The sequence below is a fragment of the Pseudorca crassidens genome, chromosome 8 (assembly GCF_039906515.1).
Source record: "Pseudorca crassidens isolate mPseCra1 chromosome 8, mPseCra1.hap1, whole genome shotgun sequence".
NCBI lineage: Eukaryota > Metazoa > Chordata > Mammalia > Artiodactyla > Delphinidae > Pseudorca > Pseudorca crassidens.
Genome location: NC_090303.1, coordinates 61739919 through 61976018, shown reverse-complemented (window position 1 = coordinate 61976018; position 236100 = coordinate 61739919). Strand labels below are relative to the sequence as shown.

At 52.9% G+C, this 236100-nt stretch overlaps 4 protein-coding genes, 1 long non-coding RNA gene and 1 pseudogene across 9 annotated transcripts; 1 reads left to right on the top strand and 5 right to left on the bottom strand.

Annotated features, from left to right (window-relative positions):
* Positions 1–12225: 12225 nt before the first annotated feature.
* On the bottom strand, positions 12226–35130 carry LOC137229162 (uncharacterized). 5 transcript variants are annotated; one of them, XR_010945575.1, is made up of 4 exons: positions 33679–35130; positions 31129–31464; positions 30765–30987; positions 23264–23661 (listed from the first exon to the last, which is right to left on the bottom strand). It is a non-coding gene; the product is annotated as an uncharacterized lncRNA (long non-coding RNA). The 5 variants fall into 5 exon arrangements; XR_010945578.1 differs by having other exon boundaries at positions 31129–31350; XR_010945576.1 differs by lacking the exon at positions 23264–23661 and adding an exon at positions 12226–12885 and having other exon boundaries at positions 31129–35130.
* Positions 35131–42360: 7230 nt separating this feature from the next.
* On the bottom strand, positions 42361–62137 carry GHRHR (growth hormone releasing hormone receptor). Its single transcript, XM_067745594.1, has 14 exons — positions 62074–62137; positions 57298–57404; positions 52378–52480; positions 52143–52250; positions 51353–51456; positions 50085–50182; positions 49226–49358; positions 47670–47823; positions 47322–47382; positions 46687–46756; positions 45905–45996; positions 45186–45315; positions 44581–44622; positions 42361–42772 (listed from the first exon to the last, which is right to left on the bottom strand). Exons 1-14 carry the CDS (start codon positions 62135–62137, stop codon positions 42647–42649), a joined length of 1392 nt encoding a protein of 463 aa, XP_067601695.1. The 3' UTR covers positions 42361–42646.
* A 13100-nt stretch (positions 62138–75237) lies between these two features.
* AQP1 (aquaporin 1 (Colton blood group)) lies at positions 75238–88994 on the bottom strand. Its single transcript, XM_067746656.1, has 4 exons — positions 88412–88994; positions 78559–78723; positions 78183–78263; positions 75238–77290 (listed from the first exon to the last, which is right to left on the bottom strand). Exons 1-4 carry the CDS (start codon positions 88799–88801, stop codon positions 77111–77113), a joined length of 816 nt encoding a protein of 271 aa, XP_067602757.1. The 5' UTR covers positions 88802–88994; the 3' UTR covers positions 75238–77110.
* An 18618-nt stretch (positions 88995–107612) lies between these two features.
* Positions 107613–116134, bottom strand: LOC137228708 (oxysterol-binding protein-related protein 9-like; annotated as a pseudogene).
* A 2237-nt stretch (positions 116135–118371) lies between these two features.
* Positions 118372–221004, bottom strand: MINDY4 (MINDY lysine 48 deubiquitinase 4). Its single transcript, XM_067746655.1, has 17 exons — positions 220856–221004; positions 214465–214584; positions 211086–211321; positions 206822–207068; positions 200859–201292; positions 167159–167217; positions 161997–162103; positions 159161–159277; positions 157842–157930; positions 148667–148768; positions 146870–146933; positions 145653–145718; positions 140182–140249; positions 128845–128908; positions 125656–125817; positions 119026–119206; positions 118372–118448 (listed from the first exon to the last, which is right to left on the bottom strand). Exons 1-17 carry the CDS (start codon positions 220916–220918, stop codon positions 118372–118374), a joined length of 2256 nt encoding a protein of 751 aa, XP_067602756.1. The 5' UTR covers positions 220919–221004.
* An 8005-nt stretch (positions 221005–229009) lies between these two features.
* On the top strand, positions 229010–233574 carry INMT (indolethylamine N-methyltransferase). The gene is given in 5 exon segments (XM_067745546.1): positions 229010–229045; positions 229047–229161; positions 230679–230886; positions 232904–232952; positions 232954–233574. Coding segments are annotated over 5 exon segments (786 nt in total). The 3' UTR covers positions 233332–233574.
* The last annotated feature ends 2526 nt before the right edge of the window (positions 233575–236100 follow it).

Below are 236100 nucleotides of genomic sequence, written 5' to 3'. Positions count from 1 at the left end.
AGTGGTGTGGAGTGAGGAGCAGAGCGTGGCTTCTGGATCTTGGAGCAAATGGTCCTGGAGACTTTGTCTAGTAAATGCCATGGAGAGATACACTCTCTGATGTCCTGCTGGGGCAGCTGGGGCAGCTTTCCAAAGACTGTTCAGGGCCCATTCCACAGGCCTCTGACATCCCAACTGGGGTCTTGTCTCAGGCCTTTAGAGTCTGGTGGGCTAGAGATCGGCCCCGACTCCTTTGATAGATGGAGAAACTGACGCCCAGTGCTGTGAGATTCCAAATGGAGTGTTCTAGAAAGCAGGGGTCACCGAGAGGGCAGTGTTAGGAGGATGAGGTAGGCGGAGGCCAGCCAAGGCTCTGAGTTACTTTCCCAGGGCCCCTGCCCTGGCACCGCCCCTCTCAACCCCACTCAGCCTTTGTCTGATTTGCTCCCTGCGACAGCTGGGGAGGATGGGCCTCGCCCTGGCTGTGCCATCAGCCATCTCTGTGTGGCACTAAAGATGTGTGCAGGAGCCAGGCCTCGGCAGCGAGCTTGGCAGGCAGCTCGCCGTTGCCTGGGAGACCACAGTGGAGGAAGGGTGCTCCACAGGGCTACCGAGGGCCAGATGGCTGGTGGTCCCAGAGGTGCCTCTCCAGGGGGCCACAGCCTCAGGTACACCTTGCAGGGGTCTCCTCGACACCCAAGAGGCAGATGGGGAAGTTGAGACGCCGAGGGTGGAGGGCTTTTGTGGTTGACACACTGGGGGTCAGTGGTGGGGAACCCAGGACAGAGCCAGGGGCCCTGCCTCCCGGCCCTGGGCTCTGCAGACCTCCAGGACCTGCAACCCAGGAACACACCACCAGGGGGCGTATTGGTCTCTACAGCCAGGTCTCCCATCCGTGCCCTCGGGAGAGACCTCAGGCTTTGTTAAAGTCCCTACTAAACCTTGCTCTCTGGAACAGCTGGAATGTGTAACCACAGAGTCTGAGGAAAACTCCCAGCTCTGGATGCACTGGAAGTGAATAAGCCAACAGTGAGAGATGGAAGCTGGGCCCCGACTGGGGAGCCAGAAAAGGGTGCTGAGATGGGGGCGGCAGGACCTTGGAGCCGGGGAAGTCCACCCACTTCCTTCCACACAGAAAGAAATCAAAGAGTGTGTTGGGTCGGGGGTGAGGGGGAGTGCAAGCCTCTGAGAAGGGCTGTCTGGGCTGGTTCACCTCCTTAAAGCTGGCAAAGCAGCTATGGGGCCTCCCGCAGACCTGCAGAGGCCCTGCGGGGCGAGGTCGCCACCCTCAGGGCGGATATGGCTCAGCCCTGCTGTTTTCAGTACTCAAGCCTTCTGGCCAAGTGCTTAGGTATGCTGAGCAGGACAAGGGCCTGGAGCTGACCCTCGAGCAGAGGAGAGGCTCACCTGCGTCCTGTGCATGGAGATCCGAAGGCCGGCGGCCGCTCCCCTCATCCGCCAGTTCGTGAGCCCATGAAGAGTGCATCCTGGGCCGGAGTCTGAGGCTGGGCCTCTCAGGGTTGTGGAGACAGGTGGGGTGGGACCATCAGCAAGGGACGGGGGAGCCAAGGAAGTCTTCCCAGAGAAGGGGAGGGAGAGGGGACAGTCAGGTCCCTTCCTGCGGGAGGTCTGGAAAGACTCAGCGCAGCTCCAAGCACAGATCTCGATGGATCTCTTCTCCTGGAGCAAGGGGTGGCTGGATTCAGGCATGAGACAGCCAGGCAGGCTCTCGGGGTTCACATAACTGAGCTAACTGCGCCGCAGCCCTCTCCTCCGGGGCGCAAATAGAAATCCCCACCTGTCTGGGGTTGTCACCCAGGCAGCGTCTGCTCTCTGAGAGCTGCCTGCACCCAGGGGCCTCCTGCCCGCAGCCCCCGCCTGCTGCCTGAGCTGTCAGCCCAACTCCCAAACAAGCTGATTATCCCCATCTGGGGAAAACAGAAGCGCCATGCCTGAGAAGAGGCCTGTCTTTTTAGTGAGAAGTAATCTGAGGAAAACTCCCAGCTCTGATCTGCAATCGGAAGTGAATGATTGTCTGTCAAGTTGGCTTTCTCCTGACACAGGGGCAAGCTTCCACCAACATCACCTCCTCCAAGAAGCCTTCCAGGCCTGCCCAGGCTCACTGCAGGATTCACTGGACCCTCCCAAGGCCTGTGGTGAGTTTTCAGTCAATATTGCCCTGTGTAGTCTAGAGCTTTGGTCTGTATTTTAAGAGACTCCTCCAGGGAAAATTCTCTTCCTGCTTGAATGGGGTGATCTACGCAAGAGATAGGGATGGAACAGAGTTTCAGATCCAGCTTGCCTCCTTTGGGGAAGAAAAATTTGCAGCTTAGACCTTCACTCAGTCAGTCTACTGAACACCTCTCATGATTTCCTGCCCCTCTCCTTGCCCATGAGTTCCCTGCGCCTGGGATGCCCTTCAACCTATCTGGTATGCCAATGTTTCTTCTATCGAAGCTGTCAAACCCCAGCCAAACGGAACAAAACAGAACCCCAACCCTCCCCAGCTTAAGGGGACCTCAGCCCCTGTTGTAGCTCCACCTGGCACAGTATTCATTTGAGGGGACATCTTCACCCCGCTCTTCCCAGCCTAGAAGCTCCTGTGGGCAGGACTATATCAGCCATGTCTGTCTGCCCAGGATCCAGCCCAGGGACCAGACATAGTTCATGTCCAGGTGCTGAGTGAATAAAAGTGAAAGTTTCCTCTGTCTCAGCCTGACTTCTCTACCTGCTCCCATCTCTTTTATCTCCTGGTGCTGTTGCTTCCAGCTTCTCCCTAAACTCTAAGGAGGCTCCTTGTGTGATGCATTACCCAGGGTCCTCCTGCCTGTCCTCTCTGGGAGGGGAACTAACGTTCTCTGAATGCCTCCTCCAAGGTGCCAGGTAAGGTGATAAGTATTCTGCACATTGATCTGATCTAACACTCACAGCACCATGGTGTGTTTGGTTTAATGCTCCCCACCTTACAGATGCAAAAACTGAGGCTCAGGGAAGAAACAGACCTGCCCTGGGTCCTCAGCCGCAGAGCAAGGATCTGAGTTCCAAGTCACTTGCTTCCTGGGCCAGCACTCTCTCCTCTACATTCAATCAAGATTCCAATGACCAAGCCTCAGGCAAGAAGCGCTGGCCCTGGGAGGGCTCACCCTGCAGCCCCTCCTCCAGGGTGGACGCCCACCTGAGCCCGCTGCAACCACGTCATATCATCATCATCGGCTAACTGTTAGGGGCATTTACCATATACCAGCTGCAGTGCTAAGTGTTTTGCATATATTGATACATGATAAATTTCACAGCAACTCTTCGAGGTTTGTGCTTGTATAATCTCCACACTCAGATGAGGAAACTGGTACAAAAAGGTTAGCAAACTTGCCTAAGATCATAGCTATTAAGTAGCATTGTCCATATTCTTAATAGCATTCAGGCCAGAGACACAGGAACTGTGACTGTGCCTCTGCCCTGCAGCTAGCCAGAAAGATGCCTGGGAGCACCTGCTATGCTGCCCCCCACCCCAGGGGCACACTACAAGGTGCCAACTCTCCTCCCTAGCCTGTCTGCAGCTTCTGAGGGTGGGCCCAGAGTCTGCCACCCTCTCTCCCCAAAGGCCCAGGCTGACTGTGAGCTCATCAGGGCCGGGACCAGATTCATCCTTTTATTTCCTCCCACAGGGCAGCAGAGACCAGAGCTGCACACAAAAGGAGTGTAATGATTTTACATATGCGTTGATGACCTTCACTCTGCCTGCTTCCAAAGCAGATGTAAGATGGTTTTTCAAATATTGAGATGCGTAATTAGGACAATACAATTATTCTTTAAAACAGAGCTGTTGGAATCCAACCAACAGTCAGGAAGATGGAGTTCTCCCGGGCAGCGGGAGGCCCCAGGCTGGGATGCAGGAACCTGGGTTCATGTCCCTGGCTTTGCCACAAACAACCTCATGTAAATCGCTCCTCCTCCTTAAGTCTCAGTGTGCCTACCTGTAAAGCAGGCAGGCTGAATGTATCCTGCAGAGATTGAAGCTGATATACAGCTACCTGGAGCTGCAGGTGTTAATCACAGACACTCCGGTGGCTGCTGCGAGTGGGCACGGGGGAGAGGGCTCAACAGCGGCCCCAGCCCTGTAGCCCCACTGCAGTCAGTGTGACTACTTTCATGTGCCTGAGTCGCTGCTAAAGATGTTTGAAAGCCCACACCAGGCAAGACGTTCTCTAAACGTTTTTCCACGTTTAAAGCCCTTGACCTCTCTCCATGTTGCCGGCCCACCTACCCACAGCAAGCCTCCATTCTGGGCATAGCTGGGCGTTTCTTATATTGTTGAGCCCGGGGGGTGGGGAGATACGGGGGCCCTTTAGGGAAGGGGCTACAGTTCAGGAGCTGGCATCTGGCAGGGGTTGCTGAAATAGAAAAGAAGCTCCCTTTTCTCTCTGGACAGGAACTCGCCCTGTGCCTCTAAGATCCAAGTCTTGTGTGTTGGTCCCGGAGCTGTGGATTTCAGGGGCCTCCCTGACCCTCCTCAGCCCAAATCTGCAAGGCCTCCGTGCTGCAGGCGAGTGCTGGGAACACTGTGTCATCCAGGAGATCATGTCAGACACAGGCTGGCAGGCGGATGGCCCAGATGAGCTCCTGATCACCAGTGCGCACTGGATGTTCCAGCCACAGCGGCTTCAGACATGACTCAGCCGCTGCCCAGACTGCCAGGCGCCCCCATGTGGACCTCAGAGGCTGTGGCCTCAGCTGCCCAACACCCAGGCGCTGACTGCCTCTCTCAGTCATTGGAGTGGGTGGCACAGAGCCATCCATTCTCCCAGCCAGGGCAACATGGCCAATTTACTGGTGCACCGTGTCACCTCAGAGGGTGGCCCCAGCCTAGGCCTCCCCTCAAGTCTAACCACCCCAAGCCCAGGCATGGGTTGCTCATGCAACAGGAGATCTGAACTGCAGCATAAAATTCAGGTTCAGCCTGCGTAGCACTCCTGCACCCCTGGAAAGGGGGAGCTCTGGGACATGGGAGTGGAGTACAGGAACTGGTAACACACCTGGGCCTGTGCTGGCCTAGGTCTCTGGCTCTGAATGTGAGAGAAAGAGAAGGGGGCTAGGAGGGCTGAGAGGACAGATGGCCAAGACCTGGGACAAACGGGTTGGGAGAGGGTAGAGATACTAGGCAGTCAGCTGCACCTTTCCATGAGCACAAGATAGAGGGCCTCCCTGGGGCTTTGGGGGCCCAGAGTAGTGCACCTGCACATTCCTTCCAGGACAGCTTGCAAACCCAGTGGGTACCAGCAACAGCAGGTGTGACTTAGCTCCTGGGCTTTTCTGTCAGCTGACCCCGTGCTCTGACTCACGCCTCACCACACTCCCCTCTGCAACACGGACACCTATAACCATGCCCCTGGGCTTCCTTAACCCCACTCATTGCCATTCCTCCTCTTCCCCCCATTAAATGATGCTGGTCCCCAGGGCTTGTGTCCTCACCCTCTTCTCACTCTCAGGCAGCACTTAGACCGGGTGCGTAGCACCATCTCTGCGGGGGGCGTAGAGATGGCTCCCACAGACTGACACTCCCACCACATCCCCACCCCCACCCCACTGAGCACCACTCTCTATCCACAGCTATTTGCCAATGAGCCCAAATCTGTCATCTGAGCCCCACGCCTATCTATCCAACTATCTACTGGACGTCTCCAAGCTGATGCCTCACAGATACACGGCAGTCAGCCAGTCCAAAACCAAGCTCGTCACTGTGCTCTCAGTCCTTGTAAATGACACCACTATCCCCCCAATTGCCCAAATCAGAAACCTAGTTAAGAATTAGCGTCTTCGGGGCTTCCCTGGTGGCGCAGTGGTTAAGAATCCGCCTGTCAGTGCGGTTCAAGCCCTGGTCCGGGAAGGTCCCAGATGCTGCGGAGCAACTCAGCCCGTGAGCCACAACTACCGAGCCTGCGCTCTAGAGCCCTCGAGCCACAACTACTGAAGCCCGTGCACCTAGAGCCTGTGCTCTGCAACAAGAGAAGCCACTGCAATGAGAAGCCCGCGCACCTCATCAAAGAGTAGCCACCGCTCGCCTCAACTAGAGAAAGCCCGCGCACAGCAACGAAGACCCAACGCAGCCAAAAATAAATAAATTAAATAAATAAATTTATTTAAAAAAAAAAAGAATTAGCCTCTTCTACATAGATCACTCCCACCCTGATCTAATCCATCCAGGCCTATCCCTCATCTACATTAGAAAGGTATTTTGTTTCTCTTCTCCAACCACAAGGAATTGCCCCAGCCAGGGACTGTTACCTTTACCAGTTGCAATATCCTCCCAACTGGTCACCAGGCCTCTACTCTCACCCACTGTCCAGCCAGGGGCTGAATGAGTTTTGCCACCTGTTAATCTGACCAAGCCATTCCCTTGCTCCAAAATCATCCATGGCTCCTATCTCGCATTGCATTACACCTAACACCCTCAGCCTAACTCTCTCTGCCATCGGCCTCCAGGTCTGTCTTCTCTTTCCTGACTTACTCTCCACTCCATCCTCCCTTGATCCAATCAGGGAGAGTTTTCCTTCATCTCCCCCATCCTTTCTCGGTTCATTTTCAACTCTTGCCCCAACTTTGCGAGATGATACCTCCACCTGAGTGTTCTTCTGCCTTAATCCCCGTGTCCAAGTCCTGAAAGACCAGCTCCATCCACTCTTCTACAGGAGTCTCCCCAACTGCCTCGAGCCTCGCGGACCTCCCTTCTCTGAGCTCCCCTGTCCCAGAGGCTGAGCCCTCCCCTTCAGCCTGGCTCTCACCTCAGCCTGGGGTCTTCTCTGGCTGACGTGCTGGTGAGGCTGGTCTCCCAACCAACCAGGGCCTTCCCGAGGGCGGGACCCAGGTCTCTATCCCAGTCTTTCCAGGAGGGTAAGCAAGTGAAGACCAGGACATAGGGAAGAGAGGGCAGAGCAGGGCCTCCTTCGATATCTGGAGGGACCACTCATGCCCTCCACCTTACCTGGCCTGGGCAACTACTTTTATTGCTCTCAGGGAAAAACTCTGGGATCCCAGTGGTCCTGGGTGGGTTTTTCACCATGTCTTCTTGCGGGGAGCAATTTGGGAGCCTGCATGTTGCAGCCGGGAGTCCAGGTCTGGGTCCTCGGACCCCTGGCATTTACCCCCTACCCAAGCATGGACCTGGGCTTGGGAAGGCTGCTTTCTGAGGCCCTGGCAAGCGCGAACATCCTCGGATTCAGAAGCCGCTCTCTCCTCCTTGACCATCGTGCTGCTCTCCGCCCTCCCTTCTCCTAAACTATAGGCTGAAATCTCCAGGCCGTTTTAGTCCAATTTTCTCCTCAAATAGACAGGTGATTGTGGCAGTGCGATCTGGTACCTGCTGTTCAGAATCAGCAAGGAGCAGTACATGGGACAGATAATGAGGGTTATTGGGCAGGGATGAAGCAGGAGCCCCTCCTCCTCCTGCCCTCGCCCTGACACCCCAAGGCCGCTCCCCAAAGCCGGAACCGAAAGAAGCCCTCCCTGCTTTCCCCAGTGGGGCCTGTGACCCTGAGCAAACCACTTACCGTCCCCAAGTCCTGATCCCCTCATCTGTACAGTGGGCGTTAACATCTCCTTCAGAGGGTTAGGTGAAGATTAGAAATATTATAAAAAGCCAGGGAAGAGGCCATTGGAATTATTGGAAACTATTACTTTTGCTTGGATTCTCTCACCATCCTTGGCAGGCTGTCCGAGCCAGGATCATTCTCCCCCTTTTGGTGGATAAGGGACCAGTGTGCAGAAGTTAAGTGTTTGCCTATTGTCTCACATCCATTCAGAGAGCCCCAAGTAAAAAGCACGTATTCACGGCGACTGTATGTTGTCCAGGGCTTGGGGCTCTACTTGGATTATCTCATTCAAATCTCATAACACCACTATGAAAAGGTCCTATTATTATCTCCAGTTTACAGATGGGCAAACTGAGGCAGAGGTGTTTAAGCAACTGGCCCATAGAGGCACGTAGTGAGCAGCTATCAGGGATTTGAACCCAGGACATCAGATCCCTCAGCGTGCCATGCTTCTTCACCACCAAGTCCCCTTTGAGTCTAAGGACTGAGGGCAGTGAGCCTGGATGGCTCTGGTCAGCCACACCCCAGGCGTTGGATCGGAGCCCCCCTGGGAGCCCACAGACTAAGGAATGCACTGGGGTAGCTGGTCCTCAACCATTTGCAGACGAGGTGGCCAGATCCAGTGAACCAGGAAGTGGTTCCTGAAGGAGATACACAAACAGGTAGATTCTGCTTTGTCAGGTAAGGGATGAGGGGTGGGAGAGGAAACCCCTGCAGATCCCCCCTCCCTGCTTCAGTCTCCCTCCTGATCTCTTTCTCTTCTTCAGGTCTCCCACATCCTCTTCCACCTGGTCCTGCACCTGGCTCCCCCCGAATCTCTGCATGTCCACCTGCCCCTCCCTCCCCAGAGTAACCCCACACACACACCACGGGCAGGCTGAGAGGGGTGGCCAGTGTGCTGTGTCCCTTGTCCCAGCTGCAGAGCTTGCAGCCCGGGCCGTGCCCCACACGCTGGAGCAGAAGATCCTCATTCCGAGAGCCCGCCCCCCGCCCCCGTCCCCATATCTCCATCCAGGCAGAAATGAACCCGGCTGGCCAGAGCTGGCGCTCACACCAGCCTTTCCTCCAGTGCCCCTGCCCCTCCCCTCCCTCCTCCCCTCTTCCTCCCAGATGCATTCACTCACTCACTCAGCAAACGCCAGGTATGAGACCTAGTGCTGGAGTCCAGAGGTGAAAGGATGCAGCCCAGCCCTGGGCCTCAAAGGAGCGGGCGGACACAGCGACTGTTTCCCCACCGTGACGAAGGTCTGTACCAGAGTTATTCGCAGGGGGGCCTGTGGGAACCTAGGTAACGGGGCTACTCTCTGGGAGTCAGGCAAAGGCGTCAAGGGGGGACTCCTATGCATTTCCCGCCTAACCTGGCCTGCCCTATCTCATCTGAAAGTCCGTGTGACTTCCCGCCCTCAATTACATAGGTGCTGAGTCCTGGAGGTGGAGCAGGGACTTGTGGTGATGAGCCCACCCCTGACCCTGTCTCTGCCCCGCTCCCACAGCCCTGTCCCCAGCCGGCAGGGCTGACCCCCAGGAGCTCAGGGGCACAGATGCCCTCCCGGGCTTTCTGACTGGGGCAGGAATGAGGCACAGGGTCCCTGGGGCCTCCACCCATCCCCTCCCCTCTCAGAGCCAATTCTCTCCCCACCCAAGACCAGCACTATGCTCCAGCTGGGCCTCCACCCCACACCCCTGCACCCCCCCCATCCAAGCACTGACTTGGCCCCCTGGGGTCCTCACCCTTCTCCACCGCCAGCTTCCCATCAGCAGGGTCTTGTGCCTGGTATCAGGGTGGGGTCAGGAGATGGAGGGCAAGAAGGAGGAGAAAGTCCAGAGACACACCAGGCATCAACTCCTGCCCCTTCCTTACCCCCCAGTCAGTGGTTTCTCTTGCTCCACTGTTGGTGCCAGGGAGGAAGTGTGGGCGAGGACAGGAGCCCAGGGCATGGAGGGGCAGGAGAGACCTCAGAGATTGGGAGGGGCCCCCGGCAGGCAGCAGAGGCTGTAAAGGCTGATGGGGACAGGAGCTCAGATCCTTGTCTGCTGAGTGCTTTGTGCTTCTGCTGGGGGCCCAGGTGGGAGCCAGGAGAGGAGGTTTCCTCTCTTGCCCAGGCCCCACAGAGGACCCGCCTGCTTTGCCAGCAGGAAGGCAGTCTTATGCAAGGTATGGGCCTTTTTATGTCACAGATGAGGACAACTAAGACCAAGAGAGGTTGCCCAAGGTCTTTAACAAGGTCACACAGCAGGGAAGTGGTCCTGGCGTAAAGCCTCTGACACAGATCAAGTTCCTCAGGATGGCCCAGTTGATGGGGGACCCCTGTGGCTGGGTGGTGGGCTGTGGAGTGGGCACTGCTCTCCATTATGGATGCCATCTCTCTCCTTCCCCACCAGGATAAAGATGGCCCCCACCCAGGTATTGCGAAGGAGGAGCCGGCTCTACCCGTCTGCCAGGCTCAGAGAGTACAAGGCCAGTTCGTGATGGTACCAGCTCCAGCAAGACTTCCTCCCCTTGCCAGCCCTCCCTCCCCACCTCCCTCCTGTCCTCCCACACCGGGGGGGGGGGGGGGGGGGGGGGTCAGAACCTGGCTAGCAAGCTGGAAAGTGGCTGAAGGACGAGAGAAGTACTAGGAGAGGAAAAAATCCCCCCTTCCCACTGCACGCTCCAGACCTGAGCTGGGCAAGGGGGAAAGTGCTGTTAAATCAGTTTCAGAGTTTTAATTCATGTCTCCGCTATGGCTTAAGAGCAAGCGGAAAAGACATGGGACCAGCCCGAGTTTTCATCTGAGCAAGAGAAGACTTCCTTAATAATACATTTGAAAGAGGCCATGAGATCCAAAAATAAAATTATTTTCAACAGCCACAAGCCCCGCTGATTCAACATATACACGTAAAGAACCAAGACTGACGCCTGTCCCGATATATGTGAGCTAAAATGATGACCATCCCTAGGTCCCCTCAGTCCATCTGACTTCACGGGGCCGGGTGCTAGTCGTATGGTCGCAGTAGCACATGCGTTCTTGGGCTGCCTTTCTGTTTATCCGCTCTGGGTACCTCCCACTGCAGCCCTGCCACTAGCCCATTCAGTGCCACTAGCCAGGCAGGTCTCTGCCCTATCTGGGCCCCAGTTTCTCTGTCTGTAGCAGGATGAGGCAGATGAGATCATTTCTAGAGGCTTGGCCCATTTTAACTTGTTTAAGTGATAGCAGGGGTCCCCTTGTCTGTGCTCCTCAGAAGTCCTGGGTCTAGGTGAGGAAAAAGGTAAAATTCAGGAAATTTCACATAAAATGGATTGCCTACTTCTCCTGACCATTGAGCCAGTGTGTCCACATGGCAACGGTCAACTGGAGTGCGTAGGAGCAGTGCCCATCACGCAGAAAAAAGGGTCTCCGTGTGGCCACAGTCCCCGCCATTCCCCGTCGCCCCCATCCCTAATGCCAGCTGCCATTCATCACCAGATGTGCTGTTGTTTTAATAGAAAATTATTTCTTTGTCAATGTGTCACTGTCCAATGTGGAAAATTGAACTGGAGGGAACATATGTTTTAAGAAGAAAATAGCAAAGGGAGACCGTTTCCTCAGAAAGATGTTTAACCATCAAACACGTGGCTCTGTGCTCCCGTTTGACTTCCTGGCCCAAGGCTTCTAGCAGTTGAGTTTGTGTTCTCAGGCCACCCAGAGGACTCCCTGGAGCTGCCCCACCCCCTGGCTGCTGCCCCGACAGGATTAAGGGCTCAGCAGAAGTCCCCAGGCCCTGCATGCTTCTCTGGGGCTCTCCCTCCCCTTTCTTCTCCCACACTAAGACATCTTTCTCTAGGCCCAGAACCTCACACGGCAGCAGGGGAGGCCTGCGTCTCCCTCAAAAGAGCAAACCTTGCGTGGTGCAGAAGCCGGCTTGCAGCCAGGCTGGCCAGGGAGCTGTGGAGGTCCACAGGGCCTTCCCGGGCCAGGGCCTTTCTCTGGTCCCTCAGTCTCCATCCTCTGCATATCCTCACTTGGAAAACCAGCTCACGGTGGAATAAATTCACCGCCCTCAGGCCCTCTCCTTCCTTCCCTCTGCTGGAGTTGCCATGACAACCAGAGTCACCCCGATGCCAAAAACATCGCAAAAACAACAACAAAAGCTCCACCCTCAGCTAGAAGGAAAGAGGGCAAGGGCCAGGTGTTGGGGCAACGGCAAGGGAGACATGTGGTCCGGCGTTCTACCCTCTCCACAGCCTCCCAGAAGAAGCACATGTGGACATCGGGGAATCCGCAACCAGCAGGCGGCAGAGTGGGTGGGGCGGTATTTTCCTCCATTTCCCGTAACCTCCCCCGCAGCTTACATCTGTCCCAGCAGCTTCTCCACAGTATCAGCTTAGTCCGCCTCCATTCTGCGGCAGCGGGCCGAGGACAGAGCGGGTGGCGCAGGGCCCGGAGGACCAGCTGTAGGCTCAGAAGAGCCCAGGCTCCCTATCTCTGCCTGGCTCCCGCTGTGTGACCTCAAACAAAAGCATTTTCCTCTCTTGTGCCCTGAATCCTCAGGCTCCGTCCCCTACATTCCCACCAAAGCCGAGCTCAGGAAGGAGGGAGGTCTCATTCACACTGAGGAATGTGTGACTGGTAAGGCTTCAAGCGGCTCTTCCCAGGGAGCCAAGCATTTGATTTTATTTTTCATTGTTTTATTTATTTATTTTTAGGGGGGCTGCATTTGGTCTTCGTTGCTGCGTGCAGGCTGCGGCGAGTGGGGGTTACTCTTTGTTTCGGTGCGCGGGCTTCTCATTGCGGTGGCTTCTCTTGTTGCGGAGCACAGGCTCTAGGTGCGCAGGCTTCAGTAGTTGTGGCGCACCGGGCTCAGTAATTGTGGCCTGCAGGCTCTAGAGCGCAGGCTCAATAGTGGTGGCGCACGGGCTTAGTTGCTCCGTGGCATGTGGGATCTTCTCGGACCAGGGCTCGAACCCGTGTCCCCTGCATTGGCAGGCAGACTCTCAACCACTGTGCCACCAGGGAAGCCGGAGCCAAGCATTTTAGCATGGCCTTACCCTGAGGAGTGGACCCCTGAGAGTGGCGTTTCAGTTCTCAAAGGACCACGCTGGGCTTGGGGAGCATTGTCTACTCCTCTGAGCTCGCACAAGATAAGGGAGGGAGTGGTGCTGACTCCTTGCCCAATGCTGGGCACCACCCACATCCTCCCTCCAAGGGAGACTCGGGGCAGCCAGGGCTGTGTTAACGCATCAGTGTTCTCCCAGAGCGTGGCCAGATGCCAGAATTGTCGCCACTGGAGCTTCGGGCACCCCCTTAGGGTGGACCAGGTTGTGATAAAAAGTGGTCAGCCTCATGAGGGCCCTGAATACCTGTGGAGGGAAGAGATCCTGGGGTAGGAAGGTTGGGACCCGCTGGGTCATGGGAGAAGGGCAGAGGCCAGCAGTGTGTCCTTTAGCAAACTGCTTCCCCTCTCTCAGCTCCACCCCCTGGCTCTGAACAAGGCAGGCGCTACACAGAGCGATCATGATCACGGAGAGCATAGCTTGTGTGATGTTCCAGCAGCCTGGGGGCTTGATGGGGGTGGGACATCCCCCCTTCACCTCTGACCCCTAGGCCCTCAATTTGGGAGTGTGGAAGGGAGCGTGGAGGAGGTGAGCAGAGGTAAGCACGGTCCTAAGTCTCCAAAGTTGCCCAGGGCCCCAGCTGCCTGGGGCAGACAGAAGAGCTGCCCTGCCTGGGGATGTGGTACCTACTGCTGCCAGTGCCAGGGCAGAAGGAATTCACTGTGCCCTGGGGATGGAAACCAGAGATCCTTCCTCGCTCCGTGCCTCACTTCTCTCATCTGTAGAATGTATGTGAAAATACTACTAGCTCATTGGATTGCTGTAAGGACTAAACCAGTCAACATGTGTAGAGTGCCTGGAACCGTCCCTGGTGCACATACATCATACCAAAGTGCTGCCCATTTTCGCTGAGCTCAGTTTGCTAAGTGGAATTGTGGCAGGGGAGCTGGAGAGTGGGCTGCCCTCTTCTCTGTAGACAACCACAGCCGTCTTGCTGGCCTCCCTGCCTCCTGGCTGACCCCTTCCCCTCTGCCCTCTGTCCTCTACCCTCTGCACTGTAGGATGGAGAAGGCTGGGCCCCGCCTACTTCTCTGACTCCTGCAACTACATGCACATACATACACACACACGCACACTCTTCCCATGGGCTCCCCCATGTACCAGGCTGCATATGATATATAGCTGTAAATTAATTATGACATTGATTTATTAACATAACCAATTCAGCACCTGCTTTATGCCAGGCACTGGCTGGTTGGTGACAGCGTGGATAGGTATGCTCCCAGGTCAGCCATGACCAGCTTTCACAGAGCTTACAGCCTGATGGGAAGACAGGGCAGGTGAACAGGTAAGGAATTTGCAAGATAAAGAGCATAGAGTAGGGGTACCTAATCAGTCTTCGTGAGGTGGGGTGGGGTTCAGAGTCATGGAAGACTTCCTGGAAGCAATGACATTTTAAGCCAAAGCCTGACAGATAAGAGAGATCAGGCAAAGGGGAAGAGGCAGTGAGAAGGAACAGAGGGAAGAGACAGGCCTAACTCCAAGGCCTGGGGGGAAAAAGAACAGTGTGCAGGGTAAGAAGCAAGGGATGGGGCTGAAGAGGTTAGTAGGGGCAGTCAGCAAGACTCACGGGCCAAGTGACAGGGTTAGTCTTTATCTCAAGGGCAATGAGTAACCACTGGACATGATCAGCTTGAGAGAGGCCTTTCTGGGCCAGACTAGGAAAAGGAGAACAGTTAGGGGCTGTTGCAGTCCAGGTGAGAAATGATGCTGGACTAGATTGGTCAAGATGGTGATGGAGACATGTGGGTGGACTCAAGAGGCGAGTGGGAAGTGGTATTCCCAATGCATGATGGTTGTCTTGTCGGCATACAGGAAGGCCTGTTCCCTGACCACAGAGGGAAGGATGTGGTTATTCACTACTGAAGGACCAAAGACGAAGAGCAGGTTTGAGGGAGTGGTGATGAGTTCAGCTTGCGGTACGCTGAATTCGAGGGGTCTGTGGTCCACACAAGCGGACATGTCCCGAACACAGCTGAACGTATGGCCTGGCCTCACGGGAGAGAGCTGGGCTGGAGAGTAGAATCAGGATCGTCAGCATATAGACGTCCCAGGAGGGCAATGCAGTCCTGTCTTGATGCCTTCAAAAGTAAGCCCTGAGGGACTTCCCTGGTGGCGCAGTGGTTAAAAATCTGCCTGCCAATGCAGGGGACACGGGTTCGAGCCCTGGTCCAGGAAGATTCCACATGCTGCGGAGCAACTAAGCCCGTGCGCCACAACTACTGAGCCTGTGCTCTAGAGCCTGCGATCCACAACTACTGAAGCCTGTGCACCTAGAGCCTGTTCTCTGCAACAAGAGAAGCCACTGCAATGAGAAGCCTGCACACCCCAACAAAGAGTAGCCCCTGCTCACCACAGCTAGAGAAAACCCGCACGCAGCAACGAAGACCCAAAGCGGCCAAAAATAAATAAATAAATAAATAAATAAATAATTTATAAAAAGTAAGCCCTGGGGATTGACCACACCCACTATATTCCCTTCCCCCACCCCTGCAAAGCCCCACTAAAATGGCAAAAAAAGACAAAGGCAACCAGAGACGAGACAATAGGACTCAATAAAATGTTGGAAAAGGGAAAGTGAATGGCAGAGCAGTAACTACCTTGACAAGAGTTGAGAAAGTGGAAACATAAATGCCAGTGGAGAGAGAAGGCAGCCAGAAGCAAGGCGTATTCTACCTCGACGCCTGGAAAGGCTCAGGATGGAGAGCAGCCAGATTCCTCTGAAAGCAAAAATGAGGCTGAAAGAGGAACAATGAAAGTCTCTTTAAAAAAGGAGTTAGACCCACCCTCTCCCCCTGCCCATTCTCCCTGCAAATTCTCTCCCCGCCTAGCTGAGGATGGAAAGAGGATTTCTTAGTGACACTGGGACTGCGTAGCGGGGGTGGGCCTGAGGCGCCATTACGTACAGGATGGTGGACCTCTAGTCCCAACTGCTACTCCACTTGAAAAGGCTAAAGACCCTCAGTAAGACAGCAGAGAAGCCCTCTCTGGAGAAGCCAATCAGCTCGAGGAAAGACCTAGAGATAGTAGCATATGAGCTCACCAGCTGATCCCCTCCAGGGAAACCCCTCTGAGGACAAGCCCTGTCCACACAGAGTTTGCGATCAGATTGTAAGTGCCTCTGTCTTAAATGAACTCCTGCCAAGGATCCCCAGACACACTAGAAATGCCTCCAACATGAAAGGCACTAGACAAGGAGGGGGAAGCAGGAATCAGCAAGAAAGGAATCAGGCAGATAAGGAAAGAAACTTAGAGAAAACAGAGACAAGTAAGAAGTAAAAAACTAAAAGTATAGCTAATATCCTCTGAAAAGTAGTAGAATATATTGCATCCATGGGGGAAAAAAAAGAACAGAAGGGTATTTTTAAAAGGTACATTAAACGAATAAGCAAAAGCTCATGGAAAGTAAAATAGCTAAAATCAGTGGAAGAACTAAAACATTGTTTGAAAACATCTTTTCAAAAAATAGAGCAAACTGACAAGTTAGAAAGTAAAAGAAAAAAGATAAGAAATTGGAAGTTCAAATCATTTAAGTGATAGGAGTTCTAGAAAGTACAAACAGGAAGGATAAAGGGGCAGAAATTTTTCAGAGATGATACAAGAAGCTTTTCTAGAACTGAAGGACATAAGTCTCTACATTGAAAACAGTCATGAGTACACAGGAGCAATGAATTATAAAAGATTTATACCAAGTCACAGAGCATCAGAGACAGAGAAAAAAATCCTGAAAAATTTAGGGAAAAGGAGAAAGACACGTACAAAGGTCACGTACAAAGGACAAAGACTTAGAATGACATCTAGCAGTGTCTTAAAAACTTAGAGGAAAATTTATTTGCAGCCTAGAATTCCACATCTAGCCAAACTATCCATCATGTAAGTAAAATAAAGAGTAAATAAAAGGTAAAAATAAATACTTATTCAGACATTCAAGGATTCACACAATTTATCTCCTGTGTACATTTCTTAGGAAGTCACTGGAGAACGTGTTACACCAAAACAAGGAAGTTAGCCAAGAAATAGGAAGGCATTGGGTCCAGGACATCGTGGGATCAACTCATGAGAGAGAGAGAGAGAGAGAGAAGTGAATCCTCAGGAAGATAAGAAGGGACAGCTCTAGAATGACTGTCCTTAGTTGGGGAAGAGACATGGAGAGCGCCCCCTCCAGGTGGGAACGGGAGGTTCTAAGGGGCATATCTTCAAAAAAAGAAAAAAAATCACACTTATAGATTATCTATGGAGGTTGTCAGAATTGAGAGCAGTTTTATGTTTTGTTGGAGATTTGGGGAAGAATTCACATAGGTACATGAAAACTAAGTAAGCAACAAACAAACAAAAATTTAATAATTTCAGGAAAAAACAAGTCCTGTGGATTTCACTTCTGAAACCTCTCTCAGGTGTTTCCCCTCCACTCCTCCTGGATTCCAAGAGGCCAACAGCCACATACATTCTTCTCGGGAGATCTGAACAAGCCCATAAAATATATATAAACAAAATCTGACATTTAGGTGTCCCCCAACAAAAAAGCAGGCTTGTCATCTGACCACCTCCAGAGGAGTCCATCAGTAACCTAGTCTTGCCAGGCACGCAGGGCTTCTAGTCAGCATCTGGGGACCTCTCTTAGTAAGAACAGGCAGCCAAGAATCACCAGAATTTTAGAAAACCCTCTGACGTTAAAGACCAAGGTCCAAAGAAAGAAATACAAGGTCCAAACTGCAAAGAAAGAGAGAAAGCGAGAAAGGGAGAAAGAAAGGTGGAGGGAAGGAGGGGGGGAGGGAGGGAGGAAGGAAGGAAGGAAGGAGGGAAGGAAGGAAGAAGAAAGAAAGAAAGGAAGGAAGGAAGGAAGAAGAAAGAAAGAAAGAAAGAAAGGAAGAAAGAAAGAAAAAAGAAAGAGAAAGAGGGAGAGTCAGGGAGAGAGGGAAGGAGGGAGGATGGAAGGAAGGAAGAAGGAGAAAGACAGAGAAAATAGAGACTATGCAGGGAACAGAAGAAAACTTCAACAACACTAACAATAACATTCTTAATGAGAAAAAAAATCACATCCAGAGACAGGGGATTTTTGAAAAAGGAACAGAGAACAAAAATGAGTTCCCAGAATTAAAAAGAGTATTAAATTTAAAAATCAATAGAAGGATAAAAGATGAAATACAAAGAATCCATCAGAAAAACATTTTAAAAATTAAAAAGGAATATAGGGGGGAAGAGAAAGAAAGAGATTCCAGAAGTTAGGACGTGAACACAGACGTGCAGTGAAGGTATATCTCGACATGAAGATGAAGATCAAGTGTCCTAAGAGGACAGTTGAGTCCCAGGCTCAGCAAGCAACAAGTCTAGCTTAAAACAAGAAAATAGAGGGGAAAATAAAAATCGATGTGTTTGATTGAGAGGAACTACTATTGATAGGCGAGTGTCAGGGACATTGAAAAGTTTATCAATAGATACTACACATCAGACAAATAAAAAAGGCGGTTATTAGTTCTAGAAAAAAAGGGTTGTATAAAAAAGAATGTAGTTATAATGTACAACTGGGCTCAGCAGTGCTTTTGTTCAATAAAAAATTGGAAAATACTCATGTTAGGAGGATGGAGGGAAAGGAAGCAGGAGGGAGATGGGAGATTTAAGTCTTTATTTACCATGGCAGGAATTCAAAAGTGAATGCCCAAAACTGATAAATCAAAAATCAAACAAACAAACAAACAAAACCCAGGGCTTCCCTGGTGGCGCAGTGGTTGAGAGTCCACCTGCCAATGCAGGGGACGCGGGTTCGTGCCCGGGTCCGGGAAGATCCCACATGCCGCAGAGCGGCTGGGCCCGTGAGCCATGGCCGCTGAGCCTGCGCGTCCGGAGCCTGTGCTCCGCAACGGGAGAGGCCACAACAGTGAGAGGCCCGTGTACCGCCAAAAAAAAAAAAAAAAAACCAAAAAACTGTGTATGCCTATATTTAGAAAAATGGAACTAAATACTAGACGAAACACCCAAAAGAATTAAGGGTGATTAGAGCCTAGAGGTGATACTGAACTTGGAGAAAGTTGGACCAGAGATTGCTGCTTTTCGTTCTAAACCTTCTAGTATAATTTTTTAGTTATATGCTGGCACTACTTTGAGTTCCCCAAGCACAATTTTCTTAATTCAGCCCTTCTATTTCCATAATCCAGCCTGACACATAGTAGGTCCTCAAACGTGTGCTTATGGAATGAATAGAGGGAGAGATTCCAGAAACAGCATTTTGAGCAGGGCTTCCTGGGAGCAGCATGAGAGATGAACTGGGGTTGGAAATCTGCACAGGATTTAAATAAGCAGAGAGAAGGACCCCAGTTATCTGGAGTGGAAACAGTGGAGCAGAGAGTCCTCAAAGACTGAACAAGTTAATTTATTGTATTGCTCAATTATTCTAGGAGTTTCTGCGTTCTGAAAGAAAACCCACAGGGAAGAGGGTGGAAAAGCAGAATTTCAGTGCCCTTGGAGGATGGGGCACTCTTTGCCTCTCTGCACAGAACTCCTAAACGGCTGCCGTCACGGGATCACATAGCATCCCCTCCCTTCCCCTCTGCAAACCTCAGACGTGCCTGCATTCGTTACTTCTTTCAGAGCAGGGTACTCAACTCTCTGCACAGAGAACTACCTGCAGAGCTTTCCCCAAATGGTACCTCTGTCTGGAACCCCATCCCGGGGAGTCTGACTCTACTGGTCTGAGAAGGGACCTGAGCTTCAGGGCTGGGACTATAGGGCGAGGCCTGGGAGGCACTCACTCTCAGGGTTCTGCAGGGGCAGAGCCTGTCTCTATTTAAAAGTGTGATATTTTGTTCATTGTGGATTTTTAAATTAATTTTAATGTTTTAAAATATTATTTATCTTGGCTACTGAGTTTGGGGGTGCCTCTTAAATTTTGCATCCCAGGTGAGTGCTTCACTCTCCTCGCCCTAGTTCTGGTCCTGGTGAGTATCAGCATTTCTGCTTAATACCTTGCCAGGGGCTGAACCGTAGGACGTAATCATTGCTCCGAAGGTCCTGGGATGGGGAGTGGGGCTTCCCACAGCACTAGATACACTGCTCAGCTGAAGGTGGGCTGCAGGTCAGGGCAGTCCTGGGCTTCTGGAGAGCTTCTAGAGAAGAACCAGCAGCATCCTGACTTGGGTGGTTTCCTCTGCTCCCTGGGCGTAGCCTCAGGATGAGCGGAATGACTCTGTTGCCCCTGCTCTGTGCTGGGAAACATCTATGGAGGGAATAATGACATCTGTGCAAACTTCTCTTTCTGGAAAACCATGCAAACAGTCTCCTGACATAGAACCCTTCCGTTTCCTGAGGGAGAAAATTAAATGCCTGCTTCTTTCTTGAATAGCTAATGTTCGTTATGGTTCCTACTGGTTTTAAGGATGTTTGTGACCCAGTGGAGCTGAATGTTGCATGAAAGCTAATCGTCACTCACCACGTGCCAGATGCTGTGTTGGGGCTTCGGGAGGATTATCTCAGTGCATTCTCATGCCACATAAGAGGTAGATACCATTGGCATCCCCACTTGACTGGTGAGGAAACTGATGCCCAGAGAGGTCAGGTAACTTGCTGGAGGTCACACAGCCAGCAGAAGGTGGAACTGGAATTGGCACTCTGTCATCCTGACACCCATGCTCAGAAGCACCCCCATCGTTCTGACTCTACTGGCAGAAACGTCTAGAGTGTAGACTGGAGTTAGGAAGCCAGGGTCTCTGGATGGAGTCACAGCAGGAGCCCGGACAAGCATGCCCTCCTGTGTGTGTATCTGAGCCTCAATTTCCTCATTTGAACAGAGGGCTTGGGCAGTAGCATTGGCCGTTATGGCCCCGGCATGCAGGGATCCTGTGACTAGACCATCTGGGCCCATGTTCCCAGCAGTCACATGTCCTGCCAGTGTTTGCTCTGAAAATACTATGAAGGAGAGGGACCCCAAGTCGGCAAGTCAGCAGGTTTGGCTCCAAATTCTGAAGGAAAGGACAGTGGTGATGTTCTGGGCCAGGGCTTGGAAACCCCCCGATCACCTTCTCTAGGACCTCCTGGTCAAAGGATTTGAGAAAGGCCTGGGACCTGCGACCCTTTGCTGCAGTGCTTGCACCTGGACACACCTCTCCTCCAGCAACAAAACACAAAGAAACCGTATGGAACTAAAAATAACTGCGTGCATGTGCAGTTGGGGCGAATTCTGGACCCAAAAGATACAAAGAGACCAAAAAGCCCAACTGCCGCTCGTGAAGAGCCGGGAGCAAAGGCAGGGTACTGCGCATGCCCCCTGCACACAACACCACCAAAGGCATGGGCAGACCACCTAAGCCACCCTTCTGGCCCGACCTCTGGACACACCCCTACCCTCACCCCATATAAGGAACAAGCAAGCAAACAAGTGAACCTGTTGTTTGTTCTCGCTGCCCCCTGCTGCAGCAGGGGCCCCAGTAAAGCCTTGCCTGAATTTCTTGTCTGGCCTCTTGTCAATTTCTATTGATTGGGGAAAACCAAGAACCCTGGTTGGTGACAAATTCAGCAGGTACCCCAAGCCCCAGGATAAGCCCTCCCCTTACCCAAGGATCTCCTAGCTCAGCAGGTTAAGAAGGGATAAGGGCAGAGCGCAGGCTGGAGGTAGGGAGGGAGAAGCAGATCTTGGGGAGTGGACTGGGGTGGAGTCAGAAAGGCCTGGGGTGGCAGGCCAGGAGGGGAAGGAGGTCTACGAATCCCCAGTGTCCAGAAGAGAGGAGCCCTCGGGAAATACTGGATATGTGCCTTGTTCTGAGTCAGGAAGGGAAAGAAGAGACGAAAGGACCATCTGAGGTCCCCACCAGGCTGTGACAAGGGGTGGCAGAAGGGAGGGGTTCAGGAAGCTAAGGTGTAGCAAAGCCTCTTGAAGCAGGGCCCATCCAGGAGCTCAGGTCCACCAATGATCGAGCACAAGGAGCTCTGCGGTGCTGGGAGCTCAGCAGGTGGCCAAGAAGAAGCAGCAGCCGCTCCCAGGAGATGGAGTGAGTACCAAGTCCTCCAGGGCCCGAGGGAGCCCCAGAAACTGGGAGCTCCTGGGAAGCCACAGGTGGGGCTGGGCCTCTAGAGGAGTCAGTGTCTGGTGACCGGCGGTTCTTGCTAGGATGCTTCTTGCTTCCTTGTGGCCAGGTGTGAGGTCAGTAACAGGCCCTACCCATGACCCACTGCCTCGGCTGTGTGGTCTCTATGTCTGTCCTGCCTGCATAAGTGTGTGTGTGTGTGTGCACGCGTGCGTGCACACGGGGTGGGGGGGTGGTTAAGCAGCAGATGGCAGGAGTGACTTCAGGTGGCCTCTAGTGGGAGGATGAACCTGCTAACGAATGGCTGCTGGGGTGTCACTGTGATGCTCTGTCTCTCCCTCCACAGAGACACAGGGTGGCCACCATGTTCCAGGCTGGAGTGGAAGTCAAGAGGCCAGCCCTCTGTCACCAACTCTTCATTGCCCTGCTTGTGGTCACCAAACAAGGGGGCTGCTGTCAGCAGACCCTTTGTCTCAAAGGGTCTTGGTCCATTCAAAGTCCTGACTCTGAGATTGGAACGGTCCGCTCTGTGATGAGATCAAGGGGGTTTATCAGGACCACGGCTCCCTGCCTCCAACACTGGGGGCTCCCGTGACCCCCTCCTACTCTTTACAGTGGGACAGCCCCCTCCCCTTGATTCTCCCATAACATCTCTTGATACCAGTCATGTGAGAGATTGTGACTGTCCCTATGAAATGGGCACACTGACCAAGCCAGGAACACACTGACCAGGCCCAGCTCCCTCCATGGTAACATGCCAGGGACTGACCTGCCTCCCTTTTCCCTCCTTCCTGGCCCCCTCCTTTCAGAGCATCTTGGTCCCCAATTACTCAGAGCCGTGGGAGGCCTGCCAGGGAAGAAATTAGAGCTCCACATCAGCTCTTCTATATTTACCACCTGACAGCTGAGGAGGATATATCTTCTGCACAATTAAATGAAAAGAGTTTTAATATCGGCAGGCAAAGGACTCGAGCATCAATGGAGAATTAGGTTAGAGCCAGCAATTGGATTAGCGCCCAGCTGCAAGTGAAATGAGGACTCGGACACGGGAGGGTTATTCTTCTCCTGGCAACAGGCCCTTCCTTGATGGGGGGCGGGGAAGCTGGGCTCCTGAGATCAACCCGACCCCCAACCCTGTGGACCCAAGACTAGGAGGGGCAACGGTTCCCAGAATCCTCTGCGAAGAGAAAGCCCTGAGCCAGGTGTGGCAGATGAGGGGCCACGGGGGTCCCCCAGCCAGTCAGCTACCACACCCCTTGCTGAGAATTAGCCCTCATCGTGTCCCCTCCTGCATCCCCTCCTCTCTCCTGTATCGTCCCCTCCCTGGCTCAGGCCCATGTCTCCTTTTCCTAGAGCTGCTGCACCACCCCACTGCCCCTTCTCTCCCCTTCCAGTCCCACCTGCAATCTTCCCTAAGCCTTCTCCTTCCCTGACGTGTAGGAAAGAGATGCAGGGGCACAAGTGTCCCCTGGTGAGAGCTGTGGAAGGCACAGCAGAGACGCTAGTCAAGTAACTGTCCCTCCCTTTTGTTTTGTTTTGTTTTTTCAATTTCACACTGAGTTGCTCTCTTTGGATTTATTCAATCTGAAATGCAGGAACACAGCCCAGCTTTGCCAAGTGTTTATTTGGGTGCAAATTCCAGCACGGCCTGGGGAGCGACCTCAGAGTCCTGTCCCGTTGTTTCTGGCCGCCGTCTACCTTCCCTAGGCCGCCACAGCTGCCCCGACAAAGCAACCCCAAATCCTTGGCTGGAAACTAAGGCAAGTCCTTCCCATCAGCTCCCTGAAGGTGGATGTCACGTTTCTCATTCCAAACAGAGCCCCAGGAGACACGCACTCCAGCCCTGCCTCGTGACAACACCAAGTCCCTGTCCTGCTTGCGCAGATGTCCACAGGAAAGACTCCACGGCCAACGGCGTCTCTGCTGGCTGTGTTCCTCCTTTCTCACTAACAGTAATTTCTTCCTCTTTCCTAAGTTCTCTGGGAGGAGCTTAGTGTGCTGGCATCACCTCAAAGGAAGACAGAAAGCAGCTGGCAATCACCAGAGAAGGCCAGTCATCTTCCTCCAAACCCCAAATCTAACAGCCCTGAGTGTGAACTGGCTCCTGGTTTCTTGTGCCAATTGCAGAGGGCAAAGCTGAGGCTCCAGGAAGTAAAATGGCCCCTAGGGAATCAGGTATAGAATGAGACTGTCCCCAGACTCCCCACTCCCGAGGTCAGTGAGTGAAAAGGACGCATGCTTACTGCCCGTCGGCCCACAGCCTGCCCAGTCCTGGGCAGAACTGGGGGTGGAGGGTGCAGGGGCTGAGACTTTACCCTGTGTACAAACTCACAAGTTAGCCTGCCACGGTTTCATGGATGCCCGACGAAGAGCCCAGACACCTGGGTCCAAGACAAAGGACTTTGTTACTTATACAAAAGCAGTTACCAGAGCTTCACGACGGTTTGCTCTGGTTCTCTGGTGCCATCCAAGTCCCACAAAGGCAAAGCAAGGGGCCCAGGATGGGTGGGTGGGTCACTCAGCGGCTGGAGTAGCAGGAAAGGAGTACTGAGCTTGGTAGAGTCTTCACTTTTTTTTTTTTTTTTTTTTTTTTTTTTTTTTGCGGTACGCGGGCCTCTCGCTGTTGTGGCTTCTCCCGTTGCGGAGCACAGGCTCCAGACGCGCAGGCTCAGCGGCCACGGCTCACGGGCCCAGCCGCTCCGCGGCATGTGGGATCTTCCCGGACCGGGACATGAACCCGTGTCCCCTGCATCGGCAGGCGGACTCTCAACCACTGCGCCACCAGGGAAGCCCGAGTCTTCACTTTTATAGAAAGTGGATAGGAAGCCTGCTCTTTGCCTGGTGGGAGACGTTACCTCTTCTCTCAAGGTTGCTCGTGGCAAACATGACCCTGAGGAGTAAGTGGCCCAAGTGGAGAGCGGTCAGGGCCTTGCGTTCGTGGAGTACCCAGCAGGAATGTTGAGGGATGCCCATGGTCCATGGCGAGTTGTCTGTCTCAGCAGGAGGGAAAAGTAGGAGAGGGGTGGGCGTGGGTCCTGCCCTCAGGGTGCCCCAGATGACCACACTCAATGTGCTGCCTTTTGCACACCCAGTGGGCTTCTCCTTGGAGTTGCACACTTTTACCACAGAAACAGCATCATGAATAAGGGCTGGGTCTCCTGGGTATCCCAAAGTAAAAGCAAATAGCTAAAAAGAATTGTGAAATGAGGTCTAAGGAGACCATACAAAAATACTGGAGAAATATAGAGAAATACATCTAAATACCCAGGCTAAGACTGGACTCGTAGTACTTGACGAGTGTACCAGTTAGGAGGAGGTAGGCTAGGCTGCAATAACAAGTAACCCCCAAACCTCAGTGGTTAAACCACACAGGGTTTTTTTCTTAGTCATGCTGCAGATTCATCATGGTGAGCAGGGGCTTTGGTTCAGGCCATCGCTTCCACTTACATTCTGCTGGCCCAGGGAAGTCACGTGGCCGTAACCAACTTCAGGTGGGCATAGAAGGGCCATTCCGCCCTGTGCACAGACAGAAAGAGGGCCAGAGAGTGCGAACCAGCCCACACCCTCACTGCTCTACATATTAAAATACCAGAACAGGAAACCAAAGATGAGGCATCATGGGTGTGGCTTTATAAAAAAAAAAATAGACAAATTAGAGTTCCAGTCAGCAGGCTTCTGCTCAAAGAAAAGCGCTTGGCCATATATCAAGAGTGGTTAATAGATACATACTTCTTAAAAGTTGTCCCAAAATACGTAAGATCTGTGTGCCATTGTTTATCATTCTTCACTTTAACTGACGTTTTTGGTTATCTCACCTATAGTCTCGTAGGGCTTATCTTCAGATTAAATACTCCCTAGACCCCAGTGGTGAGTTAAGTAGTTCTTCACTGAAGGGTTCCAATAAGTGTCCTGAAGTCATTCCAAACTGGAGGACAAGATTTTGGAAGGGAACCCCTGTGTCTGCTCCCTTGTGCCCTCACCCTTCCTTTCTCTTGTCTTCAAGTCTCTTCTCCCTCTAACGTTATTACTCCTCCTTCTTACCAGCTGTGTAATCTTTGCCAAGTCACGTGATCTCTTTCTGCCTCGGTTTTCTCATACATAAAATAGGGGCACAAATAGTGCCTTTCTCATAGGGTTGTGTGAGGATTAATGAAGGTGATTTGTGTAACATGCTTAGAATATGGCCTGTCGCTAATGTCTGAGATAGAAAAGGGTTAGCTATCGTTATAATTGTCTGGTGGACACACACCCTGCCCCCCAGATTAAGAAGTTTCAGCACCCCACACATCCTAGAATCTGGTACGCTGTGCTGCCTCAGGCACTCGCTAGATGTTTATGAATTCCTCTTTTTTATAGACTTTCTGTTCACTCCAGGTGGGAAGAGGCACTTGTATCCCTTAAATGTCCAAGAGGAAGACAGTGGGTACCCTTCTGGTTGGTCTCTGTACTGGCGATGCTGTGTTTGGTTTTCGCCTACATCCTTAAAGGCAGATACCACTCATCGCTGAGAAGTGATGTCCTGTCAATTTGGACCCTAATCCATGGGAAATAGTAATCCAGGAGTACGATCCTAAAAGTGTACTTCTCTTTCCTGACAGAGCATCTGGACAAGCGGACCTCCAGGGGAGCTCAAAGTGACCATGCTTAAGGCAGTGCCGTATTCAAATAGCTTTGCACCTATGTTAGTTTGCTGGGTTGCTGTAGCAAACATCACAGGCTGAGTGTCTTAAAGGACAGAAGTTTACTTCCCCACGATTCTGGAAGCTCGAAGTCCAAGATCCAGGGGTCGGCAGGGCTGGTTTCTTCTGAGGCCTCTCTGCTTGGTTTGGAGATGGCCATCTCCTCCCTGTGTCTTCACGTGGTCTTCTCTCTGTGTGTGCCTGGGTCCTAATCTCCTCTTCTTAAAAGGACACCAGGCATATTGGATTAGGGACCAACCCTATGACTTTATTTTAACTGAATCCCCTCTTTAAAAGCCTTATCTCCAGGCTTCCCTGGTGGCGCAGTGGTTAAGAGTCCGCCTGCCGATGCAGGGGACGCGGGTTCGTGCCCCGGTCCGGGAAGATCCCACATGCCGCGGAGCAGCTGGGCCCCTGAGCCATGGCCGCTGAGCCTGCGCATGTTCTCCCCGGCTCATCAGTCTCTTCCATTACCCCCAGCTGTCTTTGGTGCCGCCAGTCCTGACCTCCGCCGCAGTGCACGTTCACCTGCCCACCTCTAATCTCACACAGCCCGGTCCTGCCTAGAGAGTGAGCTCGCATGGGCTCAGCTGGTGCCCCTGCCCCCGAGCCTGGCATTCCTTTGGGGAAGCTGACATCCCTGGGCCCTGCAGAGGGTGCGCCCCTGGTGGACCCAGCCCACTCTGAGAAGCCAGAGGCGGCAGGCAGGATGAGCAGGGTCTGGTGGTGGGTCTGGGTAGGCGCCAGGCCTGCCCTGGCTCTACAAGTGATATTATAGGGATCTGGGAGGAGGAAGTGGCCTCCGCTGGACCTGCTTGGTAGCCCCAGCCCAATCAAGCCCTGGCCCCGTCTCCCTCCATGGGAAAGGATGGCTAGCAGATGTTGCAGCTGTTTCCAAGGGCCTCTCAGCCTGCAAGTCCAGAAGAAAGTCAAAGGGCAGCCTTGTAATTTCCTAGCAGAGGAACTGTACTAACCACTGGGCCGGTGGTTTGTAAAGTTTCCATGTGCCTTGTCCCACTTTCGCTCTGAACACTTCTGTTCCGTGTGTCTGTCTCTCTATGGTAGTCTGCCCTTCTGGCTATCGGTTTCAGAGCTGCACGAGGCTCTGTCATGGGGACGGAGGATCTATGTCAGGGATAGTTCAAGTCTCTGTTTGGTCCGATATTTGTGTTTGTTTTCATTAGTGTATCCTCAGTGCCTGGAACAGTACCTGGTACGTAGCAGAACAAACATTCAATAAGAATTTTTGAAGAAATGAATGACAAGAATGAGTAAACCTCACCTTGGGCCCTGAGTACGCTGTTTAGAGTAGAGAGGGGGTGGCAGCAGGACAGAAGTCCCCTCTGTAAACATGGACAGACAACAAGCATGTGAGCGTCCTTAGAAGCACCAGTGGGGAAGGCAGGAAGGGTTGGAAACAGAGAACCTGAACTCTAAGGTCTGGGTTCAGAGATGAGGAGAACAGAAGTGGAGAGAGCAAGAGAAAACACAGATTGGTAGTGAGTCCCCCATCACTGGAGGTATGCAATGTTAGCTAGACACCAGGAGTCCAGGATGCTGCCCAGATGAAACACACCAGAAGCTCTGAAAGAGCAAATATTCTCAGACTTGATGGTGGTGCAGAACTCTGACTCCCGACCTGGCCCTGCCTCTGGCCCCCTGGGACCTGTGCTGGCCTCTCGCCTGCTCTGGGCCTCAGTTTCCTCCTCTCTAGTATGGCAGGAAGAGGCAGGGCTTTGAATTTCATGACAGCCCCTCTAGGCCTGAAAATCTGTATCCTTGAGCCTTGGGAGAGTCAGCCCCAAAAGGGTAGGACGTGGCCGCCCTCAGAGCGGCTCTTCAGAGGAAGAAGGGGAGGAGAGAAGGCAGTGCAGAGCCCTGGCAGAGGCGTTCAAAGGCATCCGTGAGAACTGGCTTTACCCTGACTCCCATGTTTCCAGCCAGCTCCCACAGGCCCTCAGCCCTGAGTTTGGTAGCCCCAGGGGTGTGGGAGGAGTGGATGAAGGCTTAGCAGGGTCAGAGGTCATGGCATCCTCCGGGGGAGCCGCGGCTGGAGGCAGAGGCTCCAAAGATCACATGTTTGGCAGTGGAAGGGCCTCAGGCTGGGAGGCAGGAGGCCTGGGTCCCAGCCCCTGCCCAAACTCTAATTCTCTGTGTGACCATGAGCAAGTCACTCTCCCTCTCTGAGTCCCAATGTCCTAATTGACCAAGGTTAGGTCTGGGCTGAGATGAGGTCAGGAAGGAGGCAAAATGAAGCAGACAGGGTCTCAGCCTTCAGGAGCTCTGGATGAGACTGAAATTTGGGAAGGAGGAAGAAGTTCCACACGGGAAAGGATGAACGTGGCAAAATCTGTGAAATGGGTTTACTAATTTCTGCCCTGCCTTCCTGCCTCTTTGTGAAGAGTGAAACATAAAAATCTCTAGGGCTTCCCTGGTGGCGCAGTGGTTGAGCGTCTGCCTGCCGATGCAGGGGACACGGGTTCGTGCCCCGGTCCGGGAAGATCCCACATGCCGCGGAGCAGCTGGGCCCGTGAGCCATGGCTGCTGAGCCTGCGCGTCCGGAGCCTGTGCTCCGCAACGGGAGAGGCCACAACAGTGAGAGGCCCGCGTACCACACACACACAAAAAAATCTCTATCTGCATGTCACTTTTCAGGACTAGATCGTCCTCCAGTTCATCATCTCATTTGATCTAGAAGCTCAGCGTCACTGTGAGGAAACAGGCTCTAAGGAGGTAAGTTACGCACGCAAGCCATCCCCTCCATCTGGGGCACTTTCCCGTTCTGTGGGTGCCCACAGCCCCCGGTGCTTCCCTGTCACACTTGTGTCATTGCCTCCTATTCACTTAGTCGGCCTCCCCTCCAGGCTGTGACTCCAGGAGGGGGAGCTTTCTGGTTTGTATCTGTATTTACAGTGCCCTGCCCGGGGCCTGGCAACCCGGAGGATGATGGTGGGACCAGGCACTGAATCAGAGCTGAATCCCACCCAAAGAAAGGCCTAGAGCAAAGCAGCAATGTCAAAGACACATTTCTTTAGATGATTCTGGTTTCAAAGAATTTGATATGGAAGCTTCAGGGAATTCATGGAAGAGACCTGAATTCTGGACCTCTTTATAAATGTTTTAACTCTCTTTCATTTCATTTCCACTTTTTTTTTAATGCTACTCGGTGTTAGGCACTGCTGAACAAGCTAAGGGAAAAAACCCACCCTCATGGAGCTTACATTCTAATGGAGAGAGACAGATGATAGACAAGGTAGATAAGTCAGTCATACAGTATTTTTGTAGGAGGCGCCATAGGAAGGAGATAAAGCAAGAAAGTGGCATAAGACATGCCATGGGCTGCAGCTGGGGTTAAAGGGTGTTATTTGGTCAGGGGCCCTCGCTGAGGTGAAGGAGTGATCCATGCAGGTATCTGAGGGAAGTTGGCTCCAGGCCGAGGGAACCACAGGTGCAAAGGCCCTGGGGCAGGGACAGCAAGAGGGCAGCATGGCTGGAACCAAGTGAGTGTAGGAAAGAAGAAAGGAGATATGTCCAGAAAAGCAGACATATAGGTCTTTGAAGCCCTTTGTAGGCTATTTTAAGGCCTTTGGCGTTTTACTTTGAGGAGAATGGGGAGCTACTAGAGAGTTTGACAAATAACAGGTTTTATTTTAAATTAGTGTTTGTCGGGGTAGGAATAGGCACCGTACTCTTCTCTGAATCCAGCCCTGGCGTGAACCCAGGTCCGACTAACTCCAAACTCGGTGCTCACTAGGTCCCCTGCCTCTGAGAAGGGAGAGGCTAGGAGTGGAAGTGACCTGTTAGCTTTGAGAGCCAAGCCCTGAGTCAAGGGCTTGGGCCAGGGTGGAGGGAGGGAAGCCAAGGGCAGCCTTGCTGCCCTCTGAGCAGCTCTGGGAAGGAGTGTGGCTCCTGTGACAATTCGCCCTCAGCAATACAAGGGGTGTGGGGTTGCCCTCAGGCGCCAGCTGTGAATTGCATGGGGAAAGGAAAAGCCTGCGCTGGGCAGATGTGCAGACCCAAGGGTTGTGCAACAGACTTTGGAGTCAGGGCCAGGCTCTCCTCGGGTGAGTCCCCTCCCCACGCTCCCAGCAGGCTTCCCGAGTCACTCAGCCCTGGGGTCACAGAAATCAGAAGCTGCTTCAAAGTAAACCTGCAGAATCCCACAGGCCTTCAGGGAGGGGGCCTCAGGGCAGCTTGGTGGCAGAGGAACCTGTGTACAGGAGGAAGGAGGAGGTGTCCCCGGAGGGGGGGTGGGAGGGGCCGGGCGCATTCTGAGCACCGCCTGCCTGTAATCAGGACCTACACGCCCACCATCCAGACCCAGATTTGAACCCAGTAATGATGTGTGTGAGCTGCATGACTGAGCAAGCAGATGACCCTTGCTGAGGCTCGGTTTCCTGGTCTGTGGAAGGGAGAGAATAGGGCCACTTACTTCATGAGGCTTAAGAGATGAAGCAAGTAAAGCGCTGCGCACAGAGCCCGGCACCTGGTGAGCGCACGTCACGCAGTGGTCCCTTTGATCATTGCTCAGTCGGCAAGCTGACTTCTCTCCTGTGGCCCCCGGAGCTGGGCTTGGCTCTGCAATGTGGGGAGCAAGAGGACTCCTGGGCTCGGCCTCACGGAGATCCTGGGCTGGCTGCTGTGGATGCAGGAACCTAAATGGGACACAAGGAGTGAGAAGGCAACCTATGGGCCTGTTCCTCAAACTTGGGATTTTTACCTCATTTTCATTGTGACAGCATGAACATGCATAAATAGGTAAACTGGAAATTAAAGTTTCAGGAAACAGTACTTACCCTCACCAGGCAAGATGCATTCTATTTTTATTCTTCCATTTCATTAAAAATATTGAATGCTGATCACCACCCAAACAGAAGAAAGATGAACAAGCTCACGTGAAGTGAAGCCTCAGGTCCGGCAGGCCGTTGGGCTCACCGAAGGCTCCCTCCAGCCCTTTGGTGAACAGCTGAGGGTTGTGGGGGCTGGTGCCCGAGCATGTCCACTGGCACGTGACTGTCCTGTTCCAGTTCCCGCAGAGACATAAAAGGCCAGGTGAGCAGACCCAGGAGGCGAACACTCCCAAGAGGCTGCTTCAGCTTCTCAAGAAGGGCCCTTCCGCCCAGGAAAGCCACCTGCAGGGAACCGTGAGGGTCATATTCAGGCAGAGACCAGATGGCCACTCACCAGACAGGCTGCACAGTGTGTATCTTGCCTGGGAAAGACCAAGGGACTGTGGACTCGAGAGAGGCAATATAGCATAGTGGTTAGCCCAGAACCTTTGCTGCCACACCGCCTGGGTCCAAATTCAGCCTCCGTGATCACCCAGCTCTATGGCCATGGGCAAACCACTTAACCTCTCTGTGCCTCAGTTTTCTCATCTGTAAAATGGGGATGATGCTAATTCCTCAAAGGGCTCTCAGCAAGTATGTGTATGTGAGTGTGTGTGTGTGTGCGTGTGTGTGTGTGTGTGTGTGTGACCTAGAACAGTCCCTGACACTATTAATATTTTATTGCTCAGTCAGATGAAAGTACTGGCTGGAGGCCAGTTCAGTTGTGTGCCAACATATGCCATATGGGGCCTCTGGGTTGAGTTTTCTCTATCCACGGCCCCCAGGCCAGTGAGCCAGGCTCTCCTTGAGACAGTGGAGGGGTTCGGGGTGCTTCTCACCCAAAGAGCCCAGCCCAGACAGTGTGGGTGACTGTCCGCCCAGTCCAGCCGCTGCCCTCTGCAGGCGGAGTTCCTGCCCCACCCAATGCCCCTCCACAGACACCACCATCACCCACTGTTCACTAACCATCTGCTTGCTGGCAGGGGGAAGGGGTGGGGAGGGCAGTTCTCAGGGTCACATTTAGGTCCTTCTGGGGCCAGGGGTCTGTGCAGGGCCACAGAAAAGGAAGAAGAAAAGGAAAAGGCCCTCAGCTGGGTGCAGGTGCAGGTGCAGGTTTATAGTCTCTGCCCTCATGCCCACTCATATGAGGTTTGGGGGTGCTGTGCTTGGGGAAGGGGCGACCCTGCACCTGGAACAGGGTCCCTTAGACTTGATGTCAGCATGCACAATTCACCTGTTTCTTCCCTGGAGGGATATGTGGGTTCCCACAGGGCCACCTTCACCCTAAAGCATTAACAGGTGTGCTGTGGACCATGTGACAGGCGGGAGGGGGGCAGTATTATGGATGGGGGTCTTCTTTTCAGTGCTCCTTACACCAAGCACCAAATACTTAAAGCCAGAGAATCCTGCCTCTTGTGAGACCCGTTCCCACTTAGCTCACGGGGCTCTCCTCTCCCTGCCCCACAGGCCTTGCCCTGGAGGCAGACACCCCTGCGTTCAAACTCTAGCTCTGCTAGTTACAAGCTTCATGACCTGAAACTCCTTCCTCGACCTCTGAGACCAGGTCTGGCATCGGTACCCCTGGGACCATTCCTACCTCGCAGGGCCGCTGTGAGGATCAAATAAACGGAAACATAGAATTAACTAGCACAGTGCTTATCGGTTCATGGGCTCATGGCAAATGCAAGAGGCTTCCTTCCTCTCTCTGTGGCCTCTCTGTGGCCTCCCTGCCCAGTTTCCACCCTTGTCCTCCCCAGACATTGCAGCTCCCAGCACAGCCTCCCGAGGCCTCTTCCAGGCACTCGGCTTCGTAAGCAGGTTTCGTGGCAGCAGCAGTTTTAGTTCTGGGCTCGGTAATTTCCCGTGATTACAGGCCCTGTGAGCGCAGCAAGCTTTGCAGCTGCTAGGAAGCCAGCAGGCCTCGTCAGGGCAGGCTGGAGCCCGTGCTCACACACGTGCCTACACGCGAGGGGGCACGGCACACACACGCGCACAAGCACACCGTCCTTCCGGGAGCGGGACGCAGGGGTCCTCAGCCAGGCTGTGCCCGTACTGCGTGTGCCCGCATCCGTGCCTGCGGGAGGGGGTTTTAACAACACACAGCTTTCCCTGGGACGAATAAGTAGGGAGAGGAGGCCAGGAATAGGGAAGTTTTAGGACAAGGACTCTCACCTACCCCCTCTTTCCAGAATCTTCCTTCTCTCCCTTGCCTCTGGTGCCCAGAAACAAGATGCCCCATCTTTTCGGCTCTGAGACCTGATAAGGACCCTGTGTTGTAAGTGTGTGGGGGGGTGGGCAGGGCAATCAGTCAATAAATATTTATAAGGCATCTATGTGAATCTTCACCTTGACCCTGTTTGGCGCTGGGATACAGCAGTGAATAAGCAAAGGGAAGCCCAACAATAAACACGAAACACTTGAAAATAACAAACAGCTGATCCTCACTATTTGCAGATTCCATATGTGTGAATTTGCCTGCTCGCTAAAATGTATTTGCACCCCAAAGTCGATACTCACAGTGTTGTTATGGTCATTCTTGGACGTACACAGGGTAGGGAAAACTTCAATGGCCCAACGCACAGGTCTCCAGCTGGGTTCCGCCATGGCGACCTCTGCCTTCTCAGTTCAGCTCAGACTTTAAACGTGTCCTTTTCGAGGTTTACTTAGGGCCACGTTTTTCACATTTTGTGCTTTTTGTGGGTGATTTCACTGTTTTCAATGGCCCCAAGCATAGTGCAGAAGTGTTGTCTAGAGTTGCTCAGTGCAAGGAAGCTGTGATGTGCCCTCCGGAGCAAATACATGTGTAACTTAGCTTTTCTCAGTCATGAATGATGGCGCTGTTGGCCGCAAGTTCAATGTTATGAATCCACGCTATATATTAAATCATGTGTCTATAAACAGAACACACACACACACACACACACACACACACACAACAGAACACACAGAAAACAAGGTTCTGTATTGATCTGTTGACAAAATCTTGTGACTAGAGGCTCACGGGAGCCTAACGCTGTATCTCTCCTAGGAGCGATGGTGCAGTATTTGCTGACTCAGCGTTCACGGCAACTTTATAGAATGTAACTGTCATGAATAACGAGGATCAGCTGTAACTACCGCCAAGTGGCACCAAGCAAATAAAACGTGGAAATGCAACATGACCTTGAGCAATGCCACTAGGTGGTCATGACCAGCCTCTCTGAGGAGGTGACACTGGCACTGAATTAGGAGTCGGGGGAGACAGCGGCCAGGGGAGGTGCTAGGGGCAGCGTGTCCCAAGCAGCAGTCATTCTGAAATGAGCACAGGCCTGGGGGGTTCTGGGGACCATGAGACGGCTGGTGTGGCCGGGGCAGAGCCCAGGGGAGGAGGAGGAAGGAAGATGAGGCTGGGGAGGTGGGCGGTCCAGGCCACGGAAAGGGACTTGGGTTCTTCTTTCCTAGTCAAATGGGAAAGTGGGGAGGGCTGGGTGGGCTTTATTCTTTCCTCGTGGGCCACGTCCTGTAAGGGCCGAGAGGCCATCAGTGAGGGGTCACCCTGTGGCAGGAGCTCTGGGGTTGTAACAAGGGAATCGGTGAAAGAGGATGGATGTGGGACACAAGCGGGAGGCCGAAGCTTCAGAACCACCTGATGGAGATTCAGGAATTAGTCCTGGAATCCGTGTGGGAACCGCCGGGCTGATGGGGTTGACACTCAGAGCTGGGAGGGCAGCAGGAGGGGCTGGCCTCAGACACCCACCGGAGCTGTGGAGGAGCTGGGCGGGGGCTTGGGGGGCATGCGTGGGAGCCTCAGGGGACCTGCAGAAGGTCTCCCCTCCAGTCTATGTCAGGGCATGGGCAAGGCTCCCTCTAAGGGGATTTCCTCATAACCTTCCCCTAGCCCACCCTCCGGAAGACTTCCTGTGCTGGAGCAACCCAGAGCTAAACCCGGAGAAACCTCTACACACAGACACACAGACACACACACACACACACACACACACACACACACACACGGGTATTCTCTTTTTGAAAGACCTAAACTGATGGTCGTGTGCTCTGGGCCTCCCCACCTGCATGCCAGCTGCTCCTCCACCCAGGATCTTTCCCTTCTCCAACTCTCACTCATCTTCATGGGCCCAACACACCACTGCCCCCCAGGAGGACTCCTATAACTGCTCTGACCCCCGCTGACCTCTGACATTTGAATCCCCTCCGTCCCGCTGGCCTGAGTCCTACATGCCTCTGTTCTCAGTATGCATACCCGCCCCCCAAAGCAGGGCTTAGGTCTCCACTGTGAGATCCCCAGGGCACAGGCCTAGCAGGAGGGTGTGCAGGAGATGAGAACTCCAAGACTGCGGCCAAGGTCAAGGTTAAGATTCCTGCAGATTGAGGACTGAGGACTTGGGCTGTGGGCAGGGTCAGGTCTGCCTTGCTGAGCTGGCTACTGTAGGAGGCGTTTACTCCCCTGGCCGCCCCCATACCCCATGGAGCTCTGGCTGCTGGGCCGTGAGGCTGAGGGGAACGTCCAGCCTTCCCCCCAAAGCTGGTCCCGGGCTGTTTGCCTCCCTCCTGAGTCCACAGGCTGCTGGATGCCCGGGAGGGGCCCTACCTGGCAAAGATCTGTCCAGTGAGAACCCAGAGCTGCTCTGTGCCAGCACCATGCCAGCTGAGCCCCGGGCCACCCTGGTGCCATGGCAATGCCACCACTGCCAGCCTGTCCCAGCCCCGTAACCATGGGAATGTGTGCAGAGCTGCGGCTGCTTATGCAACATCTCTGAGACTGGGAAACGGTCTGCCCATCAACCCAATCCTGCCTGCCGGCCTGACCCGCTCCCTGGGACGCCTGCAGACAGCCTCCATGAACTTGGGTTATGTTGCCCCACCTGTCATCCCCCAGACTCCACACACACACACACACACACACACACACACACACACACAGCGCCCTGTCTGTGGAAGGGACTCCTGGGGTAGAATGGTCTAGAGGGAAGACGGGGGGAAAGAGAAAGACGTGGCCGAGGGGGATGGACAGAGGGAACCACAGAGGATTCTGACAGGTTGGGGAGCTGGCCGTCTGGATACAAACTAAAAGCTCCAGCCACCTGCAGCCAACCTCAACCCCAGATATCCGGTATCACAGAGACGGGCCAGCTGCCTGATGGGCTGTTCTGTCACTTCCCACAGCTGGAAGCTGGGGCCCCATACAGAGGAGGAAAGAGACAGAGACAGAAACAGAAGAACAGAGACAGAGAGAGGGAGAGATAGGGAGAGAGAGAGATATACAGAGAGAATACAGAGAGAAATACATAGAAATACAGAGAGAGAGAAATACAGAGAGAGAGAGAAATACAGAGACAGAGGGGGAGAGCCCCAGGAGAGAAATATCTACACAAAGAGATTCACATAGATGAGAGAGACAGAACAGACTGCCCCCCTCCAACCAAATAAAAGTCCCAAACATCTGCAGTTTACGGTTTCTTGCTGGTCTCCAAAGCCTGGCTCTACCTCTGAAGGCAGCCCTGTTCCTAATGGTTCCAGGGCCCGGCCACTGGCAGCCCCAAAGGATGGCTGGGCAGGACCGGGACACACCAGGGTTCCAGAGTCAGGGCAAGTGCCTGGATCCTTTCCTGCCTCCTGCCCTGCCCCCTGCCCGGGTCCTCTCTACCTGTGGCCTTGTCCTGTGTCTCCCTCTGGCTTGCCCTGTCCTCCTTATTCAGTGTCACTCCCCCCGCGCCTGAGCTCCTCTCTGCAATCGCCAGCCTTCACTCGTCACTGGAGACTCTGGCTCTAAGTCTTCCTTCGCCTCAATCTCAGGCTTCATCCCGGGTGACTGCGATGCTCAGGCCCGCTGGCCAAGCAGCCCCTCCGGGCCCTCCTCCTGGTCTCCCGGCAGCCCCTCCCTCGCCCAGCACGGAGCCCTTGCCCTGACTGCAAACCGCACCAGAGCAGCTCTCATCCCTTCTGACCTCGCCCGCCTGTGTCCTTCCGCGTCTTTCCTCAATGCCCCCCACCTACACAGATGATGCTTCCGTAACCTGCTCCATGCCGTCCACCGTCCCCTCTGGCTTAGATCCCGGGGTCATCAATGCAAACCCTCATTTGCAAATACGGCCTGGAAGTCTCAAGTGCCACTGTCTTCTGGGCAAAACCCCGCCCTGAAGAGGCTCCCCTTGGCCTTCTCTGGGCCAGACAGTCCCCTGAGGGAAATTGTCATAACTCCGAATTCACCTGCCCTGCTTGCCACATTTCCTCCCAGCTTGTCCCCCCACGTTCTGCCACTACTACTTCCCAGCGTCTTCCTTCTCCTCAAGGCCCCACCACTTTCCAATCCCACCGCAGCTTCCCTCGCCCCGCAGACAACCTCGCCTCCGAGGTGAGTGCCGGAGCCAGCAGCCGGCCTCCTACGTTGCCCATCCCGGCCCTCCTGTTGCCTGCATTACCACCTCCCTAGGGGCAGGGGCCCCCTTCCCCAGACAGCATGCCCCCACCTGGGTCCTGGGGCCACCTTCTCAATGACCTCGCTCCACCACTTGCCCTCCCCCCATCCTTCGGTGACTCCTACATCCAGCTCATTAGCATTTATCCAGACACTCTTCTTACAAAGAAACAACCCCCCATCGACCCACATTCCCCTCCCGATACCCTCTCATCTCCCCTCCCTATCCCAGACCAGCCTGGGTAAAGGGCGTGTCCACACAGCCTGCTTCTGCGTCCTCACGGCCCCCTCACTGTGTAGCCCCCTCCAGGCTGCCTTCCGAGTCCATCTTCTGCCCCAGACGCTCCTGCCCCTGCCGTGAGCTGTGCCCAAGTCCACGGCCCGCTTTGCAAGCCTGGTCTCAGGTCTTAAGGCTGCGCAGCAGTGCTCACGCCATCTGCATCCCAGTCCCTCTGGATTTCCTCCCACTCTCGGGCTGCTCCCTCCAGCCTCCTCCGGAGGCTGCGCTCCTGCGCAGGGCCTGTGGATGTTCCGTCCCTCCAGCCCCCTTCCAGGCTTGCACCTCCCTCTCACCGCCCGGGGGTCAAACGCCACCACAGAGATTCCCACAACTCACGAATCTCACTTCCCAGCCAGGCCTATCTCCTCAGCTCCAGCCTGCCCCTTGGCATCCACCTGTCTCCCGTGCACCCCACACTGATCATGCTCCCACTCCTAAGATGTGTCCTTCCCCCTAAAACGTGCTCCTCTCCACCTCGGCCTCTTTCAGGAATCTTCCTACAAAGCTCCCTTCTCTTCACCTCACACATGAACTCATCACCCAATTAGACATCTTCAATCTGGCCTAGTCTTTCCTACCACCATCCCCCGAGCCAAGCCTCCCTTTTCAGCCGCCCTGCTTCCAGCTGAGGTCTCCACCCAGAATTCAGTCTTCCCATCCATACCAGTCAGAGGGATTACTTCAAAAAACATGTCTCATTATATCACACACTTCCAACAGCTCTTGGGATGAAACCTCCTTACCGTGGCTTTTCCTGTCCCTGCGTGATCTGGGCGCTGCCCACCCCACCTCATCTCAGGCCACCCTCCCCTTTTCTCACTTCAATCCAGCCACAGTAACTACCTTCGGGTCCTGCTGAATGACAAGCTCCTTTTCACCTCAGGGCCTTTGCATGTGCTATTTCCGCCACCTGGGATTTCACCCACTTCCGTACCCAGCCAACTCCTATTCACGGTCTAATCTCAGCGTACATGTTGCTTTCTCTAGAAAGCCTTTTTTTTTTAACACCCCCAGACTAGATTTGGTCCTCTAGATGTTTCTTCTTTTGGTACTCTATTTCTCCTCTGTACACCTATAGCCATTATCATGCAGTTGTTTGAGCTGCATGACTGTGTCCCAGTGTTGGACATCTGTCATGTTCGTGGCCAGCCAGCTTATTCTGAATGCCTGTCTTATGTCTGAGGAACTTGTGACAGTGTGTGGACCCTCTCTGGGTAGAAGTCAGCATGGGCTCTCTAGCACCCCCTGCAGCTAGCGGGCAGGGTCAGGACCAAGGCCGTGCCGTCAGAGGTAGCTCTGAGACCTGGGTTCGGAAGAGGAACTCAGCGCCAAGTGCAGTTGAGTTTTTGGCAAGCATGGCAGTGGAGGAGTTTGGCTTTTCAGGACAGCCGTGTGGGGTGTCCGGCATTGCGTCCCCAGTGTTACTGGTGTGAGCACCTGAGTCCGCAACCAAAAGTGGTGGAGTGGGGAATTCGCCACAGTGATCCCCTGGTTGGGGGTGGGTGCTGCCTCTGACTGTACTCCTGGAGACCAGGGAGCTCCCTGGCGTCCTCGACTAAATCATGTTTCTGCTTAACCCAGCCTGAGGCGTCCTGTGGCCTGCAACAGAGACCTCTGACTCATATTCTCCCTAACCGGACCCTAAGTCCCTGAATAGGAATGTTCTGGAATTGTTTGCAGCCGTGTTTCTAAGTGCTAGCAAGGTGTCTGCCACCTAAGCAAGTACTTAGCAAATAGGTGGCCCCACAGAGCCCTAACAGGAATGCCCATGAATATCCCTGAGGAGAACAAAGTCTGAGTCTGATACCCGCCATCCTGTCCTGCAGCCCCTTCCTCCAAATGTTGCTCCTCAAGCTGAGACTGGCCACACTCTTGCTTCCTGCCCAGCAGATGGTGGCTCTCGGCCTGGTGGGTTTCTAGGATCTATACAACCAGCCTGAGTCCCTTCCTCCAGGAAGCCTTCCTTGACTGCTCCTGCCCTCACTGACACCCTGTTCTCTGAGTTCCCACAGCCCAGAGAATTTGAGCCCCACACACTCGTTCTTATTCACATCCAGGTTTGGGCTCATTCCTGGGGATCTCTTCAACATTCCTGGGGTCTCCTCTGGGACAGGGAACAGGCCCCTCTTTTTTACCCTCCCTCCTCCTCCCCACAGTGGAGAGGAGTACAGGTTGGCCACAACAGGGATGTTTCTTCCTTCCCTTTAGGAAACTCCTTTCAGGACCTGAGGAGAAGCTGGCTGGAAGGAAAACGCTACAGTGGGTGATGGAAAATCCTACTTTCCCTGCTAAAACCAGGGGCCCAGGGAAACCCCTCCCATCTGGTGTGAACCCTGTATAGAGACTCCAGTGAGCACAGGTTCTCCTATCCCTTCAGCTCTCACTCTTCTTATCAGCTTCTTCCTCCTCAAGACTGAGGTCGGAAGGACTCGGGGGTGTCCCATTCCCCGCCTCCTCCAAAAGCCTCCTGCCCCCCTACGCTGGCCAGACCATGAGGTCCTTCTTCCACCAGCCCTCCAGGCTCACTCTGGCCCAGGCCAGGCCCTGGGAGCCCTGTGTCCATCTCCAGCTTTGGGGCCTCATCAGGGAGCTTGGTCAGCCCAGCCAATGTTCTTGACCGTCATTGTTCTGCCACCTGGTGGCCAAGTTAAGCATTGCTCTTCTCAACTCTGTTGCCTGTAATTCAATGTCCCTTTCGAAAAGCTCTCAGAAGTCACCTATTGACCGACTCCTTCCTGCTGCAGATGGGGTTGCTGAGGCCCCGAGAAGGGAAGGGTTTGCCAATCAAGGAATCTGCCCAGAAACCCTCAATGTAGCCCCAGGCAAAGGATCCTTGTAGTGGAAGAGACTAGCAAAGTGGTGGGAATTTGAGGCTCCAGTAGAAACTGGAGGGAGCAAGGAGTAGACTTCCAGCCATAGATGAAACCTCTAGGGAAGGGATGGCCAATTCACAAAGTGAGCTTCTGCTTCAAGCACTGCTACCACCACGAACTGCTAACACTCACTGCTAACTAACCACTACTGATGCCAGTTAAGACCTCAGGAGGGGCTTCTCTGGCGGTGCAGTGGTTAACAATCTGCCTGCCAATGCAGGGGACACAGGTTCGAGCCCTGGTCTGGGAAGATCCCACATGCCACGGAGCAACTAAGCCCGTACACCACAACTACTGAGCCCGCCTGCCACAACTACTGAAGCCTGCGCACCTAGACTCCATGCTCTGCAACAGGGAAGCCACCGCAATGAGAAGCCCATGCACCACAACGAAGAGTAGCCCCCGCTCGCCACAACCAGAGAAAAGCACATGTGCAGCAACGAAGACCCAACACAGCAAAGAATAAAATAAATAAAATTTTAAAATAAAAATAAATAAATAGAAGGGCACAGCCCCTCCCCAGGGTTTAGGAAAACAAAAAAAATTTCAGGAGACCACTCTATTAAAACGAAATCTCTCCCATTTTTGAACCACTCACAGTAGATCTGTCCTGCAGAACTCAGCTCCATTCCTCAGCCTCCAGGAAGCCTTCCTTCACTACCTCAGCCTTCCCTGCACACTGTCTTCTCTTCTGATGGCCACTCTTGCCCTTACAGTCACAGGGGTTCCAGTGAAAGGAGATGCAGCCATATGAAACCCAAGGTCACATTGTTGGCCATAAATGCCCAGCTGCCCAGCACTTTCCTGGTCAGACAAATGTCAAAGTGTGGCCACAGCCTAAAAACCCTACCTCAGATCATAAAAGCAGTTCATACTCATTGTAGGGCATTTGGGAGAAATGGAAGGGGTTTTAAAAGCAAATAAACATCAGCCATGATCTCTTTACCCAAAGACTGGGTAACGCCTAGTGTTGACAGAGCTGCCGGTGGGAGGGGAGCTCTTGCCGGAGCTCTGGGGTGCAATCTGGCACCCACTCCGTCACGTTAAGAAAAGGCACAACCGCTGACCTGGCGCTTCCACTCTGTGGTATGTGTCCCGGAGAAAGGCTTGCTGGCATGGGGGCACGAGGGCACAAGCCTGTGAACGTTCACCTAGAGGCAGGGGGAGACAGGACGGTCACACGTGGGCGGTGACACCATGTGGCACCATACGGCAGTCAAAACAGGCAACCAGATGAGCACATGGCAGCAAGGGTGGATGTCTTAAAAGTACCGAGCTGAGAGGAAAAACATCAGAAGCAGGATGAAGCCTACAACCGACAGCATTTATGGAAATGAGAAGTACAGACACACACAATGCTATGCATTTTGCAAGAACACAGAAACACAAGAATTCACATTTAACACATTGGAATGTGTTTGCCTGTGGGAGGAGGGGAATGGGAGTGCAGGTAGAGACAAAAGAGAATACATTTTTTTAATGAATTAAACAAGAGGATCCTTGCACAGACAAGTGATGGGGACGTGACATGAACTGAGACGCGATAAATGCACGTCTGCACCGGGGGTTCAAATAAAGCCTACAGATCCCTCCCCTGCAGAGGCGCACGGTTTCACTCAAACGTGTATCTATTCATTTACAAGTTTATTGGCTCCTCTGGCGTTGGGCTGTGGCCCAGACTCCAGGAAGAGGAACATGAGAAGAACAGACAGGAACCAAGGAAATCAGAGGTGGACCCACAGAGACCTGGGCGAAAAGAGTCAGGGACAGGACAGGGAAGAAAGGCTGGGCAGCAGCTTGGGTGGAGGCGTCAACTGACGGTTCCCAGGGGGCACTGCTCTCACTCCTCTGAAGGGTGGTGGGCCCGGGTAGCTGCCCAAGTTCAGGTGTGGATTCTAGTCACGTGATGTGGCCAGCCTAGCACACAGATGTCAGCACCTTCGCCCTTGAGTGGGAAGGCATCGTCCACTTGGCGTGAGTCCTCCAGGCTGGCAGAAGTTCAGGATCGTGGCCACGCCATCTCCGTGAGATCTCAGTCCTCACCTCCAAGCAAGGACAAGAGGAAGGATGTTAGGAAGGTCCCATTGCCACTTCTTTACTCAACCCCAGTAGGGCTGAGGGTGCAGGGGGAGACCATGCAGGAGAAACAGAGACAGGGATTCCTGGAGCAGGAGAAGCTATGGTTGGCCACAGCCACTGCTAAGTACTACCTCTAGAGGATACTACTTCCTCTTTCCCGTATTTCTGACAGTCCCTTTGGCTCCTTTCTCTTTTAGCACTGCCTTTGTCTGGGCCCAGTTAAAGATATTTCTGGGTGCTTTCTTGAGTTTCTGGCCAAAAAACTACTCTGTCTTCCCCAAAAGCTTAGACCATCCCCAGCTCTGGGGTTCATTCCTGCCCCTGCCCACTGAGCTGAACTGTGGCCACTGGGAACCTGTCCAGGGACATGACCTGAAGAAAGAGAGGCCTCCAAACTCTGTCTGAGGAGGTGCAATTGAGGGGATTAAGAGTAACTGAAGGAAAAGCCACTTGGGAGATGTAGTGGGGGGGGGGGGAGTCTGTATCATCACATCTCCAAGGGGCTGCTGGGGCAAAGGGGGGCTGAGAGGCTGTGACATTTCTGACAGAGCTGAATTTAAGCTGTGACAAAGACAAAAAGGAGACAGATTTCCATTCAACGTAAAGGTGAGCTTCCTGATGATAGAAAGTGTCATTGACAGGTAGTAAGCTCCCTGTCTCCAGAGGCATGTAACTATCTGGTCCCCAAACCTCTTCCTGGGACAGATCCCTTCACAACTCTCTGTGGAATCCCCTTTTCCAGATCCCACCCACCTCGTCCAGGGCTGTTCCTCGCCCCTCTCGGCAACCCCAGGGCCCATGAGCCACTACAATCAGATATTGCAGTCCTGCGTCTGCATCCAGACGCCAGATAAGGCTGCAGAAGACTCAGAAAGGCTAGGGTGGGAGCAAAGAATGTCAGAGGGGAGGGAGCCAATAAGAGACAGCGGTGGCAGAATAGGGGGTGCAATGCTCCACAGCTGGGGTACAGGTACGTACATCCAGGTCTCCAGCAGAACACAGAGCCCACAGCAAATCCTTGGCCACCAGAGGGAGCCCATGACTCTGCCTGTGCACACAGCAACAGGACCTGGTTGTCTGGGGCACTGAGTTAAATTCTCCCACCCCTCCCCATAAAGCAAGTCTGTCCTAAAGGAAAAATGCAAAGTGTCTTCTGGGCGGGATGTTATCATTCACTCCTCTTTACCATCTCTCCATAGTTCTACATGTGCATCGGTACCATCTCTTCTGTCTGTTCATGTGTTTGTCCATCTCTGGTCTGTTCTTTTTGTGCATCTCCCCTCCAGGTGCTCTCTCTCAGAGTCCCTGGCTTTTCTCTCCATCATCCTCCCTGTCTCTGCACTTGAATTTCTTTTCCTAGACTTTGTATGTCTACCTCTGACTTTCTTGGTTCCTCTGTGTCTTGTCCCTGTCTCTCCAGGAGCTGACTTATTCCTTCCCCCACTTTCTGTCGTTCAGTTTTAGAAACACAGAAGTAAAGGATCCTTTTAACCCACCCCTGGATCCCTCTTCTGATCCCTGAAAGGCCTTCTCCACCTCCTGCTGAATGGACAGTAATCTTGGCCCAGCCCAGAGGAGGGATGGATAAAAGATGTGTACAGGAAGTATTCAGGTTAAGCTCGATCCAGAAACTCAGGACAGATTTCCACAAAGGACTGCAGGACTCAGTGTTTGGCCTGATCGGGGATTTACAGGGGTTGGGCAAGAGAGAGGCAGCCTTAGGACTGGTGGGAGGGAAGGCTTAACAAATAAGGATAGCCTGAGTCACATACCTCTTGGTTGAGGAAGCAGTACAGGATGGCAACAATGAAGCCCTGCGGGGCCAAAGAGAAAGGACCCCATCACCTTGGCCTGGCCTCAAGGTGTCTGCAGTCTTCCTACTACCTTTTTCCCCTACTCTCCGCCAGGCTGTGACTTGGACCAAGTGTTTGGGAAAAGGGAAAGTAGACGTATTCATCACTTACCATGTGCCAGGCATATTGTCACATCTAATTGTCATAGCAAGCCTGCCAAGGCTGTACTGTTGGCCCCGTTGGCCTGTTTCTCTGATTCTCTTTATTTCTGCATCCCCTAGTATTAAGCACAGAGCCTGACACATAAGAGGTGCTCAGTAAATGTTGAACAGATTGGATGAATGGATGGGTAGATGGATGGATATGTAGACAGGTGCATGAGTAGTTGAATGAATAGAGAGATGGATGGATGGGAGAAAAACAGACAGATGGATACTTGAATAGATGGATGAGTGGCTGGAAGGAAGAATAACGAGCCTAGTTGCCCTCACCCTACCATGAAATCAATCAAGCCTGTGGGCGGCAGCACCTTCCTCCTGCCCAAGGACTCAGAGGGAAGGAGTGAGTGCTGTGGGGGTCCTCACCTGGAAGGAACCCAGTCCCAGCTCCAGGGGGAGGCGAATGCCCAGGCCAGCACTGTCAGGCAGGAAGTTGAAGATGATGTAGTGAATTCCAAACAGCGGGATGAGGAGAAGGGTTGACTTGGAGAGACGCCTGCAGAAAAAAACAAGCCCAAGGCTGGAATTAGAAAGTCCCATGGGCCCCCTACCTACTTTCACTTCCCACCAGCTTTCCATATCAATTCTACACACCAGCCACCCTGGAGAACTCCCCACATGCACCGTGGGCTTCCTTACTTTGGGCCCCTGGATTTTGCTGTTCCCTCTGCCAAATTCTCTTGTCTCTATTTATTCTAGTCAAGTCTATGTATCTTTCAAAGCCTAGTTCAAAGACACCTCTTCCAGGAAGTCTTCCCAGACTGTACTCCAACCCCACCATCTGTTTAGAAAGGATCTCCTTCCAGAGGCTCCCATAGAAATTGATCCCAACACTCATCAGCCTATTTGGCCTGGCAGCTGGCTGTTTGGAGCCCCATCCTTCCTATACTGTGACCTACTGGAGGGCAGGAACCGTATCTATTCTCTCTGGGGACATAGGGACAAGCACTGGACCAGGATCGTGGGTGCCTAATCGTGCATAAAAGAGAACCATGCTGACTCCTACTCCAGTTATGTCCCCAGAACCCCCGGAAACACACACACACACACACACACACACACACACACACACACACACACATTACCAGTACTGACGCTGGGTGTGGAGGCTGCCCTGAGCTGGCTCCAGTTTCCTCAGCAAGATACGGATAATATTGAGAAAAAGCCCAAAGTTCACCTGCAAATAGAGGTGTAGGAAGGTGGAAGGCAAGGGTCAGGGGTGACCCAAATGGCCTGGGGTGGGACATCTTTGGCGACTAGAAACCTCAAATCCTTGAGAGGCAGGGATGTGCAGGTAGATGGATGTGCAGGTCATTGCTCTAGACCTTGTCGACTGAGACTGGACAGTCCCATAGGGGGCTCAGGGTCCCCCTCCCTTTCCAGTCCCAGGACCAAGGGTGGGAGGTCAGGCCTTGCCATCCTGCCTCCAGCACCTCTCAGGCTCTTCTCTGGCACAAAGCATGTGGCCTTCTCTTTGTACAACTGCAAAACTGACAAAAATGCGTACATTCACCCAGGCCACAAAAACCAGTCTTAGCTGCCCTGTCTTCCACGTGGGAGCAGGTAGGAGTTTCAGCTGCCGCGTCTTCTACTCTCCCAGCCCAGCCTCACTGCAGTGGTAGGTGATCTGCAAGCAGGGCGCCAGACTCATCAAAGCTCTGAACTAGAAGAGGCCTGAGCGCTGGTTTTACCAATGGGCTGCTGAGGTCCAGAGAGGGCCTCACAGAGAATCTGGGGCAGAGCCAGGCTGGAACCCCAGGTGTCCTGACTCCCAGCCTGGAGTCATGTTTCCTGCTGTGTATGGCCGCTCGGTGGACCCAGGGAGGTTGGCTGAAGAAAGCAGAGGACAGTGGCCCCAGGCACTGACCCCAACGGAAAGGACGATGGGTCCTTTGATGATCCACCAGTAGGGGGAGCTGTCGTCCAGGTCCCAGCACCTGGGGAGAGGACAGGCCGGGACTGATGGGGGGGTGGGATGGGGTGGGAAGAGTGCAGCTGCTGGAAAGCCCTTTTCTGTGGCACCCATGCTCCTCCCTCCTCGCTACCTACCAGCCTCTAGGTTCCTCACTTTGGAATTTGAGCCTTCTAGCCTCACCCTACTCCCAACCAGCCTTATCTATGTCCTCTCAGACACTTAGGCACTTTCCAAAGGCGTGCCCTGATGCAAGCTGGTTTCACTCCTTCTCTCCACCTAGGTGGTTGAGTTTCTCAAAACTCAGTCTGTTTGCTGCCTTCTTGTGGCTCCAACACACCCCCTGTTCCAGAAGGCCCCCACTTACAGCCCCCTACCCCCTGAGCCCCGAACCCTGAGATTCTGTGCCCCCTTTGTGCCCAGGCTCAAGCCCCTTTTGTGCGATCCACGACTGCATCTCCCACCCCTCTCCCAAGCCTGGGAGTTCTCCTCGTCTTCCCAGCTTGGAGGACAGCCTCATTGCCTGAGCGTCTAGTCCATGCCCCATGGGGACCCAGTACGGGTGTGATGAAGAGATAGCCCAGACTCACGCAACATCCTCAAAGGCCAGCTTGCAACCCACCCACATGCCGGTGAAGAGCAGGGGAAGCCCTGAGGGGGTACAGAAAAGACACGAGTAAGGGGTCTTCATCCTGTGCCCACCTCCCACCACTACAGCCAGTCACACAGGACACTGTGAAGGCGGGACCAGGAGAGAGCCCGGAGACCGGGAACCTGGCCCTGAACTCCAGCACTTGCTGTAGGACTGTAGGCTGCCCTTCCTCTCCCTGGGCCTTGGGGTCATCATGAGTGAGATGAAGGGACCTTGGTGTGAGCTCCCTGGGCATCCCCGACCCCCCAACACCCACACAGTGCCCAAACCAGCCCTTGGTGCTCACCCCAGCCAGCAAGGACCAGCCACCAGAAGGTTCTCCTTGCGCTGGGTGACGTGGAGGCCAAGAGGCAGGTCAGGTAGACAGCTTCTGCCAGCAGCCAGCTGAAGTTGGTCATGGTGGCGAAATGGGAGGTGGCCACAGAGACCTTGCACAGAACCTGTGGGCCAGGGGCTGCGCACTTCAGAGCCCGGACATCCCGTGGAGCCCCGCCAAGTCTCCCCTACCCCACTCAGGCCCCAAACCTCCAGGTCTCCTCCACCTTGGGCTGCCCCAGAGGGGCGTGTGGTAGGGTAATGTGGTGGTTAAGGGCACAGATTTGGGATCCAGACAGCCTGGGTTCAAATTTACCAGCTGGATAACCTTCCCACACCTTAGTTTTTCATCTCTAAAAGGAAAAACTTCCAGTGCCGGCTCGTGGCCTCATCATAAGGATTAAACGGAAACCCTGTATGCGAATTGCTACTGTTTTTACTCTCACCGCATCCCTCCTGAGCTCAAGTCAATCCCTAGAGCTGAGGATACAGAACACCATTTATTCATGCACTGCTCCGTCCTGCGAACATACGCGCGTGTACCCGTGCATGCATTCATGCATTCACTGCATGACTCTGCTCATCTGTCTCAGAATGGCCCAGGCTTGGCCCCGCCCCCACCATTCAGCTGCTGGGTGACATCGCCAATCATCCCTCATCTACATATGGGACTAAAATGAAAATAGATGTAGGAAGCAAAAGGAGATAACATATGTAAAGCATTTAGCGTAACACCTGTCACATAAGTGCTCGATACAGATACTATTATTATGCCTTTCATTAACGAATGAAGGTCACCTGTTCATTCATGTAGCTGTTCATTTCCAGCACGGTGTCAGAGTACCTGGTGAGTGCTGGGCCACCACACTTAGCCCAACTTCCCTTATTTTCGGTCTCTTCTCATAGCCCACCTCCCTGCCCCCAGGATGACACCCCTGTTTCTTGGACTTGCCCCAGCTTCTCCTGTCCGTGAGAGCGGGTCGTCTCACACTGGGCACGTTCACCGTGGCCTTCCCCACTCCCTCCCTATCATTGCTGCCCGCCCAGCTCCACTCCCTGAAGCCCTCTCCTCTACCTAGTGGTCCCATAAAATCTGGTATAATCTGTCCCCTTAGGCACCCGGGGTGCTCCTCAAGGGAGACACACGGCTCTGCCCAGGCCCTGACATACCCAGGCCCAGCACAGACAGACAGTGCTCGGAGGAAGTGTGAAATGGAAAGGCTGGCTGGAGTGAAATGGGGTCTGGCTTGGGATATGGGATGGGGAATGGAACAGGAATACAGAATGTGGAGTGGAGAGTGGAATAAGGGAAGCGCTGTGGATGGGCACCGTCGTCCAGGAAACAGCCGGAGGATTTAGAACTTGACCGCAAGGAGGGGGAGGAAGGGGGAGAGGTGATTTCCCGCTCTGTCGTTAGCAAAGTGGGAGCCGCAGGGTCAGCCCCCGCTACCCCGACAGGCACATCTGCATCTCTCATCCAACCTCCTCGCCCGCACCCGCACCAGCACCCCGACCCATGGCTGTTACAGTGGAGAAGCTGCAGTGGTCCGTGTCCTCGCCGTGAAAGAGGGTGGCATCCTTCAGGAACACAGCTCCCGCCTTGAGAATAAAGGTGGCGAACAGCTGGGTGTGGATGTAGTTCCTGGGGCAGTGGAGCCTCCTGGAGGGGGCAGGAGGGGAGAGGAACAGGACGCAAGGTGGGAGAGGGGCTTCGCGTGTGCTCAGAGCGGGCTTGGGGAGGCTGAGCGGGGCGCGAGGCGAACTGAACTGGCTTGGGTTGGATTGCCTCAGATTGGATTGCGTTGAACTTGAGGCTTCAGCTATAACCTTGCAGGACGGCTGGGCTCAGTGTAGGTGAGAGGACAGAGAATAGCAGTCAGTCCCTTGCCTTCAGGGAGCTCACGGTGTGGAGGACAGAGGCAGAAAGGACAGGGTCCTGCCCAGGGGGGCCCCCTGATGATCAGAGAGAGGCGGCTCATCCCCAGGAGACAGAGAACAGCACAGGCCAGGCTGGGGGTGGGGTGAGGTGGGGCTTTGAGAGGGCAAAGATCAAAGGGTTGAATTAGCCAAGAAGGGCTTCACAGCAGGGCCAAAGAGGACTCTTGAGCTGAGCTTTGAATGTTAAGGGATATGAGGGCACTGAGAAAAAAGGAGGCAGGCATTCCAAGCAAATAGAATAAGTTCCACACAAGCAGAGGTGTAGAGGTGGGAGCCAGACCTGGAGTGTGAAGGGAGGGGTCTGCGCCTGGGGGAAGGGAAAGGAAAAGTTAGAAATGGCCGATGGCAGATCTGGGAACGTCTTGCATATCCAGGTAAGGGTTCAAGTTTGGTGCTGTGGACGACGCGGAGGGCGTAGGTTCTGGAGCAGGTGGTGAGGATGGCGAACCTGAGGGCAACCAGGATGGTGATGGCCATGAAGAGGGCCACGGCAGAGACGCTGTGGCCCATGGTGTAGACGACCCTCATGGTGGAGAAGTAGGATTTCTGGGGAGGGTGGAGACGGAGGAACGCTCAGCAACTGGGCCTTTGAGGAGAGGGAGGCTTGACAGTCAAACAGGTGACATTTTCAATTCTATCCCGAACCTGCCCGTGTCGGGGCAGGGGCGTCTGTGGGGACCACAGCAAACTCCCTCCGGAACTGAAGCGAAGCTTTTGTTTGCAGCCTGTCGGCTGGTGAGGAAGCAGGGGAGGGGCGGGGGGAGGGGGAGGGGAGCTAGATGCTTAACTCTGGCTGTCGCTGGGGGTAGGGGAGGCTGCCACAGAAACCGCACGTCCCCGGGGAGTGACAACGCTCAGGAGGAAATCGGGCTTGTTTATTGACATCCAGCTTGCTCACTGGCTTGGGAACATGACATCCCCAAATAAAGGGGACAGCCGGGGACAGCTGCAAGGAAAAGCTCTTTCCAAGACCAAGGTTTGGATCCATCTAAGTCAAGCCTGGACTCCGGAGATGGGGACAGAGCGTGCAGCCTTGCGGGGAGGGGGACTCCGGAGACGGGGACGGAGCGTGCAGCCTTGCAGGGAGGGGAGCGATCGGGGACCCAGCTCCCCTGAGGGTTGCAGGCAATCATCGCCCCTCCCAGACTCAGTCTTTTTATCTGAAAAAATGTCAGACTCATGCTTTGCCTTCAGGGCTGGGGGGAAAGAGATATGGGATTATGGCTGTGGAGGCACCTTGCAAAGGCCATGCTCGATTTGGAGGCGTGGGGTGTGCCGGCTAGGTTAGGGGGCACTGACATCACTCCAGGCTTTGGTTTCTCTCGCTTGCCCACAGACTGAGGGCCAGAGAGGGCAAGGAGCTTGCCCAGGACCACTAAGGGCCTTTGTTTCCCAGAACTACTCTCAGCTCCCTGCCCTGGAGGCCTGGGCACAGAGAGCGTATGCCAAGGAGAAAAGAAGACGGTGGCCAGCACATCTCCCTCCCTGTCCTCTGCCTCCCCTCTCCCTCCTAGCTGCATGGTCCACCTGTCTCCCTTGAGCAAGTTAGCACAAGACCCCCTCTCTTCCAGACGCTGCCATCTTCCGGAAATGTGCTGTAATGAATATTCCAACCTGCTGACTGCAATGGGAATGGCGGCCCCTACAGCTGTGCGGTCCACCACCCAATCAAACATCCACGGCGACCCTTCCTCCAAGATGCCAGGAGCCTCTCACCTCTTCAGTTAGCAGCTCCAGGGGCACAGGACAGGCCTCAGGATAGGGCGGGAAGGGCTCAGACCAGCCCGTGACGGTGCAATCCCGCTTCAAGGCCCCGGCCCCTGGGAGGCAACAGAGGCAGGGAAGGAGAGATTTTGTCAGGACAGCTGCTCCTCTCTCCCCAGGAGAGGTCGGGGAGCCGGGGAGTGACCCTGGCAGGGTCTGCACAGACAGCCCATCTCTGCAGCAGAGAGAGAGGAACCTTCTCTCCAGAGGCCTGGGGTCCAGGCCCAGCCTGCTTGGGACATGGTCTAGGAACTTCCTCTCTGGCCTCAGACTCACCTTCTGTTCATTGAAAGAATGGTTTCCTTGAGAAGCAGAGTAGAAAGTTGGGCCTCCAGCGTCCTAAGGGCAGGGGGGAGAAAGGAGGCCCTCTCTGCCCCTGGAGGGACCGTCCACCCCAGACACCCAGGCCAGGGAGGTGAAGCAGGCAACTTCCCAGAGGACATTTACTCAATTCCAGGCCCTGAGTTCAGCACTGCCAAGCCCCGATCATTAACCCCACCCTCCGTGCAATTAGTGCTCTTGTTTTCCCCAGGTCACGGGAGGTCAGAGAGCTGAGGGTCTGGGAGGGTGACTGACTCGCCCAAGGTCACACTGAAAGAGGAGAAGGGGGAAGGCAGTGCTCAATCCAGGTCTGCCTGGCCCCCGAGCCAGGGGTGTGGCCACCACATTCTGCTACCACCAGATGCAACCACGTCACGTCCACGTCCCCCCCTTCCCCCAGCACACCCCCATCGCCCCTCACCTGGCTCTGAGCTGAAGTGAGAGAAGAAAGCCGGGCAGGGGAGGCTCACCCACTCTCCAGAGCCTGCCGTCGGCCAGCACAGCAGCCCATCCCAGGTCCTGGGGCAGCCTAGACAGCGAGATGGGAGCAGAGGAGACCCAGCCCAGGGGACAGGTTTGTCCACCATCCTGAATGGGAGGCTGGAGGAGATCAGGAAATCCGTGACAAGCCACCCCCGCCCTCCCAAGCCACGTACCAAAGGTGGAGTTGGACATCCCCTCTGCCGCTTGCAGACAAGCTCGCTCATCCTCTCTCAGCTGGGTGATGTAGTCACACTCTGGGTGCACGTGGCCCAGTACCTGCAGGAGACAGTGAATGGGATGAGCTGAGCCAGCTGGATGCTTCTTCTGGGTTTGCTGGTCTAACGACCTGAAGACAGAGATAAAGCCTGATTCATTTGCACGGCCGTGCTCTCAAGCACAGGGCCCGACTCATCCAGGTATGCTTAATGAACATTTGGACGAAAGGCAGACAAGCAGGAAGGGAGGGAGGCAGAGAGAGTAGAGATTTGGACGGCTGCTTCCCCTTTTCATTTCATGGAAGTAAGTTCTGAGTCACATTAAACAAAAGTCTTCAGAAGATCTCACAGAGATGGCCAACTCAATAATGCCTCCGTGTAGCAGCCTTTTTTCCTTCTTTGTTTTACTCCCCTGCTCTGTACTCCCACTCCCCGAAGGCAATTCTGCATAAAGTACCTTGGTAGACAGAGTAATGGCCCCCCCAAGTGTCCATGTCCTAATCCCTGAAACCTGTGACTAGGCAACCTTACAAAGAGACTTCGCAGATGTGATTAGTTAATGATCTAGAGATGGAGCGATTATCCTGGATTATCTGGGTGGACCCAATGTCATCACAGGGGTCTTTATAAGAAGGAAGCAGGAGTGTCAGGGTGAGATAAGGAGATATTCTGACAGAAGCAGAGGAGTATGTGTGTGAGTATGTGTGTGTGTGTGTGTGTGTGTGTGTGAGAGAGAGAGAGAGAGAGAGAGAGAGAGAGAGAGATGAAGATGCTACACTGCTGGCTTTGGAGGTGTATGGTCATGAACCAAGGAATGCAGGTGACATCCAGAAACTGGAAAAGGCAAGGAAGCGAGTTCTCCCCTACAGCCTCCAGAAAGCACTATGCAGCCCTACCAACACTTTGGTTTTAAGCCACTGAAAACCATTCTGGACTTCTGACCTCCAGAATTGTAAGAAAATAGATTTGTGCCATTTTAAGTCACTAACTTGGCGGTAATTTGTTATGGCAGCAATAGGAAACTAATGCAACTACCTACACAGATGCCTTTGTCTCAGGCTCTGCTTTCAGAGGTACCCTGACAAAGATATGTGAAAAAAATGGGTAGATTAGTAAGTGAGAGGATAGACGGATACGTGAATGAGTAGATGAATGAGGTGAAAGAGCAGATGAATGTGGATTCATGGATGAATGAATGAACGGGTAACTGTGTGGCCGGCTGGTAGAATGAGTGAACATACGTACAATAGATAGGTGAATAGATAGAGGGATGCGTGAATACATGCATGGATGGGTGGACAGGTGGATGGATGAGGGCATGCACGTGAAGATGGACGGGCAGGTAACGGACAGATACATGGAGGGATAATGGGTTTGTGGTGTGACTCAGTAATCAGGAAGGAGTTTCCCAGAGCCTGGTGCCACCCGGTGACCACAGGGAATGATCCCTGGAAGCTGGTAAAGAAGCTGTTTTTCTGGAAACCCTCTAGCAGCATTTCTGAGCGTGTGCCTCATGATCTAACTGCAGATCACCTGGGACAGAGTCAAGAATATGCAGAGACCGATGGCTGGATCTAGGACTTTGCATTTTAACAAGTTCTCTAGGAAGCTGGGAGTCAAAGGCAGGAATTCTTAACACCCCTCCCTCCCACTGCCCCAGACTGGAGAAAAACTGAAATGGACTGTCCAACAGGGCACAGCCCCAGACAGATACATGTGAGGGAACCCAACTTTATAAGACGTGCTCCTTACACTGTGAACATATCCACAGCCCACATTTGTGTACAACATGCACATCAAGTTCAATCGGTGTAGATTTCTGTCCCCAAGGATTTCACAGGGAGGCGTGGAGTGAGGATGGGAGCTAAAACCCGGTCCTGATAGATCCAATACAAACTGATCAGAGGCAGGACAGGCACTATGGGAGGGTGGCCCTTCTCACAGGGACTGAGAAGGTGGCATTTGAGCCGGACCTGAAACAAAAGGAGCTTTTTTTTTTTAATTGGTGAGGAAAAGAGCACTTGGGACAAAGAATGTGCACAGACAAGGGAGTGGGCAGACGCAGCTGAGCTGAGTGAGGGGAGAGCCCTTCCCATGGCCATCCTCGCACCCACACGCACACACACGTGCACACACGAGCCCCGATGTCCGGCACAGAGTCTGTGTCAGCAGGTGTTTAATTAACGCCCAGTGTCCTTTGACAGAAATCCAGGCACGGCAAAGAGCACAGTGGATGCGAGACAGGGGCTGGGGTCAGAGAGGAGGGACTTCAAACACCAGAGCGGGGACAGTGGACAGCAGGTGACCACATGGAAGGGACCCAAGGACAGGCCAGTGGGCTAGGAGAGGACCTGGAGACCCAGCCCAGTAAGTAGGCTCACCCCTACCGGCCCTGCCCTATGGGGAAGGACACCCCTGTCCTGATCTGCTGACCCTGTTCGCCCAAATCCAGCTTGGGCTCAGCTCTGCCACCTCCTGCTTGGGTCCCTGGGACCTCAGGTTACAGATTCCACCTGCCGCCCAGGCTCTGGATCTCCAACCTGGTGGTGCCTCTTGGCTTCCTCCCCGGGACTCAGGGACCCAGGAGCCATCTCAGAGCAGAGCCCCCGTCTTATCTCCCCCACATGTCCCCAGTAGCAGTCTGATGGTCAGAAGTGGGTAGATGGGGAGAGCAGACTCACCTGATATGGGACTGTGGGCTCCATCTGCCCTTCCCCCCCCTCCACGTCTGCAGCCCATCCCTTCCTGGGATACCTTCTCAGGGCCTGACTAGGGAACCACTGAGGCCAAAAGAACTAGGGTCCCTGGTGGGAAGCCTCCCACCGAAAGGAGAGACAGACAGCCCTCACAGTTCCTAAGGGGAGGAAAATTCAGGGAAGCCCAACTCATGACCCAGATGTGTGGTAACAGGTGGAGACGGTACAGGGTGGGGAACGGTGGACATTTCCAAGACTTACCCAAACCCCGCCCCACTCACTTAGGGCTCGGGGATCATCTGGCCCCTGTACCGGACCCACTCCTCCTGAGGGGAGACTCTGTCACCCTGCGTACCTCGGCCTTGCTGACCGTGGCTACAGCTAAGCTGGGGTCTGTGCAGGATGGAGGCCACACTGGGAAACAATGACTTGGTGCTGGCCCTGACCCTGCCACCAGCAGCTGAATGACCCCCACGGGATCTCAGTCTCCCCTCCTAAAAACAGAGCATTCATTGTAGGGTGCACACAGATGAGAGGCAGGAAGCACCCCTCACCGAAGAGGGGAGGGCGTAGAAGTCTCCCACACTGCACCCCATGCCCAGCCTTTGACAAGTCAGATCTGACTTCATGCACAGCAGCCCTGGGGGGAAGACAAAGTGAGGCTCAGGAAAGGACTTGCACAGATCACACAGCTAGTTTCACGGCTCCAGGATTCAAGCCTAAAGGCCATGCACGAGGGGCAGGAGCAGCACAGTGCCTGGGAGGCGCGGCTCGGGCCCCCGCCCACATATACACACTCACACACAAGCCAGTAGAGCGGGCTCTCAGGAGTCCCTGGGAGCTGCAGCTGCCTCCCCGGGACCTGTGTCTCCCATCCTGGTCCCCACGTCCCTGTCACTTGCATTCACTCCGGGAAAGCATGCTGGGGAAATGTGGCACATTCAGAGAGGGCCCCCTCCTGGCAGCCCGTTCTCCAGCACTCTAGGCCTCCGAGCTGGACAGCTTCTCAGGGCCCCAGGGCGTATCATGCGAGGCAGTGTCCCCCAAATGCCGGAGGGGAGCAGCTGCTCACTTACTACCCAGGGCCTCTCAGTCCCTGGCCACACCCTCTTCAAATGGGGAGCTTGTCGGAGGAGGGGGTGTGGATAAGACTTGGGGTGTGAAGGGGAGGCGGAAGTACTATCTGGGGACAGAGTCTTGTGGCCCCCAGAGGGTGCAGACAGGCCCTGGGGGGAGCAACGGGCAAGCAAATTCCGTTCAGCCCCAGGAAGGACCGTTTGCTTGTCGGAGCTCCCCAGGGATGAGCAGGCTGCCTGGGAAGGGTGGGGGAGGAGAGGAGGGGGCCACGGAGGAGATGAAGAGTTCATCTACCACTGGCTTGGTAGAGAGACGCCTGTGCTGGTGAAGGGTGGACCCCAGTACGGCCCTGTGGCTCCCAGCTCTCGAGCCCAGTGGGAGGGGCAGGAGGGTCTGAGCTGGCTACTCACGGTGGGTAAGGGGCACAGCAAGCAGAGGAGGCAGGCACCCCACACCTTGCTGTCCATGGCAGGGGCGTGGCAGCGGCTCCTCGGTCAGCCTCGGTGAGCCCCGCTCTCCTGCCCACTGTCCCCTGCTCCTGTCGCCGCTGCCAGCACACCGTCTGCCTCCCCTTCCCAGGTGGCTGTTTGCATAGGCAGGAGCCAGCGAAGAGGACAGAACGGCTGAATATTCAGCAGGATTACAGGACACCGTGCCCGTCTCAGCCCCGGCCTTGGGGTGGGACTCCACGTTCCCAGGAGAAACGGGGTGGGCCCCTGCAACCCCCCTCCACTCTGTCTGTAAGTCGGCCCGTGTCTGTCCTGACACCAAGGTCACAGAGAAATGACAGCCACAGGACACCTCTTACCCCAGTAGGTCAGTATTCTTTATCGTTTTCTTCTCTGAGCCCAGCCCTCTGCGGGCCCACCCTGGAGAGACTCAGAGAAGAAGAAGAGGGCCTGGGCCCACCCTCAGGGAGCCCCCAGTTTGGTTGTGATCCCAGCCTCATCCACAGTGCTGGAGGGTGAACTCAGAGCCCTGGGGACCCAGCAGAGGTGGATAGGGTGTCAGTGGAGGCTGCAAAGTAGGAATGAGCTTAGAAAAGGGCTGGGCAATCACGAAGCACCCATATGGGCTGGTCGAGAAGGTGACATATCAGCAAAACCTCATTTCTGTTCCCGGCAAGGATGCCAGCCTGGATGGCGAGGTGAAGTCTGCAGGTGTCCAGGCTCTGGATTTTACAGGGGGGCCTTGTCAATCTCTCCAGAAGTCCTCATGGCAACAGAGAAAAACAGGAAACGTGCAAGAAGATTCATGGAGCTAAGCCATCCTGAATGGGGAAAACCACTGTTATCAGGGGCAGAAACAAGAGGACCTACACAACAGCTCGGATTATTTTCCATATTCATTGCCTGGTTATTTTTATTATCGTTTTAGACTTTAAAATGAGGAATCCCAATTGGCCAGGCTACAGACAGTGTTCTAAACTGCCCTGGATCCTCCACGGCACCGGGGGGATTGGAAAGCACATTTGATCTTCAAGGGCCCTGAATGTGCCAGTACCTGGCAGGTCCCAACATCTGTGTGCAGGTCTGCATTCCCAGAGCTTGACGGGCCAGACACTGTGACACAGACGTGTTTACAGCCTAACTCGAATCATGAATGATGAAGCTCCTTGCCCCTGCCACGTCTGGATTGAGGAATCGTCTTACATCAGCAGGGCTTTATTTTTCCATTGGTGTTCATCACCAACAAAGAAAAATATTTTGAAAAGAAAACATGAAGCGTCCCCAGCCCAGACATTCCTGCCCTTGCACAAGCGTTTTCATGTGCTTGGCCGTGACCTGGGACAGGTCTCACACCACAACTAGCTCGCACATTTGCAGGACGAAGCAGAGCCCCTCTGTTGACAGGCTGAGTGAGGATGCAGTGCCGGAAGCAGAGCACTGACCAGGTGTATCTTTAAGGGAGAGCCAGAGCCTCTGTCCCCTAGCTACAGAGAGACAACAGCCCAAGATCAAATACCGCAGTGATCACTGTTGATAATTATGTCAATTAGTATTACTGAGGGCTAATAATTGATATTAATACTACTAGTAATTATTATCTAAATTAGCGATTCTTTTTTGTAACGAATTTAATTTTTTAACATCTTTATTGGTGTATAATCGCTTAACAATGTTGTGTTAGTTTCTGCTATATAACAAAGTGAATCATCTATACGTATACCTATATCTCCATATCCCCTCCCTCTTGCGTCTTCCTCCCACCCTCCCTATCCCACCCCTCTAGGTGGACACAAAGCACGAAGCTGATCTCCCTGTGCTATGCGGCTGCTTCCCACTAACATCTATTTTACATTTGGTAGTGTGTATATGTCAATGCCACTCTCTCACTTCGTCCCAGCTTACCCTTTCCCCTCCCCGTGTCCTCAAGTCCATTCTCTACACCTGTGTCTTTATTCCTGCCCTGCCCCTAGGTTCATCAGAACCATTTTGTTTTTTTAGATTCCATATATATGTGTTAGCATACGGTATTTGTTTTTCTCGTTCTGACTTACTTCACTCTGTATGACAGTCTCTAGGTCCATCCACCTCACTACAAATAACTCAATTTTGTTTCTTTTTATGGCTGAGTAATTTTCCATTGTATATAAACTAGCAGTTCTTAACAAGAAGCAATTCTGTTGCCTGGGGAATCTTTGGCAATGCCTAGAGTCAGTTTTCAGTGTCACAGCCAGGGGTCAGGGGGTAGGGAGGAGGTGTGACACGGTGCTATTTTTATGTAAGGGATAAAAACCATAAAAACTGGACGTGCTCTTAAACATCCTACCACGCACAGGATGGCCCTCACAACCATCTAAAAAATGATCCAGGCTTCCCTGGTGGCGCAGTGCTTAAGAATCCACCTGCCAATGCAGGGAACACAGGTTCAAGCCCTGGTCCGGGAAGATCCCACATGCCGCAGAGCAACTAAGCCCGTGCGCCACAACTGCTCAGCCTGCACACTAGAGCCCGCATGCCACAACTACTGAGCCTGCCTGATGCAACTACTGAAGCCCGCACACCTAGAGCCTGTGCTCTGCAACGAGAAGCCACCGCAATGAGAAGCCTGTGCACCGCAACGAAGAGTAGCCCCCGCTCGCCGCAACTAGGGAAAGACTGCACACAGCAATGAAGACCCAAAACACAGCCAAAAATAAATAAAATTAAAAAGAAAGAAAGAAAGAAAAAAATAATAAATGATCCACTCCAAAGGTCAATAGGATTAAGGTTGAGAGACCCTGATCTAATCGTTTGTGTTCCCCAAGGTTCCCCCAGGCCCACTGTCCCTTCTGAATGGGCCAGGGTCATTGAACTACCATCTCTATCTCTGTATCTGCTCAGGGTTCAAAATTTGACTCCACCGCTTACCAGCTGTGTGGCCTTGGGCAAGTTATTTAACGTTTCTGAACCTCAGTTTTTCCATCTGAAAAATGAGGACGATACCGTGCTTGTAGGGTTGATGGGATAAGCAGATGAGGAAAGGCATATAAAGTACCTCATACAGCGCCTAACTCATAGAGGACAACATGTTCCAAGATGGACCATCAGCAAAGAAAGTTAGAATCAATCAATTCTTTGTACGGAAAAAATAAGACTATCTCTCTAGCTCACATTTACAAAATATAAATTCTAGAAGGCTTAAAGTCCCAACTGTAAAACAACAAAATAATATTTTTTTCCAAAAACGGAAATTTGTTTTTATAACCTCAGAAGAAAGGAAACTTTCTTATATACAAAATTAAAACCATAAAGAAAAGATTAATAAGTTTGACCACATCAGTATTAAAGAAAACGTATATTCAAGAAAGGACCCCATAGGGCTTCCCTGGTGGCGCAGTGGTTGAGAGTCCGCCTGCCAATGCAGGGGACATGGGTTCGTGCCCCGGTCTGGGAAGATCCCACATGCCGCAGAGCGGCTGGGCCCGTGAGCCATGGCCGCTGAGCCTGCGCGTCCGGAGCCTGTGCTCCGCAAAGGGAGAGGCCACAACAGTGAGAGGCCCGCGTACCGCAAAAAAAAAAAAAAGAGAGAGAAAGGACCCCATAAATAAAACTACAAGCAAACTACAGGCTGAAAGAAATATTTGCAACCAACAATGACAAAGATATAGTATCAAAAATGTATTTTAAAATACCCACAAATCAATGATAAGGAGAAAAATAACCCAACAGAAAAGTGAGCAAAGGATATAAACAGGCAATTCAGAAAATAAGTAAGACAGGACCAATGAACAGATGAAGAAATGCTCAACATCACTAATACTCAAGAAAGTGAAAACGAAAATAATAATGAGTTACTCTTTTTCACTTATCACATTGCCTAAAATTTTATGTCTGATAATATGATGTTTGGAATTATGTGGGGAAATCATACTTTTAAATAGTGCAGATGGGAGTGGACATTGGTATATCCACTTTGAAAAGCAATATAATATAATCTTTTAAATCTATAAATGAACATACCCTATAAAACAGAAGTTCCACTTCTAGATATTTGTTCCAGAGGGCAGTATTATTTATAATGTGTAGTAAAACCCAGAAAACAACACAAATGTCCAATGATAATGGAATAGCTAAATAGAATGTGATATATTCATACAACAGAATACTGTAAAGCATTGAAAGGATAAACTAATTCTATTTGTATCAACATGGAGAGATTTCAAAAATATATACTTGAGGAACTTCTGCTTCCCTACAAGACAGAGTAACAAGAGAATGATTTACTCTCCTTCTACCTTAACAGCAAGAAATTTAAACAAAACATACAAAATATTAGATTTTAATGGGTGAAGGAGGAAAGCACTCATGCTCATCTCCACGGGTACAGAAAAATCATTTGACAAAATCTAATACCCTTTCAAGATAAAAACACTCCATATGCTAAAAACAGAAGGGAGCTTCCCTGGCTTGATAAAGGCCACATATGAAAACCCACAGTGAACATCATATTCAGTAATGAAAGACGGAAAGCTTTTTCCTTAAGATGAGGAACAAGACAGGGTGTCTGCTTTTGTCACTTCTAGCCAACATAGTACTAGAAGTTCTAGCCAGAATACTTAGGCAAGAAAAAGAAATAAAGGGTACCTAAACTGGAAAGGAAAAAATAAAATTACCTCTGTTCACAGATGATACAATTATATGTAGAAAAATCTTACATATTGGTATATATAAAAGTATTTTTTTTAATGTCTGGAAGCTCCCACATCAAAATCCTAAAAATGGAGAAAAGAGGAAAGGGACAGGCTATGGAATGTGAGGAATGGTCACATGGAACAGTCGCTTTAACTCCGATATTCCAGTGTTTAAGAAAAATGTATTTGTGCACTACTTGGAAAATTAAAATTAAAGGTAAAAGATCACAGTAGCTAGCGTTTAATTTTTCCTTGTCACCGGTGGGTATTGTAGATGTCAGGCTGGGATATGTCTGCACCACAAGCAGTTGGGCGTCTTTAAACAGACCATCAAGGTCCTCCCTGAAAGCCCCTCCAACCCACAGCAAAACTCCCAGGGAACCCAGCCACAGTGGCTTTTCAGGCCTGCCTCTGTCTGCTGCCCCCTGGTGGTGATGCTGAGCAACTGCTGCCTCTTCCTGATTCCCGCAGGAGGGGCCGAGCTGGAAAGCGGCCTCAGGTGGCTCCAGGCGTGTCCATAACTGCGGCTGGGGTCTTGTAGCTGGTGGACAGGCCTCAGGGTGCAGCTATTTCTGGATATTTGGCCGGGATCTCCCTTGCCGGGGTGGGCTTCAGACAGAGGGTATTCAGAGCAAGGCCAGAGCGAGCCGTATACCTGGCTGAGTTTTAGCCCCTCTTCCTGTTCCCTGAGTCTGTCCTTTCCTCAAGGGCAGGAAGAGGCTAGCACAGGAGCTGGGGTGCTGGGGCCTCAGAGTGGATCCCTACGGACAGAAGCCCCATCCTTGGCCGTCTGAGGGGGCACCCCACTTAGCTGGGGCTCCGCAGGCATTCTGGCTGCCTGAAGCCATAATCATTCTCACATGTACTCATGACCCAGCTCTGCCTGAGGCCTGGGTCAGGGCTCAATCTCTGTCCAGAGTCACAGGTCAGCCTGTCATCTACCTGGGGTCTCAGTTGGATTGGACCAGGTTTGGGGCTCAGACTGGGGTCAAGGTCAGGGCTCAGTCTCCAGCCAGGGTCAGGGTCAAGATGAGGACCAGGGCCAGGGATACTTATATTCTCTGGGCTCGGAGGGCAAATCAGTTTCTAAGTTTTTTAGGTCAATCGAGTCCCAAAGGGATTTCTCCCCTGAGCAGAAATTACGGCCCCGCAGGAACACCTGCTAAATAGGGGCGGGGCAGGGCGGGACAAGGTGCAGACAGGGCGGTGGGGTGCCGGAAGAGCACTGGCCTTCAGCGAGGCAACATGAGGACAATGTGACACTTTGTTTTCCTCTAACTGAAGAAGGCGCTTTGATGTGTGCATGGATAACTCCTTTCTTATAAACTTTAAACTTCCCTGAGACTTTCCCCTCCTCCTGGAGCAGGCTATCTCCAGCCAGGCCTGACGAGAGGTGCTCTGTGTGAGGGATAACTGTCCCTGGCACATGCCCAGCATGATAACTGCCCCTATGTTGCAGAAGGAGAAACTGAGGTGCCCGAGGTCACACGGGAAGTAAGTTCTCTGAGTTGGGACTGGGACCCAGGTCTCCAGGTTCCCAGCCTCGGGTGCTGTCTGTGGCCCAAGTTCCATGCTATCATTCACTGCAAGGTTCTGATTCAAAATTTCAATGGCTTATTTTGGTGTTAAAGAGATTACACAGTAACTGAAGGTGCTGGGAGCAGAGTCCCCAGAGCTCTGTGGGATTCTCACCGAGGAAAGGTGCCCCTGCGGGCCCCAGTGAGAGGAGAGAATGAGGTTGCACCCCACACACACTGTCCTTACTTTCTGGATGGGGCAAGGTGCCCCCTGCAGGCAGAGGAAGGACTCTGTAGCCGAGGAAGGAGGGACTCCTTCACCCACTCTCCTCACAGGTGGGGAGCCAGAGGCCCAAAGAGGGCAGGAGACCTACCCAGGGTCACACAGACGGTCAGAAGCAAAGCTAGGGTGCTACCTGGCCAGCCACTCCTCCCAGAGCAATGGGAGACGGGGAAGTGGCCCTGCATCCAGGGACTGGGCTGGGGGCTGAGGAGGGCCAGCAGAGGGCTGCAGGGGTGGAGGTCGAAAGGCTCCAAGGCTGTAGCAGCACCGGTGGTGGGATTTGTTCTGTGCAAGACCCTCCCTGGCTACAGTGTGGCCAGTGGTCAGGAGAGGGCAAGAGCAGCTGGGAGAAACCAAGGGTGGCAAATTCTCCACAATAAATGAATTCCTGCCACAGGTGACGGATGGGTGAATCTCAGAAACTGAAGATGGAGGGAACACCCCAGAAAAGTATCTACAATATGCTACCATTTCCATAAATCTCAAAAGGAAGATCATTAAACAATAGATGGATTAGGCGCATGTATGTGCATGATAAAAAAAATAAAGCCTGTTTTTAAGCAAAGGAATGATAAACACAAAATTCAAGATAGTAGATACCTCTAAGGGGTCTTCAGGGAGTAGGGAACACATAGCTAGATGCAAATTACTGGAAATGTTCTAGTTTGGGGGATGAGTGATGGACTCATGGGTGTTTACTGTATTATTAAACTTAATATTTTAGCTCTACAATAATTACTACTTATATCAAGTTTACTATGTACCAGGCCCTTTAATGAGCACGTTATATACATGAGCTCATTTAATCCTCTGTGAGGTGGGTCCCCATTTTACAGATGAGGAAACTGAGGCACCAGTGATTCTTTTGGAGATCACATAGCTGATATGAGACCCTGGATTCTAATCCAGGCAGTCTGATTCCAGAGCCCATGGGCTACATATATTATTGTATAAATATGTTATTTTTCAATGTAATTTTAAAAAGTTAAAATGTACAGGGAGAGGTAAGAAAGGAGGCCACCACTGTGTTCCACGTGAGGTACAGACGTCCCCCACCTGCCCTCCCCTGCCCCAGGTGAAATCCTTCCCTCCCTCCCCCTCCTCTTCCCCTCTTCTCCCTTCCACCTCCTCTCTCCCTACCCAACTGCCCATACCCATCTTCTCTGGGCACCGAGCTCTCATTTGCACAGCAGGGTGGCTGGTGCAGTCATGGCAGCTGGGCTGAGCCTGGAAGATTCGTGGAGAAAGTAGCCCTGGTCCCCCCTTTGAGGCCCTGGGGCGGGGCAAGAGCTCCCTGCCCCCCGGGGTGGGAGAGGTGGTCCGTGAAGGAGGGGCCGGCTGTCCCCTGACGCCTTCTCCTGGCTTCTCCCTGCAGCTTGATCCTCACCCTCCCCGCCCCAGCCAGCCCCCTTATTTATAAACCATATGTCCCTGGGTCCCTGCCGGTCCCTCCTGTTTGTCCAAAGCTTCAGCTGTTTCCCCTGATAACTCGAGGACCAGAGGTCTTGGGGAACTAGGAGAGGCCCCGGGGCAAACAGAGTTCAGGGATGCTCTGCTGTGCCCCTTCTCCTGCTCAGAAAACCTTCAGGGGCTCCCTATGGATGTTGCAGGACCTGATGCATAGAACTTGCTCAAAAACTAGTAGTTGTCCCCATTGAAATTTTTAATTTCTGTTGTTGCCTCCCAGGAGCAGTTCCAGACTGCTTGGTCAAGTTCCTCAAAGTCGGGAGGGGAAGTGACTTGCCTTCACTCACACAGCAAGGCAGTTTGAGGTTCTGTCCTCTTCACCACACTGCCTTTCTACTCCACCAGTACGAAGAAATGGAGAGAACTTGGGCCCAGACCATGGCTCTGAATCCTGGCTCTGCCCTTTCTAGCTGTACAACTTTGAGTTGGTTGCCTAACCTCTCTGATTTATACTTTCTTCATCTTTAAAATGTAAGCATTGTCTGTGTTGTTCAATACTCAGTGCCCAGAACAACGCTCGACACATAATAGGAGCTCCAGAAATATTTCTCCATTGAATGAACAAGTGAATCCCTAACTCTTAGCTCATTTATGAGTATCAAGCAAAGCAATATATATGAGAATCCTGCACAGTGCAAAGACGTAGCAGGACATTGCAAATGGGCTTCCCCTTGCCCCTTCACGGACCACTCTGAGGGCTCCAGGCTCCCTTCTGACCCCAGTCGAGGATCCCCCATCTCCAAAGCCCAGATCCACCCTGAAATTCCCAGGCACCGAGAGCCTGGAGCCTAAGGAGTCGGCTCAGAGCACCCAGGCCAGCCTCCTCCCCAGCGGCTCCTCTGGCCTGTGCTCCCATCTTCTCTGCCTACCCTGTGATCCCTTCACTTGGTGCCTGGAGAAACAGCGCCTCTGGCTTCCCGTTGAGGTCCAGCCTGCAAGGCCTGCATCCCCTGGACACCTCTTTCCTTTCTTCTCTTTTGTTCAGCAAACATTTCCCTCACCCCATGACCAGTGGAGGTGCACAGGTGGGCAAGCTGAGAGGGCCGAAATCAGAACGGGGAGCCAGGTGAGTCTAGCAAGCATGCCTGGGCACCCACTGTGCTCAGAGCAGTTCTGGGGGCTGAAAAGGCCTTTGCAGAGATGGATTAGGGCTGCCCCGCAGCGATAGGGAAAGGCAAAGACGAGAAATGATCCCAGTGAAAGACAGCCAGGGATGAGGGCCAGAGCAAGCTCGGGCAGCAGGAAGAGCTCTAGTCCTAGCAAGGACGGAGCCCCCAGGTGAATGAGTAAAGGGCCCCTCTCTCCGGCCTCAGATTCCCCAGCTCTTTAATGGAAGCAGGGATGTAGGTGTGGGGGATTTGGGCAACTCTTGATCACCCCCAGACCTTCTCAGCTTCCTGGCGTCATCATAGCTCATCCCCACGGTCCCCACATGCAGACACGGCCACAAGCGAACAGGCAACTTCTACTCCCAGCCTGACCTGCTAAGGAGCCCAACCCCCCCCTTCCCGACTCCCTCCTCAATCCATTAAGGCCCAGAACTTGCCTTGTGGGGCCCACAAGGGATTAGTGGCCAAAAAGAGGAGCGTAGGGCCATGTGAGCATGCAATAAAGGCCTTGGAAATGGTCCCCCTGGGCGTGCTCAGCCCTGGGAAGGGTCCTCTCTGGCTCCCCCAAGAGTTTCGCTGAGGTACAGGGTAGTGTTTCCACCCTGGGAAGCCCCAGAGTATGTGGAATGAGGGCCAGCCTGTAGGTTCTGCCCAGGCGCCCTCCTCACTTGGCAGGGGGCTGGGCCTGGGTCTCCAGCACCAGCAGCCGGGGCAGAGAGGGCTGGGAATGATGGTGTGTGGGCCCAGCCTCCATGAGAGCCCAGAGTGACCCACCTCCCTCCCAGCGCCGTGCTATGGGGAAACTAAGTTGGGGGAGGGGTGCTCCAGGTCGCCCAGCCCAGCAGAGGCACAGACGACTGGGGAGGACAGGTGTAGCACAGTCCTGTGCCTTTCAGAGCTGGACGGACCAATCCTGGCCATGGGGGATGTCGGGTCTCCCAAAGCATCCTGGAGCTTCCAAGGACGGACCCAAGGCCTCCATCCCTCTGCATTCCCCACAGCAAGCGCAGAGCCCAGTGGGCCTTAGGAAGAACGGCAGAGGTATGAGCTGGGGTGTGAATGCCAAGACCCCCAGGCCCACACATGGGGAGAGGCCTCCAGGCATGAGGTTTTGAAAGGACTTTGAGCAAAATCCTAGATCTGAGAGGGGATTTTTGGACTCTCAAATTCAATCCTCATCATACAGCTGGGGAAACCAAGGCCCAGAGAGGAGAAGGAACGCATCCAAGGTTCCATGGTAAGAGGGTAGGAGAGGTAGGCCTAGTGCTCTGGGCCCTGGACTCCTAGCCCACTTCCAACAGCTGCAGCCAACTCTGGCGGCGCGGGAGCCCTGGTGTGCCGAGCACATCCTGACAGCCCTGGATCGGCCTGTTTCCAAGGCTCTGGATGAGATCTGGCTCAGCTTGGGCTCCCTCCAGCCTGCGCCACCTTTACCCACAGCTCCAGGAGCTTGGCACGCACACCAGCCCCAGCTGGTTCCAGCACAATGAAAGGCCAGTCAATGATTCATGGAGGCTCCTTTCCTGGAGGCCTTCACCGGGTACACCAGGCACCTGCCATCAGCCCCTGTACTAGCTCCCCCGGACCGAGCAGGATGGGGATTAATCAGTGATGGGCCCAGAGGAAGAGTCACTGCAGGGAGGAAGGTCCTCCCCACCCACCAGCCGGACTGTACGCAGCCCAGCCCTCCCTCTCTCTCTCTCTCTCTCTCTCTTTGTGTCTTTCAACCCTTGTAATCCTTCTGTCTCTCCTGATAACTGGCTATCTGTATCTCTCGCCGACTCTCTCCCCGACCCTCCCCCTTCTCCATTTCTCTCTTGCACCCACATGCACACGCACACCCTTACCCGCCTCTCCTTTCCCCTGTACCTCCAGCCCCCTCACTCTGAACTCAGAACCTCTCTCTCACCCTCTTCCCTTGCACCTGCCCTCAGGCAAGGTTCTGATAAACTAAGGTTTTCAACAGGGGAATCTGAAAGCTGAGGGGCCCTCAGAGACAATGCCCAGGCCAACAATGACAGTATGTGCTCTGTAGAAACCAGTTCTCCAAAACAGTCATCGAACTGCTTCCATAAGAGAGGTCTGTGGACAAATAAGTTTGGTGAACGCTGGCTTAAACAAGTGAGTTTCTTATTGCGAGACTTGTCAGAGCCTCTACTATGATGAGTCTCCCAGAGGGTGATGCAGTTTTCAAAATTACCTCAGCACCTGGGAAAACCAGTCAAGAGGCGGGGCTCTCACTCCGCGAGGACCGCGTAGGGCAGGTGATCCACCTACGCCCATTCACTCAGGCTCTGTCCGGGCACGGGGTTGGCACCTGCCAGTAACATCCCCATGGCTACTAAGCTTTGTTTCAAATCTAACTGTCCAGGATTTTCCCTGCAGCCTGAGGCGGCTTCACGGGGAGAAAGAGAGAAATGGGCAGGGAGCTGGGAGCTCTCAGAATTTTCTGGAGCTAAAGCTTTGGGCCCCATGCAGGCATTCCTGGGCTTGGTGTCTCTATAGGCCCCACATTCCTGGAGGCAGATGCAGCGGCTCCTCCCAGGCCAGGAGGTCAGTGCCAGCAGCGGAAATTCTTGGAGTTCGTCTCGGATGGAAGGTGCCACCGGCTCATCAGTCACAATCCGGGCGCATCAGTGAATCCCGGAACTTTACAAACAGTTTAACAGAGTCATTCTCTCCCTAGAGCCCAGGAATCCTCTCACAGGGTGTGGAGCAGAGACAGAGCAAAGAGGCAGAGAGAGGGGGTTAAAGGGAAGCAGGGGACAAAGGGATACAGGGATACGGAGGACCAGGAAATTCCCGTGTCCCTGTCTTTGCTGATGAGACCCCAGAACTATGTATGAACACACAGAACACTAGAACAGGAGCTCACGAATGCTTGCTGCAGAGCTGTTGGTGCAAGCTTGCCAGTTGGTACATGCCAGACGGCCTGTGGACATTGACGGCTGTGTGCCCTGTGCGTTCGGGAGAGGTTGCCTCCAAAACCAGCCTCGGTCAACGATTTGACCAAGACATGAAACTAGCTCCATCCTTCTTGAACATGGAACTCACCTCCCAGTGCCTGATTCCCAAGGAATCAGGAGGAAGTATGTACGTGAAAACAGAGGTTACCAGCATTTTTATCAAATGGATAATTTATTATGTATTTCTCACTGAAAAAAAAAAAAATCTCACTGGCCAAAAACAACAAAAACACCACCAAGTTATGTGTAACCTACCCAAGCAAGAAGACCTGATCTGGCGAGGGAAAGGAGGGAGCCTGGTCTCTATCAGACTGCCAGGAACTCGCTCCTCCCAGTGGGCAGATCGGCGTGGACTGCCTGGAACTCAGCAGATGCCTGTCTGCTCAGCAGATGCCTATCTGGTCTGGGTAACGTGCCTTCATTGCGTTCAAAAACCCAAGTCTGATTTAAAGAAGGTTTCCTTGGAGTTAAACAAATAACCAAAACTTTGTGAGCTGTTCACCTCATCCAGTGGCAAGCGGATCCAGAAGATGCTGTGGGAGGTTCCACGATCACCTCTGACATCACCGATTCCTACTTTACGGGCTTGATAGCACTCTCCCCACACCCACAACAATATATTGACACCTAGCATGACATGGGCACCGTCCACAGATGCCAGTGTCTGCGTGATTATAATTAATTTTATTGGTTTTATGGGTTTGGGTTGTTTGGGTTTTCTATTTGAGCTCCTTAAAGGTATAGGTTTTTATATCTATTTAAGTTGCATTATGAAAAATATAAGCTAAGTTTAAAAAAAATAAAGCTCATGTTAAGTAAGGTGTCAAGGATATATTAGTCACTTTTCAGAATGTTCAAGAGTGCCATCAATGGTGGGCTCCTATCCTTGAGAACTTTTTCATCTTTTATTAATTCTTTGGGTTTGCTTCTTTTGGATTGGACTCATTGGTTGAATTCACTGAGTCTCTCTCTCTCTATATCTCTCTCTCTTTTCCTCCTTTCCTCTCTTTCATTTTTCTCCCCAAAGGCAATATTTTTCTCCCTCCAAATTGTAGTTCCATTGGCTTCCGTAGTAGCTTGTTGAAAGTGTATGCTAGGTCCCCCTTTATGAGCACAGCCAGACCAGCCTTCCCAGGCTCATAGTCTCCGTGGAGGATAGGCTGGCTTCAGACAAACTGAGCATAGCACCTAGTGGGGACATCTCTTAAGAAACATACCCTGGGCAGAGGACATTTCTTCAGCCTTTGACTATGTGGTAGGGCTTGGTCCTGGGTGAGGCTGCAAGAGCTGGCAGAGCACTGGGTCTGTGTACCTACACAAAGTTGTGCCATGGCTCTCCCATGAGGAAAATCACTGGCAGTTTCTTAGGACAGTCAGAGGATGACTCCAAATATAGTATTGCAGGAATAAGCTCTCCCCCAACACACACACACACACACACACAAACAGAGTTTCTAATTTGGACCTTACTGGATAGACACCTCATATGTGTGTGTATATATATATATACAGAGAGAGAGAGAGAGAGGGAGAATGCATTCTTTCCTACCTAGAGGTGATATGCAAAATACATGTCTTGCATGGCAAGGGCACCAATGCACCAGAACTATCCCACAACTGTTGAGGTGGACAGGGTCCTGGAGGTCCCCTGCTGATGACATGTTAAGCCTTTAAGTGCTGGATTGTGGAGAGGTCCAGGGGAGGCTAGAGACTAGAGAAGGACCAGGGTAGGCCGAGACGAGACAGCTATGGGCGAGGAGTGGGGGGAGGTACTTGAAGAGCTCAGAATAAATGGAGGTATTTTAATATTAACATATACCCAATACTATATATGAAATAGATAACCAACAAGGGCCTACTGTAGAGCACAGAGAGCTATACTCAGTATTTTGTAATAACCTGTAAGGGAAAAGAATCTGAAAAAGAATATATATATATATGTATATATACTGAATATATAAACTGAATCACTTTGCTGTGCACCTGAAACTAACACAACATTGTAAATCAACTATACTTCAATAAAAAATAAAAATTAGAAAAAGTTCATGGGGAAGAAATTCCAAGGAAATAAATATTTCTATATTCATTAAATTTAACTTCATTTTTAATGTATTTAGTAACATGCTTGACTTATACTCAACTTGGTACCGTTTACTATTTAACTTAAATATAATTTGTTACTTAAAATATTTTAAAAACAAAACAAACAAAGAATTGGTGAGGCCATACTACCCCACACGGCCGAAGATCAGCTCTGCCCTTGCGCCATTCCCCATCAATACACTGGAAAGAACAGAAAAGTAAGCACAACCCTATATACTGAGAACACGATTTATTAGACTGAAGTAGAGTCATCTAAGCAGGACAAGCTCGTTAACATTTCTGGGCTCCCTTCACCGGTGGCCTCTTTGCCCAGCAGGGCCCGAGGTATTGGTAGGAACTGTCTCTTGAGGGCCGGGGATGATGGCCCTGCTGGCAAGGACCTCACCTGCCTTCCCTACCTCCAGAATTTCCCCTTTAGGAGCACCAAGAACAGTAAACATCATCACCTGTGTGTCCCCAGCCCCCAAAAACGGCCCCTCCCTGGCCCCCAGCTCACAGCGAATTCCACTCATCATCCTCATTGTATTCTAAACCTAAAGAAAACAAGGCGTCTGCCCAGCAGCTCATCCATAAAACATTAATCACTATCTCCTTCCTTGAGAGGCTCCTGACCAGTGAAGGTGTGACCTCCAGGAGGGATGGAAAAATCCTAATCAGTCAGCACGTGGCCAGGCTGTGCCACGGGTGGGGGCCCCTGGCACCAGTCCCTCTAGTGCTTTTCCAGACCAGCTCCTGGCTTTGGTTCCAAGGACACTGAGGACCAGCCTGGGAACCCCCAAAGGAAGTGAGCCCGCCTTGCTTCTACCAAATCCTCAAAAGGCACCATGTCCTTGAGGCCAGGTGGCAAATGGCTGCCCTAAGCCACCCACACCCTTTCATTTGGGTCCTCTTGGAGCCTACATGAGCTTTTGAGATGGACAAGGTTGCTGGAGTCGGGGCCAGATTTACGGGTCGCTAGCCCCATTGAGGCTTGTGGCATCTATGTCTGACCAGTTGACTCATCCCAGTCCCGGATAGCTTCAAAGGTCAATTCTCTCATAGAACTCTCGAGGGCCTGGAAAGTGGAGTCCCCTTGATCCTGGAGGAAAAGGATATATCAAAAGGGAAATATGGGTCTATAAGGATCTTACATTCCTGGATGTTTAGAAACCCAGGACTGATTGACTGGAGGCAGGAGGTCATATACAATCATATACTCATATCAACTGTTTTTCTTATACACCAATATTTATACTGATTATTTTCTTGTATTGTGACATTTGCTTGAACCTTCAGAATGTTTAAAAAATAATGACAGGGCTTCCCTGGTGGTGCAGTGATTAAGAATCTGCCTGCCAATGCAGGGGACACGGGTTCGATCCCTGGTCCAGGAAGATCCCACATGCCGTGGAGCAACTAAGCCCGTGCGCCACAACTACTGAGCCCGCATGCCTAGAGCCCGTGCTCCGCAACAAGAGAAGCCACCGCAATGAGAAGCCCACGCACCACAACGAAGAGTAGCCCCCACTCACCACAACTAGAGAAAGCCCACGCACAGCAACGAAGACCCAACGAATCCAAAAATAAATAAATAAAATAAATTAATTATTAAAGGCTCATAAATATGGCCTTGTCCATTTCTTAATTTTAATTAATTAATTAATTTTTTTAAAAAAGTGTTTAATGGAGAGAGAAGTATTCTAGGATTCATTCATTCTAGGATGCTGAATTACATCTTGCTTCTTTCTGGGCCAAGCACAGAGAGCACAGCCTTCCAAGCCAGCTGAGCCACCTCCATGTGCAGGTATCCATTGGACCATGGGGGAATCCAGTGGAGGAAATGGCCTGGTAGCTGGTCAGCATGGACCCAGATGGAGGAGGGTGATAGATGACCCCCTCGTCAAAGCGCCTCATGTGTGTAGTTGCTTGAATGCTTGGCAGCTGGGGAACCAAGGTTGAGTCATGGAATCTTCCAGGAAATATACTCTCTCCATTAAATTTTGATGAACAAAACAGACAAGCGTCCTGGTTGCTCCAGAAGCTCTACTTCAGTTCCAGTTATTCTCCTAAAACCTCTCCTCTGTGCTGGGCTGGACAGAACATGAGCAGAGCAGAGCTGGGGATGACCCTTGGGAGATAGGTTACCTGAAGCCCTGAACCCATGGTCTGGAAGATGAGAGGGAGTCTGGGAGAGCCTGGCCCTACAGATTTTGCCCTCAGGCCTGAATGGTGCATTATCATCCCTCAGGGTATAGCATTGTCCTACCCCTTCTCATGTACTCTGGTGGGAGAGGACAACCTCTGGATGAGCAAGTTTATCAGACATATTCCTCCCAAATAGAGAGAGGGACAGTCAGCCCTGGAGGGCACTGGGTGAGGCCAGTGCCAGGGAGCAGTCTTGGGCCAGGTGGTGCCAATATGTCTCAAGCAGAAACAATGGCCATTTGGCCCCAGGATGAATGGCACTCCTCCTGGTGCTAGAGTTCCCTTCAGCCAGGTATTCTTTTCCCTTCCTTTTTCCTCTCAACACCCTCCAGGCAGAGGAAGCCTAGCTGGACCAGAGCTAAACTTAGTGGGAGTCTTGACAAAATGGGCCTGCACCACATCGTGGAAAGAGCCCAGTCTTTGAAGCCAGACAGAGCAAGTTCAAAATCCCAGTTTTGCCACCAGCGCACTGTGTGGCTTTGGGCAAATCATTTCCTCTTCAGGGGCCTCGGTGTCCTCTACAATAGAGGTTGTCATCTCTACCTTCCAAGGATGTTATAAGGATTAGAAAGCTTGTATGTGAAGTCCCAGGGAAGTTCCTCAACCTCTTCTTCAGGCTGTGTATCTTGGCACTAGGATTCTAGATGTTAAAGCAAAACAATCACTAAGAAAGGCTCTGCCCTGGAATGGCCAGGGGATACCAAAGGAAGAGCAAGGGTTGAGGTGGGGGTGGCCAGGGGCCCTTATGGGTTCTGAGAGGGCTTCACGCCAGGGAGGATGGGACAAGGTAAGGAGACAAGTCAAGAAGGGCTGTGAGAGAGAGCCTCGGAACACTTGCACAGGTGGGCTGCCGCAGGCTAGACTGGACCCTGTTTCCATAGCTTGGCCAGCACCCTCCCATTCATAGCAGCCTGTCCTCAGCCTGGGAGGTGCAGAGGCAGTTTGCATGGACTGAGGGCCCAGGTGCCACTCGCAGTGGCCCAGTTCACGCTGGAATAAGAAAGCCTGCTCCGACAGCACTGAGCCTTGGCCTCCACAGGCCAAGCCGCCCTTGTATCACCATCAGCAAAGCCCCCCACCAGAGGGAGGTGGGAACGGTGCATCTCTTAGTAGCAGAGTTGTGATGCCAGGACCTTCCCAGTCACCCCTGACCTGCTCAGCCCACGCTCATGGCAATGCCTGTCCATGTGGCCCAGTGAGATATCCAGGTTGATGGTTCTCGGAACCTCCCAGACTCTGGGCCTCCTGTTATTGGGCACTAGGTTTCCCAGTATAGTTGTCCCTGTTTTGAGAAACTAGCCCAAAGTGTGTGTGCATGTCAGGGGGAGTGTCAAGGGCCTGGGTCCCAATGTCAGCTTGGCAAAGATTTGTCCTATTACTGGGACGTGTGCCTGAGTACCCACTCCCCTCCGTCAGGTGAGGATGCCCATGCCTGCTGAGCCCCCAACACTGGGGGTGGCCATGGGTGGGAAGGGGTTTTGTAAGCTGAACAGGCCTAGATGGAACCTTTCAGCCCACACTGGCCTTGGGCTACATGGGGGACAGGTGGAAAGTCAGGGACAGACAGAGGGGTCCTTTCCAGGCCTCCTGTCACCCTGGGGGCAGAGGTCAACCCACTCTGACCTCTCTTCCCTTCTGCCCTGGGGAGGCCCCTTAGGAGTCTGACAAAAGCCACAGATCCTCCACGGGAAAATGCACAACCTCACTGAATGTGGCTCATGATTTCAGAGAGGAGGAGCCCTTAGCCCCGCAAGGCCTCAAGGGACTAAGTGGCTTTTCCTCTCTTAGCTACTGCAGGTCATCCTTCCCCAGCCAGCTAAGCCTCCCCTGCGCCTGGCACTAACCTCACTCTGGCGGGCAAGTCTCTCTCCATACCCACCCCTGGGGCTGAGCTCCCCGGGCAAACCTGTGGGCCCCAGTGTCCAGCCCAGGTGTAGGTGGGTCACAAATGTGAGGAAGGTCAGAGGGAGGGTCACCTGGGAAGTCCCTGGTGCTCCCTGGGCTCTGTTCTTAGGGATCAGAGGGGAGTCACGGGCTGTCACACTTCATTCCTGCTTTCCCCCATCCCTTTCACAGATCAGAATCAAAAATTAGGGGCAAGACCCTGTGTCTCTCAGATGGAGTTCTGCGTGGGGCTGTGCCCACTCCCTGAGACCGGGGATCCTGGAGGCAGGAGGGCAGGCAGTGGTTCCCCCTCAGACTGGGTCCCTAGGAGTGGGCCCAAGCTCTCAGACCCAGAGATCCCTAGTGGGAACATGGTGGCAAAAGAAGGAAAACTTCATTCCAGAGAGCTTGGATGACTTATATTACTGTTTATTTTCTTAACATATAATGAAATTCCAAATCCAAAGAGATATATATGCAGAGCAGACAGATGCAGGGTTCTGGTGTGCAGCAGCCAGAGCAGGACAGGAAGGGTCTGTGCCCCTCTCCCCTCCGGCACAACGCTCACCCCTCCCGGCCCCTGGCCATTGCCCAGGCAGAAATGCAGAAGCTGGGACTGAGAGGGACCAGTCTCACAGTCCAGGGAGTAGCCAGAGACATGGTCCTGGCTGTTAGGCCTGGCCAAATCATTATCTAGCTGTGGGTCCTTGGGCCTCAGTTTATCTGTTAAATGGGCTAGAAGTTTTTGCTAGGAAATGGAGAAGGGAGTGTGCGGATATCATGATGGGTCGTCCTGCTGCTCCTAGATACCTGTGTATTGTGTCTCTCAGTTTTGGTCACCATCATGGCCACAGGCACATAGGGAGACCTGCTCTGACCCTGGTGGAATTGAATGGACTGTGTAGATAGCTGCCCCCAAACAGACTGTGCTCTGAATTGTCCTTGGGCTGCAGCCATAGCTACTTCCTCAGGTCAAGACCAACTCTCCCCTCCAGATAAAAGAGGAGGGAAGACTATGACCTGGGCAGCCTGTACAGGTCACCCAGCTGCCCCAAATGTCTCCAAACAGGAGCTCAGGAATAAGGGGGGGAATCTGCTCTTCCTCCCCCCTTGGGATCAGCTGGGGGCTTAGAAGCACCCTCAAGTGTCCAACAAGGGCATCTGCCTCCGAGGGCTGGAGGGCTGATCTGAATCACGGTCATGTGTCCTCAGGCTTGATAACCTTCAGATAACTTGATAAGCTTCAGATGACTAAACACACCTGCATAATGGTGACCTGTGTCTGCACTGGCAGGAGAAAGTGAAGAACCAAATAATGATGGGGGTGATGCAGTGATAGGTGGAAAAGATCAACTACAGCTCAGTGAAGGAATATGGGCGTTCCTCCCTCGCCCTCTAAATGACCTTCATTCTACAAAAGCAGCCTCTGTCCAGTGGAGCCACTATCGGACCTGCTACCCCCAGGAACAGGCACTTCCAGTGGCTGGATGGTCTGCTGCTCTTTGCTTTGAAACATGTATGCCTATGTACACGTGTTCACATAGATGTGTAGGTACAACTATATACTTGGCAAGTGGAAGAAGCAGCGCTTGTCCAGACTACATCTTCCAGAACCTGCAGTGTGTCTACACTTACAGAATCCTAGAGAGGGGCCTCAGGCCCATATCGCTTTCCCTGTCCCTGCAACTTTACAGATGGGGTCACTGGGGCCCCAAGATTGAGACCTTCCCAAGGTCATGCAGCACATCTAGGGGGGGCCCTGGAAGTGAGCCAGGTCGCAAGGTCGAGGCTTGTCTGCCACTTGCCCCTACCACGGCACCTGCTGGGATCTTTTCCCCATCAGAGCATCCTTGGGGACAAGTGCACTTTACAGGAAAGAGGGCCATGCCCAAAGGCACAAAGCAATCACAGTGGAGCCCCAGGCACCTGCAGCAGGTGAGTTGGTGAGCAACTCTGGGATGAGGGGGGACTTTCTGGCACACCTCCCATCACACTCTGAGGGGACAACTTAGCAAGGTGGGTCCCTCTCTTTCACCTCCTCTGTGACTTCAAGGGAGTGGGTGATTGGAAAATCTTGGTCCCCAGGAAGCCCTGAGGCCAGGAAACAGAGAAAGAGAAAGAAGGTGATAGAAACAGCCCCAAATCAGGCTTGACTACGCAGGTCCTGCGGATCTTTGGGGAGTGACTGAGCCAGCTTGTCAGAGTGTCTACAATAGGGATTTCATCCCTCCCCTCCCTACACCCGCCCCTGCCCACCCCCCACACGGATGCCTGGGCCAGGCCCCCTTATTTGGGCTTCATCTCCACCCTGGAATGGATGTCGTCGGCATCCAAGTCGTACTCCTCCACCTGACCGCTGGTCCACACCTTCACGCGGTCTGTGAGGTCGCTGCTCCGCGGGGCCAGGATGAAGTCGTAGATGAGCACGGCCAGGGCTCCTCCGATGAACGGCCCCACCCAGAAAATCTAGAGCAGGAACAGAGCAGACGTGCTTAGAGGGCGTCTGATGGGAACTGCTTACCCTGAGACCCCTGCTCCACCACGCCACCGCCTGGCTTCCCTCCCACCCGTGCCTGAACCCCAGCATCCCCATTCCTGTGCCCCCAATGACTGGCCCAAGGCAGAACTCTAGTAGTGGATGTCTCCCTGCCTCGGTGCGACCCAGCTCAGCATGCCTGGCATGGTCAGACCAGCCCCTTCTTGAGGGTGGCCACTGCCCCACCCTCCCCAGCTTTGAAAAGGCCCCAGAGATAGTCTGGTTTGATCAAAAGTGGCCTGGAGGGCTTCCCTGGTGGCTGATGCAGGGGACACGGATTTGTGCCCCGGTCCGGGAAGATCCCACATGCTGCGGAGCGGCTGGGCCCGTGAGCCATGGCCTCTGGGCCTGCGCGTCCGGAGCCTGTGCTCCGCAACGGGAGAGGCCACAACAGTGAGAGGCCCGCATACCACACACACACAAAAAAAGTGGCCTAGAAAAGAAACAGCAACAGTGAGAACAGCTAAATCCCTCGGGCACTGACTCTGTGTCGTGCTCAGCTTACAGGTGCCGAGACCTTTGTCCTGGGCGGGAAGCAGGCACTCCCACACCCGCACCTCCCAGCTCAGGAAACACAGGCACCAGGAGGCACTGGGATGACATGGGGCAGGTCTGAGCTGGGACGGGAGGCTGGCCTACGCCGCCTGAGGCGTGAGCCCCCTGGCCCTTTTATCTCAGGTCTCAGCTGCCCTATTTCCTCCGCCCTGGCCATCTCCCAGAGCCTCTGTGATGGGAGCTAATGTCACAGGATGGGGGGCGGGTCTTCCATAAGGCACCAGAACCTCCCACCCGCCTCCACGGGGCCGCCCTGCGACCCCTTACCCAGTGGTCCTGGAAGTTGTGTGTGATCACCGCGGAGCCGAAGGACCGGGCGGGGTTAATACTGCAGCCTGTGTAGTCGATCTGTGAGGAGGAAGGGGCAGGGGCAACAGGGGAGGAGATACAGAAACAGAGACAGAGGGAGAGGGAGAGAGAGGGTGACATGGAGAGGGGGGACCGGAGAGGAAACAGACAAGTGACATTCAGACCCAGAAAGATGGTCAGGAGGTCCCTGCACTTTCCTCTCCCAGGTAGGCGGTCCCCCCACCCCACAGCATGAGCCCTGTCGGAGTCCCACCCACTGTCCTGACAGGACACCACAACAGCCTGGCTCCGCCCTCCCCACCTCCACCGCCACCTGGGAAGGTCCCCCACTCACGGCCAGCAGGTGCCCCAGGGCCACAGAGAGGCCGATGGCGAGCGGGGCCGAGCCCCCGAGGTCCCGGCGCCTCCGGTCCGTGGTGGCCAGCACGCATAGCACCAGCTGCAGGGTTCCTATGATCTCGATGCCCAGCCCCTGGCCCGAGTTCACACCAGGGGCCAGCTGTAGGGGAGAGGGGCAGTAAGAACTGCGTCCCAGGGCCCCCAGGCCCGGGCCCCCAGGGCCAGACCCTCGGTGCCTTCAGAGCGCTTCGCATCAGCCCCCGGCAAGGCCACACTCAAGCACATACAGCCATTAGTGGGCCTTGTCCCCGCCCACACCTGTTGAGGAAGCGCCAGCTTGGCCTAAACACTGTGGCACTCCAGAGGGGCCTGGGGCTGCTGGGGGGCGGGGCTTGGCCTAAACACTGTGGCACTCCAGGGGGGCCTGGGGCTGCTGGGGGGCGGGGCTTGGCCTAAACACTGTGGCACTCCAGAGGGGCCTGGGGCTGCTGGGGGGCGGGGCTTGGCCTAAACACTGTGGCACTCCAGAGGGGCCTGGGGCTGCTGGGGGGCGGGGCTTGGCCTAAACACTGTGGCACTCCAGACAGGCCTGGGGTTGCTGGGGGGCGGGGCTTCTGCATCCAGCTACATCCAGGCCGGGGTACCCTTGGGGGTACCAAGGCCATAGGCGACAGGTGAGCCCTAGCCCTGGGAGGAGATGGTTAGGGACATTCAGGGACAATTAAAGAAGAGAAGAAAATGGGTGGCAGGGCCCAGCTGGAGGCATTGCTTCTTACTCCAAAAGTCTTGAACATCCCTCCCCATCCTCTGCTGCATCTCAAATTCCCAAAGATGCGGAGGGTCTTCCTCAGTTAGCTGGCCACAGCTCCCTGTGTCCTTCTCGCCCTTGAGCCTACGTCCCTTGCATCCCCACCCTCTGTCTCCTGCCCCACCTCTGTCTGTCTCTCTCCTGGTCCAGTGTCTGTCTCCCATTTCCTCTGGGCCCTGCCCTCCCTATCTGCCCCCTCCCTGTCCCTCCTGGCCCAATGCCCCTCCCTCTCTTTGGCCACGCTGGCTGCACCACCACCGTCTGGCTCCCACTTGCTGCTGGGCCACTTTTAGAAACATGACTCATGGAACAAGAAGGGAATGGGAGCTGCTGTGAGGTCACCCAAGCCCTCCCTCTGCAGCTGCACCAGGGAGATCCCTCCCCACGGAGCCCCTGCACCTTCCCACACATGAGGGTCCCAGGGGCCAGATATGCCCACACGGGGGAGCTGGGCCACGTCAGCACAGGCTGCCTTCTCCCAGGCTGGTGTGTCCAAATAAGACTGAACTTGAAGTCTCATCTGGAGGGTAGGGGAATGGGGCTGTCTCCGAGGCCACAGGGCATTCTGCAGAGTCCTAGGTGGAGGGCACTCCACCACCATCCAGAGCTTTTCTCAGCCCCACCCTGAGGCCATCCAAAGGAACAATTCTCTTCCCGCCTTTGTCTGCAGCCCTGGGTCAGAGGGAAAGTGACTCACATCCCCTCCCCTGTGTTGCAGCCCCAGCTCTGGGCCTTTCCTGGCCGACCCCAGGGCTGCAGCCCCTCAGCTCAGCCAGCCCTCCGGGCAATACCCAGTTTTCTTCACACCCCAACGTGGGGCTGTGGAGGCCGAAACCCTGAATTCAGGTCCTTGCTCTCCCACTTGCTGACACCATGACTATGGTCTCTGCCCTCTCTGGTCCTCAGTTTCCCCATCTGTAAAATAGATCTAATTTTCCCTTCCCATTCTCCAGAGAGGCCAGAGGTTCTAAGGCTGTGGGGACAGTCTTGGGGCATTTGAGAAGGGCTGCAGAGGCAGAAGGGACCAGAATGGTTGTTGTGGCTCTGTTCGGGCTCTTTCTCATCTCATCCCCAGGATTGGGGGCGGTAGCAGGCAGAAGGGGAGAGGCTCTGCCGCCCAGGAGTGTGGAGATGGGAGTGAGGCCCGCCTGGAGCCGGGACAGGCTCCATGGAGGCGAGGCTGGTGAGGCCGGGCAGCTTGTACCACTGCCCATCACACTCACACCTGCTGTTACCCTCCGTGTCTGAGCACTCAGGAAGCTCAGGGTTCCTCCCCACGCTCTCTCCTTTGCTCTCCAGGGTCCGCATGATTGCTAGCTGCCAGGAGTCCTGAAACCAGCCCTTCCACACTGATTAACGGAGCCATTGCTCTAAGCGGCTCCTGTGTCATACTCTCCATCCCCACCGCACTCTCCTCACACACGTGGTCTCGGCAAGCTCACCTCCTGCCCCGATTCTTAACCAGGTCTGAGCATCCCAGCCCCTGCTCTGCCCAAGGGTACCACTTTTCATGCAAAGTGAGCAGGGCAGGGGGCCTGGTGCCATGACCCGTCCACAGGAAGTGACACCTGCCCTGGGAACCCTAGGAGGTACCCTTTCCTAGCTGCCCAGAGCCCTTAGAACCTGACAGCCCAGAACCACATGGGTTAGTAACCTTCCTCTCCCCAAACCCGTCACCACTACCACCAGCAGCAGGAAGATTCCCCTGATTGTTTCCATGTCTATGACCTCCTCTCTTTCAACTGCCAAAGCACTTGTGTTACTTACATCTGAAAATAAAAAACTGATAATCAAAATCGGAAGGGATAGTTAAAGGTCTGTTGAAAGTTGATGTCCAGAAAAGAGCAAGTAAAAATTCAGACCCTATGTTCCCGTTTACAACCTATTAAATTTGACACAATTGCTTACATAGGGCTAATCCCACTTGTGGTTACTTGTTATTGAAAAAAACATGTTTGCACATCCCCAGGTAGTTTTGCTCAGTCCAGGTCTTATATTTCACTGATGAAGGTCCCCCCCCCCCAAAAAAAAGGTAACAATCAATTTTCTGAACACAAGTATAAAAAACAGAAATCTCCACACAGTTAAAGCATCAGAAAGATGCAGGCTCTCCATTTTCGTGTCAAGCCCACTGAAGCCCGCTCTCAAGGCCCAGTTCAGACTCCAGTAGCACCAAGAATTTTTCTCGGGTCCCTGGATAGAATTCACTTCTGCTGCCACTCTGCTGAGCCCTCACTGAACGGCCTGCGTATCTTGCAGAGAAGTAACCTTTCTGCCTCCTGTGTTGGTGCCTCAGACACCCTGGCCTGGGAGCTCGGTGGGGACAGAATGGGGACACCTTCTCATCTCCCCGCCCAGACCTCAAAGGGGACACTCGCTGTGTGGTGACAGAAGTAGCAGACGACGCTAATTTTCTAGGACTTCCACCCTCTCTAGAAGCGGCCAGGGAAGCCCTCTGGAGCTCAGCAGGGCTGGTTCATTCGCTTTCGAACTGGGAGACCACAGGCCAGTCATGGGTCTCTGTGGACCTCGCAGGGCAGCCTGCTCAAGGTTCTGTGAGATGACAGACAAGGAGGCCAAGGCCCAGGAGGGAGACAGCAAAGTCAGAATCCTTGCTCCGGGGGTCTGTGCCACCCAAACTCACAGGCCAAGCAAGGTGCTGGCTACCCACAGGTTGGGCTAAGGGTTCTGACGATTCCCAGCTTGGCCTGAGGAGCTGGCAGAACATGCTCTGCAGCTGCCAGCGTGTCCCAGGCACCAGGCTGGCACAAGCCTGACCTCTCCAGGAATGGGCCTCAAACCCTCCCCACTGCCCATGGGCAGTATGACCAAGGTAGCTTCTAAGGGCCAGGGCCCCAGCTTGGCCTGGGCACCATGGCGTCCCGCCCTTGGGGAACAGCAGGTCCCAGGGCCAGGTCCGGCTGTGGCTCTGGGCATCCACTCTCAAAGAACAGGGGAGGGAAGACATTGAGGCCTGCCCCCCACACCCACTGCCTCTAGCACTCAGCATTCCCAGTGAGGGGGGCCTCGGTGAGCCCCCCGACGTCACCCCTCCGTGACTGTTCCGGCATGCGTGTGCCTCTGAGGACCCACGGCTTTGGTGCCTCTGTGTGTCTTTGTAGATTGGTATCTGTGGGGGACCACATGTGTCCAGGTGCGACTCTTTCCTTTTCTTTTTCATTAAACCTTTCATTAAGAGGTTTATTAGACAATAAGTAAACAAAAAGTCTATCCAAGAGTTACAAAAGTTCTCAACCTGTACGCACTAAACAATACAAGCTAAAAATATCTGACACAAAAATGGACAGAATTACAAGAAGAAAATGTTCAGTCCACTATCAGAGTGAAAGGGTTTAACAACCCTCTCTTAGAAACTGATGGAACGAAGAGTCAAAATATATAAACAGCAGGAACAGGGAAGATTTGAACCACACGATTAACAAGCTGGATTTAAGGAAAATGCGTAAGCCCTGCACCTCCATATTTGAGAATATACCCTCTTTTTCAGCCCGCCCACGTGGGACATTCAGACACACTAATCACGTACTGGCCAGATGCATCTTAACTGTCTCTGAAAATCCTTATCACGCAGGGTACCATCTCTTACGGAGGGGGCTTTGCGGAGGCTGGGGCAGGGCTCTCTCTAGATGTTCATCTTGTGTGTCTGACGCACTTCTGAGTGTGTCACCCTGTCCCTGTGTGTTGCACTCCCACACACAAGTGCCACTACTGGCTGGGGATGGAGGAGGAGGGAAGGAAGCCCCCTTGAGTAAAAGAGAGGCAGGTCTCAAAGTGCTCTCTGCTCCCAGAAGCCATTTCATCTTCCCGACAAGAAACAATACACAAAGCAATGGCTTCCTCCTTCCCTTCCTCACTTCAGGGCAGCCCTGCCCTCCTGCCCGGGAAAGGAAGAGGTTCCACTGAGCACCACCCTCCCCGTACCCTCCTAGGGTCCCAGGGCCTGAGGGGGACCACCCAGGCTTGAGAGTGTGCTTCACGCCCACGTGTGTGTGCCCGTGTGCCATGTACCATTGCGTGTGTGAGTGCACGTGCGTGTACGGGTGCAGCGTAAATGTGTGCAGTTTGGAGCAGCAGAGATAATCGAGGGCTGGAGGCAGGAGGCCGGGGGTCCTGCCTGCCATCATCTGCTGTGCAACCTAGGCACGTCTCCATGTCTCCGTGGGCCACGGTTTCCTTACCTGTAAAATAGAGGCCTCAGCCCAGATTCTAGCCCCAGACCTTGTCCAGGATTCCTCCCCACCTGACGTGGGACCCCGGCCCCCAAGACCTGCGGTCACCCTCCGGGCCAGGATCCTGAGTGCAGGATTCCCACAAGGCCATCTGAACCGCTGGTCTCCATATGGCGTGGAGCCTGTTATAGGACCTCCCAACCACCTGTAACCGCCCGGTGCCCTCCACAGACACACACCCCAGAGCAGCCGGCTGCCTGACAGACCCTGCTTGCATAGCCCTGATGACAGGGAGCTTACTGACTTGGAGGCTGCCCTTCCCCAGTTTTTTTAAAAAAGCGTCTTTCTTTACGCTGAGCAGACACCTGCCTCTGGTTGTCCTGATGGTGGGATTTCAGGCACCGAAAGGAAGTGCTCATTGGAATGGGCATTTCCCAGCCTTTTCTACCCTCTTTTGAGTTGAGGTTTTCCAGCCTCAGGGTGTGTTTGCCCGCTGGACTGTAGCTCCTTGGTTGTGTAAAGACAGCCCCTCACTCACCCCCTGGGCACCGCCGTGGGTAAGGAGCCCCTCTGGACCCCAGAGAGAGGCTCTGGCTGAGGGGACCCTGGCCAGGACAACATTTCCTTGCCCCTACCTGCAGGTATGTGGGCTCAACCCACGCCCATTCAGGAGACCCCAGACCCGTCGGTGCTTCCAGAGGGCAAGGACCATGGCCCCCCAGGGGGCCTCTGCCAGCAAGCACCAAGGGCTCCCTGTGCCCCCAGGAAAGTTTGCCCAAGCCAGTCTTCAAGGCGAGGCGGGGGGCGTGTCTGACCTGCCTGGGGAAAGCCCTGATGGGTAAGAGTAAAGGCACCCCTGCTGGGCGGGGCCCTAGAGAAAGTGGGCACCACTACTTGGGCCTGAGATCAGGTTGGGGGGAGACAGCATGGGATTGTCCTGCAGTGAGCTAAAGGCTCCAGATGTGAGGGGAGGCTGTGACCGGGGGACGGGGGAGTCAAGGCAAGTCCCCTTAGACCGAGGAACCCCAGCGGGCCATGTCCCCTCTCAGAACGTAGCTCCTTCACATGAGGATTCCCACAGCGAGCCCTGGCTAAGGCCAGGCGTCAGCGTGGGCAACATGGGGCGGGCAGGGCTGCTCCGAGGGCTCTCGGGGGGAAAGAGCCTAAGAATTTTCCATGGTAAGGGAAGTCTCCACCGCAAAGCTCCTGCCTCGCTCTGTGCCCTCCCCCTCATCTGGTTCTGGCTGGAGACAGTAATTATATGTCCCATCAGTGGCATCACCACCCAGCCCCCAGCCCCCTCCCTGGGCAGGGCCGTCGGAAAACTGGCTTCCCTTTCCCCCAGCCCCCACCCCCAGCTCTGGGGGAGGCCGAGGGCCCTCAACTCTGGAAGAACCAGTGGCGTGGGGAAGGGGGGGTTAGGGAGAGGGGCGTGCTCTCATTCTGTGGCTGGGGAAACTGAGGCCCAGGACACTGAGGAAGTGGGAAGTTTGGGGCTAAAGGCAGGCCCTGGATGCAGCACGTAGAAACAGTCCCCAGGCAGTCAGGCCCAGAATCAATGGGGCTGAGAAAAGACCCCCAAATGAGGAAAGTGTGCGCTCTGCCTGAGCCCCCGAAGAGGCTGAAATCAGAGGCTCTGGATGGAGTGGCATCCAGTCCCCTCTTGGACACAGGTAGACACTGGCCTGAATCCTGAGCCCTCACCTCTCTCCAGAGCCCCAGCCTTCCACCATGACCCCCCATCAGCCACACCCCACGACCCTCAGGACATGACCTCCTCTACCTAGAAGCCCCTTCCCCCCAGCCCAGAGTCTTCACATTCAGGCTCTCAGGGCACCTCCTCCCTGAAGCCCTCCTGGCCCTCACCACAGCTCAAAGTCAGAAGTTCCCAGGTGCCCTGATACCTCTTATCGCACTGGCCTCCTGCCCCCTATCATGGACAGATGTGCACCGGGCTTATCTTGCACAGGACCATGGGCTTCCCAGGGCAGGGATTGGGCTGACTCAGCCCTGCATTCAGTCTGCAGCAGTGACAGTCACGTTTATAGGGTGAGCAAGCCAGAGAGGGGAAGAGTGAAAAGAGCTGGCGAATGGTCCAGATTCCAAGGTGCAGGAGCATCTTCGACTTCCCAGAGCCCAGCCATACCTTGCGATCTCCCCTTTCCACAGATGGGAGCTGGGGCCACACAGACAAGGTTGCTTGCATGAAGTCACACAGGGTATTAGCAGCTGAGCTAGGGCAGGGCAGACCCGGCACCAACCCTGCCTCTGAGCCTCTCACTCTAGGAACAAAATCAGGGTTTGGCTCTGAGAACTAGCCAGGATGCACCAGGCTGGACAGAGGTCCATGGTCCCTCTGGGGCATATCCTGAGCCCTGACTCAGTGAGGAGAAAGTTGTCCCCAACATGTCCCCGGGGGATACCCCCTGACTCATTCCAACCACTTCCTGTCACTTCTTTCCCTATTTTCCTTGGAAATCTCCATGCCAACCATGGGTTTGGGCTGGGGCGGGGCTCAGGACTCAAGGGGCTGCGGGAGCCTCCCCCAGAGCCTGGAGGAAAGAGTGTGTCACCTGTGTAGGCTGGTCTCTGCCCCTCTTGAAGCATTGAGGCCACCTCCCAGGTCTCTTCAGATCCCAGGTTCAGTGCTCTGGACCCTTTTCCTGTTCTTCAGCCCAGGACTTGTGTTTCTGGACCCCAAACTTCCATGGGGGTCCCCGGGCCCCTGCCACAGCCCTCAGTGCCCTTAGGTTCAGCACGGCCCCTCTTGGGCTCCTGTTAGCCAGACCCTCCTGGGAAGAGTGATAAACTCAAGTCCACAAAGTAAGCTTGTTCGTACTATGGGTGTGGCCAAGAGATATCAAGAGACCTAGCCTCAGGGTTCTCAACTGCAAGAAAACTCAACAAGTTAGCAGTAGCCAGGCCTTGAACCCAACTTGCCTGCTTCCCCGCCCAGGCCTGGGCCCCTTTTTCTCCCCCTTCTGCAACCCATCCAGCTCAGGTATTGGGGTGACTTTGGAAAATGGAGCCTTGAGAGGGAAAGGGACACTAAAGCAGGGTGTGGCCAGATCAAGGTGGCACAGAGGTAGGTGCTTGCCCTCCTCAAGTCTGCCCGGGATGCCCATGTGAGAGAGCGAAGTCGGCCAGCAGATGCCTGTCCCGCCTGTCCCTTGAGAGGGAAGGTCAAGAGGGGGCCAGAAGGCCTGGGGAGACTCATCTCCTCCCCTAGGAGGACCCATTCCCAACCCCCATTGTGCCCAGCTGAGCCCCAAGGTGAGCCACCCTACCCAGTGCGCACTCTCCGAGGTCACCCGGCTCTGCCCCCACTGGAGAGACAGTCCTGGAGGGCCTCACATCCACCGTGCCCACAGCTTCCCCGACTAAAGTCTAAACTCCAGGCCGCAGGGCTAACCGTCAGTCCTAGGCTCGGTGAGGTGTCACTGTGACACAAGAAGTGCTAATCCCTCCTCGGCAGGGTCGTGCCAGCTGCCCTCTGCACAGACCTCGCCAAGCCTCCCCCCGCTGCAGCACCAGGATCTGAACTTTGGCTGGGAAGCGAGAGGGCGGCTGCTTCTCTAATCACCCACGGCTCTCTCTGCAGAGCCCTGGCCGGCTCCCTTACTCTCCCACGCCGGCCTGTCCGGCCCAGGCCCCGCCAGTTTCGACCTGATTTGATTCCTCCTCTCTGCTCCTTTGCCTCTCTCCCTCCCTGTGGAAACACCCCCTCGGGTGCTCTGAGACCTCCTCCAAGCCTGACTCAGCCCCTCAGGCCACATTTCCCCCTGCTGTGGCCCAAGCCAGGTCTGAGTGTGCAGTTGGCTGAGGGTCTGGAAAAGCCCAGGTCCACGACAGCAGGCAGCGGCCGCCAACAACCAATTAGCTGTGCTAAGCGGCCCGGGAGAAATTCTTTTCCGCAGCTCCCACCCAGTCTGCTTCTCATGGGCGCCCCCAGGCCAGGCCCCATTCAGGCCGCGAGCGATGGGCGCACGCAGGGACGCACACACCCCCTGGGACGCTCACACAGCAGCACTAACGCACTCACAGACACACTTGCAGAAGCAGTGGAGCTTCCACAGACTTGGAGACCCATGCTGGCACCCACGTGCGCACACCGTTCACAGACACACATACACGCGCCACACCTCTCTGTGTCTGGTGACAGAGAGTGGACCCAGACAGGAGGCAAGATGTCCCCGCTCCGGCTCCCCCCCTCCGCCACCGCCTTGCTGTAATCCAGGAAAGCTGAAAGCTTTCCAGCAAGTGTTTTCACCCCCCATCTTTGTCTCATTCCCGGGCCCAGAAGAGCAAGGGGAGCTTTATCGTTGAAGGCAGCTTGTTTGGGGGACCTGGGCGGCTGCCTGGAAGCTTGACTGACCCCCCCTCCAGGAGAGCCCTGCTCACACAGGACTGTGTGACCAGCTGCAGGACATGCCGGGCAGGTGGTGCAGGGAGGCTGGGGACAGCGGGCAGAGTGTCCCCAGGGTCCAGGCTGCACAGGGAGAGAGCTGCTGCACAGCCGGGGCTGCGGAGTGGTGGTACGAGAAACCACAGCCCAGGGACGAGGAACTGCTGGCCCAGCTGTTAGCTGCCGCCTGTGCTTATTCCCCACAATTGAGGCCCGCAGGGGACATTGGCAAGACCATCATGCTGGGTCTCAGCTCCCCACAGTGCCCGGCAGGAAACAGGCTCTGGACTGCAGGCGTAGCTGAGTTCCAGTCCCAACTCTGCGTGACCTCCAGCAACCTCTTGTCCTCTCTGTTCCTCGGTGTCCCCATCTGCACAATGGGCGGAGGATGAGACCAGCGCCGCCTCAGCACTGAGGCCCCAGAGCCTGGGGCCACCCCACTCACCGCATTGAGGCCAAGCGAGTTGTTGGGCAGGGAGGAGGTAATGCCCGAGAGGATGGCAGTGGCGACGATGGCCCCCACGCACTGGGCCATGATATACATGACAGCCCGGAGGACGCTCATCTGGCAGCTAAGCAGGATCCCCAGCGTGACAGCCGGGTTGAGGTGGGCGCCGCTGATGTGGCCCACGCTCTGGGCCAGCGTGGCAATGCTCAGCCCAAAGGCCAGTGACACCTTCACATTATCCTGGACGGCACCTGTCGTCTGGTTGCTCTTTATCGGGTACTGGAAGCCCAGGGCGGAACCGATGCTGATGAAGATGAAGAGGGTCATGGCCAGGAACTCGGCCACCACCGCCCTCCAAAAGAGCTTCTTCTTGAACTCGCTGGCCATGCTGGCAGGGGGCTTGGCTGGAGACCGCTGCCTGGTGCTCGCCTCCCTCCGAGAGCTGAGCCACAGCCCGGGCTGGGCCTATTTATAGGACCCTGGCGGGAGGAGAAGGGGGGAGCACAAAGGGAGGAAGGCCTCTCCTTGCTCGTGGCCCGCCCCACACCGCATGGGCCTCCTCTCAGCGATGGATGCAGGCACAGCTCTGCTGTCAGCCTGCCAACTTCTTTTCCCTTCCTCCTCTCTCCCCTCCCTCCCTCTTTTCCTCCGCCCTCAGCCCTGCCCAGCCCGGGGAGGCAGGCAGGAGGCAGCCACTGCTCTAATAGGCTTTGAGAAATTCCTCCAAGTAGGCCCCCCTCAGAGGGCCAGAGAAATCCAGGTGTCCCCGCCCTGTGTGCAAAGCTCAGGGGGTGCCCGAGGACAAGTCCAGACGCTCGGGATGCGTGGGGCGGGGTGAGCAGCTGGGTTCAGCAGGTAGACATTGCCCTCCTGGAGGCGGGCACCATGACCCTGCTGGCCTGGCATCCCCATCCCGCCTCACAGTGACATTAGTCTGGAGTCCACAGGTCCAGGGTCCCCAGGGGCAGTCTGGGCCTCTCAACCCTGGCCCAGACCTGGCCACGGGATGTCACTGTAGGAATGGCCCAGAGCTCCCAGCCCCACCGGCCAGGCCAAAGTTAATGGGGACACGGAGGCATCAGAGGGTGCAGAGAGCTTGTCCGTGGACCACCCTCCACTCTGTGGTCAAGGGCAGGCCTGAGATCAGTAAGAATTTGAGAGGCCCCCATGCTGGGAGCCCTCTAGCTTCTGAAGCAATTTGAGCAAATGATTTCGGGGCAAGTGTGGGAAGATGAGGGCAGGTGAGGACTTTCCTCTCAAAGACAGTCAAGCTGGCAGAACACGGGGGAGACGGAAGGAATGGCAGAGCCTAACCTGGAGACTGGAAAGCCTGGGAGGGAGAGAGGGGGGAGAAAAGGAGGGAGCACGAAAGGGAGAGGCAGAGGGACACGGACGGGAAAGGAAGAAGAAAAGGAGACAGAAAGAGAGAGAGGAAGAGAGACAGAGAGAGAAGGAAGGACAGAGAGAAGTCGAATCAGCAAAAGTGGAAGTGAAAGGGATAGATCCCCAGACAGAGACAGGGAGACGGGTCAGGGCCGAGGAAGAGAGACAGAGAGAGAGCGCAGGGGATACAGGACTGGACCCAGAGGCAAGGATCCAAAAGAGAAAGATGAGTGAGCAGAGCGGAGGTGGGGGGCAGGGGGGCAGACGACACCCCGAGCAGGGGGAGGGGAAGGGGTGCTCTGCAGTCCGCCACCCCGCCCTGCAGCCCCACCTGTGCCCCGTGCATCCCGCTGCCAGAGGCCCAGCGACAGCCCATGAGCTCAGCAAGAAACTGGACTCCTGGGCCAGGAGCCCAGTCAGGAGCCCCAGGCCACCAGCCTGATGCACATTATTCTGTGAGAAGAGGAGCCAGGTGGGGTCCTGGGCGAGGTTGGGCCCAGGAGGGAGGGGCCTCCCTGGCCCTCTCCTCCCTCCCCTGCCTGCCTTACCGTAGCCCTACACCAGAATGCTGGCTTCTCCCCATTTTACAGGTGGGAAGATGAGGCCCAGGGAGGGGAAGGACTTCTCTGAGCTGTGTGTGCGTCCAGGGACCATCTGCAGAAGATGACGCTAGACCTCAGTGACCTCCGTCCTGCCTGGCTGCAGCGCACCAGGGCTGCCCTCACCCTGGCGACGAGCCCCCAGAGATCAGCCTGGTGTGTGCCGGGGGCAGGAGGCCCACCGGGTTAGGGGTGGGGGAGATGTGTCCACCTAAGTGTCTGCGAGTACAGGACAGGGTGGATGTGAGGCAGGGAGCTAGCATGGTGGCTAGCGGGCCCTGCCTGCCCAGAGAGCCCAGTGCCCAGAGGTAATCGGTGCCTTATTTAACCGTCCAAGGGAGGGAGCCGGCCCCACTAGGACACTTCCTGGAGCCTCTTCTGCATCTTTCGCTCTGGGCAGGCCTGGCTCAGTTCTCCATGCCCCAGGAGGCTCCTCACGCCCCTGGCCCCACGGCCTGGTGGCCACCACGCCCCGTGATGAAGGGTTCTCTGGTCAGTTCCGAGCCTCCGACCAGAGCTTCCGCCGCGTGGCTGGGATTCCCTCACTCTGAGGCTTTGCTGGATGGCCTTGTTTCCCCTCAGACCGGTCTCGGAGGGCAAGGCTGGGGTGCACCTCAGAGCAGGGTCTTCCGGAGCAGGACCATTCCCTTCAGGCCACAGGCTCCCTGTCCACCGAGGAACAGACACCCTCTGCTCAGTGCAGGGACTAATTCTGACGGTGGTAGGTGCTGGGACCCAGCCAGGAAGGCCGGAGGAAGGCAGCAGGGGGAGAGCTGGTCCCAGAGGGGCCACTAGACTCGGGCCGGTGCTGGGATACAGCACCCCAGAGACACGAATCGGAGCCTGCGTGGGCCTGTGCGTGTCCAGGCTCTGTGACAGTGTCCACGGGCCAGGTCAGGACCCAGGCAGCAGAGGACACATCACGTGCTACTGTGCATGAGGGTGAGAGTCACCTGGGAAGTACTGTTTCATCCAACGAATAATTACTTAGCCCGTGTCACGGCCAAACACTCTTCTGGGCACTGGGGGACAGCTACGAACAAGGCGGCCCAGCTCCTTGTGCTCCTGAAGTGCTCCTTCTAGCACATGAGCCTGCAGGCTCTGTGTGAGTGGCTGAGTGTATTACTGTGGGGGGCACGCGTGTGTGAGCGTGTACTTGCTGGATGGCCATGTCTGTCTGGAGTGGGGCAGGAGACGGGGGACACAGGGGTTTTGACAAAGCACTTTTGCCCAGGCAAATTAGGCACCCACTAATCTCAGGATGATACGAGGGTCCTCAGGGCAACAGTCCCCGAAACCCCTGCATTTCCTGCCCCCTCTCCCAGGTCAGCATGGCATCTGCCTTAAATGCCACCATTATAGCTACGTTCCTTTGCATGAAGGAACGGCCGTCACCAGGAGGCACCATCAGAACGCAGGCACCTCCAGAATAATGCCCACCTCATTCAGCCACCATCTCCCATAATGGAAAAGGGCCTCTGTGGCCATTTCAATGGGGAAAGGGGAGCCCCAGACCCAAAAAGGCCCCAAACCCTTCCACCTCCTCCCTGGTCGGCCACAAACCCAGGCCAACCAGGGAAAGAAGGAAGGAAACAGCCTTTGTCTGAGGGTCCATCCTCACCACAACCCTGGGAGGCTCGGAGGGTAAGCAGTTTGCCAAGGAATGGCAGAGCTGGGGAACTCAGGAACCCCAGTCTGGTTCTCTGCTCCCCTATCAGGAAGGGCCCTGATGGACCCGGGTACCAGATGGAAACCCCAGCTCTGCTGGGCCAGGAACAAAGACAAGGGCAGGGGAAGCTGGCCCCAGAGGCACTAGGATGAGTGAGGGGTGGGAGTGACAGAACCATCTTCACCGTGTGCGCGTAATCGGTGTGGGGCAGGGAGCATCGGAGCAGCTAGGAGAGGCCAGAGCCGCCCCTGTGTTCCTGCCAGCCGCTGGCAGGGGAGCTTAGGTCCTGTGGAGGGGACCACACCCACCCAGCTCCCCCTCCAGTGTGACCTGATTCAGCAGGCTCTGCGGCCCTCCCACGGGCAGCGGCGTGGGCCCAGCCTCCAGAACCCACAGGCTTGAGCCAGGCTAAAGAAGGGGGGCTGCCCCCCTCCCCAGCTCCTGAGGCGGGGCTGGAGGCCACTGGGCCTGGGCACCGTCTGGCCCTGCCAGAGCCAAGGTCTCAGCGAACGCTTTGCCAGGCGTGCCATATTCCTGCCTTGCCTACAAGACCCGCATTCCAGTCAGAGTCGGCTGTTCCAGGGCCGTTTGGTTCCGGTCCCCACCCGGATCCAGCGGGAGAGGCTCAGCCTTGTCCAGAGGTGGACGCACAGAGCCTCACATGCTGGCCAAGGATCCGGCCCCCCTGGCTAAGTGGGGAGAGGACGCCCATGGGTGTGGCCGCAGCTGTCACTCTCTTGGCCAGAAGCTTCCGTGCAGCACAGGAAAGCGGGACCGAGGGGATGGACCCTACCTTCTGGGCCGCCAGGGGTTTCCCACCCACAGTCTGAGTTGTGGGGAACAATGACTTCATTCCCCCCAGGAGGCCCACCGGGAAGATGGAGTCTGAGGTAGGAGGAGACACCGACAGCTGACTGGACATGACCACCAGCAGCTTGAATTTCCCCAAGTCCCTCTATCAGACTTCTCTGAATCATGGCCGAGAGCACTGGTGGAGGGTGGCAATACAGGCCAAGGTCCCTGCAGGTCTTGGAGAGGGTGGCGAAGAACCAATGAACACCCGCTCCTGGAGAAACCCTCTGGTCCTCCCAGCTCTGCCCCTCAACAGGGCACTGGCTACCATCCCACCCTGACCTTGATCTAGGCTGCCCGGATGGGGCCTGTCTGCCCCCGCTGCCCGGGAGGCCTGCACCAGAAGCGAGGACTTAGCACCAGAGTGAAGTCACTGTTCCTGGGAGGTGTGGCCATTCCCCACCAAGGGGGAGCAGAGGCGGGACCCAGGCCCAGAGCACAGAGACCAAAACGGAGACTCCAACTCCTTGGCCGTGTCCTCAAGGCTCTCCACTCACCACCCTGGGGCACACTTCTCACCACCCCTTCCCAGTCCCAGACGAGGGCCCGGGCTCCCGTGCCACCATGCTCACTGTGCCCAGTTGTTTGCACGCACACTCTTCCTTCTTCCCCGCTGCACCAGCCTCCTCTGACCCCTCCTCCACGGCAGAACCCACACCACAGCAGTGAGCTCACCCCAGCCTGGGCTGTCCCCCCCCCCGACCCCAGGGGCTGAGGGTGGGCCCGAGGGCCTGGGTCTTCTCCTTCCCCATCCACCGTGCCCGCAGCAGAGCTGAGTGCAGGGCTGGGCACAGGCGGGATGATCTAGGAACCATCTGCTGTCTGACTGTCCAACTCCCCCTGGAGACAAGGTACCCGCCTCTTAGAGCATGTGAATTCCTCCCTGTCTGACAGCTAACTCCTGGCCATTTAGGCGTCACACGATCCCCCTTAAATCAAAACAGGATTTAGCGGGCCACCAGTGATTCACCAGAGGCGGAACAATTTAGTAATTTTCTAAACTACTGCCTCCCATTCATTTCTCCTCACACTGCCCTGCCCCACCCCGCCCCCCGCCTGCCCTGAGCAATAATAGCAAGGCTTGGTGGGGAGGCCGGCAGGGTGGGACAGTGTCAACCCTATTTCTGGCAAGCGGGATTTTCTATCTTGATGTTTTAGCAACTCCCCAGCGATAGCCTCCACTTGATGCCACAGAGGATGAGCCTGAGAGGCAGGTGGGAAAGCTGCCCCCGGCCTGGCTAGGAGAGTCAGGCTGGGCTCCTAGGCCTGAATGAGGGCACCTTGAGGACACACGGCTGCCCCTGCCCCACCCCCAACTCTGCTGGGACTGGAGGAGGCCCTCTAAGAAGGAGTGAGGTCACGTTTTCCCCAGCCCTGCCCTGCAGGAGAGGAGGGGGGCCTCTCTCATTTCCAGAAAATGCTAGTGGTGGCATCTGTCCCAAGCCTCTAAACACACCCTTGAGGGGAGACAGGCAGGACAGGGGGTTCAACCTGCAGCCGGCCTCGGCGCACTGGGCACCGGGGTTTGGAGCCTTTCCTCACCCTGGCCACATGCAGGGCGCTCCCCTCTCCCCTGGCCTGGCTGTCACTGCAGCTTCCACTCGACTCTCTGCGACCCCTACCCTCTCCTGCCCTGAGCCCTCAAAAATCTCCTGTCTTTGCCTTGTTCGATCATAAAGCAGCAAGACTTGGGAGAAGGCGTCAGAGAGCATGGGATCTGATGCCCTCATTTTGCACATGGGGAAACGGAGGCTCATAGAGGTGAGGTGACGTGCCCGAGGTTCTTTGGTGGGTCAGGGTGCAGCCAGGTGTTCTCGTTCTTGCCCAGGCCTGGTCTGTCAGCCTCGCCCAGCCTCTTCCTCCTCTTTCTCTGCTGGACAAGAGACCACCTACTCCTCGGGCTCCAGTGAGGACTCAGAAAAGTGCCCGGGCAGCTGGAAGGTATTTTGCGGTGGGCAGGGGGGACCTTCTATGCTCCCCTGCCCCTGTCCCATCCCAGCCCTCACCTACGGCCACCGTCCCCAGAAAGAGTGTCCAGGTGGGCACTGCAAGTCCCACAGGCAGGGACTCTAGGCTCCCTGTCCTGCTCCAGCCCTCTCCTGGATGCCCCCGTGTCATCTGGCCACGGGGCCTCCCTGCCCACCTGCGGGTCCCACTGCCTCTGCTAGTCTTCACTACATCTCCCAGGGCTCTGCCTCTTCCTGAGAACCTCCCAGCTGCCAGACCCTGCTCTGGCTGGCCACCCCGTGCTCTCGTCCCCAGTGCCGTTGCCTCCTTCGGTGCCCACTGCTGGCACAGCTGGGCGCACCTCAGGGCCAGAGCCTCGCAGGCTCTTCGGCGTTTCCAGCGAGCACACCCCGGCTGGGTTCCAGCAGCGGGAGCAGGTGCGGCCCGGTGCCACCTTGTGCTCCCTCTGGGCCCTACCGTGGGACTGCTCGGGTGCTGCAGGTTCCAGGGCTTTAGGGAAATTCCTCTTTCACTGTGCTTGCACTGTTCTCACTCACCTCATCACCAGGATTAATGTATTTTTCTTTATATCCCCCTAGTCGTAAAGTTTCATTTTTAATATTGTTTTATGGAGGAAGGGGCCCACAAAAATCATAATGCGGCCTGGAGCACCACCACGGCCATCACCACTGCTACCATGGCCAAGGGCGGCAGTCAGGGCGGGCTGAGGTGCGCATGCTCCAGCTGTGCTCAGACTGACCCCTCCGACAAGTAAGGCGTATTCCTGGGCTGAGCTGTGTCTCCAGCTCTGTCCTCCTTCATCATGGGTCCTTCATCCCTCTTGCCTACCCTGCCAAGTCACACCTGGCCCGGGTGCTACCACACGGGCCAGATTGTCCCTTCCTTCTCTCCTGACAGTGAATGGACTTGCATGCATGTACGCGCGCACACACACACACACACACACACACACACACAACATGCGCTCACACACATATACATGGACACCACATGGGCACACACGCATATATATGCAATGCACACACACTGGTTTGCATACACAAAACGTGTTGCACTCATGCAAACACGTGTGCATGCCTAAATATATACACCTGCAAGTGCACACACATCCTCACATGTACACATGCATGCAAATACACAGGGTAAAGATATGCATCATGGCCACAACCCCTGCACCTCCGAAACCCTCTGCCATGTACACCGTGGCCTCTGCTGCCTGTACCCTGAGCCCTGGGACCTCTGCACGGTCTCTCTGGCACCTCTGAGCACTCAGAGCTGCAGCCACCCATGCTGTTCATAATCCAGGGGCCTCCCTCAGCTCCTTAACGTGAACTGAATTTAAATGGTGGAGGGGGGGAGCCGTGGGCAAGAGGAACGCGGCGGAGGCCATTTCTGCGACGCCATGGCTTTGAGTCCTCTCTTGGGAATACTACATCTAGCCTCTCGTCATCTCCAGATGAGACCACCCACCCTGGGTGGGGAGGGGGACTGGGTCTGACCCAGCTCTCTTGCAGCCAGGTCGGGAGCAGGTTCAACGTGCAGGGCAGCTCGGGCAAGTTTTCAAAGGTGAATGGAACGAGCTGTCTGCCAGCCTACCAGCCGGTGTCAGGAGGGGGATGCTGGGCCCTCACAGGGCAGGAACAGGCAAGGCAAACTGCGGGACCCCCCGCAGCCCGCTTTCACTCTTGGGCTTCCTAAGATGTTGTGATGCTGTGGGCTGGGCCGGCGGGGGTGAGTCTAGGAGGGTGGGAGGAAGTAGGCAGCGCTGCCCTTCTCCCCATCCACCGGAGACCCCTCCCTCTGTGGTCCAGTCTGGGGATTCTATTCATGTGAAGCCAACATTCCTGGAGCCCACAGGGCCAGCAAGATCATCTCACACAGGCAGATCGCTGTCTTGCCTAATGAGAAAATGATGACATGGCCCCCTGCCCTTGGCCCCTGTGCCCAGCCAGTCCCTAACTCCCCAGCCCCCCAGCACCGGCAGCCTCATCCCAGCACACACGCCTCCTGCTTTGTGCTATTGTTTCACAGGTATGCCTGTCAGTCCTAGGAAGTCATCTCACGGGGTGCCCGCGCGGTCCGCTCCAGGGCCCTCCCATCACGAGCCCTGGGCACCTCCGAACGCCTGAGGATCAGACCATTAGGATAGGAGGGCCTTCAGGTCATTAACACCTTATTGCACAAAGGCACGGGCTGAAGGGGCTTTCCCAACGTCATACACGGGGAGCTAGCCTCAGCCTAGCCCTTGGCCCTACTGTCAGAGCGGGCACAGTGGACCGGCAGGGACTCACTGCCTGAACAAGGCTGGACTCACTCCCCCGCCACCCCCTCTCCGGGCTGACGTCACTGGGACCTCTGAAGAGCCAGGGCCGGAGGGGTTTGGGGCTGCAGTGCCTTAACCTCAGGAACCCAGTCCCCTCATGGCGATCCTGCCTCCGTCCAAGCCAGGCCCAGGCCTGAAAGAGGCTAAATATAGTTTAGGCTGCCTAAAATTGCATATCAGACCCAGAAAGCGCCTTAATATCATCCCTGCCAGAGAGCTATGATCCCCTCTGTGGCTGCTGTTCCCCCTGGGAACCACTTATCGGCTCACTGTGGGGCAGCTCTTATGGTTAGAGAGCGGCTCCTTATATGTCACCCCCCAGCAATGCTGCCACCTTTCTCAGTGACGCCCTTCGGGGCCACAGACCAAGTGTGCCCCCCAACACCGACCAGCGACAGCTTTTTGGAGAAGTGGGGACATAAGGACTATTTCTCAGGGGCTGTCACTTCTCAGAGGGGCCATCCCCAGGTCTCTGTTGCCCTCTGTGCTCCTGCTTCATCCTGGTCGTAGTGGGGGCCCAAACCCAGCAAGATCACATCAGGACAATTCCATTACCCCTTGGTCCATGAGGGAGCAGACAGTTATGGAAGGTCCCCTGTCCTGGGGCACAGGCCCTCCACCTGCCTCATTCTCTAGATGACAGCCCACACCCCTCAGTGACCTGACCCTGCCAGAGAGCACAACTGAGGACCAAAATCACAGCCAGGGCTGGTATGTCAGGCTTGGGCAGGGCTGCAACAAAGATAAATTTCTTTGGTAGAGAAATCAGGGTAGGAAAGGGGAGAATCATTACTGGTCTTATTTCACATACCTTTCATATCTGTTCCTAGAGCATCTGAGGATTCCATCAGTGCTTCTCAGACTTTAATGTGAACATGAATCCCTTGGGGATCTTGTTAAAATGCAGATTCTGTTTCAGTAGGTCTGGGTGGGGCCCAAGATTCTGCATTTCTAACAAGCTCCCACGTGATGCCACTGCTGGTCTCAAGACCACTGGTCTCAGGACTCTGAACAGCAAGGGGCTGAATTACCAAAATAAACAAGCAAACAAAATAAACTCCTGATCACAATCTAGTTAAAATAAAAACACGAAAAGGAAGGAAACTTCTCATGATATGGGCGAGAGATTGCAATTGAATATCACTTTCCGTCTGAGCTTCCTGTAAGCCATGGCAAGAAAAGAAAGAAGTGTTTACCAACTCTTACTCTATGACAACAGAGACAGCTGTCTGTCATCAGGAGAAAGTCCTTTCCCTGATTCTGGCTGCCCAGGGAACTGATCGAGCAGATCTTACCATCAGGAGATTTGAGAAACAGGCTGTGTTTTAGGGGCACAGTGGGCCTTTCTGTGAGATGGACTGAGCCTGGGCACCTCCATGGGGTGTATCCCTGATGGACATTCACAGTTTAGATAACACAATGCCCCTTGTGCCAAGCCTGGGTCAGCGCCATGGTCAATGCCCATAGGAGACCATTCTTCCACCACCTAGTGGCTAAGACACTAGCTGGCTCAAGGGCCCCTGACAACAGAGGGAAACCCGGGGTTCTGATGCTTCACCATGCAGCCCTGAGTGTTCAGGGGAGGGCAGCTAAGGCCCAGGCCTGAGCCTCAGGAAGGGGTGAGGTGGATATGTGGGCAGCGGAAGAGCCGCACCTCTTCCCAATAATCAGGAGAGGCTTCCTGGAGGAGGGGACATGGCAGACAAATTTGTTTATGTAAAGGAAGAGAAGTGGTCTGGGGAGAGGAAAGTCCAAGCAGAAGGGGAGATGGGATGGGGTGGGCTTCCAGCCACGGCAGAGGTGGAGAGGTTCCCCACTGTCCCCTCTCTACACCGCTGGCTCAGACCCTCAGAGAGGGGCTGGTGGAGGTAGGATGGCGTAGCCCCCCCCACCCACCTCATGCCCGGGACATCCTGCGTGAGTCTATCTTCTCCTCACAGCCTGAATCTCTGCTTCCTGTCCAGGTTGGTGCAGAGGGAGAGGCGTGGGCCCTGCCTGCTCAGGGAGCACCCATGCTGCGGGTGGAGAGGCTCTGCCCTCAGAGAGCTCCAGACCAGTGCGGGCGGGAGCTGGGGCTGAGCGAGGAGCTCGGACAGTTAGGCCTCTGAACGTGATGGTGGGTACAGCCACAGACAGGACCCAGGGGGAGAGAGGCTTGGTCAGCCTTGTCCCAGGACGCCTTGGGAAGTCACTGCCCCCTCCCGAGGCCCTTCACCTGTAAACGGGGATGTTCCTACGAAAGGCCAACCCGAGCTGTCATCTCGGCCTGAAGGGGGGGTCAGGTAGAGCACAGTGGGGTCACCTGGGGACTGGGTCCCCAGTGTTCCCCACTTGCTCTTCCCAGGGTGACACAGGACACACCCTCTCTTCCCAGCCTCCTTTGTGATGAAAGGGACGTGTAGGACCCTGATGACTTCCCAGAAAAGGAAATGGAAAACCTTTAGATAAATAAAGCCAGAGTCTGTCTGCGTTAGCAGGGGTTGGGGCAAGAGGAAGTGGGGTTTGCCGGAGACGCTGGAGCTGGACGGCTGCTCCTGCCTTGGCCAGCCGGGCTTCCTTCTGGTCTGGGCCAAAACGGGGGCTCTGAACCATCCTTCCCTCCAGTTTGCTCCAGGGGAGAAGTCTGGAGCCTGAATTGAAGGAAAGGCTGGGCTCCCACACAATCGCTTGCCGGTGTAGAAACCAGGACACTTGCAGATGTTTCCAGAGCCCCCAGAATTTCAGGCCTGGGCTGGCGACTGGGGAGGAAGTAAGGGAAGATAGGAGAGGAGGGGTTCCAGGAAGCCCCACCCTCTCTTCCTCCCTGCTTAACCTTCCAGGAAGCAGGAGAGCAAATAGGAAGGCTTGGCACCTGCCATCAGTCTGCCTGGGGCCCTGGCCAAGTGCGTTGGTGCCCTGAGACTCAGTTTTCTCACCTGGAAGCGGGAGGTTTGAGGGACATGATCAGGTGCTGCCCACGGTGCCTGCCACTGGAGCCCTCGACTCAGGAGTGGTCCCTGCTGAGAGTGTGGGCCCAGCTGCCTAGGGCCACATCACCCAGCTGCCTCATTTCACAAACAGGGGACCAAAGCCTAGAGTGGGGAGGGAGGGCCTTACGGGGGCAACCAGAGAGGAAGACATTTCTCCATCTAACTCAGGAGCAGCTATGGGGCCTGGTAAGAGCTGGGGAAAGGAGAGGAGGGACAGCCACTTGGGGGTGGGTTTGGAAAGGTAGGGGGAGAGGGACTGACCTCCAGCGGTCAGTGGACAGGCTAAGGTCCAGTGGGCCTCGAGTCAGACCCACCCCAATTCCCGTGGCCTCCCATCCAGCTCCCAGTCAAAGAGTCAGCATCTCCTGGGCCCAGACTGGGTGCTAGGCCCTGTTCCAAGCATTGTACACTTACTCCTCACACCAACCTTCAGAGGCACGGGGTATGATTATTCCCATTTTACAGGTAGGGAATCTGGGGTTCAGACAAGTTTTAATTTTGTCTGCTTGTTTTGTAACTTAGGTGACGCAACTGAGACGTTGGAGCTAAGATCTAAACCCAAATAGTCAAGCTGTCCAGGCCCCTTTCTCACAGCTCACACCTCATGGTGGGTGCAGCAAGGATCCCCCAAACCTGGAGAGAGAACAGTAGGGGCATAGACTGGGGCCTTCTGACCTACAGGTCCAGGAGAGCCAGGGCCCCGACAGCAGCAGATGTGGAGGAAGCATGAACCTGGGACCAGGGACTGGGAGCTCTCTTTGCCTTCCTGTCTGAGAAATTCCTGGTCCTCAAGAGATGAGCAGTTTCCAGAAAATCCACCGACACCCCAGATGGCCAGAGCTGGGGCTTTCAGACTCTGAGAACACAAATGGGGCCCCGAGGCACCCCACGGCAGAAGCCCTCCCCAAGGCCACCGAGGGGCTGAGAACCATCTTGCCAGACTGGCTGTCTTCCATGTGCACTTGGAGGTGGCCAGGCCCAAGGGAGCCAGCTGGTCCCAAGGTCACCAACAGTTTTATAAACAATGGGCAGTGGGTCTAGCCGCGGCTGGGGCCAGAACAAAGGCTCGGGCACTTCCTCGCACTGAGGCCCCCTCCTTCACGGTTTGCCAAGGCAGGAGACTGAGGAAGCCTTCATCAGGAGCTAGGGATGTTTTGCAAAGACTGTTCCCGGGAGAGCTGCAGCCGCCACTGACGACGGGGGAGCACACAGAGGGAATGGTTACTCAGGGCCGAGATCTGCCTTCCAGGAAGCAGGGGAGAGAGGGGCCTTGACTCCAGGCCCACGGGGTCCCACCTTGCTCCCCAGGCTGAATCACTAAAACACAGGGCATCGCCCACCTACTCCTCCTCTCCATGGCCCTAGCTCGGAAGTTGGCATCTTTTCTCTGAGCCGCTCTCCACGCTGTTGCAGTCTGAGTCTTCTAAAACAGCCCTGCTCTGAAAGCCCCCATGGCTCCCCAGGGCTCACAGAGGCAGCTCAATCTCCTTTGCTTGACATGCAAAGCCCTTCGGGATCCAGCCCTAATATGCTCCATCTTCCTGGCACCCCAGACTCCCCAGGCCCCTTCCCCTGGCAGCTCTGTCCCCGCCCATCCCGCCTGGAGTGCCTCTGCCCCTCCTGCTTCCCTACCCTCTTTCAGGGTCAGGGTTCAATCCTCCCTCTCCAAGAAGCCGGCCTAACTGCTCCCATCCATACAAGTTCCCTCCTCTGAGCCCTATGTCCCCAGTAAAATCCAAGAAGGATCTGAGCCCAGGAGTTCGGAGAACAGGGTGCCAGGAGGTCGATCAATAATGGAACAATCCTTCCTTAGACTAAGGTTCCCACACACAGCGCAGTCGGTTGACACAATTGTCCTCATGTAATTATTAATAGCACCCCCTCAGTTTCGGCCCCTGTGCTAGGGCAGGGGAGGGGTGGGGCAGAGGGGGCAGGGCCCAGTGTCCCCAGTGCTCTGAGAGTGCCTACCCTGGGTGGCCCAGCAGGGCACAAGGAGATGGGGGAGGGGAGGTTGGCGCTTATCCCCCAGGGCTCCACTCCACAGGGAGGTGGACTTTGCTGAGCCTCGCAGATGTCAGTAGGCCTTAAAACAGAACTTGCGAGATAAGCACCCAGGATCACCCTTATCAGAGGCCACAGGAAAGGCGCCAGGTTTAATCTCAGAACCACAGCCAACTCAACGGTTTAGAGACCTCAGGCAGCACCTCCCCAGTCAGACGCCCAGCGACTGGGGCTTTACGCCCGGAGGTGGGGCAGGGGGTGAAGGGAGGGGGCAGATGTAGGCCTGAAGGGGCTTCTTCAAAGAGGGGAATGAACCTTGAGTTTCATCTCCCCATGATGGGACTGGTACCGGTTGGTGGTGGGGACGAGGGAGAGAGGGAAGACCAGGTGGCCCCTGCCACACACACACACACACACACACACACACACACACACACACACACACAGTAAAGGGGGAAACCGGTAGCTGTGTGACCGGCACCCACTCACTGGGAGCTGGGCTTGTGAGAGAGGAGCTGATCAAGGGCACTCAGCCAGGTAATCTAGGAGGGCTTCCTAGAGGAGGGCCCTTAGAGACAGACCTTGAGGGATAGGTAGTATTTGACAGATGGACACGAGGAGCTGGAGGGCAGGGACCCAGGTGCAGCAAAGAGCACCTGTGAAGGCCTCGGGCAGTGAGGGGCTCACCAGGGAAGCAGCTGCTATGGTCTGGAGTGGGGAGTGCATGGAGCTGGAGAAGGGAGAGGCGGAGACGGGATTAGAGGCGGATTAGAATCATTCCCCCCACCGTACAGCCTCCCCATCAGCTGTGTTCCCTTCCATCCAAAGACCACGCTGGTGGTCTGGTCTCCAGGAGACCCCCGTGAAGGAGAAACGTCCTAGGAGGGCTCTTAACTACAGACTGCTGTCTGGTCAGTTTCCCCAACTGTAAAGAGAGGGCTTTCAGTGACTTCCTGGGGAACAGGATGTGGGAATGTGGGCCGGACAGTGGGACGAAGCACCACGACACTGAAGTGGCCTGGAAGGAGGGGCGGGAAGGCAGACCGAGCGCCCAGCCAGGGGGGTACTGCTGCCTGTGTCACGCAGAGCGGGTCTGCTGGAGCAGCCACGTGTGGACGCTGGAGGGGCACGCCACAAACCCAGGGCAGCCTGCCTGCCAGCCGCCCCCCACCGCCAGCCACCCCTCGTCCTGCATTAAGCCATCCCCATTATCGCAAATGCCTGGCATTTTTGCCTGGTAATTCCCGCTCCCACAGCCCCGTGAGGATTAGGGTGTGATTAGGGAGTGAGGAGGACTCTGGTGGGTGGAGAGAAATACCTGCAAAAGGACACAGCAGCCTCCTTGCCTCCTGCAAGGGTCAGGATCCCGAAAGGAATCAGCGGCCAGTGAGGATGGTCCATGGGGCCTCTGGTAGCAAAGGCCATCAGCATGCGTTGCCTCCATCCCCTCCTTGCCTCTCCACTAGTCCTGTCCTCCCTGGGAGCACCACAGTAGCCCCTCGATGTGCCCCCTGCCTCTGCTGCACACCCACTCCCCTGCCCAGGAGAGAGGTCTGAAGGAAAGCTCTGAGCAGTCCTTGTCTCCGGAGAAAATGTCCCAGCCTCAGGGCCCACCGTCAAAGTCCTTCACCGACTCTGCCTCCTGTCCTAACCCTCCCACTCTCGGGTCGCCCCCGATGAGACAAAAAGACATCCTGGACTCTGATAGTCTCTTGGCTCTCACCGTTCCTTTCAGCTGGAATGAACTTCCATCCAATTCTCCACTGTCGAAACCCTTCAAGGTCCAGGTTAGACGCTGCACCGTGGAGTCCCTTCCAGCCCACGCTGGAAATATTAAGAGCGAACACTTACCAAGACCTTGTGAGGTGCAGGCCCTATTCCCCGTGCTCACACCCTATGGACTCACCTCATCCTCATTACGGACGTATTGCGGGGGAGGAAGTGGGGGATTTCATTTTGCCGATGAGGAAACTGAGGTCCAGAGAGCTTATGTCACGTGCTCACGGCTACACAGGCAGGAAGTGGTGAGTCGGGACTAAACTCAGGCCCTCTGGTCCCGATGCAGCTTCTTCCCTTGTGTCTACACGGCACTCCTCTTGCTTGTTCCTTCGGTACCTCTTCATCATGGGGAAGACTTCTGAGTTTCCAAACTGTCACCCCACAAAATCGCAAGCTCCAGGGCAGAGCTCCCAAGACTTGCCCCTCACCGCTCCCGGCCCTCCCAGAAGCCTGGGCCCACTGCTGCCCCCTCTTCCACCAGCAGTGCCTCTGATGGGTTAGGCCCCAGCCCCGGCCCCTGACTTCCCTGCCGGCTCAGACACAGAGACCCTGGGGAGCAGTCAGGTGGAATCTGGACGCAACCCTACCTTAGGATTTCCCCAAATGCCCCTCGGAGCCCTGTCCCAGCTCTGGCCCCCAGGGCATTCTCGCAGCTCTACTGGAAACTCTTCTTCTTACCTGTGCTGCAACCATGAGGAACTTACAGAGAAGGGTGGAAATGGTCCTGCCGAGGTTGGCGTACCCATCACGCCCTCTAGCCACGCGAGAAGGTGAGGAAGCGCTGGGCTGGCAGTGGAAGAGGCCAGCAGCTGGTGAGGGCTTCCCTGGAGAGAGGCATCCGTGTGCTGGGATCCCCGTCACCACTGCCTCCTAGAGGAGCATCTCCTCTCCTTAAGCCAAGCGAGGGAGGCTTCAAGAAAACTCCTCGAAAGCCTGCCATGTGTGCCCTGCAGTGTGGGCCGATCCCTGACGCCCACCTGGGGACGAGGACATGTCACTGCTCCCAGGTGGCTGGGCAGACAGGCGGCCTGAGCTGGGAAGGTCTGACTTCCAGAATTGGGGAGGCAAAGACGTGTCGGTGCTTTGCTTGGTTCAAATGTGGATCCTGTGGAAGGAAGACCCCCGTCTTTTTAAAAGGGGAAGAGAGAGGTTGACTCCACCGGAAGCTGGATGGGGGCAGGTGCTGGAAGCCCCCATGAGCACCAGCTTGAGGACGAGTCACCTGACTCAGGAGAGACCCCTATGGGTGGGAGGTCCCCCACAAGAACAGGGGGAGGAGGATCTTTCCAGTGACGAGAGTGGAGTTAGGTGTTTGCCATCAGCAACTTCCGTTCACACCGCCGGAAGGGCAGTGGAATTGGCTTCCTCTCTCATCCAGAGACAAAGAAATGAACCATCTAGAGAAAGAGAATCCACGGGGAAATACAGACGTCCTCGGTCTCCAAGGGGGATTGGTTCCAGGAGGCACCAAGGATACCAAATTCCGAGGATGCTCAAATCCCATCGTTAGGCCCTCAGTATCCGCCGATGCAGAACCCACGGATACAGGGAGCCAACGGCAATAAGAAAGAATAAAGCTGCTTCCTGCTCACATCCCACTGAGGTCTGCGTGTTCAAGAAACCGGCTCCCCCGTGCATGAGGCGGCCAGAGAGAGACAACAGTCAAGCCCAGGGTCAGCCTTTGAGAGGCCACTCGACCCTAGGATATGGTTCTTAACCTTCTGGGGGAAAAGAGAGGGGTGTTGTTCCAAGATCAAGGCCATGAGGTAGGCTGTAGACTCTCTCCCCAGAAAATTACACAACTGTACACGTACACAAAGATCTTAATTTAATTTGGTGGCCGGGTGGGGCGGGGCGGGGCGGGGCGGGCTATGGGCCCTCTGAAGACCACCCACAGTCTCCTTAGAAAACCACGCAGCCCAGGAGCACCACGTGTGGGCAAGCAGGGCCTGCATCTCATTCTGGCAGGTTTGGCAGCGGTACCGTGGGCTCATTCTGACTTGTGGACCTGGGAGAGGGCGGTGCTGGGCTTCGCTCATCTTCCTTTCTATGTCTTGGCTTCTAGAACAGTGCTTTGTAATTTGTTGCAACTGGTCTTCCCAAGCAACGCTGGGAATATTTTGATTTCTCCAGCTCCGCCCATGGCACCCTGGTCAGGAGGTTAAGTGTTTTATTGAAAAGACACACTTTTCCTTCCCAGGCTGATAAACAAGGCCACTGCAGGGAAACCGACTTCCTCCACCCGGTCGCTCAGCTGGAGAGGCCCGATCCTGGCCAAGGAAAACAAACGCATAAACATTTCAGGGACATATAGGAAGCGTTTCTGCTGGACGCCTGCTGTGAATGGCCACTGGAGTTCACGCAGCAAACTCCACGGGGGCCCGGACAAAGCGCTTTCTGCCAGCTCTTCCCTGCCGCTCCCCAAAGACCCACAGTCCGGCCACTGCTCTTCTCACCCAGCTCACGAGAGCACAAAACAGGCTCTTTAGTTGTCACCACCAAATACCAGCTTTGCCCCCTCCATGCCTGGCCCTTAAAGAGGAGGAGGTCTCCCTTTAGCACTGCTGGGGAGAACGGCCCCCGAGCTGCTTGTGTCCCGAGCCCAAGGGGGTGTACGGAGGCTGGGGACTGGCTGCCGTGCAGTGTCTACGATTCTCCCTGGGTCAGGGCACATGAGGGAGGAGTGCGTGCCCAGGTCGCCACGTGTAAACACCCACCTCTGCGGGCCCCACTCAGCGTCCCAGCCAAGCACCCACGGGGCACAGCAGGGTGGGCCCTGGACGTGGCTCTGCCATGATGTGACTCCCATGTGGACAGACAGGTGACAGAGGTTCCTGGAGGCCGTGCCCTCCCACTGGGTGCCCTCGCTCAGTCCATCGCTGGGAGCCACTGCAGAGGGGCCCCAGCTTCTGTTTTTGACAAAACTCTCTCTCTGGTCTTTCTTCTTCACCAGCCTCCCATTGTGTTTCTACACTTGCTCATATTCCTTTTTGGAATCCGTTGGATATAAATTGTTGGAACGAAGGAGGCTCCGAGTACAATTTTCCCTTCACAAGTTATTATGGAGTTCTCCCCCTTCCCACCTATCCTACCCTCAGTCTGGAATGCGAGGGTCTCCACAGGCTCTGCCCCTGGGAGCAGCTCAGCCAGTTCTCTCCGCACACGCCCCGCTGCAGCCACACTCAGTGTGGGGGCCCACACTCAGTCCCTCTTGTCATCCTCACCTCGTTGCTCTCCCTGGCCAGGAGGTCCCTCCCTGAAAGGTTCTTTTCCCTGTATCTGCTTGGCCAGGTGTAGCCTGCCCTCCAGGTCCAGGCGCCCGTCCTCGTGGGGCCTTGCAGAGACCCAGGTCGGCCCCGAGATGGGCTCCCAGGGAGCCTGAGTGTCTCCAGCTTGGCCCAGCTTTCGCAGCCTGGTGTCTTAGACCTGGGGCTGACCCACAGAAGCCAGGCCAAACCAGAAGCCCAGCCAGGGGCACCAGTGGGCCAGAGGGCATGGTTGGCCCGCAGAGACCCTCGTGAGGTGACGACTTAGCCCACAGGTCTCCGGGGCTCTGGGGCCCCTCCACCCATCACCATCCCCGCCCCAGACATGAGCCGGCCAGACCTCACACTTCCTTTGCGGCAACAGAACAAATGAGGTTCGGCCCTCAGCATGGGTTTGACTCCTGTTTTATAGAAAGCCAACCATCAGAAATAACGAGTGCCCAGGGTCCCGGGCCGACCATATCAGAGGCTTGGCGAGGGGCCGGCCCCGCAGGGAGCGAGGGAGGGATGCAGAGAAAAGGCAGCAGAGGCCCCACCAGCCTCCTTCCAGGCCTTGGCAGTCACCGCTCAGCTGGGAGGGGCTGCACAGCAGCACTCTGGGTCCACAGCACAGTCCTGGACAGGCCCTTCATGGAAGAGGCAGGGAGGTTCCGGACGATTGTGCAGCAGTGCTGGCCCAGGTGCTGGCCCAGACTTGTCCCTGAGGCCCAGGGCTCAGCCGTCATCCCCAGTGATGTGCGCTGGAGCCATGGGGCTCACCCACATGGAGGGTCACAGGATGGGGTCTGAGCCGTTCCAGTTCACCGATGCCCCCTTCCACCTAAGAGCAGAGGAACAGAGAAAGAGTTAGAGCTGCAGGGGCCCACACAGGAGCCAGCTCTTGTCCTCACTCACCGGAATTCCTCTCTCTGGGCCTTCGAGGATTTCAGGTTCCAACATGCCCACCTCACCCCTCCACACTCACAGACAGGCCTACACACCAGGCCCCTACAAAACAAATGCACCTAAACCCCTCAAATGAGGTGCGCGGTCTACACGCATCTGAATCCAGCCACTTTCCAGGGGTGCCTGATGGTGGCGCTTTTAAAGGCACATGGGGAGACCTAGATATGGAGACATCCTGGAGGGTTCAAGGCACGGAAGGAGGTCCAGCTGCTGGAGCCCAGAAAGGTAGGCATAGGGCATAGGGAGCCAGCGGGAATGGTACCACACAGGACCCAGGAGGCCTTGCTAGGATTCTGGGCTTTGCTCTAAGAACCGCTAGTGAAGGGCTGTGAGCGGTTCAGTAAGGCACTTATTTGCCTTTTTAAAAAATTTATGAAGCCTTAAGAAGCACTGAGTATAATTAAACTGGAGTCCAGGGTTAGACACAATTTAATAATAGTCCAATTCCAAAATTAAAGTTATTACAGGTGAGACCAGCAGCACTTGATTTTAATACATGGAACTAGTTTTCTAAAAACAACTCAGAGGAATCATTTATAGCAGATGGAATATTTCTGAAAAATCTGGCATTAGGCGTATTATACATAGACGTACATCCTAAGATTATACAAACTAGGAAACAGCTGTTGCACGCCTCAACAGCAGTACTGGAGCACGGACTTTGAGACTGGGGTTTAGAAACGCTTCCCAGGGTGTGGGGTTTGGGGAGGGAGCAGACATTTTCAAAACCTGAAGTTTTTCTGCAGGACTGAAGTCAAAACTGTAACTGCCACAGCGGAGGAAAACAGGGATGCTTTCACTTTACTTGTACATCTGCGCTGGCAAGTCCAGTACAGGCAGACCTCATGTTATCGGGCTCCACTTTATCGCGCTTCACAGATACTGTGGTTTTGTTTTAATACAAATTGAAGGTTTGTGGCAACCCTGTGTCAAGCAAGTCTATGGGTGCCATTTTTCCAACAGCATTTGTTCTCTCTGTGTCTCTGTGTCCCATGTGAGTAATTCTCGAAGCAGTTCAAACTTTTCCATTATTATTAAATTTGTTATGGTGATCTGTGATCAGTGATCTTTGATGTTATTATCGCAGACAGAATACAACTCACTGAAGGTTCAGATGACAGCATTTTTAGCAATAAAGTATTTTCTAATTAAGACGTGTACATTGCTTTTTAGACATAATGCTACTGCATGCTTGACAGACTACAGGATAGGGTAAACATAACTCTCACATGCATTGGGAAACCAAAAATTTGTACGACTCGCTTTACTGCACTGGTCTGGAACGAACCCACAATATCTCTGAGGTCTGCCTGTATCCCTGAGATTGGACCTGCTGCAAGAAGGGAGTGAACAGGTTCTCCCAAAGTAAGGCTGTTGCATCTCCCAATCTAATGCTTAGAAGCATCATGAAGTTTCAGTAGTGGTTCGCCAAAAAGCCAACGCTCTCCATCTTCGTGAATAACCTAGACCCCCACTGAACTTCTCTCTATTCCTTCCTCAGGCTTCTGCTCTTTGTCTTTCTTCTCGCCTTGTGCCTTGCTTCAATGGCCGCATCAACGTCTCTGATGTTTAGGTCGAGAGAGACAGACTTGCAGAGGCAGTGGGATTCATACTCTGTTCTGTTCTTCCAACCTACTTTCCTCCTGATTACCAGCATCTTCTTGGTCTCTGTAAAGACTGTATGACCCCCTGTTGAGTATTTTGCATATTTTACACCATTCCATTTCCCTTCAAGTGAGCAGAAAGATCTGTCATTTGGAGAAGAAAAAAATCTTAGTGGTAATTCTGTGCAGGAGTAGCATGGGAGACGATATTTGCATATAGCTCGTTTTGGAACAATTGATATGTGCATTCTCTTCCTAGCTCCACCCACGGCGCTGTAAGGACAAGCCTTCCATAACCACTGGGGAATGTGAGAATGTTAACAGTTGTCATAGTCTAGACACAAGGCACAGCCCTGCCCTATGTTGTGCACACCAATCAACGTCCCAAGAAACTTTCATCTGGTCCATGTATGAATGCTGGATTGCATCTTCTCGTTAAAACACTCAGCAAAAAAGGCTGAGATGGGTGGATGATGGAAAAGTTGCTCAGCCACGAATGTTATACTGTTTCAAGAAACTAGCGCCTCTAAAACTAGCTCTCTGTTCTCTCCAGTGTCCTTTGGCGGTGCCTCATGAGGCTGCAAGGTCTCACTCAAAATGCAGTCGTGTGGCTTTCTGGCAACGGATCCTTTGCTTCCTGCATGAAAGTCTGAGAGCTACCATTTGACCACCTGAACGATTTGGTCCCTGGGATCCTTCTGGTCACAGATACTCAGAGGCAGGTCTGGATGTGCAAAAAGTTTGCATATATTTCTAGAAGAGGGCTTCTCTCAAGAGTAATTGTTGGAAGAACTACCTTAGTTCGATCCATTCCAAGCCTAACCTGTGATAAGAAATGTGTGGCCACCTCTCGTGCTCGTCCATGGACCTGCCTCTGCTTTATCGTCAGTCATATCACGTGCGTCGACGTGGGCAGCGTCACTTGTTCCACTGGATGTGGAAGAATTAAGTGGTTCTTTGGAACCTGGGTGCTTTAGACTGTTTCCTATGTGTCAGCACTGAGGCAGATCTAGAGGAATCTATTAGACGCTTTGGGGTTGAGCCACTTTGATGGAATCCATCAGCATCACGGCATTCCTCACTGCTCGAAGGAGAGACACTGGAATGGTAGGTATCTGGAGACAACTTGGCAACCCCGGGAGAAGTCAGGCTGCTCCTTGGTGAGTGCCCACTGCCTGCACCGCTGCTCCTTGGTGAGTGCCCACTGCCTGCACCGCTGCTCCTTGGTGAGTGCCCACTGCCTGCACCGCTGCTCCTTGGTGAGTGCCCACTGCCTGCACCGCCGCTCCCTGGTGAGCGTCCACTGCCTGCACCGCTGCTCCTTGGTGAGTGCCCACTGTCTGCACCGCCGCTCCCTGGTGAGCGCCCACTGCCTGCACCGCCGCTCCTTGGTGAGCGCCCACTGCCTGCACCGCTGCTCCTTGGTGAGTGCCCACTGTCTGCACCGCCGCTCCCTGGTGAGCGCCCACTGCCTGCACCGCCGCTCCCTGGTGAGCGCCCACTGCCTGCACCGCTGCTTCTTGGTGAGTGCCCACTGCCTGCACTTTTGGTGCTGGACCCTAATGATGTCTCAGGGTAGCCAATATAGGTTCGGCTGGTGGGGAAGACACATGCAGCTCTGACTTGCACAACTGAGCAGGTTCGGGAGGTCAGGCGAGCTGGGCAGGCACTGAGATAACCACAGGTTCCAAGGGAGTAGGTGGACCTACAGCATCTACTGGGTTAACAGCACTTTAGCAACCTGTAGCAACATAAGACAAAGCCTTAGTGATTCCACCGTGCAATCCGAGGTTCTCAGTTGTCTTGCTCTGTTCATCACTGTTGCAGTTTTGAAACACATCACTGAAAAGCTTTTACAGTAAGTCCCCTACATACGAACCTTCAAGTTGCGAACTTTCAAAGATGCAAATGTGCGTTCCATCCACGTCAGGCATGAATGCAGTTGCAGCTTGCCCTCCGTCTCCTGTTGCTGACGATCCTTCAGCTCTACCATCTCCCACCTCCTCTCCCTCCTCCAGTCAGTAACTCGTCTTGCCTGTTCACTCGACGCCAGCCCGTGTGCCAGCTGTTGTACTGTACTACTGTACTTTTCAAGGTACTGTACTATAAGATTTAAAATGTTTTATTTTTGTATTTTTTTATGTATTATTTGTATGAAAAGTATTATAAACCTATTACAGTACAGTACTATATAGTGGACTGCGTTAGTTGGGTACCTAGGCTAACTTTGTTGGACTTAACGAATGAGCTCTTGGAATGGAACTCGTTCGTATGTAGGGGACTCACTGTCCTGTTAAGATTTGTAGAGGAGTATCAGCCTCTGTAAGTTTCCTATCAAAATCTTAGACACTAGGGACACATCCTGAATCCAGACATCCAGGGGTGGCAGATGGAAGGAAGAGAGGGGAGTAACATTCCCACCCACAGCCTGGCTCCAGACAGGCACCAGGGACGCAGGTTTGCAAAGACCAAACTACTGCCCAGACCAGTTTGGATTCTTGCCCCCGGTCATGGAGAGAAGAAGGGGGAAGAGTCAGAAATAGACCAGACTTCCTGTATCCCTATAAGATCCGCCCTCAGCCTGGCCCCCAAGGCCCTTCCCTTATCGTTCTCCTCTGCCCATACTGACAGGCAGACAGAAGTTCCTCCTGTGAGCTCCCAATGTGACAAAATTGGGTTTGGCTTCAGTGCAGGGGTGAGTCATATTCATCTGCTGCTAGACGCCCCGGTCACACCAACAGTCACCGAGTCCTAAGGTCAGGCTGGGAGGTTTATGCCACCTGTGAGGCTTTTCACAGAGGTACCTAACCTACCCAATCCTGGACTACAGGTGCCGAGGCAGGGAGAGTATTAGAAACACAGAAAGAAGCAGTTCACAACTACAAGAGGAAACCAAAGCAGAGCCGTTCTGAAAGGGCTGAAATGCTGGGATACTGTGCTTATTTAGGGGATGAATGGTTCCCCCGTAGGAACGGTTCTGAAAGTCTATGGATCAGTTACAAGGATGAAAAAGAAGAACTCTGCATATGCAATTAGGGGCTGACAGAGAAAGGGGAGGGATGGAATGGACCGGTTTCTGAGTGCAGAGGCGCCGTCAAGGCTCACTCAGCTATGCTGATGTAGAGGAGGCTGAGGGTGTGAGAGTTTAGAGCAGCGCTCCTCAACCTGGGCACAGCGGGCATTGTGGTCGGGATAATTCTGTTGGGGGGGGGAGGAGGGTTGTCTTGTGCTTTGTAGGACATCTGGCACCCTCCCGCAAACTAGTGACAACCAAAAATGTCCCCAGACTTGGCCAGATATCCCCCGGGGTGCAAAAATGCCCCCGGTTGAGGACCACTGGCTTCGGGGTTGAGCTCAGCGAAGATGCCGTGGTCCCCAGAGCTGAGGTCAGCTCAGCGTCACGGGCGGGCCCATCTCTTGCCCACGACTGAATCCCTTGCTTCCCCAGCAGCCGTCACTGCATCAGAGCAGCAGTTACCTGACTTCACAGATTTTCAACATGACGTCTTGCTGTGTCAGCAAGGAGAAGAGGGCAGGCCTGGTTTTAAAGCCACCAGAGCTGACCAGCAGAAATACACCCAAGCACTTCTCTTACTCACTTTGGATTTCCAGACAAGTATCCTGTGTGCAAGTGTCCTGTCCCACGCGCCAGCTGCTGGCAGTCAGAGCAACTACAGAATGAGCCCCAAGGCCGTCTCTCACCTGCGAACCTGGCCGGTTGCTGCGCCCCCCACCTGGAAGGACCATCCTCCCTCTCCACCGCTCCTCCTTCAGGGTCAGATCCAGGAGCCCTCCTTCCGGAAGTATCCTCCCTCAGCACTGCTGTCAGGCTCTCGCCGGCCATGCTGTCATGGGGTCTCCCTCTCCTGCTAGACTGTGAGCCCTTAAAGGGCAGAGCTGGTCTCACTTGCCTCCGTCCCCTCAATGACCTCTAGCTCCGTGTTGGGCTCCCAGGGTTGCTGCTGAGGGAACACATCCCCTGTACACGCCCTGCCCCTCGTCAAGCCCAGGCACCAGAGGGAAAACCTGAGTCTTCATCACACTTCACTCTCCCTCCCCTTTGACCCCGGTGGTCACCGAGCCCTGTCCATGGCCCACCTCTGCTCTCTCATCCCTTCCCCTCTGCCTCCTCCCATTCTTCCTCCTCCCCCCACTTGCCTGTGAGCCCCCTGAGGTCTCCAAAGGCGAGGGAATGCTTCTACATCTCCTCTCGACCTCATAGCAGCTCAGGGAAGGCATCGTTTTACCCAATCGACAGATGGGGAAACTGAGGTCCAGACAGAGCCAGCCCTTCCAGAGGTCGTGCCATGGCAGCACAGCCAGGACGCAGCTGGGGTCTCCAGACTCCTGCTGGGTGCTCGGCTCCGCACAGCACCTGCTGGGTGCTCGGCCAGGAACAAGGCGCACCAGGGGCAGCTGTGCGTGTGGGCTGCAGGCAGGGGACTCACAAGAGGGGGCTGGGCAGTGGGAGCACCCAGGAGCCCTCCCTCAATGGATGAGAGGCACTGTGAAGAGGGCATCTAGGAAGAAGGGTGTCAGCAGAGGCGTGAAGGCTGCAGCAGACTCCTCAGGCGGGCGGGCGCACAGGTGTGGGAGGTAGGTGCTCAGCTCCAGCCCCTCGAAGGCACCGTTTCCAGCTGAAGTTACATTTTCAATTTTTTGTCTGAGCCTCCAAACAGAAACATCTGTCGCCCAGGCCCAGGCCCCGGTTATGAGTTCTTTCCTCTCTTCTCTGGCCTGTTGACAACCCTTTCATTTTCTCCCATTCTAGCGAGGCTGGAAGCTTGAGAGAGGTCACTGTGTGTGTCTTCTTTGGAAATGACCATAAATGAGTCTTTTTTTTTTTTTTTGCTGAGATGGTCAGAGAACAGAGGAGGGAGGAAGCTGGGGGACAGACACAAGCGAAAGTAACAGGAGCTTCTCTGAGGTCGAGGTGTGCGTCACACCAGAGAGTGGAGACAGCACGGGGCCCGGGGATGGTTCAAATTACGATGCTCTTCTCCAAAGGCAAAACTGGCAGTCTGGTCTTGTGCACTATCACCGTGGCAACAAAGCCAGGCGGCGGGAAGTCACACTGCCTGCTCAGTGACCTTCCACTGGGCTGGGACAGCACCGGCCTAAGCCCCAGGCCCCGAACTGCTCTTGACTCGAGGTGTGGCCTGGCGTCAGACCTCCACTCCGGCGACCCCATCTGTAGAGGGAAGGGCCGTATCGGGCAGTGTCCAAGGGCCTTTCTGTGGATCCCAAGCAGGTGGCCAGGGATGCGGCGTGCTCCACGTGGGTTAGCGTGAATGTCAGGGTTCTTATGGGGCAACAGAGGTGGTTTTGAGGGCAGGCGGCGCATCTCTCCCTGGATTAGAACAGAGTTGATTCTGAACTTGACTTCTATTTGACTGTGAACTCTGAGAGCAAGAAGCGCGTCTCATCCAGCTGCTTCTTCCATGGAGTCCAGTCCGGGGGTTCCATGAGGTTGAGGCGATGAGAGGGAAGCCCCGCCAGCCCGCAGGTGAGCCTATCCTGCCGTGAGCACTCGGCTGCCTTTCAGCGGGTGCTTGGACTAACTGGCCTTGGAAATGACCTGAGCTCGGGCCATACGCCCTTCCTGTCAAGGCAGCAGGACTTATCCCCCAAGAGGCAGGGCCCCAGCTTTAGCGGGTCTCTCTGACCTTGAAGGCTACTTTCCCAAGTTTCTCCCTTTGAGCTGTTTGAGAATCTGGGATGAAACAATATGCAAAGCCTTTGTAATCCAAGCCCTCGGAATAGGATTCCAGGAGGCTGGGCCTGCTGTTTCCCATTACAGTGGGGTATGTTATCTGATGGGTACAGAGGGGGAAAAACCCTGCGTTCCCACTATTCACTCACCACTCAGCTTTCTGGGAATGAGGCTGGGAAAAGTCTCACCGTGTTAACTGCCCAGATGGACCGAGCCATCAGGGTGGAGCAAGTGACGGGGGGAGTAGAACTGGTTTCAGCAAAGTCCATGCAGGGGATGCAGCACTCAGACCTGGGGGGGGGGCGGGCAGGGGGCAGCCAGCGGAGCCAGGAAGAAAGTACCCCGGGTCTGGTATGTTACAGCAGACCAGATGCTGGAGGGTCAGCACCTCACCTGACATCTGACTCTCACAGGCAGCCAGGGAGGGTGAGGCAGAGGTAGGCACTGCCCTCACCAGCCACCAGAACATCAGTTCTCACAGTGCCGTCCCAGGACAGCAGCACCAGGAGCACCTGGGAACTCTTGAGAAATGCAGGTTCTCAGGCCTCCGCCCAGACCTACTGAGCCAGAAGGCCCCAGGGGTGGGACCCAGCAATCTGTGTCTTACCACACCCTCCAGTGGGGACGCCCGCTGAACCCTGATGACCATGCTCTAGCGAATCTTCCCAGTGGGTGGCCGTAGACAAATACAGACGTGCTGGACCATTGATCCCCTCAGCCATCAGGGGACTGGGCAGGGTCTGGGTCAACCAGAGTCCCCAAGCCAGTCGTCCCTAACCCTGTGTGTTGCCCCAGTACGATGATTTGCTATCTGTGCCGAGGAGTAGGAAACACTGCTGGAGGAGATGCCAAGGCTCAACCTTGCCCGAGCTCCTCCCATGACAGTGAGCAGGGACAGACAAGGGCAGGGTAGGGACTCCGCCTGGACCGCCTGCCCCAGGCCGAGGGCTCGCTCCCTGATGCGTGCAGCCTCTCCAGATCGTTTCACATGCCATCATTTTGCTGGTTCATTTCATGGCACATGGCCCCGGGGACAGGGGTAGGTTCTGGGAGAAGGGACAGCTGACAGAAGAAGAAGAGGTGCTCCGGGCCCACGTTCACACTCAGATGTCTCTGGACTGAGCCCCCTGACAGACCAGAGCCCCAAGTCATTCTCAAGCACTTGCCAATTAGGGCTGAGCCCCTGGGAGGTGCCTGGTGAGACGAGTCCTGCAGCAGAAGCATTCTTGGGGAAAGAGAAGTTACTCCAGACGGGGGCAGGTGGAGAGGTCCGGGGTGGTGGGCCACTCCAGGGAGGGGCACAGAGACAGATGTAGGCCTTCAGCGAGGGGTCCCAGGGGTCCGGAGAGGGGGTGGAGCCTGTGTCCAGGGTGCGGTCCAGAGCCCTGTTGGGCAGGTCCTCCTGCAGGAAGGATGCCCTGTGGCCTCCCACCCCGTCCTGCAGAAGGTGCCAAGGCTGGTGTCACCTCCTTCCCCCATGCAGCCCTTCTCTCATCACTCTGAATGAGTGGCCCTTTGTACATGAAAGGAAAGCGACCTGCATGTGCCTTTAATCCTCCCGATGAAAGAAACGCCGGCACGTGACCCCACAGGAATGCTCCGTCCCTGGCCCAGTGGGCGGGCAGGTGGACGGCTGAGCAGGTGGACGCGTGGGTGGGGCGTGATGAGGATGTCACGACGTCTCCTCCACGTCCCCTCCCTGGGGACACAGTCCCTGGGGACTGTGTATGTGGCGTCCTCTCTCTCTCTTTGGCTCCATTCAAGGGCTCACTTGCCCGTGGGTGGGCAGCGGCCCTAGACTCCAGGGGAGCCCCTTGGATCGCAGGCGGTCAGAGCCGCAGCGCCCCAGCCATGGCCTACGTCCTCCACCCCAAACCCCACCATTTCACAAACAGGAAAACAGGTTCCGCCCGAGGTCACAGCGAGTCAGGAGCGGCTGAGACAATGTCAACGAGAGCGGTTCTCCGTGCTTGGTAATGTCCTGGGCACTCTTCACAACAGCCGTGTGAGCCAGGCACAGCCACTGCCCCCATTTTACAGATGACAAAGTGAGGTACAGACAGGAGAGGTCTGATGGCTCCCAGCCAGAAAGCAGCAAGGCCAGGATTCAAACGCCAGAATGCACGCTCACCACACTGGCAAGTTCTAATGCTGCCCCACTGGAATGCAGGTCTCCTCCCCGCCCCCAGGCCTGCCCAGTCCGCGGGGTGGGGTGGGGGGCGGTTGCTGCCCCAGCCCTGGGGCCTGGTCAGAGAACTCCTATTCACCCACCTCCCCTGGCCTGAGCCTCAGCTTCCCTTAAAGACTGAGAGCTGGGTGAGACGAGCCAAGAACCCCCGCCGGCAACCCCCACTGCCTCTGGGGCACCTCCACTCAGTGTTCAGAGGGCCGCACCCGCACCCGAAGAAGGACCGGGGCTGCTCCTCCCGCGTGAGGGCCGCTGCTCCAGGAAGCCACCTCCGAGCACACCCTGGCTGCGCCGCGTCCTCCTGCCTTCCGACCCTGCCCGAGCTCCACCGCCACCGCCAGGTAACCTCCCTCGCTCTTCCTCCTGTGGACCTAACAGCTGCTGCCCGGAACGAGGGGGGCTCTCGAGGCACCAGCTCACCTCCACCCCCTGCCACGGGTCATCTTAGGGAGCTACCTGAAGACACGGCATCTCGCAAATCGCACACGTCTCCCTGGGCCATGGTGACCACAAAACGCCACATACAGACAAGCCCCAAGCACTGTGTCTTTGCAGTCTGCAGGGGTCCTACCGGCCCCTCACCACACCCTTCCTAGTTGGGACAATCCAGGAACCCATCCCCCTTCCTGCAGGCCACTCCCAACCACTGCTCCTCCCAGCCACTCAGGCAAGGCCCCAAAGCCACAGGTGGGCCTGACTCACTTGGTTCTGATGCACAGCTCCAGGGGAGGGACGAGGTCATTGTCTCTGTCCTCAGGGACGGTCTGGGTGGTGTCTGGGGAGCGGGGAGAGAGAGGCACACGCTCATCAGCCCAGGGCCCACGTTCACCCCAAGGTCAGCACCAACAGTCCTACTCCTGGGACCTGACTCTTCCGGTACCTACCTGCCCCTCTTCTCTTCTTATTTGGACCCTCCCTGGTTCCTGCCCATCGGTTCTTACCTGGACACCATAGGTGTCCCTGCTCACTGGCCTCCCATCTCCAGTCTCCACCCCACCCTCCTGCCCCCTTTCAGCTACCAGAATAGTTCTTTCTAAAAACATGTCTCAGCCCACCACTCCCCTGCTCCAAAACCTTCCATGGCTCCCCACTGCCTGGAGAATAAAACCCAAACTTGTTGCCGTGATACTGTCTACTACGTAGTCTCAACCTCACCTTGTACCCTTAAGGACATCAGTTTCTCAAGGCCCAGCTCTGGCCCCCTCCCACAGGAGGACCTGCGCACACTCGCCCTCTGATCCCCCAGTGTGCATTGGTCTCTGACTGCCCTGACTGGGCGTGCTAAGGCCGGCGTCCCCGACCGGTCTGAAGGCTCCCCGGGGACGGACAGGGCAGGCGGGGAGGCAGTGCACCGATAGTCAGCCGGATCTGCTCCTGCTGGGTGGCCAGGCCGTCGTAGTAGTACAGGTCAAAGAGCCTCTCGGCCCTCCAATCTTGCAGCAGCTCCAGCTGCAGGCTGAACAGGACGCTGAAGTGGCTCTCACTGCACACCACCCAGATGGGGAACCTCGGGGTCTTCAGGAAGCAGCCGACCTGGACGAGGGAGAGGGAGCAGACAGAGGTACCTAATACCATGCGCCATCCCCAGGGAAGCGGGCCAGAGCATCTTCTGTCCAACCCCAGGCCCGGGCTGACCTCAGCGAGGCCCCGTTGGGGATTCCAGACCCTGTGTGAGGCTGGGGCCCTGTCTGCGGCTCACTGACACAGAGCTGTCCCTGCCTGCTCAGCCCACTGCTCGCAGGGCCTTTGCCCCACAGTCACATGGAGATACCCTGGCCTGAAAGCCGGGCGTCGCCCCCCTCACTTCATCTCCCACATCCAGCTGGTATGTGGTGCTTGCCCACCCTGTTCTCCAGGCCCAGCCTCTCCTCCCGAAGCAATGACCTCCTAGCCGGCTCTTCCATACCCTCCCCTCCCCAGCCACAGCCACACAGAACCTCTCACCAGTCCTCAAACTACTCCAGCACGGCAAGCCTCATGCCTGTGCGTTCACTGTTCCCCCGTACACCTCTCCTCTCCTAGGGGTCCTGCATCGCCCAGATTACCCAATCAGAGAGCACGCATCATGTCCCGCTTCTAGTCCTAGGTACCAGGTGCTAGGTACCCACCCTCCTCTGCCGCAGTGCATCACTCTGCCTCACCATAAGCACATACGCCTGCCTCTGGCACGGACTACACCCTCAGAGCAGAGCAGGGGGTGTAAGTCAACATAAGCAAGTGACGACTGAAGGTCCTCGCGAATGAAGCGGAACTGGAGCTAGGACTTTAGCTTGAAGACAGGTGGGGCTGGAGCCACAGGGGGAAGGGAGGGGGGCCTCCGGGTGAGCAGTCTGTGGGTGATGCCAGAACAAGTGTCCAGAGACATTCAGGAAAAGCGCAGGGCATCAGGAGAGGGCACGGGAAGGGGAGGATGAAGAGCTGGAACTTCCTTCTGAGGAGGGAGTCCTTTGGAAAGTTCCCAGCAGAGGACTTGCATGGTAGAGGGGTGTTGGGAGAAGGCAGATGCATGGAATCAGCATCAGGGCCTTCCTGTGGTTCTGCCTGCAGAGGAGAGAGGCGTGGCGGGGCCCTCCGAAGGCCTGCTCAGACGCCTGGCTGGTCTGCCCCTCGGTGGCCAGACCTCGACGCGCTCTCTCGCTGTCACCTGTGACTCCCCACCCCGGGCCCTAGTTTATTCATTTCTGTACGTGCAGTGGGCCAGGCTGATTCGGCCTAATCCCCACCAGCCCCAAGGAGATGTTTGCATGCTCAGGTATTTACAGCCACAGCCTGTGGATTAAGGAAAGAATGGGAATTATTTTTCCAGTGGGGAGATGGGCATACTTTCTCCGGGGCCCGTCACAGACGAGTGGCCGGCCAGTCTTCCTCGGGCCTCTCAGAGCCCACCTGGAGCTGGGGTGTCCCGGACAAAGGGGCTGTGCTCCGGGGAAATGCTTGCTCGTGACCCTCCTACAGAGGGTAGCAGGGTGAACTTCACGAAGTGTTCACTGTCTCATTGTCCAAGTCCCCCACCCGCCCCCTCCACCTGGCCCCTTGGGCCCTCACCCCAGCTCCCTGTGAACATTAAAGTGTGACTCGCTCCTTGGTGGAAACGGGGGGGGGGGGGGAGGTGGAATTAGTTGTCTTAAACGATGTGGCTGGACGTGCCTAAACCCCACTACAAACTTGGCCTCCATTCCAGGTTAAAATTCCAGGCTTTTCTGGTGAGGGCATCACCTCGAACAGGGAGCCCTGAAGACTGGGAAGCCAGTGCCCATTCACTGCAGGAAAAAAGAGCCATGCAGCCCACCAGGAACAGGCGTCTGCAGAAACAGCCACCCTGAATTTTCCAGCAGAGGGACAAAAGGGCAGCTTGCCATTTAAGCAACAGTCAAAAGATTAAGGGCAAAAAAAGCTGCCCGGGGAGTTTATAAATGAGTTTTCTCATTCAGGAGCCCCTCCCCATTGGGTGGCATTTTCCAAAGATGAAATCCACTTCCTTTGGACTCTGGGGTAGCTGACCGAAGGCCCGGGGTGAGGAAGGAGGGTGGGTGGGCACATTTCCTCCAGCACAGCCTCTCTCCTGTGGGTGAACGTGCAGCACAATCAGGGATTAAGGTGACCCTTGAACAACGTGGGCTTGAACCGTGTGGGTTCACTTATACACGGATAGTTTTCAACAGTAACGACTACAGTACTACGCGGTCCATGGTTGGTTGAATCGTCGGATGCAGAAGAACGGCGGATACGGAGGACTGACTGTGACTTATACACAGATTAACGCCCGTGCTGCTCAAGGGTCAGCGCGTACTTTTACCTGGATTCTTAAGGTCTTTTGCGGGAGTGAGGTGTGTGAATGCCCCCCACCCAACCATGGCCTGCCAGCTCCGAAGCCCTAATTTAAAAGGACCGACATTTGATGGCTGGCAGAGCGGCAGTCTGTCATCTCCAAGGATAACATCCATTCAACATGAGTTATACTTTGGTCCCAGGGACCGTGTGAGACGATGGGTCGGTGGTGAAGTACCCTGGAACGGCCTGTCCTCATGGGGTTAGCCGCTGAAGGAGGAGGAGATAGTAAACAGAGAATCACACAGACACATTTGCACCACATTTCACTGAATCTAAGATGCCATCGGAGTCACCGTTCTGTTTTGTATCACTAAGAAAGGACGCAGGCTGGCAATTAAGGCCCGACACATCATCGACTGCGTGAAAAACTCAGAAATGTTCAAATGTGGGGCACGTTTGCATCTCAAAAGCAATGAAATGGGATGCGTAAAACCAGGAGGAGGCCTGTGAAGGAAAGAACTAACATTCTACGACGGAGGACGACAAGGTGGGCAGGGGACCACGAGAGCAGACCTCTATTGAGATAGAGTGATGAGGTCAGGAAAGCCTTCCCTGAGGAAGTGACAGTGAAGTCAAAACGTGAAGGGAGGGAAAAGCAGGGACAGGACGCAGGGCCTTAAAGGTCATGGGAAGGTCTGCACTGTAGTCTCTGTATTAGTTTGCTAGAGCTGAGTAACAAAGTTCCACAGATCGGGCAGCTCAAACGACAGAAATTTATTTCCTCACAGTTCTGGGGGCTGGACGTCCCAGATCAAGATGTCGGCAGGGTTGGTTCCTTCTGAGGCCCCTCTCCTTGGCTTGTAGACGTGGTCTTCCCTCTGTGTGTGCCTGTGTCCTAACCTCTTCTTCTAAGGATACCAGTCCGCTGGATTTGGGCCCAACCATATGACCTTCTTTTACCTTAATGACCTCTTGAATGGTCTTGTCTCCAAATACAGTCACACTCCAAGGTACTGGGGGCTAGGACTTTAGTAAATGAATGTTGGGTCGGGGGAGTGGGGGGAAACGGCGCAATTCAGCCCATAACAATCTCAGAGGACTGGGAATGCACAGAAGGTTGTTAAGCAAAGGAATGATGTGACTGCTCTACTCTTTTAAAGATCACACTGGCTTCAGTGAAGGAACAGGATTGGAGGGAGGTGGGGACAGGAGCCAGAGGCCAGCTGGGCCATCACAAGTGTCCCGAACAGCGATGCTGGTGGCTCGGATAAGGGTGAAAGTGGACAGACTTGAGAAACAGCTTCGGGAAGGAGCCCCACGACCTCTTGATGGATTGAATGCGCTCCTGGTTTGAGCAACTGGGTAGATGGTGCTGTTTGCAGAGCTGGACAAATGGGAGGAGGAGGGTGGTGCTTACAGAGCTCTCCCTGCCAAGCTCAGCCTTTGCCCAGGTCCCTTCCTGAAGGCAGCAATGAATGGGGAAGCCCTGGAGTTAAACTCCCTGCGCCTTGCTGTCCTCCCCTGGCCTCTCCGTCCCCCATCACCACTGCCACCACGAGCCAGGAGGGGCTGGTCTCCCCACTGCAGCCTGCAGTGCAGCCCATCCTCACTTTGCGCTCTGGGGTGGAGGGAGTGAGGGGGAAGTCGGATGGGCAAGGTGAGGCCAACCCAGTGGGTCACCGATGGCAGACTGAGTCCCGTAGGACACAGCCATGCTGGGGCGGGGGGCTGCTTACTTACGGCAGGGGTGCATTTCTTGGCCCAGAGTTGCCTCTGCTTCCCCCGGGGCACAGCCGGAATGTGGGTCACCTGACAAGCTGGCTGATAGGCAGGACCTATCACCCTCCCACACACATACTCGTGAGGGCCCCAGAACCCTGGCTCCCAGCCAGAGGCCGCACTGAGAAGCCTGGAGATGGGCTGTGAGTGAAGGCGGGCCTGGTTCTGCCGTCTACATGAAAGAAAGCCTTCAGCCTTATCAGAACAGCCCCGCGGTGGATGCCATGCCCAGGCGGCCCCAAAGACCAGATCTTCCCCAGTGACCACGTCTGTACTGCCAGGTGGAAGACCAGGCCAGGCTGAGAGGGGGCCCCGGCTCTGGGTCCAGGTCTGGGCCTGGAGGCTAAACCTCCTTGGATTCCCTCTCTGTCTGACGTGGCTAATCACGAAAGCTCCAAGCAACTCAGTGACCAAAGGGATAGCGGGTTGGAGTTACAGGAAAGGAAAGTGCTTTGTCTAACTGCCCAGCCTCTGCCTTCTCCTTCAGAGGCCCAGCCTTCAGTGAGCTCTGGAGAGTAGGAGAGGAGGCCCTGGGGTCCTTCTTTAGCGAGGCTGCAGTCCCAAGGCAGAGGAGCAAACCATCCCTCGCTGCAGGGAGATACAACACCCAGTCTTCGACGAAGCAAACAATAGCAGAGCGGGGTGGTGGGGGAGTCTATGTGGATTCAAGGATCATTGTAGGACCTGAATTTGTGCAATCTGCATTTTGTTCCAAGGACAGGATGACGCCCAACTGCTGTTCCCGTCAATTACCCTCAACAGACCGAAGGAAAATAGTTGACATTTTGACCAATGCCCTCCACACGAGAGTGAAACCAGGGCTCATGGTAAACCTGGGGATTCCGCGAGCCCGGGCAAGGTCACCTCTCAGCCCGTGGAATTTCGGGCTGAAGGCCTTCACAGCCCACCCAGGATCTGATGCTCAGGGCTCCTGGTGCTCCTCACGGGCCACGTGGCTACACTCCTGGGCTCCCTCCTGACACCAGCACATCTGGGAAGGAGTCACTGTCACTCTTTTCTCCCCAAGTCTTTGGAACCCACAGGGCTGCTTCCTGTCCGTGGGGGTGGGGTGTCACCCAGAGGCGGAATCTGGGCACGGGGCCACCTGAACAACGGCGTTCAATGGGACAGCCCACCCGAACATGTGATCACGCAGGAAGGGCGTGATGAAACTGAACCGCCCTGCATATCCATCCACCTAGCATACTCTGAGTATCCCTTTGGGTCAGTCTCTGCATCCCTGGCTCTGGGGATGTAAGATGAATGGGGCCTCATCCTGACCCTCCAAGAATCTTTGCTGGGCCGGTCACCAGAGAAGAACCTCCTGCTACCCCTCAGGTCATGTAATCGACCACAGAACAATGTCTTCCCTGGAGACATGAAAACCGAGGCTCAGAGAAGGTTCAGCAGCAGGTTGGGACAAGGACACAGGGCCCGGTGGTCCCCTGCCCATGTTGCCCAGAGATACTGTCACCCTACCCCGTGCCCAGCTTCAGCTGGGGGTCCGGCCCTCTCTAAGACCCTGGCTGCAGTGAGAGAAAACGTAGAGGGACCAATACACTTGCAAACAGACTGAGTAAGGCCTATTATGGGTTGAATTGTGTCCCCCCAAAAGCTCTGTTGAAGTCCTAGCCCCCAGTACCTCAGACTGTGGTCTTATTTGGAAATAGCGCTGTTGCAGATGTAATTAGTCAAGGCGAGGTTAGCGGGGTAGGGTGGGTCCGCAATCCACGTGACTGAGGTCCTTATGAGAAAAGGAGACACAGAGGGAGAAGATGGCCATGTGACACCAGAGGCAGAGACTGGAGTCATGCAGCCACAAGCTAAGGCTCACCAAGGATTGCTGGGAAACGTCAAAGGCTAGAAGGGGCAAGGAAGGCTTATTCTCCCCGTGGGTTTCAGGAGGAGTGTTGCCCTGCCGACACCTTGATTTTGGACTTCTGTTAGGAGACCTTCTGCTCCAGAACTATGAAACGACACGTTTCTGTGGGTTGAAGCCACCCAGTTTGTGGTGCTTCGTTGAGACAGCCCTAGGAAACTAACACGAGGCCCAAGACCTCAGGCCCTTGTCCCGGGAGAAGACCCCCTGGCCAACACACACACACACACACACACACACACACACACACACACACACACACACACACACACACACACACACACACACACACACACACACACACACACACACGACAGCACACTGTAAATCCCTAGAGGTCCCTTTCATGGCGTCACAGCTGGCTCTGGGAGTGAACTTCGGGCCTGTGCTGGATGGCGGTGAAGCTGTGTGTGTGTGTAGTTTTCCCATACGCTCCGTGACTGAGACTGGACCCAGCTCCGGGAACTGGAGCCAACTCTCCTTCTCCTCCCTCCCTCCTGTTGGTCCCAGGGAGCCAGGCTCTTGGGTCTCTGGAGGCCCGAGGGCTCGGTACCTGGCACACGCTGTAGTGTTCAAAGAGGGACAGGAAGCCGATGTCGCTGCGTGCGGCGATGCCTTTGAGGAGCGTGATGTTCCCGTTCCCGGAATCGAGCTCAACCACGTCGTTGAAAACATTGGACACGGCTTTCCCGGTCAGGAGCAGATTGACAAGTTCCTGTTGATGAGAGAAAGGGGAAAGGCTTGTCAAGGGGAGATGGGGAACAAGAGAAAAAGGGCAGAAAAGGAAGGAAGAAAGCAAGGAGGGCGAGAGACTGAAATCAGAGGGGCTGTGGCTTCAGCGTTCCCACAGCCCTCAGGGAAGCTGCCAACTCTGCTCATCAACGTGACTCTGGGAACTCATCAGTCCTTATCCCACAAGCATTCACTGGGCGCCGACTGTGCCCAGGACCCTGTGTGTGCATGGGCTGGGGGTGGGGTGCGGGTCCCGCTGGAGGGAAAGAGTGGCTCCTGACCTCGGGCGTCCGGGTCTAGAGGGGGGACGGGTGCGGGCCTGCACGCCTGAAGCACAGTGTAGGATGTGACTGCGGCTGTAACAATGTGTGCACAGAGCGCGCGTGGCCCACACAGACACAGGACCCCGTGACAGTCGGAGCCGCTTCGTGGAGAAGCGGCATTTGGGTGGGTCTTGAAGTCTTGGATACTTTTTTAATAAGCTTTTTGATTCTGAAATAACTTTAGAGACATAAGAAGTTGCAAAAATAGTACAGAGAGTTCCTGTGCACCCTTCACTCAGCTTCCCCCAACGGTAACATCTTACATAACCAGAGCGCATCATCACCACCAGGAAGCTGACAATGGGGTGACACCAGTAACTCAGCTCCAGGCCGTATTGGGATTCCACCAGTGAGGGCGGGGTCTCCAAGGCGGGGGAAGGAAAGGAGAGGACAGCAGGGGCAGGGAGGAGAAGGCAGGCGGGCCCCAGCCTGGGTTCCCGCTCTGTCTCTGCCTCTGTTGGCTGCATGGCTGCACGCCTCACGCCTCGCACCCGACAGGCCAGCAAGCCTGCCAACCCCAGAACCAGGAGACGGTGACTTGTGGGGCTCTGACTCTCGGCCATCTCCTTTAGCCAGTGCCTCCGGCACTGGGTTGGCTGCAAGGGCCCTTCCTCAAGCAGAGCATCTAGGGCTCCAACCTCCCGTGAGGAATGCGGAAACAGGCTCGCAGCTGGGACGGGATTTGCCCAGGCCACACAGCTGCTTAGTGACAGCGCCGCACTCCCACCCTCACTTTCCGGCTCCCTTTCTGGTGTCCCTTCCCTCTCCCCTCACTTGTTACCCTCAGGGTACCACCTGGCCAGCCAAAGATTCAAAACGGAGGGCAACCGCTAAGCACGCGCTGCCCTGCTAAGGAAGGATACACGGGAGCCCAGCCTTAGCGCTGGGGCAGGAGCTTCTAACTCCTTCTGCCAGGGCTGGCGCGTGCGTGAGGCCAGCCCGCAGGAATCTCCTCCATGGTACGTGGGAATGGCCATAACAGCCCTTGCCCACCATAAACTCTGGAGGGCAGAGTTCACAGAAGTGTTTTCCCCGGAACTGTGAGAGTGATGCGCAGGTTAATAAACCCCTCCGTCAACCCCAGGATCCCTGCCCCAGAGGCAGTAAAAGAGGCCCCTCTGATGGCCGCAGAGGGGCCCTCATTGGAGGGAGATACCGAGGGGGCCTCATTGTGTTCTTGCAGAGGAAGCGAGAAAGAATTTGGAGGAAATGTCTGCTCTGAGATACTGCACCTCAGGGCCAGCGGCTGCCTAAGAAAGGCATGGCCTTCTTCAGACACATTCAAGGGCTCCCAGCGGGTTTTCAAGGGGGAGAAAAGGTCCTGCTGCCCATCTGGGGTGTGTCTCAAAACCTTCCTCAGAGCAGGAAGCCTCCTCAAAATTGGGGGAGAAATAGTGACAGGACGCTCCCTGCCCCTAGACTCAAAATCACACAGTGGCAAAGCTTAGCGGTCATCTGGTTCCTCACTACTCAAAGTGTAGTCCATGGACCAGCCGCATCACCCTTCCTGGAAGCCCGTTAGAAATCCAAAACCTCAGGCCCTAGCCCGGGCCCACGGAACCTCAGCCTGCTCTTCAGCAAGACTCTGCGGGACTCGCGTGCACAATCAAGGTTTAAGAAGCACCGATCTAGTCCAAATGCTTCATTCTACACGTGAGGAGACCGAGGTTCGGGGAGGGGAAGAAAGTCGCTCCAGCTCACGCCGCAAGTGGAACTGCCAACACAGCTCAGAATCCAGCCCCAGACTGTGTTCTGCACTCTGTACGCTGCTTAACTGCCCACCCCTGGGTCACAGTGCTCTCCGACAGCGCGTCAGGAAGCTCCCACGGGGAGCGCAGGCACCCAGAGCAGGAGCTGGACCACCACTGGCCGTCGCTCAGCCTGAAACCTTTCTCTGGGGGGTAAGCAGCAGGCAACCTCACATCTCCTCGGGTGCCTTGGACAAACCACAGGCCCCAAGCAGGCCCTTGCACGGTGCCCAGGTATGTTTTCAGGACTGGCACAAGTGAGCCAGGACCCCTAGGACAACTGGGTCCTCAGCTGGGCCCAGCAACCAGAGAAGCTCCGCTCAGCCTGTCTGTGCTACACACGACGCCCCCAGATGCACTGAGGGTCAGATTTAACTGTGGCCCGCTGGCCGCTCAGGAGGCCTTGCCATGCAGAGAAGGGCTCAGACCGTAGTCATGTGTAGCATCTGGCTCCAGTCCCGACACTCGCTGATAGGATCTGAAACAGATCCCTTTCCTTGTGCCACCGGGTGACTGGGAGGATCGATGACAAGCAGTTGTGCTAAGGGACCCCCTGCCCTCCACGAAGCCACTTGAGGGCCCCTTTGTGAAGATGCAGAGGGGTGGTCATAAAGACCACGTGCTGTACAATCGTAGGGCGCCATGGCCGTCGTCCCCGCAGCTGGGCCTGGGGCTCCCAGCCTATGCCGGGGCTCCGGGCTGGGCAGCACCTGGCTCTGCCTCTCTTGAACCTCCTGCAGCTCCGGGCACACAGATCGGGTACAGCAAACTCCAGAAACAGAAGTTAACCTGAGTTCCCTCTCTAGGTCTCCGTGAGGAAGAAGCCCAGCAGAGGCGGAACACGAAAGCTGCTTGGGCAGTGCTGGCAGGGGCAAAGACAGAAGGCAAGAGGAAGGGAAAGAAGCGCCTGACCACCCCACGCCCCACTGCGGCCCTGACCTGCGTGCAGTATCCGTGTGCTCCAATCAGGTGGCTGGTGGGGACGTCGAAGTCCTGGCGGACACTGGAGAGCAAGAAAAAAGGGCTGTTAGCACACCTCTGCCTGATTCAGGATCCGGGCAAACCTCGAGGGTGGCCAGGGCCTCCCCTCGGGTTCCAGGCGGAGGCCCCAAATCCCGGATTTGGCGGGAACCTGAGCTTCTGTGCTCTGTGCCCTCCCTGGGGCTGGAGTCCGGAGCTCACTCTGCTCTGGGCAGTGGCCTCCACTCTGGCCTGCAGAGGGCCATGGCAGACCCTCGGCAGACACCAGAGGTTCGTGATGGAAGCATGCCACAGCAGAAAGGGCGCTGGGTTTGGAATCCACGTCCTGCATTCACACTCCTACTGTCGCTTACTAAGAGTGGGGACTGGGCCATCCCCTGCCACCTCCAGTCCTCGGTCTGCAAGTCGGTTAAATGGGAGGAACGGCCTCTAACGCCTCCTGGAGTCCTGAAACAACAGCTGCCGCCACCTGGGCACAGACCCTGTACCAGGCCGAGTACAACTATTATTCCCTAAACACTGAGAGAAAAACCAAGGCTCCGAGAAGAACTGACGTGCCCAGGGCATTCAGCTCGTGGGCGATGGAGCTGGCAGGGGATCTAGCTGCCAGTCTCCGAGGCCTGTGTTCCCCCCGACCCTAGATCACCTCTGTGGCTCCACCTTCAGAATGGGGTCCCCCTAAGGGCACAAGGTGAAAAGCCCCTCTGCCAAAAGAAACCCCACCAAACTGAAAGAAAGAGATTTCTAGGGCTGTATGCTACGGGGGGGCAGAACGGTGCAGTGTCAGGTCAGCAATGGCCCCGTCACATGTGAGGCCAGCACCAGGAGGCAAGCCCCCAGCCCCCAAATCTCAAAACCATCCTACCGTCTAGAAAGCCCACCATTAGGACATTATTATTCCTTTTACCCCAAAGGAAATCCCTCGGGAGACCAAGCATTATTGTTGAACAGAGCCGTGGGACAGACGGGTAATAGGAAAGGAGCTCCCACCGCACTCAGAGGACAGCATTTCAAGGCTCCAGCCACCCAGTGAAGCAGGAATTACTTTATTTTACAGACATGGAAAGAAGCCCAGAGAGGTAAAGCCAGGGGGGTGACGTGAGGCCCGGGAGCCGGCTCACCCCACTGCTGCCCACCCAGCATGGGCTACATCTGCACCCCAAAGAGAGCACCCAGGGGTGGCCCAGAGGTAGGAAGAGGCAAGCGATCACGACGTTTGTTTTTCCTTTTAGTGGAAGAGAAGAAAAACCTGGCCTCACTTTTATGCTTTCAATCTCAATCTGCCATAAGTCCACAAACCTAAAACATGCACTCTGGTCCCAAACGAGCTTAGAAACTCAAGCTCCACGACTCCACAGCAGAAACACTCTCTTGTGGATTTTACTAACTGTGGCCGAACAGGGACGGTTCGTGGTCCACACGAGAAGACGGGCTGGGTTGACAGTGCAGGGCCCAGCCGAGAACCACGGAGGCTGGGGGTCCTCAGGAAGGGCCTGAGGCTGGCCTTCCAGAAACGACCCAGCGGGCCTGGGAAGGGGCCAGCTGGGGGGATGGGGGACAAATGGGCGAGGCCGGCGTGTGGCTGGCACTGGCTTGGGCAGAAGAATTGATGGAAACGCTCCCTGCGGCATATATACAGGCATCTTCTGAAGGGAAGAAAATAGCCTCCGAGGGGCCCTGGGTGGACTGATAAGGATCGCTGGCCCCAAGCCACCCCGAAGCTTTCAGAAGCAGTCTGATCTTCTCACAGCCTCGTGTTCACCCAGCGGGTTTGAGCGCCTGCGTCAGCTGAGAGCAGAGGGACGGGCAGAAAGGACAATAGGAGGAAATGGTAATTGCATCCTTAGGTGCAAACACGATGGGAAATTCAGAAGTAGGCTCAGATCTTAAAAAGGAGGAACATCTGTATTTCATACTAGGGCATTCGGGAGACGCCAAGGAGCGGCTTATGGCTTAAGAGATTTACAACTTTGGCAAATCTAGATGCCCAGACCTCGATCTAGGGGAAATCCCTGGAGAGCTGAGTGTGAGGAATCCTAGAGCAAAGAAACAGCGGCTTCTGCTCTGCCCCAGAGAGGAGGCGATTCACACGGTGGGGCCATCACCAGACCAGAGTTCTAGCCCTGTCTTGCCATGTGGTCACAGACCTCTCCTCGCTGGGGCTCAGTCTCCCCTTCTGCAACATGCGGGACTTGCACAAGGGCAGGCAGTGTCCTGGGAGCAGGGGCTGAATCCACGGAGGGGCTGCCTGAGCTCTGAGGTTCCTACTTTCTGGGCTTCTGAGCTACAAGCTGTGATGGGCCCTCCCCTGGGACTGACCATTCCAGTCTAAAGAGCAGCTTATTCCTTCCACAGTCCTCCTGGGAGCTGGACAACACTGGGCCCCGGAAGAGGTCTGCAGAGCCCGAGGACCCAGGCACCAGGCTGGGTGAGGGGGAGCCAGGGCCTGATGAAGTCTGCCCCCTGAGACTGGCCCGCACTGGGGAACACTTTAGGGAACAGGGCCTTGCCTGGATTTTAGACTGCAGGAGGCACAGAGTGCGGGGAGCCTGAGTGGACGTGCCCAGGGCGTGGAAACTTACGAGGAAGGGCTTGGCCCTGGCGGCCCTGCTGCCAGCCTCCTCAGCATTCTGGAAGCCAAGGGCCAGAACCTGGACCAATGGTCTCGGGCGACGGCCTGACCCTGACCCTGGGCGTGTCCAGTCCACCCACTGACAGAGGAAGGGGCTCTGCCCAGGATGCCAGCAAGGACGGCTTCTCCCAGCTCTGCCCGCGTCGGGAGGTCCCAGAGACACTGCGCTGCACCAAGAAACGGAACAAGAGGACGTCAGGGCTGGCAGAGCCTCCGGGGCCCAGCATTTTGCAGACGGGAGAATGGATGGCCAGAGAAAGGACACAGCTGGCCCAGGGCTAGTGACAGGTGCCAGCCCACATTCAGGCTGAAGCCGGTCCTAGAACTCCACTGCCTCTGTCCCGCCTGCCCTCTGGCACAGGGCTCAGAGGGGCAGAGGTTCTGCCCCTGAGCGGCTCACAGCGCCCGAGCCTCGATTCTGCAGAGTCTGCGGCCTCGACGCTTTCAGCGACACTGTCCTCCCTAAAGTCTTGTGCGGTCAGCGGGCAAGAGCGGCCATCTCTGTTCTACTGATGGGGAAACTGAGGCCCATAAAGGAGAAGGGACTTGTGGTCACACAGAGTCAGGGACTGTGTCCCTGGCACCAACATCACACTGTCTGGGGTGGCCTGAAACACGTGATAGCCAACCTGGCCGGCCAGCTCTAGGCAGGTCCCTGATCCCTGAAGCCCCAGTCCTGGTCCCCACCCTCCCCGGCTGGGACACAGCTTGTCCCTTCCCTCTGAAGCTTCCCCAACACACGACTGAACATATGAATCTGGGCATTTTGTGCAGAAGTTTCTGAATAAGAAGGAAAATATGTCCAAGTGGCCTACACATATGGCTCTGGTCTACAGCCAAAATTCACCTAAAATCAGTGTCCACAAGAGGAGGGGTCAATGGTCAGCTCAGTCCTGGACTTGGCCGAGTGACCTCGGGCAAGTCAACACCTCGCTCTCAGCCTGTGTCTTCATTTATAAAACCAGAGTCTCCGGGGACCTTCCAGGACGTGCACAAGTGTGCCTGGTCCACGACTCTGATCTCTAAAACATCACGCCCAAACTAACTGGTAATTAACCGGGGGGGACCCAGCCAGCCACCTCCCTCCACCTGACCTCTAGGGCACCAGGCCCGGGGCACCGCCACATTCCACTGGGTCAGCTCCTGCCTGTCCCTCCCAGGACACCCTCCCCCAGAGACTGCACCTTCCACTGCACTCCCTGCCACCTGCAGCAGCCTCCAGGAACAATCACCCATTGTTCCGTGGGACTTCTACTGACTCTCGAGGACAATATCAACAGCGAAAGGACAGCTGTGGAACAACTAAGAGAACGTGGGCTCTGACGTCAGAGAGCCTGGGATTCAAATCCAGCTGCTGCCGCTTACCGGTTGCTCCCCTCTCTGAGCCTGTTTCCCCACCTGTAAAATGGGTATGAAGACGCCTCCTTCTATTACAGATTGCTGTGAGAACTGAATGAGATGAACTAGATAAAGCATTTGACATTTGGTAAATGTAACTTCCTTTTTCCTGAGATACCAGCAACAACAACAACAACAACAAAACAATGACTGAGAGGTCATGATTCCTGCAACCTCCACTATTCGTATCACGGCCAAAAACCCAGAATAAATGGAGTCTCCGCTCCCAGCGATTGAACTGTGGCCATGAATATCTGAAAAGGATTTGGATGTGGCCAGATATCGACTGTTTTCTCAGAAATGTCGACAGGGAACGGACAATGAGTCAGAATACCTGGGTGTCAGGCCCCCTCTGCCACCTGCGTTGTGTGACCTTTGGCAAATTTCTTTCTACCTCTGAGCCTTGGGTGTGTCATCCCCTGATAGAGGCAACAATAACCACCTCAAAGAGTCGTTGCAATAAGGGCTGAGGCCATAAAAAGGCCTTGCAAACTGCAGACAGCTCCACAGGTTAGAGGGCACGGGTATTATTTCCATTCTGCAGGCACGGGCCCTAAAGAGGAAGGGGACCCAGGAAGCAGGGCAAGGAGAGTGGATGGAGAGAGAGGGACCTGCCTGGAGGAAGGAAGAGGAAGCAGAGATGCCCAAGCCCTTCCCCCACTGCCTTCCACCTCACCTCCCCCAGTCCTCTTCCACGTGCCGGCACCTTCCTTCCAACCGCGCCTCGAGGAGCCCTTCCCTACAAAAACCCCTCTGCTAGCCTTCGCCTGCTCTACGTTCTTGCTGCCTGCCGCAACCCTTCCCACATGACGCTCAGAGCCCTGCTGTCACCTCCTCCACAAAGGGACACCTCCCTTGCCCCAGAGAGATGTGCCCCATCTCCCTGCAGACATCCCCTTCCTAAGAGCGCCCATCCCCTGCTTTTCGGGTGCCAGCCTTGCCCCTCCAGGTAGCAAGGACTTGGAGGGCCTGGGTTATGTTGTGTCCGTCTGGCCCCATGGTGCCCAGAACTGGGCCCTAACCCTGCAGGTGCACAGCAAATGGGCCCTAAATGATGTGAGCCCGCCCAAACCCAGCCCTGCGGAACGGCTTCCGGAAGCTGGGTCCCAGGCCTTGTTTGGAGGCAGGCAGAAGCAAGATTCCCACCCAAACGGCTGAGGCTGGCCTGGAACAAAAGATTCTTTCAAAAGGTTAGTGGCTTGGGTGGGATGGGCAGGGTGGGAGGGAGGCGCGCGAGGGAGGAGATATGGGGATATATGTATACGTATAGCTGATTCACTTGTTATAGAGCAGAAACTAACACACCATTGTAAAGCAATTATACTCCAATAAAGATGTTAAAAAAAAAAAAGGTTAACGACCTCTCCCACCTCCTGAGGCCTGTCCTCTCTACCTGGGCACCTGAGCAAGCCCTTCGTGGAACAAGGAGGTACGTACAGCTCTGGGGTGAGTGGACAGGGGTGCTAGATGCGCCGAGCATCAGGAGACCCTCCCGGCTCTGCCACTAACCCCGGCGTGGCCTGGGCTTGGTCGCCCTTCTCTGCATCCAGCCCTCCGGCTCTGTCTATGCGCAGACCCGCTGCCCTCAGCCACGTCCCACTGGCACTCACGGGCCGTGACTTGCCACCTCCACAGCCTGGGACCAGACTATGCCGGCTGAAATGAGGTGGACAAGCGTCAGTTTGGTCTGGGACTCCCTGGGGCCCTGTTTCCCATTCTCCCTCTAAGTGGGCAGACACAGCTGACCAGCGCCTGTCACTCCTCCCCTAGCCCGGGATGGGAGATGCAGGCACAGGAGACTCGGGTGATGGTGTCAGCCGTGCGCCAACCTGCCCTTAATTCTCAGAACCTTGGTCTCCACGGCTGCAGAATGGGATGATGGTCCCGGGCCTATGGGCCTGTCCCTTGGGTTGCTGGCAGCCCCCAAACCCTGGGGTGCGCTGTTCCAGGCCAGCCTCAGCTGCCTGGGCAGGACACTTGCTTCTGCCTGCCTTCAAACACAGCCTGGGACCCAGCTTCTGGAGGCCGTTCCACAGGCCTGGGTATGGGCAGGCTCACACCATTAGGGGCCCGTTTGCTGTGCACCCGCTGGGGCCCAGGGCCCCTCCCTCTCTCCTCCGCCTCCAGATGAGGCTGGGCCTCCAGCAACTGCCTTCCTCGGGTTGGGGGAGCCAGCTGGAGAGCTATAGGATGGAGCTCCGCTCACTGCACAGGAGCTGGGGGCCCCCAGAAAAGGAACCTGGGCGAGGAAGGAAGGTCAGTCGAAGGAAGTGGGGTCTGGGTGGAGCATCTGCTGCTTCCGATGACAAAGGTACCAGCAAGCCCTTTGGGTCTGCCTCCCACCCACCACCACGGCCTCCTCAGACAAGTCTGCTGAAAGCGCTCACTAGCACGGCCTCCACCAGAATCCGAGTCCAGGTTACAGGCGACTTGGAGTTCATTGAGAAAGTTCCTCTCCTCCTGTCTTCCGGCTATAGTCCAAAGAGCCTGGCATGTCGGAAGGGAGGGCCATTTACCATCCTGCCCGGTCTCCCGCATCCCACCTGGAAGACCCAGGGGAGAAAGGCCAGGCGCCGTTCAGGGCTACAAAGCAGTTGTTGTCCGTATCGAGCCAGGGTACCCGGCCTGGGCAGTTCCGTGTGCACCTCCTATCCTGGGCTGGGGGAGTTTAGGGGGTGCGACAGGAGGGTGGAGGAGAACGCTGACACGTCTCCTGTCTTCTCCTTCCCCCAGCACAGCACAGCTAGGGCCACCAAAAGCCTGGGCTTCTCAACCTGAACAGCCCCCTGCTCGCACCCTTACGCTGCCATCCACCGGCCCGCCCAGCCTCCCTGAGGTGCGCTGGGAGCTTCGTCACTGCTTCTCTCCGCTTCTGAGTGGCCTGCAGGGCCTCCGTCAGGCCCAGACCTGACTCACCCCCGAGTTCAGGCCTGCTCTCGGCTCCCTGATACGTCTCATACCTCCAGTTCCTGACTACGCAGCCCGGCCCTTCCCCAGCCAGTGTGGTAGGTCCCTGGGGGTTTTGACCACCTTCCGGGGGAGCCCCTGAGTCTCACCTGCCCCACAATGGCTGTGGCCTGGGCCTGGCCACCGTGAGGCATCAGGAACAGCGGCAGCCCGAGAAAAGGGTCCCTGGAGCCCGCCGTGCGGGAGGCCCCCCCGAGAACATGACAGAGACAGAGCAAAGAAGAGAGAAGAGACAGAATGGGGGACACCAAGTCCCAAAGACTGTCTGCGTTCCCGGACCCAGCCACTCCCAAAGCCCCGGGCTTTTGATATGAATCAATTAATTGCATTGTTTTCTGCTTACACCGGCTAAGAACTGTGCTTCCGTCACTTGCCTTCGCCTGACCGACACTCACGGCTGGCTTTCAGTTCAAGGCTGTTTCACTGTGTTGTTGTTTTTCCCCTGCTGGAGAAGGTTACAAAGAACACAGAGCCACGTGGTGCGGAGGCTTCTCCAAGCCCCCAGTACCTGGCCCGTGCTGCTCAAAAATCACTTCGGCAAATGACAAAGTACCGCCTATTTTGGACTTTCAAGATTGCCCTTGGGCATCCAGAGTCGCCACTGTAATGAATGCCAAAGGTCTACTGAACGAAAAGGTTTTCTTCACGAGCGGTCTCCTCTCACTGCCCAGGCCTAAGTCACCCGGGGTGGCGGTGGGGGGCAGCGCCCGAGCCCTCCCCTGTGCCGAGGGGCTGGCCCACCCCTGCACTGCGCTGTGCAGGGCTGGCTCGGAGCTGGCCTTGACCCCAGATACTTGGGCATCCTTGGGGCTTGTGAGAATGCGCTGGGGAAAGTTCTGGGCCATGCGGTTTGGAAAGCAGGGGAACTAGGAGGACATGAAAGCCTGTATGAGATTTACCGTAAGCAATTCGAGATCTTAGGAAGGAAAATAGATGGCTTGCAACCAAGCAGAAAATAAGGAAACCTTCTCAAGCCTTTGCACCCAGCCTGGGGCGAGCAAAACTCGAAGGCCAGCTTCGCCACTGTTCTTTCAGCCTCTGAGGGTGAAGTGGCCAGGCTGCACCCTGCTGCATTTGTGTCTGCCCATGGCGCCCTCACCCTGGCTCCACCCAGGGCTGGGGGACAGCCCGTGGACAGGAGGCAAGGACTCTGTTGTGACAGCTGCCCCTGGGCCTCAGGCATGAGTCTCAGAGCCTTGCTAGGAGGGAGGGACGGCCATGCGCTCAGTCAGACTCACGCTCACGCACACACACAATCAAGTCACCCTTCGCACGATCTCAGACACAACCACCAAACCCCACGTCATCTCGCACCCAGCCCCTCAGACTCACCCATCTCCCGTCCACACACGCCTGCCACAAACGCACACATACTCACACCGTGTTCGGCTGCGTTTCCCAGCCCCTCCTCCCCCAGCTCCGCTTCTCCTGGCCGGACAGCATGTGATTTGAGAGACTTGCTCTCTTTTTTGGGCTACCAGGTCATGTGTTCGACTGCCCAAAGTAGCACAGGATCACCCTGAAATGGTATCAAAGGGTTCAGCAAAGCTAAAACTGGACCCCAGAGCAGGAAGGCCCTTGGGATCGCCTGGTCCTGTGGTTTTTAAGCTGTGTTTGCGGAACTGGGGCTTCCCCCTAAGAGCGGTCTCCTGGCACCAGGGAGGACCCATCACCCATTGCAGGACATCCCTGTGGCCATGTCTCCACCACGAGGCACCAAGCCAAGACTGAGGGCAAGACAGGACAGCACGGGGCACAAGAGGCTCCTGAGAACAGCTGGGAGAGGGTGGGACCAGCAGCGGCCAGCATCCGAGGCCTGCCACCCGCCCAGAGCCCTGCCAAGCACACGACATGTATTTCTTCATTTAATCTTGTGAGGCAGGAATTATCATCCTCATTTTACAGAGTAAGAAACTCAAGCTCGAAGGAGTTTGGAGTCAGGCCTGAAACCAAGTCTGTTTTACTCCCAAGTTCAGGTCCTTAAACAGCAAGCCCAGAGAACCCCGTCTGGGACCAGGCTGCCTGGGTTGAGCTGTGTGACTTTGGGGCAAGTCACTCGCCTCTCAGAGCCTCGCTTCCTCACCTGAAAGACAGAGATGGTGATGGTGATCGCACTAGTGACCCTTAACGGGGTTGCCGCGGGGATTATATGCGTCTCGGGTAAAATGCTACAGCAAAGGCTCTGGCACACAGGAAGCTTACTAGATGCTGGTTGCTCTCCTTCTTACTGCCGATGAGAATGTTCTCTATGCTGTCTTCTTAGAAGAAGGGAAAGGGAGGCCACAGGAGTAAGACAACTCCCACCAAAGCACTGCCGGGGCCAACGCTAAAGAAGGTCTCTGTGCAGGTCCTCCTGGGAGCAGGGGCCAGGCTGCCCATAGCTGCCCTGGGAGGCTTCGGAACCACTGGCCTCCAGGACCCAGGGAAGGTCCTCGGGGGCCCTAAGCAGGAGAGACTGTCTTTATATACTCTCTCTGGGGACAAGGGGAAGGAGGGGACACCCACAGTGTTGTGTGTGTCTGTGTGTGTATCCATGTGTCTCTGTGTATATCTGTGTATGTCTGTTTCTGTGTCTATGTATGTCTCTTTGTGCCCGTGTCCGTCTGTGTGTATCTGTGTGTCTCTGTGTGCGTGTGTGTCTGTGACTGGTGGAGGGGGAGGGGCACGGCAGCACTGTGCTGTGCCCAGGCCCATGGGCACGAAGCTGTGCAGGTCCAGCGAGGTAGCCTCCCCGACACAGATGCCCCACAGGTGCCACGACCTAGGCAGGGACTGACCCCTGCGTGGCTTGGTTGGACAGGGCGGGGAGGCGGCAGAAACAGCCCCAGTGCTCCAGCTCTGGACAACGTGAAGCACAGCCTGGACGTGGGGCCCCGGAGGCCCCTCAGATGGGCAGGGCTGCCAGAGCAGCTCCCTAAGGAGTGTGCATGTGAACAGGGTGCCCGGCCCCTGACGAGCCCCGTGGCACCCAGAGCAGAGACACTGAGCACAGAGACCTTGACCCTCAGAGCCAAGGAGCCCCCATACAGATGGGGAAACTGAGGCCAAGAGGACTGCAAAAGGGCCTGGCCCTCCTGAGAGCTCAGCTTCCCCTCAGGGAGCTCAAGGGGCTCACCCACACGCCCGTCAGCCCAGGGATTAGCAAACCCAGGCCTGGGGAGAAGGCAGGGCGGCTTACGGTCGCCGTGCACGTGAGCCCGGCCAGGAATGAATCATATCATTATGGCAGGATTAGAAGGAAAATGCCATTAGAAAGTGCACACACATGCATTTAATAAGGTCAGGAACAGCGAGCAGCAGGCAGGCTAGCAGCACGAGGCTGCAGAGCCCCTGCCCTCCTCCTCCCAGCCGCACCAGAGGCCACGGGGAACTCGGACAGGGCCCGCCCAGGATCGGGAGTGGGGGGCGAGCGTCTCCTTCTGCCGCGCCTCCCCAGCCTGGGCTCCCCATGGCTACTCTTTCTGCCTCCCCAGTTCCCAGGGCCCGCCTGCTCAGAGCTGTTCCCAAATCTTCCCCAACACCACGCACCCCTGCAAAGTGCAAATTTATTCCCCCGGTCTCCATGCCCTCTGGGGTCCGCGCTCTGCTGGTAAGTGGATGGGGCAATCGATTGTACTTTACAAACCTGTTAATGTGCTGTTAATCTGCTACCCTCCCTAGTGACATAATGCCCAGGTGACAAGTACAGAAAAGAGGCCGAGAAAGCTCCCAGGGAATGAGGGTGATAGCGGAACTCCAGTTCTCGGGCAGCCCGGGAGGCCGCGTTTGATAAGGAAGCATGGAGTCCGAGCCGGGGACCCAGACTCCCTGCTCCGCCGGCCTCCAAAGCCCCACGGCACACTCAGCCCCTCAGGGTTGGCCCCACACACGGACCTGGAAGCCTTCGGGACTGCCTTGGCCTACAGCAAGTTCACGGGGCCCTCAGTCATCTCCCAGTTCTTATGTCCCCGCACACGTCTCAGGGGAGTCCACGTGTGTGCTCAAGTACGCGCCCACTGCAGTGCCGCTGGGACACCAGGGAGGCTGTAAGCTCTCTGGGGGGTCTTTTGGATCCAGACCCCATGCACTCCCCAGCACACGTGGGGAGACGGAGAAGAAGGTAGCACTGAACACACGTGTACAAAGAATGTAACTGTTCTCTCTCTCCTGTCCAGCCAGCTGCCCCTAGCCCACTGCTTCATTCAACCATGCTCACGACGCGCCCACCGCGTGCCCAGCTCTGCCCTGCGCTCTGGGGAGGCAGCAGCGAACCACACAGACAAGCCCGGCTCCTGGAAATGAACGAGGAAGATACTCACAGCTCTGTGGACCTGGACAGGATGGCCGACAGGGTGAGCAGGACACATCCATAGGGGCCTGCTTCAAACTGGGAAGAGGAGAGAGGAATGAGAACCCAGCAAGTGTGTGCACCTCCCTCCTGTCACTTCCTTGGGGACCACGACCCAGGGAGCAGCCTGACCCCGAGCCAGCTGCTTCCAGCCAGGTCCCAGAGGTCGCCAGGTAGCCCCATGGCCGATCCCATGCAGGTCTCACTAACCAGACTCCCTAAGGGGTGAGGGGCACACCAGCCCGAGTGACAATGGAGCAGATGCAGTGCCCGCCGAGGAGCACCCCACGACCTCCGAGCCCCAGAAGCTCACGGACAGCAGTGGCCTGGGGCAGCCTCCACTACCGTGCAAGCGTCTGCTTCTCATTATCACATTTAAAACTATCCCGGGCCTGTGCTATAAATACTGTTATTACTGCCCTCTGCCATGTGAGGAAACTGGGGCTCAGAAATTGAGTGACTGGCCCAAGATCACACAACTTGCAAGCAGCCCAATGGGTATCCAGGGGACTCCATCTGATTCCAAATCCCTAACTCCTCAGGGATCCTAAGAACTGCACTGGGCAGAGAGTAGCAGAGAGCAGGTTGGAGGAGAATCGGGTGGGGCGGTGCCAGTGAGGTGAGCATGGCAAGTGCAAGGGCAGATCCCATCATTTCAAATTTTTTTGTTCATTGTGGATTGTTTGAGATTAATTTTAATAGTTTTAAACTACTGCACTAAAATATTATTTATGCTGATTACTGAGGTTTGGGGGACCCCTTTGAATTTGGGGAGCGCCTCACTCGTCTTCCCATCTTCCCCTAGTCTTGACCCTGGTTTGGAGCCCAGAACCTGGGGGCCTGGCTGCCTGGGTTTACATCCCGGCTTTGCCACTCCTAGCTACGTGACCACGGGGACATTTCTTAACTTCTCTGTCCTATCTCCTCATCTGTAAAACAAAGAAAATAAAAATAGGACCCATCTTCATGAGGTTGTTGCGAAGATTAAGTGAGATCATCCTTGTAAAGCATTTCAAACAGGGCCTGACACCTGTGTTAGCTGTTAGTATGATGCTGGGTCCTCACTGCCCATGTGTCCAGTGAGCCCAGCAGGCCACGGATTAATGGGATGGACTATGTCATTTCTGCTTCCTGAAGAAACACCATCTCCCGACTGCAAATGAGTGTGAAGGCCTTACTCATCCCACTATGGGACAACAATTCCACTTTTGGAATTGGTAATGAAGATGCTGCCTGTTACAATAGTCAGTGTTCCTTATGGGGTGATCAGTTTCTTTTTGAATTTAAAACTAAAAAAGAAAGCTTACTTTCCTGGAACAATGAGAATCATATAACTTATCATACTGCCATTTTGCCTTGGCTGCCAGGAAGCTCAGAGCCAAATATGATGTTCAAACTACTCAAACTATTTTAGCTCAAACTTCTGATAAAATTATCTTTTCTTTTCCTCAAAATATAGACTTTATCAAGGGAAGACAAATACTGTATGTTATCACTTATATGTGGAATCTAAAAAATAAAACAAATGAATTAATACAACAAAAGAGAAACAGACTCACAGATATAGAGAACAAATCAGTGGTTACCAGTGGGGAGAGGGAAAGGGGGAGGGGCAGGATAGGGGTAGGGATTAAGAGGCACAAACTATTATGTATAAAATAAATAAGCAACACGGACATATTATACAGCACAGGGAAATACAGTCATTATTTTATAATAACTTTAAATGGAGTATAATCTATAAAAATATTGAATCACTACGTTGTACACCTGCAACTAATATAATATTGTAAATGAACTATATATACTTCAATTTAAAATATAGATTTATATTTTCTAAGTATTATATATGTATATAGTCTTTATTTTCACCCAATAATTCAATTCGTCAGTCATTCAAGAAAAAACAATTACTGCCTGACCTTTTTGTGCCAAGAGGATGCTCCCTGCTAAAGCTATACCTGCGAACAAGGTGGACACGGATCTGCGCTCACGAGAAGTAACTCAGGAAAGAGAGAATAATAAGCAACTTGAAAAAAGTGGGGAAGGGGCTCTGCACCGATGGGAAAAACAAGGTTCCCTGGAAACACACAGGAAGGGCCTTCAATGCAGACTTAGGGCTTAGGGAAGGAGGGAGCGTCAAGGAAGGCTTTCCGGAGGAAGTGATGTCTAGACAGAAGCCCAAGGGACAAGGAGGAATCAGAAAAGGGAACGTTGTTCCAGGTGGGAGGAGAAGTACGTGCAAAGGCCCAGAGGCAAGAGAGCAAAGGTTTACCATGGCTGGAGCACAAAAAAAACCCCAAGGACATCATTTTTTTTAATAATTACCTTTAAATCGTTTTTTGAAAGCAGAAATGGAATGAATGAATCAACAATAATCTTAAATCAATGTCACCTTAATTCTGTGATCTCAGGCCAGTCACTTCACTTCTGTTGTCCTCAGTTTCCCATTTGCAAAATGAGGAGAACAAATACCTCCCTTGCATGTTTCCTTAGGTTACGCTGCACGTCCTATGAGGCCAGGTCGGTGGAAGTGCTCTGACAACTGCAAAGAGGAATGCTGATGTCCCTGCGCAGGGGGACAGAGGCCTGGGAGGACTCGGGCCACCAGTGCCCTTGTCACAGCTCTACTACAGTCTTGTCTGTTGCCTCAAGGAGTGACAAAGCTCTCTCAGTCGCAGTTTCCCTTTCTGAAATGCCTACCTACTTCTGCCCTGGACTTGCACATTGTCCTGGGGAGGCCACGGCGCTTCCTGGGTCTGTCTCCCCCACTGCCGTGCCTTCCTACTCGCGGGACTGCAACGAAGTAAGGAACACAGGCTCCCGCTGTAAGCCAGGAGTCTGTGTAAACGTCGAGAACTATTATTATACGCAGGCCAGCATTTTCCACAGTCCTTGGGACACATCCAAGGGGACCTCATCCTGAGCCGTGGATATGCCCCTGCGTGTGGACAGGTTAGGTGAGACTGCGGAGGGCAGGGACATGATCCCCGCCTGCGGCCTCTGGCCCTTGCCGGATGGAACACGACTGAATGGCACCAATATCCCATTTTGTTTTTAAAACATTTATTATTATAAAATGATCTCCTCAAATTCCAGCTGCCAAGCCATGGAAGGCCACAGGGCGGAGGAGAGCCCAGGCAGGCAACCGGGCCAGAACCCACCAGCAGGGTCTGGAAAAATGTCTGGTACCGCTTGGGAAGAAGGGGTCGTTCCACCGAGCTGCTCTGGCCCAGGAGAGACCTGAGTCCACCAGGAACCCCAGTGGGAGGCAGGGGCGGGCGCATCCCCCGGTTCGCAGGGCGCGGCAGCCAGACATCTCACCAGGAGGGTGAGCGGTAATGAAAACACAGCAAGGAGGCTGTTTATTTTGGGCAGACGTGGTGCAGTGTTCATTTCCAGGCCTGGCACGAGGAAGCCCTCCTCGGCCCAGACCGTGAAAAATGAATTTGGTGAGGGTAGTGCTGAGGCAGCTCAACGGCTTCCAGCACAAACAGAATTTCAACTGCAGGGGGAAAACAACACCTTCCAGAGCGAGGGCCAAATGGTGACCGCTCGTACCCAGGGATCAAGGCCAGGAGAGGGGGGGGAATTGCTCTGAGCCCAGAGGTGTGGCAGGAAGTAGGCGGCTCCCGCCCCTGGCAAGGGTCCCACTCTCAGAACCTCTTTCACACTCACTGTCTTGCTCGGGCTTCACCGAAAACCTGGGGGTACAGGCCAAGGGAGGAGGGAGACCCCATCTATAGACAAGGATGCAGACGATTTTGGTGCTGAAGGGCCACCCCAGGGCCTCAGGGGCAATGATGGGGCCTCAGATCCTGGGGTCACGTGAGCAATCACCCCAGGGCCCCTCCTTTGCCCCACAGGGCTTCCCTCCTCCAGCTCTGCGTCACCTGACAGTGTGAACACAGGTGCCCCTGGTCCTGGCCTCCCTGAACGCACACTGATGCTGCCAGGATTTGCTCGTCTCTCGGAGGCATTGCTGCATTCTCACACTGCTCTGGTATGTTTAATAAAAGGTGTCCTTTCTGCTTATTTAAATTGCCTGGTCCTTAATTTGGAAGACATTCTTTGCCATGCATTTAAGGTTCTTCTTTAAGAATCACAGTTGGGCAGTAAAGAGCTGGAAGTTGCCCGCTAACTAACTGCTCCATCTTCCACTTTCCAGATGAGGCCACTGAAGCCCAGTGACTATCCTGAGGCCACTTGTGACCAAGGAATAAGGCAAAGGAGGTCCCGGGGCCTCTGCTCCAGGCGCCCCATGGCCCTGAGCCGGTGGTGAGCACGCTGCATCTATAGACTGCCCACCGGGTTATGCTCATGAAGAACCAGAGAAAGCCAGGGAACAAGTGACAGCCAGCCCAGGACTCCCAGCGCCAAGGCCAGGACCCCTCCTACATCAGAGCCCCTCCCATGCACCTGCGGGACAGGCTGGCGCAGAAAGGCTGCTTCTCTCTGCCATGCTTCCCTCCCATCTCTACCTGTCTACAACTAACCCATCTCAAGGTTACCTTACGTGATCATCACCATGGTGATGAAACACCCACAACGAAAGCTAACGACCCCCGAGAACACAGAGCAGGACACGGTGGCTCCAGGCAAGCGCTTTGCACAGCGCTCTGAGGCAGGCACCGTTGTGATCAGCCACATGGTACACAGGAGGAAACTGAGGCACAGGGGGTCCAGTAAGTTGCCCAAGGTCACAGAGCTACTAAGGGGTGTAACCTAGATGCAAACACCCGCTGATGCTGATGGCTCCAGAGACAATGCTCTTCACCCACCCCCGGAGCATTCAATGACCTCCTCCACAAAGCCCCGAGGCTACAGCCCAACTCTGAATTCCCTCAGCCCTCTGATGGGCTGCTCCCAGGCCCTGGCTGGGTTCCACCCCATCTCACAGCCTGGAGCAGGTGCACGGCTCTCCTCCAGTAGACAGGATGCTCCAGAGGCCCCTCCGGGCCCAGCCCTGCCTCCCGGGACACCAAGCAAGGTCCTCTACTATCAGGATCTCCATGAGCGGTGCTCAGACCTCCAGCCCAGCCCAGGAACCCATGTCCTGGTCACCTCCCCAGACGGTGCTGAGCCCCACTCGCTGACGAAGTGTTCTTTACCTGCAGAGGTAGCTGCTTGCCCTCGGACAGAAAGAAAGCTCTCATAACCACAGTCCGATAGCTGCTCCCCTTCAGCCTGACCCCGCTCCATCCCTGCTTCCGCAGCCCCCGCTGCAGCGGCTCCCTTTACCTGTAGCCATGGCCAGCCCTCCAGGAAATCATGGCAGAGGTCAGACCCTCTGCCCCCGAGCCCACTCTTCTCCAGCCAACATCGCCCCACTACCCCAGGGTGGGGATGAACGGAGAACAGCCCCAGGTCACCAGCATGTCTCCCACAGAGAAAGCAGAAGCTTAGCAATGCACAGCCCACCAACTAAACCACTGTTCATACCTGATGGACGCTCTGTTGAAGAAAAGTCACCAGCTCCTCGTAGCAGGTCAGACTGTGGAGTGTGAGCTGGGAAGCACAAACACACAGGGTGAGCTGCCCAAGCCCGGGGGACAGTCCCCCGTGCTGGATTCGTTTCTGTGGCCCTAACTTCAGCAGCTGCAAGACCCCACTGGGGAATGTCCCTGCACTCAGAGAGCAGCGACCTCGGGAGCGGGGGTGGAGAGGCACTCCTACACCTGTGTGTGATTCAAAGGCTGCAGGGCCCAGCTGGGGTCTCTGGGGCTCCCGCCCTGCAGCAACACTGGGCCTGCCTTTAGAGGCCCCAGGATTGGAGACATCATGGAACTAAAGCCACAGAGCCAGCATCATGCATGGATGGCCCTGACGGGCGGGGCTGCACCCTGCAGGCTAGTCACAGATATCTGAGGAGCACCTTGGGGGCAGGGAGGGTGGGGGGACAGGGGAGTACAGGGTGGGTGACCCACTCAGGTCGCTGTCACCAGGCCTGTTCTAAGCCCAGCAGGCAGTGCCCTGAGTTCAGTGCAAAGCAGTGGTTATGCGTCTCCTGTGCTTTCTCATGCAGGTCAGAAAAGAACACTTTCACAGATAACATCCAACAAAGTGAGATGCTTAATTAAGATCCCAGGGCCACACATGCCCAAAAGGTCAAAGGGAACAAGCTAAGTAAAACAAAAATCCTCAGTGAAGAGGAGGTTAATTTGTGGGAGAGTCTCAGAGTTTCCACGTTTTCACACGTCTCTCATTTCTCTGCTGTCCTTTGTCTTACTTGGGTCTGGCCTTCCAGCTGGTGCTCCGTCCATCAAAGCTCTTCTCTGCTAACTTCCTCTCCCTTGCACCCCCACTACCCTCTCATGGCAATCCCAGAGAGGATGCTATGACATAAAGGGGGACACGGGGAAGGCTGGGGTTTAGCCAAAAGGCATGGTGCATCGAACGCTGGAGGGACGTCATGTTCTGTACAAGCTCAACATGACAGGGCGCCCATCAGCCTTTTAGCCATAAAGCCAGTTCTGGCCAGAGCTCATCCCAAAGGCCCCCACCTCTGCCCGCACCCCAATCCCAGGTGGAGGGTTCTGCTGGCCTGGGCCACAGGGAAGGCTGGCCCATCCCCAACTGAGGAAGGATTTACTTATATGAAAGGAGACTGTCCCCAAACAAAGCCAAAGGTTGCGTGATAATTTTCCAGAAAGCCGTACTGTTTCTAAGACGCCATCTGCTTTGTATTTCCCGGTTGGACTGAACTGCTGTGTTCTCGAAGCCCTAAAAAGGAAAGGGAGATGCATGAGTCTCTGCGCGGAGGGAAGACATGCCCCAGAGCCAGGGCACAAACCACACGGGTTGCTCAATGAGGACAAACCAAAAGGTGGCCCAGAGGAAAGAAGGGAGCCAAGCGCACCTCGTTTCCCCGCTTTGAACTCACCCAAAGTTCGGGTCCGGAGTCCGGAGGCCGGGTCCGGAGAACTCCACTAAACGGGAGGGGGTACAGTGAGGGTGCTAATATGGATGGAAAAAGGACAGCCGAGGGAGAGCTCGGGATAACCAAACCCAAATCCTGGTAGCAGGAAGTCTGCCTCTCACCCACCGACGAGCATGCCGCCAGACTAAGGAATGCTCACTTGCCCTTCGCCTTTAGGGACTTGAAGTCCAGCCTCTGTCCCCTTGGAGGACATCTGTTTACACAGCACCTGCATGTGCGGCCCAGGAAGGCATGGACTAGAAGCTGCATTTGGGTTTGGGGCCACTGTGACATTAGCCTGCTGTGCAGCCTTGGACCAGCCACCGCCCCTCTCCGGGCTTCTGTTTCCTAATCTGTAAAGTAAGGAGAGATTGAATTTTTGCCCCATATGCTCTCAAGGCTGCCATGCAGATCCTAAGGGCCAGAGTTTGTAAGTTACCTGGAACATGGGTGCCAAGGACAAGCACTCGATAAGAACAATAGTGATAATGATGATAATACCCAACACTGACACCATACTTAGTACGATCCAGACCTTATCCTAAGTGCTTCCTACTATTACTTATCACTTATTTATACGGATAAATGATTTAAACTGATCGATGATACTGTCATTCATTATAGACCATTTTATTTATGTTGACTCGTTCAATTCTCACATTCACCCCATTAAGTAATCATTACTATCACCCCTATTTTCCAAGTGAGTAAACAGGCTAGGCACAGAGAAGCTGAGTCAGTTACTCAAGGTCACAGAGCCAACAAGCAACAGCACTGGGGGTCAGCCTTTGGAGTCTCTTAAGTTCTGTGCTCTACTGACCACTGTGCCCCCTTCCAGGGTGTGGCCCTTGTATCCAAAGGGCACCCCCTTTGCTAAAGCTTAGCCACACAGCTGGGATGAAGTGATGCTTCCACTCTGAAGGGTCAGGCTGGAAAGCCGGCAGGCCATCCACATAGATTATGAGGATGGTATCCTCCACCAGTAGGACGGAGGTAGCAGGGAAGACTGCGCTGGCTCCACCGCTCATCTCTCACCTCCCCGAGTCTCCTCACTGGAACGGGGATCCAAGTGACAGAGCAAACAGGAGTGTGCTTTGGGGACTTGGGGGAGCAGTACAAATGACTGGGTCGACCTAGAGGCTGTTTTCCGAGGCCTCCGGATCAGAGAAATGTAGAGGGGAGCAAGCTGCCAGTGAGGGGGCAGGGAGGGGGGCATGGGTTTTCTCAGGCAGGTTACATCCGCCAGCACCCCCTGCAGAGAGGGATCCCCAGATCTGACCCCTCTCGACCGGAGCCATGTGGAGGGGTGGCCCTCCCCTGGTGTGGGGCTGCCCAGCACATCAGGCCAACTCTCCAGGCTCCTGCTGGCCTGGAGCACAGGGCAGGGGTCTGGGAGGACACAGACACGGTCCTCAGGCCCAGACGGCCTGTGTGAGACGATGATTTCCCCAAGGACAGGAAAGCGCACAGCCAGCTGGCCTGTAGCTGTGCCCGCCCGAGGTGGAGTGGTAGCAACACAGCCCAGGGAAGCACTTACAGTGTGACCACGGCTCTCTTGTGGCCTCCAGCCCGCCACACAATGTCCGCGATGGCCAGGGCCAGGCAGCGGGTCCTACGAGCGTTTGAAGGCTGCAGCTGCCTGAGGACGAAAAGGGAAGTGTGTTTATGCCTATGGGGACAGACATCAGAGACAGCGCAGCCCTGTGGAAGATGGCCTGTCCTCTCCTCTGCTGCCCAGCGGAGCCCTGCGGCCCAGGGGCTCGGGCAGAGCCTGGGAGGAGGGCCTCTGCAGATGAAGACCAAGGCAAGAGCTGTGAGAGAGGGGCCCTGGCAGGGCTGGAGGAGGAACAGGATGAGGAAATCACCCACGGGAGCGAAGGGGCCTCTGGAGACTCGGCAGGGCCTGGAGCGGTGGAAGAAAAGGCTGCGGGTTCTGACAAAGCCCAGGGGACTGAGCCTGGAACTGCTGCCATCCCAGGCAGGGGCACCGCCCTGCCCCACCCAGCCTTGGCCAGCCCCGACGCCCAAGCCCCTGGAGACAGCGGCTCACGCAAGCAGGTGCCCCGCGCTCCCCCAGCTGACAGGAGACCAGACCACGAGTGCTGAGGGGAAAGTAGCCTGACTTGCCGGTTACTTGGACATAGGGCGTGGGGGCGTGGGGGCGTGGGGGAGGGAGGATTCGGGATGACGCTGGGCTTCCGGTGAGTGCATGCTGGTGCCACCAACTGAAATGGGGAACACGGGAGGGGGACGGGGGGTGGCGGGGAGAGCTGGAGGTGCACGTGGGACGACGGGGCGGGGACGGCGGGGGTGGGGGGTGACGCAGCTGGAGGTGCACGTGGGACGACGGGGCGGGGACTGGGGGGGTGCAGCTGGAGGTGCACGTGAGATGACGGGGCAGGGACTGGGGGGGCGGTGCGCAGCTGGAGGTGCACATGGGATGCCCGGGTGAAGCTATCGCTCTAAAGCCCAGGAGAGCGGCTCGGGCTGAGTAGAGGCTTACGAACCAGCAGCGTGTGAGGGGTCCTCGGCACCCCGCGTGGCTAAGATCTCCCAGAGAGAGGATGAGGAGGGCAGAGGCGGCGGCCAAGGCTGGAGCCTCGTGGAACTCCAGCGCGTGGGACAGGCAGGGGAGGCAGGCAGGAAGGGCAGAGCTCGGAGACGGGCCGTTACAGTCTTGGGAGCAAAAGGGCTGGAGAAGGACAGGCAGTCAGTGGTGTCAAAAATGGCAGAGAGGGGCTTCCCTGGTGGCGCAGTGGTTGAGAGTCCGCCTGCCGATGCAGGGGACGCGGGTTCGAGCCCCGGTCTGGGAAGATCCCACATGCCGCGGAGTGGCTGGGCCCGCGAGCCGTGGCCGCTGAGCCTGCGCGTCTGGAGCTTGTGCTCCGCAACGGGAGAGGCCACAGCAGTGAGAGGCCCGCGTATCGCAAAAAAAAGAAAAAGGCAGAGAGACCTCTTACCATAAAAACGGCAACGAAGAGGCCGTTAGTGCATGAAGTCCGTGAGAAAGACAGAAGCAGCAATAGCCACGTACAGACGCTCTTTCCGTCTCCAGGGCTCCACAGAGCCGTGCTTCTCGCCCACCCCTGGATTCTGGGAAGTTTTCTTAAATTCCTACGAAGGCAGGCTGAGTGTCTGAGTGTCTCACTAGCTAACAAACAAAAGGGGCTTGACGCCAGCGCTCCCAGCAACGTAGAGGGAGCTTCCATGTTTGCAGTCACCAAGTACCCTAAGCTCTAGGCTGAGCTGTCGGGTGGGGAGCAGGTGAAAACTGGTGTTTGTCCTTCCTCTCCAGGATAGGAGAGGAGAACCCGGAGACCAAGACACAGGTCACCATGGTGGGCAGCATGTGGTCACGGCCCAGTCCGTGGGCCACAGAGCCAGCCGTCTGCACCTAGGCCGTTGTGGTCCAGTGACTTTAAAGTGGTAGGCAACGTGACATAGGGTCCCTCAGTTTCCCCATCCCTAGACTGGCTGGGGCAGTAGTACCTCCTTCATCGTGTTGGGAGCTTTAAATGAGATGATCTGTGTAAGGTCCGTGGCCCGGTGCCTGGCATGTGGAGAATGCTCAATAAAGGGTACCCATTGCTGTTGTTTTTATGGAAACGTCAAGTGCCCACTTTGGCTGTGGCCAGAGAGTTCACAGGATGGTGAACTCCCTGTATCTGATGTGAAAGTGACGACAAGCCGCTGACACCAGGCAATGCTTCTCACTCAGTGAGACGCAGCCTGCCTGGTACGTCTGCAGCCTCAGGAAGCCTGCCTGCTCCTCTGGAAACAGCTACCACACCACCAGCAAACCGGGCACCTGAGATTCGGGAAGCACTGGCCCTGCGCCACTGTCAACTATGAAAACAAAGGTGAGGAAACTGCTCTGGGATTCAGGAGAGGCTGCCAAGGACCAAGGAGGGCCTGGAAAGCAGGGCTCATCGGACAAAGGAGAAAGGATCCGGGTGCGGAGGCGAAGGCCAGCGAGGGCAAGGGGCTTCCCCAAGGCCTTGAGCCAGGAGTGGAACCCAGGCCCGACCACCACACTTCTCCCAGTGCTACTGTTTTCTGGAAAGCTGTGTCTGGAGCTGACGCAGGGAAGAGCATGCTGGAGAGGACACGGGGAAGGATGGAGAGACTAAATGGAAGCCAATGAAAAGAATGAGAACTTTTGTGTAGAAACACGGAAGTTCAGAGGGTCTGTAAATTAGAGCCTGTGAGACCTGGAAGATAGGCCGGGCCCAGGAGCCAGATCTCTTGATAGCGTTGCAGGTGCAGGAAAGATGGGCTCAGAGGCAAAGGGATGCTGGCCCCCAACACCAGGAGCTCCAGATGCCTGGTTCCACCTCGCCACGCTCACCTTCTTCCCTCACTGCTGTTTCACTTTGTCCAGTTTTTACTAACTGTGTGACCTTGGGTGAATCATTTAGTCTCTGGGCCTCAGTTTCCCCCTTTTAAAAGGGGACAATAATAGTACCTCCTTCACAGGGCGGTTTTAATGATTAATGAAGTAATACGTGTGAAGTGCTTCTAACAGTGCCTGGCATGCGATAAGTACTTAATATATGTTGGTTTTTAAAATCTTATTTGTGGCTGCCCTGAGCAGCTTTCAGGCAAGCGTTACCTGCTTCAGTAAGTTAGTGTGGACCATAGTGAACGTCTGCAAGGTGACCCGGTAGCTCCGTCTGGAGGTGTTCCAGCACGGACGTTCTAGACAGAGGATACAATCCAGGCATAACTTTGTCCCGCTCCTGCCCATGTCGAGGGATCTAGCTGGGGAGTGCCCTAGTCACACCTGTGCTGTAGGAGGAGCCTGTGATGAGTATGTCCAGTGAGGACAGGAGGGAGGGCAAGATGAAGCAGCAGTGCTGGTCGGGCCCTGGCCGTACAGCTCAGCTGAGGAGCAGGGCACCCCAGTCCTGGGCAGGGGCGGCAAGGGGATGGGCGTGGGTGCCCAGGAGGTGGGACTGACCCGACTGGCGGTCACCTGGATGGGGGTGGGGCAGGAAACAAGCCCTGGGGATGACGGAGTCCAGTACCGTGGGTTGCGATTCCAAGGAGATGAATGTCCAGAATGCAGACCCTGGGCCAGATGCCCGCAAGCATCATTCCAGCCCGGCCCTTCTGCCGGGTAACCGGCCACAGGGTATTCAGGGCTGGGCTGCGTGCGGATGACAAGAGGGAGGAGGGAGGCGCTGCAGTGAATCGCCGGGGAACTCAGGGTCTGCCTTCACCTCGGTGACCAGGGTGGTCCTGCACTTCCTTCATCAGTCACGCACGCGCCTATCCAACCCCTACCGCGAATCTAGCACCTGGCCGGGCTCTCGCACCAAGAGAAGTTTCTGTAAAAGAGTCTAATACCTCACAGAAGAAGTGCAGGATTTGTCTAAGGGTGGGCGATGGGCGTCAGGAAGTAATACATCCTATGCTTGGCTTAATTACCCAAGTCTTTCAGATTAAAAAGATGTTTCTACCATCATTAGCTCAAAACAGGCTCACCAGTCCACCCTGACGTGCCCGCTAGTCTGAGCCTATAGAAGAATCAGAAGCTGGTGAGTGACTGCAGACCTTTCTGCCCCCTTTCAGGGTCAGACGCTGCCAGAGCTGGCCTGGGGACCCCCAGACCTGGGTTCCAAGCCTGGCTCCGCTAATGGGTCCAGAGGGGCCTTGGGCAAGTACCCCTCCTTCTCCGGGCCTCGACTTCCCCAGTTGAAAAGGGAAGTAGAGGCGAGAGGGCAGCTCCCTTGCCTGTGGCGCTCCCTGAGCCCGCAGGGGAACGGGGCTCACCATCGCTTCCCACGAGCCCTCCTCAAGTGGAAAAACACCGAGCCCTGCCGCCCGGCTCTGCCGTCCCCAGTTGAGGAGAGGCCGGCTGCCGGCCTGATGGGATGAGTCTTAACGAAGCCAGACAGCCCTGCAGAAAAAACACCACCTCTGCCAAGAAGCCATTATTTCAGCATGATTTCCCTGGAGGCCGCAGTCACATCCTCGTGCGGCTTCGTAAACTACAGAGCCCAAAGAGCTGCACCTTGGTCACTGGGAGTCCATCTGGGTGTCCTGCCCCCGGGTGTTTCAAGCTCATGACACTCAGCCTCATGCGGGGAGATGGCAAGCAGGGGGCCACGCCCGCCCAGGCCTGCAGACCCAGTGCAGGAAGGCCCACCGGCCCTGGTCCCGGAGCTCCCAAAGCGCCCAACATTCAGCAGCTGCAGGTGCCGCCTCTGTGTGGCATGAGGGCCAACGCAGTGCTCCTAAAGAGAACAGAGGAGCTTTCCTGCTTTTTTCTTCCTTTTTTTTTTTTTTTAAACCAGATCATTTCTGAAATCTTAGAATTTCAGAGTCAAAAGGGAGTACTGCAGGCTCCAACCCAGCTCAGCACACCAGCCTGTGCAGCGACACCAATGACCCAAACAATCAATATTAAGATCGTACAAATGCATCAAGGAAACCAGAGGAGCCGGGCTGCGAGAGGTTCCCGCAGGGATGTCGAATGTCATCCTTTACTCACACGAGGCAGCAGGTCCCCAGGGGGTTGCCATATTACTCTTCTGTACTCTTCTGATATTTTTTTTTCCCAAATTAGGAAAAATGGGGAGGTTCTGCCTAGAAGCCCTTCGTAAACTACAGAGCCTAAAGAGCTGCACCTTGGTCACTGAGAGTCCATCTGGGTGTCCAGCCCTCGGGTGTTTCAAGCCCATGACACTCAGCCTCCCGGCACCAGCCCCTCCTGGCCTCTCTGGCTCGCCTGGGGCTCAGGGTCTCTTCTAGGAAACAGTGTGGTGTGACAGACGTGCTTGGCTCTGCCCCGGAGGTCAGATGTGAACCTGGACAAGCATCTTTCCCTCTCTGGGACTCAGTTTCCCCATATGTACCACAGCAGGCGATCTCAAGGTCCCACCCACTTGCACAGCCCTTGATTTACAAAGGATTTGGTTTGCATTTCCTTACTGAGTCAGACTTGGGCAGGACAGAGATTCACAAATGGAGAAAGTGAGGCCTTGCTGGCCCACAACTGTAATCCAGGTCTCTGGCTGGTCCAGTGCTCTCTTCAGCAACCGCCATCCTGGGACAAGCTAAGGACCACAGAGCTGGGCACTCCCCGCAGCCTCAGCACGGGCACCTATAGGCTGCACCGACACCCACTTGGCAAGGACGACCTTCTGTGGCCTCCAACCTGTAGGGCCTCACCTCTGCAAACGGCGACCAGACTCCGCTCTCACCTCCCCCCTCGGCTGCCAGCCCCAGGCCCCGGCCGCTCACTCCCCTGACCTTTGCTTGACCCAAGTCCTAGCCTGAACCCAGGAGGACTCTCTCCTCTCGCCCCCAGTCGGCCTCCAGCCCCGAGGCAGGCTCATGCCTCAGCACAGCTAGGTCCACAGCAGCGGAAGCCAGAGGAGGAGACATAGGATGGGGGGTGTGGAGGCAGCCGGTACTCCTTGCCCACAGCCCATCACCACTGGGACCTCCCCCAGCTGGTCCCTCGGAGCCCGGTCTCCCTGAGTCCCCTGAGGCACTTTCAGCGAGAGCAGCCGGGTCACTGGGCCAAGCTCTCCGCCCCTCCCTCTCGGATGGGTGGGAAGAATGCCCACTATTGGGCCTGCTCGGCCAGCAGCACCAGCAGGAAGCCAGACCACTATGCTCGGTCTGCATGGACAGCAGCTCTGGGTGCAGGGCCTGGGGCCGCAGGCGTGGAGGTGCCACAGGGGAGGGACTTACGAGGAGCACCCACGGCTGTGGGACTCCAAACAAAGGTGAGGTCACTCTTCTGCGGCATGAACCCTTCCGCGCTTCCCGTGGGCGGGACCCTGCCTGGCCAGCAGGCCGAGCTCTCCCAGCTGCTCGGCACAGGCCTCCTCTGGCCCACCCAGGCCGCCTTCCCCCAGAGCGGGGCTCCTTCCCACCAGGCACACCCCACACACAGCTCCCAGCAGCCAGCAGCCCCTTCCAGCCTCCTCCCCTCCTGCCCCACCAGCCCGGCCTCCGAGGGCCTTCAGTCTAGGCTGGCCACAACTCTTCTTCCCACAGCTGGTACAGTTTTCTTTCTGCCCAGAGCCCGTCTTGCGCCCCCAGCCTGAATGGCTTTCTGCCTTCCAAGCCCTAGCTCCCCTCTCAGGTGTGGCGAGCAGAACTCTCTCCCGAGGACGTGCCTGGGGATCCAGAGGCTGTCACATCCCCTTAGTGGGAGGCTGCCTTGTGCCCTGGGCAGAAACGGCCCTTCCGGGAACCAACTTATACACCCCTCCCTGACTGTTGGGAAATGATCTACAACTTCCCCCAAGAAGTCCAAAGTCCAAGTTCAAAAGCAGCTCTGAACAGACATGGGGGCTGAAATGAATTATCAAACACCTCCCACGAGGGCCAAGGCCAAGGCTTGACCTGAGCAAGCCGCTGGGCCCCAAGGGCCCTCTGGCAGCCTGGCCTGGGTCTCGCCCTGCCCCCTACACTCTGCCCTGGCCACTCCCTGCCCTCAGGCCTCTGCACATGTTGTTCTCCTTACTGGAATACTATCCCCTCCCCTCCCAGTCAGTCTGGATAACTCATATGTTTGTCCCGTTCATTCAACAAAAGTTCCAAGGGCCTCTTCTGTGCACTAGGCCTGGGGCTGGATGCCAGGGACTGGCTACGGCCCAGGCAGCTTAGGAAGGCCCCTGTTCTCAGGGGGCTTGTGTTCTGGCGCACAGACAATGGACAAGTAATGACTTGGATAAAGAGGGCATCCAATGGTGGGGGCCTTGCAGGCAGCGTCTAGGGAGGTCGGGGAAGGCGGCCCTGAGGCCATGGCCTCTGCGCGTGAGGAGCCAGGGAAGGAGGCCGAGGGATTTGCTGGGAAAGGAGAAATCGAGGGAGGAACAAGCCTGTGCGAGGGTGTGTGCGAAGCCAGTCAGGAGCCCTGCTCACCCTCCGGATCTCAGTAAGATTAAAATGTCACTCCTCCAGCAAGCCTGCCTGACCCTCTTCACGTCCGGGTGGGCCCTGAGCTCCCTGCACGTCCCCCTGGGACCTCCTGTTCATCTGGCTCTCGTGTTCAGTCGCAGGTGCCATGAGGGCAAGGCCACAGCTACCTTGTTGAGGCCCGCACGCCCTCCAGGCGCCTATTAAGTCCTCCCCGTGCGCCCCTCTCCAGTGCAAGGAGGGAAGGTAGGAGTGGAGGTGCATATGTGCTCGGAGAGGGTCCCTGCGCCCTTAGCGGGCAGGCATCCAGAGGTCCCTCACTTAGCCAGTCCCAGCCAACCAGCCAGCCAGGAGCGTCCCTGACCATCGGACGCTCACTGTGTGGGCCGCGCTTTGCTGGACTGGACCCCAGAGCAGGCACTGGGGAGGAGAACAGCACAAGGTCAGACCTTGCTGTGCAAATGTTGTGTCGCTGGGCTTCCGGCTGCAGTTACGCTATGCTTATGGTTAGCGTCTTTCAGCTTGAAACCAAGCACCTTGATTGTTACTTTGTAAAGTAATGAGACAAATCATATTATCGGACAAATTCTGAAATGCCCAGCATGAAAAGCCACCTTCACTTGAATCCTGTCTAAGGCCACATCCTCTAAGCTGGTAAAATGTGTTTCGTTTTGTACAAGTTTGGCTGGATGTCTGGGGAACTAGTGTCTTTCCCAGGAATTTGAACGTGAATAAATGGGGGATGGGCCTTGTTGTCTTTAAAAAAAAAAAAAAAAAAGGCAAGTCCCTTGAATTCAAGTTCAGGAATTGTCAAAACTAAGCTGTGATTTTCAAATCCGCTTAATCACAACTTTGGAGAAGAGAATGGAGGTATCTACCGGGCAGGAGGATGCTTCCAGGGAGCTGGAAATATTTTCTTCCTTGATCTGGGTGCTGTGTTCATGGGTGTGTGATTTTGCAATAATTCGTTAAGCAGAACATACATGAGTTGAGCCCTTCTTTGAGTTGTGTACTCTTCTGTATGTATATTAGATTTGAACTAAAAAAGAAAGACAAGTGCCAGAAGCTCTGTAAATCTGAGGGTGACTCAGTACCACTGGGCACATAGTTACTGGTTAAGGTAAGAGGGCTGCCTCCTCCAACTAGCCGAGCTGGCCCCAGCCTTGGGTAGCCCCTCGATAATCCTTCTACTTGAGCACCAACTGCAAGGTAGGATTATGGATTTCTCTCCATCCCTCAACCTCACAGAGCACTCGGGAGAACAGAGAATGCGTCTATTCCTCTCTGAATCACCGGTATCCGCACAGAGAGAATGTTCCAGAAATGTCTGCGGAGGGAGTAAGGATGAGAATGAAGGGCTGTGTGCAAACACTCAGCGTGTGAGGTGGAGACAGAATGGCCAAGGGGAGGAAACTGTATCCTGCAGGTCTGGCTGGACCGTGTGGAGATGGCTGTTAGCAGAGGTGGGGGAACGAGGGGAGGGAGGGGAGACCTGGGCTCAGTGGAGGGGTCAGCAGGCTGGCCTGGCTGTAGATGGGATTTGGCGGTTGCTGTGCTCCACTCCTGAGGAGGGGGTGGCCTGAGTTTCAGTGCTGTTCCAACTGCCACTTCCCATGTGGCACAGGACTTAACAAGCCTCCCTGCTCTTAGAAACAAATGGCATGCAGGTCATTTAAACTGGTCAGCACTGGCCCTGTTAGCCAGCCACCGTTTCCCTTTCCAGAAGACGGGAAATATCAGGGAACAAACACACACTTCCTTGCTTATTTTTTCTGGACAGTGAGGAGAAGCCTTGGGAAGAGAAGCTATTGCCAGAATGAGCGCTGACTTACCGAGCACAGTCAGCTCCGCTATCTCCTTCAAACAGGAGTTTCTGTAGGACACAGCCTTGGACAGCGGCCAGAACCCCACACGGACCACCCTGCAGAGAAGGACGCGCGTCAGTGCCTGTGAGAACTGACCCAGGGTAGGGCCACCTGCTCCTCTAGAACCAGCCTCCTCCAACAGGTTACAGAGCCTCAAACAGGGGTCTCCTGCGTGGTAACTACTTCTGTGAAGTGCTGACCCTGAGTCACAGAGAGTGGGTGACAGAGGCCCAGGTGCCCACCGCTAGAGGAAGGAGCAAAGTCTGTGGTGTGTGATGGGGGGAAAGTGACTCTTCACAACCCGTCAGCGGCTGTCACCATGGGTGTCCAGGCATCCAGAGACATGTTTCCGTGTCCACAGGCTGACGGTGTCAATTGTCTACCCAGCCTTCAAGGCCCATCCTAAAGGCCTCCTCCTCCAGGAAGGCTTCCCTGACCATCTCAGCCAGAAGCGAGCCCCTTGGGCAGCCTCCGCTTGTGTAAGCAATCTTGTTCCCCGGCCAGTGGCCTGCCTCAGCACCTAGGAGGTGTGACTTGGAGGGAGAGGGCTCCTTGAGGAGCTCACCCCTGTAGGCATCAGCAAGTACAAGGACTGTCAGAGCAGGGGCCGTGGGTGCCCTTGAACTCGGGGTGCAAGAAGATGTGCTGACTTGGCCAAGTTAGGGGCAGAAGTGGGTGGTCTTGGGGTTCTTCCTCAGGCAGTGTGGGGCAGGGGGAGGCTCCTGGGGCTTGAGAAACGGAACCTGGATAAGCTGCCGGATTTTACGGTTATCTTCTGGCCCTGGAAATGTGTATCTTGGCAACTGTGTATAAGCCATGTTCAAATCCTGCCACAATCTACCTCCATTTCCCTGTCTTATATCATATCCTCCCCGCACACTTCTGGTCCTCACGCTTGGTACTTTTGCCCCTTCCTGCAGTCCCTGTATTTTCACACGGCCTCCCTTTGTTCATGCTGCCCTCTGCCTCCAGTATCCTTTCTCCAGCTCTACCTGCAAAATCGTTTCTCAGTACTTAGCTTAAGGACCCTCTCTGGTACCCCTGAGCGGACACAGGCCCCCTCCTGCTCCCCGTCCCCTCCGGCATCATGCACCCCTCACGGCAGCGGTCATGTTGCCCCGCTCTGCGCTGCCAGCCACACGTGAAGTTCCTGCCCTGGGTGACAACTCAGCAAATGAGAGGCTGGCGCAGGCAACACCCACAGGATTTACCAAACTGGGGGACGTGTGCCCCTGTCCGTGATGGGCCCACAGCAGGGTCCCTGGGGGCACTTAAAAACAACCTGCCTTGTTCTGCACGATGCCATATTTTAATGATGCTGAGTCGTTAAAGGAAAAATTCTGAAGTTTCCATTCTTCGTTGAAACAGCAAAAGCTGGAACCAAACAGAATGGTCTTTATGTCCTGTCAAAAGAAGAGAGAATTGTATTGGTTGTTTTAAAAGCAAACAACAGTACACTGCTGGGTGTTTGCATTCCCACAGGAGCTGGTCTTGAGTTCTAGCAGGGTAGTCTGTTTTCCAGCAGGGTAATCTGTTTTCTTTTTATTTTGCAAACCCATTCTTCTCATATTTGAGGACAGAGAAAATGGACCCTCAGGGTCTTACCTCTGGAATATCTGTAAACCTTACCAGCCTGTGCTGACCCAGGCCAAAACCTTTTGAGCTTCCTTAGAAGTTCCTTGATACACAAAATTTTAGTTTTACAGAAGACCTTGGAGGTTCTCGACTGCACATTATAATTACCTACAGAGCCCTGAACAATCCTGACGCCCAGGCCCCGTGCCAGGCCAACTAAAGCAGAACCCCTGGGCGTCGGACGCTGGCATCTGTACTATTAAAAGCTCCCCAGGTGATTCCAACGTACAGCCAAGTTTGAGAACTGGTGCTCTAGCAAACTGTGACCCATACGCCAAATCCGACCCTCCACTTGCTTTGTAAATAAAGTTTTATTGAAACACAGCAATGCCCATTTGTTTATATGTTGCCTGTGTTTTCTTTTACATTACAATGGCAGAGCTGTGTGGTTGCCACCGAGAGGCAAAAATACACTATGTAGCCCTTCACAGAAGAAGTTTGCCAACCCCACACTGGTACAACCCCTTCCTACATGTAAGGATCTCCTCTGCAACATCACCGGAGAGCGGTTCCCCCCATAAACTTGGCTTGAACACTCCAACCGCCAAGTGAAGAGGGTTCCCACCACTTCCCAAGGCAGCCCCTCCATTTCTTCACGGCTCTGTGTTCTCAAAACTTCTGGCTGATACGGATCTCCCATCAACCCAAGCCTCACCCTCCAGAGCCCCAGAAAGTGCCAACCCCTCCCCACTGACCAGCCCGTGGATGGGAAAGCAGAGCCTCATCTCCACTCGCCCCTCCCCCATGCCGGCTGCCTCTTCTCTCTCCGCCATGATTTTACATCCGAGAGTATCTGAAGGGCCAGCATGTGGATTCTGTCACTACCCGCTCAGACCATCTCTTTGCAGGTCATATCTTTCCTACAGACTCACGTTTCCCTCTAGAATCGGTTCTTTTTTTTCTTTTCACTAAGTACAAGGAAAATCTCTGTGACAGAGCGTTTGTCTACACGTCATCACATGTGGGCTAGTGGCACCCAGGAGAGAGGGGTGGGTAAATTCATCTGTCAGGGCTTGGTTCCCCTTCTTGCACCAACTACGATCATCGATGTATTTGGACTGAGTTTCCCAAGAGCCTAGAAACTATAGGACCTTGAGTTTTCTGGCTGAAGCCCATGTCTATTCTCTCAATCACAGAAAGACAGCTCCCAGCTAGGCACAGTATGGTTGCCAGGTCCCAGGGTTACGAGCCTGGAAACCTGGGTCCTGCTTGCTGTGGCTGTGGACACCACGTGTGCTGGGTCCTCCTTTCTCTGCGTGGGCCTCGGTTTTTTCAGCTGCTTCTGGAGATGCTACTACTGGGTGGTCTTTAGAGGCCGCTGAGGACCCTTCACCAAATAGCGGTACCCACTGCAAAGAATCATAGCCCTGCGGCTACAGACAACCAGAGCACTCACTCCCAGGCTTGGGGCTACTTAACTGTGTCTGACCCTCTCCCTGTGGTTTCAAAAGAAGGAAGGGAAAAGGAGGAGAAGGATGGGGAGGGACAAAACCTCTAGAAAAACCTTTGACTTTTCATCTGCGTGCTGAGTAAATACCAGGTAAGCAGGAAGAGAACAGGGTCAGCTGTGTCCCCAGGAGTTTTATTTTTCCCTCCTGGATCCTGGCTGAAAAGCCAGTGGAGGACGGCAGGGGCAGCATTCCATCCCGCAGGAACCACTGGCCACGGAGAAGGGCGAGGCCCTATGGCAGCAGAGATGGTGAGGAATCCAGGACATCCCCACAGAGGAGGCTGCTGAGGCCAGGAACCGGCTCCCGAAGTCCTGTGACTCCAGGAGGTCACTGGTGTGAACCCAGGTGGCGCTGAGGAATTGGTAACACTTCCCTGTCCTTCCCTCACTGCTGCCCAGCCTGAGCCCAGCTCAGGGGACCAGTGCAGGAGCACAGTCAAGTTAATGAGGACAATTATCCCGTTCCCATCGCAACCCTGGAGTTACCGGTTGCGGACATGGTGAAGCAGAGCTCTGGACCAACAGAAAAGCTGGATTCCGGAATGTTTGAATGGGAGGAGGTTGTATCCTCACCTCTTGTCTCAGAGAAGGAGAGGGAGATGCCAGGACTAGGCCCTTGTTTTCCTGACTCTCCGTTCAGGTTTTCTTCCACATCACATGCAAATTTCCATTTTAACAGTGACTGAGAGATTATAACAGGATGAATGGAGCCAGAGAGATGAAAATCACCTCATCGGGCTTCCCTGGTGGCACAGTGGTTGAGAGTCTGCCTGCCGATGCAGGGGACACGGGTTCGTGCCCCGATCCGGGAAGATCCCACATGCCGCGGAGCGGCTGGGCCCGTGAGCCATGGCCGCTGAGCCTGCGCGTCCGGAGCCTCCGGGACGCAACGGGAGAGGCCATGGCAGTGAGAGGCCCGCGTACCACAGAAAACAAAAGAAAATCACCTCATCCACACCAACTCAAACCCAGATGCCTTCAATTCACACCAACTAAAATCCAGACACATCACCTGGCACTTTTCAACTGACACCCACCTTTGCCACTGAGAGGTCGATGGGCTTTGACTCTACTTGCAGCTTGAGTATCGATGGCACTGGAGACAGGATGACTTCTTCCCTTAGCAGTTCATCCTCCACATCCTCTGAAAGACAACCGTGGCCACGTGAGCTCCTTGTTATGACTCACAGAGAACAGACTAAGAAGCCGTTTAACGCCCAGGACGCTGATGAGTCTTGAGGTGGCTGGAATGAGAGGAGGGCTCCTCCACCACCCACCCCCTGTCCCCGCTGAGGCTCCCAAGCCTTCATCAGAAGGAGAAAGGCAGAGTGAGAGCCCTTGCTCCGTGTCACCCCACGCTGGTCCCAGGATGCTGGCAGATGGGACTTGGCTATCAGTCCACTAGAAAGCTCTGCTCGTGGACGTGCAGAAACAAGGGCCTAGGCCTAAGCTGCGAGTCAGGCCCAGAAAAGCCTGGCTCAGACACAATTCTTACGAAAGGTGGGCGTGACCCACAGATCTGTCCCCCTGAGGACAAACATGAAGAGGGCAGAATTAGGAAAGAAAATGCCGCCCTTCCTGCGAGAATAATAATAGTTATAATAGATTATCACTATCGTGGCTTTCATTTACTTACCATCTGGGTTTTATCATCTGAGCCCCAGAACAGCTTCCACGAGAGAGTATCATCATCCCATTTAAAGATGAGGAAACTGAAGCTTAGAGAAGTTAAGGAACTGACCAAAAGTCACACAGATGGAAAATCGCAGAGATAGAACATAAACCCAGGCCAACTCCTAATTGCTCGGCCATCCTGCCAGTCAGACCTCCCTGGACCTCCAGCCGGAAGGGAAACTAAGTCACATTCTCATAGCTGGGGTGACTGAGGCCCAGAGGGGGTCCCAGCGTGGGTGTTGTCAGCGTCAGCCTGTGCTGTCCCAGCCGGTGAGGCTCCCTCTCGCCACCACACGCACTGCCGCAGCATCTACCAGAACCCTCAGAGGCAGGACCCAAGTGAAAACAGCCCAAGGCAAAGATGCTGGCAAAGCCGGGCAGGCCGGTCTCCAGAGAGCCTCTGGAGACTTCTTCCATCCCCCTTTCCCCAAGATTAAATGCTTATTTAAAAAGCACGCCACGCCGTATAGAAACCAACATTGCCTGCCATAATTCTGTGCATCTGGGACTACAGAAATGTCACAGTCCCTGCGCCGCATCTTCTGAGACGGTGTGCAAAGGCCAACATCCCCAGAACACGCGCCATAAGCCTTATTCTACAGCCTCCTTTTCTCCCCTGGAGGAGGACCAGGCACAGCACGAGGCTCGGTCCACTGAGATGGAGACAGATTTCACCTTCAGGGTGAAACAAAATTTTTAAACAAGTCTGGAATTTAAACGAGAACCTTTCTTAGTTAGGGTCTCTAAAAAAGCCACCCTGTGACCATGGCCTTACAAAAACACCTGAAATAAAGACCAGATGTTCACCCAGCAACACACACGGGTCTTGAAAACATGGCTCTGGGTAGAGAAAGTAAGAAAGCAAATGGGGTGTATAACACAACACGATTTACATCCATTATAAACACATGCACACAAAACAACACTAAGCATTTTTGCAAGAACGTACACAAGCAGAAAGAAATCACTAAACACGTGAGAGGGGTTGCTTACGGAGACAAGGGTCATGGGAGTGTAGCATGAGGCTAAAGGGAAATCAGGAAGGAAAGGCAAGAGGGAGGCCAATGAGCAGGCTCTGCAAAGGTCAATACTGAGAACGTTAATTAAGCAACAGAGATGTGTGATTAATCCAATCCTAGGCATCTGAGGGCCAAAACAGAGGGGGAGAGTAACTGAGTGATTCTGCCAGGCCCCGAAGGGTCCTTGTGATGCCTCAGCCAGACTGTTTCCTGGAGGCCCGGAGCGGGCAGGATTTAAGCCTATTCGGAGGCTTCTGTTTAGTCTAAGGCTGTCCTGAAGGGAACAGGGGCTGAAACATGCTCTGTCTGAGCCCCATGAACTAAGTCTGAGGCTGGAGGCTGGGGGCCCCAAGGGGGCTGACTGATGGAGCCCCCAGGAACAGGCAGCCTCCCTCGGCTTCTGCCAGGAGGCAGCTGGCGCCTGTGCAGGGAGCTGGTTCAGGACCATGAGGCAGGTCCAGATGTGGCGGGATGGCCGTGCAAAGGAAAACAAAGCACTCCAGCATGACATGTTGGCCAAACAGATAAAACCAGCTGCAAACGCCAGTGGCTTGAAAATGCTATTTTTAAGGCCCTTGTGTAAATGGCTGGTTGAAAAGAAGCAAGGGATTTTGTTTCCCACACCATTTTATTTACCCTTTGGAGGAAAACATATACGTACACGTGGTAGTACTTAATAGAGGCCCGTATATCTCTTTTTCCAGGTTCCCACCCAGTACCTCACACTAACTGCAAGATATCTTCTCCTGGAAGTGCCCCAATGCCCCGGACTCAGGGTTCTCAGCACAGAAGCCTTCCAGGCTTCCATTTTGGTAAGACTCCATCTCCCCAACCCTCCACCAGGGACCCAGGCCAAAACCTCAACCCTCTCCCACACGCCACGCTGCTGCGGCCTCCAGATTATACCGCCTCCAGAATCCTCATACGCTGCCCCCCGCCTTCTCTCCCCACTGTTACAGGAATGTGTTGTCATTTTTCTATTCGTTCATCAAGCACTTTACTGAGCACACATGATGGGCCACTGGTTATGTGGGACGGAGGAGGTCCAGAGATGGTGAAAACACCACCCCTGCCTTCAAGGAGCTCACTGCCTAGAGGGGGAGACAGAGCCCCAAACAAAGAACACGACGTTAGTGCTAAAATGGAGACGGGTGCAAAGGTTATAAGAGCAGAGGGGAAGGGGCAAATAATTCTGCCTTAAACGGTCAGGGAAGCTTCCCACAAGAGGTAAATATTTGATCAGGGTCTTGAAATACCCATAGGATTTCCCCAGATAGAACAGGGCCCCAGGCACCTCTTCTCTGGACTATTCCAAGAGACCCTCACCAGTCTCCCAAACTTGCAGACTCCAGCCCCTAAAATCCATCCTCCACGCACATCCAGAGATGGCCTCAAACATCGTTCACTTCACATCTCTGCTTGACAAGACCTTGCTCATCCGTCAAGCCCAGTCTGAATGCCACCTCACTATGGAAACTTCTGGAACCCACCAGTCTTGGCCTACTCACCTCCTGAAGCAGTGAGGAGCTGCTGGTCATCCACTTTGTGTGTTGCTATCAGGGGTCACCTCTATTCCTTCGTCTCACCCAACCCCACCCTCCAAGAAGGCAAGGCCACTTTTCATCACAGCGATGAAAAGTGCCTTTGACAGCCCTGTATGTGCCCAGGCGTGTAATGCTAACCAAAGTTTGCTGACTTGAACCAAAGAAAGATGAGTTGGGATGGGGAAGGGAATGCTATTCCTTGTTTCTGACCCCCCACCCCAAACTACTCTTCCCCTTTCTCTGGGTGACTGGGTTGCACGCCCTCTTATCTTTTATCTCCGTCGTCTTCTCTAAATCGTCAGTTGAGCCACCAGCAAAGAGGGGTCGGCCTCCCTCCGGAAAAGGCACACACACTTCAAACAGCTTGGTTCTGAGAGAATTGCTAAAAGCCTTCCTCCCAATAGAAGCCCTCTGGGGTCCCAAGGCCGGGAACTTTATGTCCAAACAGGAGTGGCTTTCATTAGAAAATCTTAAAGCGCTTCACAGAAAGGCTTCAGATGCCAGCCCTTCCCAGCTCCGGCCTTCATTCTGCACAGCCGTGTGCCCAGTGAAATCTGCCCCTTCCTGGGTGGGCCAAATGATCCCACCAGCCATTTCTGATGATTAAAACTCTGAGGGGGCTTCCCTGGCGGTGCAGCCAATGCAGGGGACAGGGGTTCAAGCCCTGGTCCAGGAAGATCCCACATGCCGCAGAGCAACTAAGCCCGTGAGCCACAACTACTGAGCCTGCACTCTAGAACCTGTGAGCCATAACTACTGAGTCCGTGCGCCACAACTACTGAGCCCGCGTGCCACAGCCACTGAAGCCCGCGCGCCTAGAGCCCGTGGCTTCTCCGCAACAAGAGAAGCCACCGCAATGAGAAGCCCGCACAGTGCAACAAACAGTAGCCCCCGCTCGCCACAACTAGAGAAAGCCTGTGCGCAGCAACGAAGACCCAACGCAGACAAAAATAAAAAAACAAAAAAAAACAAACCTCTGAGGAACTCCTCTTACCTCTGAGAAGAACTAAGCAGAATAAACAAACCCCTGCCTCCATCATTCGGAGGCCTGCCCCTGCCTTTCAACTTCATCAAAGCAAACTGCCAGCATGTCTCACGCAAGTCACTTCTAAAGGGCGAGCTGCTTTCCTCCTTCATATTGAAGGGAGTGCTTAAAAGGAGACGAAAAGGGTGTGAGCAGCTCTCAGCTCCTGTACGCCAAAATGGTCCAACAGGTAAATTGCTGGCTTCCAGGAGGAGAGCAAAGGTCAATGGCACTCAAGCCTCGTCCTTTCATGTCTGGTCCTTGGTTGTCCTCCTTTATTCTATTCCTGGCTTTTGCCAAGTCCTGCAAACACATCAGTCTTTGGAGAGTAGAGAATTCCAGAAAGAGAGAGAGAAAAAAAAAAAGATGGCTTCAAAACGAAAGAGTGGATGGACATGTTCTTATCTAGATCTTGCAGAGGAGGTACACAGATGTATACACATGTGAAAGGGCACTGAGCTGAACACTCAAGGTTTGTGCACTGATGTGCCTCACGATGTGTATTTTACACCTCAGTGATATGTGGGGGAAGATGCTTAAAGGATAGGCTTCTCCAGGCAGAGATATACTAATATTTTGACTGAGCACTGTCTTCTAGAGACTTCTATACGTTCTGAGTAACCCTAAAAGAACCTGCAAATGCAGAAAAGGCTTTTCTGCCCCCTCTCTCCCAGTGTGGATGTAGAAACGTCCAGACTTCTTATAAGGACTTCTTCGGGAGAGATAGGCAGTGGAAGACGGATTTGGACATCAACCAAAAAAGAGAGAAGCCTGCTCTACTCACCGGGCCAGCCCCTCCTGCCTGTGGTCAGGTGGGAAGAAAGGAGCCCGACCCCCAGGCCAGCAGAGAGCGCTACCACCCATTACCTCCCAGGCAGACCAAATGAAGACCCCCTGGGCCCTGATGGGCACAGCACCGAGGCCCCAGTGGTACCCACCAAGCTGCAGCACACCGAGCTCACCGTCGACCTTACTGGATGCTGGCAACTGATTACTCCTAGAAATAAAAAAAGGAAATGTCAATGCACCATAGGAGAATGACAGAGAGATGCAAACAGCAGAGAAGAGTGGGAGGAGTACCGGATGGGGCTTCAGGAGGTGGGTTCTCTCCAGCTCTGGCCCGGTTCTGTGTATGCCTTGCACCAGCACTCTCCCTCACTGAGCCACAGGTTCCGTATCGGATGGGACCAAATCACCTCTGGGGCGCTTTTCAATTCTGCACACACACACACACACACACACACACACACACCCCCAATATAGGTCGATGGACCCTGTAGTTTGACACTTCCCGAGAACCGAATGCAAGCTAATTTGCTGATGCCACTGTAATACTGCTGGGAAACACATTCACACGTGCACGTGCGCACACACACACACACACACACACACACACACACATATCAAGTTCCTGCAATCACTGCACAGATTTTATCTCATTTTTTTGTTTGTCTCCTTTCTCCCAGCTTTCTTGTAAAGCTATCAGCAGCCATTTATCAGAAACCTCAAGAATGCACCAAAGAATACACACTGTGATCCTGACTTGTAAATTCAGACATGTGCACACAGAGCTTTCTTTAAAGGGCCCACCTGTGTTTCAGCTCTCTTTGGATCTTTTTTCCCTCCAGCATGCATCGATCTGAACTGAAGTAAAATCATTTTTTAAAAAGAATGTATTAAAAATAACAACATTACATCACCCCCTTGAAAAATTCATTTACAATGTTAAAAATGACAGCTCTTTTGAACGTGGCATTGAAATATATTTTCCTCCAACATCCTTGCAGGCTAAGATATGATTGAAGTAACAATCATAATCTTGCCACGGTAGGTTCTATTGAATTGGCTTCCTCCTGAAGATGTATGAAGGGGCGTGAGTGGAAGACCACGGAGGACGCGCAGTACCGAATCCCTGAGCACGTCCTGCTCTGGACTCCGGGTTTCTTCCTCTGGCGCTGGAACACAGAGCTCCTCCACCCGCCTCCCAGGTGGCCCCTCATCCTCCCCCACGCAGTTGAGCCCATTTTCCTCAACTCAGAGCCACAAAATTCCTACGCCCCTAGGCTACCAGGATTCTGCAAGTGTTCTTGTGGGGAATGGTGAGAGAACAAGCTGGAAAGGGGAGCTAAGGCACGGAGGGGCAGCAGGAGGATGTAGAAGGGAGGGGGGGCACACAGACACTGTGCTCCCCTCCCCAGGGCCCAGCAATAAGGAGCTGCACTTTCATCAGAAGCCTCCACCAGCCAGCCACACCTCGCCCCACCCCCATCCTCACTGCCACTAAAGCCGAGGACCTGAGTCCCATCCCTTCCATCCCCTGTGTCACTATTTCACCTAGAGACTAAGGCAAGGTGTCTGAGAAGCAAGGACTGAGGCGCAGGTGCTAGATGGTCTCTAAAAGCCACCTTGCACCATTCTGAGCTGGGAACATCAGCAGAAAAGACATCTCTGGAACACCCTGATGGCAACAACATCTCTCTTGGACCCATCTCTGCTCTCTGCCTCTTCGTCTCTCACCCAGATCATTCTCACAGCCCCCTAACTGGTTTCCTGACCCCCCGTGTGATGCCCCACCCGGTGCTGGTCCCCACATCTTCACACGAGTGTCAAAGGCATCTTTCTAGAAAGCAAACTTGACCATGCCACGGCCTGGCTGAAATTCTTCAAAGGTTCCCCAACATCGTCATCAACAAGAGACATGATATTTATAAACAATGATGGCAATTATAGCGGCGGCAAATACTTTCTGATTCCTTTGACTGTTGCAGGCACCGTGCTAAGTACTTTGCAAGCATCAAAAGTCATCTGCTCCTCAAAAGAGCCTTAGGAAGTAGTCAGGGCACTGAGTCTCAGAGAGGTCCAGTAATTTCCCCAGAGTTACACAGCATGTAAGTGGCAGCACAGGGATCTGAACCTAAGCAATGACTCCGAAGATGATGGCAGCAACCATGACATACACTGCTTCCTCGTAAGACAAAGCCCAAGCCCATTAGTGTGCCCTCTGGGCTGCCTGTGACCTGGCTACCTACCGCCCCAGCATCACCTCCCTCTGCGCTCTCCCACTCCACCTGCACGTCCTCCACGCTAACTTCTCAGCCCACGCCTCCACACCTTTTCACAAGCTGTTCACTCCACCTAGAATATCCCTTGGCAAGCTCACACTCATCCTCTACAGCCCCGTTGGAATGTTACCTTCCTCTCAAATGCAAAGCATGCATTCATTCATTTCTTCACTCACTTAGCAAACATGTGGCAGCTGTCCAGCAGGGCTGTCTCCCTGCCCCAGGGAGACCCAGTTGCATACAATAAACAGACATAAATTGCACTGTGACATGCTGTGGTAGGCTGGATAATGGTCCCCAAAGATATCTGCATCCTAATCCCTGGAAATGGAAAATGGTACCTTATATGGCAAAAAGAACTTTGCAAATGAGATTAAGTTAAAGATCTTGAAGTGGAAGAGAGTAGCCTGGATTATCCGGGTGGGGGCGACCTAATCACAAGTGTCCTTATAGGAGGGAGGCAGAAGGAGATCTGACACAGAAGAAGAGAGGTAGGATGACGATGGAAACGGAGGTTGAAGTGATGCACTTTGAGGACAGAAGAAGGGGCCTCAAGCCAAGAAATGCGGGTGGTCACTAGAAGCTGAAAAAGGCAAGGAAACAGATTCCAGTTGTTAAAGGACGAGCCCTGCCAACACCTTGACTGCAGCCCAGTGGAACTGATTTCAGACTTCAGTCTTCCAGAACAGTGAGATAATACATTCATGTCGTTTTAAGTCACTAAACTGTGGTAATTTGTTGTAGCAGCCATGGGAAACATACACACAGTAAGAGAAACAATCACGGAGGAACAAAGGACTGTGAGGTCCCCTTGATTGCCTCTGTATCCTGCGTGCCCAGCACCTAGCCACTGCTCCATACATGGGTAATACCAGAGTGACCCTCACACAAGCTAGGTGACTCACACGGGTCACCTACCTTAGAGGTGCCGGAGCCAGGGCTCAAACCCAGGCCCCTGGCTCCAAATGCTCTGTGTTGCTCTGTTTTCTACTTTATGCTTCCCTTCCCTACCCAGAACCCTCCATGGCTTCCTGTGGACCAGGAGACAAAGTCCAAACCTCCCAAGTTGTCCCCTTGGCTCCCAAGGGCAAAGCCGCAGGGGCACGCGGATGGCCACGAGCCGTGAGGAGAGGGCGGGGATGATGTTCCTGCTGTGTAGGGTACAGCTGGGCCTCTTCCCGGTCATGAGACGTCCACCCTGAGGCCATCCATCAGCTGCGAGAGCCCAGCTCAGATGCTTTGTGCCGTTTCCCATAGATCTCTTCACCAGAGGAGACTTCGGGAATGCTCACACTTAGGGAATGCCCTATTGTTCCTTTTATGTGTCCCTTTGTGGCATAAGCATTACAAAGTTTAAAAGGTCAGTTTAAAAGCATGTTCTTGCCTTTGAGTGAAAACTATTGTGAAAAACAATGACAAAAAGATAAATCAAGGATTCAAAACACTTTTTAAAAATGCGATTGTGCATATGACCTGGAGGCGTGTGTCCAAGTGCGCATCTAATAAATCCTCGGAGCCAGGCTGTAAACACGCGCTTGCCTGCGGGGTCTGAGGTCTCCACCTCCCAGCCAAACTCCTCTTCTGCCCCCAAGGGAGGGGCAAGGGCTAGGGCATCGCAGGTGCCGGGGGCTACGTAGGGCCAGGACTCAATCCCTGGATCACTGGGTCTTGGGTGGGTAGAAAGTGCCACTCAGAGACCAGAGTTCTTGTCTTTGATCCCCCCGACTCTGAGTGACCTTGGGCAAGTCACCTACCTCTGTGGGTATCACGTGCCTCATCTGTACCTTGGGGAAAGCCTGAGCAAGACCACTCGCTGTGGAACACGACCAGGTGCAGGGGCTCTGAGAGGACTGACGTGCCTGGGTCCCGTTATTCTTGGAGATGCTCAACTGCTTACACACCCAACACTCAGAATAGTTCACCAGCTCTCAGCATTAAAATCAGACAAGGAGATGCGCCTTCCTCTGTGTTTGGTACTGGATACTTGGCTAAATGAGTTATGATTACAAAAGAAAGATATTCCATGAGAAGAAAGATATTGATCACTTTCTATATATTCTATTTGATGGAAATACTGAAGCCAGCGTGAATTGACCCCACGCATACAGCACAAGAATCCAGAACGTAAGAAAGTTACATAAAATTTTCCCGAGCCAGTGATATGCCAGCACACCTTAACTCAAGCCATGTAAAATCATCTGGAGGGGCACTTCTGCAGAGCAGGTCACACAAGATTCCCCGGGGGAGGGAGAGTTGTTGTTTTTTTTTAAGTCCCACTGAAAATACGCTCAAAACAAAAAACTGTTAAATATGTGAGAAAACGATCCACCGTAAGTGAAAGCCAGCTGACACAGTAAGTAGGATTCCTAAGAACTTGAGATAATAGAACAGCAATCTAAAAGAGGCTGTAATTAGAGAGAGTAGGGGAACTTTTTAAAAAAGGAATGGAAATCATGCGAAAAGAAACAGACACTCTGAGAAAAGAATGGGCAACTCTGAAAAGCAAATACAGTCACGGAAATAAGAAAACTCTGGGGCACATAATGATGGTGATGGAAAATAGCATATCAAATACATATTTTTTAAATCCACGAGTCTGCTTCTAGAGGAGGAAGGAGGGCAGGGATAGATAACAGAAAGCTCTTCTCTGTAAAACACTGGCAACTAATAAATGGAAAAGGAATGATAAAACGACAAAAGTTAGAAAATCACGATTTTATAAATTCCTAATATGGGAAAAGATCACCAATGGATGTTCAAACCATGGGCTAAAAGGTTTCTGAGGCACCGGATATTCATATGGTCTGAAAGTTACAGATTCCTTATTAATTCCAATAACAGAGAGATTGGCAAAACCCTAAAGGACTGACCCAGCTTAGCATCACCAAAAATAAAACAAACTGATGTTACCATGCCCCTGATGTGATGTACTGGGAAGTACATCACATCACATATGTATTGTCCTTGCCAAAAACTGTTTGACATAAATCCAATAATGAAACAAATATATCTAGAATGTGGTCATTCTATGAGACACCAAGCCTACATCCATCATGAAAAACTGAAAAAGGAGGGAAATTGTTTGAGAGTAAAAGAGACTAGAGAGACACTGCAACCAAATATGAGTGAACCTTAAAAGGATCCTGGGTTGGAAAACTAAAGTCTCAAAGAGCGCTTTGGAGCCATTTGGGAGAGATTTGATTATGGGCTTTATGTTAGCGGATGTCACTGAGTCAATGTGAAATTTCTTGGATGTGATAATGGTGCTGTGGTTATGTTCTTGTCCTTAGGAGATGCAAGCGGAAATATTTAGGGGTGAAATGCCATGATATCTGAATTTTACTTTCAATCAGTCATCAAAAATGTGAGGGAGGGAAGAAGAGGAGAGAGAAAGAAAGAGAGAAAACAAGTGCAAAAAAAATCTTAGAATTGCAGAAGGTAGGTTTCACGTACGATGCTTTCAACTTTTCTGTGGGTTAGAACTTTGTTAAAGTTGGGGGAAACTTCTGGTAAACTTAAAAAAGGAGATTAGATACAGTGAAGAATGCAACTCCATCAGAAGAGAGACGAAATATATGAAAGAACAAGTAAGAGACATGGAGGGAAAAAATTTTAAGTCCAATATACATCTAAAAGGAGTCCCAGAAGGAAAGAATAAAGAGAATGTGAGAAAGGAGATTATTGAAAAGATAATTGCTAAGAACCCACCAGACAAGAATCCTCAGAGAAACATAATAAGTCTCAAATGATACACATGAAAGTAAATGCACACCTAGATATGTCATCTTAAAACTACCAGAATACCAAAGACAATGAGAAAAATCTTAGAGAAAAGGTAGATAGATTATCCATAAACAACAATTACTTTAGCAAAAGACATCTTTAGTATTCAAGATATTAAAGGTAAGGACAAAATGAAAACATTTTCAGACAAAGACTAAAAAAGTTTACCATCACAGACCTTCACTGAATGTATGACTAAGGGACTTACTTCAGGAGAAGAAAACTGAACCCAGAAAGAAAGAGCAGGATGCAGCAAGCAATGGCAGAAAAGCAATCTGTGAACATTTAGATAAACCTAAAGAAGAGCTGACAATAAAAATAATAACAATAGCAACTAATCTGGGGGGAGTTAAAAACAAAGGGATAGTACTAGACAACAATAAACAGGGAACCTGGGAAGGGGAAATGATCAGAATTAAAGCTTTCTAAAATCTTTGCATTTTTTGAGGGGGTAGAGATAGTGATTAACCTTAAAACTTTAAGTCAATTATGATCAAAACTTAAGAGTAACCATTAAAAGAGTAAAAAGATAGTATATAACTTCCAAATCAGAAAGCAGAAGAAAAAAGAACACGTATCAGTTAATTCACAAGAAAGTGCCACTGTGAAAAACAGCCTGGCGGTTCCTCAAAAAGTTAAACATAGAATTAACATATGACCCTGCAATTCCACTCCTAGGTATAAACCCAAAAGAACTGAAAACATGAAGGGACACACCTTCGTAACAGCACTATTCTCAATAGCCAAAAGGTGGAAACAACACAAATGTCCACCAATGGATGAGTGGATAAACAAAATGTTACACATCACACACTGAAATACTAATGCACCATAAAAAAGACTGAAGTACTGATACATGCTACAACATGGATAAATCTCAAAAACATTATGCTAGGGCTTCCCTGGTGGCACACTGGTTAAGAATCTGCCTGCCAATGCAGGGGACACGGGTTCGAGCCCTAGTCCGGGAAGATCCCACATGCCGCAGAGCAACTAAGCCCATGCACCACAACTACTGAGCCCACGTGCCACAACTACTGAAGCCTGTGTGCCTACAGCCCGTGCTCTGCAACAATAGAAGCCACTGCAATGAGAAGCCTGCGCACCGCAACGAAGAGTAGCCCCTGCTCACCGCAACTAGAGAAAAGCCCACGTGCAGCAACGAAGACCCAATGCAGCCTTAAAAATAAAATAAAATAAATAAATTTATAAAAAACAAAACCAAAAAACACATTATGTTAAGTGAAAGAAGCCAGAGACAAAAGGTCACATATGATTCCATTTATGTGAAATATTATGGACTGGTGGTTTCCAGGGGTTGGGAGTGGGAGGAATGGGGAGAAACCGCTTAATAGGAAGAGATTTTACTTTGAAGAGAAGAAAATGTCTTGGAACTAGGTAGAGGTGGTGGTTACACAAATTTGTGAATGCACTAAATGCCACTGGATTGTTCACTTTAAAATGGTTAAGTTGAAAAAGAAAGGAAGGGACTTCCCTGGCGGTCCAGTGGTTAAAACTTTGCCTTCCAATGCAGGGGATACAAGCTCGATTCCCGGTCGGGGAGCCAAGATCCCACATGGCTCACAGCCAAGAAACCAAAAGACATAAAACAGAAGCAATATTGTAACAAATTCAATAAAGACTTTAAAAATGGTCCACATCAAAAAAAATCTTTAAGAAAAAAAAAAGGAAAAAAAGAAAGGAAAAGTATGGCAAGATCAACGTGTAAAATATAACAGGACAAATGAATTCAAGTATATCGGTAACTATAATAAAGGTGAATAAATTAAACTTGCCAGTTAAAAGACAGACACACTCAGATTGATTTTTTAAATTAGCAATATGCTGTTTCACATGATACATGACACAAAGGAAAACAATAAAGCATGGGGAAAAAATATATCACTTGTATGCCAACCATTTAAACGCGAATGTAGCTAAAAGCTATTGGATAAAAATAAACTCTCCGATAAAAAGCATTATTAGTGACAAACCTACTTGTTGCAGAATAACAAAAGGAGCGATTCAACATGAAAATTTAGCCATCGTGAACCTCTGTAAAATGGTTAATAATAGTCCTACCTCAAACGTTTGTGGTGAGAATTCAACAAGTTAATACATCAAATGCTGAGAATAGTATCCGACAGACTAATTACTATGTGTTAGCTGAGATGATGATGATCAATGGCGCAAGTATAACCTTGATTCCAAAAACCTAACACTTGTAAACGTAAGTGCAAAACTGTGAACTAAAATAGAAGGCCACAAAAAATAAATTAAATAAATAAATAAATAAATAAAAGACCACTTCATCAGCCATGAGTTTAAAAAAACGTTGACCTAGTAGGTATGCAAGAATATTTTGACATTAGAAAATCTAGTAATTCCCTAGAAAACCTAGAAGTTCTCCAAAAGAGGGAAGATATGTAAAACAATCTCAACAGATAAAGAAAAAGTATTGGATAAAAATAAATACTCATATAAATTAAAAAAAATAAAAACTTAGCAAGCTCAAGGGAAGGGTTTTGCTTTACTTGATATGTACATATTTGAAGCCTACAGAGCATCCTAAAACTGAAGCTTTGGAAGCTTCCCCACTGGAGGCAGTAGCCTGATGAGGATGTCCATTATCCCACGAGATTCAGAACTATACCAGAGATATGCTAGAGGCAGTATAATGAGACAAGTGAAACTGACAACCCCAGGGCCAGAGTCCAGGTTTCCTGACCCAGGTTCCCCACTCTTTCTACTACCCTGCTTCAAAAAGAACATGCTTTTGGAATAAACACGAAGGTTCGATGGTAATGAAGCAGAGGGCTGTGCAGTTGTCAACGGACATACCGAAACTGGACAGATGAGCCGCAGGTCCAGCTCGTGCCAGAGAAGACTGGCATCATCTGGCAATAGACTGATTGCCTCACGTCTCAACTTCCCTTTGACCAGGATCATCTCTGTGAAGCTGCAACGGCCATCACCTCCAGTGATTTTGGGTTTCAGCTCTTCGGGCCCACCGCATGCCTACCCGCAGGCGCTGTTTGGCCATCTGTGCGCTTGGCAGGCACCTAGGAGGCGCCCTAGGAGCAACGGCTGTGCTGTGTCGTGTTCCTTCCCTGCCTTCCCAACAGTGACTCTGCACAACCCTTGTGATTCAAGGCTCTTATCAAAGACTGAACTTCGGGAGGGGTAAGCCTCAGTGAGGTGGATCCCTGACAGCAAACTAATGTAAAAAGAACTTTTAAAAAAATTCTCCAGAGAAGAAAAGATTTCAACGTTCCTGCCCTTTGGCTTCCTGCAGAGGCTCACCCAAGCTCCCCCAGATGAGGACGAGGTACAGAATCACGGTGAGTTAGACCTGGAAGGCGCTCAGGAGTCACCTGCCATAACCTTCGGTTTTACAGATGAGGAAACTGCGCTCTGGAGGGAGCAAGTGGGCTCCTCCAGTGTCTCCACCGCCCAGTGCTCAGCCCGAGGCGATCCGAGTCCCAGCCGCAGGAAGCGCTCCACCTCCCTGGGCTGTCACATCCACAGGCATTTTTAAAACTAAGCCGTCAAAGAACATGAGGTCTCATTAAGGGCTGGGTTATCAAGAAGTCATCAAGTGCACAGATCTCAGTTTTATACCCGGCACTTGCCAGCTCTCCAGCTGTTGACCATCAACATATAAAAGGAATCTTTTTGTTTTCCTCTCTCCTTTCTCTTAAGGATGTGGAAAACCTGACTGGAACTGCCTAGTCTGAGACTTCCTGTGAGAAAGTGCTCTGCTTGGAATACTGTGAAAGCAATCTGCCTGAGCAATTCGGCCCAAATAAATTATCTTCCTGAAACTAATGAAAAACTTTCATTGGGAATTGGGCCGCATAGCCAAGATTCTCTCATCCGGGTTGGACAAAGGTTGGACGAAGATAGGGGTCACTCGGTGAGCACGGACTGGGAGGGGAGGGGTCCCTGATGGCCCTGCATCCTCCTGGAAAAGCACTCGGCTCAGCCTGTGGAGCGGGAGAGAACACACATTGTACTCTCGCCTCCTGAACCATTGTTCTTTGAGGGTGACGATTTATCAGCTTAACTCTCCTTCCGTATGCACCCCTCCCCACAGGCTTTGGAAAACATCCTCGGCCAGAAGTGTGCACAGCTAGAGCAAGATCCAAAACCAAGTCCAACATTTCTCCTTCCCTGAGTTGGGCTGGTTTCTGGCACATTTCAGGAACAGAGAAGACATTTACCCCGGTCACCAGGTTATCAGACTGGGAGGGTTCCTGCATGGGCACACAACTGGCAAAACAAAGCTGTACCAGCTGTGCCCTTCCTTCATGTTACTGAAGTTTGGCACGAGGCCTTGGCATACAGCTGGTGTTTAATGGATGCTCCCTCTGGAAGCTGAGGAGTACTCAGGGTTCACCTAGATAAGGCTCATCCCTCTGGAAGGGACGGAAGGGCTAACCCACACTGTCTAGTCTGGCAGGGGTGGGAATGGAAGGCAGAGCTTCTACCAAGAACCCCTGGGTCGTGGGCAAAGCAGAAATAGAATGTCAGGCTCCAGACTCCCACCTTAGCTCATTTTCATCTATCCCGTGCTGGACGCTGGAGCCACTGACTGTGTTTCCTTAAGACCCAGAATGCACTGGGACTGGCTGGTCGCTCCTCCCGTAAGGGATGCACACTGGCAGGACTGCAGGCTCCTCCAGCTCCTATCGCTCTGCCCTTCTCTCAGCCTGCAGTTTCCCGGGTGTGGCTGAGCTCAGCTCCACATGGCAACGGGTGCTGAGAGGCAGGCACTGCTCAACAGGGGGTGAAAAGGTGGCTCCAGGAAAAGAAAAATACCCTCTTGAAGGACAAGTGGGCTCTATGGAGTACACCTCTGGGACACGGACAGACCCACTGAGTAACCACTCATTCACCCGAACTGTGCAGTTCACCAAGCACAATGTTGCTAGCCACGACCTTCCTTCCTCTTGGTCTCGCCTCCTCTGCTCTGCCCACCAGCACTTGGCTGCGTAGCTCAGCCAAGCCCAGCCATTGTGAGATGCAGGATGAGCCCAGTGACCAGGGATGGAGTGAGAGACATGAGGTGGTAACGGGCCACGCCGTGAGCCCCGCCCCCTCCTGGTGTGCGCCCCAGACTGCACACCCAGCAGGTGGGATCGCTAAGGCTGCCTCTGATGAGGGTTCCCGGCAGGGGAGTGAGGGCCTAATAGGATGGTTCCCTCAGAGACAAAGATTCCCCCGGGCCCCGCCCTCTCTGAGGCTCATGTGACAGCGCAAGATGGAAAGGATTGCCTCTACAACCTTGGCCGGGTCCCAGGAAGTCTAAAGTCACACTTGGAGTTATAAAAGGGAAGGTTCTAACGTGCGCCTGAAAGACATTCCGTAAGAGTTGCCGCTGGTTTCCATCGTGGACTGGAAAGCTGTGCGAAGATGTTTACTTAGCTGCTAGGAGAAACTGCTTTTTGGCACCATGACTGCTCTTTACTGCCTTAGTGAAGCCCAACGCATCCAGGGAAGGAGCTGTCCCAACAAGAGAGGCCGGCTTTTTCCAAGTCCCATTAAACATTAAACCCACTCAGGTTCTGTTTGGTAAAATATGCCAAAGGGTGGCGTAAAACAACTTCTGGGAAGAAATATTTTCATTTTAAACTCACAAAACGTTCCCCTGCATAAGCATTAATAGAAGAGCCATAAGCAGCAAGTCTGAAACAATATGTCTGGGTCCGAGGTTAACTTCATACCACTTTGAAGACAAAGCAACGGGGGTGCGTTTACTTTTAGAAAGCGTGCGGAGGCGTACACTTAACTTTTTTTCCGGAGCTCCTGTCTTTCCCCAAGCAGACGTGGATGAATCTTCACCTTCCTTCCCTGGGCTTCCACTGTCTTCTCTGTGACATTCTAAGGGTTCTAAGTTTTGTCCTTCCAATAGGAATTGTTTATCTGGGTGTTTATTTCTACTTTACCAAGCACTTTGAAAGCATAGTTTTTAATTTACTTCTCACAGAAAGCCTGTGTGTGGGGTAGCAAAGGGACTTTTTAGCCTTATTTTCAAAACTGAAGACGCTGAGGCTCAGAAAATCGAAAATGGTCCAACACAAACCAGTCCACGGCACACAGACCCGTGGCCAAACGGGGACCATACAATACTGTGACTCTTCCCTGAGGCTTAATTTATGTATTTCAAAGGCTGGACTTTTCTTTCAAGATTACATCTGTATTTAAATTTTACAAAATTGTTTTAGTGTTCTTACTTAGCCAGAAAAATAATAACAACCTGAATAGTGTCTGATTTACCATGAAGTTAATGGGGCTTAAGCTTCAGGGACCCTCCCTTGCACAGGCCCTTCCAAGAGGCCCTAGCACATGTTGGCATGGTCTTCTATTTTTGTCAAATTTACACAAATGAGGTAAGTTTATATTCTTTGTCTTCAAGAGGCACCCAAACTGTGTAAGTTTCAGGCTCACAACGTTTGGATCTGAACCTGGACCCAAGGAGTTTGTTCTTTTGTTTTCTTTTTTATTTGGCTGATCCAGGAGTTCCCAGTGACCCACCAAGAGATGTCCCGAAGTCTCCTCCACCCCAGACACCCTGTAATTGTCTTGTCTAAGTTCGTACAGAGAAAGGTCCAGCCGAGACTGGCTCACAGAGGTCCCCTTTCTTCCACCCCATGCTGCCCCATCACACACACAAAAAAGGACTCTCTAGGAAATTTTGACTTACACCAAAAACACAGAGGACTGATTGTTTTCTGGGCATTTCTTAGGAAAAGGAGAAAGAAATGTTGCTTTAAACCCAATTGAGCTTTGCAAACTCTGAGCATTACAGCACTCACACACATAAAACCGGAGAGCTGTGGGATTTCCATGGGTGAGCAGGCCCCCGTCAGGACACACACACCCTGGGCTAAAATTAGATGTGTCCCTGGGCCAGCTAGGTGGCCTCCCTGTGCCTCTCCAGGTAGTGTCTGCACTTGAAATGAGGTGCGAGGGTCCCCGGGTACCAACCAGAGTGTGGAAGCCTTTCCTCCCCACCCCTCTGGGGTTACCACCCCTGCCTCTAATGAGGGTTTCTCAGGTGGAGAGCCTAGCAGGGCGGGTATTCAGTGGGAGCTGGGATGTGGATAAGCACAGCTGCTCAAAGGTGGGGAATCTGTGCTGGAACTTTCCATGAGCCCTAAAGCAGGGGAGCGCAGGACCCACCTCACAAAGAAGTCAGGACCTGAGGACTGAGAATTTTAGCACAGGGCAAGTATTCCTTCCCAGATCCTTAAGAGGTAACAATATTCCATGTGAGTTTGCAAGGAGGAAAGAAAAAGAAAAATCAAAGCAGCACATTCTCTTTTCTCCTTAATAGTGGAACTTCTGCAGAAGTGGAATGAAGCCCTTTGGCAAGGCTCTGACTCCCTTGGTTTCTAGGGATCTAAATGCAAATAACACAGGCAGGAGACTGAAAGCACACGCCCTCCAACCCCCCCCACCCCCCACCCCCCCCCCCCCGGAGTCCTTGCTTCTCCAGGCCACTCCCTTCTGCCAAGGTTACCTATCCCCGGCAGGGTGGACGTGCAGGGACTTGCAGACTGCAGCCCCTGCTGGACCGTGTGGGCGAGCAATGGTCCCAAGGAGCACGGCCAACGGGAAGAGCTTTGACCAAAGGTATCTGGAGCTTTTTCCAGGACAAATAGAAAAACCATGTGTAGCAGCTGGACCCACGTCGGGCAGTCTCCTGTTGGAAATGTCACACTGAGCTTCGCGATGTGGGTGTAATCAAGGAACTGTGAGTTTCGAGAAAACATCCGGAAGGTATGGAGCGGGAAGATGCGGCCAGGCTGTGGGCGTGCGCATTCCAGGTGCAACAGCGTGGGTGGGGGAGGATGGATCTGGTGAGGGAGGGTAGGAATGGGCTTCGCAGTGCCCACCAGGATGACACCAAACGAAGCTGCTTTCTGTGCCACTGGAAAACATATATGAGCTCTTGTTTCTGTCACAGCCACTGGTTCCTTGAAGGTCAAAGGGCTCGAGGATGCCCATATACAACAAGGAAGGGGCTGTGTCGGGGTGATTCCTCGGTGTCTCCTGGGCTAGCCTGTGTCTGTACCGTCACCTCACCCGGATGCCACCATTCCATAGTGACCCACTATGACCCTATTACGTTCTTCATGATCTTTTCTGAGAGACAAAAAATAGATCCTATTGACTTCATTTTTCCTATTTGTTCCATACATACTTGCCCTTTCTATTTTGAAAAGTGTTAAATCTACAGGAAAATGGAAAGGACTGATACCATAACACTGACATACCCCTCACTTACAGTGACGAATTGTTAATATTTTGCCTTATTTGCTTTCCCTCTCTACTTCTCCTTCTCTCTCTCTCTCCAAATACACACAAACACACACATTTTTTTTTTTTTTGCTGGAAAAAAAATATAATATCTGAAAGCAAGTTGCAGATATTACGTCAGCCTAACTCCTAAGAACAGTAACAGCCTCCCACAATCCATGGGGGGTTATTGGTCGGACAACACTTTTTAAAACCAGGATCCTTGTGTAAGCTCTCCCAGATTCCTGCGTCTGACAAGTGTACTATTTTGGAGTTATTTTCTTGAAAAAGAAGAATGATACGTCATTCATAATGCCTTTAATGGGCCAGGTCCGTTTTTGGTTTTTATCTAACATGGATACTTCCAACTTCTCTCTTCTTCTTTTAATACACCGTGTAGGGTGGGGGGTGAAGAGGCTCTGAGTTGTAGAGGCGTGTGGCTGGATTTCCTCGGCAGTTCCTGGCACTGGCTCCTAGACACTTGTTGAAATGCCCTTATAAGTTCATCTGCTCTCTGGATAGTAGCTTCTGGAACATGAACACTCAATGTGTCATTGCTCCATGAGGAGGTGATTAAGAAAAACGAGGCAGCTCTAAGCCTTGCAAAAGAGCCTCCAGTCCCCAGACGGGTTCTTGGTTTGGTTTCTGTCAATGACTTTTTTAGTTTGCTCAATTTTTTTTTTTTTTCCTCATTCAAAAGAAGAAGGGAGAAGGCCAAACAAAGTGACACTGGGAGCAAAGGAAGCGTCATCATCAATTCTAGGAACGCCATCCTCCATCATGGACTTCCCCTTTCCCTACACTCCACCAAGGAAACTAATGAAGCCCCAGGCCTGGAGTAGAAGCCGTGAGAGCGTGGACCACAGCGGTGTGGGCCCGGGCAAGGGCAGCTCACTGTGCCAGCCCGCCGTCCAGGCCTGGCCTCCGGAGAACTTCTGAAGAAAAAGAAAGGCGGGAGCGCACATCCAAGTGGCCCCCGCCTCACCTGGGCCCTCAGTGCACAGGGTGGACATGCCCTGCGGAGGAGGGCCTGCTCCGTGCCTGAGTCAGGGAACCCAGCCCACACTCCCCACTGCCCTCGGCTGTAGCCCACACAGTGGGGCTCAACTTTTCTCTTTAGCCATCACCATCTTGTATAATCTGCCTCTAATCTCACTTCCCACCCCTTTCTTACACAATGTTCATTTATTCAGGAACACGTCCATCCATTCAAGAAACAGCGTGCTTGGGCTAACTACACAGCAGCAAAGAAAGCAAGTATTTATTAAAGCAGCTGCTGCGGGCCAAATGCTTTACATACATTATTTCATTTACTCTTCATAACATAAAGATAACGTAAACATAAAAGTAGGTATGTCATCCCATTTTTTAGATGAAGAAAGTAAGTTGTAAAGATTTTTTTGAAAACACACGCACACTGTGCCCAAGGTCACCCTGTTAGTAAGGGACAGATCTGTCCAATTCTAAATCTCGGGCCCTTTCAGCCTCACCATGCTGGGTTACTAAACGTATTAAAGATGGAGCGCCACCTTGCAAAGTCTCAGAACACAATAAAATGCGATGTTTCCCAAACAGCAGTCCTCAGTCACTTAACAAAGATTTGCTTAATTGGAATACATTTCAAATACCTCAGAAACTCTGCTGAGCAGAACTGGCTCTTTCACTGAGGATTTAAAAGGTACTCTGGGAACTTGTAATGCCCCGGGCCGGTCATTACGGACATCAATTATCATTGTGGAGCTTGGCAGAAGATGAATCTGGCTACTGTGGCCGCTGCCCACTCCCGGGCCCGCCCAGGCCCACACTTCCTGTCCCCTCAGAGTCTCTACGAATGATCAGTTTCTCCCCTCTGCTCCTGCCGCCCAGCCCCTGGCTTACAAAGGTGCTCCTATCTCTCCCATCCTGGAAAGAAAGACCCTGTGCCCTAACCCTCTACCCTCTTGAGCGGCCATCCTGTCCCTATGCTTCTCATCCCCTCTAACTTCTTTTATTTTTTTCTTTTATAGATTTATTTATTTTTGGCTGCGTTGGGTCTTTGTTGCTGCACACGGGCTTCCTCTGGTTGCGGCGAGCGGGGGCTACTCTTCGTTGCGGTGAGCGTGATTCTCACTGCGGTGGCTTCCCTTGTTCCGGAGCATGGGCTCCAGGCGCACAGGCTTCAGTAGTTGTGGCACAAGGGCTTAGCTGCTCCGCGGCATGTGGGATCTTCCCGGACCAGGGCTCGAACCCATGTCCCCTGCATTGGCAGGCGGATTCTTAACGACTGCGCCACCAGGGAAGCCCTCTAACTTCTTTTAAAAAGCTGCATGCTCTCGTGCGTGTCCTCACCCTGCTGCAGGTGACCTTCTGCCCCCAAGTCCCTACTGAAAGTGTTCTCTCCAAAGCCACTCTGTCACCAGACCTAGTGACCTTCCCAATCTCCCCACTAAGGTTCCGAAGCTGCCCACACCTCCTGCTTCCTGGAGACCCTCTCCTCCCTCACCTCCCAAGTCCTCCTCTGCTCTGACCACCCCTCTTCCTTACCACGTCAAACATGTGGCTCTCCCGTTGCAGGATTCTGACCTTGGCACCTTTATCCTGCACCTTTGGCCATGTCCACCCCTCCAAGTACTTCAACTCTCAGCCCCGTGCCAGCCCCTCCCAGATGTCCCCTCCCAACCTCTCATGCAACATTGCCCAGGATCTGCGTTTCTGCCCCACTCCTGACTGTGGAAACAACAGCTCCACTGGACATCTCCAGGAACAGCCTCTTCATCTGCTTCCTGACCCAGTGCCTCCCCCAGTCAGGTCCCCTCTCCCTGCCATCCGCATGCCCAGTCTCCCGGCCCTCCAGGCCCACAACCTCCCTGGACACCAAGTCCCAAGGATTCTCCTCCCAGATCTCCTGCTCCTCGGGTCAGGGCCCACCCCACCTTCTCGGTCAGATTCCTGCTACTGGTCACCCTTGTCATTTCTGCAGCGCTCCTGGACTAGTCTCCCTGAAGCACAGCTCTAACCAGTTAAAAAAAACAACCACCACCTAACCAAAAATTCGAGAAACCTTTCTGTTCCTCTCTACTGCTCTTTAGCTTGGCTCTCAAGCACTGTCCAGTCCTCCAGTCTCCTCTCCTCCTGGTCCCCACACATGCCCTGGGTTCCAGCTACACCACCTCACCTGCCTCTTCACACTTGTTCACACTGGCCCTTCAGCTTGGCATGCGTCCACTCCCTGAATCACCAGACCAACCCTCTAAGTCCTCGCCCATGTCAGCTCCCCATGAGTCCTCCTTCCTCAGACAGGGGCTTGAGGATAGGGGTTAAGACTGAGGTCCCTAGAGCCAGACTGCCTGCATGAACTCAGGCTGGTTGGTAATTCTGTGCCTCAGTTTTCCCATCTGTAAAACGGAGCTGATAACCCTCCTAGTGTTGCTGTCAGAATTAAACGAGGTAATACATCGAATGCTCTTGCAACAGAATGACTATTCAGTAATATCAACAGCTTAATTATCCTTCAAACAATCTAGACTCCAGCTCCATGGCACCTGCCCTGTCTGCTTGTCACTTTCTCTTCTTTTTTTTTTTTTTAATCATGATTTTATGTGTACGGAGGTCTTGGCCTCTTTGGGGCAAGAGCCACATCTTCAGCATCTCTCCCCAGCACTATTCGAACAAGCAAGAGAAACTCCATAAATGCATTGTTGAACTGAATAAAATTAAATGACAGGTATTTACATAGAGATCAAAAACTGTTTAATCTATCGGGAAGAGGCTCTACTTCTGAGGGACCCATGGCCACGAAACCGGCCCCTACAGGAAATGGAAGGAATCCCATGGTTTTAGTAACTTCTTGTGCAATGAGCAGAGAAAACAAAGTAGAATTTTCTGGAATGAGGCACACACACAGGAGACGGCCCTGGCGGGTCATCTTTGTGATTTGAAGAATTCTGCCCCAAATGCCTCTGACAGAACTCAGCATCAAGGTAGAGGCACCAGCCCAAGTGAGTCATGGCCACTGTTTAGGAAAACCAGCTGAGGAGTCACGAGGGAAGGTCCACTCTAGGAGGACGCAACAGGATTTGGCCAGGGAAAGACTTCAGCTCGCTCCACCCAGGCCCCAAGGTAGCCAGCCTGTCAGGGTTATACTTGGGGTGAGAACAGGGATGCCCATCTTTTCCCTAAATCAGTGCCCTTTCCCAATCCTTAGGAAAGCTACGAGATTAGCCTCTTTCTCCATGAGCCACCATAAGTGCACATTATCCAAAAATGTCTGCAAATGCAGCAGAACCCAATGCAGGCCCCAGGGGGGAAAAAAAAAAAAGGGGCTGAGGAAGAGCAAGGGAGCTGCTTTAGTCTTTAGGAATGAGATCCCCAGGGACATGGGCAAACTTTCCCCCCACCCCAAAAAAATCTCAGGCTTGGAGGAAGGTGCAGAAGAGTGATGAGTATGTCAGGCACAGCAGTGAGGCCCTTGGCTGGCCCCCAACTGGTCTATTCCAACCCCACTCAGACTTCAAGGCCCAGCCCAGGAACAGCAACGCCCCCTCCGAGATCCTACAGTGCCTCAATGGGCACCATCCATCTGGCTCTGGGACAGATGTCTCCTATTTTCAGGTGGCTTTCCTGTTTGCTAAATCACTAGTCCCACTCTCCTGTGTGTCCCTCGAATGAAGGGGAAGACTTCACATTTCACCTCCCCCTCCCACAAGGCCATGCCAATAATTCAGCTCCATCCAATAAGCTTGGAACAATTCTGATCAAAACTGAGGGAGGCAGGGTCACAGACGACTCACCCCCATACTCAGGTGGCTGACAACCCAGGAGGAGAAACATGGCAGCCTGTCGGGTCTCCAGTGTGACGTATGCTGTGAGAGGTATGAGAAGGGGATCACGTCCAGGTATAGGAGCAGGGAAGAGATCAGAAAGGCTTCCTAAAGAAGGCAACGTTCAAGATGACTTCAATACTGGACATCACAGTTAAATGAATATATGAATAAAAAATAAATGAGTGAATGAATGAATGCTGACAAGTGAACTTGAAGATAAAGTTTGGACGGTTCCAATTCTATTAAAGATTATCAACCTAAGTTTCATGACACTGTCCCAAAGAGATCAGCATGGTTTTCCCTTTCATTCTCCTTACTATGTACATTCTCTCATTTGCTCCATATAGATTGCCAGGTCCAGGGACATAGCTAGGAAAAACAAGAACAACGAAGAAGTAAGGCCCACTCCAATCCTCAAAGAGTTCATGGAAGTAGAGATGAATTATCAAATCATTATGCTCTATTGAGGATTACCCATGATACTGAGAAGCAGAAGAGAAGCAGCCAGACTTCGGACCAGGCTAGAATTAGGGTGAAACATAACAAGGTACCTAGGACGCAAAATTTAAGGAGGCACTCAGTCTCAAGGTTCATGGAGGTGCCTACACTGCAGCTGAAACACCGTAAGAGTGAGTGCCTCCTTAAATTTTGCCCCTGCGATACCTCACTTGCTTCACTCTCATCCTGACCCTGTTGCTAATCTCCAGATGGGCCTCTCTTTGGGGTTCTGGTAGCTAGGGTCTGCTGGAGCTAGCTCACAGACCAGCCAGTAAGCATCTTGGAGTGAGGGGAAAAAAGCACCCAGGAGGTAAGAGTCTCCATACCCCTCCCCTGCTCTCTGACACTCACCTCCCGAAATTATCCCTGAGCCTTAACAGCTTCTTCCCATCTAGCAGCAGCGGCTTCCCCTGCACGGAACATCTTCCCAGCTTGCGTGCCATGGACTTGGGCCTAGGGCAGAGCTGGCAAGGCCCAGCTGTGTGCAGAGGAGGATCTCACAGCTGCCATCCTAATGTCCAAAATGAGATCATTCACCCTTCCAAGGAGAGGTGCCTCTCTAGCTACACTTTCTTGATCTCGAAGGAAATCTGACTCATGAGAAGTCTCTTTCCCCTGGGGGATGCATTGGATCAAAGACTCAGAAACCCTTGAACTGAAGGTAGGTAGCAGCTATAATTAAAGCACAGGGGTGAGAGCATCAGCCCTGCTCCTGGAGGGCTCCGAGTGGCCTGTAATGTGCGCTGGAGCCGTTTCTCCTGTTTAAACTCCTGGACGTGCCAGGGAGAGGCCGGCTTTCGGAGGAGAGAGAAGGCATTCCACTGTGGACCGGGGACACACACGTAGGGTGAATGTGGGTAAGAGGTGGGAAGGAGAACCAGCTAGGCACAGGGCACTGATGGCAGGTGTGAAGGGGAAGCTGGACCAGCACAGGAGCCCCAGGCAGGCCACCTGTTCACGCGGGGTTTCTGGCACACGGGAAAGCAACTGTGTGTTGTGTATGTTTCAAGACTCAGCTAATTTCGAACCTCCCTAGTCTGACATAAAGTCCAAATAATGTGCAGAGACAAATTAAAATGGAAATTCTACCCATTACTCATCCCATGCAGCGCAGATGTTGTCAGACTCTCGATGCTCGGATATGGGGAACAGTCAATAAACCACAAATGCCACATCCTCTGCTCAGCCTCTGCCAGGCCCCAGGTGGCATCATTCACTCCCTCTCAGAATGCAAACAGGCCTGGCTAGTGATCTGGAGCCCGGGAGTGGGGAGGACTCGGGAGGGATTGGATCTCATTCATCTCTCTCCCACCTGAGTGTGTCGTCACGTCATCATCGTGGGTAGGGGCCTGGTGAGTGTCTGCTGGCTGAAATCACACAACAGGGCCAACCAAAGTCTCTGGGGTCCTGAAGATTGATGAAGATCTGCTGCCACCTACTGTCCATTCTCCTGCAAAACCCGAAAACCTGATGCGGGCACACCCTACATCAGTTGCTGTGTCCCTGGAATTGACTACAGGCCTTGACACAGAGCTGTCACACATGGATGCCTTGGTGGGGCTGTGTCTGTGTCCAGGCTGCAGAGATCCGCGCAGAACAAGGCAGGCTAATCACAGCTATTCCTCGCCCAGTGTTACTAGTTCACCATCAAGTCTTGGCATCAAACACGGCCTCTCCAAGCCCAAGGCCCTCCTGCCCTGCCAACAGCACCTCCACCTGCTCCCGGCCCTCCTCTGAGGGCCACAGTTAAGCACTCAATTACATACAGCCTCAGCGGGCCTTTGGCTTCAGAGCAGGGAGACATCTCATCTTTCCACATCCCCAGTGCCAGATCTGGGCGCCAAGAAAGCTCAGGGACACCTCCTGTCTGACCGAGACAGCAGGGCATCATCCAGCTTGAAGCCAGCGATGGGTTAACATGGTGCTCTTGCAACGCGAGCTGTGGGGGTCGTGACGGGAGGGGCTGTCTGGGGGTTTATGTCGAACTTCTTTCCAGTCTCCCCCTCTGGGTCTGTCTCCTCACCTGTAAATGATCCCTGCTTGGCCTGCCTCACCAGGACATCCCGTGCACCGGAAGTGACGGCCATGAGCAGGCTTCGAGACGACTGTCTATTTTTATTATCCCACTGGGAGCTGGGCGAGTATAGAAGGAACCGTGAGAACTGATGTGCAAGATGCAGGTGTCCCCCACACATGACCTTGACTGGCGCACCCATCCCAGCTGCTATCCACGTTGGCTGCTAAAGGCTCACAGCTGCGCCCTTCTCCAGAGAGCTCTCCTTCGCAAAACTCAGCCAGGAGATGGCGCACTGCCCGCCCCACCCCAGGTTGGGCCACCCATAGCCAATGACTGACACAAGAAAGGAAAGCCCTCTCCTAGCTTAAAGGAGGGAGCAGCTCTGGGTCAGCTCCCACGCTCCTCTCCCTGTGGGAGCCGCCTGACCCTCCACATCCCTGCCGAGACCCTCCCCTGCTTCCTGTCCTGCTTCCCTCGCTGCCTTTCTCCTGAGAGCACACGCCCAACAGGTTACATGCACCTGACCCTCCAACTCAGGCTCAGCTTCCGGGGCACTGGTTCCCAAAACTTAGCCTGCAGCCCATCACCTGGAGGACTTGTTAAAACACCCTGCTGGGCTTCACCCCCAAAGTTCCAATTCAGCAAGTCAGACAAGTTGTGTTTCTAACAAGTTCCCAGGCAACGCAGGTGCTGCCGGTCCAGGGATCACAGTTTGAGAAGAGCTGTTCTTGGCACTTTGACCTAAGACAGAAATCATTCAACAAGTAATAGGCAAAGGGGCTGGAGGTGGCACGATGCAGCACTCAGCCAGCCTCCCAGACAAAACCCTGCAGCCGGAACAGGAGACCATCAGGCCTCCAGCAACAGACCCTCCTGCTCGGGGCTGGGGGCGAATCTGCGTTGCTGAGTCCTGTATCATTTTACTATAGGAGCTCAGAGGAGCCCACCATCTAGGAGGGACTCCCAAGGCACAGGGCCCCGTTTACATGCTCATTCTTTATACAAGATGAACATTAGAGACCAGCTGAATAGACTATGATTCCTGGATCACAGAGAAGGTGGAACTTTGGCCTGGACACGCCCAAGGCCATGTGTACCGTGTAGGATGAGGGGCATGTCAGAGACGGAGGAGCCCCTGAAGAGCAGTCCATCCAACCCTTCCCTTACAGACGGGAGCACAGAGGCCCAGAGAGGGCTGGACATCTGACCAAGGCAGACATTCAACCTGCAAACACAGGAAAAATAAGCGCTCGATTTAAAGGCAAGACAATTGCTTTCACTGTCCTCAGAGAACAGCCGTGAGCAATCCTATTACGTGGGCTCTAGTAATAGTCCTGGTGTGAGAAACCACCTCTTCACAGCTTCAATAAGACCCTGAGGCCAGAAGAGAACTGTCCTGTCACAATAGCATCAACAGGGCCTGAAATGAGAACCACAAGACCGCTGACTGCTCACATCTGTGGATTCCAGACACATGGTCTCTGACTCAGGCCACAGGGAGGCCAGTCAACAAAGAAACACCACTGGCCTGGCAGGGAGGACAATGGACTGTGGCCTGGTGCCCATGATTACACCTGCTTCTCCCGCCACCTTCCTCATTTCAGGGAACGGCAACTCCATCTTCCGGTTGTTCAGCCAAAAACTTTGGAGTCATCCTGTCTCTTCTCGTTCTCTAATGAGGCAAATCTAATCCAGGGTCAAGTCCTGCTGACTCTACCATAGGCAGGCTTCCCCTTCTACCCAAAAGTAGAGTGTTCCTAGGAAAGTTTTCCCAAGCTGAGATGGTGTAACGCGAAGAAGCAATTACCTTAGGACACATCTTGCTAACGGAGGCACAAAATACATCGAGATCAAGCACAGAGGCCTGATTCAAGCCACCATCAGCTCTCCTCCAGATGACTGCAGTCGCCCCCTGCCTGGTCCCCCTGCTGCCAGCCTTGTCTCCTGGAATCTATTCTCAACCTCAGCCCAGCAGCCAGAGGGACCCTGCTGAGCACACGTCGCAGAAGGCCATGCCTCTGCCCGACCTCCAAAGGCTCCTGCATCACCCAGAGGCAAAGCCAGCACGTTCAGCAGCCTCCAGGCCCCTGCTCGCTCTTCCCCTCCCTCTCCACCTCTCCCCCTCATCCACTCAGCCTGAACAAGCACCCTGTTCCCACCACAGGGCCTGTGCACGGCTGCTCTCTTTGCATTTGCTCCCAGGGATCAAAAGCTGGTTCCCTGTCTTCCTTCTGGTCTCCTCTCACATCACCTTCTCAGAAGGGTTTTCCCCAGCTCTCCCTTTGTAGAACAGCAGCCCCAAACCCAGGGCTCCCCATCACACTTCCCTGAATTACTTTTCCTCGTGGCACCCAGGTTTGTTATATATTTACTCACTGGGCTGTTGTCATGGGCTGCCTCTCCCCATCAGAAGTATACACTCCAAGAGGGCAGAGACTTGGTCCTTCATCCATGTGGAATCCCCGGTGGCTAGAACTGCATCTGGCACATAGTAGGCCATCACGGGTGGCGTGCTGGTAGAAGTTAACAACTGGCTCTCCAGGGAAGGGGGATGCTAATTGGCAGCATTTGCCAATTCCCATGGTGTAAATATTCCTACCATGACCCATTTCAAGCTACCACATTGACGTCAGGAAGACATGGCAACAATCAGGTCCGTGAGCCAGTACAAGCTGGCTCTGACACACTACGGCACTCATTAAAAACTTGTTAATAAGTTAATTGAATAAATGGATATTTCTGTGAATTGATGGGGGTTTTTTGAGGACAAACTCCATGAGCTCAGGGATTGAAATCAGGCCTCTCCAAAACCAAGGGATGACTGTGTGAGGAATAAGATGTCACATGCTGATGGATGACAACTGTGCTGCAGGCTTATACTGAGTACAGGAAAGACCACACATATTTCGAGAAAAAGCTCTCAACATAGCCAGACAGTGAAAACAGAGCTTATGAAAGGACCGTACGACACCTGCAAGAGCTCAGGTGAGCCACTTGCCCTCTGCTCCTGGGCCCTGTTCCCCACCTGCCAAGTGAAGGGCTTGGGTCCCAAGGATCTTTCTAGCCCTGACAAACTATACGCTTAAGAATCGAGACAGATTCTAAAGCAACATCTATTCCACTCTGCTTTCAAAACACCCAGTTTAAAACATCTGTTAAAAAACCCAACGAAATTAAACTTCAATTCCATGGATTCTATCACACTTTAAGCTTGTATTCTGGGAAAACATCCACCTTCCCCAGGGTGAAATCCATCGATGCTCATGAAATTCACAACTGCCCTGAGCTCACTGGATACACCATGACAGCCACATAGTCAGACATCTTCTACAGGCCTAATCCCGCAGCTCCCAGGGGCCGTGCAGCCGTGGGTCTTCCTGGTTCCCTTCCCACACATGACCCACATAAAAAAGAGAGAGACATGAAGACAGTCAGACAAGCAGGGGAGAATGGCTGGATAAGGTGAAAACAACAAAATTTCTCCTGGGAGTAGTAGAAAGGGAGAGGGTAAAAGTAAACAGTTTAAAAATCATGAGACCAAAAAGGATTTTAAACACTGCAAGAAAGAAACAGTTGCCCTCTGTGGCAGGCAGAATGACGCCCACCCCTAAAGATGCCCTTGTCTTAAGCCCTGGAACCTGTGAACATGTTGGGTTACATGGAAAGGGAATTCCTGGAGATCAGGTTGCTGGTCAGTGGAGATAAGGTTGCTGGTCAGCTGACCTTGAGATGGGGAGGCTACCCTGGATTATCCAGGTGAACACAATGGAACCACAGGGGTCCTTCAGAGGGGAAGAAGGAGGCGGAAAAGGGAGAAAGGGACAATCAGAGAGATGAGAGCCTGAGAAGGACCCGGCTCACGTCACTGGCTTTGAAGACGGAAAACAGGGGCCACAAGCCAAGGCATGTGGGCAGTCTCTAAAGGCTAGAAAAGACAAGGAAACAGATTCTCCCTTAGAGCCTCCAGAAGGACCACAGCCCTGTCAACATGTTGATTTCAGCCCAACGAGACCCAATGCTGACCTCTGTCTTCCAGAAGCTAGACACTGCTGCTGGGCCACTGCCATGGGTTGAACTCCCAAGGGAGGCCAACAACTCTTCTCAACTTCACGACACTGAGTACACCCATGCTTCCAAAGGAGACCGGGCAAAATGTACGTGGCTGCAGCTTCTGCAGTCCACACACATCTGGAAAACATAAGTGGAAGCTAGTTCTTTTTTTTTTTTTTTTTTTTGCAGTACACGGGCCTCTCACTGATGTGGCCTCACCCCCTGCAGAGCACAGGCTCCGGAGGCGCAGGCTCAGCGGCCATGGCTCACGGGCCCAGCCGCTCCGCGGCACGTGGGATCCTCCCAGACCGGGGCACCAACCTGTGTCCCCTGCATCAGCAGGCGGACTCTCAACCGCTGCGCCACCAGGGAAGCCCTGAAGCTAGTTCTTATTGTCAAATGCCCAGCATGATGTGTTTTGAACTAACATGCAGAAACTCAACCACAGCAGGGTCCATGTGGCCATGAGACGCCCCAAGGATTCACTCTGAAGGACTCAGACAAATGACAGGCCATCAGGCCCCAAGAGAGCATAAGCACCGCAAGTGAGACTGCCCCCAACCAGACCATCAACCTCCACTAAGTGCCGCCTGGGGAGCCCCAGGCTTGGCAGACTGGGTTCCGGGAAGAATCACTGCTCCGATGCTCTTAGTCCTGCGCCTGAGGTTTCTAGAGGGCCTAGTCTGGGCCAGGTGTGTAGGTGATAGCAAGATACGCAAAGGTAGAGAGGAAGCAGAGTGAGGCAAGGGTTACAGGACCACCCAGGTCAGGGCCAGAGGTCCCGCGGATCTGACTGATTGTGAGAGGAATCCAACAAGGGCAGCCCTGACTAGCCAGTGACAAGGGACAAATGGCCCCAAACTGCCACAACAATGAGAAGGTGACATTTTCTAAGCATCTTCTAAGATCAAAGGACACAAGAAAGAAACAAAAATCAAAGCAAAAAACAGTTCCTTCAGCAACTAAGTCTGATCTAAGGAGTTAGTGTCAGAAGGGCCTGACTGCACGTATACTCACGTTCCCTGACATCTCAGCAGGTCACGTCCTCCACCTGCCCCCTCTCCCAGGACACATGCTCACTCCCCCGCCCCCAGGTGTGACTTCCATGGCCATCCCTAAACCTGATGCTGCAAGGCCCAGCAAAGGCTCCCAGGAGCCACCTTTCCTCCAGCTTCATTAGGGCTGAGTGATGGAGCATGTGCCATGCATGCGAGCCAGCTCTGCTGTCATCTCACTGTCCCTCGTCATGTTTTAAAAGAATTACATATGCACACGGCTCTCTCACCTGAAGGGTTCACAGGATCTTATACACACTAGGTCTCAGACCTATGTTTACTGTATTGAATGAAAAAAACAGTGATGGGCAGACAAGACTGTTGGAGGGGTATTGGGAAGGGCAGGAGGTAGGTAGTTTTAGCAAGTGGGATTACTTCGGCCCTGGTTTCAAACCAAGGGTGCCACATACAGTTGGGTAGTATGTGCACTGCACAAAGCTGCCTAACTGAGGAGATGAGAGACTGCTGAAATCCAACCCATATTCTATGTGCCAAACTGTGAGCCCTTAGGCCTGCATCGACCCAGAATCTTGACAGGTTCCTTTAATTCTCTGTGCCTCAGTTTCCTCATCTAAAATGGAATAATAATTGCTGGGGTGGGAGGATGCTTGTTCTCAACTCCCAGTGTCTCCTGGGAGTTTGGAAGTTCTACTGGTCTACCCTGCAGACCTTTACTCTCTTCCTTTTTATTCACTCCAACCTGAGGGAGGATGTGTGACCTGATTGGTTAATTTGGGAAAGAAAGGAAAGACGGGCATTAGGCTCAGCTGCACCCTTTCTCCTCTGGGAGTGAGCTGCTCTTCTGGGGGCTGGCCCCTCCCACCACATGGTTGGTCCTGGGCCTGAGATGAGGTGGAGAAGTCTGTCCAGCTCTGGGCCCACCAGGCCTCATGAGTTGCTGTGTCTCCTACCTTCCCTTTATCAATCACAGAGATGATATGTATTTTACCCCAATCTAGTTGATATCCTTTGTTTCCATTGGCAATTTGTTCAGAACTCAGGAGGAGAAGAATACCAGTTAATGAGAACCTCCCCCGCCCTGAGAAGAAAACCAATAATACCCACCTGAATGGATTATCGTAAAGAGCAAACGAGATAATACACACGTGTGCTTAGCACGGTGCTCAGCATAGAGGGAACAAGTAGTGGGTAAACAACAAAGCTCCCAAAACATTTACTGATATAAAGATCGACACTATTATCATATGTTAAGCACTCCTGGTCATACTTCGCCTGGTCCTGAGGGAGGGGGCTGTGGCAGCACACTTACCTGCTACCTTCCTCCTCCTCTAAGACAAAGTCCATACCATCCTTCAAGGGCCTAAGAACTGGCCTAAGGCCACAGTGGTTATAAAGGGCAGAGGTGGTTTGCCAGTCCAGGCCATCAGACTCCAGAGCCCAGTTCAGGTTATGATAGGTGCTGTGATAACAATAAAATAGGCTAGAGGTGAGTGGGTGGAGGTGAAGTTAGTCAAAGAAAACCACTATGAGTATAAAACACCTGATTGACAAGAAAGAGACACTCAGGAGATGGTTTGAGAGCAAGGCCTTTACAAAGGCCTTGGGACTTACAAAGGCAAAGGGACAAACCAGTTATCCCTCTTGTAGAAATAAGTTAGACATGTTGGGTGAACAGGCAAAAGGGCCTACATAAAGAATAAAGATCTGTAAATAGCTGTGTCAATCCTGAAAGAAAGGTGAAGTAGGGGACTGACCCTACCAAGATACCAGGTTATAACTACAAAGCCACAGTAATAAAAGCTATGGTCATGACCAGTGAGACACAAGAGAGAGCTAGTATATTTTGTGCATGCCTGCAACCTTAAAATATTGTTAGATGGTCATGATTCTTTTAAAATATATATATTAAATATTTGTTTAGGGCTTCCCTGGTGGCGCAGCGGTTGAGAGTCCGCCTGCCGATGCAGGGGACACGGGTTCGTGCCCCAGTCCGGGAAGATCCCACATGCCACGGAGCGGCTGGGCCTGTGAGCCATGGCCGCTGAGCCTGCGCGTCCGGAGCCTGTGCTCCGAAACGGGAGAGGCCACAACAGTGAGAGGCCTGCGTACCAAAAAACAAACAAACAACAACAACAACAAAAAAAAAAAATATATATATATATATATATTTGTTTAATGTAAAGCCAGTCCCACCATTTCTAGTTTAAAAACTAGTAAGTAGATAAGGCTGTTCTCTAGAGTGTCTCTGTGGATACCCTAAAAGGCACCAGGATGGATTATGATTTCTGATGATTTCCTGTATAAGGTCTCTGCAATTTTGCAGCAATCATAGTTAGAAAAAGGAATGGGGAAGAAGTTCTGAATATACAGCACTGTTATTGCACTGGCTGGACAATCTATACAGGAAATTAGAAAAGAATCAAGACATGGGGTAAAGAACAAATTGTAGAGTAGGTGGTGCTAGGAAAACTGCCTTACTATATGGAGAAAAATAAAAGTGAGTCTTTCAACCTAACAAATACAAAAGATTAAATACCTAAATGTGAAAGCTAAAATTACAAAATTAATAGAAAAAATACAGGAGAATACCATGGAAACCTAAAGGAAAGAAAAGACTTAATAAAGAAAAAATGCAAAAATGCAAATCGTATGTCAAACGAGAGATTGATTAATTATGCCAAAATTAAGAATTTCTGTCCAACAAAGGAAAAGATATTTTACAAAGTCTAAAACTAACAAAAGATTAATATCTACCAAAAGAAAATTAAATCCTCTTTGGAGGAAGGTAATGTTAACCAGAGCCTCTACAATTATTCACATGCAATGTCTCGAATTGAATCAAAATTATCAGAAATGCAAAGAAACAGGATGAAATTATCAAAACCCAAAAGAAAAAAGACAATATCAATAGACCTATAGGTGATCCAGATATGGACGTTACCAGACAGCAACTTTAAAATGACTATGAATAATGTGCTCAAGAAAATAAAAGATGAAGAATCTCACAAAAGACTGATATCTACTTTTTACAAAGAAACAGAAATTATAAAACTGAAAAATAACTGAAAGTAATATATTATTATATATATTTAATAGCACGGCAAAAGAGAAAAAACATGAACCAGAAGATAGAGCAAGAGAAAATATCTAGATTAAAGTACAGAGAGAGAAAAAGATGGAAAACATAGGAAAGAATATTTTTTTAAACCCTACAGAACAGTGAAAATATGTAGTAATATATGTATAACTGGAGTACCAGGAGAGAAAAGAAAGGATGGGATAAAAGCAATATTTGAAAAGACAATAGACAATAATTTTCAAAACTGATGAAAGGTATCAACCCCAAACTGAGGAAGCTCTACATATACTAACGGAAATGTCAAAGAAAACCACCTCTAGGCACATCATAGTAACACTGTTGAAAATTAAAGAATGAGAAGAAGCAAAAAAAAAAATTAAAAAGCAGTCAGAGGTTAAAAAAAAGACACATTACCTTCAAAAGAGTAGTAATAAAAAATGTCAACTTATTTATCAATAGAGATAATGAAAGACTAAGGTAAGATAATGGAATTAAATACTTAAAGTACTGAAAAGAAAATAAGCCACCAATCTAGAATTCTATACCCACTGAAAATATCCTTCAAAAATAAAGGCAAAATAAAGACATTACCAAACAAAAACTGAAAAAAAAAAATTTATTGTAATATACCTGCTAAAGAAATACTAAAGAAAGTTCTTCAAGCAAAAGGAAAATGTAAATGCAATAATTATTCCAACTAAAACAAAAAATTATCAGACTGGATTTTTAAAAATCCACATATATGCTGGTTATGAGAGATAAGCTTTAAATATATACTAGACCATAAAGAAATCTCAACAAATATCAAAGGATTGAAATCATACAGAGTATATTATGACTAAAGTGGAAATAAGCTAGTAATCAAAAACAAACAGATAACCAGAAGAATAGCCCAAATGCTGTGAATTAGTCAATACATGTCTAAATAGCCCACAGGTCAAAAGAATAAATCACAATGGGAATTAGAAAACATTTAAGCTAAATTATATGATTATATAATTTATTAACTTCTGGGATACAAAGCATTACTTAGAGGGAAATTTGTAGCCTTAAAAGATATTACAAAAGAAGAAAGCTGAGGTGGGTAGAAGGTGCGAGAAATGGGTAAACTGGTTTTGTTTTCTTTTGCTTTATTTTAATTTAAATAAATTATAATAATTATTTTTTAAAAGGGTGAAGGATCCTGGTAAACCGCACAGACTTTTGGTTGGCACCTTTAAATGTAAAGCTACAGAATGGATGAAAATAAAAAGATGGAAAAAAAGATATACCATGAAAACACTAATCAAAGGAAAGCTGAAGTAGCTATACCTAAATAGACATTAAGGCAATAAGCATTATTAGAGATGAAGAGAGATCTCATAATGATAGAAAAGTCTATCCGACAGGAAGCTATAAGAATTCTATGTGTATATGCATCAAATAACATAGTCACAAAATGTATAAGCAAAGTAGGCCCAGCTTATCTATGGTCACAAAGGGAGTTAATACACTGTACCTGTTTAGCTTGCCTTGCACTACCAGTGCCTAAGTGCCTGGCACATATTAGGCGCACAGTAAATGACTTAAAAAGCCAGTATTACAAACCAGGATGCCTAATACTTCTTATACCCACCCCTGCAGAAATTCTCCAAGCAAATTACTAGTGTTTAAAACATACACATCACACACAAACAAAAACACAATTACCTAACTAGTACAGGATGGTGCTTACAGGCATGATGGGCTTTGGACTCAGAAACACCTAGGTTCGTATCCCAGCTCCTTCACTTCCTGGCTAGGAAACCTTGGGAGTGATAACCTCTATGAGTCTGTATTCCCTCATCTGTAAATTGAGGAATAATAATACCTCCTTGCAGGTTTTTCCAAGTATGAAATAGAATAATATATGAAAAGTGCCTAGTATAGTATCAGGCACTAAGTAAACTCTCAATTAATGGTAGTACTCAATATTAATAATTATATGTAAGAAATATTGAAAATAGTCCTGAAATAGCAGTCATGAATCCCCTAAAAATTAGAATCAGAAATGCCCAAAGGGCTTCCCTGGTGGCGCAGTGGTTGAGAGTCCGCCTGCCGATGCAGGGGACACAGGTTCGTGCCCCGGTCTGGGAAGATCCCACATGCCACGAAGCGGCTAGGCCCGTGAGCCATGGCTGCTGAGCCTGCGCATCCGGAGCCAGTGCTCTGCAACAGGAGAGGCCACGACAGTGAGAGGCCCACGTACCGCAAAAAAAAAAAAAAAGAAAGAAAGAAATGCCCAAAGAAGAAGAGGAGGAAGAATAAGAGGAAGAGGAAAAAGAAGAAGAACAAGAAGGAGGAGGAGGCGGCTGAGAATCAATAATTTAAGACAAAATAGAAATAAATAATAAAATAAAATAGAAAATAATAGCAAATTAAACTCAAAGAAAGCAGAATGAAAGGAAGAATAAAAGTAAGAGTGGGAATCAATTAATTAGAAAACAAACCTACAAAGCCAAAAGTTAGCTCTTTGAAAAAAGCATATAATTCATAGAACACAAATTACCAGTATCGGGAATGGAAACAGAGACATCCCTGCAGATCTTACGGACTTTAAAGGGACAATAAGAGGATATTCACAATTCACAAGGACACATGTACCCCAATGTCCATTGCAGCACTATTTACAATAGCCAGGACATGGAAACAACCTAAATGCCCAAAGACAGATGAATGGATAAAGAAGATGTGGCACATATAAACAATGGAATATTACTCAGCCATAAAAAAGAATGAAATTGGGTCATTTGTAGAGATGTGGATGGACCTAGAGTCTGTCATACAGACTGAAGTAAGTCAGCAAGAGAAAAACAAATATCATATATTAACACATATATGTGGCATCTAGAAAAATGGTACAGATGAACCTATCTGCAGGGCAGGAACAGAGACGTAGACATAGAGAACGGACATTTGGACACAGGGTGGGAAGGAGAGGGTGGGACGAATTAGGAGGTTAGGGTTGACATATATACACTACCATGCGTAAAATAGCTAGTGGGAACCTGCTATATAGCACAGGGAGCTCAGCTCGGTGCTCTGTGACAACATGGATGGGTGGGATGGGGGGGGAGTGTAAGGGAGGTCCAAGAGGGAGGGGAGATAGGTATACGTATAGTTGATTCACTTCATTGTATAGCAGAAACTAACACATTGTAAAGCAATTTTATTCCAATAAAAAAAATTGTGTATAATTACACAATTTTATATCAGTAAAGTTAAAATATAAATTAAGTGGTTACATTCCTTGGAAAAATACAACTTGCCAAAACTGACACAAGAAGAAATAGAAAATTTCAATTAAAAAAATTTTTTAATTGAATCCACAATTTAAAACCTTTTAACTCAATGCTCAGAAGCCTTCTCCAGAAAATTCTCCCAAATATTTAAGGAAGAAATAACACCAATCTCACACTAACACTTCAAGACCATAAAGAAACAGAGGGACCACTTCTAGCATATCCTGGACACCAAAATCTCACAAGGCTGCTGTTACAAGAAAGGAAATTTGCCAGCCAACCTCCCTCATGAATTTATATACAAAACCCTACACAAAATATTAGTAAGTCAAATCAAACAATATATACAAAGATAATGCGTCAGAGCCAAGGGTGGTTCATTCCAGAAATGTAAGGTTGGTTTAACATTCAAAAACCAATCAGTGTAGGGATCACCAAGGTCTATTGTGAAAGAATAAAAGCGAAGGGCTTAGGATAGGGTTAAAAGAAATTGCCCCAGAGGAGCCTTGTGGGAACTGATTCACCACCATACCTCTGGCTTCGACGCATCTCTTGTACCATATCAGGCTGACCCTTGAGAAGAAGTAAGAAGGGCCAAAGAAACACCCCTCGCAAAGCCTCCTGGTGTGTGCACTCTGGGCTGCTTTCTCCCCGGTGGAGTGACCATCATCACCTCCCCTACTTCACAGTCTCGCTCGGAGAGCCCAAGGAGCCACTCGGGACTGGACGGTTCTCCGAAAACCATCACCTGGGCACAGCACACTCACCTGAGGGCCGGGGGCTGGCTCCCCTGCCGTTTGAACACTCTTTCCAGCCTCTCCTGGGTCGTCGGGGCATTCCCACTGGACAAGGAGAAATTCAAGGCGGTCCTGTCGGCCTCTAGGCCACTGTCCACGGCTGGGCTGTCCTCTGAAAGGTCTCTCCACCGGCCGCTCCCGCTCTGGGGAAGCCCTTTGCCTGGCAGGGGAGGAGGGCTGCTGGGCAAGGCTCTCCACTTTTCCAAGGTCAGGGGGCTGAGCAGGCCCAGGGTGCTCCTGGGGGTGGAGGAGGTGCTGGAAGCCGGGCCCTCCTGCGGGACAGGCGGGGGACAGGCTGGGGTGTGAGCAGACAGCTCGGGCGCTTGTAGGCTCCCCTCCTCGTGGGGTTGGGTCGTGCTGCTCAAGGCCGGGGACTGCCTCAGCGAGCGTTTGCGGAGGGAATCCTGAAAAGAGCAAGGAGAAAAGCAGCGGTGAGGATCCCCTTGGAGGGAGGGGAGAAAATATCCCACGTCAAGCATTTACCCATGATCTTCCCTCCCCCAGGAAAGTCTTTCCCATCCTCAACTCCTTCTCCTAAAATCCTACCCACCCTTTGAGGAGACACGCAGGGGCTACCACTTCTGTAACGCTTTCACAGAACCCCACCCACATAAATGCCAGGAGCATGCCTTGGTCCCCCCCTCATACCCCTTACACAGAGCTCCAGGGTCAGACCTGTGTTCCCGTGTCACCCCCTGCCAGCCGTGTGCTCTGTCACAAGTCATTGAACTTCTTTGTCCCTCACTGCCCCACCTGCAATATAACCTGTCCACAACCTGCTATCAATAATTCCTAAATCCCAAAACCCCTAAAAAATGACCATTTCTTTTGGAATCCCATGGCAAATTCTTTTTCATTCTTATGAGGTAGGTTGCTTGCATTCTTGGGTTTTTTTGTTGGTTTTTTGGGGGTTTTTTGGCCATGTGGCTTGCGGGATCTTAGTTCCCAGACCAGGGATTGAACCTGGGCCCTCAGCAGTGAAAGCACAGAGTCCTAACCATTGGACCGCCAGGGAATTCCATTGCGGTCCCTTTTTAAGTGTGAATACTCATATGTTTTGCTGCAGAAATGTTTTATTTATGGGGTGCTACTCCAAACCCTACTGCAGGCGTTCTGTGGTATGTGGTTTATGCATTGTATTTCCCTTCTGAAGTTTAAAAACAAAATCTACATTCCAAAACACATTTGCTCAAAGGTTTTGGATGAGGGATTGGGGACCTACAGTGCCGATCTCCCACAAGACCATGGTGAGGACCAAAGGAGAGACCCAGACCCACGTAAGGCACCATCACAGAGCCAAACCCTGCACAGCAGCCAGCAAATATTACTTACTGCTATGCATCTTTGCCCCCGTCCCCACTTACATATGGCCTTAACCCTTCCTGCCAGTAGACCAGGTGATGAAGGCCATTCTTCCTTCAACTCTGGTGTCCCCAGAGCTCCCAGCCCAGTGACCTATACATAGTAAGCAATGCTTACTTTTTGAAATGAAGGAATTTCAGAGGCGTCAACAGAAATGTCCTCTCTCACTATCAATCATTAACCAATGAAATGAGAACTCACGGTGTTACCAATCTGAGGTAGAGGAGTAGGGGTAGGGGACAAAAAGACACCTGCTGGGCTCTTCCTGGGTTTAAAATTCTGGACCTCTCAGCATTTCCAGAAATAATCCTGGGCCAAATGGTAAAGCCTGTGCCAGAAAAAGAACAGCTAATTCTGCCATATTCCCTCCTGGTGGAAATTACTAGGCACTATAAACCTCCTCCGAAAGCCACCCAGGGCATCCCTTGCCACAGAACAAGGAAAACATTAGTCAACATTCCCAAGGAGACCCAAACTTCCGGCCAAGGGCAGGGAACCCAGACTCTTCCTCATTCTTCAAAAGTGCAGAGCTGATCTATATGCCATACCTAATGATGCACTACCTAGCAACCTTGCTCTTTTCTCTTGAGCAACCAATAAGCATGGCCAAGGTACTCAAAGGCCCACAGAACACCTTCCAGAATACCTGGGGAAATTCTACCTCTGCGTCCTTCACGGGATTCAGATACTCCAGGGGAAAAGAACACCTCCAAGAACAATCACTTCTCCTTTGGGGAGAAGTTTGCAGCAATCTCTCAGCAGTAAAGCAGGTAGGTACAAGCCATCTTCCTTACCCCTCAGTTATGAAGGGGTCTGAACCGCACAGACTTGATGATTAGAAAGTCATGATAGGACAGGACCCTAGTGTTCATCTGGTCCACCAGTTCCCAAAGTGCAGTCCACCGACCTTACAGGTCTAACCCCAAACCCTTTCAGGGAGCTCAAAATTATTTTCATAATAATAATACAACATGATTTGCCTTTTTCACTGTGTCCACATTTGTACTGATGGTGCAAAGCACTGGTGCGAAAAACTGTTGGCTGGCCCTTAGCACGAATCAAGGCAGCAGCACCAAACTTTACCGGTACTCAAGGTATTAACATCACTTGCAATAAAAGTAGATAAGTGAAATGCTAATTTCACTTAAGAATGTCCATGCTGAAGCAGAACGAATATTAATTGTGTTCAATCTTGACCCTATGTTATACATCTCTTTAACAGTCTGTGTGACAAAATGGGAGGTATATATAAACACTCTGCGGGATGCAGAGGATGAGGCTGTCACCAGGAGAAGCACTTATGCAGCCATCTGAGTTGTGAGCTAAACTTGCTAGTTTTTTCATGGAACAACTGACAGATGAACTACGGTTATTCAGTATTTGAATATTGAGTCCTGAGTATCTGGCAGGCATTTTCTTGAAAATAAATTGAGCCTGTCACATCAAGGAACATAAATGATACACTTTTGCCAGTGATAAAATACAAGTCATCAGGTAAAAATTAGAATCTGGGGAAACTTGTGTTTGCCATTGTGAACTGGAGGGCTTCTCAAAAACTTTCTGATAAGTTGAGTAGTGACATCAACAAATGCAACTTTTTATGTGTTTTTTTTTTTGTATATGAAATGTGTCAACGTTCAGAAGATCCATATAACTTAGTAAACCAATAATTTCCACATGACCCAATGCATCATGTTACTAAACCATGCAGTGGTAACAGAGTCATTCAAAGTTCAAGACAAACCAGTGGAAACTGATATGTAGAAAAAGTTCATTGGGACGGTTTCAGGTTCCACATTAAGAAACAACTTGTCTAAACCCTCAGAATGGGAGAAAATATTTGCAAACGAATCAACAGACAAAGGATTAATCTCCAAAATATATAAACAGCTCAGGCAGCTCAATGTTAAAAAAACAAACAACCCAATCCAAAAATGGGCAGAAGACCTAAATAGACATTTCTCCAAAGAAGACATAGAGATGGCCAAGAGGCACATGAAAAGCTGCTCAACCTCACTAATTATTAGAGAAATGCAAATCAGAACTACAATGAGGTATCACCTCACACCAGTTAGCATGGGCATCATCAGAAAATCTACAAACAACAAATGCTGGAGAGGGTGTGGAGAAAAGGGAGCCCTCTTGCACTGTTGGTGGGAATGTAAATTGATACAGTCACTATGGAGAACAGTATGGAGGTTCCTTAAAAAATGAAAAATAGAATTACCATATGACCCAGCAATCCCACTACTGGTCATATACCCAGAGAAAACCATAATTCAAAATGACACATGCACCCCAATGTTCACTGCAGCACTATTTACAATAGCCAGGTCATGGAAGTAACCTAAATGCCCATCAACAGACGAATGGATAAAGAAGATGTGATACATATATACAGTGGAATATTACTCAGCCATAAAAAGAAACGAAATTGGGTCATTTGTAGAGAGGTAGATGGACCTAGAGACTGTCATACAGAGTGAAGGAAGTCAGAAAGAGAAAAACAAATATCGTATGTTAACGCATATATGTGGAACCTAGAAAAATGGTACAGATGAACCGGTTTGCAGGGCAGAAATAGAGACACAGATGTAGAGAACAAACATATGGACACCAAGGGGGAAAAGTAGCGGGGGGGTGGGGGTGGGGGTGGGATGTATTGGGAGATTGGGATTGACATATATACACCAATATGTATAAAATAGATAACTAATAAGAACCTGCTGTATAAAAAAATTTTTAAAAAAAGAAAAAGAAAACCAGATATCTCAAGTTAAGGAATTTAGTACTTTTCTATATATGAGAAGATGCAAAAGTCAGGGCTCGCTGAAATCATTCCTTTGATGCGCACCTCAGCTCTCTGGGGTCAGCATCCTGTGCTTTCACATCCTGAGTCTCCTCAGGGTGCACTATGCGGGGGCTGGTGGCGGCTGCAGTGTCTGATGGTCGGCATCCTATTTCTACCCTGCGTTCCCTCAGGGCTCACCCTCAGGCCACTGCAGTGTGATGGCTGATGGCCGCCGCATCCTTTGTTTACTGAAATGGCAGGCAACATTTTCTTCCATTGATAAGGTGCGTATTCAAGGAATGGTTTAAGTGAACTCAGACTCTGCATCTTCCTGTACAAAGAAAAGTGCTAACTTCATTAACTTGAGATGTCTGTTTTTCTCTTTTTTTTCCTTTCTTTCTTTTTTTTTGGCCACGCCACACGGCATGTGGGATCTTAGTTCCCCAACCACGGATCGAACCCACACCCCCTGCAGTGGAAGCCTGGACTCTTGACCACTGGACCACGAGGGAAGTCCCTGTTTTTCTTTAATTAACAGTAATCTTTTGATGTTCCTACTAGCTGGTTTCTTGCAAAAACTCCTGTATATCCTGGCTCCTCCCTTACCTCTTCTGAGCAGTCCCTCAGTGTTATGTGAGAGGCTGTCTTCCAGGCTTAAGTCCTCAGCAAGTCCATCAAATAAAACGTAATTCTTAACTTTTAGGTTGTGCATGTTTTTAATCAACAGAACAATGACAGATAACTATACTTGATCTAGACCCAAAGCAGGTTGTTTCTGAGGGAACAGCCAGCCTTGTGAACTGGATTAAAAAAAAGAAACAACTTGTCTAGGTTCGGTGTAATATTAAAAAATACCCCTAGTTTTCTGAAAAGACTATTAAAATACTTTTCCCTTTCCCAACTGCATGACCATCACTAAGCCTTGAAATTCCAGATCTCGAAGGGATCTTAGACACCTGGTCTAACAAACGAGACTATGGCCAAGAGGAACAAAGACCTTGTCCGAAAATCTCACAGGACGTGGGCTGAGGCAGGGAGAAGGTCCACTGCTTGCTGCCCTGATTCCAGATGAACTGGGAGAGCAGTGCTGCCATCTGCAGCCACACCCACACGTGAGGGTGGAGGGACCAGCGTGGACACAGATGACCTATTTTTGGTTGGCTTAGACTCCCTGATTTGACTGATACTCTACTTTGAGTTCGGCATTTGACCTTCCTTTGTTTTTCTGTTTCTCTTCTGTTTTACAAACCCCTTTTACATTCATTCTCTCCTTTGGTTTAGTCTCCCACCTGATGGGACCCTACCACGGCCCCTCCTTAAGGGAGACTATAAAACATCAGTGTTAAGTTTTTAGAATTTTTTTAAAACAAAACAAAACTATAAGGATTGGGATTTCTTTTTCCCTTTTCACTATCATGTGTTAAAAAATTTTTTAAAAATATGTCCTCTAGACCGGGATGGGTCCCCCCATGCCTGAATGGCAAAGATAAAGCTGGGTAGATGTGTTCTCACCCTGCAAAAGAATCCACCTGGTAACCACCTGGTTGACCAGATAGTTAAACCAAAGGCAGGGGAGGTGATGAGGCCCACCCATGGCCCCAGAGCGCTGACAGTAGAGCCAGGCAGGAAAAAGAGGCCAGTGTTCTAGCCATCTACCATGCAGATCCTCCCTTCTTGAGCTGTCTCGTGGGGTACCCCCAGATAAACCCAGGCAGCCCCTTAAGCCCTGCCCGGTCCTCACTTTCCATGCTCATAATAATAGTAAGAGCACCAAGCCCACCTGTGGGGAGCTGGCGATGGGCCCGGCCATCATGCCTCGGACAATGAGGCCAGACTTCGGCCTGATCTTCTCTCCCATCCTCTTCGTGTCCAAGGAAGGCTCTGATGACTGAAGCTTGTCCGTCTTCTCCCAAGCAGGAGCCACAGGAGGGCTTTCACCTGGGACAGTCTGCAAGGGCTTACTTTTGTGGGAGGCCCTTTTGGATGATGCAAAATTACCAAGTACATCCCCGTTAAGATGGTCGTGTCTGCGAAAAAGGGATATTTCCATTAAAACAGCTTCCCCAAAAGGAATCACTGGCAATGATGATAAATTCCACATTCCACAGGTACCCATAGCAAGCCCATTCACAAATCTGTGATTTCTAACCAGACTGTGCTTTATCAATAAAGGCAAGGGAAAGAAAATACTTCTGTATCAGGGCAAGTCTGGCCAACAAAGTGAGACCTGAAACAAGAAACCAAATCAGAGTCGATGACCGATGATAGGATCCCTTGAATCCTCAGTATGAAGAGCATCCCTGTTTCTCCCAGACCCCAGTGATTAAGGAAAACTGTAGCCCTTCAATACAACAGTTCCCCCCTCCCGTCATGGTATATATAGGGTTTGGTACTATCCACGGTTCCAGGCATCCACTGGGGATCTTGGAATGTATCCCCCATGGATAAGGGGGGACGATGGTATAGTCCTAAGAGGGGTGGAGCCCAGTTACTGCACACCACTGAGGGTGGTGAATAGAGACCTTTGGAAAACCTGGCGTTCCCAGTTAAGGTTTAGTAAAGTTAGGCATGCCAACGGCTTCTTTTCTTGGGTTGCTTGGCGTTGAAGAAAGAGGGTGTGTGTGTGTGTTTGTGTGTGTGTGTGTGTGTGTGTGTGTGTGTGTGTAAGAGAGGGAGAGAGAACAAAAGAGGGTAAGAGACTGAGAGCAAAAGCAAGGAGTGAGGAAGAACAAGAATGAGAAAGAGGGCTTCCCTGGTGGCGCAGTGGTTGAGAGTCCGCCTGCCGATGCAGGGGACACGGGTTCGTGCCCCGGTCCAGGAAGATCCCACATGCCGTGGAGCCATGGCCGTGGAGCCTACGCGTCCGGAGCCTGCACGTCCGGAGCCTGTGCTCCACAACGGGAGAGGCCACGACAGTGAGAGGCCCACGTACCGCAAAAAAAAAAAAAAGAGAGAAAGAGACAGAGCAAGAGACCCAGGTAAAGAGGAATCCCACCTGTGGTCACTGAGAGCCCAGCACCCCTCCGACACAGGCTGGGCTATGCTCTACTATCAGACTCTGGCATAAAGAGGCGTCAACATCAACTCTGTGCCAAGCTGCTTACCAAGCACTGGGTCATGCATGACAGAAGTGGTCATGTGCACTATGACTGGGACATGCCAAGCAGAGGAAGGATCCGGAACCAACCCTCGGGAAATCTAGAAAGGCTTCCAGAGAAGGCAGAACCTGAGTCTGAAAGAATGAGTAGGCAGGAGGTAACCAGAAGGCCCCAGGCACTAGCACAGAGTCCTGTAAAAGCAGGACATGCTCAGGTGAGCTGGCAGGGGGGTGTGGGGGGTGCGGTGGGACACCTGCTGATGTGGAAAAGGCTTTGCAAGTTCTCCTAAGAAGTTTGGACTTTATCCTAAAAGTTACAGGGAGCATCTGAAGGCCTTTCAGCAGGGAAGAGCATGGCCAGACTTGTTTTGTGGAAATTTCACTCTATCTTAGGTCAAGGGTGGATTTGAGAAGATGACCGGGGGCCTGGAGATGAGAGAAAGAGACCCTGGGAGATAGCCAGGGGAAGAGGTGAGAGTGTGAATGGAGGCCGCTGTTGCGAGACAGAGAAACGGGGGAAAGAGTCTAGCATCATTAAGGACACAAAGGGATGCAAAAATGATAGACAAGGAGGAGTCAAGGATAACACCCAGGTTTGTAACTGGGTGGAACTCTGAAGCTTCAACCTCTGCATTGCTGGCTTTTTATCGGTTCAAAAGTATTTCATTTCCCAGCCAGGCAGTAAGTGTATTTGAAGGAGGAATCATCTTTTTCATACCACCCTCATTTCCTTTCACATCTTAAGCCTTGAGTTAATTTTTTGGTGGTCCCCATCTTTTAGCAGCTTGACACCCAGACCTTAAGCTTTGGCTACCCTCAGGAAAGGAAATGTTTTTCAACAGAGCTGGAAGAAAACACCCTTTCCCAGGAAGTTAGACTCACTATTGGTGATGACATGCAGTGTGTTAAGGTTGTAACTTAACATAACTGCTCTCCAGTGCTGATCGTTTTGTAATGTATAAAATATCGAATCACTATGCTGTGTAACAGGAATTAACATAGTGCCGTAGGTCACTTATACTTCAAAAACAAACAAACAAACAAAATAGAAAAAGAGCTCAGACTTGTGGTTATAAGAAGCAGGGGGTAGGTGGAGGGGGAATTGGATGAAGGTGGTCAAAGGTGTAAACTTCCGCTTATAAGATAAATAAGCACTAGGGATGTAATGTACCACATGATCAATACAATGAACATTGCTGTATGTTATATATGAGAGCTGCTAAGAGAGTAAATCCTGGGGCTTCCCTGGTGGCGCAGTGGTTGAAAGTCCGCCGGCCGATGCAGGGGACACGGGTTCATGCCCCGGTCCGTGAAGATCCCACATGCTGCGGAGAGGCTGGGCCCATGAGCCGTGGCCGCTGAGCCTGCGCGTCCGGAACCTGTGCTCCGCAACAGGAGAGGCCACAGCAGTGAGAGGCCCGCGTACCGCAAAAAAAAAAAAAAAAGGGGGGAGAGAGGAAATCCTAAGGGTTCTCATCACAAGGGAACATATTTTTTTCTTTTTCTTTTCTTTTGTATCTATAAGAGATGATAGATGTTCACTAAACTTACTGTAGTTATCATTTCATGGCATATATAAATCAAATCATTCTGTTCTACAACTTAAACTTATACAGTGCTGTATGTCAATTCTATACCAATAAAACTGGAAGAAAAAAAATAACTGTTTTCCAAATAATAGAGGTACAATCAAGAATGCCAGTTCATTTTCTTCCCGAGTTCCAAAAGGGCTTATTTTCCAGATTTCTCCATCGCTCCAGTGTTTAGTGGCCTTTTAGAATTCTCTACTCCTGTTTTTAAGAAAATGCTAACAAAGGAAGCCCCCGAACCTTATGAATCATGGAATTTAAATTAAACATTTTGAATCATAAGTATCCTCCATCACAAAGTGGTCCATTCCCATGGCTTCCAGAGGAAAAGAACAGTGCTCCATGACAGGGATTCTGAAAATGCAGAGGATGGGAGGCTGAGTGATGGCCTCCTGAAGATGTTCACAACCTAGTCCCTGGAACCTGTGAATATGTTACTTTACATGGCAAAAGAAAGGGACTTTGCACACATGATTACGTTAAGAATCTTGAGATGGGTACATTATCCTAGATTGACTGTGTGGGCCCAATGCAATCACAGGTGTCCTTATTAGAGGGAGACAGGAGGATGAGAGTCAGTAGTAGGAGATGTGACACAGAAGCAGGGGTTGTAGTGATGTGATCTGAAGGTGGAGGAAGCAGCCACAAGCCCAGGAATACAGGCAGCCTCTAGAACTTGAAGAATGAAAGGAAACAGGTTCTCCCCTCAAAGCCTCTGGAAAGAACCAGCCCTACTGACACCTTGCCATTAGCCCAGTGAGACCAATTTTGGACTTCTGACCTCAGAACTGTAAAATAAATAAATTGGTGTTGCTTTAGGACACCATGATGGTTAGATTTTGTATGTCAGCTTGGCTAGGCTATGGTGCCCAGTTGTTTGGTCAAACACTAGTCTAGATGTTGCCGTGAAGATATTTTTTATATTGTGATTAATTAACATATTGTGATTAATATCTACAATCAGTTGACTTTAAGTAAAGGACATCACCCTAGATAATACAGGTGGGCCTCATTCAATTAGTTGAAGATCTTAAGAGCAAAAACAAAGGTTTCCCAAAGAAGTAATTCTGCCTCAAGACTGTAACACAGAAATCCCGCCTGAGCTTCCAACATGCCAGTCTGCTCTACAGATCTCAGACTCGCCAGCCCTACAACCACATGGACCAATTCCTTAAAATAAATCTCTTTATTTAAATATATATTTATGCACATATATATTTATACATATACACATTTATACCCTATTGGTTCCTTTTGGTTTTGTTTCTCTGGAGAACCCTATTACAGCCACTGAGTTTACAGTAATTTGTTATAGCAGAAATAAGAAACTAATCCACAGTATAAATGAGAAGAGGTACCTGGCTTTGCTTGTTTCTGACAATGATGTTCTCCAACTCGCATCTTCACTTGCAAGGTCATATATATTTACCAGCGTGGTCTCTGAGCATCTCAATGGTAATTTGTTACTTTTCTTTGGTATTGAGAGTGCAGGGATTGGTGTTTCTTGAGTAAAATTGTTACCAGTATTTCCAAAGTGATCCAGAAAATATCTGGTGATGAGTTCAAGGTTTGTTTTTAGAGGATTTCCCTTTGCCTATCATCAGAAGAAAAAAAATCATTAATTTTATGTACAGCTTTGGGGAAAGGTGGGAAAGACAGCCATCACAATTCTTTGACATAGTTCATCAATTTCTTACTCATCCATACATTCTCTCAGCAAACATTCACTGACTGCTTATTATATGTCAGGTACTGTGTTAGGTAGCAACACAGATGAACTAGCATCCAATGCATGAGTCAGGAGTTCAATGAACAATTGTAACAAAATGTGTTATGAACAGAGGAATACCCGAGCAAATTTCCTCTTGTTTTTTTCTCCTGGGAATAACTTTATAAAATATATATCCTTTTATTAAAAAAAAAAATTAAGTCTTTATGATCGCTAACACTACAACTTTATAAACATCTGGGACCTGAATGATTTCTTAGTTTATGTACTCTACATTTAACACTGGGCATAAGGAATTACAGAGACAACGCTGCAGAAAGTTAGCGCAAGAGCATACAGATGCAGTCAGGATTGACTGAGTTTACACCCCAATCTTTAAAAAAGATAAAATGAAACTTTTCTTTTTAATAAATTTATTTATTTATTTATTTTTGGCTGCATTGGGTCTTCATTGCTGCGCGCGGACTTTCTCTAGTCGCGGTGAGCGGGGGCTACTCTTTGTTGTGGTGCGCGGGCTTCTCATTGCAGTGGCTTTTCTTGTTGCAGAGCACGGGCTCTAGGCACACGGGCTCAGTAGTTGTGGATCGCAGGCTCTAGAGCACAGACTCAGTAGTTGTGGTGCACGGGCTTACTTGCTCCGCGGCACGTGGGATCTTCCCGGACCAGGGCTCGAACCCGTGTCCCCTGCATTAGCAGGCGGATTCTTAACCACTATGTCACCAGGGAAGCCCAAAATGAAACTCTTTAGTAGTAGGTTTTGGAAATAAGTGGTATCAGTATTTCCCTACCCTGACGGCACTAAATATTATCTTTGGAGGTTTTTTTAAACGACAGATTCTCAGGCCCCGCTGAGTCTCACTAAGCCAGAATCACCAAGATTAGAACCTTGATTTCTTTTAGAAAGTCTCCTAAGTAATTTGTACAGACACAGTTATCCAAGCAGCAATCCACAGGCTGGCCTCAGGGGCTAGACCATGTGTCAGTCCGCAACCCACCTGCCCAGTAACACCCAGGCCCTTTGGAACTGCGGCCAGGCATGGGGCATGTGGTGAGTTTGCAGTCAGAGTGGTAAAGCGCCTGATAAAGAGCCTGGCACAGAGGGAACCCTCGGGTGTATCCAGTCTTTCCCCCTTTCTATTCCCTTGACCTACACAGCAGAACTCTGGGACCAAGACCCACAGGGTTATGATCAAACTCAACAGAATTATCAGGCAGTCAAAATCAGGGGACAGTTTTATTTTTTTTAGAATGGGACCCAAAAAGCTATTCTGCCTAAGTCTAGATGAAACTTACAAGGAAGAGAGTTGCGGGGCGGTGGGGGGGATGTTAAATAATTATTTCAACCTTCTTGTTCTTCTTTCAATACGAGAGATTTAGGGCCCTGACTACCTGAACTGTACTTTGTGGCCTTTCACATCACTTTGCTCATAATAGATACAGCCTTTATATGAATCTAGATACCATTTTTCAAAACCTCAATTTTACACAGGCGTTTTATCTACTGCACACTTAATAGGGAAAAACAAGTTACTGGAATTAACATTAAACTGGCAGGGCTTTCCCAGAATCACTCTAGCTTTGTGCTGAGTGAACGTCAAAATTATAATGCCATAGACAGATGAATGAGTATATTTTCCTGTAAAATATAAGCTCCAATTCATTGTATAACAGCTAATACCTACTGTATAAATCAAATTATCAGGGCACCTATCGAGATCTAATGAAAATATCTTAAGTATCTTAGATAATAGTTACCTTAGGGAGACTACACCACAGTGAAGAAATAAAAGTAACTTGAATGGCAAAGATCCTTCTGGGAAATTAGGTAAAGATGTATTTATATAAAAATTCCACTGTGCAGCAATGGTTAATTGAATTTTCTGCCTAGCTGTCTCACTCTCTGTGGAAAATCTTTCTAAAATGTACAGTCTACTCTCCTGCCTTCAGAGACAGCTAGAGGAGGATTGCTGAGTGTCTGCTGCCTGGGGCAACAGTCTTCTGTCTACAGGGGATGGAGGGGCCCGAGTGTCACCGCAGGACCCAGAGGATGAAGGTCTTTACTGGGCCTCTGGTAGGACTTCACCTGGCTGCCACTTGTGATAAATGCTGAACGACACGATCACGAAGTTCTTTCCACCTCTGACACTATGCCCTCCCACAAGAGCCCATTCTTGAATCAAATTATAACGTTCTCTCTTCTTACAGAAAGAGCAATTAATTCAGAACGGTAGCTTCATTCCTTCGTTCCTGTATATTCATTCACTCGCTCATTCATTCATAAATACACACTGACTATTTACTAGGTCATCAGTCCCACGTCAAGTATGGGGATACAACGCATCCTGCAGCGTCCAAGGTAGTGCGGAAGGCAGATTGTAATTAAACCACCACACAAATATTCTATTATAAACATAAGAAGCACAACGAAGGAAAAATAAGGGGTACCCTGAAGGCCTGTAACAGAAAGTGGGGGCATCGAGGCTGGGGGATCAGGGAAGCACCCCGAGGTGCCTGTTCCATTTGCTACCTCAACTCCAACGCACCCGGGTTAGCTGAACCCAAACCCTGCACCTGCCTGAATTAAACGTCACAGTGACCTTAAGAAAAAGGTGTTACTCAGAACTGCAGAAGGAAAACCATATGCAGGCAGAAAACGGAAATTTTTAGCATAACTGAATGCTATATTTTTAAGTACAGTCTTACTAAAAATAGCCTCATGGCAGGGAGGAGGGAGCACCGGGAATAACTGTTGCAGGCTCGGGTTCAAAATGCGCCCCAGAGCTGCGCACGCGCGGCGCGGTAGGCCAGTTGGGTGCTGCCGACTCAGGCTGGAAACCCCCCACACACAGTTGGGATTCGTCCGCGCTCAGCCTGGTCTGTTTCTTGCTGACCGCATGTACCGCAAGCCTCCGGCCACTGGTCTCGGATGACCTGGCAGGGCTCATGAGTGCTTTTGACATCGCCACATTCCGTTCCAGAACTCCGTACCACACGTTGAAAGCACGTACCCTGTTCTCCTTGTAGAGAACTTCAAGATGCAAAACCTTCCGGAGATGGCTTCTGCTGCTTATGCTAAGATCAGAGCGTGGGCGTTCCTGGTCCATGGTCACACACGTCTTCTTTAAGCCCTGAGGGAAGAACTCTGAGTCACTCTTTACCATTTTAAATCAAAACCTTCCGAGCTCTGACGCAGAGGATAAACAAGACTGTTAATGTTCTTTTCGATCATCTTCTCCTGCCTTCCTCTCAGGATACTGGGAGGACCAAAAACTGACTTAAGCATTTGTTTTGATATAAACTTTACACTTGATATCATCTTCACAATTATTATTCCGAATCTTACAGCCACCCTGTGGGCTGGGCTCAGGCTGAAGTTGTCAACGCGTTTTATAGAAAAGGAAAGTGAAATCCGGGTAGCAACTGTCTGGCCCGAGGCTGGCTCTGGAGCCCTGGGTTTGGCCTAGATTGGGGGCCACAGGATATGAAGCATTAAAAATAAACAAAAGGAAAAGCATAAACAAAAGGCCAGTATTCATTTCCTTCTTCTTTCAGATGGGGCACCAGGGTCGATTTGTCCAACATAACACAGTGGACTCACAGAGCGGGAGTTCTGACCATCCCAGGCTGCGAGGCGGTGATGCGAGGACCCAGACTCACAGGAAGCACGTGGTAAGCGTCTGCAGTGCCCCAGCGCAGCCACTTTCCATCATCCGGCCCTGAACTCCCAGAAGGCCGGCCTTGGGAAGCACAAATCCCCCTAAGAGCCTGGCTTCTTCATTTGAAAACGACAGCAGCTGTGGCCTGCCCACCTCCCCAGAACGCAGTGATAACCAAATGGCGGAAGATGAGGAGACGCCTCACACACAGCTCAGCCTGGCATTAAGGGAGCCCTTGCTGCTGATGGATCCAGACCCCAGTGCTAGCCAGGCCTCAGTGGCTCCCCTAGGCTTTGTATTCAGAATTTTACAGAGGCTCTCAGTGCTGGGAAGACAAGACAAAACCTGCTACCTGCCATGAAGTGGGACAAGAAGAATTTGTGAAACAAGACGTACGAACACAACTTGTGAAACAAGACGTACGAACACAACCTTGAACCAAAAGGAATGAAAAGAAGTCTTGGGGGGGAGAACAGAAAGAAATGTTGGGGAAAAGGTGGGGACATGCCTGGGTCCATTAAGGAGAGTCAGCCGGAAGGAGAGGTGGGACTCAAGAGGCACCAGCATTTCATGGGGGCTTAACCATGGCCTTCCCACCCAAGTGATGTGGAAACCTGTATAACGAGGGTCCCTCTCTTCTGGGTAACTCTTGATGTTTGTCAGCAGTTCCGATCAGCAAGTCTTGGCACACTTAACAAATTCCCTGGGGTTGTGGTGCAAACTGGCATTTGAAAACCACTGGAGCAGTGGACAAGGATGCCCTCAGAAATCAGCCAGTCATCGGTCCCATCATTCATTCAACAAACACTTGTCGTGCACCTACTCTGTGCCAGGCTGTGTTCTAGATGCAGGAGATATAGATGGATTATGACCAAGTCCTGCCCTCATGGAAGTGACATTCTGTTAGGGAAGCAAACCACAAACAAAGGGGTAAATGTACGGTACACCAGCTGCTAACATGCTCTATTATGAAGACAGAGAAAACAGAGAGAGGGGAGACACTATTTTAGAGAGCCAGCTAGTTATTGAGCCTCATCCATGTGCCCACTCCTGTCTTCAAGTTTCCCCATCTGTGAAATGAAAGGAACAAACCATTAGTCCACTCGTTCATCTGCTAGAGGCAGAGGAGTGAACAGACCAAAGTCCTGGCCCTCACAGAGCTCACCTACTATCAGGAAAAAGACAACAAATAGAATACCCTATGGGAAAAAAAATACAGCAGAGTCAGGAAGCACAGAGGGCCAGGAGGGGGTGCAGGGAAGGGTTGCTGCTTTATAACAGGTGATCAGGAAAAGCTTCATGATTGACATTAGAGTCGAGACATGAGGGAACTAAGGGAGCAGATTGTGCAGACACTTATGGGTAGTGTTCGACAAGGGCAAAGGCCCTGTGGCAGCTACAAGGAGGCCAGTACAGCTAGAGCCATGTGACTAGGGAAAAGTGTCAGGAAATGAGGTCAGAGAGGTTGCCCAGAGCTTGCTAAGGAAAGGCCTTGTCGGCTTTTGTAAAATGGAAAGGCTCCTGGAGGATTTGAAAAAAGGAGCATCCTGGACTAACTTATATTTGCAAAGGATCACTTGGCTGCTAGGTTGAGAACAGACTGTATGAGATAGGGGATTACATATTCAGATTAGAAGGCTATTGAACAGCTCACATGAAAGATGGAGGTAACTTGGACCAAGGTGGTTGTAGCAGAAGTGGGAATAAGCAGCTACATTCTTTAAGTGCTCTGATGGGAAAGCCTACAGATTTACTGATGGACAGCATGCAGGGGGCACAAAAAGGAAAAAAAGCCAGCAATGGTTCCAAAGGTTTTGGTCCAAGCAACCAGACAGTTAGTGATGCTACTTACTGAAGTGGGAAAAATTGCAGGAGGTGAAGGGATCAGGAACTGAGTTTTGAACGTGTTAAGTTGAGATGTTTATTGGATACCCAAGTGGAAATGTAACATAGGCAGCTGGAAAGAATGTAAGAGTTCAAGGAGAGGTCTTGGATAGAGATAGACATTTGGAAACTGTCAGCATATCGATGGTATTGGAACCCCCAACAGTGGTGGAAGTGGCTGGGAAATGAATGGAGAAGAGAAGAGGGCCAGAGACTCAGTCTTTAAGCCCACCAGCATGCACAGCTCAGGAAGCCAGGGGGGACTTGCCAGGAACCTGAGAGGGTATAGAAGGAAAACCAGGAGGGGGTGATCTCCAGAAGCCAAGGGGAATGAGTTGCCAAGAAAGGCATAATCAACTGAGTCACACACAATTGTTAGATCAATAAGTGTAAGGACTGAAAACCAGAAGTCATTGGTGAACTTGACAAGAGTTGTTTCCATGGAGTGATGGGGACAAAAGCCTGATTAAAGTGGGTTTGAGAAAACAGGGAGAAGAATTAGAATCAACATACAGAGCCCTTTCATGGGTTTTGCTATAAAAGAGAAAGAGACTAGTAGCTGGAGGGTCTTGGGGGTCAAGATGGAATTGGTAGGAGCACGTATACATGTTGATAAGACTAACCCAGTAGAGAAAGCAAAATGCATGATACAATACAGAGAGATGATGATAACTGCACCAGTGTCCTGGAACACACAAGAGGGGACAGGCACACAGGGAGGGGTTGGCCTTACCCAGGAAGATGGAGAATTCATTCCTAAGAACAGGAGGCAGGGTGGGGCGAATAGTTCAGGCCCAGGAAGGTTAGTTACTGTGGTGGTAGGGCGTGCTGGAGTTTTCTCAAGGCTGCTTCTATTTTCTCAGTGAAATTAGAGGGGAAGGGGGCTTTGGAACTTGAGGAGATAGATGTGTGAAATGGTCGGCCAAGATTTGAGACAGTGAATGGGCTGGAGAGGTATAAGCAGATGGGCGGGCATCCCTGAGGCATCACAGGGGTGAGTGACCATGAATTTGGCATGAAACCATCAACACGGTGGTGTGTTTTCCCCCAGCCCCATTCAGCTCTGCAGTGCAGGCACAGAGTAGACCAAGCTGAATTTTTAACATCAGAGAAGTATAATGAAGGGAGAGACAGGCAAAGGAGTTGAGCGTGGTGTTGAGGGCGTGATTACAATGATGGGCGGGTAAGACGTGAGGAGAGGTCACAGAGGGCTGAGGAATGGTGAAAAGCTGGCAGGAACAGTGGAATGGAGATGGCAGTGAGGCCGAAGAATAGTTTATATCGGGCTGCTCATGGGGGTGAGCTGGAAGTGAGGGACGATGGGATGCTTGGAACTGAGATGATGGAAACAAGCCTAGGGCACGACCACCTGGAAGGAGTGTCAAAGGTCAGGTGGGACAGGTCCCTGCAGGAGACGGAGGCTGGGGCACGAGAGGAGGGAGGCCTGGAAGGCTAGGGCACCAGAAGAGTCACCTTGGTGAACCCTGCCATTGCCAGGAGACTGTCATGATTCTCCCTGCAGGGGGATCACGCTTGGAGGAGGCCAGTGTAGCTAGGTACAAAGTAGGTTGGAGGGTAGAGGAGGAGTAGTGGAAGGTGAGGTTCGAGCGGGAGCCGGCAGCCACGTCATGGGGAGCCTGGTAGGCCCTGGTGAGGCCTTCCCTGAGCTTTTATTCTAATTGCAAAAGGAAGCACATGGAGGGTTTTGGACAGACGAGTGACATGATCTGACCTGCTCACCCTGGGCAAGTTTCTTCGCCTGCCAGTCTGATCATAGTCTTTCGTGAAAGGGAATAATTATACCTTTTTCAGGACTGTTATGAGGATTTGAGAGAATAAACAGGCATCTAGAAAGTACCTTGCACCACGCTGGGCACGCTCTTGGTTAGAACTGCTCGGTACCTGCCTTGTGCCAAGCCCTGAGGGGAGCACACAGTCTCTGTCCTGGAGCAGAAGGTGATGAGCAAAGTAGCCGACCTGAGCTGCAGTTCCGGCTCTCCATGACTTTCTGAATGACTGCGGGCAGCTCCTTTCTCCTCTCGGGGCTTTAGTGTGCCCCGATGAAAAGTAGGAAGGAGAGGAGACCAAGTGAACCAGACGACTGCCAAGGTTCCGCCCAGTTCAGGCATCAGCTCTGTGGACCTGTCTAGTGGGTGAGACAGGCAGATGTATAAACCATCACATGAGCGCCGATGAGCAAACTACAGACAAATGAATCAGTTATTTCAGCCGCAGCTGCCTGAGACATCTTGAAGGAAATGGAACTTGGGATGGGCCATGGGTGGAACAGGGAAAAGAAAGCATGTGAGAGAAGCTGGAAATGAGATTGGGCTGGTAAGGTGAGGTTAGGCTACAGGGGAGCCCTGGATATCAGGCGAGGTCTCTGGATTTCGTTTGTACTCGAGAAAGGATAGGCATGAGGAAAACTCTCAGAGAGTTTTGCTTAAAAGAAACGATGGCCGTGGTCAGCCTCACAGGGTGTGTCACTGATATCCCCTGTGTAGCCAGGACTAGGTGATGGCAGGTCAATTAGCCATAAAAACAGAGCAGGTACAGTGAGGCCACATTGCATTTTAAATAAAAGTACATTTTCAAAAAGCAAAGAAAGACACTTTCAAAACAGGTGCACATCAGAGATGGGGGAGGAGACAATGTTGAATGCCAACTGTGTGCCAGATACAGTGGCTGGGACCTGCCCGTACATTACTATTAATCCTCATTATAGATCTGCCACGAGTAGGTCTTATTATTCCTCTTTTACAGATAAGGAAATCAAGGCAGTGAGTAAGGTACTCCAGCTTGGGCTGCTAATTAATAGCAGATATTTGCACTGTTCCCTCCAAAGCCCTTCCCTTTCCCCCATTCAAAACACTGTTTATTTTGTGTGTGTCTTTTAATGCCAGACAAGAGCCCGTCGTCCCCACCCAACATGACACCAGGAGGACACCAAACACACAGCAGGTGGTCAGCCTGGGTCAGCAGTGGGTGCTTTCCCTACACACCCACACACAGTGACCCCCAGTGACCTCTTCCCCAGCCTGCCCTCATCTCCACTGTCAGGGCAGGTGGGAGCCAAGGACCTCCTCAACTTTTTTTTTTTTTTTTTTTTTTGCGGTACGCGGGCCTCTCACTGTTGTGGCCTCTCCCGTTGCGGAGCACAGGCTCCGGATGCTCAGGCTCAGCGGCCATGGCTCACGGGCCCAGCCGCTCCGCGGCATGCGGGATCCTCCCGGACCGGGGCGCGAACCCGTGTCCCCTGCATCGGCAGGCGGACTCTCAACCACTGTGCCACCAGGGAAGCCCCTCCCCAACTTTTGAGTTCTCTGAAAACTCTCCTGGGACAAGACAATAGGAGAACTTAAAAACAAAACGACCTCAACGATTGAACTTCCCACCGATGAACAGGACTAAAGGGTTTGACTGGAAAGAACTTTTTTTTAGCCCTTTGGATTTCCTTTGGGGGAAAGTTCTCTCCTAGTGGGATGTAAGCCTTGGGACTGGTTATGGAGCCCGGCGGCAAGGCCGGCCTGCTGGGCTCCCAGAGCCTCGTGAACTTTAGGAAACTGGGGAGGGCCCAGGCCCCTGGTTCGCGCGCCCTGTAGGGAGACGCCCGGGAGGACGGCCGCGGTCCTGCCCCGCTTTGCGGGAAGTGCACCGTGACAGAAATGGCTCCTGGGAAAGGTAGTTCCCCAGGCCCGGGAAAGTGGCGCTTACATCGGGCATCTCTAGGGTAGGCTGCGGGCAGGGGAAGGGCTCCCTCCCCGAAGGTGCAGAGGTTGCAGGGGCGCCTCCACACTGTTCCCCCCGCCACCCCCCAAATTGAGCAACTTCCCAGGGCTGCGAGGGCGGCGCCACGTACCTTCCTGCTGAGGAACTCCCTGACCAGGGAGGCCGCCACCTCCTCCACGAAGAGGCTGTCCATGCTCCGGTCTGCCCACGAGGCCGCAGCGCCGCAGCCCCAGATCCCGGGTCCGTTGGGGCCAGTATGGCCGCGTTGCCGTGGCGACGGTGTCATCAGAGCCGGAGAACTCCGCCCCTTCCCTGGGAGCGCGCGGGCTGGGAAGGCGGAAGGGAAGGGGCGGAGCAATCTTCAAACTTGCTCTGAGAGCTGGAGGCGGAACGCAGAAGGTACAAGCCCCGTGCATCCTAGGGATGAGGCTGCGGGCTCCGGGCTTGGCTCCTGGCACTGGCCCTGTCCATCTGGGTGGCCTAGAACAAGTCGCTGCTCCAATCTGAGTCGCATCTCACAAGGCGTGACTTGGGGAGAGTGCCTGGCTCCTGGTTCCTAGAGGAGTAAACCCACAGTGAAGTTGCCCCTAGAGATCCACCCCCAGCACCTCAGCGTCTCCTGGGTTCCCCCAGGCTGACGCACCTTGGCTGGCCTCCGCCGCAGGGGTAAGGAGGCCCAGGACTCTCTGCTGACCTGGTGCTCAAATTAAAGGCTGGATCCCTGGCCCCCTTGGTGCCTGCTTTCCCATAAGGAGACTGCCAGCTATTGAGCACCAGGCATAGACACACATTAGCACATCTTTAAGCCTACAACCTCCAGGCAAGGTGCTTGCCATCGGCCCATTCTTTAAACCAAGACACTGGGATTCAGAGAGGTTAAGATTGTGCTAAAGATCACACAACTAGGAACTGACAAGGCTAGGATTCCAGCCAAACCCATGCCTTTGCCCAGTACCAGCTTCCCCAAACTCAGTCGCTTGGGGACCACCTTCACAATCTCCGCCCCATCCGCACATCACCCAGTGTATTGGTTTGCCAGCGCTGGTGTACAAAGTACCACACACTGGATGGCTTAAACAACAGAAATGTGTTCTCTCACAGTTCTGGAGGTTAGATGTCCAAGATCAAGGTGTCAGCAGAGTTGGTTCCTTCTGAGGTCTCTCTCCTTGGCATATAAATGGCCGCCTTCTCCCTGTGTCTTCGCATGGTCTTCCCTCTGCGTGTCTGTGTCCTAATCTTCTCTTCTTAAAAGGATACCAGTCAACTGGATTAGGTCTTCTACGCTAAATAGCTCATTTTAACTTAATTACCTCTTTAATGGCCCAGTCTCCAACTACACATACATTCTGAGGTACTGGGGGTTAGAACTTCAACATACGGATTTTGAGGGACACAATTCAGTCCATAAAACCTATACTGTTACTTACATTATTATTGACTTTAAGCCAACATACGTGTTTCTAGATTTATTTCAAAAGGAAAGTATGGAAATCCAAGATCAAGGCACCAACAGATTCAGTGTCTGGTGAGGGCCTGCTTCCTGGTTCGTAGATGGCTATCCTCCTACTGCATCTTCACATGGCAGAAAGAAAGAGGGAGCTTGGTGGGGCCTCTTTTGTAATGGAACAAATCCCCTCCAAGAGGGCTCCACCGTCATGACCTAAGCACCTCCAAAGGCCCTATCTCCTGATACCATCATACTAGCGGTTAGGATTTCAATATATGAATCTAGGGGAAACACAAACATTAGACCATAACGATTACTTAGATAGTAGTATTTCAGCAAAAACTTGAAGAAAGACAGGATAAAAGCCATGCAGATACTCAGAGAAAGAGCACTCCAGGTAGAAGAAACAAGTGCAAAGGTCCTGAGACAGCATCGAGCCTGAGTTCTTGTGAAACAGGGAGGCCAGGAGGGAATGAGGCAGCAAGACCCACTATGAAGGCCCGCGTGCCTGGAGCCCGTGCTCTGCAACCAGGGGGGCCACCGCAATGAGAAGCCCCCACACCACGGCGGGGAGTAGCCCCCGCTCGCCACAAGTGGAGAGGGTCCGTGCGCAGCCACAAAGACCCAACACAACCAAAAATAAATAAATAAATTTATAAAAAAAAAAAAGAAGTATATGTAATTCTCTTCCACATCTGTGACGGTTAATTTCATGTGCCAATTTGGCTAGGCCATGATAACCAGATAGTTGGTTGAACAGCAGTCTAGATGTTGCTCTGAAGGTATTTTTTTAGATAAGATTACCGTTTAAATCAGTCGACTTTGAGTAAAGCGTATTACCCTCCATAATGGGTTGGGATCAATCCGTGAAAGGCCTTAAGAGGAAAAGACGGAGGCCCCTCAGGGAAGATGGCATTCTGTCTCCAGACTGCCTTTGTCTCAAGCTGCAACATTATTTCTCTCTCTCTCTCTCTCTCTCTCTCTCTCTCTCTCTCCGCATATATATATATATATATATATATATATATCCTACTACCTCCACACTCACCCTGAAATGGCCCTTAGCACTGCCCAGATAAAAAAAGATGCCTTGGGCTTCCCTGGTGGCGCAGTGGTTGAGAGTCCGCCTGCCGATGCAGGGGACGCAGGTTCGTGCCCCGGTCCGGGAAGATCCCACATGCCGCGGAGCGGCTGGGCCCGTGAGCCATGGCCGCTGAGCCTGCGCGTCCGGAGCCTGTGCTCTGCAAGGGGAGAGGCCACAACAGTGACAGGCCCGCGTACCGCAAAAAAAAAAAAAAAAAAAAAAAAGATGCCTTCTTCTCTGGGGAAAACTGCCGTCTCTGACAGTTATTCCACATCCTGACGCTTTCACCATTAAGTGCAGACCCCAGACCCTCAGACACAGCTGTCAGTCCCAACTTGTGAGTAGTTCCTGATTGAAACAATATGATGTCACCCTGTGGAAATCACAATATAATATCCCCTAAGAAAGCATTGTACATAAAAATTCTGGTCCAAGTAAATCAATGGAAAATTCCCCCAAAACACTGTGGCAAAATCCACTGATTGCCCACAGAATCCATTCTTTCCTTCTTTCGTGAAAATATATCTGGAGCAGGGCAAGTGGCTTCCCAGCCATACTGTATTTCCGAGCTTTTCTTGAAGTTGGATGTGGCCATGGAACTAAGTGGTCACCAATGAGAGGGAATGAGAGGGGCAGCCCTTTAAGACTAGGCTCTACCTTTTCCATACTCTTCCCTCTCCAGCAAGCCACAGCACAGCTGCACCTATGGGTGTGTGCTGTGACCATAAACACAAGACAACACCCTAGGGCAGTGATTCTCAAACTGTGGCCCTCAAAACACCAGCACCACCTGAGAACTTGTTAGAAATGCAAACTCTCAGTCCTTTCATCAGATCTACTGAATCAGAAGCTCTGAGGGTGATGCCAGCAATCTGCACTAAACCAGACCCCTATGTAATTCTGATGCTCACCTACGTTTGCGCATGCTTCCCTAGGGGGTGGCAGAAATAAGACAGAAGGCATCTGGTTCCCTGAATGACTACATGGCGCAGAGAGTCACCAGGGGGCCTGGAATTCAGATCCTTACAAGGAAGAGAAGTAAACTTCCATCTGGTTTGGGCTTTGTTTATTTATTTATTTGTTTTTATTTTTGGAAGTGGGGATGGGGGTGTCTTTTGTTACAGCAGCTTATCTTTTCAACCTAAATAACACAAACCTCCAGGAATGAGTAAAAACCCAACTGCAGGCAGTGGTCCCTCTCTCCAGGGTTTGCTAGACCAGAGCTTCCCCATGGGAGCATTCCACAACAACCCGCTGCAAATTCGTTGTGGGTGTGCTCAGATCATGACCTCCTCGGGCCTCAGGGCAGCCGGCTGAAACCTATCTGGCCAGAGACCACAGGCTGTACAGCCATGAGCAGCCTTCTCCTTCTACCCCAATACACATGATCATTTTTGTGTGCGCCCTGACATGATAACTGCCCTGGGGAGGCCTCCTGCTCTTCAAAATGTTCCATCTTCTGCTTCTTGCTCTCCCTTCCCCTGCTTCTCTGACCTCTTAGTACACAGCAAGGTCTGGGTCTCTTGCTCTGATGGCCTGACTTGGGCACCCTGCTCCAGGTTGGCCATTTGAACATTCTCCTGAGCTGTGCCGTGCTTCTGAGCTGATGGTCACTGGGATTTTCCTTTCTACTCCAGTCTCCCTAAAGACAGAGGGATCCATTCTCAATTTTAAGGCAGTGCTTGGAGATGGTTGGAGGATTTCTTTTCTCCCGGGGTTTCTCTGCCTGAGTCCTTTACTCCAAAGGAGCCTGTTTGGAGCAGGTAGCTATCCGCACCTCCCCAGGTCAACTCAGGCTCAGGGGTGGTTGCTTCATGGACCACTTCGTGTGCTGGCAGGCAATGTGATGGGTCTCAGGGACTAGAGCAAAAGAAGGCAGCCCAGAGCCCTCCGTCCTTTGCTTTTACTCCCATGCCTGATTATATTGGTTAGCATTAGGTTCAGCTGAGAGTGACAGACAAGGACTTAATAAGGAAGTGCTCAAAGAATGACAGGGACATGTCAAAAGAACACACAAGCCAGCTGAAACGGACTCCTACTGGCCAAATCTGTGCATCAGAGTAAGTAATGATAAAAATATAGATCATAACCCATTGAATAGAAATAAGAATCCGTGAGTCCATATTTACTGTAGGAAAGAAAGAGAGAGAGAGAGAGAAAGGAAGGAAGGAAGGAAGGTCCTTACATTTGTATGTCAACTAATAAATGTAGAAAACCGACAGAATTAACAAATCACACAGGCACCTTATGTATTTGCACAAAGGCACCTTATGTATAGCAGCAGCCGTGATTCCTGGGCTCTGTCTCTTCCCATTCAGGGCTGGAGTAGGACTGCCAGATAGAATACAGGACACCCAGTTGAATCTGAATTTCAGATGAACAAATAAGACTTATTTCAGATAAGTATGTCCTGTGCAATTTTGGGAACACACTTACCCTAAAAAAAATCTATTTTGTTTCTCTGAAATTCAATTAACTGAGCATCCTATATTTTTATTTGCCAAATCTTCCAGCCCCAGTCTGGAGGCAGTGGTACACTCAAACTGACGTGTATCATTTCATGAGAGCCAACTGCTAAATTTTTAGGAATTTTCTGAGCTGACTGTTAAACCACTGGGAGCTTGAAATCAACTATGGTGGGAGTATTTACACCATGGAAACTGCAGTCATCACAAATCAGTGCTTTTCTGTTTTTAGAACTGGTTGTGAAACATTTACCAATTCTCCACTGTCTAGAAGCTTCCTTGTCTTTAACACACTGAGTCAAGACGCTGAAACCGTGTCCGTTGGTGCTCTACAGTTGCATGGGAGGCACACACCCAGGGCCACCAGGGAAGGCAGCCTCACGGGGACCGATGGTACCAGAAGCGCTTCCTGCCCAGGGACTACTTGGCCATCTACTATGGCTTCCAGCCGAGCAGCTGGGCCCGTGAGCCATGGCCGCTGAGCCTGCGCGTCCGGAGCCTGTGCTCCGCAATGGGAGAGGCCACAACAGTGAGAGGCCCGCGTACCGCAAAAAAAAAAAAAAAAAAAGAATGTCTGCATCATCTTAAACATCCTTCTATACTGTGACTTTTGAATAACTCAGGAAAATTTCCATTTAAGAAGACTTCTGCCCTAATTTCAAACACAGGAGCACATTTTCAAGCTATCAAGAAAATACACTGCTTAAGAGTCGACCAGCTGAGAAAAGAATCAATCTCATTCTCCAGATTAGGAAAACTATCATCTCAGCATCTCCCGCTCTGATACCCCTGTTATCTTTCTTCCCACATGAGCCTGTGGGGTGAAGAAATGAGTCCAGAACTTGCAGGGGTAAACAAGACTTTTCTCTAGTGAGGCGTAAGCAGGGACACAGAGCCTCATCTCATACCAAACACCAAAATAAAGGCTAAATATCTTTTTAAAACCATCACAGAAGCTATCACAATTGGATAACTATCAGATCTCTGGACATGGAAGGATTTTCAAAGCTTAGATAGAAACAAGCCCAAAGGAAAAATAATTTAACACATTTTATTAAAGAAAAATTAAATATTTGTCCTGAAACAATAAACAGCAAAAGCACTGTTTTCCTTAGAAAAATAATTCGGCAAGTATTTACCTAAATTATTTGTACGAAAAGTTTTAACAAATTGCTCCATTAATCTTATGTCTAGGAATCCAGCCCAAAGCCAGAATCCAAAATACAGAAAACGCTTATTGCACGAGGATATTAATTATAAGATTATTTATAACAATGAACACCTGTAAGTCTCACCTGTCAACCACTTGGGGAGCAGTTAAGTCAATTTACTTGGACCTCTGTGTACTGTTTATTAGGCAGCACTAAAAACTGACATTACCAGCTCCTTTAGAGTGATACAGAGAAGGGATGCTGACCCCGTGCTGGGACAACCAAGCAGGCATGGGGGGCGCACACGGTGACTCTGCGGCCCTGCAAAGCCACTGCAGGTTCACGTGTCTGGGGGCACACTGATAACAAGAAACCCTGTGACAAATACGATACACTCAGTGTCACCAATGATGTTAATCCTCCTAGAGTTTATGTTAATTGAGTCTGAATACAACATACTTTTTTAACAAATTGGAGAGACGTCTAACTTTATTTTCTTCCAACTGGACAGGCAGTTGTGTCATCACCATTTATTATATCATCGACTCTTTTCTCACTGAGTGGAAATACCACAAGTACAGGTTCTAGTAGTATCAGAAGAGGGGGAGATTTGCACTGAAAACAATGAAATAGAGTTTCTATTCTGTTGAAACTCAAAAACCTGAAAAATAAATGTTGATTCTGGGTGGTAGGACTTGGGGCTGTGCGGCTCACATCACAGCGGCCTCAGTATCACCTGGGAACCAGAATCTGCCTTTAGCCGGGTCCCCAGGCTATTCCCAGGCACACTAGTTTGAGCAGCACAGCTAAGGGACCTGGATAGACTGCGTAGTATGATGGGGAGAGAATAAGGTTTGGAACTGGTCTTTATTTTGCTTTGGACGTGGGCCTTGAATCTGTACCTAGACCTAGACTTGCTGCCAGGACCTCCTTGGGAAAAGGCCCGTCACCTTCATCCTCCTCGTCTCCAACAGGAGGCGGGAGGGTCTCAACATCCTCTCTACTGATTGTTGTGAAGACGGCAGCGAACGAGGGTGGGGGACACACCTGGCACATATTATAGGCCAGGGCCCCAGATTTGCCCATTTGCAAAACACACTAGAGTTTGCTACCTGAAATATCTGATCTTGGGTGAATTTTTGAAAGAGATCTGGCAACACTTTTTTACATAAAACGTTTATTTGAGATCATGTATATTCACATGCAGTTATAGAAATAATACAGAGAGATCACGTATGCTTTACCCAGTTTCCATAATCGTGGCGTCTTTCAAAACATAGTAAATATCACAACCAGGATATTGTCACTGATACAGCCCACTGCTCTTATTCATCTTTTCCTAGATTTACTGGTAGTCATATGTGTGTGTTTGCATGTGTGTGTGTGTGTGTGTGTGTGTGTGCAAATTCTATGCAATTTAATCACATGCTGTGTTTATGTATGCCAATAGTTTTTAAATGGTTTGTGCAAACAGAGGCTTCCCCACCTTTTCAGGGGCCCTGGTTAAGTTTACTTTTACCCTCAGCAAAATAAAGGATTGATTAAGCAAATAGAGTAAACAGGATTGAAGACAGGAGGAAATATTTAACCAAGGTCAGGACAAACTATTTTCAAGAGCAAGCTCACTGACCTCCGTCAGTGAAATCTTAGCCACCTCTGCATCCTGTTTTCCACCCTATGGGTTTCTCCTTTCTTCGTCTCATTTTTCCACCAATCCCAAAGAGGGAAGCATCCTTGACCTATTCCAGATGCTGGTCTCTCTGTGTCTTTGTCCATCTGTGTCTCTCTCTTAGTTCTGTGGCACTGTCCCTCTGTCTCATGCTCTCCCAACCTTAACCCTCACCCGCAGTACGGACACTCAAAACATCACCTCTCAGGAGCCAAATACTGAGAACCCCCAGGAGCACATGTTGGCCACCCTGTTGCATTTCTGTGTTGAGATAATTATCAAACAGATAAACTCCAGCCAGAAAAGCTAACATCCTGGCCTGACTCCAACTATGTGGAATCTGAGCTCCTCCCTGGGCAGGAGGGTCTGTCTAAGGAGATTATGAAACTCCTGATGGGAAGAGGCAGGGAGAGGAAAGTGGATATAACAGGACTGCAGCAATGGAAACACAGCCAGGTCCCAGCTAGAATGGAGGGCAAGCTGTACACAGGAGAGGACTACAAGAAAGTTCGACTCCGAGGACTACTTAAAGACGTACTACGCCTTCGAGTCAGGCACCGTAGCTGAAAATGAAATCTTGAAATTTAACCTGAAAAACCTCTTTGAAACCTTCTCTTCAGGTGAGTGTCTGGTCTCCATCTCAGGGAGAGACAGGGCTGCACCTGACAGGAAGGGCTGCCGGCGGCAGCAGACCTGTCCTCTGGGACACTGCTCACCAAGGATGTCGCAAAGGCAGCTCCGCCTGTGAACCCATGAGGACCTCTGCTGGGTGGCCACTGAGCGGGACCTAAGCACTGGCCTTAGAAGCCAAAGAGCCAGGCTTGAGTCTATGACAGTCAGTCTCAGTTTCTTCCCCCTGTGAAATGGGAAGGTAACTCCTGAGCTGTGGGGCTCACAGGCTCATGCTGGAGGGGATGTGAGACAACAGACATGAGCACACTGCCCGCATCTGACTCTCTCTACCTGTCTTCCCTTAAAGCCGGGCTTGGTAGCCTTGGCTCATGAATCCCCTTGAAAATCTGAGGAAAACTCTGGTGCACAGGCGTGCACGTGCACACACACACACACACACACACAGAGTCACACTCCTAATCTTTTACTCAGAATTAAGAGAGTTCATGGATTCACAAAGCCAAACCACAGCTCAGTTTACAAAACCCTGCTCTTGGGTGTCAGGCTGGGCGATCAGCAGGGATTATCGCCCAGGTTCCTCAGTGCACACAAGGAGAGGCTGAGGTGGGAAAGAGGCGGGTGGCCAGCCCAGGTCAGACTGCCAGTCAGTGGCAGCAGCGAACTTCAAGATCAGTTAACGCAGGGCTGCCATGCACAGTTGGGCAGGGAGTATACTGAACAATTAGGGGTTACTTAGTCACTCAGCAAACATTGCCTGACTATGTAATCAGTGCCAAGAATGGTATATTAAGCAATGTCCACAAAAATACAGAGGAAAGAAAGCTTAAGGCTCACAGAGACATCTGAGGAGACTTTCTAGAGGAGGGACCGGCACTAAGCCTTGAAAAATAGACAGGTGTATTTCAATGGAGAGCGGAGGAGGGAGGAAGCAGGGAGAAGAGGGCAGTGCACTTCGTGCTACTCTGAGGCAAAGATCCTTCCCCTCAACTCATCACCAGATCCCCTTGCCTCCCTTGATTGGCTGAGCCAGTTTTGAACCCACTGGCTCAGGTCTTATCCCTTATCAGAAGCTCTGTCTTCTGCAACGAGGAGGTGGGAGAGTGGGCCATGGGGGGTCACTCTCACCATTGTTTTAAACCCAGAGTCAGAAGACTGTTGGAAACAAACCAGTTCCAACCAAGAAGTCATTCTGAAACCTGCCCAGAAGTGCAGAACTTGTCCTATCAGGCCTCTGGTAGCAACCCTTGGGGCAGCAGGGGGATGTGGTGTGTGCCAGGCTGTGCCCCACCTGCCAGCCGTCACCCCCTGAGCCCCAGGCGTGGGGGTCTGGACTCCCCACACAGCCTGGCTGCTACCCAAGGCAGGGTCGGGTCCCCTGTGAGCCACCCTCCCCTGCTGGCAAGCCCTGAGGCAGGGCAGAGCCTGGCATCTCCATCCACCACAGCTGGGCCTGGAGTAGGGTGTCCCCCGCTCCCACGCACCTGGAAAACACTGTCTCCTGCAGCAGGAGTGAGAGGTGACGTCCTGATCAACACTGGCCCAGGCCCCACCATCTACCAGCTGCTCTCGGCCTGTGAAGCCTTCCGGGAGATCATCGCCTCAGACCACTTGCAGCAGAACCCCCAGGAGGTGAAGAAGTGGCTGAAGAAGGAGCCAGGGGCCTACGACTTGTCCCCAGCCATGCAGTAGGTGTGTGAGCTGGAGGGAGACAGGTACCCACGGCCACCATCTCTCTCAGATGAGGTCTCCCCATCACCTGCAGGCCAGAGCCTGAACCTGCCACCCTGCTTCACCTGCCACTTCCCTACAGGTTCTTCCTGACCTGGGTCTCTGACCCACAGCACCTTCCTCTCTTTGAGTGAGTCCTGCCTCCAGCCTCAGAGCTGCCTGTGCTCTTAGCTTTGGTTGCCCTACTGGGCTCTCCATACTTTGTATCCCACTCATCCTGCAGAACCAGCTTCAGTCCCCGCCTCCTCCTGGAAGCCTCCCCTGACTGCTCTAGCCCACACAGATCTCACTTTCCTCTGGTGCAGCTTCTCCTTAACCCTAATGTTGGAGGGGGACTTGTTATGGGAAGACACAGGCTTCAAGGAATCCCCCTGAAGCACTCTTACGAAATCCCACAGACCAACAGCACTGACCCTTCCAGGCACCTTCCCCATCCAATTCACAGAGAGGGGACCCATCTACCAGAGCCCCAGGGGGCACAGGCAGGATGCTGGCCCTGATTTTGCAACTGAGGAAACTGAGGCCCAGACATGGAGAGTGGCCTCTAGGCCACCTTAGAGCCAGGACAAAGATCAGAGTTTAAATTCCTGACCCATCATTGGGCCATGGGGCTCTGACCTAGTTATAGGTAGGGGCAGCCTGAAGTGGACAGAGCTGGAGGGTCTCTAAGCACAGGGTCTCCACATCAACCCAGCCTGGGCTTCATTCATTCCTGTCATCATTCATGGAGAGCATTCTGATGGTCACGCCTGCTTCTAGGTACTGGGACTATTACAGTGAACAGACAAAGTCTCAGCCCCAAGGAGCTCACATTCTAGTAGGGAAGACAACACAACCAAGCTAGATAGAGGTAGATATTCAGGGAAAAACAAGTGTTCTAGAGAACAATCTTCAGCTGAGTAGAGGCCTACAAGAGGTAGGGGTGCTGTGTTAGGTGGAATGGTGTCTTAATCACCTCGGGCTGCCATAGAAATGCCATAGACTCAGTTGCTTAAACAAAGACATTCATTTCTCACGGTTCTGGAGACTGGAAGCTCAAGATCAGGTCTGGTGAGGGCCCTTTTCCTGGCTGGTAGACAGCCGTCTTCTTGTTGTGTCCTCACAAGAAGGAAAAGGAAAGTCAGCAAGCTCTCTAGTGTGTCTTCTTTTAAAAGGCACAAATCCCACCATGAGAGGCCCCACCCTCATGATCTCATCTACCTCTAATTACCTGCCAAAGGCTCCATCTCCAAATACCATCACATTCATGTTAGGTTTTCAGCATATGATTGTGAGGGGGGCACAATTCTGTCCACAGCAGGTGGTAAGAGGAGGCCTCTCCAGGGAGGAGCCCTCGGAGCAGCTTCCTGGGTGAGGCGAAGGAGAAAGGATGTGAAGATCTGGGGAAAGAGAGTGTCAGGCAGAGGGGACAGCAAGGGCCAAGGCCCAGCAATGGGAAAGAGCATGTTTAACAAAGCATATTTAAAGGGTCAAGGGCTGCAGGGAGGAGGCATGTGGACATGTTGCTTAATGGGTACAGTTTCAGTATGGGGTGATAAAAAATTTCAGAAGCAGAGAGTAGTGATAGTTGCACACATTGTGAATGCAATTAATGCCCCTGAATTGTACATTTAAAGTGATTTAAATGGCAAGTTTTCGTTATATATATTTTACAACTTGAAAAATCAATAAGGCAATGTATCAAAAATCGAATTATTTTGAATTATCAAGAAGAAAGATGAATAGAAGGGGAGGAAGGAGGAAGTGGACAAAGAGGAAGAAGGAAGAATTAACTGTCAAATCCCCCATCCCCTACCAGCTGTGTAGCCTTGAGCAAATCACTCAACCTCTCTGTGCCTCAGTTTCCTCATCTGGATAATGGTGGAAATACGATCTCCCTCAAAGAGTTGCTCAACAGGTTAAATCATGGGCCTTGCCCATAGGGAGCCCCTGCATAGGGGGCGAGGGGTGGAGGGATGTTGTCATAATTTTCTTCATCACCTCCATGACCCTCCCCCACAGGAGCAAGTGGCAGGAGAAGGAGGCCCGTCTCCAAAGGACAGTCACGCGGGTTACTGAAGTGGGATGTGAACCAGCTACACCCACTGGGGCTCACCCAGGTGCCACCAGTTGACTGTGTGCTGACCCTGCTGGCCCTGGAGTGCGCCTGCCATGACGTGGACGCCTACCGGGCGGCCGGGCGAGGCCTGGTCAGCCTGCTGAAGCCGGGCGGGCACCTGGTCACCGCGGTAGCCCTGCGCACCCAGCACTACATGGTGGGCGCCAAGTTCTTTGGGCTCCACCGGGAGAAGGAGACAGTGGAGAAGGCCTTGCAGGAGGCCGGCTGCCAGGTGCTGAGGTGCCAGTACTCCCATATCATCTACTCAGAGGCCCACTGCATCAATGAGGGCATCTGCTCTGTGGTCGCCCGCAAGAGTCCCAGGGCCTGAGGCCAGCCTGGCAGAGAGGGCCTGCCCCAGAAGGGAAGTCAGGGCCAGCGTTCCTTAGAGTCTCACTCCACAGCCCCCTAATGTAGGGCCAGCCTGAACTCTACCCCTTCATTCTTATTACTATGTCCCAAGATCACAGGTGAAAAGCAGGGTCTCCCTGCCCCCAGCCCAGGGATCTGTCCCCCACACCCTTTCCTGGCTCATACTGCACCAAAACGTCAGGAAAATAAAGTGGCTCAGCTAGATATTGCCTTAATTTTGTTCCTCCCCCACCCCCCGGAAGCAGACCCGCAGACAAGGATTTGAGACAGGATCCCAGGAAGCACCAGTAGGAGCGTGGGAAGGAAAGCAGGGAAGGCAGACAGACAGGCAGGTAATAAAGTGTGTGTCACCAAGCCCGTCACCACTGCGGGCAACTGGAGATCACCCGTCGAGGGGCTTCAGAGTCGCCCCACGCCAGGAAGTTGCGGCATTTGTCCACCAACTCCCAGGGTCGTGGTTGAGGGCTGCCCAGGGTGCATTAATTGGCCAGGATTGTTGAGCCTGCCTATCGTGCAACAGGGAGAGACACTCGGACAGAGACTGGCAGGGCTGGTCCCTGGAAATGGGAGGGTGGGGCTGGTCTGGGCAGCCTGGCCCTTCTGCTGGAGGAACAGGACCTCAGGTTCTCAAAGCCCAAAGGCATCTGCAAGAACTAGATGATTTCTGGGCCAAACTCCTATTCCCCCTTGGATGGGAAAACCAAGATCTGGGAGGAGAGGTGACTGGTTCCTGATGGCTCAGTGAGTCCACTGCAGAGCCAGAGCTGGAGCCGCGGGCCACGTTAGGATGGACGTGGATGCGGGGTGGAGCTGCCGGGAGAGGGTACAAAGGGAGACCTGGAGAACCCAGGGGAGGCAGGGGCCTGTACCCAGCCCATGGACTCTGTGCCCCTCATTCTTTCTTCCTCAGGTCACCCCATGGGCCCAGTACCCTGGGCTTAGGAGGGCAACCAGAGGCCCAAGGCAGCTCCCCCAGAATACTTGTGAAGTGAGGCGACTATGGACCTGGCAGGTGCTGGAGCCCCAGGGAGTGGTCAGCTGAACTAGGCCAGGCAGGGCAGGGAGTCAGGCTGCTCCAACCACATGACCAAGAAAACAAGCTCTCAGAGCTTTGGGAAGACCTGGGTTACATCCCTAGAAGAAACTTCACGAAGTCCTGTGTCTCTCGAGACACTCCTTGCCCACACAGCCGGCCAACTCACATGCCAGCCAGCTCCTGACTCTGGGCTGACATGTTCTCTCTGGGATGTGGGAGAGTGTTGGCCTTTCTCCACCAAAGCCTGGCTCATACAAAGCCCTTCATGCTCTCTGACCTATGGCATGGGCCCCTCACAGCTCCCAGTGCCTACATTAGTCCATGCTCCATCAAGCAGTCTCCCACAGCAAATGCAGTCCAGCCTCTGCCCTATTGGAACCGTGGGCCTCGGGAAAAGGTCCCAACAGGTAACGGCCCACGAGGCTCTCCACAACCTGGCTGCTGCCTCGTGTCCTGCAGCCACCACGCAGGGCTCCCTGAACGTCCAGCCACCTCCCACCTGCGCATCCTCGCTACAGAAACTCGTTCTCTCTCCTCCAGCCCATGCCCCAGCTCTGAACGGCTTCCAACAAGGTGTCCAGGCCACAGCAGTGACAGGGAGAAGGGCTGAGCCAGGACTCTTCACCCATTTGCTAACCTGCTGCTAAAGTCCAGCCTCCATTTGCTAACCTGCTGCTAAAGTCCAGTGTTTTCCAAACTGTTTCTATTGTGTTCTTGGGGGGTCCCTGAGCCTTAAGGCAGAGGGCAGCAGCAGGACAGTCCTCCTTCCAGTGTCAGCTGGGACATGGGCTGCTGACAGGAGAGAGGGGGCCATGTGAGGCGGCAATGGCTCCCCGTGACCACCAGAGGGCAGTGCAGGGCAGAAAGCTGCCGGCAGACGTGCAAGGAGAGCAGATTTCAGAGGCTTGCTTGGAAAGAAAATTCCATGCTTGGGCCCCTTTTTGGCTCAGTTGGGTCCTGCCAGCCCTCACCGAGCCCAGAGCCATAACCAGACCCCTCAGAGGAGCCTGGAAACCACTGGACAGGAAGAGCCTCCATGATACCGGGACTTGCTGTCTCCGTGGGTCCTGGACACTGCATGTCAGCTGGGGCGCAGGAGACTAGGGCTTTGCAAACTAACGTGCCTGTGAGTCACCTGGGGAGCTTGTTCAACTATGGATTCCGATCCAATAGGGCCGGCGCAGTAGGGCCTGAGATTCTGCACTCTCAACAAGCCTCAAAGTATCCTGATGCTTCTGGTCCAAAGGCCATACCTTGAAGATGAAGGCATTAAGGAATGCATCTTGATTTCTGCCTTCCCCCTGAGTAACAGGGTTCCCGGGCACACCTTGGAGTCGGCACACCTAACTTCCTGGCCCCTAGCTCCAGGTGAGAGAGGGAGGAGGCCCAGCACTCCACCCAGAAAACATCCCCGGTTCCCCTTCCCTTAACCCAGGCCCGGTGGGCTCTCCTCCCTCTGCGCTTTGACAGTCTTCTCCTCCAGATGGAAGTCCTCAGGGAATGGACTGAGGGAGCCCCCAGACTCCTCACTCAGCAGGATTTGCTGCTGCTGAGGTCGGCATGTGTTTCAAACAACTAGATGCCTGCCAGCCGGCACTTCACGGCTAAGACACCCCTCAACCCTCCACATCACCTGCCCTCCTCTGAGCTCCTAAGAGGCAGAGGGGACAGGGTGGATTAACATGAGGACCA

Excerpts from the sequence above, each read along its gene's own strand:
- AQP1 (XM_067746656.1), bottom strand. The coding sequence starts at position 88,801 with ATGGCCAGCGAGTTCAAGAAGAAGCTCTTTTGGAGGGCGGTGGTGGCC. Across the intron at positions 78,724-88,411 it reads ACTCGCTTGGCCTCAATGCG|CTGGCCCCTGGTGTGAACTC; the intron begins GTGAGTGGGGTG and ends TCTCCCCTACAG. Across the intron at positions 77,291-78,182 it reads ACAACTTCCAGGACCACTGG|ATTTTCTGGGTGGGGCCGTT; the intron begins GTAAGGGGTCGC and ends TTCCTGCTCTAG.
- MINDY4 (XM_067746655.1), bottom strand. The coding sequence starts at position 220,918 with ATGGACAGCCTCTTCGTGGAGGAGGTGGCGGCCTCCCTGGTCAGGGAG. Across the intron at positions 128,909-140,181 it reads CTGTCCAGGTCCACAGAGCT|TGTCCGCCAGGACTTCGACG; the intron begins GTGAGTATCTTC and ends CTTGCTCTCCAG. Across the intron at positions 119,207-125,655 it reads AACACTACAGCGTGTGCCAG|GTCGGCTGCTTCCTGAAGAC; the intron begins GTACCGAGCCCT and ends TCCCTCGTCCAG.
- GHRHR (XM_067745594.1), bottom strand. The coding sequence starts at position 62,137 with ATGCCTGCGGAGCCCCAGCTAAGTGGGGTGCCCCCTCAGACGGCCAAG. Across the intron at positions 47,383-47,669 it reads GCTGGTCCTTGCTGGCTGGG|GGCTTCCCCTGCTCTTCACC; the intron begins GTGAGCACCAAG and ends GTACCCCCTCAG. Across the intron at positions 45,316-45,904 it reads CACACCCAGCGTCAGTACTG|GCGTCTCTCCAAGTCAACCC; the intron begins GTAATGTGTGTG and ends TTTTTTCTGCAG.